Here is a 247246-nt window from a genome sequence, read left to right as displayed (position 1 = left end):
ATCACAATCAGTCGTTTCAGGCTATCGTGCGCGTGGCAATATAGTATAAAGAATAATATAATATAAAGAAACCCCCATTAAACTCAACACTTACCTAACTAAAACCAAACTAAATTGACTCTTGACCGTACTTACCCTTTGAATTTTTATGATGTGCTGACCACTTTAATATTTTATGTATTTGAAAACACTTTTTTTGTTCATCCACAGTAAAAAAAAAACATCAAAGTGTTCTGATGCGGTGTCGCTAACCACAATTCACATAAGGTGTATTTTTTATTAGTTTGTAATGCAGATGTGCATAAAATCAGTGTACTGCGAGGTGATAAAAAATGAATGGTAGAATCTGAATCTCATTGAGGTTTTGTCCTATAGTTAATGATGGTTAGACCTTTTTTCAAGATGAAATATCTAAATTTGATAAATTGAGAAAACCTCAAAAAAATAGTCAAAAATATCATTTTGGCAATAGCCATAGTCTAAAATTAGTATAAAACACTTGAAAATGATCGTCAAGTCGGAGCTAGAAATATGCAATAGGTAGGCAAACAAATTTAACTGTTAGTGTGTATTATTAACGTTGAGTAACCGAATCCAATAACCAAATCAAGTGATGATTTCTTGTGAACTAATTACTCAATCCAGTTTTTGGATTCGATCACCCATCACTGAAAGTTAGTGGTGCAAGTTGGGAACGTTTTGTTTTCTAGCTAAATTTTCAATATGACATCACGATACTCGGTGAATCTGCGCAAGACTCGACCATCTATATTTTACCCGTGTGCACATCATCTGTATTCAACATTCTCACACCGCTATACATAATCGTATAAACTAACTATTACCTAATCGTATTATAAAATTACCTTTTTATATTGTATTTGAATTTCGGGATGATAATTTAAATGTTATATTCAACAAACTTTTTTGCTATTTGTTTGTAATACCGATTAAAACGCAATAAAATGTACCGGAACGGTTTGCTCAGGTCGCGCTAGAAAAAGTCATATTACCGGTATAATAATTGGAATAAAAGCACTAAAGACTTTAGTGTAAATTTTACCGTAATAACAATCTTTACCAATCTAAAAACCCTTCATTTCAATCCATTCTGACGTAACAATCAAGATATTTATAAAAATATATATATACTTATATATATATATTTTGACTACCTTAAAACATGTCCTCAGGGAGGTCGTACAACTTAGACAAACTAATACGAGTAGGATTATGCAACTTCGAGTACTCTAGCCATTTCTGGTACTCTAATTTTCCTGTCTTATATTATTATATTGCCTTCCTTTCCCATATAGCTGTAATACCTTTGTATAATCCCAATAGAGGTAACACCGCATAAATTCCATGCAGTGCTCTTTACACCATTTGTGTGGGGAAGAGAGATTTACAGAAATATGTATAAAGTTTGTACGACATACCTACCCATATGCCTAGTATTTTATTTTTATCTTCGTATTATTCATCCTAGACCGCTGCATAAAATCAATTATAGGTGACAATTTGGGTTTTCATGGATTGAAACTTCTTTATTTGCCTGTAGCTTTCATTCATGGAAATGACGTTTATATTATTAATAATTATTGGAATATTGTTCCTAGTATATTGGAGTGATGAGGAATTGACCTAGAAATCAATGACGACTCGTTTTATAAAATGGCCGCGCCTGCCTCGTGGCCGTATTTGTATGGACCGTTACTAAGAAATTGATTAATATAAACTTGTATAAGTAATATCGAAGAACCGTCGACCATCAAAGTAACTTATAATAACTAGTGATATATCTCACTAAAGCCGGTTAAAAGATTAGTGAACATTTTCATTAATCGTTACATAAAATTATTTATATGATTGAAAACATGACTTTTCAATCCGGCAACGTTGTCCGTTTAAATATCGTTAGTTGGCAACGTTGCGTTGTGTATGTCGTAGACTTGGCAACGCGCGATTTGTACATAATTTGTATTTCTGATTGTTTCCAGAAAACAATACAATATCGCATCTGGATTCTATGATGTATAGAATGTATTATTTATCAATTATATTTATTCATATTGAATGAATGTCATAATTATTTTGGGTTTTAAAATCCGTTATTTAGATTCCACTATCGACTTGTGTCTGGCAACGAAATCTACTTCCATTCTTCCATAGGATGTCTTTATTCTGAAGAAAACAATATGGTACAATCTACGTTGAAGATTTACAATCGATTGAATAGTAAAGTAATTGAATAAATAATCATGGCATTCCACATTGCGTTTTATAATAATTTATACATAAAAAATATTACTCTTTTTATTTTTTAAATTACTAACGACATCTATCGGATTTCATTTAAATGCATTTCCATTCGATATTTTTTTGCTTTAGTGATAATCAGTAACATTTTGATTAGATTTTATTTATAATGCTTGAATTTATTTATAAAATAAACAAAATGAGTCATCGGCTATGCGTACTTACACAGTAAAAATATGATACAAGTGGTATAAAGCAAATTATAACCATTTTGAAATTACAAAAACAATGAAAACAGTAAAAAAATTGAGGAAATAAAATTAAACAATAACAGTACGAAATTAAAATCAATGTTGAGTTTAAGATAACTTTTTTATTTCCATTGCGAGCCACCTTAAATATTTACATAAGATAACAATAAAATTTTGTTTGTTTTTCTAGTAAAATGTGGCTGCGTAGTAGCATTTAGCAACCATACTATCGTTATTATAATTTCAAACGTATTTCACAATAAAAATATACATAAAAAAAACACTTGAATTCTGTTGAAAAAAAAAAAAAAAGAGAAATAATTGACTCAAATAATTGAGAAGACTTGTGTCCGTCATCATGATGTATAGGATCGAATAGAGTGGACACCGTTGCCACAAAAAACGCGCTTAGAGTGTCAGAAATGAAGACTCTAAGAAGCATATCAGGCTGTCTTCGAGATAAAATAAGAAACGCCAGGATCAGGGAAATATGCGAGATCAAAGATGTCGTTAGGTGGGGAAGGCAATGAAGGAGACAATGGTATGCGCATGGCTACAATAGTTTAGAGACTAGAAGGAATGTGTATTTGATTACGCATTTTTATCGATTGTTGCGCTGTATGATCGATAATCCTGAAATTATCCGGAACATTGGTCTGTATGTTCCCGATAGTTACCTAAGACAGCGTCGACATAGATTGTTTCACATTCCTGTACACAGGACCAACCTGCCGATGGTTATGCCTGTAGGAAGAGCTACCGCTATGTTGAACAATATCACATTGGATATTGATCTGTTCCATGTGTCCGAAGGAGTTTTCCGAAGCGGGATTCTTCTACACCTTTAAGTCTTCTTGCTTACTTTTAATATATACGCCTTGAATATTGTTTGTTATATAAATACTAATTTTTTGTTGTTGAATAAATTGAATTGAATTGAATGTGAGGAGAATGTAACCATCCAGACTCCCCCACATCGCACTGTACGGCCAACCCCATGGTAGACGACTCCTGGGCAGACAACCAAAGAGATGGGTCGATAGCTGGGAATCGACATCGCAGGAGGCTAATCCCTCTTAAAAACAGGCAGCAAGGCCTACAATAAGAAGAAGAAGAAGAAATAATAATTGTGTTTTTTTTATTTACACAAATATTTAAATTTCATACTATTTCTGTGAGAGCCTAAGCGGCTCATTATTAGAAATGGGTATCAAATTGTGGTAGAGTGGGTTCGTAGAGTCCGCGACACTAACCACACGACAAAAACCCGACACTAATTAGCATGTCTAAAAGCTAGTTCCATGCAAATTAAAAAAGATGTTAAATAATTTTACGAAATTTTCCATATTATGTACATATACTATTGTATTTTGTGGTCACGTAAAATTTTACTGTGTACTCTAAGTTAACTACTATAACCCGAAAAACGTCATAACATCAGAATTTTTCATTGACCCTCAAAGAAGATGTTCTTCTCCATCTTATTCCTCATTACTGAGGGTTGTGTCCCTTGTGGAAGCAATGACTATTTTCCAGTTATCCCTTGACTGCGCTGCACGTAGCGCTCCAACCACCGAGGTGCCTGCTGCTGCCTTAACTTGATCGGTCCATCGTGTGGGATCTTCCTCCCTCTCTCTCTATACCCCTCCAGGCTACCGATCACAACCAGTCGTTCCAGGCTATCCTCATTGCTACGCGCAACGTGTCCAAAGAACTGGAGAATCCGTCGTGTACAGACGTTGGCCAGAGTCAAGCCATCCAAGTGTAGTTCCTGGCGAATGGACTCGTTGGTGCGTCTACCTAATGAAAACATTAAAAAAGATGTTAAATAATTTTACGAAATTTTCCATATTATGTACATATACTATTGTATTTTGTGGTTATGTAAAATTTTACTGTATACTCTAACCCTTATCCACACCCAATGGAGCGTAAGGTACTACATCATATTGACTCTGTGTTATCTTGATTGTTACTTACATGAAGGCAAGGTTATCACTCCTGCGCTTCAAGGACCAGTCCTGGATAATATTAAATAAACATAACAGGGTAAAATCACAAATATTTCTTTTCACCCCCCTTGGAAATCGAACCCGGGACCTCCAGTACGGTAGCCGAGCGTATGACCATTACACTATGGAGGCGGACAAAATATATAGATATACTCTACCTTTATTTTATTATTTCTGTAACTTAGTATCGGTAATCCAATTGATATTTAATTTATTGTTTTGGCATTCACGTTGTGGTAAGACATGATATTGTAAAAGAAAAACACTTGTTTTTTACAACAAACAAGTGTTTTTCTTTTACAATCCCATTGATGTTTTATTTTAATTATACAATGGTCCAAAAAAATAGTAAACTTTATATTCACAGCTTATATAAAACAATGAATTGTGTCGCCTACTTTCAAAATCCGCCAGATCCAATTTTATGAGATTTTAAAATAAATACTCTATCGGAATGCCAAATGTGGGTTTTATTGATTAAAATATTTATATTCTTTTAAAAACTCTGCTAAAAATACTTAAAAACAGCGTTGTATTTCAGCGTTGTTGTTCTACATGTCCAAACCATCTCAACACACCTTTCTTAATTTTATCGATAAAGCTGAGATAAGCATTATCGATAAAATTACGAAAGGTGTGTTGATATGGTTTGGACATGTAGAACGAATGAGTGAGGAAAGAACGGTAAAACAAATTTATGAGACGAATGTAAGTGGCAAAAGGAGCAGAGGAAGACTGAGAAAAACATGGCACGATCAGGTATGCCAAATACTTGAAAGTGGTCAGGTTAGGAGTCGTAACAATCGGTGGGTATGTATGAGGAGATGCATGAACGTAGAAGAGGCGAAGAATGTTTGCAAAGACAGAGTGGTGTGGCGTTCTATTCTCTCAGCCTACCCCTGGGCGGAAGCGGCGTGATGGTTAGTTAGTTAGTTAGTTAGTATTTCAATTTCGCTATATTCATGGAACTAGCCTTCTGACCCATATCGGCCAATCAGAGATCGGGGATAGGATCGGTTTGTGTCTCTTTAAATACCGAAAAAAATAAAATAAAAATTGTTAAAATTCTCTATTTCATAATATTTCATCTAAAGATAGACAAATCTTATAAACATAAATGTTACCCGGAGAATATTGCAATTTTTGGAAAATCTATTTACATGGATCTGGCGGATTTTGAAAGTAGGCGACACAATTGATTTATATAAAAAAGCAAAATACTTTATTCCCAATCTTAATAAATGAGTCACTATGTTATTTCAGCTGTCGTAATCAAGTCTTAAAAAAGAGATATCAGAAAGAGTTATTTTTGTTGCATTTGTTCATTGCATTTGTTCACATTGAATTTGACAACTGGAGGTATTATATAAAGATAATTTAGATGTTTCAACAGAGATGTAGCAACTTTTCATTTGTATGAACTTAGCTGGGACTTCACATTGACTGGCTTATGTGATCACTTTATGCAATGTATAACGTTCACCATACTGCCTATTATTGAACATCAATATCGCATTAATCCTAGTATGTATGTGTTGTATGTATATGGAGTATGTATATTAACACATTTCGGACAAGTGTTTTTTATGCCTGCAGACCATTAGTGACGGGATTTGATAATTGTCTACATACCGTCTGTAAATCGGCCGTCGCTAAATCATCCGTCGCTAAATGACGACGATTAATCGACCGTCGCTAAATCGACCGTCCCTAAATCGACCGTCGCTAAAATATGACCGTCGCTATACCGAACTTCGCTAAAACAACCGTCGCTTAATCAACCGTCTGTAAATCGACCGTCGCTAAATCGTTTGTCGCATAATCAACCTTCGCAAAATCGACTGTCGCTAAAATGATCGTCGCTAAATCGGCAGTAGTAAAATCGACAGTAGTAAAATCGACCGTCGTAAAATCGACCTCGCAAAATCGACCGTCGCAAAATCGACCGTTTCTAAATCGACCGTCGCTAAAATATGACCGTCGCTAAATCGACCGTCGCTAAATCAACCGTCCCTAAATCGACCGTCGCTAAAATATGACCGTCGCTATATCGAACTTCGCTAAAACAACCGTCGCTAAATCAACCGTCTGTAAATCGACCGTCGCTAAATCGTTTGTCGCATAATCAACCTTCGCAAAATCGACCGTCGCTAAAATGACCGTCGCTAAATCGACAGTAGTTAAATCGACCGTCGCAAAATCGACCGTCGCTAAACCGACCGTCGCTAAATCGACCGTCGCTAAATCGACTGTCGTTAAATCGACCGTCGCTAAATCGACCGTTGCTAAATCGACCGTCCCTAAATCGACCGTCGCTAAAATAAGACCGTCGCTATATCGAACTTCGCTAAATCAACCGTCGCTAAATTAACCGTCTGTAAATCGACCGTCGCTAAATCGTTTGTCGCATTATCAACCTTCGCAAAATCGACCGTCGCTAAAATGACCGTCGCTAAATCGACAGTAGTAAAATCGGCCGTCGCAAAATCGACCGTCGCTAAATCGACCGTCGCTAAATCGACCGTCGATAAATGAACCGTCTGTAAATCGACCGTCGCTAAATCGTTTGTCGATAAATCGACCGTCGCAAAATCGACCGTCGCTAAATCGTCTGTCGCAAAATCGACCGTCGCAAAATCGACCGTCGCATAATCGACCGTCGCAAAATCACCGTCGCTAAAATGACGGTCGCTAAATCGACAGTAGTAAAATCGACCGTCGCAAAATCGACTGTCGCAAAATCGACCGTCGCAAAATCGACCGTCGCAAAATCGACCGTCGCAAAATCGACCGTCGCAAAATCGACCGTCGCTAAAACGACCGTCGCTAAATCGACCGTCGCTAAATCGACCGTCGCTAAAATATGACCGTCGCTATATCGAACTTCGCTAAATCAACCGTCGCTTAATTAACCGTCTGTTAATCGACCGTCGCTAAATCGACTGTCGCTAAATCGACCGTCGCTAAATCGACCGTCGCTAAATCGACCGTCCCTAAATCGACCGTCACTAAAATATGACCGTAGCTATATCGAACTTCGCTAAAACAACCGTCGATAAATCAACCGTCTGTAAATCGACCGTCGCTTAATCGACCGTCGCTAAACCGACCGTCGCTTAATCGACAGTTGTTTGTAAATCGACAGTCACTAAATCGACAGTAGTAAAATCGGCTGTCGCAAAATCGACCGTCGCTAAATCGACCGTCGCTAAACCGACCGTCGCTTAATCGACCGTCGCTAAATCGATTGTCTTTAAATCGACCGTCGCTAAATCGACAATCGCTAAATCGACCGTCGCTAAATCGACCGTCCCTAAATCGACCGTCACTAAAATATGACCGTAGCTATATCGAACTTCGCTAAAACAACCGTCGATAAATCAACCGTCGCATAATCGACCGTCGCAAAATCACCGTCGCTAAAATGACGGTCGCTAAATCGACAGTAGTAAAATCGACCGTCGCAAAATCGACTGTCGCAAAATCAACCGTCGCAAAATCGACCGTGGAAAAATCGACCGTGGCAAATTCGACCGTCCCAAAATCGACCGTCGCTAAAACGACCGTCGCTAAATCGACCGTCGCTAAAACGATCGTCGCTTAATCAACCTTTGCGAAATCGACCGTCGCTAAATCGACCGTCGCTAAACCGACCGTCGCTTAATCGTCCGTCGCTAAATCGACAACGCTAAATCGACCGTCGCAAAATCGATCGTCTGTAAATCGACCGACGTTAAAATGACCGTCGCTATATCGAACGTCGCTAAAATGACAGTCGCTAAATCAGCCGTCGCTAAATCGACCGTATGTAAATCGACCCTCACTAATTGACCGTCGCAAAATCGACCGTCGCAAAATCGACCGTCGCTAAATCGACCGTCGCAAAATCGACCGTCGCTAAATCGACCGTCGCTAAAATATGACCGTCGCTATATCGAACTTCGCTAAATCAACCGTCGCTTAATTAACCGTCTGTTAATCGACCGTCGCTAAATCGACTGTCGCTAAATCGACCGTCGCTAAATCGACCGTCGCTAAATCGACCGTCCCTAAATCGACCGTCACTAAAATATGACCGTAGCTATATCGAACTTCGCTAAAACAACCGTCGATAAATCAACCGTCTGTAAATCGACCGTCGCTTAATCGACCGTCGCTAAACCGACCGTCGCTTAATCGACCGTCGCTAAATCGATTGTCTTTAAATCGACCTTCGCTAAATCTACCGTCGCTAAATCGACCGTCGCTAAATCGACCGTCCCTAAATCGACCGTCACTAAAATATGACCGTAGCTATATCGAACTTCGCTAAAACAACCGTCGATAAATCAACCGTCTGTAAATCGACCGTCGCTAAATCGACCGTCGCTAAATCGACCGTCGCTAAATCGAACGTCGCTAAATCGACCGTCATTAAATCGACCGTCGTTAAATCGACCGTCGCTAAATCGACCGTCGCTAAATCGACCGTCCCGAAATCAACCGTCTGTAAATCGACCGTCGCTAAATCGTTTGTCGCAAAATCGACCGTCGCATAATCGACCGTCGCTAAAATGATCGTCGCTAAATCGACAGTAGTAAAATCGACCGTCGTAAAATCGACCGTCGCAAAATCGACCGTCGCAAAATCGACCGTTTCTAAATCGACCGTCGCTAAAATATGACCGTCGCTAAATCGACCGTCGCTAAAATATGACCGTCGCTATATCGAACTTCGCTAAAACAACCGTCGCTAAATCAACCGTCTGTAAATCGACCGTCGCTAAATCGTTTGTCGCATAATCAACCTTCGCAAAATCGACCGTCGCTAAAATGACCGTCGCTAAATCGACAGTAGTTAAATCGACCGTCGCAAAATCGACCGTCGCTAAACCGACCGTCGCTAAATCGACCGTCGCTAAATCGACTGTCGTTAAATCGACCGTCGCTAAATCGACCGTTGCTAAATCGACCGTCCCTAAATCGACCGTCGCTAAAATAAGACCGTCGCTATATCGAACTTCGCTAAATCAACCGTCGCTAAATTAACCGTCTGTAAATCGACCGTCGCTAAATCGTTTGTCGCATTATCAACCTTCGCAAAATCGACCGTCGCTAAAATGACCGTCGCTAAATCGACAGTAGTAAAATCGGCCGTCGCAAAATCGACCGTCGCTAAATCGACCGTCGCTAAATCGACCGTCGATAAATGAACCGTCTGTAAATCAACCGTCGCTAAATCGTTTGTCGATAAATCGACCGTCGCAAAATCGACCGTCGCTAAATCGTCTGTCGCAAAATCGACCGTCGCAAAATCGACCGTCGCATAATCGACCGTCGCAAAATCACCGTCGCTAAAATGACGGTCGCTAAATCGACAGTAGTAAAATCGACCGTCGCAAAATCGACTGTCGCAAAATCGACCGTCGCAAAATCGACCGTCGCAAAATCGACCGTCGCAAAATCGACCGTCGCAAAATCGACCGTCGCTAAAACGACCGTCGCTAAATCGACCGTCGCTAAAACGATCGTCGCTTAATCAACCGTCGCTAAAGTGACCGTCGCAAAATCACCTTTTGCTAAATCGACCATCGCTAAATCGACAGTCAATAATCGACCGTCGCTATATCAAAGACGATAAATAGACCGTCGCTTAAATGACTATTCTCTCTGCGGAGAAGCGGCATGATGATTAGTTAGTTGTTTTAAAAAAAATAATTGAACAATACCTTTTCTTCAAAATGAAAAAACAACACTTACTGCCCTGTAGCGGGTAAATATCAAGTTTAAAATATGCCCCTTTTGCTGGGATATAGTATATTTTCTGGGCATTCCGAAAACATGCTCAACTGAAAATTGACAATTTTTTTATATAAGCCGTTGAAAGGAGTGAGCTATATGTATTACTTTGTTACCCCATGCTACGAGGAAGTATCCATTGCATGTTCCTATTCCCATTTTCGAAATAGGGCTCAAACCTGTATCAATGTAGGGGCAAAGACAGGTCATATGCATTGTTTAATGCCTTGACTTTCATGATTTTTCATAAAAAAAGTTGTTGCATGTGATAAGTTTTATAAGTTATTTTTTTTAAATGTTTTTCTTCAAAATCTTGATCATATTTCACGGGACTTTGGATTTCCGGGGTTCTGCTGTGTGTAACTTATATCTAAGTTTAATCGGGATGATCGTATTACTACGCACGTTACACACACATAATTTGTTCCACTCGTCAATTATTTTTTTAAATGCCTTCTCAGTGATGGTCATTGCCTCGATTGTGTTAAGTAAAACTCATATGAAAACAATCAAGAGAATATTTGTAAAAATTGATTTAGTTCTGATTATCAATTATAATTTTGTTAATCCTTAGTGCCCCCTAGAACCCATCTAGACCTCAGAGTGGGAGGGAATCAATTTCAAAACCCTCATCCACACCTGATGGGCACTGATCCAAACTTGCATAGGGCACTGCATCATATAAACACAGTGTTTTCTTGATCATTAACACATGAAAGAAAGGTGACCAACTCCTCCGCTTCAGGTACTACTCCAGGGTAATATTAAATAAATATTAAAGTGAAAAAATGACTTATATTTATTTGACCTCCCCCTGGGAATCGAAGCCAGGACCTTCAGTATGGTAGCCATTACACTACGGAGGCGGACTAAAGAAATCAACCACTTAAAAAGAATAATAATAATAATAATAAAACCCTTATCCGCACCCAATGGTGCATAGGGCACTGTGTCATATAAACGCAGTGTTATCTTGATCGTTTTTACACATGAAGGAAAGGTGATCAGCCCTCCGCTTCAGGTACCAGTCCATGGTAATATTGAATAAATATTACAGTGAAAAAATCACTTATATTTATTTTACCCCCCTTGGGAATCGAACCCGGGACCTCCAGAACGGTAGCCGAGCGTGCTGACCATTACACTACGGAGGCGGACAAAATAATAATAAATAATTAAAATCAATGGGAAAGGTTGAAAAAAAGACAAATTCATAAGCAAATGGTTTATTTTTTAAATATCGTATCAATGAATTTGCAAGTGTTGCGATAGTTATAATTAAATAGAAAAGAAATATGAAATAGTATTATTTAAATTACAGTAGTAACATATTTTGCTAGGGCTGAGAATTCAATTATTGAAATTGAGTAAAATTTTAAGTATCAACAAAAAAAAGTTCAATATTTTCAATTTCACAAGAATTAAATAGCTGTTCCAAGTATGTAGCTCATTTCACTTGTCGCTCACTCCTTTCAAGAACGTCATAAATCAAAAAACTTGGTTTTTCAGGAGAACGTTTTTAAAGTTTAAAAATATAATATAATGTATTAAAAATAAATATCAAGCCACTTATTGAACTTTTTACTGTGCAATAAATCTTTTTAGGTAAAACCTGAAGATTTTTTCTCCATTTGAAAAATATTAAGTAAATTCAAAAAAATAATTAAACAATACCTTTTCTTCAAAATGCAAAAACAACACTTTCTGCCCTACAGGGCAGAAAGTGTTGTTAAACTTAATATTTACCCGCTACAGCGGGTAAATATTAAGTTTAAAATATGCGTCTTTTGCTGGGATATAGTACATTTTTTGGACATTCTAAAAACATGCACAACTGAATATTGACGATTTTTGATTTATGACGTTCTTGAAAGGAGTGCGCGATGTGTATGCTTTCATTAGTTAAATTAAGACTCAGCCAGTAAGGAAAAGAAACAAATAATCATATGTGATAAATTATAATCAAGTTCAATTAGTTTTCACAAAAAGGGGATTTACATAGAGTGGGAAGTTTTAAAAATATGTAAAATAAAGTGTAATATCATTTTCACATGTGAACTGTAAGGCTACCAATGCGGCAAGCTTAATAAATATCATCGTATTTAAATATATCATCCAGAATATGGTCTGGATTAAGAAAGAGTAAAGAATAAGATGAAAAACTAAGTAAACGTCTTTAAAGTCACTTCTATTGAAGAGATTTGTGAAGTTGGTAACTTTACAAGAAAATATTGACAAAATAAAAACAGTATCTTAAAAATAATAATAATTAATCCCTTACCGCACCCCAATGGTGCATAGGGCACTGCTTCATATAAACGCAGTGTTATCTCGATCGATTACACATGAAGGAAAGGTGATCAGCCCTCCACTTCAGGTACCAGTCCAGTGTAATATTGAATAAATATTAGAGTGAAAAAATCACTTATATTTAGTAAACCCCCCTGGGAATCGAACCCGGGACCTCCAGAACAGTAGGCGGGCATGCTGACCATTCACTACGGAGGCGGACAGAAATAAAATAAATCTTTAAAATACTTTAAATAATTTAAGTATTCGTACTAATGATGAAATTTATGTATAAAATCACTTATGCTCAAGTGCCAGGAATATAACATGAAACCTGACGCGTGGTAGTCAAACGTACTAGCCACTAGACCAAAAAATCAGGGTTGTCTAGAATTTTACTTAACTTTTATGTGGTTGAATTCTTAAAACACGTTAAACAATTAATTTTTTTCATAGTGGAAGTATTTCAAACGTATCATCGCTATATCATTTGAAAGTGAGCTTGTACTAGCTGTGAGTTGTCATTTTTTAAGGCTGGTATCAATCTTGATTTATTCACAGAATATTTTGTGATTTTTATATAGAATATAAGTCAAGAATTGAAAAAATATAAGTAATAAATAAATTCTCATATGTTTGTAAAAACAATAATAGTTGAAAGATATTTTGTTTTACAATATAGTGCGCCCTAATCTTCCATTTCGACAGACAACATGAAGATTAATAAAAGAAAGAATTAGTCATTTGTCATGGCTGAATCAACCATTAACCGGATCCACGCGGCTCGCATAACCGTATGTGTTTTAACAAAACATGCCCCATATGCGGCTGACATAAGCGTTTGTGTTTTTACATTGCTCCAAGTTTCAAACCTCAGTTTAACTTGGAGGGATTTTTTCATGGTGTGGAACTTTGGATAAAATAATACGTCAATCCTTGGCCTTATGACATCTGTTGAAATATCTGACTAATAATTTGTAACATCACAAGGATAAATAAAAGAACAGATCCCTGATTTTTCTTGCGGTCGGTAATTAGTCCGCGCCATAATCATGCCCTATATCTGTCTCACTCTCGACGCTACGCATCGCCAGTGGGTAAGAGTGACACACGATGCGTGCTTTGATTTATTTATGTTACGATCTTATTTGTTTATATTACGATATATTTCAAGAATAATGTGACACAAGTGTATTATAGAGTACCAAAAAGGCACAATGAACGTTTTTGTTTAGGAAAATAAATCAAAATACCGCCGCGCACGGGCGTCTCTTAGGAACAAGGTTAACGTGATTAAAACTTTAAAAATGTAGGTAAATTTGAGACAGTTTATGGAAAATTGCAGAGGTATGTACGGACATAAATCAGATACAATTAGGAATATTATATTATCATAGGAAATATTGTTTAATATTCATTATCTATCGTTACATTCCACCACTAAATGGCAAATGATAGACGATAAATATATATGGACATATTTTTAGTCATACGCATTGTGTGAATCAAAAAACATTGTGAGAATAATAAAATGTATTTTTAAAATACTGCTTTGTATTGTTGAAAATATTTTAATATTACGTTTCAAAAACATAGATTAATAAATAAAAGATGGAAGGATAAAACATTGGTTCAAGACATTTTTATATATAATTCACACTGAATAAGCAATCTTAGCGGAAAGGCGTTATTACGTTACCACTCCGACTAAATGTAACTAATAACCTACAACTAATATAAATACCTAGTAAAATATATTAAATTTTCTCAAGCATCCACGGCGGAAATATATCTGATTTGAATCTCTTTGTAAGACACGCAACGTGTCTGCTGAAAGGATAAGACTAATATGACATTTGGTTGACAAAAATTATACAATAATAAAACATTTTAAGGCCCAGCATTCGTTAAGTCGCAATCATTCCACACCGGAAAGGTCACATGTCTGCTCACATTAGATTTTTTTAAAGAAAGTATATATTATATTGGAATTTTTTTTATTTTTTAGAATATATACATATAATAAATCTTTTTAAAAAAAATTTTTAACTCCTTACCATTCAATTAATCTTTTCTTTTCAAAACTACATAATTATTTCGAAGAAAAACATATTTTTTCAATGCAAAAACAATGTTTTAAGAAAAAAAAATAATTACATTAAATATTTCTCAGATTTAGAGAAAATTAAGTTGCAACTTAATAAATACTGGGCTTTAATTTTCTACTGCAAAGATTATAAAATCAGAGATATTTCGGCATATCTATATGCTTATTTTAATAGTGAATATATATATGTATATATATATATATATATATATATATATATATATATATATATATATATATATATATATATATATACATATATATATTTTTATATATATATATATATATATATATATATATATATATATATATATATATATATATATATAATATATTTTATAAAGCTTATTTCACTGAAGCTTTATATTGTGGTTCTTGCACTGCCACATTTTATATCCCAAATATGCTTAATTTTTATGCTTACATCAATATTACACCAAAATATCTATTCTTTAAAAGACTAGGCAAAGCAAAATATTAGAATACCAATTTAAATCTACTCTCCCCATAGGCTAGTCGCTAGGCAATTTTAAATTGCACCATTAAATACAGCTGATTTTCTTTTGTAATCGAGAATTTAAATCCTGATTTCGGGACTCCAATATCCTTGCATTTACCGCCATCTTGATGCATGTATAAATTCAGAACTTTAGACTGAAAATGGGTTTAAAAACATGTGTAGGAAATTATATTTTACCCCTTTTTTTCAGTTCAAAGTAGAAAAATATTAATTTGCAGAAATAATTCAGAATTACATTTCCAACAAATTTTGTCATTTATATTTTCAGTAAAAAGTTCAAAATAGATATATTTAAAGATGGTTGCTAACATGGCAAGTTGGATTCCTATAATCAAAATTTAAAAAAAACAGGCATATTTAAATGATGTAATTTAAAGGATTTTATTTTTATTTTTATAGCGACGGGCTTATACAATATAATTTAACACAAAATACCAAATATAAAGCACTCTTAATTTTTAATAGAACCTAAAACAAGAGCATTATCATTGAGTGAATGAAAAATGTAATTAAAAGAATTTAAAAGATCATTATAACTAATAAAAATAATGCACCTTTATAATGTGAATTAATTATGATACATCGCTCACTCCTTTCAAGAACGTCATAAATCAAAAAACTTCATTTTTCAGGAGAACGTTTTTAAAGATTAAGAATATAATAACAATGTATTAAAAATAAATATCAAGCCACTTATTGAACTTTTTACTGTGCAACAGATATTTTTAGGTAAAACCTGAGGTTTTTTCTCCATTTGAAAAATAATTAGTATATTTAAAAAAATAATTAAACTGCACATTTTCTTCAAAATACAAAAACATCACTTTCTGCCCTGTAGCAGGTAAATTTTATGTTAAAAATATGCCTCCTTTGCTGGGATACACGCGGGTACGTTTTCTGGGCATTCCGAAAGCATGCACAACTGAAAATTGACGATTTTTGATTTATGACGTTCTTGAAAGGAGTGAGCGACATTAAAAATATCATAATATGGATTTTACAATAAATTCAAGATTATGTACACATCCTAGACATTTTGTTAAAATTGAAAGAAGGGTAATATAAAATAAGAAGAGTCAAAATAATAAAAAGGTGTGCTCATTGCCACAAATATAATACTGAAAAAAAAAAGTATCTGGGTGAATCAAATATGACCTGGATTATTAATTAATTTTTATTGAAATAAGATACAAAAAAATTCAATAATGAATTAGCATATGATAATCTCAGAATAAATCTAGACAAATAAGTTTATAATTAGCTAAATAAGTTTATATTATGCCTGCTTTTTATTATAGCGTCTATAAAAAAAAAACAGTCAGAAATCAAAAAAATTATAGAAAAATGACATGTACAGATATTTACTTTATCTTAATTCGATTTTTTTAAATGAATAATTTCAGGTTGTATTTGTTTCACCCTAGTGTATTTTCGACGGTCAAACAAAATGGTTTAATTATCAAAATGTTATATTTAATTATTTAAAATCATGGACAGCACTTTATATAATGGGTGAATCATATGAAAATTCAGATTAAAAAAAGATGATAATAATTGAAAATTGATTGAATAGAAAAGTTCAATTGAATTGGAATCAAACACAAATATATAATTGTAACTTATAAAAATTACACCGTGTTAAATAGTCACAATTTAAAATAAAGAGTAATTTTTCTTGTTATAATGAGGGAAAATCACAAGAACAAGAATAAAAAAAGGAAATTGCAACACCGAATGCTTTATTAAAGCGATATAATAATCTATTATGCCCGGTTTTTGCACCAAATTACATTGAAACATTCAAGGACCCTCGTTAGGCACGATCATTACTTAGAAATAAATACAATGAATTACAATTCTTTTAAAGTATCTATCCACATATAGCAAAAGTATACAGGCATCCTTAAAATAAGCCTTTATATGCAAAAATATTTTAAAAGCAATTTGCTTTATATACAAAGCTAGTATATGCCGAATTGCATGCAAGTATTTTTCTCTATGTAATCCTATCCTCAAATAATTTTTGTAAAACACCCCATACTAATATCAATAATTCTCACGCTCATACGAGTCGTCACTACGAGTCGTTGAGAATTATCATAGTTTGCAAATAGTAGACATTTCATGTTTATAAGAGTAGGGTACTATATAATTGGCTGAGTGTACAAAGGGGAATTAATATTACGTACATTATTTTACTCCTAGAATTTTAAGATAAGACTTGGCAGTTTTTTTTTTACGGGATACTAGAATATTTGATATTATTTTGAAATCTAGTGAACATATTTGGGTGATTTGCGATATTGAATCATAGAACACTATCGCTTAATTGAAACACCCAATGGGTGAATTTATAGAGACTTTTCACACACTAAAATTAGTCACCAAGGCTAGCTTTTATTGAACATAAATGAGGGTTGCAAATCAAACATTAGATGTTACAAATACATACATATATGTTTTCCAAGTCATGCAGACTTCAATAACTTCGATACAATAATACTTTAACACGTTAATATGCAAAACTTGTTAGATTATGCATGAAAGTACATAGCAATACTGCCATCTATGGGAAAGTAGAAATATTACAAACTGTCAACTGATGTAGCTATTTTTAAATACTTTTATTTCGACAGTGTAATTTTTTATGCTTAGTTTTATTTACACTTAAGATTGATATAAGTGTATAGTTAAAAATTTTATGTCCGCCTCCGTAGTGTAACGGTCAACACGCTCGGCTACCGTTCTGGAGGTCCCGGGTTCGATTCCCAAGGGGGGTAAAATAAATATAAGTGATTTTTTCACTGTAATATTTATTCAATATTACCATGGACTGGTACCTGAAGCGGAGGGCTGATCACCTTTCCTTCATGTGTAAAACGATCAAGATAACACTGCGTTTATATGACACAGTGCCCTATGCACCATTGGGGTGCGGGTTTTAAAAAGGTTTTAAAGGTTATAAGGGTTTTAGAAAAAAAACATTTTATATTAAATTTCAACCTTCACTACTTTTCATATACCAAGGATTTGTTATTCTATTCAAAGATGGAGGAGATGAATAGTATTTTTTTCTATACATAGATGTCACCCCAAAGCATCTTCATATTTGTATCTCGTGGTTTTGCAAAGTTTCACGCGTGAACACATTAAAGTACTTATTTTAGCGCCACATTCGAGTGATTTTAATATTTCTATGACTTTTTGTGTGTGAAAAGTTTAATGAACACAATCGCTCTTATCAAAAAACTTAGAGTATCTACTCTATTTGGACAGCCGATCTCGGCTGTCCAAATTTAAAACACAGTAAGGGACATTTTTTTGTAGAACATTTTTTTTTTTTTTGGACTAAGTAGAGTCTACTTAGTCCATAAATGCAAAAAAAACGTACTACAAAAAAAAATGTCCCTTACTGTGTTTTAAATTTGGGCAGCCGAGATGGTTTTCTAGTTTATTGGAATAACAGTAATTTACTATGGTCGTTTATGATGGATTTGTGACATCTGTGACAACATAAAACTGTATGAAAGGTATTATTATGCATAACGCCACCAAACAATAGCCCCTAAATGAAAAATAACAGAAAATAAAACACATATTGTTAACGATAACGTAAATAAACGGAAAAAATTGTGACAAGACAAATTCACAAATACGCAGTACAGACGTAATAATTGAAGTACGGAAAATTAAATCAATATTCAATAACAAATAAATAAAATAACACAATTAAACTTATGTCCTTAGCCTTACTTACTAAGGAAATAGTTGAATATTTAATAAAAGCAATAATTAAAATCACAAAAAAATTTAAATGAATTTTTTTACATAGCAATATGTATTCAAAAAAATAAAAATAATGAAGAACTGTTTCATTAAGAAATTTCTCTTCATAAAAATTATAAATTAAAAAGACCCATCTAATTTAAACTTGCAAAATACCTAGACTAAATGTGGTCCATAGGTGTTTCAGTGTTTTTCAAGTATTTTCACTTCTCTAAGCAAGTAATGGATAGTCGTATAGTCAATCAATAAAAATTAAAAAGAAATCCAAAAATATATGGATTATTAATATTTTTTTTAGTTTGCTTAATATAATTTTAAAATAATTAAAAATTAAAAAAGAAACTACTTAAGCTTAAATTAACGTTACAAATTTAAACATAAAATGAATAAACAATATATTATTAAAAGTTTATCTTTTGCTTAAGAATATTTTTGGGTATGTACGTTTAGTTTATAGTTGTTGCGGTTTGTGAATGGTGCGGTTTAGAACAGGTAGGCGCGCCGCTTGATCTCATTGCGCCTCCACTGCGGAAGGCGGTAGAACTCCACGCGCCCGCACTGGAGGATGGACTCGAATTCTACATCCGAGAGATGGCGCTGTGGAAAGAAACCAAGTTTTAAAACATTATAACCTTTAAATAATTTTGATTGAAATCTCTGACTTATTTATAATGCTGACAAAACTAAAATACTTAATTATTTATTTTATTATTTTAGTATTGTTTGTTTTAATCATTGTCACCGTGATCCGAGACGTTCTTCCCGAATCATTTTCAATATATTCTAAACTCTCAATGCTGAAAGACGATAAATCGGGATGGTGCTAGGAAGAAGAGAAGAAATCAATTTGATATCAACAAACAAATTTGACATTCAACACATAAATGCGACACTCAACAGATAAACATGACACTAGGACGATGCGAGCTGACCATAACAGTCTACAAAGACCATAAGTCGGGCTAGAACCAGGAAGAAGAGAAGAAATACATTAGACATACAACAAATAAATTTGACATTGTGAGAGATAACGTGATTCGAAGACATGGCCTAGGTGACGTTGTATATGATAGAAGGACCTACAGCCTGAGGACGATGAGAGCTGACCCCAGCAGTCTACAAAGACGATAAGTTGGGATATAGCCAGGAGGAAGAGAATAAATGAATTTGACATTCTACAAATAGACATTCAACACAAACTTGACATTCAACACGTTAGTATTTCGGCTCAACACAGGCTAATGGCTAAAGAGCCGTAATACATATAGTAAATGTATCTATGAAACAAATATGTATCTATGAATGTATCTATGTATCTATGAAATAAATAAATAAAAATGTGACATTCAACAGATAAACTTGACATTAGCTGACCACAACAGTCTACAAAGACGATGTAGGCGTCTAGCTACATCTAGTGGCAGCGCCGACAAACACGAATCAAGACGGAGATTTCCAAGCGGAATCAACGGTCGCGGCGAGCCGAGGACAAAAGGACGAGTATCGCTTACACCGTTGTCCACAGTTGACGTTTTTATCTAGATTCACATTTTTGCTTCTTTAATTCATAAATTTATAATATTAAGTATTTTTAGTAATTATCATAACTTTAGTGTACGCGCTTATAGAAAATAAACAACAACCGGTGAGTAAAAACAACATTCTTTAAATTATCCTGGCTTACCCTCTTAATACCAAAAACGTGATCCTTTCACGTGATCACAAAACACGCCAACATGGCCCCAAAACTCAAACAATAGCAACACGCTATAAATAGCGACCCCAACGTAGCGAACCACTACACATAAGGTGGCTATAACGATAAGTTGGGATATAGCCAGAAGGAAGAGAATAAATGAATCAGACTGACCTCTAGGTTCAACCTGTCGACGTCGTGCGGCAGGCGGTAGTTGGAGATGAGCAGCAGGTGGTGCGGGTAGATCTTGGCGGGCTCGTGCAGCAGGTGCGAGTGCGCCATGTTGGGCAGCGAGCGCCGCACGCCCGTCTGCACGCCGCTGCGGTGGGCCGCCAGCGGGGGGCCCGCGCGCAGGATGCCCACGAACGTGGACGACACGGGGATGTCAGCCGCGGTCTGCGCAACATTACACACTGTCTGGTTACATCGCATACACTAGTGTGTGTGTGTGTGTGCATTACGCACTAAACCGGTTAATAGTGAGACAAGTGGAGTCTGAGCCATAGGAAAGTCATTTACTGTGTAAAAACTATATTAGGTTTAAGTTTTGTACTATAGAACGGGGCTACTTGAACTTTGATGTGTTACTTGAGCCCAGTACAAAAAAAATCTGTGGTCTACAATAACGAACGTATGGACATGATTCATTGTTTCCCTGACAGGTGACACTTATTGTCACGATACTTCGATCGATACCACGATCTAAATATTTTAAACAAGTAACACATCAAAATTCAAGTAGCCACGTTCTACGGTACTAATATTTCTTGGTGGAACTGCATTTTATATAAATTTACTAGAATAAAATAACAACTACGTAGTTTTTTCCACATGAATTTTATTTGACCGGCAACCGGATTTTGTCGTAACCGACATCATCAGACTGGTCCAGGCCAGGTGGTTGACTAGTCTGATGATGTCGGTTACGACGAAACCCGTCTGCTAGTCGAATAAAATTTATATGGAAAAAATTATATAGTTGTTATTTTATTCAATAAAAACTATAGTAAAATAGACGTACCTTGAGATTACAATAAAACAGTAAAGCTGCAGTTAAAGCTGTCGATTTCACTAATAAGGGGATAGAATATGAAATTTTCCATGGATTTTCAAAAGAAAATCACTTGAAATTGACATTTTTATGTTAAATATCATCTTTGTACATATTAACACATTTTAGCCCGGGAATTATTGCGAAATATGACATGCGTCACAGCCGAAGTAGAGAAAATTAAATTATATTAAGATTTAAATTTTTTTATTACATATTTTTTTCAAAAGAGAAATATTTGTGTTTTTATTATTTACACAAATATTTCAATTTCACACTATTTCTGTGAGCCTTCGCGGCTCATTATTTGAAATAGGTATCAAATTTTGGTAGAGTGGGTTCGAACCGAGATACTCTGACTTAAGAGTCCGCGACACTAACCACGGGACCACAATCCGACACTGCTGTTTTGTTAACTCCTTGAAAACCCATCTGATGATTTTGATAAAAAGTAAAATATACTTCAACATTAAAAAAAAAAATACAGAACAGAAGAACATATTTCAAACAATAATATAGTGTTTTAGACAAAGGTTGGCAATCTGAATGCATTAAAATTCAAAACGTCGAAACTAGACATTTATTAAATGTACAAAGATGATGTTAATCATAAAAATCCCTGATCCGTTTTGACTGTGACTGCCAATCAACACAAAAAAATAAAGCCACTTGAGATCTATCCAAGCTCCTTTGCCTAACCGTCAAAATATTTGATTATTTTTATATGATAGTGTTTTAGTATTATTCAGTGTTGATGAAGAAGCCGTTAGCTTCGAAACCGGTAGACATTATAATTAACACGTTGTCGGCGGGACACGGCGTTTGCCGTTTTTCGCGGACTGTAGATCAACTGCGGGACACGGCAAATGCTGTTTTTTGTCGACTGTCGGTTATCGGCGGGAAACGGCAATATACAGGTTTGTTATCAGCGTGAAATAAAATGCGTTGAAGGGTAATCTGCTACCTGGGTGCTCTAGGCGACAGTCTGTTGACGTTATTTGAAATGCCTTGTCCGGATTGGCTAGTGTGTCGCTTGTAAAGGCATCGCCAGAAATCTAGAGTTTTTATGCGATCTCAATCTCCAGTTTAGTTTGAGTCATTTCACGTATTGGACTATTTTTCATACTGCTCGCACTGTTTTGTTTACTGTTTGGTATTTTATTTTTGAATATATTAGCATTGTATAGGGAATGATACCTCAGAGGGGAAGAATATTTTTTAGAGTTTACAATGCTTCTAAAATTGTGAAATACGGAATACTTAATTAAAAATTATGATTATAATTTATTTTTGACGATCAAATGTCATATATGATTTCTTTGAAAATTTCAATCGAAAATATTATTTGGTTTAGAAATTGTGTCAATTTTAAGAAAGCGATATATTTTTGCGCTAATCGCGAAAAACGTCTGCTATAGGCTACAGTTTTTTGTTCGAAGTGCCCGACTACAATGTGTTAAGTTATGATAAAATATTTATAGTGATTTTAAAACAAAGTTACATTTTAATTATGAAAATGTCTATTTGAACTAATTTTCATTGGAAAATTCCTAGAAAACGTCATGTTATATTCCCATACCAGTGCAATTGGCAGCTTTGATTGTAGCTTTACTACTTTATTGTAATCTCAAAAGGTTGATTTTACTGTTGTTTAAATACTGTAAATGACTTTCCTTATAAACAATTTTAATACACATAATAACCTTGTATATACATTTAAATAATTTTGTGAATATAGACACAAATTAACATCCATACATACATAGCATGCTATGCAGTGATTTTTTTCTTCTATTTACATCTGCAAGCTTTTACGTGACGATATATACATCAAGCACTTAGACATACATACATATACAGTCGAACTACACATTTTCTCAAAAGACGATTCACTACAAATTGTTTTGGCTATTTTAAGATTCAAAATTTTCAATTCATCCTTAAAAAAAGCGATATATAGCTGTGTCACCTAATTCTAAGTCAATATCGAAAGCAAAAGTGCAGAAAGGTTTTTTTTATTTAAAATTTCCTGTACTTATAATACCAACACGTTGAACAGACATACTACAATGTAATGCATATTATAGTCTTATGTTATTATTTTATATGATTTTTATGGTGATGGCCTAGCGCTATGTGAACTATTAACATATAAAGGTGTTTCTTATTGCTCCCGCAATAAATAAATGGTGCCTGCTGTGTGGCATGTTGCGCCATCTTGTTGAAACTACAGCTCTGTACATCAATGCCATTCAACTGAGGTACGAAGAAGTCAGTAATCATGGTTCTGTAGCGCTCTCCATTGACCGTAACATTCTGGCCGGCATCGTCTTGTAAAAAATATGTACCAATGATTCCACCTGCCCATAAAGCCCACCAAACAGTGACTTTTAATGGATGTAAGGGCGTCTCGACATAGGCTTCTGGGTTTTCTCCACTCCAAATTCAACAATTCTGCTTATTGACATAGCCATTACACCAAAATTGTGTACAAAATTTTGAATAAAAAAAGAGGATCAAGCTGAATATTGTTTTCGGCCCATTCACCGAATCTACGACGCGCATAATGAGCAGTCAGCCTATTCATGGTGAAATGGAAAATGTACCGACTAAAAATCATCTGTCAACTGTCAAATTGACAGTCTATAGAAATACAGTTGATTTGATTTGATTTGACAGAAATACACAAATGTGACAGTTGAGACTTGATTTGTAGTCAGTATGTTTTGCCAATGGAGAGCATTACAGATCCATGATTTCATCCCCGAAAAAAAACTGTCGACACATATATATGAGCTACCCATAAGACAAATTATTTTTCTTGCAAATGCGCGTAAATTTGAATATTATATATGAGGATGATTGAGGGCGGGAAAAATAGCTCAGTGGGCCGATGGTTGCCAATATATAGGCTTGCCAGACGTCTGTCCTCCCGGTTTTTTAAGACAAAATCCCGGTGTCCCTGTTGGTTTACTTCACGTCCCGGTAAAAATTAAATTTGATTATACATATATGACAAAAAAAAAGTCTGAAAATAATCAACAACCCTACCTTCGGGTTATTATCCAAAAAGTAGGTGAAAAATCCTCGGTTTTTTTTCTTCATAATATTTCTCAATAACAATACTTATGTTACGGCGCAATAATTCTAGCAACATGAACTATGACCCTGTGCGCCCGCTAGGGGCAGGGCGGGGTGTACGCGGGGAATGTTTACGTTATCCCTTATGAGATTGAGGCAGGGAAGACTGCACACACTTGTCATTGTACTGTCATGGCGACCTGTTGAATAAACCGATTGCATCCTAATTACGAGTTATTATTCCCTATACCCGAGCCCCTTAATACTTATTTATTTACAATGTACCAGACAATTTTTTTATTCATATTTTATTCAACAATATACCTATTCATGGCCCTTTGCAAGTCAGAGGTTCTCAGCATAAGATGTAGCCGGATTTTTCTGTTGTTGACATTTTATTGAATATTTTTACAAATATATTTTGTATTGAATGTAATATATCGATCAACATAATCTCGACATATTCTGCACTGCAAAAATAGGTAGCCAGTGATATTAACCTCGAAATGCTAAACGTGCTGTATGATGTATTCATATGCGTAGAGCGAGTAGGAACAATTTGACGTATCACAAACGTTTCTGCGGTTGCGGGTAAACTTTTTAGTACCTGAACGTATGGGATATGGCTTGTTGGACGTATTACATACGTTCGTATGGGTAGGGCAGTTAACTGTGAAGGATTATTTAGGATAATTACTTCCGTCATTTATTTCACTGTACGGTACGCTTGGGGCATTTCCAGTGTCCCGTTTGGACATCTGGCAAGCCTGCTCATATCGCTCACTCCTTTCAAGAACGTCATAAATCAAACAACTTGATTTTTCAGGAGAACATTTTTTAAGTTTAAAAATATAAAACAATGTATTAAAAATAAATATAAAGCCACTCATTGAACTTTTTACTGTGCAACAGATCTTTTTAAGTAAAACCTGAAGGTTTTTACTCCATTTGCAAAATATTAAGTATATATAAAAATATAATTAAACAATACCTTTTCTTAAAAATGCAAAAACAACACTTTCTGCCCTGTAGCGGGTAAATATTAAGTTAAAAATATGCCTTTTTGCTGGGATATAGTACATTTTCTGGGCATTCCAAAAAAACACGCACAACTGAAAATTGACGATTTTTTATTTATGACGTTCTTGAAAGGAGTGAGCGATATCAGAAATCTGGCAAGCCTGCTCATATATGGTCTAAAATAATTGTTGCCACATCTCCCCAACATGTGTAATTCACAAACAATAACGTCTTCGGTTAGCACACAAAACGTGGTACCTAATCTACTGACTACGGAGATTAGTTAATGGTAGTGTTAGTGGAGTAGTGGTCATGCAACCGTAGTGACTATCTATTTACACACAAAGAATGAAGAGTCATATCTTACCATTGCGCTTCTGTCCACATCCGTGATGGATCCTCCAGATACTGCGGCCGCATTAAGGAAAGCAAAGCAAGTTTATAAATAAATATATTTATGTACACAAGTGATACAATATAATAATTAAAATCAACCAAAATAGATGTCACATTCACTAGTAAAAAAAAAAAAACAGTTTCACTCGATAAATCCCACTGTGGAACCCTGGATATCCGAACTAATTGGAACTGCTTTAAATTTGAGGCATTGTCTTGTCCTGTCTGTTTTATTTTTCAAACCCTTGTCCGCGCCCGATGGTGCATAGGGCACTGCATCATATATATAAACGCGGTGTTATCGTAATCACTAACACATGAAGGAAAGGTGATCAGCCCTCCGCTTCATGTACCAGTCCAGGGTAATATTAAATAAATTTTAAAGTGTAAAAATCACTTATATTTATTTGACCTCCCCCTGAGAATCAAAACCAGGACCTTCAGTATGGTAGCCATTACACTACGGAGGCGGATAATAATAATAAAACCCTTATCCGCACCCAAATGGTGCATAGGGCACTGTGTCATATAAACGCAATGTTATCTTGATATTGGGTAATATTGAATAAATATAAGAGTGAAAAAATCACGTATATTTATTTGACCCCCCCTGGGAATCAAACCCGGGACCTCAAGAACGGTAGCCGAGCGAGCTGACTATCATACTACGGAGGCAGACAAATGTTGAAAAATGTCACATTCACTAGTTAAAAAAATCAGTTTCACTCGGTAAATACTCTGTACAGTGGAACCCTAAAAATTCGAAATACTTGGAACTGCTTTTAGTTTGAGGAATTGTCTATTTTATTATCTAGAACTAGAATTAATTTTTTGGTAATGTATCCAAAATAAAACATAATTATTGGATCGAATTCCACTTTTGTTTTACTATATACAATGATATATCGCGGGTGTACTGGCAAAAATCGTTAACTCGAAAATATACAATTTTGACTTAAAGATGTATATTATAAAATGCAACATTCTATAAACTGGCTTAATAAATTAGATAGTTTGAAATGTCATATTAATGTGATTTTAAAAGTAAATTCAAATTTTAGTTAAATAGCGGGTATTTTTTTCAGGCTAAAAGCTTTATATAACAGGGATTATTCATTAATTGATTCGGCAGTCACTTTGTGGTAAAATCTATCCATTTTTAATTAATGTTTTACTTAGTAAATACCACTATTTCTTAAAATCTACTGTGACACGTGATTCGACGCATTCCGCATCATTTTCAAACACCGTATACGGTATTTACTAAGTAAAAGATTAATTAAAAAAGGGATTATTCAAACAGGGATTTTAGAGTAAATATTTTTTGCCAGTATCCCGACGATATAATATGATGCGTTTCGTCTTATCAAGACATTATCAATTGAATATCGAAACGCATCACATTATATTTGTGTCGCTTACTTTAAAAATCCGCCAAATCCAATTTTATAAGATTTAAAAATATATACTCTATCGGAATGCCAATTATGGGTTTTTATTGTTTAAAGTATTTATAAAAGTATTTATAGAAGACCGAGAAAAACATGGCACGATCAGGTATGCCAAATACTTGAAAGTGGTCAGGTTAGGAGTCGTAACAATCGGCGGGTATGTATGAGGAGATGCATGAACGTGGAAGAGGCGAAGAATGTTTGCAAGGACAGAGTGGTGTGGCGCTCTATTCTCTCTGCCTACCCCTGCGGGGAAGCGGCGTGATGGTTAGTTAGTTAGTTAGTTAAGTATTTATATACTTGAAAACCCTGCCAAAAATAGTTTAAAACAGCGTTGTATTTCAAATTTCGCTATATTCATGGAACTGTCGGCCCATATCGGCCAATCAGAGAGCGGGGATAAGTAAAAAATTAAGATGACGTCATTATCGGTTTGTGTATCGTGTTTTTTTTAAATACTGAAAAAAATTATAAAAAAACGGAAAATTCTCTATTTCATAATATTTTATCTGAAGATCTTTGAAACATACATGTTACCCGGAGAATTTTTAGTAAAATCGACTTACATGGATCTGGCGGATTTCGAAAGTAGGCGACACATATCGCTCACTCCTTTCAAGAACGTCATAAATCAAAAATCGTCAATTTTCAGATGTGCGTGTTTTCGGAATGCCCAGGAAATGTACTATATCCCAGCGAAAACGGCATATTTTAAACTTATTATTTACCCGCTACAGGGCAAAAAGTGTTGTTTTTGCATTTTGAAAGAAAAGGTACAGTTTAATTATTTTTTTTTCAATACTTAATATTTTTCAAATGGAGAAAAAACCTTCAGGTTTTACCTAAAAAGATCTGTTACACAGTAAAAAGTTCAATAAGTGGCTTGATATTTATTTTTAATACATTGTGTTATATTTTTAAACTTTAAAAACGTTCTTCTGAAAAATCAAGTTTTTTGATTTATGACGTTCTTGAAAGGAGTGAGCGATATCATTGTACAAGTAAATATTTAAACAAAAGTGGAATTCGATAATTCAATAATTTTGTTTCAGTTTGGATACATTATCAAAATATTTAAAATGGAATTCTTCAAACTAACTGCGTTTACATTAAATAAACGAGAATTAGATTTAAATTCTCTGTACAGTGCCCTAATAGTACATTTACAGTTATGGCTGTTACAGCAGTCAAATTCGTACGTCTTATTTGAGTAAAGATAGCTTCAGCCGTCAGCCAAACAACACTTTTATTTGATTAAAAACTTAAGCTATTGCGTGATGTGATAAAATATTGTATCTAGGTGTAAAATATCCTAGTATGTGATGTTTAAATGATAAATAAAAAATATATTCTAACCCCTTATCCGCACCCCAATGGTGCATAGGGCACTGCATCATATAGAAGCAGTGTTATCTTGATTGTTAAATACACGAAGGAAAGGTGATCAGCCTTCCGCTTCAGGTACCAGTCCAGGGTCATATTAAATAAATATTAGACTGAAAAATCACTAATATTTATTTTGACCCTCTTGGGAATCGAACCCGGGACCTCCAGCATGGTAGCCTAGCGCGCTAACCACTACACTATGGAGGCGGACAAACCAAAAAATATATACAAAACCAAAAAATATATAAAAAATATATATAAAACCAAAAAATATATGTCCGCCTCCAAAAAATATATACATTAAAAATATCATAATGTGCCCATGCATGACACTCATTAACGTGTCTTTAGGTGTATGAAAATATTTTAAACAATATATTTTAATGTAACAGGGTTTTAAATATCATATTGAAAAATATTATTTCATTATTTTATTATTATTTAATATTGATCTGATTAGGAATTGAACCCATTCACATTTAATATCATCTAATCACTGCTACAAAAAAAAGGATTATTTTTAAATTAAGTTTCACTTGTTAAATACCACAATCTCTTAAAATCTATTCGGCTGTACAAACTAAAAACACAGTAAGGGACTTTTTTTTTGTAGTACTTTTTTTCTTCATTTTTGGACTAAGTAGAATCTACTTAGTCCAAAAATGCAAAAAAAAACCTACTACAAAAAAACGTCCCTTACTGTGTTTTGAGTTTGGACAGCCGTATTGCGATACGTGTTTTAATGCATTCCGCATCATTTTCAAACACCGTCTGATGTTGCGGAATGCATCGAAACACGTGTCATAATAGATTTAAAGAAATAGTGGTATTTACCAAGTAAATAATAAAATGATAACACCCTTATCCGCACCCCAATGGTGCATAGGGCACTGCGTCATATAAACGCAGTGTTATCTTGATCGTTTACACATGAAGGAAAGGTGATCAGCCCTCCGCTTCAGGTACCAGTCCAGGGTAATAATATTAAATAAATATTACAGTAAAAAATCACTTATACATTATTCTACCCCCCTTGGGAATCGTACCCGGCACATCCAGAACGGTAGCCGAGCGTGCTGACCATTACACTACGGAGGCGGACACTCAAGTAAAACTTAACAAAGTAAAACTCAAATTAAAAAATGGATAGTTATTATAAAAAAAGTGACTGACGAATCAATTAATGTAACAAAGTATAAATTGACAAATAGTGACAATTTTTAAATAAATACATTTTTGAAAGGAAAAGGTAAAACCACATACAATATCTAAGCATAAGTTACAGAAAAAACTGAAATAAATAAGGCAATTTCTTTTAAATATTAAGAGTAACAAATATTATTTACAATTATTTAAATTCTTATAATAAGGTGCTATGAATAATCCAATAAATTAATTATTAATTGTGCGGAGAGAGATATCATAAATATAAATATATTATAATAGAAAAATTGTGTAAGTAAGCACAGCAAAAATATATAAAAATATATGTACAAATCTAAAAACTTATACTCCCTGTATTTCAAAAATAAACTTGCACCCTAAAAATGTTTTAACTTGCAATAATTATTATCATAAAACCCTTATCGGTACTTGAATAATAATCGCAAAGCAGCAATTGAAGATACATATTTAAAAAATAGATATATATGTGTTTTTATTATTTACAAAATTACTTCAATTTCATACTATTTCTGTGAGCCTAAGCGGCTCATTATCAGAAATATGTATCAAATTGTGGTAGAGTGGGTTCAAACCCTGAAACTCTGACTCAAGAGTCCGCGACACTAACCACGGGACCACAACCCGAAACGTGGATAAAAAAGAATATGGCAGTCTGGATAGGCTGATTTAAGTGGTTATTTTTAACATTAACCAATCTACCCATGATTGACAACCACACAACTCAAATTTTTAGTCAGAACTCATATATCGCTCACTCCTTTTAAGGACGTCATAAATAAAAAATCGCCAATTTTCAGTTGTGCATGTTTTCGGAATGCCCAGAAAATGTACTATATCCCATCAAAAGAGGCATATTTTTATCTTAATATTTACCCGCTACAGGGCAGAAAGTGTTGTTTTTGCATTATGAAGAAAAGGTATTGTTTAATTATTTTTTTAAATATACTAAATATTTTTCAAATGGAGCAAAAACCTTCAGGTTTTACCTTAAAAGATCTGTTGCACAGTAAAAAGTTCAGTAAGTAGCTTGATATTAATTTTTAATACATTGTATTATATTTTTAAACTTTAAAAACGTTCTCCTGAAAAATCAAGTTTTTTGATTTATGACGTTCTTGAAAGGAGTGATCGATATATGTGATATAATTCATAAGTTGTTTCATATGCGAAATAAGTTTAAAATCAATTAAAAAAATTATAACTGTGGTTTATATGAGAGTGACATCTATCAATGGAATACTTTTTGTTTAATACTTAAAAAAATAGTCGTCCGAAGCACTTTTTAAAATACATAAAAATTCTAGTTTAGTTCTAAAGTTGTTCAACGGAATACTTGTTAGAGCTAGTTATATTATGTTTAGTCATTAATTTATACGGGCTTCATGCCTTCAAATAATAATGAAAACTTGTTAATGTGAAAGTAACAGACGCAATGTATTATTTTTATTATTGGGATAGGGTTACGGAAGTAGTGAGAGAGGATGGAACGGATTGGTAAACTCACTATCGGACTTCCCGCTGCTGAACTCGGTGCTGTGAGTCTTGTCGCCAAGGCCGCTAAACGAGAAATCTCCCTGGAATTATATAAATTTAAAAAATTAAAATTTTCAATAGCTGACAAGTAAATATATTCTAGAAGAACATTGAAAATTCCCGATGAATCGAAGTGTTTTATAACTGCCAAGAATTATGTTTCGTAGGCGTAATTTTGATACTGAAAATTTTACCGGAAAAAAAGGTATTGCTTGCGCCTTAGGATAGAGACTGACCGGGGCATTTTGTCGTAACATAACATCGTAACATCGCTCGCAGCGAGCATCACTGAGCAACCGAAACTATGGATGGAGCGCTCGGCTCGGTGCCCTGACTGCTTGAATGCTCGCATAGTAACGTGTTACGTTACGACGAAATGCTTTGGTCAGTCTCCACCTTTATGGTGCATAATTTGTGGATTTAAGGAGACACATAATTTGTTTTCTTACGATATATCCAAATAAATATCTTCTTACCCTTATCCGCACCCAACGGTGCATAGGGCACTGTATCCTATTGACGCAGTGTCATCTTGATCGTTACATAAATGAAGGCAAGGTTATCTTAATTGTTACTGCCGCGCTTCAGGGACCAGTCCAGGGCAATATAAAATAAATATTGGAGTATAAAATCACCAATATTTATTTTCTCTCTCCCCGGGGAATTAAACCTGGGACCTCCAGGATGGAAGCCAAATGTGCTAAACACTACACTGTGGAGGCGGACTTCGAGTTAAGCTTAGATTATGATGTTCTCTGCGTTAATCTAATATATAATTTAAAAAATATATATTTAATAAGTATAATAAAAATCAAAATAAATGTAATTTATTTTTTAAATCAACCTTTCTGGTAATAATTTTCAGTATCATAATTCACAGTTGACATGTTATAAAAACAGTTATTTCACAGATTGGAATAGCGATGGACAGTTTTTGATTCTTTAAATTTACAATTTTAAGTTATTTTTATAAATCAACATACTTGTGGTTCAAAATGTATTATAAAATATTAAGTATATTTACTTTCATCATTTCTTACAAAAAATATTCATCATTTTTAATGTGTAGGTATATATTTCTTTTTTAAAAATGAGAAAAATTAGTAAAACTCATGGACTTACCAACAGTAAATAATAAATTTGAAATATCATATTTACGCGTTTAAAAGAAAGTATGCAAAACTGTGATACTTAATGGGTGCACATATCGCTCACTCCTTTCAAGAACGTCATAAATCAAAAAACTTGATTTTTCAGGAGAACGTTTTTAAAGTTTAAAAATATAATACAATGTATTAAAAATAAATATCAAGCCACTTATTGAACTTTTTACTGTGCAACAGATCTTTTTAGGTAAAACCTGAATGCTTTTTCTCCATTTAAAAAATATTTAGTATATTTAAAAAAATAATTAAACAATACCTTTTCTTAAAAATGCAAAAACAACACTTTCTGCCCTGTAGCGGGTAAACATTAAGTTGAAAATATGCCGCTTTTGCTGGGATATAGTACATTTTATGGGCATTCCAAAAACATGCACAACTGAAAATTGGCAATTTTTGATTTATGACGTTCTTGAAAGGAGTGAGCGATATATCTTAAAATATGTAGGAAAAAAACTGTTCTTATAATACGGTAAGTAACAAAAACATTGGACCAAAATTTAAGACTAATACAGTAAAGCCTCGATATAACGGACTAATTGACCGGAGAGGGTGTCCGATAAAGCCAGAAGTCCGTTGATAATAGATTTAAAATAATTCAAAAACTTTTTTTTTAAAATATGTACACTGTATTCAGACGTAAATAAACAATAAAAAACACAAACGAAATTTGTTGAAAACACAAAAAAAGTGACGTTGCTGTTCGATATCGACGCGCTTGCTTTCGGTAATCCTGCTTTGGAAAAGGAATCAAGTTTTGTTTGACTTTTGGTGTTTTTAAATATAATTTGAGATTATCATGGCCGCTTAAAATTGTTTACATGCGGCGACACTTGAATTTACACATGTATAATATTAACCGGATCCACGCGGCTCGCATAACTATATGTGTTTTAACAAAACATGCCCCATACGCGGCTGACATAAGCGTTTGTGTTTTTACATTGCTCCAAGTTTCGAACCTCAGTTCAACTTAGAGGGATTTTTTCATGGTGCGGAACTTTGGATACAATAATACGTCAATCCTTGGCCTTATGACATCTGTTGAAATATCTGACTAATAATTTGTAACATCACAAGGATAAATAAAAGAACAGATCCCTGATTTTTCTTGCGGTCGCCATAATCATGCCCTATATCTGTCTCACTCTCGACGCTACGCATCGCCAGTGGGTAAGAGTGACACACGATGTGTGCTTTGATTTATTTATGTTACGATCTAATTTGAATATATTTCAAGAATAATGTGACACACGTGTATTATAGAGTACCAAAAAGCACAATGAATTCTATTGAACGTTTTTGTTTAGGAAAATAAATCGTTTCTTAACTAAATACATGATAAAAGTAATCATTTAAAAAACGGCGGTATCGCCGCGCACCAGCGTCTCTTAGGAACAAAGTTAACGCGGTTAAAAGGTTAACAGGACGTTTAATTTTTTTTCCATTTCACCGGATTTTTGGTCCGTTATATCCGAAGTTCGTTAAATAGAAGTCCATTATATCGAGGCTTTACTGTATACATATATATTTATATAAAAAAAACAACTAAAAGCTGCAGTTTTCATTTTTCCTCTTATTATTAGAAATTGTTAAATTATAAATAATTAATTGACCAGTTCTTCTTCTTCTTCGCTTTATCGACATTTAATGGTGCATAAGGTATCTGGATAGTCATTGCATCACTGACATAAACACTATATCAAAACTGTTCTTTTAAATTTATTATTAAAAACCTAAATCATAATACACTTAGAAAAATAAATAGCAGTATTTACAGTGCAAAAAGTATAAAAATAATTTCATAATATATGATAATTTTTTAATTATAATTTCAATGTCGGGTTACATGCATTCCATGACTGGGGTCAAAATTATAATTATCTATTCAGTTAGTGCAAATATACAGTAAATTTTCAAAAACATAATGTCCCATTTAAAAAAAAAACTAAGGTCATTTAAAAAATAAATTATTCAATTGTGCATTGTTCATGTGCAAAATTTACGACGCATCGTCAAAAACAATGTCATCAAAAATATAAATTAATTTATGAGAGAATATTTGAAAAATAATTTACGTATAACATTTGCGACTAGAATTTTTCAGCCATATTTTAATGTTTAAAAAAAAAAACATGTCTGTTACATCAACTAAATTTCAATAATTTTGCTGGCATCCTAAAACTTGGTAAAAGTTATAACGCAAGGTATCTTAGATATATTCACCTTTACCCGCACCCAATGGTGCATAGGGCACTGTATCATAGTGACGCAGTATCGTCTTGATCGTTTATTGCACAAAGGCAAAGCGATCAGCCCGGCGCTTCTTGTACCAGTCCAGGGTGATATTAAATAAATGAGAGCGAAAATAACCGGTATGTATTTTGACCCCCCGGGAATCGAACCCAGGACCTCTGGCAAGGCTGCCAAATGCACTAGCCACTGCACTATACAGGTAGACAACGAGATTACTTTTTCCCTAGTTAAATTAATTAATAAAAAATTATCCATAATTTTAAACTAATTACCAAAATGCATAAAAATCAACATGATTTTATTTATAATAATATTTATGTTAGTATCAAAATTATAGTGATATTGTTAAAAATATATTTCTGTAATATAAATCTTGAATTTTGTAAGACTACACATAAAAAAATGGTTAAAAATGCATGAAAAATGTCTTAAGTATTGTCATAATGAACACTTGTATTTCGTCTGTATTTTCATACAGCGCATTTATATTATATACACTAGAAACTAATTAGCTATGAAAACAAATTAAATTGGTTGAATGTCATATCGTTTAACTTACTGCAGTACTGGAGGAGAATGTATGGGATCGTCCTCCCAAACCATACCCAGGCTTGGGAACTTGCCTTAAAGATGAAACGACTGCGGAATATATCAAAAACACCAAAATTCCAGATATAGTTTCAGAGAATCAAAACATACAGTGCCAAAATCCGTCAAGAGGCAAAATTTTGAATTTTGACCTAACCTAGCCTAGACTGACGCTAAAAAGACCTAACCTCCTCGTTGCGTAATGTTACCTTGATCAGACCTGAGCGGTCCTTATTTCGACAGCTGTTCACCGCAGAATCTCACGACCTGTGAAAAAATGGCCTCATCCGAAAAAAATATTGTCTCAATTTCAAAAGATAAATAATTTTGAGTGATGACATATTTTCTTTTGATGGACGGTACAGTAAAAACAAAACAAACAAGTGATTGTGTTATATTTTTAAAAAGATACATAAAATCCCAGCCCATTATATGTGTAGTATTAAAGCGTGCACTTTGATTGAAAGAAAGCTTAACAATTCCAAAACATCATTTTAAAATATTTGATTCTGTCGCTGATTTTTGTGCAGTTACATAAGCAGAGGCTATTCTGTCAAATAAATGAGAAAAAAGCTTACGTATAGAAACATTGTAATCAAAATTGAGCTTCCACATCAAGTCATTTAACATCTTAATGAAAATATGTAAAGAATTTCAGTAATATTGGCGCAATATTTTCTTCAAAAATAAATACCGAACCGAAATTTTCGATTACAATTAGATTGTTCAAACAAAAATGTTCTATTTTAATATAAAATATATCATGTAATTTTAAGAAATATTTCAGTAATATTCCAAGATCGTAATAGATATCTTTTTCAATTGAAAACAAAGATTTCTACAAATAAAATAAAAATGTATCGGTGATACGACCGATCGTAAGGAGCAAAAGGGTTCCTTTTAGCAGCAAAAAGAGACACGTGGTTCTGAGTCATGTCGGGTTTTACACAATCTTAGCTCAGACGAAAACTATTATTGTATTGAACCATGTTGGGTTTTACACGATCTTAGCTCAGACCAAAACTATTATTTTGTCGAGTCATGTTGGGTTTTACACAATCTTAGCTCCGACCAAAACTATTACTTTGTCGAGTCATGTTGGGTTTTACACGATCTTAGCTCAGGAACATGACGTTTTGTGGCGAGTTTCAGAGGCAGACGTCCGGAATTGAGGGGCTTTCTTCCACCAAGGTCTCCGTCCCAAGCTCATGAAGTTACTCACATTGCATCCATTGGTCCGGATGGCAGCGGGGAGGGTGGAGGACTTGAGAGAGTATCCGGGGCGGGGGGCAGCGAGAACCACTAACCAACCACAACACACAAACGGTCAAAACAACAAACAAAACATAAAACCAAATCAAAATATATAAAACTAACAAAACCAAACGGCCTGACTATCAACAAGTGTTTACACGAAGCAAAATATCTACGCCGACAGCACTATTTCCAGGGTCATATAAAATAAATATCAGACTGAAAAATCACTAATATTTATTTTGACCCACTTTTTTCAGCGCTTTTGTCATTCTGTACGTCTTTTTCGACATGTGCCTTTATGAAGATGCTCTCTTGGGTAAAAAAGCACTTGGCCCATTTTTTTAAAATATATTTTTTAATAGCTATCAAGTGTGGATTGAGAAAATGTAGCAAGAAATCATAAAATATATAATCTCTTGAAAAGTTTCGGAGCTACGTATCTGAATTGATTTTATGTGTGTCCCAAAGGTGATAATTTTTGTTGTGAAACAGTTGATTGTCGAAAATAATCATAAATAAATAAAATGTATTTTAACGAAAATTACTATTTTAAGTGTGATGTGTGAATTTGAGAAGTTTAGCGTAAAAATAAAAGATAAAAAACAGAAAATATTCTAGGGATTTTTCAGTATGCATTTTGTACTACGGATTCACGGAACAAAAATTTAAACTATGATTATTTTAAATCTTATTAAAGTAAAATCTTGGCGATGGAAGAAACAGTTTTCGTTGTATTTCTTTTGTTTGTTTATGAATTTAATTTCAAAAGAATGTACTTTTTTTGGAATCTGAGCCCACCATCTACCCGCAGCAGTTATAGAGTCCTGAGGGACTCTCTGTCAGCTGCTCAAAAGAATGTACTATAATATATGCAGATAAGTGAGTCGAAAGCAGAGGGGCATTTCAAAAATGTAATAGGAGTGACATCTATACGGCATTATTGAAAGCTAAGTATTTTTTCCTCGTATAGAGTCCTGAGGGACTCTCTGTCAGCTGCTCAAAAGAATGTACTATAATATATGCAGATAAGTGAGTCGAAAGCAGAGGGGCATTTCAAAAATGTAATAGGAGTGACATCTATACGGCATTATTGAAAGCTAAGTATTTTTTCCTCGTAGTGGTATGAATTGCTATTGTCTTATTTTTAAAATATAAGGGCAAAATATTGGATACTTTAATTCACTGTAAATTTTATAACCGTCTTATTGAACATCTTTTTTAATTGCTGTAATTTTTCTATATATGTTTTTGTTTCTTAAATTTCTGATGATTTTTTTATAAAATGGTCCCTCTTATTTGGAATTTCATACAGGTACACAAAATCAACAATATTTTTGTGAAATATTTACCGATTTTAGTATTTTCTTCTGGTATTGGCGGAGAACATCTACCTCAAACTACCCGAATAAAACAGCATTTAGCAATAAACGATAAGTATAAGGTTTAACCGTTTTAATGCTACGATTTTTCTTATATTTTATGCTAAAATTGCTTAAGACTTTTTATGCTCCTTTTTATCAAGGGTGTACAAAATCAACAATATTTTTCTCAAATCTTGACCGATTTTAGTATTTCTATCTGGTATTGGTGGAGAACCTATCAAACTACTCGAATAAAACAGCATTTTGCAATAAAAATGCTTGCAATTATATTTAAAAATTAATGCAATTTGAGGAAAAAAAACATTGACAAGAATGTGTCAAGGTCGTGTGATATTGGCTCATCCTCTGAGTTTTCACTATGGATGTGCCGTCTTCTGATTGGAAAATATTCTAATTTCATCGTCATTATCTACATTTTGAGTATAACAAACATTTTCGTGCGATGTTTGACCATTGCTATCAACATCATTATTGGACGAATTCGACATTATACGGACAAAAAAACAGGTCCTTAAAAAAACCTATTTCTCTTTTACTAAAAATTACTTAAATTTGTAAATATTTTTGACGAATTAGAACTTTAGAAATGCACATGCTACGATACAACCTCCCAGCTCGACAATATACTGGCGTCATCGTCGATATATCGACAGGCCGCGCTTTTGGCAAAGTCAGTATATCAATACCAGAGTCGATATATCGATTCTCAGCACTCTAACGGTTAAAATTCTCTCTTTTAAATTATGTAGCTCATTTTGCTATTGTGGTATACGAAAAAAGAAACAATGTATTCTGTTAATTTTAATAAAAACTTTGATAAAAACGTTTCCTGTATTTTATTCAAACTGCTGTCCATACTAACAACAAGGAGATTTTGTGATAAAAATTTTAGAAAATACTATGAATAAAAAATGAGGAAAAAATACCAAATTTTTAAAATAGATGTCATTTCTACATTTTTTTTTAAAGAAACCTCTCCGTATTTGTATATACATAACATTATTATTATTATCCGAGAAAGCCAAAATTTATTCTACAAAACCAATCGGAAACTTGAGTTACGTTCACTACTTTAAAAATTAAAAATATATTATAACATTGTTATTTTTTATATACTTAGTATAAACATACATAACAGTATATTTAAATTGAAAATGTGGTACATGAAAACATATCGCTCACTCCTTTCAAGAACGTCATAAATCAAAAATCGACAATATTTAGTTGTGCATGTTTTCGGAATGCCCAGAAAATGTACTATATCCCAGCAAAAGAGGCATATTTTTAACTTAATATTTACCCGCTACAGGGAAGAAAGTGTTGTTTTTGCATTTTGAAGAAAATGTATAGTATAGTTATTTTTTTAAATGTACTAAATATTTTTCAAATGGAGAAAAAACCTTCAGGTTTTACCTAAAAAGATCTGTTGCACAGTAAAAAGTTTAATAAGTGGCTTGATATTTATTTTTAATACAATGTGTTATATTTTTAAACTTTAAAAACGTTCTCCTGAAAAATCAAGTTTTTTTATTTATGACGTTCTTGAAAGGAGTGAGCGATATGTTTTATGCATTTAATTTGATATAAGAAACAAAAATGGACAAATAATAAAAAATAAACATAAATAAACTAAAATATGAAATGAAAAAAGTAAAAAAATAAATAAAAATACAAATAGATTGGTAATGAATAAAGAAAGATAAGAGCAAATAAATACATAATTGTGATACAAATTAAATCTAGAGACACTACAGATGATCACAAAAAACAAAAGCGCAACACTAAAGAAGCTTTAAAATGTACATAATTATTTGAATGTAAAAAGGTTCAATAAAAGCAAGACAGTTCAAATCGATGTTTAAATACTAAAAATACACAAACATTGCAAGAAATAGTCTTTTAAATTGGATGTTTATTATGATTGTGGAACAATTTCTGTTTTAAATTGGACTTTCATGACGGTGTATCAACTTCTTGCTTTTAAATTTGATATTCATTCTGAATGTGTTTCAACTTTTTGCTTTTAAATTTGATATTCATTCTGAATGTGTTTCAACTTTTTGCTTTTAAATTTGATATTCATTCTGAATGTGTTTCATCTTTTTGCTTTTAAATTTGATATTCATTCTGAATGTGTCTTTTAAATTGAATATTCACAATTGTGCGTCAACTTCTTGCTTTATTTTTCATTTAAATTTCACTTTGTAAATACCACTTTTTCTTAAAATCCGTTGTGACACGTGTCTCAATGAATTCCGCATCATTTTCAAACACTGTATTAGAAAATGATGCAGAATACATGGAAACACATGTCACAATAGATTTTAAGAAATAGTGGTATTTACAAAGTGAAATTTAAATTATAAATATTAATACAAAGTGACCGCGGAGTCAATTAATGAAATTAATGCTTTTAAATTGGATATTCATGATTGTGTATCAACTTCTTGCTTTTAAGATGGATATTAATGATTGTGAATATATTTCTTGCTTTTAAATTGGATATTCATGATTGTGTATCAATTTCTTGCTTTTAAATTGGATATTCATGATTGTGTATCAAATTCTTCCTTACAAATTGAATATTCATTACGATCACGTATCAACTTCTTGCTTTTAATGTAAATAAAAATATAAACAGTTGAACTTCCATATAACCTCCTAACAATTAATATTTTCATAGAACTTATATAATATATTTTATGGATTTTCTCTTCTGTATAACAGACACTAATTTCTCCTATAATACCGATTAAAATTTTTTTTTTTTTTTTTTTTTTTTTTATTTATTTCTTAAGTTAGCTTATATTAAAACTAATATAAACTATTATATACATTTACATCATCTTTATATATTTACATTTCCTTACAGTAACTTAGACATTTATTTTTAAATTCTTTCAGACACTTTTCATTCTTCATACATTCAGGCATCTCATCATACATTTTTAAACCCTTATACATCAAGCAATTTTGCGACTCAGCTCTTTTCAATAATGGTAGTCTTATTTTATCCTTTTGTCTAGTAGCATATTCATATTAATTTAGCATATTAATTTGGCCTGACAATAAAATATTTAGTATTCAATATGACAGTACGGCTGTCCGAACTGAAAACACAGTAAAGGACATTTTTTTTGTAGCACATTTTTTTTGGATTTTTTGACTATGTAGATTCTACTAAGTCCAAAAATGCAAAAAAAAATCTACTACAAAAAAATGTCCCTTACTATGTTTTAAGTTTGGACAGCCGAGTAGTAGCTGATCAATTATTTTTACCTAATGATAACTATGATGACCTAGTGATCGCTCGGCTACCGTTCTGGAGGTCCCGGGTTCGATTCCCAGGGGGGGTCAAATAAATATAAGTGATTTTTCACTGTAATGTTTATTCAATATTACCCTGGACTGGTACCTGAAGCGGAGGGCTGATCACCTTTCGTTCGCGTGTAAACGATCAAGATAACACTGTGTTCATATGAAGCAGTGCCCTATGCACCATTGGGGTGCGGATGAGGGTTTTATTATCTTATTATTTTAGTGATAACTTTGTACCGGCAAACCGCTGTTGTGTGTCATTAATTAAGAACATTCTAGATTCCAGATGTGTAATAGTATAACACTACTAATGTTAATTGTCAGCGTTAAGTTTACTTCAATAATTGAAATCAATCAAATTGAAGAATTTTCACAAAAACCATAAAATAATTAAGTAAACAACGCGATAAATTATCTTATGAAAATGCTATTAATAGTTTAATAATAGGATGGGCAGAGCCGTGCTTTCTATATAGGCAGAAAAGCAGTTTGTACCCTGGATTACTCGCGTTCCATATATAAAAACACGACTAAAGCCTACTATAAATAAATGTAAATAAAACCCTTATCCGCACCCCAATGGTGCATAGGGCACTGCGACATATAACGCAGTGTTCTCTTGATCGTTTACACATGAAGGAAAGGTGATCAGCCCTCCGCTTCGGGAACCAGTTCAGGGTAATATTGAATAAATATTACAGTGAAAAATCACAAATATTTATTTGAACCCCCCTGGGAATCGAACCCGGGACCTCCAGAATGGTAGCCGAGCGTGCTGACCATTACACTACGGAGGCAGACGGAAAGCCTACTATACCTTATCCTTACCCAACCCTACTGCCTACCAGGATTAAAAACTGTGTGCACGCTACTGGAAATGTGAAGATACGAAATTGACTGTGTCATTCGGCCACTCATCCATTATTACATGATTCATGACACAGTTGTAACTGACAAATACTCACTTCTCATTGTAAAATGTGCCCTCAGCGCGGATAAACTCAGTAAAGACACATTTTTGTAAATCTAAAATTGCCACCATGTGTATGATGAAATAAATAAATAGTATTTTCCAAATGCACATTCTTCTTCTTCTAACCCTTGTCTGCTGCACCTAATGGTGCATAAGGCAAAGCATCGTATTAACAGTGTTATTTCGATCGTTGATAACGTGAAAGCAAGGTGATCAGTCAAGCGCCACAGATACCAGTCCAAGGTAATATGAAATATATACGGCTGAAAAATTACTTATATTTATTATGAACCACCTGGGATTGAATCCGGGATCTCCGGCACGGTAGCCAAGCGCGCTAACCAATACACTACACTACAGGAGGCAGACAAATATATTTGTGTAATTCCTATCGTATATATTCTATAAACAATACTCTGTCCGCCTCCGTGGTGTAATGGTTAGCGTGTTTAGCTACCATTCTGGAGGTCCCGGGTTCGATTCCCAGGGTGGTGATAATAAATATTAGTGATTTTACTTACTAATATTTATTAAATATTACCCTGGACTGGTGCCTGAAGCGCAGGAGTGATCAACTTGCCTTCATGTAAAAGTAATGATCAAGATAACACTGCGTCAACACGATGCAGTGCCCTATGCACCATTGGGTGCAGATAAGGGTTGGAAGAATATTCTATATTATAAATTTTCTCACGCTTTAATTTGCTGGCTTCGTAATATAAAAGTTCAACTGTTTATAAAAAAATTAAATTGTAATACAAAATCAGTTAAATGTCGAATTTTTGTTGAAATTTTGGTAGTTCGTAGGTATATCGATCATATTCCTGCGACCTACAAAATTCATGCAGTCTCTCACCTTAACACAACCTATATACTGACAATGAAATGCCTTCTGCGCTGTATAAATGACGGGAAATGTAAAATTTTGGAAATATGCATCTAAACTCAAGGAGGTTTTGGTCCTAAATCTAGCAGTCAATTAAACAAAAGTACGTCATATATAAGTAAACATGTAATTTTGTTGTGGGACATTCATTTTGAAGGGGCATCGCAACATAGTACATATCTTCATAGATCTTTTACCATAAACTTTTTACACCCATACCTCACTTTACGGCTTAGATACATTCCACGAAACTTGGCCGCAAAGCGAAAAGCCGTATAAGGAGTCAATTATTCTAAAACAAATTCATACAATTTCAATGGGATCGGTTCCAAATTGTTAAATATGTAACATGGTTTTTCATTCAAAATGCATTTTATCTTTTTATTTCATTAAAATAAAAAATACATAAAATAATAACAGACTCCAAAAACCAATAATAATCTACAAACAAAAATTAAACAACTACATGTCACATAAAATATGTGTATTTTTTTTAAATGGCTGTTAATTTGAAAATGTTATATATTCAATAGTAACAGGCTTATTCATGGATATCCCGTACATTTAAAAAAATCTATTTTATAAATAGATCTATGTTAAAAATACTATATTACGAAGCTCCTTAAAATATCGGAGAAATAGCGATAAGTTTGGGAAAATTTTTAACAGAGAGAAGGAACTGAAATTGTCCGTGTCTAGAAGTAATATTAAATGAAAAAATACTGTATCATATTTAGATAACCATGTATTTTAAAGTACTCATGGTACAATTACTAAGATTTTCAATGATTACGAAAAAATTTAGATCACTCAAGTGATCGATTTTCGTCATTGATGGAAAATAAAATTATTTCAGCTGGAAGACAATGTTTCATTATATTTTATCTGGTTTATTTCAGCCACCTTTTTTATACAAGATAATATTTTTTGTTTAATATTATTTCCAGAAAATGAATATGTTTACTATCATAGCCATATCGCTCACTCCTTTCAAGAATGTCATAAATCAAAAATTGACAATTTTCAGTTGTGCATGTTTTCGGAATGCCCAGAAAATGTACTATATCCCAGCAAAAGAGGCATATTTTTAACTTAATATTTACCCGCTACAGGGCAGAAATTGTTGTTTTTGCATTTTGAAGAAAATGTATTGTTTAATTATGTTTTACCATTGGGGTGCGGATAAGGGTTTTATATATATATATATAAAACCCTTATCCGCACCCCAATGGTGCATAGGGCACTGTGTCATATAAATGCAGTGTTATCTTGATCGTTTACACATGAAGGAAAGGTGATCAGCCCTCCGCTTCAGGTACCAGTCCATGGTAATATTGAATAAATATTACAGTGAAAAAATCACTTATATTTATTTTACCCCCCTTGGGAATCGAACCCGGGACCTCCAGAACGGTAGCCGAACGTGCTGACCATTACACTACGGAGGCGGACAAAGTTTTTAAATATACTAAATATTTCTCAAATGGAGAAAAAACTTTCAGGCTTTACCTAAAAAGATCTGTTGCACAGTAATAAGGCTTGATATTTTATATATTTTTATATATATTATATATTTTTTTTAATACATTGTATTATATTAATAAACTTTAAAAACGTTCTCCTGAAAAATCAAGTTTTTTTATTTATGACGTTCTTGAAAGGAGTGAGCGATATGTCAATTGTTAAAACCTTACATCATAAATATGCTATTCGAGATATTCTCCAAGATGATTTAATAATGAATTAAAATATTAAAGGGATATGGCACGTAAAATTACCTACATATTGTATCCATACACTATACTGTGTCTAGAATCAACTGCTGACTCGGATCATAAGTGTTACGTAGGAGTCTCACCCACACTCATGTATCCATCAATCAGGTAAAAATATTACCATAAGATGCATATGATGTACAAGCAAAACACACACGTCTCTATAAAATTATCCATAACCTGACCTAGCAGTTGACTTCGGCTGGAGTTTAGTAGCTTTTTAGCTTTTAACGGATGGACACAATATATTTTTTTAATTAAAATATTTGGCAACCCTGTTTTTAATTTTAACGGACATTTTGTCACATAATGAATATTAAAAATATTTTTTCTGGCAGGTTTCAGTATGTTTCATTCAAGTTTTACTTGGTAAATACCACTATTTCTTAAAATCTATTGTGACAAGTGATTCGATCCATTCTGCATTATTTTTAAACACTGTACGGTGTTTAAAATGATGCGGAATGCGTCAAAACACGTGTCGCATTGGATTTTAAGAAATAGTGGTATTTACCGAGTAAAACTCGAATTAAAAATGGATAGACTTTACCACAAAGTGACGGCTGGATCAATTAATGAAATTTATTTATTTGAATAGAGAAGAAACTTACTTTGTTTTCACAAACAATCCGTAATAATACAATTGCCAGGAATCGAACCTGCATCATCATCAGTTTCCCAGCCAAGCAAGTGAGAGGTGCCCTCATGTATAAGTGAGTTGGAATGTCAGGGTCTGACTGGGTGGATAAGTGTGTTGGAATGTCAGGGTCTGACTGGGTGGACAGGTGTGTTGGAATGTCAGGGTCTGACTCGGTAGATGGGCGGGTTGTCTCACCGTTGTAGCTGGGGATCTGGCCCACGGAGCGGCCGACGCTGCCCCGGTAGCTGCTGGAGCGGTCCATGGTGAGGGAGTAGTCCTCGTCCTCGAAGAGTCGCGGGTGGTCGAGGTTTCGGCTCGGAGAGGCGCCCACGGGCGATTCGTAGCGGAGGCCATACTTCGGCTCCTTGTTGGCAGACGGAGTTCTGGTGACAGACAATCATTCAATCAAAATACTACTAACCTAAGGTTGGCAGATGGAGTTCCGGTGACAGACAATCATTCAATCAAATAACTACTAACCTAAGGTTGGCAGATGGAGTTCCGGTGACAGACAATCATACAATCAAATAACTACTAACCTAAGGTTGGCAGACGGAGTTCTGGTGACATCATTCAATCTAATAACTTCAAACCTCAGAATTAAGGATTTTAACCTTCCCCTCCCGTTAATATGTATTTACTACAACTCGACTTTTAAAATGAGAATATCAATATAAAATATAAAATAGATACAGGCTGACAATTTTAGTATTCCTCTGTAATATAATTATGTAATACATGAAAGTATTATTAATATAAAGTAATTCATTTGCAGCGACGGAAATAAATAATATGTGAAAAAATCGAGGATAAAATCACCAATTCACAAATGTTTCTCATGTCATTATACGCGCATGTCGTAACGTGTTTACTACGCCAGTAGTGCGCAGATCGTCTTACGCGGCGGTTGTGTCGCTACGCTGCGATGTATTTTTTCCTCGTTTTCAGATACTTACCAGAGCTAAAATTACAAAATTGTTACATCTCAACTTCAACTACGGTCAATAAAAGCAACATTTGAGGAATATTCATATTTTTCCCGTTTTTCAACCACATTTTCATATGGTGTACAAAATACATATCACCGGTGCACGCTGAAGTCTTTAACACCGTAAGGGAACAGTTAAATATTGAAATAGTATGTCTGGTCTGTACTTCTGGCAGAGAATGTTGTAGTAGTATGTCTGGTCTGTACTATGGCTCGGAGACTCTGAAAGTTCACACTATAAACCGGTTGGAAGCATTCGAGATGTGCTTGTAGAGAAGAATGTTTCGCGTACCATGGACAGATCTAGTCAGCAACTCGGAGGTTTTGAGGAGAGCCAATTGCAGTAGACAACTGCTAAAGGACGATAAGATCAATCTCATATCTGGGACACATTCTGGGGAGAGAGAAGTACAGTTTACTTCAAACGATACTGATGGGAAAAATTTTGGGGCAGCGTAGCCCTGGTAGAAGGAAAACATCTTGGCTGCAAAACATAACACATTGGACCGGGATGAGACGTGTAGGGGAACTGTTCTGAATGCCTTATTATTTAAATATTTATAAAGTTATTAACCTTTCACGTACTGATCATCCAAAATTTACACGCGATCTGAAGCAGAGTACTAAAAACCCTAGTTTATATTTGTATGGAAGTTGTATTACGCAACTCGTAACTCAGAGCCACAGAGTCGCAGATCCCACGTCTTTTCCAGCGCGCAGCCGGGCATCGACTAAGCGAGAGGCCGGAAATCAGATCAAACAAAAGCGGAGTAATCTAATTGTCTCGCTCTATCCTTGTGGTAATGCCACATTTATTTAAGTGAAAGAAATAACATGTCGCTAGCAGACAAAATATTTAATGACTGATATAAGTAGATTTGGAAATAAAATAACTCAATATGTTGTCATATTACACCATTTCAACATTAAAAATGTTGCTTTAATGTTACAAGATTTTTTTGACCAACCTGCTGGCATTCCTGGGATCAAGGTTGGCTCTCTTCCACAGCTTGACTTTTTCGCGGTCCTTGACATTCTTCAGGAAGACCTTGGCGATTCCCGACTCTATCTTGGAAAGTTCCTGTTCTTCCTTCTTCAATTGAGGGTCAGTTACTTCTACAAAAAAATTTAAGGTGTGGTTCAGAAGGAGAAATCTATATGCTTACAAGGTTCTCAATAGATGGCAGTTCCAACTGAGATACAAAACTGTTGTTGGGCGGTTTTTCCATCAACCCCGACCCTAATTAGTACTAATTAGGGTCGTAATTAAGTCGTAATTAGTACTAATTAGGGTCGTATACTAATAACAAGTTACCGCAAACCCAATTTCAATGTGTACAATGTTTTTTGGCATCTCTCGCACCACCAAAAGTAAGCAAATAGATTGTCTATAAGCGTCTCCCGCTTTCTACCAACAGTATGTAAAAGACACTTTTAAGCATTTCCCGCAAAAAATGTGTTATTATAAACACAACTAGTTTAAAAAACTACGGATGTTCTCGTAGAGGGATGAAAATACTAAACAAAATAATTAAACTCTTTGTATTTTCATCTATTGCTAAGAACATAGGTAGTTTTCAAAATTCGAAGCGTTTACATTGTAAACTCAAAAGTGGTCTTATACAAGTGTTTTATTTTTATATTTGAGACATCACGTTATTCCACAAAGTTAATTTGTTGGGTAATATATCCAAAATTAAACAAGGTTATTTGGATTGAATTCTACATTTCGCTCACTCCTTTCAAGAACGTCATAAATCAAAAAACTTGATTTCTCAGGAGAACGTTTTTAAAGTTTAAAAATATAATACAATGTATTAAAAATGAATATCAAGACACTTATTGAACTTTTTACTATGTAACAGATCTTTTAAGGTGAAACCTGAAGGTTTTTTCTCCATTTGAAGAATATTTTGTATGTTTAAAAAATAATTAAACAACACCTTTTCTTCAAAATGCAAAAATAAACTTTCTTACCTATAGCGGGTAAATATTAAGTTAAAAAAATATGCCGCTTTTGCTGGGATAAAGTACATTTTCTGGGCATTCCGAAAACATGCACAACTGAAAATTGTTGATTTTTGATTTATGACGTTCTTGAAAGGAGTGAGCGATTTATTTACATACATATGATAATATGTGAAGCGTTTCATCTTATTACAATTAAGTGTTTTGATAATGTCTTAATAAGACGAAACACATCACATATTATCACATATATGTAAAAAAAATTAGAATTCAATCCAAAAACCTTGTTTCATTTTGTATATATTACCCAATAATTTAAAATTGAGTTCTACCAACTATCTGCAGTTACAATAAATACATAATTCTTCTCCGTCTTATTCCTCATTGCTGAGGGTTGTGACCCTTGAGAAGCAATGACTCTTCTCCGGTTATCTCTTGACTGCGCTGCACGTAGCGCTCCAACCACTGAGGTGCCTGCTGCTGCCTTAATTTGATCGTAGGTCCATCGTGTGGGGATCTTCCTCTCCTTCTCTTTCCCTTCAGGCTACCGATCACAACTAGTCGTTCCAGGCTATCCTCATTGCCACGCACAACGTGTCCAAAGAACTGGAGAATCCGTCGGGTACAGATATTGGCCAGAGTCAAGACATCCAAGCGTAGTTATACATAAATATAATAATATAATAATAATAAAACCCTTATCCGCACCCCAATGGTGCATAGGGCACTGCGTCATATAAACGCAGTGTTATCTTGATCGTTTACACATGAAGGAAAGGTGATCAGCCCTCCGCTTCAGGTACCAGTCCAGGGTAATATTGAATAAATATGACAGTGAAAAAATCACTTATATTTATTTGACCCCCCTTGGGAATCGAACCAGGGACCTCCAGAACGGTAGCCGAGCGTGCTGACCATTACACTACGGAGGCGGATACATAAATACATACAGTTAATGCAAAATCAATGAATATGTAATACAATAATGACCTGCTTTTCCGTTGACCTTTCCATCAACATCACAGTTTTCTTCATCAGAGATAGGAACTCCCTTGTAAGAATCTGACCAGCGTCGCCGACGTTCTACGAAGAAAAAAACAAGTATTTAATACAACCATGAAAAATAAGTGAAAGACACTTGCACGTTAGAAGCGAAAGATTTTAGGTTCTAGAAACAGTTGACTTTGTGCATTCCTCTCTTTGCATTTCGGCTTTCCAAACTTAAAACACAGTAAGGGACTTTTTTTTTAAGTACGTCTTTTTTGCATTTTTGGACTAAGTAGAATCTACTTAGTCCAAAAATGCAAAAAAACGTACTACAAAAAAAATGTCCCTTACTGTGTTTTGAGTTTATACAGCCGATTTGTTGATGTATTATTTCAGGATTAGAAAAGAGTAAGAAAATCTAAATTAATCAAATGAAAAATTTATTTTATTCATTAATTTCCATTAATTCAAACTGTAAGAATGAAATTAATGGTTTACGATAAAGCATGATGACGATGTATGTCCGCCTCCGCGGTATAAAGGTTAGCGTGTTTAGCTACTGTGCTGGAGGTCTCCGGGTTCGATTCTCACGGTGGGGTGTAAAATAACTAATATTTATTTTCACCCCCTCTATGGGTATCGAACCCTGGACCTCCAGCACGGTAGCTAAACACGCTAACCATTACACCACGGAGGTGGACTTAAGAGCAAATGCCGCAGTTTTAAATTCGCCTTTGTCAACATTTTTTTCATCTTTTCTGATTAACGGGGAAATCAATTAATTATATGGGATTTTTTGGACCATCCATTCCAAAAAATTTACTTCAATAATTATGCATGAATTTAGACTGGAAGACTGTGTTTGTTACCTGGATCAGTGTATGGGTAGGGTGGCGCCGGGAAATCATCCCTTTCTATCTTTGGCTTGTATCCCGGAGGGGGCTTGCTGGCCGCGGGGTAGTGGGCCAGCTCTATTGGCTCCTGAAACGTGACAACATAGTGAGAAACACTCTAGACTGCCGGCAAGATAAAACTAAATGAGTCTTTAAAAAAGGCCCCAAGAAACATGAGCAAAATAGTAAAAGTTGACGATGTTGTAATTATCTCTACTCTTACGGTGCTAAAAACTTCAGCGTGCACCGGTGATATGTATTTTGTACACCATGTGAAAATGTGGTTTAAAAACGGTAAAAATGTGAATATTTTTAAATGTTGTTTTTATTGACCATAGTTGAAGATGAAATGTAACAATTTTGTAATCCTAACATGCCAACTCTGGTATCTGAAAATGAGAAAAAAAATACATCGCAAGTAACCGCAATTTTTGTCTGCCTCCGTAGTGTAATGGTCAGTACGCTCGGCTACCGTTCTGGAGGTCCCGGGTTCGATTCCCAAGGGGGGTAAAATAAATACAAGTGATTTTTTTTCACTGTAATATTTATTCAATATTACCCTGGACTGGTACCTGAAGCGGAGGGCTGATCACCTTTCCTTCATGTGTAAACGATCAAGATAACACTGCGTTTATATGATGCAGTGCCCTATGCACCATTGGGTGCGGATAAGGGTTTTATTATATTATTAACCGCAATGGCTAGCGTAGCGACACGACTAATACGTATATGTACATAATTATATAAGTCCATATCTATTATATTTTATATTGATATTCTCATTTGAAAAGTTGAGTTGTAGTAAATATAATATATCACCGGGAGGGGAAGGTAATGCTGATGCTCATTTTATTGAATGCAACTCGAGCCGCTTCAGTTCTGCATTTCACTTCAGTATCTGGGTCGAGAGTCTGTGTCACCATGCTGCCAAGCAATGGCGTGCCTGGGGTTTAGCAGTAAGGCAAGCCCTTATTTTTCACTTTCGTGAATACATGACGAACCTATAATTTCTTCACTTCTTACCATTCCCAGTACAGTAAGCCCCCAAAAAAACATTACAAAGATAAACAATGTATTGTAATCTTAAAAGCTAGATGATTCCAGTACTACGAACAATAATTTAAACGATAATTTAAAAACAATCATGCACTAATTATGTATTTTAAATCATTTGATGCAGATTTGGTAATTTTGATTCGGAGTTGTTAGGCAAGCCAGGCTTATGGGCTTCTATGGAAGTACTGCCATTGCTGCCAAGGTATCTAAATTTGAATACCTTTTTAATGTTAGTGCCCTTTAACTGAAGGCATGATCCGGAGTTATCCAGCCGCCCAAATGTCATCCATTTAGTTTTGTTGGCAAAGATTATCGATAAATATGGATAACCCTATTTCGCAACATTTGCGACTGGACCGGTATAAGAAGAGTGGAAGAGTTGTTCCGGAAGCAGGACCAAGAAGCCTTTGCCAAAGTGATCGCCAATATTTGGGGACCAGACAAGATGCATGAAGAAGAAATGAATGAGTAGGAGTGCGGTGTTACCTCATTGTTCATGGCAGGAGACTTGGCTCGAGGAGTCTCGCTGCGGATGGAGTCCACCAGGACCCGCATTCCGGGGCGGTGCGAGCTCTTGGAGCTGCTCCGGGAGTACAGGGTGCCCCCGCGTGAAGAGTTGGAAGCTGAGGAGGCAAAAAAAATATCTTAGGTGGCAACCTATTGTTAATTGTGATGGCAAAGACTATTTGTTAGATGTTAATTACCTAAGTTTGTGTAGATTTAAAATTTTGCTTAGATTATTTATTGAAGGGACAGATTTAAGCTCTTTTTTGTTGTAGTACATGCTAGCTAACTTTTTACTTTTTCATCTTTTTTATGTTTTTAAGTTCTTAATTTTATTTTTTTTAAAATAATAAGAAATTTTGTTTTCTGATAGTCAAGTATTTTTTGTATTGTATATTAACACTTATTCTAGTTCTACTTATAATACCTATACCCTTATACCCTTTACTATGACTGGAAATTTACATCTCACCAATAGATGTCTCTAGTGAAGTTCTAGTGATTCAAGAACAAGGTCTCTAAATTGGTTCATATATATAGAACTTCCAAGAATTTGAGTAGTGTGGTTGTCAATAATGGGTAGAATTGGTGAATGTTACACGTGTGTAAAGTGATCACTTAAACCAGCCTATGACGGTCGTCAGCCCAGTAAATGCTTAGACTTCCATATTCTTCTGTATTATTGTTTTTGAAACCTCTACCTATGAACCGAAATATTGTCTTTGTAGACTGTTAAGGTTAGCTCTCCTCGTCTTCAAATTGTAGATTCATCAATCGAATACAACGTCACCTAGGTCATGCCTTCGAATCATGTTACCTTTCTGTAGCATACATGAATTCTTTGGTCTTCCTCTAGATGTCTTTTGAGGAAGATCCATGGCAATTGCCTGCTTCACACTCAGATTCTCTCCGTCCTATGTGTCCATACCATCTCAATCGCCTTTCCTATACCTTACTATTGATGCCTGTTACATGTAGGCTTCCACGAATGCGTGAACTATTGATTTTGTCTCTAAGGGACATTCCTGCTGACCACCTAAGCATTCACATTTCAGCAGTTTCTAGTTGCCTGGAGTAGGTGTTTTACATCGTCCAGCATTCAGGACCATAGAGGAAAGCGGGTCTGACAATTGTTTGGTAGACTAAGCTCGACTCAATCATACCATATTTTTCATTTTATTTGTTGTTTCGGCATTTACTTGACACGTGGTAAGACATGATTAAATTATAAATAAAGACACTTGTTTATTACCACTTGAGTATTATATTTATTTTCTATGGATCTATGAATATATATTTAAACCCTGAGATAGGTTTAAGTATATCGCTCACTCTTTTCAAGAACGTCATAAATCAAAAACCGTAAATTTTCAGTTATGCATGTTTTCGGAATGCCCAGAAAATTTACTATATCCCAGCAAAAAAGGCATATGTTTAACTTAATATTTACCCGCTACAGGGCAGAAAGTGTTGTTTTTGCATTTTGAAGAAAATGTAGTGTTTAATTATTTTTTTAAAAATACTAAATATTTTTCAAATGGAGAAAACACCTTCAGGTTTGCCTAAAAAGGTCGGTTGCACAGTAAGAAGTTCAAAAAGTGGCTTGATATTTATTTTTAAAACATTGTATTATATTTTTAAACTTTAAAAACGTTCTCCTGGAAAATCAAGTTTTTTGATTTATGACGTTCTCGAAAGGAGTGAGCGATATGGTAAACAAAACTTAAACCTTAGTTTATATCATACATGGAAGCATGTGTAGTTTCGTAGTCGTTAAAAGAATAAATATAATATAAGAGTTTCTGCTTAGTAAAAAGCTTCTTTACATCACCAATAGATGTCTCTAGTGAAATTCTAGTGATTCAAGAAAAAGGTTTCTAAATTGGTTCACATATATAGAACTTCCAAGAATTTGAGTAGTGTGGTTGTCAATAATGGGTAGAATTGGTGAATGTTACACGTGTGTAAAGTGATCATGACATCTTATCAAAGATGAAGAAGAAGAATATGGAAACAGGAGAAATATGGAAAGAAAAGTGTGTAAAGTGATCACTTAAATCAGCCTATGGCGGTCGTACCCCCGTCAATGCCCAGGCTTTCATATTCTTCTTCATCTTTGATGATGTCACAAAATAATTTCCGTATTATTCAAACATCTCAATATTGAACTGAAGAGATAGATTGATTGAATAGATAGAAAAATTGATATCTCACAGTGGGGTCGGTGGAAGTGCGGGCTCGTGGGCGGGCGGTCGTAGGGCTCGATGGGGCGCCGCAGGTAGCCCTGCGCGGGCTGCTCCGTCAGGTAGCTGTAGGTCAGGATGCGGTGCGGCGCTCCGTGCCCGTCCAGCGTGGAGGCCCCCCCGTGCTTGCCGGGCCCGCCGTACTCGCGCAGCACCAGCCCCGGGGAGCCCACGCGGCTCCAGTAGCTGCCGTAGTGCTGCGGGACGAATGGGACTTCAGTAACTTTCTACAATTTAACTCTTACCACTCTGTAGACCAGATATTCTGGCCCGTATGATTCTAGTAGGCAGGTCCGTGGGCCACAATGTCTGGCCCGGCGCAGGTATAACTTTAATCACTGATTTCTCTATCACCCAAGTATATTCTACCAAAAAATATTTCAGATAAATACAGTTAATCTTAATTAACATGGTCATACGAATTGCCAGACAGAGTGTCCCAAAATTAGGGAACAAAAATATTAATTTTAATGGTAGAAAAACGTCGCGAATTTTTGATTGATGAGAAAAAATTCATAAGCAGAAAGGGGGAATTTCTAATAATAAATTTAACTTTCTACACTTTAATAAGTAGAAAGGGGGAATTTTCAATGATAATTTCAACTTTCTTCACTTTAATATGCAGAAAGGGGGAATTTTTAATGATAATTTCTACTTTCTTCACTTTAATATGCAAAAAGGGGGAATTTTCAATGATAAATTCTACTTTTTAATAGATTTATATTATCCACTGACACTTCGTGATGGAATTCCATTTTTAATATATTATATGATTTGATATAATAATCTTAATAAAATTATATCAAATCATGGTTATCAACTCCTGCCTTGTTTTATATATAACATAACAATTTGTATAGCCTCCCACCAGTCTGATGATGTCGGTGACGACGAAACCCGGTCGCTGGTCAAATAAAAATAAAGTGGAAAAGCTAAAAATATTGATTTTTATCTAATAATATATTAAATTCTACTTTCTTGACTAATTTTGCAGCTATTTGGATAATGAATATCTCGGTGAAGGAAAGAGATAGAGAGAAATCTGTGATTGTATATGATAGAGGCCAGTTATAAGAACGCTTTGAGCCGTGTTAAGCCAAACAGCCGCAACTTGAGTTACGGCTAGTTGCCTTTACACATTAGAGATAAATTTGATAAAGAGAAATTGTCGAGTATTTTCAGTAAAGGGCATGTTAAGAAGGGCAAACCGTAACCTATTATTTTTTTCTGTTACAGAATTAACACACAAACAGGAAAATGCATTAAAAGTTAATCTTGCTCGAACACAATTCGCTCACTACTTTCAAGGACGTCATAAATCAAAAATCGTCAATTTTCAGTTGTGCATGTTTTCGGAATGCCCAGAAAATGTACTATATCCCAGCAAAAGCGGCATATTTTAAACTTAATATTTACCCGCTACAGGGCGGAAAGTGTTGTTTTTGCATTTTGAAGAAAAGGTATGTTTTAACTATTTTTATAAATATACTAAATATTTTTCAAATGGAGAAAAAACCTTCAGGTTTTACCTAAGAAGGTCTGTTGCACAGTTAAAAGTTCAATAAGTGGCTAGATATTTATTTTTAATACATTGTATTATATTTTTAAACTTTAAAAACGTCCTACTGAAAAATCAAGTTTTTTTATTTATGACGTTCCTGGAAGGAGTGTCCGCCTCCGTAGCGTAATGGTCAGCACGCTCGGCTACCGTACTGGAGGTCCCGGGTTCGATTCCCAGGGGGGGTCAAATAAATATAAGTGATTTTTTCACTCTTATATTTATTCAATATTACCTTGGACTGGTACCGGAAGCGGAGGGCTGATCACCTTTTCTTCAAGTGTTAACGATCGAGATAACACTGCGTTTATATGATGCAGTGCCCTATGCACCATTGGGGTGCGGATAAGGGTTTGAATGAATGAAATGAATGGAAGGAGTGAGCGAATTATACAATTCATACATTTGTTTAATCAGGCCACAAAAATCAGCAATCGATGGTAAAAATTGTCTACTTACAGTTAGCTCTGATCTTCATACATAACAGAGAATATCAAAGTAAGGGAACCTTTGTCGTTCCAGTATGTCTAATATTTTATCTTATTTCATTAATTGATTCGGCAGTCGTTTTGTGGTAAGAATTTATCCATTTTAAATTTAATTTTTACTTAGGAAATACCACTATTTATTCAAATCTATTGTGACACGTGTGTCGATATAAAATATTTTTTAATGATTTAATAATAATAATAATAAAACCCTTATCTGCACCCAAATGGTGCATAGGGCACTGTGTCATATAAACGCAGTGTTATTTTGATCGTTTACACATGAAGGAAAGGTGATCAGCCCTCCGCTTCAGGTACCAGTTCATGGTAATTTTGAATAAATATTACAGTGAAAAAATCACTAATGTTTATTTTATCCCCCTTGGTAATCGAACCCGGGACCTCCAGAACGGTAGCCGAGCGTGCTGACCATTACACTACGGAGGCGGACAAAATTTTCAATGATTTAGCAATCGTAATTTTATATTTTGAAGTTAGCATCAGTTTAATAAATTAAATGTCTTTCAATGCGTACATTTTAAAGATAATTGTATATAATACAAATAGAAATGTATGTTGAAATTATAAAGATGGATTTATTGCAAGAAATATCATAGAAGATACCTTTTTTGTACAAAATGTATTTAAAAATTGAATAGAGAGACTGGGGAATTGAAACAAGGCCCATTTTTCTTCATCTATGTTGAGATGTGAAAATGTAATAAATAAACTCATATATTTTGTATATTAAAAGCAATGTTAACATAGTGGTACGGTAATACACCTCCGCCTTGTCCGTCTCCGTAGTGTAATGGTCAGCACGCTCGGATACAGTACTGGAGGTCCCGAGTTCGATTCCCAGGGGGGGGAGATCAAATAAATATAAGTGATTTTTTCACTCTTATATTTATTGAATATTACCTTGGATTGATACCGGAAACGGAGGGCTGATCGCCATTCCTTCATGTGTTAATGATCAAGATAACACTGCATTTATATGATGCAGTGCCTTATGCACCATTGGGGTGCGGATAAGGGTTTTAATGAATGAATGAAACGGTAATACAACACTCTCTTTATCATTCATCGTTCGCTTTGTGTAATACCAAACCAGCAGTCAAAAAGTAGTGTTTTTCAAAGTGGTATTTATTACACAAAGTGAATGATGAATGACAAGTAGAGTGTTAAACTCTTATATCGTAGTCGTACAGGAGAAAGTGACCAACTAACAAAACGTAAAATGTTCAGGAGGGCCATTTAAGTCACTTTTGCTTGGCAAAAAAATAAACACCAATGCAGTTAGTCATTTTTAACCAGTCAATATATTATACTTCCTAGTTTAAAATCCTTTGGGATTTTTTCAGGGCAATATTAAGCTAGTAAGATATCAAATAGTCAATGATCACGTTTTTGTAAAAAATTCACTTGGTCACTTTCTCCTGTATGACTACGATATTTTGATGTCTCTGAAATGTACAAATAAAAAATAAATAAAAAAATCAAACCTTTCTATTCAAACTACTATAAGGGCTGTAGACGGAGCCATTTAGGCTTGGCGTGCGGGATCTCATCAAAAACTGAAAATGGTTACCAAAAATAAAAACAAAAAAACAAACAAGACAGCAAAAAAAAAACACAAATCAATTCAATTATTAACCTGTTAACCGGGCGTGACGCATAAATACGTCAAACGTAAACAATATCGAGTACGGGTGGGACATATGAATACGTCATGAAATATATCGCTCACTCCTTTCAAGAACGTCATAAATCAAAATACTTGATTTTTCAGGAGAATGTTTTTAAAGTTTAAAAATATAATACAATAATAATAATAAAACCCTTATCCGCACCTCAATGGTGCATAGGGCACTGCTTCATATTAACGCAGTGTTATCTTGATCGTTTTACACATGAAGGAAAGGTGATCAGCCCTCCGCTTCAGGTACCAGTCCAGGGTAGTATTGAATAAATATTACAGTGAAAAAATCACTTATATTTATTTGACCCCCCCTGGGAATCGAACCCGGGACATCCAGAACGGTAGTCGAGCGTGCTGACCATTACAATGTATTGAAAATAAATATCATGCCACTTATTGAACTTTTTACTGTGCAACAGATCTTTTGAGGTAAAACCTGAAGGTTTTTTCTCCATTTGAAAAATATTAAGTAAATTTAAAAAATATGTAATTAAACAATACATTTTCTTCAAAATGCAAAAACCAACACTTTCTGCCCTGTAGCGGGTAAATATTAAGTTAAAAATATGCCGCTTTTGCTGAGATATAGTGCATTTTCTGGGCATTCCGAAAACATGCACAACTGAAAATTGACGATTTTCGATTTATGACGTTCTTGAAAGGAGTGAGCGATATATTTATTATATTATATGTACGGACGTATATTTTTCGTATAACAAAGGCATTAGTCATCCATACATGTCTCGACATGAATTTAAGACACGGAGTGAATCAGTATTCGCGCCCGTTACAAGTTGCGTAATTGGACAGCGGACCGCCCGGTTAACAGGTTGACCAATGGTGCATGCTACAAAAACGACAAATAAAAATATAAAAAAAGTGCAAAAGGGAAAATATTAATTCAGAAAGTTGTTACGGAAAAACGAAAAATAATTACAGCTAGCTTAGAGAGAAATTAACATTGATAAAAAAAGCGAATTATGTAAACTGATATAAAAATGCACATTTGACTTTATTTAAATTTTATGTGAAAACCTCATTGTTATACATTCCTTTATCCTCCAACCTTTATTCGTACCCAACGGTGCATGGGGGACTGCGCCATATTGACAATTTTTTTTATATAGTTAATTACACAAAGGCAGGGTGATCAGTCCTTCTTCAGGTACCGGTATAAAGTGATATTAAATAAATATTAGAGTGAAAAATCACTGTTATATATTTATTTTGACCCCTGTAGGAATCGAACCCGGTACAGTAGCTAAATCACTACACTGCGGACATTTTTTACACAATTTTGTAAGGACAGAAGATGTTTAAAGATAATTCAATAAAAAATCTTCTTCTTCAAACCCTTATCCGCAACCGATGGTGCATAGGGCACTGAATCATATAACTGCAGTATTTATCTTGATCATTGGCATAAGAAGGAAAGGTAATCAGCCCTGCGCTTCAGGTACCAGTCCGGGGTAATATTAAAAAAATGTTAGAGTGAAACATCACTTATATTTATTTGACCCCCCCTCTCCCGGGAATCGAACCCCGGACCTCCAATACGGTAATGGTCAACACGCTCGACTGAGCGTGCTGACCATTACACTACCGAGGCAGACAAATGGGTAAGAAAATGAGGCAGCAAATGTGTAAAGAAAGGAATAATTTCTAATTATAGTATTTACATAGTTTGTATAACAGTAAATATTTCTTTATTTCCTTAGAAATAATTTGATTGATAAAATATAAGTGAAGGCAACTAGGAATTTTTGATATTGCACATATCGCTCACTCCTTTCAAGAACGTCATAAATCAAAAAAACTTGATTTTTCAGGAGAACGTTTTTAAAGTTTAAAAATATAATACAATGTGTTAAAAATAAATGTCAAGCAACTTCTTGAACTTTTTACTGTGCAACAGATCTTTTTAGGTAAACCCTGAAGGTTTTTTCCCCATTTGAAAAATATTTAGTTTATTTGAAAAAAAATTAAACGATACGTTTTCTTCAAAATACAAAAACAACATTTTCTGCCCTGTAGCGGGTAAATATTAAGTTAAAAATATGCCTCTTTTGCTAGGATATAGTACATTTTATGGGCATTCCAAAAACATGCATAGCTGAAAATTGACGATTTTTGATTTATGACGTTCTTGAAAGGAGTGAGCGATATGTTACGATATTTATGTCCGTCTCTCAATGGGTTTAAACATGAATTAAGTATTTGATATTAAAAAAAGTTCATTCACAAAAAATGTTTGCATTTTGATAGGAATTCACATAGAAAATAAAGCATTACCATTAACAGTTGAAAAATATTAGAAATTTAACAGAATGTAAGAAAAGATGAAAGAAATATTTGTATTTTAATTTGAAAAGGTTGAGATAGAGCAACGGATTCGATAATCAATCAGTCTTTAAAATATTGAATACATTCTAGAAAAACATTCTGTAATAATTTCAATGTGATATATTGTATAAGTAGGGAATACACAAAATGCTTTTAATCACCGTTTTTTCCTTCAATCTTGACTTAACTAACTAACTAACTAACCATCACGCTGCTTCACCGCAGGGGTAGGCAGAGAGAATCGAACGCCACACCACTCTGTCTTTGCAAACATTCTTTGCCTCTTCTACATTCATGCATCTCCTCATACATACCCGACGATTATTACGACTCCTGACCCGGCCGCTTTCAAGTATTTGACATACCTGATTGTGCCAAGTTTTCCCCGGTCGTCCTCTGCTTCTTTTTCCAACTACATTCGCCTCATAAATTTGTTTAACCGTTCTTTCTTCACTCCTACGCTCCACATGTCCAAACCATCTCAACACACCTTTCTTAATTTTATCGATAATGCTTATCTCAGCCTTACATTCTTTCCTTATTTCATCATTCGAACATCTATCAAACATCGTTTTGCCACACATTCGTCTGAGGGATCGCATTTCGACTGCGTTCAGTCTGCTTTCATCCTTCTTTTGCCAACTCCATGCTTCGCTTCCATACATAAGGGTTGGAACCAGAACTCCATTGTGTACTGCCAGTTTAGCTTCCGGTGATAGATTTTTATTTGCTAAAACTGATTTTAGTGCACCATTCACTCTGTTCCCAGCAGAATGCTCAATCTTGACTTACAAGTATAAAATAAAATAAAATCTTCAAGTGAATATATATAAACATTTCTATTTCAAATTAAACCAGTCAGGGATTGAACCCGTAACATTTGTATTGCTGTTTGGCATCTAATACTATAAATGAACGAAAAAACATACTATCTTCAAAGGAAATTTTCGCGTGCTACGAACTTTACAAAGTCTAAATTTAGAAGGGAAAGGAGGCAGTCCATTAATTTGAGAATTTAAAAAATGGCAAATATGTATGGCATTTTTCTTACTTTTTCATATACAATATTCATATACTTTTTCATATTGTAACATACTAACTTTTGTTCAGATTATAAATATTCAATACTTTAACTGACAACACTTTGAGTGTGTCCAAATACTTGATCAGAAATCTGGATTATCTTCAAGTAGGAGTTATTTTTTTATATTATTTTTTGACATTCCAACATAGATGAAGAAGAATATGGAAGTCTGGGTATTTACAGGGCTTACGACAGTCATAGGCTGGTTTAAATGACCACTTTACATACGTGTAACATTCACCAATTCTACCCATGATTGACAACCACACTACTCGAATTCGATATAAAAGATCCAAGAAATTGAGTAGTGTGGTTGTCAATCATGGGTAGAATTGGTGAATGTTACACGTGTGTAAAGTGATGACTTAAACCAGCCTGTGACGGTCGTAAGCTCCGTAAATGCCGAGACTTACATATTCTTTTTCATCTTTGTTCAGATGTCAAAAATGATACTTTAACTGACTTTTTAAAAGCCCCTATCATTCAGTTACAGCTTATACAACACAGTTTATCATGTTTCTTCTACCAAGTGTCTAAAACTCATGTTTCAGTGCCTATAACTACTACATATTGAATGGCAAAAAGGCAAAACGATTTTCATGCTGAACTACTGGAAAACTCTTCGTAAAAGGCGTGGCAAGTTCAGAAATCCGGTTACTACGGTTACCTGCATGTCGCTGTTGGCAACACTGGAGGCCCGGTCGGCCTCGGAGTCGGTGTGGTGGCCGTTAGTGGGCACGGTGCCCTCCAGGCCCGGCCCAGGGCCGCAGCGGGGATGCCAGATTGCTCCTCCTAGAAGAGTAAAGGAAACATCTCAACATAGATAAGAAGTATTTCCTGTAACGACAACCTCAATCTGAAACTTTGGCAAATAACGGTTAGGTGTTATGTTTATTCAGCACTTCTATTTTTATACGGAGTTGAATCGTGGAATCTTCAGCACTATGAACCTAGAGGCATTACAAATTTTTCAAATATTTTTATTTGGGAATTGCATTTATTATTTACCTTTCTTATTATATACAAGGTTTATAGATCAATTAGTGGATTTTTATTTCTTCTAACTAAATAAATATGTTTTTATTTGAATATGATTTGGGAACAGGAGGGATAATCTAGTGTGGGCCAATCAGGAAATTCTCAACATTTGCTCATTGCTGGGAGGAAACTACGTAGAACTCCTCAGGAGAAGACGGACTGTTGACTGTCATCAGCAGACCTTCCGTTCCACTTGAAGAGGGTTTGGCATTTTGTGTACTAGCTTGGTTTATGTTACCAATGTCACTATTATTATCATGTATGAGGCATTCCAAATGTGGCTACATCGTAGAATGCTACGCACTCCATGGACCGATATGGTCAGCAACGCAAATACGCTTCAAAGAGCAAGACCAGGGAGACAGTTGCTGACTGATATCAATGTCCGGAAGGCGTCCTATCTGGGGCATGTGCTGGGAGGAGACAAGTACGAGCTATTGCACCTTATAGAGGGTCCTCCTGGACCTCCTGGCTCCGGAATATACGAGTTTGGACAGGGATCAGGACCGTCGAGGCGCTGTTTAGAGCTGCCCAAGACAAGGACAATTACTCTCAAGTGATAGTCGACGTCAGGGGGATCTGACATGACACGCAGAGAAGAAGAAGACACCATTTGAACAAAGGCGAGATTCATTCTAATCTGAGGATAAATTATTAATTATTAAACCATATCCGCTCCCTAGGTGGAGCATGTGGAGTCCACAAATTGTCTCCGGGCTTTTCTGTCGGCTGCCAGCTCCCTTGCATCCTCCCAAGACAGATTCGCATCCCGAAGTTCTGACGAGAACTGCCGACGAATTGTCAGCAGTGGTCGTCCTGGGCGGCGCGAACCTGATGCCTTGTAAAAGAGGCAAGCGTGATGGCGGCTCTCGGGAGGCATGCGGAGTACATGGCCAAGCCAAGTTAATCGCCATTTCTTGACGAAAGTTGTGACCAAGATTTTCTGCGTCCTACGCCTTATCTCTTCATTCCTCAAAAAAGAGGATAAATAAGAATAAAAAATAGAATGATACCTTGAAGGAACATTTCCTCTCCATCGCCAAATGGGTCGCCGCACTTGGTGCAGCGAGCGCACGTCGGATGGAAGTGGTGATTATCACCCGCCTGAAATTGGAAACAAAATATGAAATGACATTAAATTACTATTCTTACTACTTTTGTTTTTATCCACATTTTGAGAGCGTCATATTTTCTCCATTCTGCTGTTTTATAACATTATTTCATAACATAAATCATAATAAAAATTCCGCATTTTAAACGTAAAAAAATCAAAGGAATCTGGTAGGTCACAATAGACCTAATATAGTCGCAGTGACGCAGAGATGCAAGATCCCTTGACCACATATTAAAAAAAAGGGGTTGGTCCTCACCTGGAGCACCTTCCCAGAGATGAATCTCTGGCAGTAGGCGCAGCGCACGCCGTAGAGGCGCTGGTAGTCCTTCTCGCAGTACGGCACGCCGTCGCGGCCCATGTACTCCCCGTGCAGCACGCACTTGCACGCCCGGCACGCAAAACACCACATGTGCCATTGTCTGCAATCGGGACACAATCATTCAAACATCAAAAGAGCGTATCAACAACAAAATAAAACTTTCCGGGAGATGGACGTAAATTAATGTCAGTGCGAATTTTTCTCAAAAGAGTATCGATGTTAATGAACGTAGAAGTCCATCTTTCGGTTGGTATTATGCAACTTGAATTTTGTATAATAATGACATCTGTGGATATTTGTATGTAATTTTGTCATAATTTGAAAATAAGATGTGTTTTACTTTTTTAATCTACTACTACTACTACTACCATCACACCGTTTCACCGCAGGGGTAGGCAGAGAGGATGGAACGCCACACTCTTCTGTCCTGACTTACACTCCTCGCTTCCTTCACATCCATACATCTAGTCATACATGCCCTCTGATTACGCAGACTTTTGACACCGCCAGAGTTAGGTTCTGATTGATCTGATCGTGATCTGAAGTCTTTTTCGGTCGTCCTCGTTCTGTTTTCCCTCTCACATTCGCCACATATTTTTTCTTAGTCATTCTCTCGTTATCCATTCGCTCCACATTTCCATACCACCGCAAAGAACTCTTCCTAATCTTTTCAATTATTCCTCGTTCAGCCTTACATTCCTTTCTTATATCTTCGTTTTTAATTCTGTCATACAATGATTTTCCACACATTCGTCTGAGGGAGCGCATTTCAAAAGCGTTCACTCTGCTTTCATCCTACCTTTGCCAGTTCCATGTTTCGCTTCCATACATTAGTGTCGGTACCAGCACACCGTTGTGAACCAAATCAAATGATACTTTTTTAATGATTTTTAAATAATTTCTATCTTCATAAAACATAGATTTAAAATCATGTAAAAAGAACTGACTCCCCAGTGAAAGTCGGACATTAATTATTGTACTCCCGGAAAGGTAAAATAACTAACTAACTAACCATCACGTTGCTTATCCGCAGGGGTATGCAGAGATAATAGAACGCCACACCAATCTGCCTTGCAAACAACATTCCATACTCATGCATCTCCTCATACATACCTGTCGACTATTCTGACTCCTGAACTGACCATTCTCCAGTATTCGGAATACTTGATTATGCCAAGTTTTCCTCGGTCTTCTTCAGCATTACCAATCATATTTGCTTCATAAGTTTGTTTGTCATTTGATTCACATGGCCAAACCATCTCAACACTCCTTTCTATCCTCTTGTACCTCTCCTTAATTAATGTAAACCGCAGAATAAATTGGTGTGCTTATACAAGGGTAATATTTACCTATCCAATGCAACCAGCGCTTGCCCTTCAGAAAGCTCCTGATTACACCCGGCACATTCTGAAATGGAATTTTTATATTCTGTTAATATTATCTGTTTAAAAGTGAAATTCATCATGCTCCACATATAATAAAATAATAAACCCCCTATCCGCACCCCAATGGTGCATAGGGCACTGTGTCGTATAAACGCAGTGTTATCTTGATCATTAACACATGAAGGAAAGGTGATCAGCCGTCCGCTTCAGGTACCAGTCCAGGGTAATATTGAATAAATATTACAGTGAAAAAATCACTTATATTTATCTGACCCCCCTGGGAATTGAACCCGGGACCTCCAGAACAGTAGCGGAGCGTGCTGACCATTACACTACGGAGGTGGACGTAATAATGTGATTTATATGAATAATATGATGACATTTATAATGTGATTTTGTTTATTGTTGCAGCATTCATTTTGTGGTAAGACATGATTCAATTGTGAATGAAAACACTCGTTTTTTCTTCTTCTTCTTTTTCCATGTTCGCTCCCTAGGTGGAGCATATGGCCAACACGAGACGTCTCCAAGTCACTCTGTCACGCGCCATCTCCTTGGCTTCCTCCCAGGTCAGTCCGGCGTCTCGAAGTTCCGCTGAGTATAGTAGTATAGTTTTTTACCACATGAGTATTATATTTATTTTTAACGACTAATTTCAGAAGCTACACGTGCTTCCATCTTGATTGAATATAAATAACAGCATTAATAAGGATAATAATAATAATAATAAAACCCTTATCCGCACCCCAATGGTGCATAGGGCACTGCGTCATATAAACGCAGTGTTATCTTGATCGTTTACACATGAAGGAAAGGTGATCAGCCCTCCGCTTCAGGTACCAGTCCAGGGTAATATTGAATAAATTTATCTGTAAAGTTTTTAATTTAATAAAAAAATTGTGTAACTATTTAACTAATTTATTGAAAAAGGTTATCGCTATTTTTCCGTCCCAAATTCTATGCTATCTATCTCGACTTCGAACCTCCGAAATGAAGACTCTCCGATCCGTAACCGGAAACACATTGCGAGACCGAGTAAGAAATACCGACATTCGAAGCATGTGTAAGACGGAGGATATCGTGAGGAGGGGACGACAACGAAGGCGATACTGGAGGGAACATATAAACAGAATGTCAGAAGACAGACCCACGTATCACCCTCCAAGGCATCCTTAAAGGACGCAGATCCTCAGGCAGACCTCCGAAAAGATGGAAAGACAGCTGGGAGTCGACATCCCAAGAGCGACATGCGGATGCACAAACAGATCCCTAGGATCTACATAAAGAAGAAGAAGAAGAAATTCTACGGCTCAAAGAGTTAGACATGGATTCAGATGAAAGTATTGCGAGAAGTTAAAATTTTACCATTGGGATTACTAGTGGTGGGGCTCGCGGCCTCGTTGCGGACAATCTCCTTGACGGGAACCATCACACACTTCTGGCAGAGCACCTCCTTCCCGGTGTACGTAACCTTCTCGCCAGATGGGAACGCTTGTCTGGAAGATAAATATGAAAAATTTAAAACGGCAACTCTAAGTATAGTAAGGCGTTTCAAGTAAGTAATTTAGCCTTTTGACTGATGACGTTTAACCTTTAGACGCTCATGTGCCGCGTGTAATAAGGGTAGAGCCCAGCACTAGCATTTTTGAAATACAGTGAAACTTCTATCTATCGTTCCTCGAATAATCGTTTTCCCGGATGTGTCGTTTATTTCTTCTACCCCGAATTTATTTCATACAAAAACAGATCGCATCGATCGTTTCTATCCACCATTTTACCGCATTCATCGTTTAAATTATGCCACATATTTTATATAATTTGTCTGTTTTTTTACTTTTTTTTTAATTTTCTCAATTTTGTTACATTCGACGACAATATTTCAACGTGTGGGATACGGACTATCGAAAGCTTGTGTGATGGATACAGCAGAAGAGGTCTGAAGATCTTTGGGTTCTGTTCAATTTTGTATTTTTTTTTTAATAAATACATTTATTAACATCTAAAACTTGTATTCTTGAAATTTCCACCTACTAATGGTTATGCAGATTGGGAGGATGGTATCTTTACTCGATCGTATCTCCTTGTGTATTGACTTCTTTATCCCGCATTCATTGTTTTCCCGCATTCATAGTTTATTTCAATAGGTCCCTTTAAAAACGATAGATAGAGGTTTTACTGTATTCGCACGACTTGCTACCCACGCGTAGCTGTTATAATAATAATTATATCTCTCTAAAATTAGTCGTCCTATTTAGCTAAAATAAAAAGCATTATCAAAATAAAAGATTGTTTATAATTTACCATATAAAGTAGTACCGTAACAAAGTAGGTTTGTTTTATTACGGTGCGGCTAAAACGCATCTCCCAAGAGCCAACCTTGTAATGCAGGTATAAACACTAATATTACGCATCCTTCAATCATATCAGCCCGTTGAGGTCCACTGCTGGACATAGGCCTCCCCCTTCCGCCTCCACTCCTCCCAATCCTGTGCCGTCCCCATCCACTGTCTTCCAGCAAACTTCCTGATGTCGTCCACCCATCTCATCGGTGGACGTCCTTGAGGCCTCTGGTTCCTCAGTCTCCACACCAGAACGCGTTTCCTCCATCTGTCATCGGTCATTCTGGCTATGTGACCGGCCCATTTCCACTTCACTCTACCACGTCACAGACCTGTGTCTGGCGTCAGATCCAATCCTTCCTTTTTCTGTCTCTTAATGTTATTCCAAGCATAATTCGCTCCATGCTCCTCTGTGCAACTTGCAACTTATGGGAGGATTGCTTGATCAGAGTCATTGTTTCTGCGCCATAGGTTAGGACGGGTAGAACGCATTGGTTAAACACTCGAGTCTTGAGTGAGTTGGGAATGGAGCTTCGGAATGTGGAATTAAGCTTTCCAAAAGCCACCCAAGAGAGATTTATTCTTCTATCCACCTCGCTGGTCTGGTTGTCTCTGCCGATGGTGATTTTGTGACCAAGATAGACATACCTTTCGACTTTTTCTATAGGTAGATTCCCATTGATGTTGACGTTTGTCATCATTTTAGTCTTTACTAAAATATTTATCCCAACCAAAAATAAAATGATTGAGCTAATATTCATATTTTGAATACTATTGTCATAAATCAGTGTAATCCGATAAAAGAAATGCACGAACAGATGAAGAATAAAAGAGTGTGATATTACCTGCATCTTGCACAAGTGAAACATTTCTGATGGTAGGTGTTCCCGAGAGCTGATACCACTTCGCCTTCTACGTACGTGTTGCAAGCCGCACAGCGAGTACCAAACATTTTTTGGTAGTCCTGAAAATAAAACATACATATATACTAAAGGATACACACAATCAAATGGAGCAATGATGTACCAATACGATAGGTTTGGAGATGATAAAAATATTGCAATACAATCCAAAGGAAAAATATTGTTATATATGTGGGCAGAGAAAATATAGTTATATATATATGGGCAGAGAAAATATAGTTATATATGTGGGCAGAAAAAATAGAATACCACACCAATCTGTCTTTGCAAACACTAAAAAAAGAGGCAAACCTCTTCGACATACCTTATTTTTTTATTTCTTTTTTTGACATCTCATCCGAGATGAAGAAGAATATAGAAGTCTGGGCATTTACGGGGCTGACGACCGTCATGGGCTGGTTTGAGTGATCACTTTACACACGTGTGACCTTCACCAATTCTACCCATTATTGACAACCACACTACTCAAATTCTTGGAAGTTCTATATATATGAACCAATTTTGAAACATTCTTGAATCACTAAAACTTCACTAGAGACATCTATTGGTATCTCACCAGTAGATGTCTCTATCTATTGGTGAGATGAAAAGAAGCTTTTTATTGAGCAGAAACTCTTTTATTAATATGTGAGGTCCAAATCCTGGATTATAATCACAAACAAGAGAAACGCCAGAAAATATCATTTGCATTTTTATTATTTAAGCTTATAATTTGACCAGATAATTTATTTACAACATTTTCATTGTTCTGATCATGCCGAGTCTTTTTCGGCCGTCCTCGTTCAGTTTTCCCGCTCACATTCGCCACATTATTTTTTTTAGTCATTCTCTCGTTATCCATTCGCTCCACATGTCCACACCACCTTAAAGAACTCTTCCTAATCTTTTCAATTATCCCTTGCTCAGCCTTACATTCCTTTTTTATATCGCAGTCATACAGGAGAAAGTGACCAAGTGCATTTTTACAAAAACGTGATTATTGACTGTTTTATATCTTACTAACATTATTTGCGCTGAAAAAAATCCCAAAGGATTTTAAACTTGTAAGTATAATATATTGACTTGTTAAAAATGACTAACTGCATTGATGTTTAATTTCTTGCCAAGCAAAAGTGACTTAAATGGCCCTCCTAAACATGAGAGAGTACGGCTATTATCCTTGGCTCTACCCGACCCAGTTTCTCCAGGGTATGCTTGGCTACAATAGTTTAGAGACTAGAAGGAACGTGTATTTGATTACGCATTTTTATCGATTGTTGCGCGGTATGATCGATAATCCTGAAATTATCCGGAGCATTGGTCTGTATGTTCCCGATAGTTACCTAAGACAGCGTCGGAATAGATTGTTTCACATTCCTATACACAGGACCAACCTGCCGATGGCTATGCCTGTAGGAAGAGCTACCGCTATGTTGAACAATATCACATTGGATATTGATCTGTTCCATGTGTCCGAAGGAGTTTTCCGAAGCGGGATTCTTCTTCACCTTTAAGTCTTCTTGCTTACTTTTACATTTAATATATACGCCTTGAATATTGTTTGTTATGTATATATTATTTTTTTATTGAATAAATTTAATTAAATTGAATTGAATTTTACGTTTTGTTTTTTTATTTTATTTTTTATTTGTATATATTTATTTAAATCACAATTTATACATATTTAGAACTTTCTTCTTTTTTTTTGCAGAGACCCACCAAGCCACCTTGTGTGTCTTGTCGGTGGAGTTCTTTTTTAATACGTTTTTATTGTTTTTAACAATTTTAACCTAATATACACACAAAAAAGAGAAAAAAATTAAGAATAAAAACATTTTACAATTTTCATAAAATTAACTCTTGATCATTTACCCATTCCTTTATTTTGCCTTTGTTCCATATTTTATTTTGACCTCTAACATCCGTCGGCAACAACTTTAAAATGTTCGGAACGATTTATTGCAGTGTTCGACTCCCATATTTAATGTTAGTTGGTCACTTTCTCCTGTACGACTAAGATATCTTCATTTTTAATTCTGTCATACAATGATTTTTCACACATTTTCCATGAAGCTTTGGTTTTTAAGAAGAAATTTTTCACCAACGTATTATTTGATTGAAAAATTAACCGCGTTTAGATAAATTCCAGGAAGAAGGATAACGGACAGATGGTAGTAAGCCCTTACCTGCGGACAGTAGTAGACTCCGTCCTTGCAGAAGAAGCCGCCGTGAGAGAGGGTGTGGCCGCATGTCCGGCACACGAAGCAGCTCATGTGGAAGTACTTGTCCGTGACCCGGAGCACCTCCCCGGAGCACTTCTTCCCGCATGCTTGGCAGAATGTCTTCCCTGAAACAAACATTAGACAATAATGAGACATGATAATCTTTATGATAAAAAACTAGCTAACTAACCATCACGCCGCTTCGCCGCAGGGGTAGGCAGAGAGAGTAGAATGGGGCTAATTGATTGTCCGAATGACATCCCATTCATATACACGTCAGTAATTGCCAATACCAATCAAATATTGGGCAATGATTTTGGTGCTATGGACACCGCGTCATATCGATGCAGTCTTATCTTGATATCGAGTCATATGATGACAAATAAACAGTCCTCGCTCCACATTCATTGATCTGGAAGTGGATGTATTTGAGAAGATGATTTGAAGAAGAAAGAATAGGTTAAGGAGCTCAAGGCGAAGGCATCACTGCTTTACGGTCTTCTTCGATCTTAGATCTCGCATATTTCTCTTATCCTAACTAACTAACTAACTAACCATCACGCCGCTTCTCCGCAGGGGTAGGCAGAGAGAATAGAACGCCACACCACTCTGCCTTTGCAAACATTCTTTGCCTCTTCCACGTTCATGCATCTCCTCATACATACCCGCCGATTGTTACGAATCCTAACCTGACCACTTTCAAGTATTTGGCATACCTGATCGTGCCATGTTTTTCTCGGTCTTCCTCTGCTCCTTTTTTCAATTACATGACAATTTCCAAAGACATTATCTTTATGATAAAAAAAAATAATAAAAATCTTTTTTTAACATAAAGATAATTACATTATCTTTAAGATAAAAAAAAGGAAAAATGAGATTTGAAAGCAGCTTTTTAAAAAACTATAAATAGGGTCTATTCAGTTTTTTTTTAATTCTTCATCTTCTTTTTGTAGATCCTAGGGATCTGTTAGTGCCTCCGCATGTCACTCTTGGGATGTTGACTCCCAGCTGTCTTTCCATCTTTTCGGAGGTCTGCCTGGGGGTCTGCGTCCTTCAGGGTTACCTTGAAGGGCGATACGTGGAAGTCTGTCTTCTGACATTCTGTTTATATGTTCCTTCCAGTATCGCCTTCGTTGTCGTCCCCACCTCACAATATCCTCCGTCTTACACATGCTCCGGATGTCGGTATTTCTTACTCGGTCTCGCAATGTGTTTCCAGTTATGAATCGGAGAGTCTTCATCTCGAAGGTTTGAAGTCGAGATTTTGTTAAAATTGTAAAAAAATAATAATAACTATATTTATAGATTTACCGTTTAATTTGTAGAACTTCATTAAGGTTTATATATTAAATTTTAAAGAATAAAATAACAACTATGTAGTTTCTTCCCCATGAATTTCATCTGACCAGTAACCGGGTTTCGTCGTAACCGACATCATCAGACTGATGCAAAATCTACATAGTTTTTTCTATAAAATGCAGTTCCACTAAGAAATATCAGTACAAAATTTAAAGCTACTAAAAAAATATTCAAATCAAACACTGATTTTTAGAGTCTACTAAATTGTATTTTATTATTTAAAACACATAAAAATTTAAATTGTGACAATTGTTTCGCCTTGTGGTGGCATTTTCAAACTATTGTAAAACATTTATCACAAACTGTATTTTTATGTGATTTTAATTATAAAATACAATTTAGTAGACCCTAAAGTGAGTGTTTGATTTTAATATATGAATTAACACAAAAAATGTCAAATTAACTTAAAATCGTTTGAAATTCCGATAAAATTTAATTTTATATCCAGAAAAAAATGATATTAATGATAAAATATAATTTAGTAGACTCTAAAAATTAGTCTAAAATATTTAGTATATAAATTAACGCAAAAATATTAAAATTCACTTAAAATAGTTTAAAATTCCGATAAAATTTTATTTTATATTAAAAAAAATATGATATCTTTAAAAGTATAATTAAGTATACTCTAAAAATCAGTGTTTAGTTTTAATATTGAATTTATAAATAAATACAACTTTTTTTCACTAAAAATCGTTTGAAATTCCGATAAAATTTAATTTTATATACAGAAAAATATGATATCTTTAATAAATAAAATATAATTTAGTAGACTCTAAAAATCAGTGTTTGATTTTAATATTTCATATATAAATTAGCACAACAATATTAAAATTCATTCAATATCGTTGAAATTCTGATAAAATATAAATTAATATACCTACAGAAAAAATGATATCTTTAATAATAAAATATAATTAAGTGGACTCTCATAACTAATTAATTTTTTAAATAAACTCTAAGACTAAATAATTTATATAATAATAAAAATAATAAAACCCTTATCCGCACCCCAATGGTGCATAGGGCACTGCGTCATATAAACGCAGTGTTATCTTGATCGTTTACACATGAAGGAAATGTGATCAGGCCTCCGCTTCAGGTACCAGTCCAGTGTATTGAATAAATATTTCAGTGAAAAAATCACTTATATTTATTTAACCCCCCTTGGGAATCGAACCCGGGACCTCCAGAACGGTAGCCGAGCGTGCTGACCATTACACTACGGAGGCGGACTAAATAATTTATATATGAAATATTTAAATCAGTGTTTGATTTTAATATTTCATTTATACATTAACTAACACAAAAATATCAAAATTCAATTAAATATTTTAAAATTATGATAAAATTTTATTTTTCGTACAGAAATACATGATATCATTTGACCTTCGGGTGACAATTCAATTTTGTGGTGAGAAGATAAAATATCCCAAAAAACAACGAACGCAAAAAATACAATTATACTTGCGATAAAAAAAGGTCTGTCGACATGGTAATGAGTGCTAGAATCATTTGTGTGACAAATTTAATTAAGTTCTGAGTGAGGAGAAAAGAATGTGCAGATGAGACGAGTCGTGGGAACGGGCATATTGTGAGTAAGAGACAACGTTTGCGTTAATGTGGAAGAGGCGAAGATTGATTGCAAAGATACATTTGTGTGGCGTTCTATTCACTCTGCCTACCCCTGCGGGGTAGCTACGTAATGGTAAGTAAGTTTACATATATATATATATATATATATATATATATATATATATATATATATTTATTTATTTATTTATAAATATATTTTATAAAGCTTATTTCATAGGCACGAGAAAACCCAGTAAGGCCACGTTATTGTAAATAAATATTTAACAAAAAAATAGGAAGGTCACTGGTAGTGAAAGTCCAGGTTTTGGGACCCCAACACTGTTCCGTTGGCCGCCATCTTGAATGATATATATTCCAACATTAGGCTTAAAATTCTACTAATCAAACTCGTAGAATTATAATCGTCTAAAACTTGAGTTATCGTATTTATTATATAATATTTCGTCATTTTTTGACTTGGGCAACAGTGAGATAAATTTAAATTTAAATTAAATTGTTTACTAATCTCGATATATTCGTTTACAAAACAACAAGAAAAGTTCTGTTATTGATTCGTGCAATTTCGAATTACCTAGCGACTGGCCTATATACCTACATAATATCTATCCGCACATCTTTTGATAGATAAATAGTTAAGAAACCAATTAAAAAACATAATGGATTGAGAAGGCCCCATAAACAGAATACTAGATCAACAATTTTACCATTATGCCTGAGAATAATGAAGAAAAAATAGTAAAGTAAGGTACAAATCGTCGGTGAAGTACAAAGTGCGTTCGATAAAACAATCTGCAATAAAACTAATTATTTTAATTAATGATTGTACGCGGAGAAAAATAATGTCTGTCGGCACATCTTTTAAGAGTAAACAGCTATTTTACGATCGCATACATGTTAAAACCCATCTAGAAATGGAACTTAATACTTCGCTAACTGGTTTTCTACAGTTTTCACTCGTGAATTACAAACATGAAATTTAAAATAAAATCAAATACAGCTTCTTTCACTTTTCTTTCAATCTTTCAAAAAGGATTTGTATTAATTTCAAAAGCAATTATTTTTCATTTCAAAAGCAACATTTTTCATTTCAAAGGCAACCTTCTTCATTTCAAAAGCAACCTTTTTTATTTCAAAAGCAACCTTTTTCATTTCAAAGGCAACCTTCTTCATTTCAAAAGCAACCTTTTTTATTTCAAAAGCAACCTTTTTTTATTACAAAAGCAACCTTTTTCATTTCAAAAGCAACCTTTTTCATTTCCAAAGCAGCCTTTTCGTTTCAAAAGCCACCTTCTTCATTTCGAAGGCAACTTTTTCCATTCCAAAAGCAACCTTTTTCATTTCAAAAGCAACCTTTTCCATTCCAAAAGCAACCTTTTTCATTTCAAAAGCAACTTTTTCCATTCCAAAAGCAACCTTTTTCATTTCAAAAGCAACCTTTTTCATTTCAAAAGCAGCCTTTTTCATTTAAAAATCAACCTTTTTCATTTCAAAAGCAGCCTTTTTCATTTAAAAATCAACCTTTTTCATTTCAAAAGCAACTTTTTCCATTCCAAAATCAACCCTTTTCATTTAAAATTCAACCTTTTTCATTTCAAAAGCAACCTTTTTTGTTTCAACATCAGTCTATAACGGGTCGTAAGCCCTGTAAATATCTAAACTTCTATCTTGTTTATACATGTTGGATGTCAAAAGGATTATTTTTATATTAAAACCTCTTCAAATGGTTTTACTAATCAAATTGGTCATCCAATAAAACTTATGCAATACCGCTTATTATGTATGACCCTACTCAGGTTTTCAACTTTTATACCCTATTTTTAATTAATGTATTACTTAGTAAATACCACTTTTTCATAAAATCTACTGTGACACGTGTTTCGATGCATTCCGCATCATTTTCAAACACCGTATGTGAAGCTAGTTCTAAATTTTAGAGTTGAAGGTTGAAGAGGGAGTAGTAGCTGTTTCTTTTTTTTTTTAATTATTTTTATTTCTTATCAGTGGGAACATAGACAATAGGGGTGATGAAAATTATACCCTATGCCTACTCGTGAGTGGATTTACTCTTTATGTTTGAAGTTACTATAATTTCATGTAATTCATGAGTGAAAATTCCAGGCAAAAACACTCGCTAAGACAGAAGTCGATAAACTGTGCTCTTGATGTGATGCGACGACTGAGTGGGAGAGCATAAAGACAGTTTCATGATAAAAAATGCACTAACTAACTAACCATCACGCCGCTTCCCCGCAGGGGTAGGCGGAGAGAATAAAGCGCCACACCACTCTGTCCTTGCAAACATTCTTCGCCTCTTCCACGTTCATGCATCTCCTCATATATACCCGCCGATTGTTACGACTCCTAGCCTGACCACTTTCAAGTATTTGGCATACCTGATCGTGCCATGTTTTTCTCGGTCTTCCTCTGCTTCTTTTCCCGCTAACATTCGCCTCATAAATTTGTTTTACCGTTCTTTCCTCACTCATTCGTTCTAACTAACTAACTAACTAACCATCACGCCGCTTCCCCGCAGGGGTAGGCAGAGAGAATAGAGCGCCACACCACTCTGTCCTTGCAAATATTCTTCGCCTCTTCCACGTTCATGCATCTCCTCATACATACCCGCCGATTGTTACGACTCCTAACCTGACCACTTTCGAGTATTTGGCATACCTGATCGTGCCATGTTTTTCTCGGTCTTCCTCTGCTTCTTTTCCCGCTAACATTCGCCTCATAAATTTGTTTTACCGTTCTTTCCTCACTCATTCGTTCTACATGTCCGAACCATCTCGACACACCTTTCTTAATTTTTATCGATAGTGCTTATCTCAGCTTTGCGTTCCTTCCTTATTTCACTATTCGCACATCTATCATACATCGTTTTGTTACACATTCTTCTGAGAGATCGCATTTCGACTGCATTCAGTCTACTTTCATCCTTCTTTTGCCAACTCCATGTTTCACTTCCATACATTAGAGTTGGAACCAGGACTCCGTTGTGCACTGCCAGTTTAGCTTCCGCTGATAGGTTTTTATTTGCTATAACTGATTTCAGTGCACCGTTCACTTTGTTCCCAGCATTCACTCTCCTTTCTATATCTTTATCAATCTTTCCATCCCTAGAAAACATACTACCCAAATACACGAAATCATCTACCTGTTCCAGAATCTCTCCGTTTACCAATATTTCACATTCAGATCTGCATTTTTCTCTTTCAAAAACCATAATCTTGGATTTGCTAACATTCATCAATAAGTCACTAAGTCATTCGTTCCACATGTCCAAACCATCTCGACACACCTTTCTTAATTTTATCGATAGTGCTTATCTCAGCTTTGCATTCCTTCCTTATTTCACTATTCGTACATCTATCATACATCGTTTTTTAGAAGTGCATTATTTATCATTCATCGTAAACGATGTAAACGATAAATAATGCACTTCTAAAAATAACATGCAAAGCAAATGCGTAAACATCAAATGCAGTCGTAAATTTAAGTGCATGCTGACGTACTTCGACGAGTACGGCAGTATATAAAATACATTTTTTATACTGCCGACATCAAGGAATTTCGTTATTTTTTTAAGATTTAAGAACCAATAGGCCGCAACATGATTTTCTTGTTTCGTGTTTAGCTACCGCGCTGAAGGTCCCGGGTTCGACTCCCAGGGAGGTGAAAGTAGTATTAGTGATTTTACACTCTAATATATGTCCGCCTCCGTAGTGTAATGGTCAGCACGCTCGGCTACCATTCTGGAGGTCCCGGGTTCAATTCCCAAGGAGGGTAAAAAAAATATAAGTGATTTTTTCACTGTCATATTTATTCAATATTACCCTGGACTGGTGCCTGAAGCGGAGGGCTGATCACCTTTCCTTCATGTGTAAACGATCAAGATAACACTGCGTTTATATGACGCAGTGCCCTATGCACCATTGGGGTGCGGATAAGGGTTTTATTTATTAATATTTGTTAAGTTTAATAATTTGTCACTGGTACCTGAAGCGCAGGAGTGATCACCTTGCCTTCATGTAAGTAACGATCAAGATAAAACTGCGTCAATACGATGCAGTGCCCTATGCACTATTGGGTCCGGATACTGGTTAGAGGAAGAAGAACATTGAACGTAATTGAATTTTTTGTGGAATGACATGTTGATTATTTTTTAAAAATTAAACACTTGTATACACCACTTGATGAGTTTTATTTATATATACAACTAGTTTCGAAAACTTGAAGGTGTTTTCATCTTCTGGTAAAGATTAAAACAAACATGATTAATTAGTTAGTCTTGATTTTTACCAGAAGATGAAAACATCTGCAAGTTTTCGAAACTAGTCGTATATATAAATAAAACTCATATTATTTTTTGACATCTCATCAAAGATGAAGAAGAAGAAGGAAGTCTGGGCATTTACGGGGCTGACGACCGTCATAGGCTGGTTTAAGTGATCACTTTACACATGTGTAACATTCACCAATTCTACCCATTATTGACAACCACACTACTCAAATTCTTGATTTACATCTCACCAATAGATGTCTCTAGTGAAGTTCTAGTGATTCAAGAACAAGGTTTCTAAATTGGTTCATATATACAGAACTTCCAAGAATTTAAGTAGTGTGGTTGTCAATAATGGGTAGAATTGGCGAATGTTACACGTGTGTAAAGTGATCACTTAAACCAGCCTATGACGGTCGTCAGCCCCGTAAATGCCCAGACTTCCATATTCTTCTTCATCTTTGATGAGATGTCAAAAAATAATATGAAAATAACTCCTGTAATTGGAGATAATCCAGATTTTGTGAACAAGTATTTGGACACACTCAAAATGTTTTATAATTTAAATGTATAATTTAAAAAAAAATACAAAAATTATAACGAAATAGTAACAAATCGATACCATATGTAACCGCACGTTTCTACAAACAGTGTGTAGGTACGAAAGAGCGCCTTCAATTAGCGCGCCTGCAATTAGCGACCGCGGCTGCGGTACTCGTAGTAGCGCTAACCATGCGGGCCATGCACTGCATGGAGTAAAGCAGTGTTCCGCAAACTGTGTGCCGCGGCACACTGGTGTGCCGAGGTGTGCCACGGAAAAAACGTCTAGTTTTGTGAAGATAACACCCCTAGAAATAGGTGAAAGCAAAGCGAGTGAGGCGCTTTAGGTAGCGCAAAGAGCGTGCGAATTGGGATTTTCGACTCTGAATACTATTAAATAATAAAAAAGAGACCGCCTGAGGACGATCAACGGTGAGAGCGAGCAGCCTTATCAACAATAGCTCCAAATTTTTATCGCCTGTGCTCAGTTCAGTAGGCTCACATTTCGCATCAAACATCATATGTTATGTACAACATTTTGAGTGTGTCCAAATACCTGTTCACAAAATCTGGATTATCTGCAATTACAGGAGTTATTTTCATATTATTTTTTGACATCTCATCAAAGATGATGAAGAATATGGAAGTCTGGGCATTTACAGCATTTATAATTATAAGCTTAAAATAATAAAATGAAAATGATATTTTCTGGCGTTTCTCATGTGTGTGATTATAATCCAGGATTCGGACCTCACATACTAATAAAGGAGTTTCTGCTTAATAAAAAGCTTCTTTTCATCTCACCAATAGACGTCTCTAGTGATTTAAGAATAATGTTTCAAAATTGGTTCATATATATATATAGCACTTCCAAAAATTTTAGTAGTGTGGTTGGGAATAATGGGTAGAATTGGTGAATGTTACACGTGTGTAAAGTGATGATCGTCAGCCCCGTAAATGCCCAGACTTCCATATTCTTCTACATCTTTGATGAGATATCAAAAAATTCTATTTTATGTATGTATTCGGATTATATTAACCTTAGTAATGAATCAACATTAAATAAACTGTTTTTTATTTTATTTGTTGCACCTCTATAAATTCTTGATTTGGCAGGTGTACCTTTAACAGAAAAAGTTTGCGGAACACTGGAGTAAAGGATGCGGAGCTGTCTATCGGCAGTTTGCAGTAACCGGGTAATTACGATCGCCGGTTCCGATTAATTTCGCCTCGTCTGCTATCAGTCGGCATGAGACGGTCCGGCGAGCGACGGCGAGAGGCACGTGCCGACGCGAGATCGAAGATTGCATAATGCGGATGTTCCAGTTACTTACACACATATGCTGGCATATGGTGAACATTCCGAGAAAAAAAAGATTAAGGGCGCTTGTGCACTACACGGAATTTTACCGTCCGGCACTTCAGTTAGCATATAAAACGGCACATAAACAGAACATTCACATAACGACTGAGAATGCTCCGATACATGATCTCAATGGGAATATTGTGCGACAACAAAGGGTTAAGGACCGGTTCGACGAACTCTAAAAAAACTGGGTTCGTGTTCGTAGAGCAGTGATGGGATTCAGCCGGTTCGCACCGGTTCGGCAGAACCGGTTGGATTCAGCCGGTTCGCTAGAACCGGCTGATTCCCATCACTCCTTTTTACCATTTTATTTTCGCAACGTACGATATTACAAAGCGCAGAAGGTCATGACCACGTGTAGCGTGCAGTGGTAGAGTTCCGTAAGCAGTACATATGTACCTAGATGTAATGCATCTCGGATGCGTGCGCAATCATGCAATTGGATGTGAATAATCATTGTGTTCTGGGAAGGTCGTAGGTCTAGGCTGCAATCATTGCGCAGGAAGAGGAATTATGCAGTCGCATACATCAAAGTCAAGAGTACGCAAGCAGGTAAGTAAATGTACTGCCGATAGTGAAATTCTAGGACATACCATGGGGATCAAGAGGAAGGCGTTTTAATTTGTCACCTTTTCCCCGCTCCAGACTCGACGGCCCGAGACCGATTGGCGACGTTTTAATCCATTTATTTTTTGTATATCATTATCATCATTATCCTATTATTATTATTATTATTATCCATGCCCTTTATGAGCGCCCTTGAGGTAGAATTTTACGAAAATGGCGCTATCCAAATTATATACAACTGCAGATGAGCATTATCGAGAAAATTTAGGCCTTACTCGCAATAAAATAATTCATTGAGCGTCCGGAAGAGCTGAGACCCGGACGTCAAGCACATTTTTTTAAAGAATATGTATTGGTCATATTAATTATTGACATCTCATGAAAGATGAAGAAGAATATGGAAGTCTAAGCATTTACGGGGCTGTCGACCGTCATATAACATAACGTTCACCAATTCTACCCATTATTGATAACCGCACTACTCAAATTCTTGGAAGTTCTATATATATTAACCAATTTTGAAACATTGTTCTTGAACCACTTAACTTCACTAGAGACATCTATTGGTGAGATGAAGAGAAGCTTTTATGTCAAAAAATATGTTTTTTTTTATGTAAGTATTTTTTTTTATATATTAAAAAAAAACAATACCTTTTCTTCAAAATGCAAAAACAACACTTTCTGCCCTGTAGCGGGTAAATATTAAGTTTAAAATATGCCGCTTTTGCTGGGATATAGTTCATTTTCTGGGCATTCAGAAAACATGCACAACTGAAAATTGACGATTTTTGATATTTTATGGCGTTCTTGAAAGGAGTGAGCGATATGGGATCGAATGCATCAATGGTCAACTATCTTTATCGTGATATGATACCACCTCTCGTGACAGTTCCTCACAAGTTGTGAATAGAGTGTCTCGCGAGCCGCGACCAGTGGTCTAGTGGTCCAGTGGTCCAGTGATTAGCGGCGCTAACATCCGCCAGCGCAAATGACAGGGCGGACTGGAGATGTGGTCCATAACCGGCAATTTGTGCAGCTGCCCGAGGCTATACGGATGGAGCCGCTCTCGGGGACTTGCTGCACACCACTGGAGATGATTGCGCGAAGGTGTTGCAACGCCCAGAAATCTAGATTTTTCTTAGTACAGTAACTGAGTTACTGTACTAAGAAAAAATCTAGATTTCTGGGCGTTGCAACACCTCTACATACGTGATTAATTCGTTCCAAAGGTTTTCGTGTCGAAAAAAAATCCAAAATATCGTAAAAAAATACTTTTGTTTTTTTTTTTGTATTTGGTATGTTATAATATGCGCTAATTTCAAATGATATAATACATATCGCTCACTCCTTTCAAGAACGTCAAAAATCAAAAATCGTCAATTTTCAGTTGTGCATGTTTTCGGAATGCCCAGAAAATGTACGATATCCCAGCAAAAGCGGCATATTTTTAACTTAACCCGCTACAGGGCAGAAAGTATTGTTTTTGCATTGTGAAGGAAAGGTATTATTAATTTTTTTTTATATACTAAATATTTTTCAAATGGAGAAAAAAACCTCCAGGTTTTACCTAAAAAGATCTGTTGCACAGTAAAAATTTCAATAAGTGGCTTGATATTTATTTTTAATATATTGTATTATATTTTTAAACTTTGAAAACGTTCTCCTGAAAATTCAAGTTTTTTGATTTATGACGTTCTTGAAAGGAGTGAGCGATATGTGAAAACAAAATAGATCTTTATGGATGTATTTAATAAAACATTTTTTTTTTAGATTTATTTATATATGTAAATACACAGTTACTAATTAATTATTTATATTCACTTCAATATATTTTTTAACAAAGATGTTAGTAATATCACTCTCCAAGATTTTTATGTCTACCGGTCTCGAGACGTACTCGTCTCTTCGTCAGGACAATCACTTTCACACAATTTATCTCTCTCTCTCTCTCTCTCTCTCTCTCTATATATATATATATATATATATATATATATATATATATATATATATATATATATATATATATATATATATATATATATATATATATATATATATATATATATATATATATATATATATATATATATATATATATATATATATATATATATATATATATATATATATATATATATATATATATATATATATATATATATAAGGTGGTAATATTTTTCTTTGTAAATTGGGTGTAAATAATATGTAAAGTGAGTGTATAAACAATGTGTTGCTTTGTAATTAAAGATTATAATTAAATTTATATAATTAAGTTTATTCTTAATTTATCTTTATAATATTTTTCTATCTATCTATCTGATTCTGACAGTTCACAATATTATATTTTTTCTATCTGGTGTCTTTTGTTTTATTCAGTGCGACGCATGCCACATCTGGTGGTAGAACTGTTTTATGTAGGTACTGTTTGTAAGTACTTAATAAAATGTATAGGTAGGTACCTAATAATATAATATGCGATTTTGTATTGGTGATTTTGTCGACACTAATCGCAAAATAATTACATGTTACACAGCTATAAATAGTTCTATCTACATTTTTTAAGTCTTGAAGCTATGCAGACGTCTGAGTATTCGCCTTAGAGGCTATTTACTGAGCTATTCCGCCGCACAAAAACTAGTCAGGCTGATCGCGCTGGCATAGCAACCCAGAAAAGGTACACTCGAGTGAGTATGCTCAAGTATAAAACCTTCCGTAAAATATCGATTTGATATATTTGCAATTTAAACGACTTTTAGTCGGTACCTAGCGACTGGGATTATGTTACATCATTTTGATGTAAGAACATTAATTTTAACCACTATGTATCATAGTCACGGGCCATGAATTTAGCTTGTCGTAACATGGCAAAAAAGGCACATTTTACTTTCTATTTTATCATCTAACAATAATATCCCGTCAGAACATGGTACCCAAAACCATAAACAATGTTTCGTAATAAAACTGATATTGAAATATAATTAAAATAACAGTTATATAGCTTATTTTTTTACATTTCACCAAAGATGAAGAAATGCAGATGAAGAAAGAAAGTCACCCCCGTAAATTCCCAGACTTCCATATTCTTTTTCATCTTTGATGAGATGTCAAAAAACAATATGAAATAGGTGATAATCCAGATTTCTGAACAAGCCTATTTTTGGGCCAGTACCAAGAACGGGCAAATCCGCAAAGGCCCATTTTTTGTGCTATTACCAAGTATGGGCAAATCCGCAAAGGCCCATTTTTTGTGCTATTACCAAGTATGGGCAAATCTGCAAAGGCCCATTTTTTGTGCTATTACCAAGTATGGGCGAATCCGCAAAGGCCCATTTTTTGTGCTATTACCAAGTATGGGCAAATCCGCAAAGGTCCTTTTTTGTGCCCTATGTGGTACGCTCAAATCTGGCAAAGGGTTAAATTAATTTATTAAATTATTCCAATGCGACAGTGAGGAGAATAGGGCCATCCAGACTTCCCAAATTGCACTGCACGGCCAAATCCAAGGTAGACAACTCCCAGGCAGACCGCCACAGAGATGGATCGACAGCTGGAAATCGACATCGCAGGAGGCTAATCCTCCTTAAAAGCAGGCCACAAGGTATTCACCAAGCAGAAGAAGAAGAAGAGTTATTATTTAAATTATTATCAAGACGGAATTGAATACATTCGTTGGACTGATTAACAGCCGCTGTCGCTTATCCATCTTCATTGTCTTAAGTTGGACGATGGAGCTGAATGGCTGATTCATCCAATTCACTGCGTGATGATCACTAATGGACCGAGCGGAACTCATCTAAAGTGAAGGGGTAGCGACTGCACTGTGTGTGTGTGCACTCTATCTTCTAACTCAGTGGTTCCCAATTAGTTTTATCTGCCTACCACTCCACTTCCACTTCAGCCTTCTTCTTGTGTCCAGTATTGAACCGGAGCCTTTCAGCCTTCTTCTTGTGTCCAGTATTGAATAGAGGCCTTCAGCCTTCTTATATCCAGTATTGAATAGAGCGCTTTAGCCTTCTTCTTGTGTCCAGTATTGAACAGAGGCCTTCAGCCTTCTTCTTGTGTCCAGTATTGAACAGAGGCCTTCAGCCTTCTTCTTGTGTCCAGTATTGAACAGAGGCCTTCAGCCTTCTTCTTGTGTCCAGTATTGAACAGAGGCCTTCAGCCTTCTTCTTGTGTCCAGTCTTTAACGGAGGCCTCCAGCCTTCTTCTTGTGTCCAGTAACTAAACAGAGGCCTTCAGCCTTCTTCTTGTATCCAGTATTGAACCTCTTTGAAGTCCTCCCTCTTGGACTTCCACAGTTGTCTGTTGGACGCGACTCTCTTCCAGTGCAGGCTCGCCACTTTCCTAATATCTCTAGTGAAATTCTAGTGATTCAAGCACTATGTTTCGAAATTGAACCATATATTTAGAAGTTCCAAGAATTTGAGTGTGGTAGTCAATTACCCTGGACTGGTACCTGAAGCGGAGGGCTGATCACCTTTCCTTCGTGTGTAAACGATCAAGATAACACTGTGTTCATATGAAGCAGTGCCCTATGCACCATTGGGGTGCGGATAAGGGTTTTATTATTATATAGATATAGTTTTAGGATGCCAGATACAGGAACCCCCCCCCCTGAGAATCGAACCCGGGACCTCTAGAACGGTAGCCGAGCGTGCTGACCATTACACTACGGAGTTTCAATTACGCAATCATTGACTGGTAGTTACATTACAGTACCTACCTGGAGTAAATTACCATATTTATCAGATAGAAACATAATTCATTGGTGTCACATTAGATCTAGGGCAGAACAAGCGAGTCATAGAAACTATGAATGAAATGATTGTACTGCAGTCAAGGGTTAATTCATTAATTGACATATTTATAGCCGGCTTAAATATGCTACTCGGTGCATTCAACGGCTAGAAAATGTAAATGTTTGTATATGTGCAAGCGTGCGTGTCTATTCTATGTATAGTAAAACCTCGATATAATGGACCTTCATTTAACAAACTTCGGATGTAACGGACAAAAATCTGGTCAAATGTAAAAAAAGTCATATTATTTTTTGACATCTCATCAAAGGTGAAGAAGAATATGGAAGTCTGGGCATTTACGGGGCTGACGACCGTCATAGGCTAGTTTAAGTGATCACTTTACACACGTGTAACATTCACCAATTCTACGCATTATTGACAACCACACTATTCAAATTCTTGGATGTTCTATATATATGAACCAATTTAGAAACATTGTTCTTGAATCACTAGAACTTCACTACAGACATCTATTGGTGAGATGTAAAGAAGCTTTTTATTAAAAAAAAAATATTGTCAATGCCCAGACATCCATATTCTTCTTCATCTTTGATGAGATGTCAAAAAAATCATACGAAAATAACTACTGTAATTGGAGATAATCCAGATTTTGTGAACAAGTATTTGGACACACTCAAAATGTTGTAAACAAAGTGTTGCGGCCATGTTTCTGTAGAAAAATATGACTTTTTATAGGATTGTGAAAACATTTTTTTTGCCATAATAGGTGTTTTTAGGACGGAACTGATGTACTTATTCGTTAGCGTGTTCCCTCTCTCTCTCTCTCGCATTAACTATTTTCGGCACAGAGTTAGCGCAATGGTGCGCAAAAAAGACGCGTACCACGTACGCTCGTATGTGTAGGGCGCTTAAACTCAAAGTTGAATTTACTTTTAAAACCACATGAATATGACATTTCAAACTACTTTGTCAGTTAAAACCACATGAATATGACATTTCAAACTACTTTGTCAGTTAAACCACATGAATATGACATTTCAAACTACTTTGTCAGTTAAAACCACATGAATATGACATTTCAAACTACTTTGTCAGTTAAAACCACATGAATATGACATTTCAAACTACTTTGTCAGTTAAAACCACATGAATATGACATTTCAAACTACGTTGTCAGTTAAAACCACATGAATATGAATATTTCAAACTATTTTGCCAGTTTAAAGAACGTTGAAAACTTTATAATACTGCATCATTAAGTCAAAATTGCATATTTTCGAGTTAACGTTTTTTGCCAGTACACCCACGATATTTATTGTATATATGTAATCAGTGGTGTGCAGAGTTTTTAATCAGAGTAGGCAGTACGGTTGGCTGAGGATAAGGCATAGTAGGCACTGGTCGTGTTTCAATATGGAACGCGAGTAATCCAGCGTAGGCACTGCTTTTCTGCTTATATAAAATGCACGCCTCTGTATATAACTATACCACAGGCATTTAAGTCATTTTAGAGAGTTGATTATAAAAAAAACAGCAAACTTCAAAAGTGCAAACCAAACGTAATTCATTTTTCATAGCAGGATTACTGAAAGCAAGCGCGTCGATACCAAACAGCAACGTCACTTCACGACGAGTGTCAGAAGACAATAATTGTAATTTTATTTGTGTTTTATTTAATTTGTTTATATCTAAATACAGTGTTCATATTTTCAAAAACAAGTTTATTTATTTATTGTAAATATGTTTCTATTTAGCGGACTTTCGGCTTTAACAGATACATCCTCCCCCCACTTAGGCCGTTATATCGAGGTTTGACTATACTACAAGTCGTGAATGGATACTCGGCCGAGTGAGAAAGGAATTTCAACAAAAAACGCTTCAAAGGAAATGCCGATATCAGCAGTTGGATATGATTTCTTCGAAGCCGTATAAAACAAATTACACAAAGGATGTTTAGAAAAAGATAAAATTAACGCAAAAATAATACATACTTGCACGGAAATCCGTATACATAAAATATATTTCGTAAATACATTTATTTTCAAAGTAAAGGGTCAAGGACTAGCAAAGCCTCTACTTTTAGAGGCTTGTCTGCAGGTAGGAAAGTAAGGATAGGGAAGGTAAATGTGAAGAGGACATACCAAACGCCAAGACCAATTGAAAATGAATCTTTGTTGAACTTATTTTGCAATTCGCGGGAATCGAACCCACGATACAACGATACCAAAGACACTGGCCAGAGTCAAGCCATCCAAGTGTAACTCCTGACGAATGGACTCGTTGGTGCGTCTAGCTGTCCATGGGATTCGGAGCATGCTTCTCCAACACCACATGTCTCTTGAAGATGCGCGGTATGATCGATAATGCTGAAATTATCCGGAGCATTGGTCTGTATGTTCCCGATAGTTACATAAGACAGCGTCGGCATAGATTGTTTCACATTCCTATACACAGGACCAACCTGCCGATGGTTATGCCTGTAGGAAGAGCTACCGCTATGTTGAACAATATCACATTGGATATTGATCTGTTCCATGTGTCCGAAGGAGTTTTCCGAAGCGGGATTCTTCTACACCTTTAAGTCTTCTTGCTTACTTTTAATATATACGCCTTGAATATTGTTTGTTATGTATATATTATTTTTTTGTTGAATAAATTGAAATTGAAATTGAAATTTCAAATGCGTCAATTTTTCTCCTTCCTGCTGCATTTATGGTCCATGTTTCAGCAACATAGAGAAAAACGGAATGGACCAAACTCCTAACAAGCTTTATCTTTGTGTTGTTAATCCCACCCGGTCTTTTCAGATTTTGTCTAGCTGAGACATGGCACTTTTGGCAAAGGCGATAAGACCTTAATGAACTATTGTTACGAAAAAGACAAACACATAATATTTTAACAAATATAGGAGCACCTGAAAATATTGTAGAAAGCTCGTTTCTTCCCGCACTACATTGGATTGGTGCAGTCGTCTCTTGAAGATGCTAAATCAATCTACATTTATGAATGGTTTGCCGGAAATTCTCTGTGATCCAATATCGCGAGTCTATGAATACCATCGTGCATAAGATAATCATCTGTTAACGAGAGTCCATGATATTACCGAGATGATAAATAATACATACATAATTGATTACTGTCACGTGGAATATGCATGAAAAGTCAGTGCTAATAATAATACTATTAAGTACGGTGATGCGAGCGAGTTAGCGAATATTTAACAATGATGTCACCTCGCTTATGGCGCAATAACAATACACATATGACCACAGTGTGTTGGTAAAACCAAACGAGGAACAAACAGGTTGGTTCCGAAGTACTCAATTCAAGAATACTAACATATCTGAATGTGCAAAAAGGTATAATATACCGGTAGATTTAGCAATCGCCGAATTCAGATGCGTTATTCTTCTATTTTTAAGAATCAGATTGGCTTTACTTCCCAAAGGGACAAACTGGAATCAAAAGATAATCAAAATCAGTAGAATGCTACGCATTCCATGGACCGATATGGTCAGCAACGCAAAATGTACTCCGAAGAGCAAGAGCAGAGAGACAGTTGCTGACTGATATCAAGGTCCGGAAGGTGTCCTATCTGGGGCATGTGCTGAGAGGAAAGAAGTACAAGCTATTGCACCTAATTATAAAAGGCCAAATTGAAGGTCGACGAAGTGTGGGCAGAAGACAGATCTCCTGGCTCCGGAATATACGAGATTGGACGGGGATCAGAACTGCTCTGTTTAGAGCTGCACAAGACAAGAACAATTACTCTCAAATGATAGTCGACGTTAGGGGGACCTGACATGACACGCATGGAAGAAATATGTATGTTTCGTAAAATGGCTTCATGCGTAAATAAATCAAAACAAGTTGCTCGAAGGAACCATGAACCATAAAGGATCCTGGCAGTCATGAAATCTAAATCCAAAAACAAAATCAGATTGAATCGACTGAACGTAGTTAAACCGAGCTAATGTGCACAATCACAAAGGTTGAATCATCCAGGCAATAAACATAAAAGGGGTAGGGCATAAAAGCTCTCTGGTCAATTCGTTCCTAAACACCGTGTAGATCGCACTCCGCAGACGTAGTCACCCGGCGAGGATGTGACCCACAAACCGACTGAACCAATCAACCCATAAATCCCACGGTAGCTGCAAATTGTGACGTAACGTGGAACCAACTCAATGCGATCCGTAGTGCGATAGTTCAAAATCGGGGGGATGATACGCGTATAACATTAACACAAAAAGGAGCACCAAGTAAATACATATTTTTAATGTAAATAATTTAGGAAAAATACTACAAGTTAAAAATACATATTTTTAATGTAAATAATTTAGGAAAAATACTACAAGTTCATTGATATAACCGCTAAACTTTTCTGAAGCATAAAGTAATTTACGGGTTATAATCTTACTTTAAGGGGGGGACATTTTGATAATCTCTAGAAATTTGTTTAATATGACTTATCTCTTACGAATTTGATAGGAAAATTCTTAAGAGAAAATTAACGATCGTTTGTCAAAGAAAAACGAAAAAATAACGAAAAGAGAAAAGAAAAACAATCGCCATGGATCTTCCTCGAAAGACATCTAGAGGAAGATCAAAAAATTCATGGATGCTACAGAAAGATAACGTGATTCGAAGGCATGACCTAGGTGACGTTGTATATTATAGAAGGACCTACGACTTGAGGGTGAGGAGAGCTGATCTCAACAGTCTACAAAGACGATGGTCTTTGTAGACGGTTGAGATGGAGCACGGAAGAAGAAGGTATAGTGTGTTTTGAACATTTGCAGTCGCCTCCAACCACTCCTGTCCTCAACAGTCGACTTCCAGCTTGCTACCTGGAGAAGCTGCGTTGCATCCTTTCTCACTTCATCCTCCCGTCTCAGTCTGAGACTTCCCATTACTCTCCAGTCATAGCTCTTTTAGGGACGCATGTTTTGTAAATGTCCAGCCCATCTCATCCCGAGGAATCTCATATGGACTGAGATGCTAGGGCCTTGATATATATCGTACAGATCATTGTTGCGCCTATGTTGTAGTTTGCCTGTACCAAATTCGCCACAGTCGAATGAAAAATGTTGGGGTGATAAGAGGCGCCTAAATTACGACTATCAGTATCAAATTTTCAGACGTTAGTATTTTATGTGTTGGCTCCGTGCCAGGATCTCAGAATAATATGAGGAATTTCTTCTACGCATTCAGCTAAGAGCAGTACATCCGGGTGAACAAATGCTTAACTATTCATCAAATGTACATCAAATCAAAGCAATTTATTCAATAATTAAGGCGTTTATATTAAAAACATAAATTACAAAGTAAGTAAAACAGACTCTTGCTAAAGTTGTAGAAGAATCCCGGTACGGAATACCCCCTCAGACACATGGAACAGATGAATATCCGGCGTGACATTGTTCAGCATAGCGGTAGCTCTTATACATGCATAACCATTGGCAGGTTGGTCCTGTATATAGGAATGGGAAACAATCAATGCCGACGCTGTCTTAGCTAACTATCGGGAAAAAACAGACCAATGCTCCGGATAATTTCAGGATTATCGATCGTACCGCGAAACAATCGATAAAAATGCCTAATAAAATACACTTTCATTCTAGTCTCTAAACTATTGTGGCCAAGCATACCCTGGAGAAACTCGGTCGGGTAGAGCCAAGGATGTAGAGATACTTCATGTAGAGATACATCAGAAACTTCTTTTGGACTTTCTCTACCACAAGAGAGTATTTCAGCTCATCTAACTCCTTCTAGTCTCTAAACTATTGTAGCAAAGCATACCCTGGTACATCCGCATGTTTACAAAACAGTTGGCCATTTGTTACAAGTCGGGGGCATTCCAAGCATCGAGGACCATCTGATTGGTCCGGACACCGAGCTCCCTGCGACATCGCGCAGGAAGGAAGCTGTAAATCATTGCCGATGCATCAGACATCCAGAGAGACCGTGCCTACAGCCAGAAACACGAAACGCTTCTCAGCTAGAACTCGGCAACCGTGAGAGACCTAACAGGAATGGAAGTCAAGGCCGAGATCTCGAGCGTTCAAATCGGAACGCAATTGGCCGCGTTCATTTTTTTTTTAAAGAATATATATTGGAATTTGACTATTTTTTAGAATATAAGTACTTATATTGAAAAAATATTTTGATATATTTTTTAACTCCTTATCTTTCAATAACTCGTTTCTTTTCAAAAACACATATATTGATTTGACTTAAAAAAAACTTATTTTTTCAGTACAAAAACGGTGTGTTGTGCAAAAAATTCAATTACGTCATAAGTTCAGTTTTAAAAAAATAAGTTGCGATTTATCGTATTTTGGACCTTAAGGCAGGATATTCGAAAGCCCGCAACTCAATTTTATTTAATTATTTCAATTACATTAAAACGTAATTGAAATAATCGGCGGGTATATGGATGAGGATGTGCATGAATGTGGAAGAGGTGAAGAATGTTTGCAAAGACAGAATGATATGGCGTTCTATTATCTCTGCCTACCCCTGCGGGGAAGCGGCGTGATGGTTACTTAGTTAGTTAGTTAAACATAAAACGTAAGACCACTCACAAGTAGGAATAATTGAAGCATATTTAAGTATTTAAGAAGAGAGAAGCGTTCATTTTCTTTCCCGTTATCGCGGTTTCTACTGTGTATTCCTGGGCCAGTGTCCTACTCTATGGTCGCTCTGCCCGTTTCCGCTGATTTGGTATCCGGTCATCCTTGGATTTTGGTTGTTCATAAAGCACATGATGCACCAGGTAGGTCTTACCTGGCCTTAATTGTCACAATATAATTTTTTATGTGTTTTTGTTAATGAAATACAATTTAGTAGACTCAAAAAATCTGTGTTTGGTTTAAAATTAATACATAAAGTATTTAAGTCCCTGATATGCAGTGCTGCAAAAGCCCTAATTCAAACAAATAAAAACAAAAAAATGCCGAGCCCATGCCGCCTAGATTTTTGAAGACCGTGCTGTGATTCGGCCGATGGGGAATTATCAGGAATCGTTCCGCTCGGGTCTCGCTGGAGGGTGTACGCTCGACCATGAATGCCCATCTAGCAGATAGTGATCAGTTGATAGACAATGCACGACTTTAGGTTGAAATCATTAGAGGAACAATATTTTCGGTCGGACCGTGCAATTATCGGGTAATTGGGCCGCCGAAGGGGTATTACAACGCCAAAAAACGCTAAAAAACATCAACACTATAAAAACAACCATTATATTATGATTCTGCGGTGAGGCCGAAAAGGGAACAAACGATCCTGTGACCAAGGAGGTACAAACGACAAAAATTTACAGAAGACATTGTGAAACATTAAAATCAGGGTTTTGTCCATATAGGAGTTATATTTTCAATTTATTGATATATCAACATATCGTTCACTCCTTTCAACAACGTCATTTATCAATATACTTGATTTTTCAGGAGATCGTTTTTAAAGTTTAAAAATATAGTGAAATGTATTAAAAATTATTGAACTTTTTACTGTGCAACAGATCTTATTAGGTGAAACCTGAATGTTTTTTCTCCATTTGAAAAATATATAGTTTATTAAAAAAAAATAAACAGTAGGGGAGAGTGCCCATGAGTGGGACAAAGGATGAATGGGACAATCGTCCTCCAGCCCAAACTATTGTTACAAAAAAAAATTAAAAATTACCCAAGATGAACGCTACGATATTAGACAGATTAATCCTCAAATTTCAGTTCTCGACTGACAATGAAGCGAGTAAGACGTGTTACATTTTTTTTGCGCCAAAAAGTAAATTATATACTGCAATTTGATTTTGTTTGTATATATAGGTTATGATAAATGCTGCAATTGATATATACAGTTATTTAAGTTGGTTCTCTCAGGATATTATAAAGTATGTTCCATCAAATTTACTTTAGTATAAATGTATCGATTTATCTATTTTTCTAAAAATCACGCATTTCCTTGAATGGGACGTGCGCAGTGATCATGAATGGGACGGTCCCACTCAAGGGAAAATTGTCCTATTCATGGCGAATACTTTTAATTTATATTAAAAATCGTTTGTACTCGTTTGTATTACACGCGTTATAAACATTATATTGTTTTTAGGTTATAATGCCAAAAACACGCCATCGTTCACCAACCATCAATCACCAACGTTCTAATTGAAGCTGCTGTGAAAGAGGTTTTAAATAAAAGCAAAATATTAGGTCGCTTGCAAAGACATATGCAATAGGAAAATCTTTTCTTTATAGACATGTCAAACAAGTAAAGGCTGATAGGAAATAAAAGAGCCTATCAGCGGAAGCTAAACTGGCAGTGCATAACGGAGTCCTGGTTCTAACTCTAATGTATGGAAGTGAAACATAGAGTTAGCAAAATAGGGATGAAAGTTGACTAAATGCAGTCGAAATACGATCTCTCAGAAGAATGTGCGACAAAACGATGTATGATAGATGTTCGAATAGTGAAATAAGGAAGGAATGCAAAGCTGAGATAAGCATAATCGATAAAATTAAGAAAAATGTGTTGAGATGGTTTGGACATGTAGAACGAATGAGTGAGGATAGAACGGTTAAACAAATTTACTAGGCGAATGTTATTGGAAAAAAGAGCACAGGAAGACCGAGAAAAACATGGCACGATCAGGTAAGCCAAATAGATGAAAGTGGTCAGGTTAGGAGTCGTAACAATCGGCGGGTATGTATGAGGAGATGCATGAACGTGGAAGAGGCGAAAATAATGTTTGCAAAGACAGAGTGGTGTGGCATTCTATTCTTTCTACCTATCAGTTTTTTTAGTTAGTTTAGTCTGAAGCGAGAAGAAATACTTTCCACGTATTTAAATTCAGCTGAAAAAATATGTTCTACAGTACAGAAATAAATCAGTAAGGGGAAATCAAGTATAATATCTGACACTTCAGAAAAGGACAAGTTTTTGAGAATACAATTATTGAAGAATGGAAAATAAAAACCTGTAGATAGACCATAAAATAAGCCTAACGCTAAAAGAGTTTTAAAAAAACTCAGTTTTCAACAAAATATTTCAATGAGTGATGACAGAGATCAGTTCAGATAAATCAGTTGAAATAGAAGGTGTATCACTGACAAAAACAAAAGGAAAGGAGGATAATAAGTGTCACATATGTGAAGGAGAAAATCAATATAGTTTTATGCAATGGCTTAAATGTAAATTTCGTGGCCCATGAAAATTGTGGGATATTAAGATATCTGAACTTTTTTTGCCAAAAATGTAGCAAAAATGTTTAATAAAATTTCTTTTACATGTGTCTACGTATTTTACGAAAGTGTCTACAGATGATTTTTGTTTTAAAATATAATTATTCCACCAATCGAGCATTTTAATTAATGTCCCATTCATAGTATACTGGTGTCCCTCTCATGGGAGGGTGTTTATGAATGGGACATTTTAGGACATTATTTGAAATCGATTTTTCAGGCAGTTAGGTTAATTTTTTTAGAAAACAAAGTATGGCATATTTGTAGCTAAAAGATTGAATAAAGAGAACCCACGTTTACTTTTTGTGATTTATTTTACAGAGAAGAACTAGAGAGGCAGAATCAAAAACGTCCCATCCATGGGCACTCTCCCCTACCTTTTCTTCAAAATGCAAAAACAACACATTCTGCCCTGTAGCGGGTAAATATTAAGTTAAAAATATGCCGCTTTTGCTGAGATATAGTATAATTTCTGGGCATTCCGAAATCATGCACGACTGAAAAATGACGATTTTTGATATATGACGTTGTTGAAAAGAGTGAGCGATATATGAAGAAAAATATGGAACTCAAATTTTGGACAGAGAACTATTTGCTGAGAACACGAATCTGAAAGAAGGTGTCAGTCAATTGTAGGATAAAAACTACTATTACTACTACCATCACACCGTTTCCTCGCAGGGGTAGGCAGAGAGAATGGAACGCAACACTTTTCTGTCCTGATATACACCTCCAGCTTCCTTCACATCCATTCATCTAGTCGTACATGCCCTCTGATTACGCACATTTTTGACACCATTAGATTTTAGGTTCTGATTCATCTGATCGTGCCAAGTCTTTTTCGGCCGTCCTTGTTCTCTTCTCCTGCTCGCATTCGCTAAATATACTTCCTTAGTCATTTTCTCGTTATCCATTCGCTCCACATGTCCATACCACCTTAAAAACTCTTATTAATCTTTTCAATTATCTAAATTTGAGCCTTACATTTATTTCTAACGATTTCGTAAAATCTACTGCGACGCGTGTTTCGATGTCTTCAACAATGTTGTTTTGTACATGGTTATAATTTGCTTAACCAATATGACTTTACTATCTTTGACGCAAATCTACCAGTGTATTTAATTCGTCACCAAAGTTGAAAACAACAGCGAATTTCGATGACCAAACAGACCTTTGAACGGCAGTGGGCGCATAACACATTGAAATGGTCAAAAGAGTCAAGTTATTTAAAGATCTGAACAAACAACAACAATCCGACAGAGAAATCAAAAGAAAAATCATAATAGAGCCATGAAAAAAGTCAATAAATCACGTTTGGCGACTCTCGATGACCAAACAGACTTTTGAACGTCAGTGGGTGCATAATAAATTGAAATGGTCTAAGGAGTTAAGTTTTTTTAGATTTGTGCAAACAACAAAAAACCAACAAAGAAATAGAAAGAACAATCATAATGGAGCTATTAAAAGAGTCATTAAATCACGTTTGGCGAATTTCGATGACCTAACAGACCTTTGAACGTCAGTGGGTGCATAATAAATTGAAATGGTCCAAGGAGTCAAGTTATTTATAGATTTCAACAAACAATAACAAGTCGACAGAGAAATCTAAAGAACAATCAGAATGGAGCCATGAAAAGACTCAATAAATCATGTTTGGCGAATTGAAAATCAGCTAGCAAGGGGTCGACAGTGAAAGTGCACAAATTTCAATGTTGGACGGAAGAAATTTATCGAAGGCTTTACGATACACACCCACGCAACATGCTCGACAATAGCTGCACACAACTCGCGATGAACGTTCCTTTGTTCCGGCGTTCATTAGCAATGATTTACGGCCGACCAGTAACGATTTGTTCTGCATGTCGTCATTCGTAATATGTTTGCTCGGAATTCGGACGAACACATGCGATGCAGTACTATGTGGTCCGTGGGAACTTATAACTTGGCTAAAGAAAAGCCAACCTATTTACAATACTGTAACAACTTTACCATTGTTGGACAGCAAAAATCGCAAATACTTAATTTAAAAAAAAAAAACAACAAAAAACCTCATTTTCATTCCATCAACATCTAGATTTAGGCCATAGTTCTCTGGCTGTGTGGCTCCGAAGCCGCATGCAGCACTTTGATCTTTTAAGTGCGGCTCCGACACAAATATCCGAGGAAAGCCTCTTGAACGATCTTTTTCAAGCATGGACCTTATTGAAAACAAACTGAGAAATTATCTTATTGATGAGAACCTGGAAACGTGTTAAAGATGGTGACATACAAGCCTGACTTGATCAAACATTCAAAGGAGATGCAAGGAACTTTATAAAATTAAACAACTTTGTTTTAACCACTTTTGGTAAAAAAAAGAGAAATGAATAAAATGTGCCACAAAGTATCTGCGAAAAACATTCAAGAAATGAGATGCAAGGACATTATTCACAACAAGTAGTGTTCTTATTTATATTATACCTTTCTTTCAAAAGATTTTTATCAATGAATAAAATCCTTATTATGTATGTGTGAAATCAAGTTTTATTGGGTGCACCCGTAGTTATAAAAGCTTAAAATAATAATAAAGGTGTACTAGAATTTCTTACAGATTTGGCTTTCAAGAAATTTTTAAATCATTGTAAGGTGCATATTTGGCTTTTTGGCTAATAAGTTTGCCGACCACTGATCTAGGTCATCATTTCTCCTCAGCATACAGAGAGAAAAAATCATTTATTCTGGGTTCTTTAAATTTTTTCCCTCTTTTTGTGGAAATCAATATAGAATTTGAAAAAATCGCTATCGGGATTGTATACAAATAGAGGAAACTTTTCAAATATTGAAACCAATCAAAAATAAACCACAAAAAAGGTTGTCTGAGGTTCGTATTACGTGGTCCTTTCCACGATAGTCCAGAAAAGGTTCGAGGATGGATTCCTTAGCAAACGTGACGGTATTTATTACTCGAGACATGATCTTGATAGAGAATACGTAGCCGGACAATGGGAGAAATGAATATCTGATCGAGACTCGGGGATCACGAGGTGGCTTGGAAGGTCACGACTCAAATCAGGGGAAACGTCTGGGGCTTCTTTGAATATCTTCACACAAAAAGTTATCGAACGGTCCACATCAGACAGATATAAGAAAACAAACAAAAAAAACAAAAGCATTTAAAAAAATTTTGACATCTCAACAAAGATAAGGAAGAATTCACCATTCTACCCATGATTGACAACAAGACTACTAAAAATTTTGGATCTCCAGATATATGATCAATCTCATGACACAGTACATATGAGTTCACAATAGGTTGTAATCCAGGAGTAGACAGTAATATATTGAAGTTTGATTAATTCAATTCATATTGTATTATACTTTATCATATTGTGAACCAGGCAATCGCCATGGCTCTTTCTAGAAAGCAATCCAGAGGAAGACCAAAGAATTCATGGATGCTGCAGAAAGAAAACATTACTCGACAACATGTCCTAGGTGAGTTGGCCATGATAGAAGGACCTACGACCTGAGGACGAGGAGAGCTGACCCCAATAGTCTACAAAGACGATAAGTTGGGATGGAGCCAGGAAGAAGAAGCAGATTTGTATAATAATTTATCTTTCGTAAAAAATGGCGAGAAAACAATACATAGAAAGCACGAAACACAGAATCCGAGAGTTTTCTGAATACAATCCCAGTATCAAGATAGCTTATCAGATCTAAGTAAATAAAGATTTGCAGAACAAAAAGATAAGAAACATTTAAATTGCTTTTCAGTCTATTTCAGCTTTGAGAGCTAATAAAATACTAAAGATGATTCGGGAAGAAGATCTCGCATTACGGTGACAGTAAGTAATTCGAAGAGAATGCAACTAAGAACGGAGGACGCACAAGACGAAACTCTGACCTATGGACAAGTCAAAGAAATTGCTGCCTGAAGAAGGCAAATGAATCTCTCTGTCCAAAAACACATACATATCTTCTTTTTCTTCTTCTCTAGCCTTTTGTTCTCCACTGCTGGATATAGGCCTCTTACGTATCCTTCCATTTCCTTCAGTCGGTTGCTGTCGCACCCAGTTTCTACCCCCCACAACGACTATTATGTCGTCGGACCATCTCTTTGGGGGTCTTCCAACGACTTTTTTACCCTCCCAAGGTCTATTATCTTTTAAGGTCCCGTCTTGCAATATGTCCCGCCCATTGCTACTTGAATCTTTTCACGCGATCCATGATATCACTTTTTTGGTTCTATTTCTGATTTCTTCATTTCTTACTTTATCCCTCAGACTTAAACCAAGCATGGATCTTTCCATGGATCGCTGTGTGCTTCTCTGCGTTTCACAAAAATATCCAAGATTTAAGTTAAAACTTAACTGCGTTTACATTTCGAAATACACATTGAGCAATGCACAGCTGTTCAAAAAATCATTAATCACTAGCGAGTATAATAAATAAAGAGGACTATGCAAAAGCCTAATCGTTAATGTAGAAAAAACTATTAAAGCCATTTGGAATAACGACGTCATTGAAAATGTATATATTATGTGAAATAAGTAAATGATTCTACAGTGTGAGCGTTGCGAAACAATAACGTCTTGCTTTGACGAGTAAAAAGCTTTGAAAAAGTTTGCGTAACTGTCTACAAATAATGGCAGGATTGAGTTACACTAATGGTTAGTTAAAACAAATCAATATATATTATAGATGCCTCGAATAAGACGAAGAATCTATAGTTTTTATACGAAAGAAGATGGAGGTCTGGGCATTCCAGGACTTACGAAATGGCATTTGGCTAGCTAAAGTGATTATATTATAAACTTTATAAAATAAAACAACTTTGTTTTAATAATTTTTTATTGGTACACTTTTTCCAAACCGGTTTTGACAAGAACCTTGTCATCCTCAGGGTTTATGTACGAATTCTAAAACATTGAAATACTCATAGTTAGGTTATAGTTAATTACCCTTCCCTTACGATACCAAAAACTTCCACGCACTCCGTACACCATATGAAAAAGTGATTTTAAAAAAACGGGAAAAAACTCCTAAATGTTGCTTTGCTTTTATTGAGCATTGCGCAGCGAATACGTCCACTCCGGACGACAACTTGTCGTCCGGAGTAACGTATTACATTCAAGAATAGTTCAAAAAGCAGGATATAATAAGATACATTCAAGATAGTTCAAAAAGCTGAAGTGATTAAAATTTTGGAACTTGTACTGTACATGTAAGTTCACTGGAGCCATCTATGCTTGGATAGGGAAAGCTTGTATTTAGCAGAGATCCTTTATTTTGATGTATCCAAGATCCTAACCGGGTTATTTAACTTTTTTTTGTTTTAAAAATAAAGATCTAATTAAAAATAAGTAATAATATACGATATTTTTGTTCATTTTGCTCAAAATATCATTTTGAAACATCTAAGAACTATTATCCTATCGTATTTGGTCGGATCACCAGGACAACTGACACCTTAGCGCTTCCCACGAGTAGAACAAACTCAAAACAAAATTCCTATATTTATCGTTCATCAAAATTGGTCAACGATGAATATGGGAATTTTTATGTTCTAATCGACATTGTCAGCACTGAGATCGCTTACAAAGTAAGTCGACATTCATATCGTGTTGTGTCCCTATTTTCATATTTGTCTTTGATTTGAGCTTTGATCTTTCCCTTTGCCCCTTTTCTATCTCCCGTCCCTCTTCCAGGTATTTTCACTAACTTTCAAATGTGAAGTTTTGTAACTGGAATGGTACAAATACCTGTTTTGTGATACTGGTTAATGTTAATGAATTTATGTAACTGTTCTGTTAAATTTCCAAATAAAATAAAATAAAATATTATAGCAAGGGGTTGGAGAGAGTTTTAATCTTGCTGTTAGTCGAAACCATACCCGTCGATCGATTACTGTTATGGCTATTTAAAACCCGTAGTTTTGCATTCATCGAATGGCATCCTCTTCATTTCGGATTCATAATCCGTATCGCGAGAGAAATGACCGGTGATTTATTTCCGGTATTGAGCGTGGGAGTATATCACGTACCTGTATGTAGTTACAAGGAGAAACGAAGTGCAATGTATCGATTATATCCGCTAAAGGAAGTTCAGCTAACGATGACGAAATTCATTCAGAGATATTATTGGCCATTGATAGAATGGAGAATAGTATCTCTGGATGAATGTCGCAACCCAAAGAGCAAGAGCAGGAAGAGCTATTTTTATGAATCAGATGGGCCTTACTTCCCAAAGGGACAAACTGGAATCAAAAGATAATCAAAATCAGTAGAATGCTACGCATTCCGTGGACCGATATGGTCAGCAACGCAAATGTGCTCCGAAGAGCAAGAGCAGGGAGACAGCTGCTGACTGATATCAAGGTCCGGAAGGTGTCCTATCTGGGACATGTGCTAAGGGAAGAAAAGTACGAGCTATTGCACCTAATATAGGGTCGACGAGGTGTGGGAAGAGGGCAGATCTCTTGGCTCCGGAATATACGACATTGGACGGGGATCAGGACCGTCGGGACGCTGTTTAGAGCTGTCCAAAACAAGGACAATTACTCTCATGTGAAAGTCCACGTCAGGGGGACCTGACATGACACGCACAGAAGAAGAATGACCCATCGATTATCCCGACTTCTGTATTTAATGCAATGAGTATTTATAATGCTTCACTAGGCCAAGTGTCTTTGGTCTTCCTCTTCATCTATTTCCAATTGCATTCGCTTCATATATTTGTTTTACCGTTCCTTCTTCACTCATTCGTTCCAAGTGTCTAAACCATCTCAACACATCTTTCTTAATTTTACTGATAATGCTTATCTCAGCCTTGCATTCATTCCTTATATCACCATTCGAACCTCTGCCATACATGATTTTGCCGCTAATACGTCTGGGAGATCGCATTTCGACTGCATTCAGTCTACTTTCATCCTTCCTTTGCAAACTCTATGCTTCACTTCCATACGCCAGGTACGATGCAGTGCCCTATGCACCATTAGGTGCGGATAAGGGTTAGATGAAGAAGAATTCTCCGTTTTCAGCTTTCACTCTCCTTTCCATATCTTTATCGACCTTTTACATTGTCTAAAAAACATAAACTAACTAACCATCACGCTTCGTTAACAATTTAAAATTATAATTTAAAATTATCAATGTAGTTTCCAACATCGACTAGTGGTGAAGTCATTATCAACGGGAAACTCTGAATCATGCAATGACTATCCGTTGTGTTGGCTAATAGCAGACACCGTAATAAATCGGCATTTTTGCATATATACATATATGCCTCTGTGTCTGCATGGTGAATGATCACGAACGGAAAACTAGATTTACGATTTAAAAAGAGTGAAAGTTTTGTAATACATAAATGCATGCGGTGACGCGATTCGGCCGTAACACGATATAAACACGATCTGCCCGATTTTAATGTTTCGAATTTTTTGTACGATTAATTTCACTTTCTAGCGTTATGCCGGTGGTTTTTGTGATGACCTTTTTGTTATATTTTGATATTTCAACATAGATAAAGAAGAATACGGGAAGAAGTCTGGGTATTTACAGAGCCTATGACCTCGGTAGTGTAATGGTCAGCTCGCTCGGCTACCGTATTGGAGGTCCCAAGTTCGATCCCTAGAGAAGGGGGGTCAAATAAATATAAATGATTTTTTCACTTGAATATTTATTCAATATTATCCTGGATCTGAAGCGGAGGGCTGATCCCCTTTCCTATTTGTGTTAACGATCGAGTTAATATGACGCAGTGCCCTATGCACCATCGGGTGTGGATGAGGGTGTAAATTAATGAAAAATGACCTGTCAGTAATGAAGAGTCTAAGGAGCATATCTGACAAGAGTTTATGAGATAGAATAACGAACACCAGGATAAGAGAAATATGTGAGATGGAAGTCGTTAGGTGGGGAAGGCAACGAAGAAGACAATGGTAATGCGCATGTGAGGAGAATGGAACCATCCAGACTCCTCCACATTGCACTGCACGACTAATTCCAAGGTAGACGGCTCCTTGGCAGACCACCAAAGAGTTGAATTGACAGCTGAGAATCGGCATCACAGGAGACTATTTAATTCCTCTTCAAAACAGGCCACAAGGCCAAAAATATTCAGTCGAACTAGTACATAAAAAACATGGCACGATCAGGTATGCCAAATACTTCAAAGTGGTCAGGAGTCGTAACAATCGGCGGGTATGTATGAGGAGATACATGAAGGTGGAAGAGGCGAAGAATGTTTGCAAAGACAGAGTGGTGTGGCGTTCTATTCTCTCTGCCTACCCCTGCGGAGAAGCGGCGTGATGGTTAGTTAGTTAGTTTTTTTAGTACATAAATTAGATAGAAAATGTAGTTTTTGAATATAGTTAGCATTTTCAACGAAAGGTAAGTGGATATAATTTACAACATTTTGAGTGTGTCCAAATACTTGTTCAAAAGAGTTATTTTTCAAATTATTTCGTAAATGCCCAGACTTCCATATTCTTCTTAATCCTTGATGAGATGTCAAAAAATATTGGATATAAAAATACGGACAATAATTGCCAAGTACATCAACAGCACTAAACGGATATCAAAAACACATGGCCATATTTACACACATATGACGCTTATCAGTCACGGTAATATATCAAATTTATGGTATGGTATGATAGTAATAATATCCGCAAAACGTAGTCCTTTGGCAGCGTGCTATGCGCATCATGAACACACTTGACAGAGCAATTCAATCAACCGGTAGATAAAGTCAGCTAACAATATTCATTGATGATAACCAAAGCTATAACGGAAGTTATAAAAATGGTGATCACATGTGAGAAAGTTTCCCTATTTTGGGCAGTCCGAAAGAGCTCCTCGAAGCTCTGTACTCCTGTCCACTCGCGTATATTATGGAGCCAGGAGATCCGTTTTCTTCCGACGTGTGACGCAAGGTTGACGGATACAGAAGAGGTCGATATTGATGAAAAGGGGCCGCTGCTAATACCTTCATTTTCAGAAGCATGCACACTCTTTGAAAGATTGATAACTTTCTGCTACGCACATTCAATAACTGATGTCGAAAAAAATACTATTTGCAAGGCAGAAAATATATTGTTGACTTGCAGAAAAAAAAAACAGTTAAAAAAAAAACAAATGTCCATCACAGATTATTCATAATGCAATAAACGTCCTTTTTTGGTTCTGTTCAGCTTTGAATTTGAAAAAAAAAACATTTATTTACATATCAAACTCGTATTTTTCTTAGAATTTTAACCTGCCAATGGTTATGCAGATTGGGAGGACGGTATCTTTACTCAATCGTATCTCCTTGTGAATTCTTTTCCAGCATTCATAGTTTATTTTAATAGGTCGCTTTAAAAGCGATAGATATAGGTTTCACTGTATTTCCTTTTTCCTTTGATCACATGTCCCAAATAGGACACATTCCAGGTTTTAATATATATATTATATTATTACATCTTATCATTATATATTATCTTCATCAATATTAAAAGCCTAACTGTCCATCAAACCTCATCCCTTAGCTTTTCCCTCTACCTCCTTCCCATAACTCTCTTTTTCCTTTGCCTTCCTTATGATCAAATTGCAATTTTCATAAATATTTAATAAAGTAGTTGCTTAATTAATACAGCAGAAAATTGTTATTTATGTTTTTTTAAATAATCAAATAAAAAGCTATACATGGTATCAAACGTTTTGTCCAATATCACTAGTCGGTTTTTGGTTGGTGGGGAGATATTCTTTTTTAGCAATAAGCCCGCCAATTCACTCATTTCTTTTATGTGCGTGAAATTTAAACAAATAAATAAATAAAATAAAAATATAAGTTCCCTATTCGAACAGGAAATCAAACATAAAAGAATTAGCAAAACATTGATTGATAAAAATAAAACTACGTCAAAAGTGACACTTCAATCAGTTTGCCATTTGCAAATGGTATCTAAAACATCAATCTTTGGATCTAAGTAGATTGGTTCAGCTAGCTTTGATCTATTAGGAGCAAATGTAATCGCTGACCATACAAAAACAACCACTTAATTGGCCTAAGAAGTCTAAGAAGGAAGTCCAGACAACCGCAGTTCAAGAATTAAACTAAATTACAGGGCTCGAATATGGTGTGTGTCTATAAAAACCTGTCTTCGGAATAATAAGACAGGCGTTGAATAGAGGTGCGTTGTAAATTGTCAATTGTTTTATTGCCCCTGGCGGAATTAATAGTGGCAAATTTAATGAAAATATCTATATTATTGCCAGGCAAAAAATTCAAGTCGTAAAACATACAAAAAAATAGTTAAAAATAGTTAAAAATAAACAAAGAAGCAGAGATGGAGGAAAAATACAAACTGATAGGCATCGTCGTGCTACCAAATAAACAATATTTTTTTAAAATTTATGTTTAACTTGGTAAATACCACTATTTCTTTTCAAACACCGTAAGGTGTTTGAAAAGGAATAAACGCTAAAGGAAGTTCAGCTAACGAAGCTGAAATTCATTCGAGATATTATTGGCCATTGATAGAATGGAGAATAGTATACCAAGATGAATATCGCAACGTGGATGTGCTCCAAAAAGCAAAGGCAGGAAGAGAGTTGCTGACTGATATCAAAGTCCGGAAGGTGTTCTATCTGGGGAATGTGCTAAGGCAAGAGAAGTACGAGCTATTGCACCTAATAGAGGGTCGACGAGGTGTGGGCAGAAGGCAGATCTCCTGGCTCCGGAATATACGAGATTGGACGGGGATCAGGACTGTTTAGAGCTGCCCAAGACAAGGACAATTACTCTCAAGTGATAGTCGACGTCAGGGTGAACCTGACATGGTACGCACAGGAGATAAATTAACATATTATTTTTTTCAGAGATCCACTAGGCCACCTTATGTGTCTTGTCGATGGAGTTCTTTTTACACACGTTTTATAATTAGAGTTATTCTAGAATAATACATTTCCCGACAGGTTTAGAGGTACTAGAAAAGCAGTCTTTATGTTTACAGTGGCATCTCTTCCGGTGGAAGTTGGTCCCGTTACTTAAACAGTGTTTCTTTGCAACGTTGTCCAATGACATGTTTTCAATTCAGAAACTAAACAATCCGATGGCATTCTTCACACGACCTCTTATACATGCAAGTGAGTTATTTTTACATTTAAATCTCAGAATAATATACGTAAAAAATACAAAAAATAAACCAGACCGTATTTTTTTTTTAATTACCTAACGTCCAAGTGACTCTGAAATCTAGCTACGGATTATGCAACACCGCTTATAATGACTCTACTCAGGCTTCAACTTTTTAAGTTTCATAGCCTATGCCTACTCGTGAGTGGATTTACTCTTTATGATTAAAGTTACATTAATTTCATGAAATTCATGAGTGAAATTCTTGGCAAAAACACTCGCTCGCCAGACCGTCATGATAATTTTACACCTTAAATAAGATTTGAAAGAGTTTGTATTTTCATCTGTTGATGAGAACATCTGCATTTCTCGAAACTAGTGGTGTTTACATTAATAAGCTCAAAAAGTGGTCTTATACAAGTATTTTATTTTATATTGAAATATCACAATAATACACAAAAAAATACTTAAAATGACACCACACTGTCATGATAATTTCACACCTTCAATTAGATCTAAGCCAGTTTGTATTTTCACATGTTGATGATCTGTAGTTCTAAAAACTAGTCATGCTTACATTAATAAGCTCGAAAATGGTTTTATACAAGTGTTCTATTTTTATATTTAAATCTCAGAATTATATAAATATATATAAAACCCTTATCCGCACCCAAATGGTGCATAGGGCACTGTGTCATATAAACGCAGTGTTATCTTGATAGTTTATACATGAAGGGAAGGTGATCAGCCCTCCGCTTCAGGTACCAGTCCATGGTAATTTTGAATAAATATTACAGTGAAAAAAACACTTATATTTATTTTACCCCCTTGGGAATCGAACCCGGGACCTCCAGAACGGTAGCCGAGCGTGCTGACCATTACACTACGGAGGCGGACAAATCTCAGAATTACACACAGAAAAATACTAAAAATGACTCTACACTTGTGATAATTTAACACCTAAACATGCATTTGCATTAAATAATACGTGACTTCTTGCAGCTCGTTAAAACGACATACACATTGACGCTTTGAAAAATAAACGAATAAAGCAAAAGTGACTCATGTAAAATAAGTACCTTCCTGTTATTTGCTTGTCGCATCATCAAGTCAGAGGTGTCGAGAGCAATGCAGAATCGAACAACCGTGACTTCGGCCCAACAATGACGAGACGCAAATAAATGCACGTCCATACGAAGCGAGAAACTAATTGGACCATGTTATGCAGATACCACACAACCCACAATCGGATTTAAATGTTTTCAGAATAAATAAAAAAACATAAAAGTGTTTCTTGGATGTTTTCCGCAGATACTTTGTGGCACATTTTACAAACTTAATAAAATTAAATAACTTTGTTATAACAGCTTTTTTATTAATACAATTTAATCTACCGGTTTCGACAAGAACCTTGTCATCATCAGGGTTTATTTTAATTCAAAAACATAAAAATCATTAAAATTCTCTCACCAAAAAACTTCCACACACTCAGTAAAAATCCTAAATGTTCAAATATTACATGTTACATTTAAGATTTTTCCGGAGTGTGTGAAAGTTTTTTGGTGAGAGTATTTTAATGTTTTTGAATTAAAATAAACCCTGATGATGACAAAGTTCTTGTCGAAACCGGCAGATTAAATTGTGTTAATAAAAAAGTGGTTAAAACAAAGTTTTTTTAATTTGATAAAGTTTGTAAAATGTGCCACAAAGTATCTGCGGAAAACATTAAAAAAACACTTTTATGTTTTTTTTATTTGTAGGTTAAAGCGTACTAATAATAAAAAAGTGGTTAAAACAAAGTTGTTTAATTTTATAAACGTTTTCCACACATTCGTCTGAAAGAGCGCATGTGCGTCATGTTACGCAGAAACACACACAAATTGCAAATTGTGGGTTGGATGGTTTCTGGATGCATAACATGGTCCAAATGTGAGAGAAAAACGAAAAGTTCACACGACGTGGTGGCTACTTCGGCTCGATGCATTCCTGTGCACCAAACGTGTCGAAACGTGAAACAAAAATAAGCAAAGGTATCCGACACAATCGCTCCACACTCTGGGAGCATGTTGCGCGCCGCTATCATGGGAACGGGGGTGAAAATAAACGGCACCGGCAGAGAGGAAGAAAATTTAGATGAAAGAATGCGATAAAACGAGAATAGAATGAAACTGTGAAGTGAAACCAACTCAATATGATCCGTAGTACTATATATAGTTCAAAATCGGGGAGATGATATCGCTCACTCCTTTCAACAACGTCATTTATAAAAAATCGTTAATTTTCAGCTGTGCATGTTTTCGGAATGCCCAGAAAATGTACTATGTCTCAGCAAAAGCGGCATATTTCAAACTTAATATTAACCCGCTACAGGGCAGAAAGTGTTGTTTTTACATTTTGAAGAAAAGGTATTGTTTAATTATTTTTTAAATACAATAAATATTTTTCAAATGGAGAAAAAACATTCAGGTTTTACCTAAAAAGATCTGTTGCACAGTAAAAAGTTCAATAAGTGGCTTGATATTTATTTTTAATACATTTTATTATATTTTCAAACTTTCAAAACGATCTCAGTGAGCGATATAACATTAAGAACTTATTCGCAATAATTGAATTCATTAAGCGTCCGGCAGTGCTGAGAGCCGGACGTCAGTTCAAACCCATTTTTTAAAAGAATTTATAATGGAAGTTTTTTAGAATATGTATGATAAAATATTTTTATAATTTTATGTAACTCCTTACGTCTTTTTTTTCAAAACCGTATATTTATTTCGAAGAAAAACGTATTTTTTCAATACTAAATCGGTGTTTTAAGTAAAAAAAATTATTACGTCAAATGGTTACCTGGGTTTAAAGAAAATGTGGTATTTATCAAGTAAAACTTTAATAAAAATTGAATAGATGTTACCACAAAGTGAATACCGAATCAATCAATAAAAACATCTTCCGAAATTTGAGATCTACATACTTCTTCTTGTATATGTTGAATATTTTTTCTCTTTATTAAATAAATAATAATATTAAAAAAAGACAAAAATGTCTTGATAAACTGGTTGAATTTAGCAATTGTTATGACTGACAGCAGAGTGAGGATAAGACCGGACAAAATTATTATACGAATTCGTAAGACATGCAACAGGTAGGCACAATGGCCACATAGAAGTCATTAAACTATGCCTGTATAATTTGGAAGAAAAATAAGACTTTGGGCTAATGTGTTTTTAAGTGATCATCACGAATGATGCAAAAAAGTCAAGCGACAACCGATTTGTGCTATTTAAATAAAAACGCTAAGTGGAATGGAATAAATTCGTATAGTCATTGCAATTATTAAATTAACAAAAGCAGTAACGTCTTGTCCTCGGGTTGTAGGCTCTTCTATCAAGGACAACGTCACCTAGGCTATGACATTGAATCATGTTATCTGTCTGTAACATGCGTGAATTTTTTGGTCTTCCTCTGGATCTTTCAAGGAAAATCTGCCTGGTTATCAATATGATCAGGTTCTCTACGTCCTTTGTGCCCATACCATCTCAATTGATTTTTCTCTACTTACCTGGGTGTAACAGTCTGATGCCTGATCAAACTTCAATATACATATCACTGTCTACTCCTGGATTACATCCGTTGTAAACTCATGTAGATACCGTGTCATGAGATAGATCATATGTATATCTAGGATATTCAAAAATTTGAGTAGTGCTGGTTTCTGGCTGATGCCTGTTACACACAGGCTCCCACGAATGCGTGAACTCTTTACTATATCTAATTATGAAGGACACTCCAGCTGACCACCTAAGCATTCGCATTTCGGCAGTTTCTAGTTGCCTGGAGTAGGTGTTGTACATCGAATTACATCGGCGAAGTACATCGGCATTCACAGCCAATTTATCTTCTTCTTCTTCTTTTTCTAGATCCTAAGGATCTGTTTGTGCCTCCGCTTGTAGCTCTTGGGATATTGACTCCCAGCTGTCTTTCCACCTTTTCGGAGGTCTGCCTGGGGGTCTGCGTCCTTCAGGGTTACCTTGAAGGGCAATACGTGGAAGTTGTAAACAAAATGTCAGATGACAGACTTCCACTTCCACGTAACCAATTTATTAGTGCGAGTAATTTATCGTTACCGCCAAGAAGGCTGCCGTAATAACAGTAATAATATTGAGCATATTAAACAATAGCTCATTCAATCGTGGTACTTGAATTGTCTTGCGCAACGTAACAATTTCACCGGTCCAAATCGAGACGATGTTACGAAGAGTGGTTTGCGAATTTCGCTAATTGGACATTTCCGCGAGAAAGGCATTCCTTCACGGATGGTTCAACGAGCGAGTTATACTTTTGGAAAAAGTGCATTGCGTTTGGAAACGATCTAAAAACATGTTCGTCAGATTTGTGAACAAGTATTTGGACACACTCAAAATGATATTAATAAAAAAAAAACTGGTCAAATTATGAGCTGCATAAAAAAAAAAATGCGTTTTTAGGCGTTTCCCGGCAAGTAAAAAATTATCCGGATCTTGCATACGTCCAAAATATGGTCTCTGCTAAATAAAAGCTTTCTCAATCTAACACAGATATCTGTTGTGAACTCGTATATACTGTGTCATGAGATTAATCACATATATAAGAGTTCCAAAAATTTGAGTAGTGTAGTGTGACAATCATGGGTAGAATGGTGAATGTTACAAGTGTATAACGTGATCACTTAACCGGCCTATTACAGGATATAAACCCTGTAAATACCCAGACTTCCATATTCCTCTTTTTCTTCGTTAAGATGTCGAAATGGACAAAATATAATTTGCATGCAAAAAGAACCTCACCGACATGACGCATAAAGTGCTTGGTGGGTCTCTGCAAAAAAAAATGTTTATGTATTCGTAAATGAATATATTATTTTGAGAATAAAAAGACTTTGTTTTTTTTATCCACTCACATTTTATTAACAACCAACTAGTTTCGGCAACAACCTGTTGCCCTCTTCAGGGTTTAATTCATGGAGTCATTAATTAAACCCTGAAGAGGGCAACAGGTTGTTGCCGAAACTAGTTGGTTGTTAATAAAAATATGAGTGGATCAAAAAACGAAGTCTTTTTATTTCTCAAAATAATATATCAATACGATCCAGAAAGTTAATGCTTTCAATATTCAAAACATTGTAAATAAATGTTTATTTGTATTTATATGCATAATTATATCTATTTAAGAAATAAATGAAAACAAAATGAAAACAAGAAAGCAATATCCGGAAACGTGACGTCTACTTCCGCGGTGAATGTCAAAACACACGCTTATCAATAGGTCGACGAAACAATTGAACATCAACTTGGCACATCTCGACAGTCCGTTCGCCGGTGGGCAGGACAAATGTCATCATCGCATCTCATTGTTTGCCGGCAGAGACACCCACCTACCAGGGAATCATGAGCGGAGAGGATATTGCATATTACGTTCCCGTACTGGCATCGGAGATGAAAAGCAAGGCGGCCGTGAACTATATGGTAATATATGCTCCGGTGAGGCTGACAGTCTGCCGACGGGTAAAGAAAGTGCGACACGAAGGTACATATCGCTCACTCCTTTCAACAACGTCATTTATCAAAAATCTTCAATTTTCGGCTGTGCATGTTTTCGGATTGCCCAGAAAATGTACTATATCCCAGCAAATGCGGCATATTTTTAACTAAACATTTACCCGCTACAGGGCAGAAAGTGTTGTTTTTGCATTTTGAAGAAAAGGTATTGCTTAATTATTTTTTTAAATATACTTTATTATTATATAGTCTAGATGCTTACTAAATAAAGTAAAAAAAACGAGGACGACCGAGGAAAACTTGGCACAATCAGGTATGTCAAATACTTGAAAGCGGCCGGGTCAGGAGTCGTAATAATCGTCGGGTATGTATGAGGAGATGCATGAATGTAGAAGAGGCAAAGAATGTTTGCAAAGACAGAGTGGTGTGGCGTTCGATTCTCTCTGCCTACCCCTGCGGGGAAGCGGCGTGATGGTTAGTTTTTTTTTTTTTTTTTTTTTTTTTAACAGCGAGCCAAATGGATAGGACATTATATAAGACACCCTATCTTATAGAGTCTGCCTCTTAAGATTGCATGGCAAGGGCGAAGGCATAAACTACACAGGACGATCCTGCTTAAACTATTGGTACATGGACCAAATTACCTCCGACATGCACCGTAGCGGTACGCTGAGTTGAAGAGATGAGCGGAAGATGATGAGTATATTGGAGACTGACCATGAAAGAAGCATCACACAGATTGTAACCCACGAAGATTATGTAGGAACAAGGTTTATAGGTCAATAAGTGGATTTTGTCTCTTCTGGCTAATATCAGGTTTTATTTTAATCTGTTTTGGGAACGGGAGGGATATTCTAGTATACGCCACTCAGGAACATCTCATCATTTGCTCATTGCTGGAAGGAAACCACGTAAAACTCCTTAGGAGAAGCCGGATTGTTGACTGTCGTCAACGCCTTCCGTTCCATTAGACGAGGGTTGAGCATTTTGTGTCCTAGCTTGGTTTATGGTACAAATGTCCTTCAATGGCCATGATGAAATAGAAAAATAACGAAAACACGCAACGCCATGACATATGACAGAGAATACTAATTTACGCTACATTGAGGTATGAATGACCCAAAATTAATGGACGGTTGACGAGAATAACTATGGACAATACCAAAAGACAGAAAAAATGGATCCTGCGCCGTTTGCATCCATGAAAACATTCTCCCGTCTACACGAGCAATTATAAATGGAGATTGAATCCACTGCAAGGCAAAACGAACTCTAAAAAATGCCAAATCAATCGCCTCATAGAATGCAGAAATAAAATATACCCAGTTCGCTACACCCGGTCATAATTTTAAATCCATTCTCTGCCTGTGATTGAAATACCTTCGTCGGGCTTGGTGGAGCGAATCTGAATGCTTTGTTGCCCTGCCAGTATCGATGTCTGGATTGTGCGGCCGAATAAAAACGATTAAAGTGACCCCACTTCAATGGGCTATCACGGATATTGATGGCGAACAGACGACAGCCACAATGCGACAGTAATCAAACGCTTTAAATAGAGTCCAGCGGACAATGGAATTTAGGATAATTGAACGAAATATTTAATATATTCAAAAGTTGCTTCAACGACCGTCGAAAGTAATATGACCAAAATTTTTAAGAGAAAATATTTATTTAAGGCACATCGTTGAACAACAAACTGGACAAAAATATCGAAATCTTCTAGTACACAATCGTGATAAACGATTTACCCACAACGAAGGTTTGATAGTTTTTGAATTACCTAACGTCCTAGTGACTCTAAAATCTAGCTACGGCTTATGCAACACCGCTTATCATGACCCTACTAGGGCTTAAACTTTTTAAGTTTCATAGCCTATGCCTACTCGTGAGTGGATTTACTCTTTATATTTAAAGTTACTATAATTTCATATAATTCATGAGTGAAAATTCTAGGCAAAACACTCGAAGGTTTGATAGTCCCAAGAATTAACAATAAATATGGGAGTCAAACACTGCAATATATCGTTCCGAACTTTTTTAATTTGTTACCGACAGAGGTTAGAGGTCAAAATAAAATATTGAACAAAGGCAAAATAAAGGAATGGGTAAATGATCAAGAGTTAATCTATATAATATGATAAGAGTTACCTTTTTTAATTTGAAAAAGCAACAGTGCTTGCTCTACAGCGTAGAAGATAACGATGATTGAATGAATCGTTTTGTAATATGGTGAGAGCGTTATTAATGAATACAAGCGCTAGCATTATTTTATTGAGATATAATTGGCTCAATGAAGGGTGGATTTAATTCTTAAATTGGCTAGAAAAATAAGACAATTGGAAACAAACAACGAACATATCGCTCACTCCTTTCAACAACGTCATTTTTCAGGAGATCGTTTTTAAAGTTAAAGAATATTTTGAAATGTATTAAAAATAAAATATCAAGACACTTTTTGACTTTTTACTGTGCAACAGATCTTTTTAGGTAATACTTGAAGGTTTTTTCTCCATTCAAAAATATTAAGTACTTATATTTAAAAAAAATAATTAAACAATACCTTTTCTTCAAAATGCAAAAACAACACTTTCTGCCCTGTAGCGGGTAAATATTAAGTTTAAAATGTGCCGCTTTTGCTGGGATATAGTACATTTTCTGGGCATTCCGAAAACATGCACAACTGAAAATTGACGATTTTTTATATATGACGTTGTTGAAAGGAGTGAGCAATATAATTTTATGACATCTCAACATAGACGAAGAATATGGAAGTCTGAGTTTTTACAGGGTTATGACCTATCATAGGCTGGTTAAATGATCACTTTACAACATTCACCGTTCTACTCATGATTGACAACCACACTACTTAAATTTTTGTAACTCTTAGATATATTAGTCTCACGACACTGTATATATTGACATCTCGACAAAGATGAAGAAGAATATGGAAGTCTGGGCATTTACAGGGCTTACCAAGCCTATGACCAATATTTTCGTCTGTTTTTTCATCTATGTTAAGATGACTCTTTTCTTATCAAAACCGCGTGTTTATTTCGAAGAAAAACTTATTTTTTAATTACAAAAACGGTGTTTTAAGTTTAAAACAAAATCAATTACGTCAAATGTTACCTGGGTTTAAAGAAAACTAAGCTGCGGACTATTGAATATCCCACCTTAAGGTCAATATACAATAAAACATAATTTTCTTTGAGCCCAGGTAACATGTGACGTAATTGTTTTTTCTTCTTTTTAAAACACCGTTTTTGTATTGATAAAATACAAAATACTTTTTCTACGAAATAAATACATGGTTTTGAAAAGAAAATAGTTACCGAAAGGAAAGGAGTTAAAAAAAATCAATATATGATCACAAAAAACAAACAAAAAAAAATATTTAAAAAAATCGGGCGTGAAGTGACGACCGGCTCTCAGCGCAGCCGGACGCTTAGTGAATTCTACTATTGCGAGTAAGGCCTTAACAAAATATTTAATTAATTCATTCGAACTCTTATCCGCACCCCAATGGTGCATAGGGCACTGCATCATATTAACGCAGCGTTATCTTGATCGTTAACACACGAAGGAAAGGTGATCAGCCCTCCGCTTCAGGTACCAGTCCAGGGTATAATATTGAATAGATACTAGAGTGAAAAAATCACTTAAATTTATTAGACCCCTCCCCTGGGAATCGAACCCGGGACCTCCAGAATGGTAGCCGAGCGCGCTGACCATTACACTACGGAGGCGGACAAAATATACTGGCAAAAAAAGCATTCGTAACGGGTAAGTTCATCGTCCATATCGTGAAAAGCAGTACCTTCTATCATACGTAAGGCATATGTCACTCACTCCTTTCAAGAACGTCATGAATCAAAATACTTGATTTTTCAGGAGAACGTTTTTAAAGTTAAAAAATATAAAACAATGTATTAAAAATAATTATCAAGCCACTTAGTGAACTTTTTACTGTGCAACAGAACTTTTTAGGTAAAACCTGAAGGTTTTTTCTCCATTTGAAAAATATTTGGTATATTTAAAAAAATTATTATACAATACCTTTTTTTCAAAATACAAAAACAACACTTTCTGCCCTGTAGCGGGTAAATATTAAGTTAAAAATATGCCGCTTTTGCTGGGATATAGTACATTTTCTGGGCATTCCGAAAACATGCACAACTGAAAATGGAAGATTTTTTATTTATGACGTTCTTGAAAGGAGTGAGCGATGTGTCTTATGAATAATGTATGCCCAGTCACAATAGATAACTGCTGTCCAAGATCACAAACCAGTAAACCAATTAATGGCGTCAACCTATCCCTGAGAAAAACTGTTACACATTGGTTAATACGACCATGTATGGTAAAAATATGCGATTAACAGTGCAACGAATGAAATTTCTAAACGGTTAAACTTTCATCATAGAGAATCTAGACAGTACAGGACTAAAAAGGCTACTGGACTCATAAAACAAAGAAAATATTATGGATGCTATCGACAATATGAAACTAGTTGGTCGGAACAGTGGCGTGCACAGAAAATAGGGTATTATCACTCGTGGGAATATCTAATTTAACATACCCAACCTATAAAGGATTGCATAAGGCTCGTTTTGTTTTTATAACAGCCAAAAGAAACAATATTTTCATTCATCATTTTTTTTGTTGTTGCAAAATTCGCTTTCGTAAAAACGTTGTTTTCGTAAGTTGGTAACGAATGATATCATAGAAATGAATTCACACTACTACTATTACAGCTCTATAAAGCAGATACATAAAGGGACACACCCGTAACACACACGATGACGTATAGCGGTGTCCGTTTTTCGTTTTCTTAAAATATCTTAAGTTTAAAACCTTCATATCTCCTTTACTTCTCTAAAGATATCAATAATAATGTTATCGATAGTCTTGTGATTTTTCATATTAATCTATTAGCCAATAATAACACATCATGAGAATGATTCATTAATTAGGGCAGGCAGTATAGGTAAGTAGTAAGGTAAGCTGGTACTACTTAGTAAGGTAGGGTAGGTACTGGTTGCGTTTTTATATGTCACGCGGGTAAGTTAGGATAGGCACTGCTTTTATGCCTATATGGAAGGCACGCCCCTAGGTTAAAATTAGATTATACTAGTAAAAATATAAAGATACAGGTTTTACACTTAAAACTGGACGTTATACAAATTAAATTAAATGCCATAAAAATGAAATTGGACATTTTACAAAACAAATTGGACGTTATATTGTATTTTATAAAAAAAATTAGAGTTTTCAAAAATATATGCAAAGCAGTAACTCAAAGAAGTATTGAAAATCTTGTCTGAAAACTTGAGTACACGTCGCGCGCACAGACTGTGACAGCGCGCCGCGCAGGCTTGCCAACTTGGCCAAGTGAACAGAGTCGATATATCGATTCTCACCACACTAACGGTCAATATAAAAAAAAATATACCTGATTTTTATTAATCCGAATTAAGAAATCCGACGTTAAAAAGAAGATTATTGACCCTTACCTGAAACAAACAAAAATAAAGAAATTAATATCAACATCACAACATTTTGAGTGTGTCCAAATACTTAAATTCTTGACATCTCAACAAAGATGAAGAAAAAAATGGAAATCTAGAATTTACAGGGCTTACGACCTGGCATAGGCCGGATATTTGATCACTTAACACACGTGTAACATTCACCATTCTACACATGATCAAACATGCATGACTTCCAAAATTTGAGTAGTGTGGTTGTCAATCATGAGTAGAATTGGTGAATGTTACACGCGTGTAAAGTGGTCACTTAAACAAGCCTATGACGGTCGTAAGCCCTGTAAATGCCCAGACTTTTATATTATTCCTCATCTAAGTAGATTATTTTTTTAATGAATAACTCATATAGTATAAACTTCTTTGTATTTTCTTTTCTGATAGATACAAACAAATATTTGTATTTAATATTAGCATTTTTAATCTATTTATATTTTTGATATCTTTCGTATTCTGCCAGTACCATTTATTAAAAATTTATAGTAAAATGTATACCCACACACAGGCCAGGCCATTATTTGTATCAAGATTTAAGATAATTTTTTTAAATTATAACACTTGTAATAAACCACTTAATGAGTTTATTTTTATACACGATTAGTTTCGAAAACTTACCGTGTATAAAAATAAACTCAAGTGTTTTCGTCGAAGTCGAAAATTAAAATTAAGTTTTGATTTTCATTATTATACAAAAAATCAGCGACCAAACGTATCGTTCACTACAATATTGAGGCGTACAAATCAATCCCTAAAATCTGGGTCATATTCTGGAGTATCAATTATCCCCGTTTTCTATCTTTTTGCTATACTAAAATGGTTTACTGTTACTGTTTACTGTGTCGGGTTGTGGTCCCGTGGTTAGTGTCGGGGACTCTTGACTTAGAGTTTCTCGGTTCGAACATACCAAAATTTGATACCTTTTTTCTAATTATGAGTATATTTGTAAATAATAAAAACGTAAATATTTCGCTTGACTCTGGCCAATATCTGTACCCGACGGATTCTCCAGTTCTTTGGTCACGTTGCGCGTGGCAACGAGGATGGCCTGGAACGACTAGTTGTGATGAGGAATAAGACGGAGAAGAAGAAGAAATATTTCTCTTCTTTTAATAGTATTTTTTAAAACTCTTTAAAAACAACACCCAATCAAAAATGATAACGTGTTTATAGCCTCGACGATTGAATAAATCACTCAGTTTCTTTTTGTTTCGGAATAAATTAGATTTTAATTTTGATCACGTAGCATTGAAGATCAGCGAACCGGAGTTGTGGAATAATTGGGTTAATAGTACACACATTGTACCACTCGAATTGTGAAATTGAAAGGTGGGTTGGTTGCCTCCCATATCCTCTGCGCGCGGCATGTGTGGGGTTATATATAGTCCTGGCGTATCCTTCCGCTGGCGAAGCTCGTCCTTGGAAGCAATTTGTCGCGAGGATCAGTATAAACATTCCTCTTTCGATGCAAGCTGCTTTCGACGAAGTTGATATAACGTATTATTTTTTGACATCTCATCAAATATGAAGATGAATATGGAAATATGGGCATTTACGGGGCTGACGACCGTCATAGGCTGGTTTAAATGATAACTTTACACACGTGTAACATTCACCAATTCTATCCATAATTGACAACCACACTACTCAATACACAACCACACTACTTCCATATATACATGTATATGAACCAATTTCGAAACGTTGTTCTTGAATCACTAGAACTTCACTAGAGACATCTATTGGTGACATGAAAAGAAGCTTTTTATTGAGCAGAAACTCTTTTATTAGTATGTGAGGTCAGAATCCTGGATTATAATCACATTCACGAGAAACGCCAGATAATATCCATTATTTATCATCAGAAAATAAAAATAAAAACAAAATGAAATCATTCAATCGCACCAAAACGTAACAATTTTACAAGCTAGAATTCCCGATTACTTAAAATCATTTATAAGAGAAATGTAACGTTTTGGTGACAGCGAAAATCTCTCTCGCTCGTCAACAAAAATGATGATATAGAAACAAGGCAGGAAGCACACCATCAGTCCTCCGTACGCTTTGGATAGCCCCTGGATAAATTTATAGACCGCAAAATATGGGGACCGCAAATGCGGTCACCATCAATTTCGAGAGACGGAGTCAAGTTCCATAACAGCCGATGCAATTACCGAATGGGATCCGCTGACAAGATCACCGGGAGAAAAACTGACCACAGACCGAGTTCCCGGTATTACGTTCAAATCAAAATGAAAGAAAAAACATATTGAATAAATGAAGAATTTCATTCGTTCATTCGAACCCTTATCCGCACCCCAATAGCGCATAGGACAATGCATCATATAAAGGCATTGTTATCTTGATCGTTAACACACGAAGGAAAGGCGATCAGCTGTCCGCTTCAGTATTATTGAATAAATATTAGAGTGAAAAAATCACTTATATTTATTTGATCCCCCCTGGGAATCGAACCCGGGACCTCCAGTACGGCGAATATGAAGAATATATATAGAATATCTCAGAATAGATAGAATATCGATATTTATAGATTTGGCGTTTAATTTGCAGAACTCCATTTTAATTTATGTATTAAATGTTGTTATATAGTTGTATTTTATTGTTAAAAAACACAAAAATCAATTTTGACAATTGTTTCGTCTAGTTATGGCATTTTCAAACGAATGTCTAATATAATATAGATGCCTGGGTTTATAAAATAAAAATTAAATACAGTAGTGGTTAGTGCCAATAAAAAATAGCAAAAAATCACACATAGTTAAAAAAAGCAATGGTCCATCATAAAAGGAAGTGCGTAGTAAATAAATACTATATCAAGTAGGTACTTGAGTAATCTTCAATGTTTATATTACAAATAGAGGGGGAAATGAATCAAAAACACGTGGATCCTATTTCAACACGTGTGATCCACGTTAAATATCACTTACGATAAACAAACAACCGCTTAACCCCACGGGTAACATGTTTAAGTGCTTTTAGTATGAAACTAAGTTAGAATGACGAAAATAGAAAGGTGTTATTGGGAGGGCGGTATTTTTAACCACAAAGCTTTTGACTGTAACGGACTGTATAGGGATCCATGTACGAAGAATGCCGCTTACGAGCTTCCTGGTATGTAGCCTCGATTATTTTCTTTGGATGTATCCATATGCAGTGAATTACGTCGTATAAACAGCGATTAATCTTCCTCCGTGTATTGTTCATTGGTGATCTTTGTGATGTCTGGGACTTGATGTACGATTCCCGCTAATACTATGTTGGTACAAGGGTTTCTGCTCTATAAAAAGCTTCTTTTCATCTCACCAATAGATGTCTCTAGCAAAATTTTAGTAATTCAATAACAATGTTTTTGAATTGGTTCATACATTTAGAACATCCGAGAATTTGAGTGGTGTAGTTGTCAATAATGGGTAGAATTGGTGAATGTTACACGTGTGTAAAGTGATCACTTAAACTCGCCTATGACGGTCGTCAGCCCCGTAAATGCCCAGACTTCGATGTTCTTCTTCATCTTTGATGATATATCAAAAAATAATAGAGAAATATTTGGTTATTTTTTATTACTTACAAAGAAAATTGTATTTCATACTATTTCTCTGAGCCTAAGCGGCTCATTATTAGAAATAGGTATCAAATTCTGGTAGAGTGGGTTCGAACCGAGAAACTCTGACTCAAGAGTACGCGACACTAACCACGGTACCACAACCCGACACTTGATAACCCAAACCGTCTCAACACACCTGTCTTATTTTTTTTTAATAATGCTTATCTCAGCCTTGCATTCTTTCCTTATATCACCATGCGTACATCTATCAAACGTCATATGCCGCACGAAGAGATCGCATTTAGTGTACTTTCCTGCTTCTTTTGTCAACTCCATGCTTCGCTTCCATACATTACTTTTGTTATTTTACGTAATTTGTAAATCTTCTTCAAAATCCGTTATCTGAACTTGTTCAATTTAAGAAACACAAATGGATACTAGTTTCAAGGTATATTAATGATATATATAGGCACAGTAAACCCCCCTATAACGTTGATACAAGTACCGCGATAGGGGGTTAATATTTTAAATTGTATTTTACATTTTAAAAAATTAACTCCCTTTAACGTTCCTCCGATAACGCGGTACTTATCTAACTGTATATAACATATCTCGATACATTAAAATGTGGCATTGACACAGTTTGCGGTTACCGCTACCAGCCGATAACGCAAGATTGCCGTCAAATTATGCAACCATTTATGCATATTATTATAAACGCCGATAATCTTCGGTGACCTATGGAAGAACGGCACCATTGAAACGGTTGCGATATCATACATTATATTGTACCGCTTGGATACAAAATGTTACTCGTGTCTCCTGTTCGGGTGTATTTTTGGACTAAGTAGATTCTACTTAGTCCAAAAATGCAAAAAAAACGTACTAAAAAAATGTCCCTTACTGTGTTTTAAGTTTGGACAGCCGTGTTGCTGTTCGTTAATTGAAAGAAACCACCAGACAGGAAACTAAAAAGTTACCAAAACAACCTTTCATTTCAGGAGACTGCAGAAACCTGGCTTTGAGCTTACCCAAATCCTTACGGATCACGGTGGGTTCATGAGCTACCTACATCGTTTCAAGCTGTCTGAGATCCACAGCTGTACGTGTGATAATGAGACACTTCAAGATATACCCCACCGGTTGATGCTTTGCCCCCATTTCAGCTTTTAAAGTCAACAGGTGCGTTGTAGGAGCCTGGGTGTGGACCTCGGATCCATATTAGTTCATCAAGAACTCTCACGAGAGGTGGTTATCATACATGATATAACTAGCGAAGGACATTGGGACCATAAACCAAGCTAGGACACAAAATTCCGAATCCTCTTCTAGTGGAACGGAAGGCCTGTTGACGACAGTCAACAGTCCAGCTTCTCCTGAGGAGTTTTGCGTGGTTTCCTTCCAGCAATGAGCCAATGCTGAGAAATTCCTGATTGGCTCACACTAGATTATCCCTCCTGTTCTCAATACGGATTAAAAGAAACACAATTTTTTAGCTAAAAGATACAAAAACCCACTAAATGATATATCATCCTCTTCTTATCATTCATCGTTCACTTTGTGTAAAACCACTTTTTTAAAAGTAGTATTACTCAAAGTGAACGATGAATGATAAGTAGAGTGTTATATTACCATACCACAATGTTAACAATGCTTTCAATATACAAAATATGTTATATAATCCTTATACCTAAGCAAGGTAAATAATAAATGCAATTTCCATCTTAAGAAAAAGCCTATTGCTGTTATATTCTCATGTTCGTTAGCTGTGGCGGGTCGGATTGATGACAGTGGTCATGTCGCCGGACGGATTGATGATACTGGCCATTAGCTGTAGCGGGCCGGATTGATGACAGTGGTCATGTCGCCGGACGGATTGATGATACTGGCCATTAGCTGTAGCGGGCCGGATTGATGACAGTGGTCATGTCGCGGGCTGGATTGATGACACTGGACATTAGCTGTCGCGGGCCGGATTGATGACATTCGTCCCGCGGGTCGCAGTTTGCAGACGCCCGCCCCCAAGGATGACGAAGAAAACGCACAAACATGAATGAAGCAACTTTGATATGTGGGATGACGTCAAAGAGAATCGGATCAATTTATTAATGGCAGAACGGCAGACGCAACATGTAGGCATCGCCGATATGTAATAACAGTTCACCGGAACGGCCGGCGCCCGTCGGCTCGCCATAGCGGACGTACGGAAATAGTTCCTGTTCCCGCTGAGGAGTTAGCAGTGAGTAGGACGAGGCGTGGTGTATTGGAAAATATTCTTTATTTATTTACACTTCATGTACGGAAAATAAATAAGTACATTAGCGGGTTCATTGCTAAAAAGCAATATCCTCCAACCAACCGAAAACAGACTAGTGATATTGGTCAAAACGTTTGATACCATATTTAATTGTATTTATTATTTTTAACCTTTATGCGGTATATATTTTCCAAGTTTGATGTCATCATCGTTGCTAAATTTTCCTGTTTTGATATAGTGTGGGCTGATATAAAATAACCAAAAAAAAATGGTTGTCTTTAAATAAGAATTTTTTCATGTTCGGTATACCTTTTTTAAAAAATAATACTATTTTGAACATGTAGTGTCGATGTACCGTCCAAAAATGATTGCGATTTTTTTTTAAGAGAAATATTTGTGTTTTTATTATTGACAAAAATATTTCAATTTCACACTATTTCTGTGAGCCTAAACGGCTTATAATTAGAAATAGGTATCAAATTGTGGCAGAGTGGGTTCGAACCGAGAAACTCTGACTCTGAGTCCGCGACACTAACCACGGGACCACAACGTGACACCGACATATATAGTTGTTAGCAATCAGAGGGTTTTTTTTTAAATGGGAATTGCATTTATTATTTATTTACCTTGTTTATTATGTACAAGGTTTATAGATCATTAAGTGGATTAATATGGTTCAAATTCAAAACAAAGTGCTTGAATCACAATAATTTCACTAGAGACATCTATTGGTGAGATGAAAGAAGCTTTTTATTGAGCAGAAACTCTTTCATTTGTATGTGAGGTCCGAATCCTGAATTATAATCCAGGATTCGGATCTCACATGTGTAAATGCCAAGACTTCCATGTTTTTCTTTATCCATGTTGAGATGTCAAAAATTAATATGAAAAATAACTTCTATAATTGGAGATAATCCAGATTTTTGAACGAGTATTTGGACACACTCAAAATGTTGTACATGTGTATCATATTGTAGATATCGTAGTCGTACAGGAGAAAGTGACCAACTACCAAAACGTAAAATGTTCAGGAGGACCAAAAATTAAAACATCAATGCAGTTGGTCATTTTTAACAAGTCAATATATTATACTTTCAAGTTTGAAATCCTTTGGGATTTTTCCAGGGCAATATTAAGCTAGTAAGATATCAAATAGTCAATGATCACGTTTTTGTAAAACAATGCACTTGGTCACTTTCTCCTGTATGACTACGATATGTGTATCGTTACCTAACGCCTGATGTATCCTGATAGAGCTACAAGTATTTCCGTACGCGCTGGAGAGCACATCTCGCATCGGAATCCTCCCATCTCAGGCGCAGACTCCGCGCGTTCTTGGGATGGCTTGCATCGTCAAGAATGCCTAGAGATTGGCCAGTTTTGACTTCGCCGAAATCTATTACCGTACAAACACGATACTCGCTAATGTGTTCCTTTCAACTGCGCTCACCGCTGTTTAGAGATACCTAGTCAATCTACTATCCAACACTCTCCTTTTTTGTTGTTGAACATCCTAACGTCTAAGTGACTCTGTAATCTAGCTACGGGTAATACAACACCGCTTATCATGACCCTACTCAGGCTTCAACTTTTTAAGTTTCATAGCCTATGCCTACTCGTGAGTGGATTTACTCTTTATGTTTAAAGTGACTATAATTTCATGTAATTCATGAGTGAAAATTCCAGACAAAAATCCCTCTCCTTATCATTCATCGTTCACTTTGTGTAATACCACTAAAAAACACTACTTTGTGCCTACCGATTTCGGAATAATCATTCCATCATCAGGTCAAATGTATTATTTTTAACATCCCATTCCAAGTCTGGGCATTTACGGGGCTAACGACCGCCATAAGCTGGTTTGAGTGATCACTTAACAAACGTGAATACTTCACCAATTTTACCCATGATTGACAACCGCACTACTCAAATTCTTGGAACTTCTATATATATTGTTCAAATTCAAAACATATAGCTTAGAATTGTCTAATTGCGGCAGTTCTCGTCAGAACTTCGGGACGCGGATCTGACTTGGGAGGATGCAAGGGAGCTGGCAGCCGACAGAAAAGCCTGGAGACAGTTTGTGGACTCCATATGCTCCACCTAGGGAGCGGATATGGTTATATTATCTTGAATTGACTAGAATTTCACTAGTCATCTATGGAGAGATGAATACAGAATTGGTAAAAATATATATATAAAATTACACAAAAATACATAATATAAAAAAAAAATACATAAAATAATATAAAAGATTACTCCTACTTAGAGATAACCTAGATTTGCGATCAAGTACTCGTATTTGGCAGACCCAAAATATTGAAAAAAATACATATTTTGTGAAATATTTACAAACTGTTATTCTACGGTAAATGTAACAATTTTAATACACTACTTCAAAACGAATGTACTGAGGTATGTAAGAAAAGTATAATAATATAATAATGATATTAAAAACAGGTTTTCCAGTTATATCAATAAAAATGAATAGATTAGCCGATAACACGGCTAGTGTACACGAATTCTTGGAAATAAATATAATAGCACGATAATGCGAGTGATAAACAAACGATTATATGAAATATCGCTCACTCCTTTCAACAATTTCATATATCAAAAAACGACTATTTTTAGTTGTGCATGTTTTCGGAATATACCTACATAAAATGTACCATATCCCAGCAAAAGTGACATATTTTAAACTTAATATTTACCCGCTACAGGGCAGAAAGTGTTGTTTTTGTATTTTGAAGAAAATGTATTGTTTTATTTTTTTTAAATGTACTAAATATTTTGAAATTATATTATATTTAAAAAAATATTATTATAATTGAGAAAAAACCTTCAGGTTTTACCTGAAAAGATTTGTTGCGCAGTAAATGGCTTGATATTTATTTTAAATACATTTTATTGTATATATATGAAGGCGAGATAATCAGATTTACGTTTCAGGACCCGGGATGAGTAATAAGAATATATATATATATATATATATATATATATTATATATATATATATATATATATATATATATATATATATATATATATATATATATATATATATATATATATATATATATATATATATATATATATATATATATATATATATATATATATATATATATATATATATATATATATATAACGTGGTAATATTTTCCTTTTGAAAATTAAGTGTAAATAATATGTAAAGTGGGTGTATAATAATAAAATAAACAATGTGTTGCTTTGTAATTAAAGTTTATTCTTAATTTATCTTTATAATAATTTTTATATCTATCTATCTATCTATCTATCTGATTCTGACAGTTAATAATATTATCGGAAGTCTTTTGTTTTATTCTGAGCGACGCATGCGGCATCTGGTGGTAGAACTGTTTTATGTAGGTACTTTTTGTAAGTACTTAATAAAATGTATAGGTAGGTACCTAGTTATTTTATTACATCTCCCCCCTTGGGGATGAAAATTCATAGTAAAATTTTCACTCGTCCTCCGGATCATCTTCTTGTAGTGAAGGGACTGGTATAAGTTTAGTGATATGATAAAGTTTTTTTTTTTTTTTTTTGTCTTTCTTTCTTTTTTTTCCTTCTTTTTTTTCTTTTTTTTTCTTTCTTGTTTTTTTTTTTTTCTTTCTTTTTTTTTTTTTTTTCCGTTCTTTTTTCTTTCTTTCTTTTTTTTGTATTTTTTTTTTCTTGACCCTTTTAAAGTAGACACAGTTTTTTTCAGTCCATTTGTTTTTTTCTTTTGAATTCCTTCATTTTTATTCAGATCTCTTAAAGAATCTTCTAATATAACCAAATGTACAACTTTTAATTGTTCATCTGCATTTTCATTCGATTCTAAAACTGGATTCCTGCTTAGACAATCTACTTCTAAATTCTTCTTTCCTGGAGTATATTTTGTTTTATATTTTGTAGTATTTTTTTCTACTTTATTTTTATTTTCATTCTTCAAGCACTGTTTCTGTGTTATTTGTATGTCTTCATTTTTATTCTGATCTTTTAAAATATCTTCTATTTTAACCAAATTTACAACTTTTAATTGTTCATTTGCATTTTCCTTCGATTTTAATACTGGATTCCTGCTCATACAATCTGCTTCGAAATTCTTCTTTTCTGGAGTATATTTTATTTTATATTTTGTAGAAATTTTTTTCATATTATTTTTATTTTCATTCTTCAAGCACTGTTTCTGTGTAATTTGTAAATCTTCATTTTTATTATTAATCTTATCATCCTCCTTTGTTTTAAACCAGCACGTTGCTTCAGGGTGATATCGAGTTCCCTTATTTAAATTTTCACAAATCTTACATGGACTTTTATCTTTAATTTTATCACTAGCTCTTAGATTTCTACGTCTTCTTTGTTTATCTTCTAATCGTTTTCTTTGATCATCTTCTAATTTTTCTCTCTCACTCCGAACATATTGTAGTAATTGTTTTAATACATCTAATGTTTCATAATCCATTTCCAATTAACAAAATTGTCGTTTTATAACGTGGTAATATTTTCCTTTTGAAAATTAAGTGTAAATAATATGTAAAGTGGGTGTATAATAATAAAATAAACAATGTGTTGCTTTGTAATTAAAGTTTATTCTTAATTTATCTTTATAATAATTTTTATATCTATCTATCTATCTATCTATCTGATTCTGACAGTTAATAATATTATCGGAAGTCTTTTGTTTTATTCTGAGCGACGCATGCGGCATCTGGTGGTAGAACTGTTTTGTGTAGGTACTTTTTGTAAGTACTTAATAAAATGTATAGGTAGGTACCTAGTTATTTTATTACATATATATATATATATATATATATATATATATATATATATATATATATATATATATATATTATATATATATATATATATATAATATATATATATATATATATATATATATATATATATATATATATATATATATATATATATATATATATATATATATATATATATATTTATAAATATATTTATATATATATATATATATATATATATATATATATATATATATATATATATATATATATATATATATATATATATATATATAAAGTCTTCAGAATTCTTCCAGGGAGATTCATCAACTCGAGGTGAGTTATTTCGGTGTTATGGGAGAGAAATAAAGTGTCGCTTTTAATGAAACGAGTAATTGAAAAAGAAAAAGAAATAAAAGAAAGAAAATATTGTAGAGTTGAGAGGCAGGAAGAACTTGTAAGAATGTCATCGAATGCACTCAGGCAGCTTAGAATTTAATGCAGCGGAGAAATATCTTATACGTGTGTAGAAATATCTTACATAGGTAATACGTACGTATGCGTACGAAAATATCCCAGACTCTCGGTATGCAGATAGATATTAAGACGGTGGAAATAATATCCGCCTCCGTAGTGAAATGGTCAGCACGCTCGGCTACCATACTGGAGGTCCCGGGTTCGATTCCCAGGGGGGGTCAAATAAATATTAGTGATTTTTTCACTGTAATATTTATTCAATATAACCCTGGACTGGTACCTGAAGCGGAGGGCTGATCACCTTTCTTTCATGTGTTAATGATCAAGATAACACTGCGTTTATATGATGCAGTGCCCTATGCACCATAGGGTGCGGATAAGGGTTTGAATGAATGGAAATAATATGACGTGTGCATATCATGTGTTAATGATCAAGATAACACTGCGTTTATATGATGCAGTGCCCTATGCACCATAGGGTGCGGATAAGGGTTTGAATGAATGGAAATAATATGACGTGTGCACATCACAGAGCAGGTTGCTACTGAGTTTAATAATGTCAACACGGCCGGTTTCGAGAACAACATGTCTTCATCAACGGGCGAAAATACAACAGTTTTATATTTTCACTTGTTGATGAATTCATCTGTAGTTCTCAAAACTAGTCGTATTTAAAATCAGTTAATAAAATCAAAAAATGGTCATACACAAGTGCTTTAGTTTTTATTTAATTAATTGTTTTTATTTATTTGCTTGCCAGTCACCCAGTGAGCTTATTTTTATTTACAAACTAATAAACTAATATTAAATTAATAATTATAATATTTAAACAAAAATCATAGTTTAAATGCGTTTAGCTTTACCATTTTACAAATTTGTCCGCCTCCGTAGTGTAATGGTCAGCACGCTCGGCTACCGTTCTGGAGGTCCTGGGTTCGATTCCCAAGGGGGGTGAAATAAATATTAGTGATTTTTTCACTGTAATATTTATTCAATATTACCATGGACTGGTACCTGAAGCGGAGGGCTGATCACCTTACCTTCATGTGTAAATGATCAAGATAACACTGCGTTAATATGACACAGTGCCCTATGCACCATTGGGGTGCGGATAAGGGCTTTATTATTTATTATTTTGGAAATTATGACACCTATTCTTGAATTAGGTTCAGAAAGAAGGGGGCATACTTACGGGTGGATAATTATGTATATCTTCTTAAAATCTATTGTGACACGTGTTTCGATACATTCCGCATAATTTTCTTATTATTTCATTTTACGGTGTTATGTTATGCATCGAAACACGTCGGCTGTCCAAACTCAAAACACAGTAAGGGACATTTTTTTAGTAGTTCGTTTTTTTTGCATTTTTGGACTAAGTAGAATCTACTTAGTCCAAAAATGCAATAAAAACGTACTACAAAAAATGTCCCTTACTGTGTTTTGAGTTTGGACAGCCGACGTGTCACAATAGAATTTAAGAAACGGTGGTATTAACATAGTAAAACTTTAATTAAAAGATATGTATTCGAAGATCAATCATTCCAGTGCGGGCGATACATCAAATAAAACACCGAAGCTTGCAAATAGGTTTTTTCCTCTTAATGATCGTGATGTGGCTGGCACACATACGGGTCAGAGCAATTAACTGGGACCCTTCTTGCACTTAGCTAATGAAAAAAAATTCCCGAAGGGCGATTACAAATACAGTGGTACCTCGACATACGAGTTTAATTCGTTCAGAAACCTTGCTCGTATCTTGAATTACTCATATCTCAAAGCAAATTTCCCCATACAAAACAATTGAACTACCATTAATCCGTTCCAACCTCCAAAATGTCACCCCCAGTTATTTTTGTTACGTGGTTTTGAATAGTAAAAACGTATTTATAAATATCAAATATTTATTGCACAAAAACAAAAGAGAATGTAAAGAAATAAATTAGATATCCTCACTGGTCTTTGCCTTTTTCGCTACATTTTTCTCGCTTTCACCTGTAGGCCGTTTAGAAAAAAACATGTCCAAGGAGGTTTGTTTCTTCCTCCCTCTCAGAATGTTCCGGAAATGAGTTAGGCAAGTGTCATTAAAAAGGTCAGATGCACGACCTGTTGCAACTTTTTACACAACTGATCACAGCGGAAGCACGCTGCTAACTGATCGTGATGGCGCGACTGCGTGTTACTACCAACTCGTATCTCGAATTTCGCTCGTAACTAAAAGCAAAAAATCACTTGCTCGTCGGCTCGTATCTCGAAAAACTCGTATGTTGGGGCACTCGTATGTCGAGGTACCACTGTAGTTCCAACTATAACCTTGATACACCATTAACAATTATTATTACATCGAAGCGACAATACAATACAAGACAGCGGTGTCTGGACACGTACAATGGTATAATAAAAGCCGCAAAACAGGAAAGGATAAATATCACGATGTGTGATTATTGGCTTATAAATTAATATGAAAAATCACAGGACTATCGGTAGCATTCTTATTGAAATCTGTAGGGAACTAAGGGAGATATCAAAGTTTAAACTTACTGAATAAAACGAAAAACGTGCGTTCGCATACGTCATCAATTTCCGTCATCGAACGTTTTATGACGTCATATGGTTTATTCTCTATGGTTTATACCATTTGTGTTAAACAAATATGAGGGGAGGGGGGAGTGGGAGGGTGGACCATAGACATCAACAAATAGAGCCGCCAATAATTTAGCAATGACACCAACATGAAAATAACTCCATCGTTTCTGTGACGTCATTCATTGCCAACATACGAAAATAACGTTTTTTCGGAGGCGAATTTTCCAAAAGTAAATGATGAATGAAAATATTAATTATATCGGCTGTTATAAACACAAAACGAGTGTAATACAATCCTTTATAGGTTGAGTATGTTAAATTAGATATTCCTCCCGTCTGACAAAGATCTATTATTGTCTCAAAAAGACAGTGCTAAAAGTGACAAATTATAATAATGTGTGCAACGCAAAAAAAAACTCAAGGTTGAATAAAAACCAATAACGATCGATCCTATTGCGTAATTATTTCCTATGGTCTGGTTTTATTCGATAGACGAAGAGCTCGAAACTAAACTTAAAGTCAAAGCCAAGTCTGCGTTTAACCCTTTGTACTCCGTTGTCGCCGACACGGCGACATAGAAAACGTCCTGGGAACTCCGATGGCGCCGCAACGGCGACATGAACCTATGTTTCGTCAAGAACATCGCTAAAATGGTGGCGCCAACTCTTTTTTTGGGGAGATGGAGATATGTTTTATCAACTCATACATTGTGTTTAAATCTATTAAAAATATATTTAAAAAAGAACGTTCATAAATCCTCGAAATAGTCCACCCACTTCCACTACATAAGGAATAAGGCTCATGGAAGCGCGTGATGGTAGGTTAGTTATTTAGTTAGTTTAGAATATGTAAAATTTGCTTATATTAACAATGTTTTATTTAAATAAATACGTATTTTTTTAACATATGTAACTACAACTGATATGTAATTATAAATAAAACATTTGTTTTTTTAACGAGTATTAGTTACAAAAAATGTGTTTTGTTTATAATATAATCATGTCTTACCACAAAATGAATCCCGAAGCAATAAATAACATCCAACTTTTTATTAAATACCTTTTTTGAACCATTTTTTTCACCTTAATTTTCTAAAAATAACGTTATTTCTTCCTCATATTTTTACATAACACCCAATGGAGTAGGTGGTATTCCGTGTAAAAAAAATAGAGTACAAAGGGTTAAAATGTAACCAAGCTATAAGAAATATATCATTAACAGTACGGAATCACCTTGAGCGAGCATTACGTTTATTGCTAAGATAATTAGGCAAAACATCAGCTAGGCAAGAGCAAGAGATATCACGTGTGTGTAATTTGAATAATGATAAAAAAAATATATATATCTCTAGTACGCTTGACTAGTATTCATATTCCTACTCATATGGGAGATTATTCATGTATTTTTTAAAAATCTAATTGCAAGTAGATGTTTACATGTCACTCACTCAACAACGTCATATATCAAAAATCGTCAATTTGCAGCTGTGCTTTCGGAATGCCCAGAAAATGTACTATATCCCAGCGAAAGCGGCATATTTTTAACTTAATATTTGCCCGCTACAGGGTAGAAAGTGTTGTATTTTCATTTTGAAGAAAAGGTATTGTTTAATTAATTTTTTTAATTCACTAAATATTTTTCAAATGGAGAAAAAACATTCAGGTTTTACCTAAAAAGATCTGTTGCACAGTAAAAAATTCAATAAGTGGCTAGATATTTATTTTTTAATACATTCTATTACATTTTTAAACTTTAAAAACGTTCTCATGATAAATCAAGTTTTTTCGATTTATGACGTTCTTGAAAGGAGTGAGCGATGTGTAAAAAAATGCCTCAAAGTGTAGGCTTTGTGGCATACGGTACCTCCTTTATTTTTATTCCTTCTGTATTACGTGTAAATCTGTAACGTAATAATTTCTTTAACTATCAAAATAGAAAGTATTGAAGTGTAGATAAGAAAGCACCAAAAGGTATCATGATGAAGAGCTTCTTTTCTATTTTTTAAATCGCTTTTTTAAATCAAATTTTCATATGTTGTACGGAGTGCGTGGAAGTTTTTGGCATCGTAAGTACAGGGTAATTAACTAATACCTAACTACGAGTATTTCAATGTTTTAGAATAAGTACATAAACCCTGAGGATGACAAGGTTCTTGTCGAAACCGGTTGGGAAAAAATGTACCAATAAAAAGCGGTTAAAACAAAGTTGTTTTATTTTAAAAAGTTAATGAAATGTGCCACAAAGTATCTGCGAAAAACATTCAAGAAATCTTTTCCATTTTTTTAGACTACGAGAAAAAATATGCAATGTCACAAATTCATGAAACTTAATAATAATCTTTATTAAAAAATTATATTAATTCATACTTAAAATCCTTACCATAACTTAAAATTAATTATTTTTACAATAAAATATTTGAATTAAATTAAATTTAAATACGTTTCGTCAATTTAAAAAAAAATCATGGTTTTCAACCCCTGCCTTGATGTGTTTATAATAAAGCATTTTAAACGTGTCTCAATTTGATATGAAGCGTGTATCATTTTTGTCTTTTTTTATGAAAGAAGATGTAAGTCTGAGCATCCCGGGGCGTACGGCTTGGCATTTTTAGCAGATACCTTTTTATTTGTACTCCTATGCAACATGCGAACCCCGAATTACTTTTATATACAGGAAAACATAAGTATTGTAACACACTCAGAATGTTGTGAACAAAATGAGACATATTATTTTTTGAAAACTCAACATAGATGAAGAAGAATATGGAAGACTGGGCAATTACGGGGTTACGACCGTCATAGGCTGGAATAAGTGATCACTTTACACACGTGTAACATTCACCAATTCTACCCATGATCGACAACCACACTACTCAAATTCTTGGAAGTTCTATATATGTGATCCAATTTCGAAGCATTGAACTTGAATCACTAGAATTTTTCATTATTGATTCGAAGTTTGTGGTAAAATCTATCCATTTTAAATTTATGTTTCACTTAGTAAATACCACTATTTCTTAAAATCTACTGTGACGCGTGTTTCGATGCATTCGTCACAGTAGATTTTAAGAAATAGTGGTATTTACTAAGTGAAACTTAAATTAAAAATCACTAGAATTTTCACTAGAGACATCTATTGGTCAGATGAAGAAACTTTTTTTATTGAGCTAAACTATTTTATTTGTATAAGAGGTCCGAATCCCGGATTATAACATGAGAAACGCCAGAAAATATCATTTTAATTTTATTATTAACCCTTTCCGGTACATAAAAAACAAATCCACCAGGTCCACAATAGATTTACAGCATTACAGGGTAAAACAATACATCCAAGTTTTTTAAAAAAATAAAACTACACTTGTGTTTTTTTTTTTAAATATTCTGAATGTATACAATCTTTCCTCTTATCATTACATTTAGACATCTAGAGATAAAAAAAATATGTTTGCTTGTATTTTAAGACTCAAATGATGAAGAAAAAAATGTCGAATGACATAGGACTCACCGGAATAAAGCCGATGTCGAATGACATTCGACATAGGACCGGAAAGGGTTAGTAATAAAATAAATCGAGACAGTCTATACCTTCTACCTTCTATGTTTAGTAGGACACACGGATTGCTTGCGGAAAGGGTTAATAATCAAATAAATTGAGATAGTCTATACCTTCTACCTTCTATGTTTATCTGAACACACGGATTGCTTGCTTCGCAACTGTGTGCACAAGACCTGAATATCTTCGTGGGGTCTCTGCGCCAGGTTAAATATAAACCGAGAAATTCCGGAGCGTATTCTCGGGATCCGTCTGATTAATGCCGTGGGTCAACTCTCAATGGCTGCGTTTGATTTAGGGTCAAGGGGGAAATCACGCAGCGTGATTAAAGGGTTGATAAAAAGCTAGAGGTGCGGCATATTCAGGCGGCGGTTGGAATCAAAGGGATGCAGGTATAGGCTCCCTTTGAACATTTTACGGTATCGCGCAGGTTTATAGAAGGTTAAACGAGATATCAAAAAGAAATTAATCAAATGACTGAGCAAGTAATGGAGTTTAAGTATCTAAGAGTGGTACACATTAGCAACGTCTATGATGAGACTCTAAGACAGATCAATAAAGCGGCTGTAATATCGCAGTGCACAACGGAGTCCCGGTTCCAACTCTAATACATGGAAGTGAAACACGGAGTTGGCAAAAGGATGAAAGTAGGCTGAATGCAGTCGAAATGCGATCTCTCAGAAGAATGTGCGACAAAACGGTTATCAGTATGGCTCCGAATTCTCGGAGTGTGTGGAAGTTTTTGGTGAGAATATTTTAATGTTTTTAATGTTTTTTAATTAAAATAAAACCTGATGGATGACAAGGTTCTTGTCGAAACTGGTAGGTTAAATTGTATTAATAAAAAAGTGGTTAAAACTAAGTTATTTAATTTTATAAAGTTCAAATTTTCAGTATTTAAAAATAAGAAAAATCTCAATGAAAACTCTTGTCTGGAGCATACTGTTGTATGGAAGCAACATCTTGGCCATGCTCCAACCCAAGAACACTGAAAAGGCGCAAAAATACGGCAGCTCCACTTTTCCCCTTTCAGACTCAGCCGATAGACTACGTTTTTCTTTAAAATATTTTTTATCATTTTCATTATCATAATCCGTATCTGTATAAGCGCCCTTGAGGTAGTATTTTACGAAAATGGCGCTATTTAAATCATCAAAAAAAATCGAAACATGGACTATTGGGCAGGCAGAACGGAATCAGCTGGTGGTGTTTGAGTTCCGGTGCTACAGACGCATGTTGGAGATTCATCAGTCGGAACATGTAGGGAACAACGAGGTATCAAGCAGGACTGGGGAGTCTAGATGCTTACTAAGTAAAGTGACACAAAAGCGAGCCAAATGGATAAGCCATAATATCAGACCCAGGACTGCTTCTTATTGAAGGCAGAAACTACAGAGGACGACCAGCTTCAACTATATGGACCAAATTATCTCCAAAAGCGCTGTAGCGGTTACGCCGAGTCGAAGAGACGGGCGGAGACTGACCATGAAAGAAGAAAACCAATCATCACAAAGAAGAATGAAACCGTATCAAAAATGTAACAGTACAAAAAAAAAACAACATTCAGCAGCGAGTCGAGTTAGAAGCGAGATCCAATTTTCACTGGGATTTGAACCGGAAACCTCTGCATGTACATAATTATACACTTTAGAATCTAAAGTCTTGATTTGTCTGAAGTTTATATCAAGATCAAGGTTAGACTGTTCTAGAAATTATTTATGGATAAATTATCCCCGTGCGAACAACGCAAAAGGTAATTTTCTCAGTCTTCAATTCCTAAATATAAGAAGGTTTTTAACTACACTTTTTGACTAGGGGTTTAGCGACAATTGGAGTGGTATTCGGTTGAAAAGTAGTGTCTGTTATAGTGGTTTTTGACCGGTGAATGATTTGTTTTGGTCACGGTGTGTTGGCACCATATTTTTGTTGGTAAAATGTCTGTGAAGGCAATAATCAACATTGTAAACAAGGGGATTTCACACGAAAAAAGAAGATGGACTTGATAATAAGAATTAATAATGGGAATGAATTAAAAAATGAAAAAAAAAACACTTGTATTAGGCCACTTGAGTTTATTCATGTAAACATGACTAGTTTTGAGAACTACAGATGTCTTCATCACCGGGTGAAAATACAAAACAGTTTTACAATTTCGCCTGTTGATGAGTACATTCGTAGTTCTCAAAACTTGTCGTGTTTACATTGATCAACAAACTTTAAAAAATTGGTGTTATACAAGTGTTTTATTATTATATTTAAATCATCATGTCGTTCCACCAAGTTATGTCGAATCAATAAATATTGATTTTGAAAAAAAAAACATTAAAAAATTATTAAGTCTTCGCCTCTTCCACATACATGCATCTTCTCATAAATACAAACATGGCGATTATTTTGACTTGTGATCTAACATTCAAGTAATTGAAATACTTTATCATGTCAAGTTTTCCTCGGCCTTCTTCTGCTTCTAGTACCAACTACATTCACCTCATAAATTTATTTTACTGTTCTGTATCCATTCAATCGATTCACATGTCCAAACCATCTCAACACACCTTTCTTAATTTTATCGATAATGCCCATCTCAGCCTTGCATTCTTTCCTTCTATCACTACCCGAATATCTATCATACATTGTTTTGCCGCACATTCGTCTAAGAGATCGCATTTCGAATGCATTAAATCTACTTTCATCCTTATTTTGCCAACTCCATGCTTTAATTCCGTACATTAAATAATATATTGTAGAAGAAATTTGGTTGAATTTCTCTCCTAAAAACTTTGTACTTTTGGAGATTTTGCTGAATTCATACACTCGTATAAGTATAAAAAAACGAGACGAATAATTAAAAGTAGTGATTGTCCTGACGAAGAGACGGGTACCTCTCGAAGCTGGTAGACGTAAAAATCTCGGTGGGTGGTTATTTACTAATATTATTAACATTTTTGTTTTAAAAAAAAGTTATTAAAATTCGTTTTTAATTTAATAAAAGCAAAACAAAGGAAAAAGAGGGATTTGCGTTACAAATAACTACTTCGAAACGCCTTCAAAAATAATTATATTCGATTACCTTTCTGAGAATTCCGTATACAAAGAGATTGTACGTACGACTTACCTGTAACAAAAAAAGAAAAATGTGATTAGCGAACGGGAAATAATATTTTACGTGACAAATTATTACAAAATTATTACATACGTAGAAGAGAGCTTATAAATCATATTTTGAAGAGGAAGGCCAAGCTAATAGGGCACTCAATTAGACATAGCACCTTTCTTAGCAACATCTTCGAAGGAAGAATCTTGGGAAAACGAACAAGAGGCCGCCCAAGAACTTCATACTTCCAGGATTTGAAGCGGCTCATGGACGTCTCCTCCTATTCGCAGCTCAAGAGGATGGCGACTGACAGAGACAAGTGACTGACACAACAAGGCGCTGCCTTTAGAAGATGATGATGATACATACATTATCACAAAATCAAAATGCATAACCTAAAATAATGTAATAGTAACAATTTATGTATATTAAAGATCAAAATCAAACACAGATTTTTACAGTGCTAAATTGTAATATATTGTAAAAACTAACTAACTAACTAACTAACCATCACGCCGCTTCCTCGCAGGGGTAGGCAGAGAGAATAGAGCGCCACACCACTCTGTCCTTGCAAACATTCTTCTCCTCTTCCACGTTCATGCATCTCCTCATACATACCCGCCGATTGTTACGACTCCTAACCTGACCACTTTCAAGTATTTGGCATACCTGATCGTGCCATGTTTTTCTCGGTCTTCCTCTGCTTCTTTTCCCACTAACATTCGCCTCATAAATTTATTTTACCGTTCTTTCGTCACTCATTCGTTCCACATGTCCAAACCATCTCAACACACCTTTCTTAATTTTATCGATAATGCTTATCTCAGCTTTGCATTCCTTCCTTATTTCACTATTCGCACATCTATCATACATCGTTTTGTCGCACATTCTTCTGAGAGATCGCATTTCGACTACATTCAGTCTACTTTCATCCTTCTTTTGCCAACTCCATGTTTCACTTCCATACATTAGAGTTGGAACCAGGACTCCGTTGTGCACTGCCAGTTTAGATTCCGCTGATAGGTTTTTATTTGCTATAACTGATTTCAGTGCACCGTTCACTTTGTTCCCAGCATTCACTCTCCTTTCTATATCTTTATCAATCTTTCCATCCCTAGAAAACATACCACCCAAATACACGAAATCATCTATTGTAAAAAACACATAAATAATATTTTTTGACATCTCATCAAAGATGAAGAGAAGAATATGGGAGTCAGGACATTTACGGGGCTGACGACCGTCATAGGCTGGTTTAAGTGATCACTTTTCTTTTTTATATTTATATACTTTTTTATATATATTTCTTTTATATATACTTCTCTTATGCATAGTTGTGAAAAACTATAATTAGAACTCATGATTTTATTTTTTGTATTTTAATTTATCATATATTTTAACTGTTGTTCTTCCTTCCAATAAAATAAAATAAAAAATAAAACTTTACACACGTGTAACATTCACCAATTCTACCCATTATTGACATCCACACTACTCAAATTCTTGGAAGTTCTATATATATGAACCAATTCAGAAACCTTGTTCTTGAATCAGATTTTATGAACAAGTATTTGGACACACTCAAAATTTTGTACATTAATATTAAATTTGAGACAATTGTTTCACCTTGTTATGCCATTTCTAAACTATGTTTATTAACCCTCCCTCCCCGGTTTTGTGTACCTAGTACACATTGCTTCTAATAACCATCAATATCTCTATAAATATAATAAAAACAAGGCCAAGATTTTAGGTATTCCTCCATAACATATTTACACATTCATTTAAAAAATAATATTGATAATAATCAGAATTTATCGGGTACATCGGAGGTATTTTGTGAATATCAGAAACAAATTCGCGTATAAACAGCGCGTGAAGAGTGTGCGGGAACCGCGACACTATTCGCATCTCACTCTTGCATACTTACACTGTGCAAGCATGAGGGACTCAAAGCTCAATGTTCTCTGGCTAGCTAGCGGGCTAGTGGCATGCCGCGGCAATAGCTTTTGAGCTTCCGACAAGAGTGGACCTATGCTTGTTTCGTGAGCGTTGTCAGATGGTTTTTTTAATTTCAGCAAATAAATCTAAATTATTATGATTATTGACTTCATTAATAATTCATTAAGGTATTAGATAGGAATGTCCGTATTTTTTCCGATTTAAAATCGGTAATTTTTTATTGTATAGTGACTACCCAACACCGGAACGCGCGTTTTATTTCAGCACCGGAAGGGAAAGGTTAACAACATTTTGAGTGTGTCCAAATACATGTTCACAAATCTGGAGATAATCCAGATTTGTGAACAAGTATTTGAACACACTCGAAATGTTGTAAATAAAATAACTGGTCAAATTATGAGCTAAAATAATAAAACGAAAATGATATTTTCTAGCGTTTCTCATATATGTGATTACAATCCAGGATTCGAACCTCACATACAAATAAAAGAGTTTCTGCTAAATAAAAAGCTGCTTTTATCGCACCAATAGATGTCTCTAGTGAAATTGTAGTGATTCAAGCGCATGGTTAGTTTTATAAATTATCTCTAGGAATTTATATAACGTTAATTAACCTAGAAATATCTGTAATCAATTAAAACATTAGCAGGAGAAAAAAGAGGCAGCAACCAGGTTACATACATGTCCATATTATTAGTACCACTTGCAAGAAATTACAAGGAATGTATCGCAAGTGCAACTTTCGAATGATAACAATTTCCAGAATTTTCGAAAGCTATAAAAGTGAAAATGCACAAGAAAACTAGTGTATTTTATTTATTGTTTCGGCATTAAGTTTGTGGTAAGACATGTTACAATGATTAAAGAAAACACTTGTTTTATACCACTTGAGTTTTATTAAATGATGCATTCTTGCACCGCTATTTGACATCATAATTTATAATATTTAATTCACTAGATTAAAGAAAATACTTGTTTTATACCACTTGAGTTTTATTAAAGTCTACATGTTTCAGAAGTTAAACTTCCATCATTCAGGTCTGTATAATAACTGAGTTATTTATAATATTTAATTCACTAGTTTTCTGATTAAAGAAAACACTTGTTTTATACCACTTGAGTTTTATTAAAGACTACATGTTTCGGAAGTTAAACTTCCAACATTCAGGTCTGTATAGTAACTGTATAATAGTTATTATACAGACCTGAATGATGGAAGTTTAACTTCTGAAACATGTAGTCTTTAATAAAACTCAAGTGGTATAAAACAAGTGTTTTCTTTAATCAGAAAACTAGTGAATTAAATATTATAAATTATGATGTCAAATAGCGGTGCAAGAATGCATCTGTTGCACTCACAGCAACGAAAAAAAGAGCATAGGAATATGAGTAACAATATGTTGAATTTTAAAGGTCACATTCCTATATAATTTTTGGCAAATGTCAATTTTGACACTTCGAAATGTTACAAACCTCAACTATATGGGCGTTTGTGCACTTCTTGGAATTTTACCGTCCAGCACTTCAGTTAGCATGATAAAACGGATTGGCTTGTGCTTTTGTCTTTCTTTCTTCATATCGGTGCGTGATCACGGTGCGCGTAAATTCGATCACGTCGTAGTCGCTTTTATTTAATAAAAAAACGGACAGCCCCACGGTAAAATTCCGTGTAGTGTACAAGCGCTCTACGACTGTTAAAAGAACGCAAAATATGACTGTCAAAAGTCAACATTTGAAGCAAAAAAAAAGTATATTCAAAACTACCTCTGAAATATTACAAACTAAAACTTTACGACTCTTAAAAAAGACATACGATTATCAAAAGTAAACATTTCAAGAAAAAAAATATACTCAATATTAGCTGAACCTGGGCACCTGTTGCTGTGGCTCAGTCTGGTTCAATTAAAAAAAAATTAATACAAAAAGCTCATATTTTTAAATTGCTTAACATAAAAATACTTGTGAAGCAATTTAATAAGAAGTAAGATACAACAATACAATCGAAAACATTGAAAATGTGTGACAGCAGCTGTCAAGGAGCACGCTGTCCCCATGAGCAATGTTTATAATTGCGTGAGTTGCTGTTACGTTCAACAGATGGCGCTGCCATAGCGAAAAACTTTTGTTTTTCAATAAACATGTTTATAACTGCCACAAGTAAAAACACCTGTCACAGGTGTCGCATTTTCAAAGCAACCGGTGAAAAACTTTTGAAAGGAGATTTAAGATTTTGAACAAACGTTAACTTTTTTATTAAATAAAATAATAACTATAGTTTTTATGAGTACAGTTTTTTCCACATAAATTTATTTAAATTTATGTGGAAAAAACTGTATAGTAACATACATTCAACCAAAAAATAACAGTACAAAACTGAAATATAATATTTTTTATTTATACAAGTATATAAAGATAAAAACGCGCGTATTAGAATGATAGAAAAATATTGAATTTTTTTTATTGGCGTTGTTATCCAAACGAATGAATCACAACATAAAATGATCGTATTCTGTTATAATATGCAACAATACCACGGTCCAAATGATTCAGTATTGTAAAATGTTTAGAGAGGCTATAGCCCTTGAGAGAAATGTAAACAGTGCATCAACATGGTACCACAAAACAGACGATTATGATATAATTACGGCATACAATCGGTTGTAGGAACGCCTTTGACTTTGAATTATGAGTCACCCATTCACTCTACTCACTGGTCCACTTGAACTCACCATGTGTGCCCATTGAATTAGAATCAATCCACATATTATTTCCAAAAAACATCTAAATAAACATCACCCATACGTCATAGGGAGAAAAGTATGATAGAAACGATCAATGGAAAATAATGAATGATGAAAAAGTAACAGTCCGAATGCATTGACTGACTGGTATGACAAAACATTACAAAGATTGTTTAGTAAACATTGATTCAGAATTAAAGTTAACAAATATTTGATTTTGGTAGCAATTGATTCAGACAACAATTGGTATGATTGGTTTCAAATATAATTTTGATCAAAATGATACACAAGTCATTCTGTTTTTAATTTTATAAAAAGATAAATCCATAATTTCTATTTATTTATTGATTTGGCGTTTAATTTGTAGAACTCCATTTTAATTTATGTATTAATTTTAAATCAAACACAGATTTTTGAGTCTACTAAGTTGTATTTTATTAACAAAAACACATAAAAAATTATACTTTGACAATTGTTTCGCCTTGTTAGGGCATTATCAAACGAATGTGAAGATCAAATGGACTACGGTCCTTATGTAGCTATGCGTGCAGCAATAATTTATGGGAGACAACAGTAGCTAATGGGGGACGTAGGTATGACTGTCACTGTCACTTAGAATTGTTAAAACTGTCACTTAGAATTGTATAGCTACATAAGGACCGTAGTCCATTTGATCTTCACATTCGTTTGATAATGCCCTAACAAGGCGAAACAATTGTCACAATATAATTTTTTATGTGTTTTTGTTAATAAAATACAACTTAGTAGACTCAAAAAATCTGTGTTTGATTTAAAATTAATACATAAACCATAATTTCTAAGTGAAATCTTGATGATAAAACAGATCCAGAATAATATGAAAAGGGAATTCATAAAATAAAACCAGAGCTTTGTATTTGACCACTTTTATTTTTGGTACTTTGCTCAAACCGATTTCGACAAGAACCTTGCAGAGAAAGACACGTACTAAATCTTTGCATGTCCATCCGTAAATTTATCTCAGAATTAATCTAAATTTAGTACATGTCTATTCCTGAAGATGACAAGGTTCTTGTCGAAACAGGCCGAAGAAAAGCACCAAAAATAAAAGTGGTAAAAAACAAAGTACTAGTTTTATTTTACAAAGTTTATAAAATATGCCACAAAGTATTTGCGAAAAATATTAAAGAAAAAATGTGTTAATGTTGAAAAGTTAATTTTAATATGAAATGAGAAGACGATGAAGTAAAGAGTAACAAAATGATGATCACATGATTAGATAGAAGTATATATGGTCAGATAATTTAGGAAGCCAGTGATCAACATATTCTTAGAAACAATAACTACTGAGAAACATATGTCTTTGTAGAAAGATCTTTGATTGATATTGATAGACTAGACCATAGAAAATCAAGAGCACAGAGGATAAAAACACATAGACCACTCTTAAAACAAGGGAAAATCGGTAGAAGAAGACAGGGAAAAGCTATTGAAAAAGTAAATTTTATAAGCAATGAACAAGGTTTATCTAGCCGATAACATTTTTAAAACAGTATTATTACTATTCGTAGATTTCAAAAATAGTTCAATTCAAGACGGGAATGGGGGTCGAACAGAGAGCCTCTATCTCAAAGTCCGTGACACTAACCACGGGATCACAACACGACATACGTATGATGCCATAGTCTACAACGAGAAGCTGAACTACAGTAAGAATAAAATAAAAACACTAATTACATTCATTTTCACGGGGCAAACATTTCGCAAATTATCCACAATATTTAAAGTATTAAAGAAGGAAATTTATCCAATATCATACTTGCGTAATTGGACACCCACGGAATCGAATTAAACGCACGTGTAGGTACTGTAAATAGCTTGCGAAATGCCGAATAAATCACGCGCACGACTGTTCCAAATTGGATGGCCACCCACTGCACCCGAGGAATTCACATACAGGGCGGTATGAAGAATGAAGAAGACCTCCTCTAAAACGATGGCGTGACAGCTAGGAGTTCACGTCACAAGAGACAGACAACGGGACAGACAGATCCGAGGATCTATCAGAAGGAGGAAGAAGAAAAAGACGATGATGCTGATGATGATGAATAAGACCTACACGATTTTGTAAGCGAGGAGAAAACGCAGGTAAAGAAAACGTAAATTGAGGGAATCAAGTTTATTTCTGCTCACAGCGACCCAATTCCGCGGAATGAATGTCCCAGCGTGAAGTATTAGTAAACTCGTTAAATTGTTTAAACACGACATACAAACATGAACGCACTAAGTACAATAGATCGTAAACAGAACTATAATTCGAAGAATAAAAATGTATAAATTTGTCAAGGAAATTGTGTATACGCCAATAAGTCGTGTAATAAACATCCAACTGTGATTCATATACAGGGTTAGGCGTCGTCCCAATACAACTAACGAATGTTACTCGTACGATCCACGAACCTACGTCTATTTGGGCAACACTGTCAAACTGGGAAGGGATAATATGGAAGCCGGACTGGAAAGGCGAAGAGCTTTAGGATGGACTGTATTTGGTGAAGATCACTACATCTTCATTTATTGATTTATTTCACCTTTATGTACGGACAGAAATAAATACATTGGCGGGCTTATTGCTAAAAGCGATATCTTTCAACCGAGCAAAAACAGACTAGTGATATTGGTCAAAACGTTTGATACAATATGTAGCTGGTTGCAATCAAAGTACATACTTAAATAAACATTATAAAAAAACATAAATTACAAATTGACGATAATAAGGAAGGCGAGGGAAAAAGGGACTTTAGGGAAAGAGAACACTAAGGGAGGAGGTTTGATGGACAGTTAAGATTCTTATCTATTGTATGTTGAGATGTAATTTTTTTTTAAATAGCTCCCAAGTGGAGATAATTCAGATCTGTGAACCAGTATTTGGACACACTTAAAAAAAGTTGTTAGTTAAATAAAATGTTAAATTTTTAATCATTCATTCAGTAACCAAACAAAAATGTAAAATAAAGAGCATTTTCGTTAATCGAAATTTTCTTTTTCTTCTTCTTATGTTTATCAAAACACTCGGTAATCCGAACGAATCCCTAATCCGAGCAAATCCCTAATACGAAAGAAACACTAATCCGAAAGAAACACTAATCCGAACGAATCCCTAATCCGAATGATAATCTAATACAAACGATCCTCTAATCCAAATAATTTTCTAATCCGAACTACTCCCATTCGGATAACCGAATGATCATCTAATCTAAACGATTCTGTAAACAGAATGATTTGCTAATTCGAACAACTCTCTAATCCGAACGATTCTTAATCCGAATGATTCCCTAATCCGAAAGATTCCCCAATACGAAAGATTCCCTCATCCGAACTGCACCCACTGCACGATTCACGTTCGGATTAGCGAGCTGTCACTGTATTTGTACACATACATAGTCTCGGATTGTTAAACACACGAGCGACTCATGACATCATTATCGCGAACATGAAAAATATTGCACGCAAGCTAACCAATCCCAAACACTGGAAGAGGGGCCAGAAAAAACTGGCAAAGTTCAAGGAGGTGTGGGCTTGTTTTCAAACACCATAACTCTCCAACGAGACAAGCGTTCGCATGATACAGGACTGTTATTTTCTATTTGCAATTTGGAAGTATGGGCGTTCTCCGTTAATATTCAAATGACTGCGATTTTAATAAAATTTAATTAATTGATTCGGCAGTCACTTTGCGGTAATATCTATCTATTTTTAACCCTTTCCACTCTGACCATTTTGTTCACGTAACTGATCAGCTACTCTGATCAAAAAAATGCGACGTTTTTCTACCATTAATATAAAAAAAATTGGTTCCCTAATTTCGGGACACTCTGTCTGGCAATTCGTATGACCATGTTAATTAAGATTAACTGTATTTTTCTGAAATATTTTTCGGTAGAATGTACTTGGGTGATAGAGAAATCAGTGATCAAAGTTATACCTGCGCCGGGCCAGACATTGTGGCCCACGGAGCTGCCTACTAGAATCATACGGGCCAGAATGTCTGGCCTACAGGGTGGTAAGAGTTAATCTAAGTTACTAACTAACTAACTAACCATCACGCTGCTCCTCCGCAGGAGTACACAGAGAGAAAAGAACGCCACACCGCTCTGCCTTTGCAAACATTCATGCATCTCCTCAAACATACACGCCGATTATATTGACTCCTGACCTATTTGACATACTGATCGTGCCAAGTTTTTCTCGATCTTCCTTTGCTCTTTTTTACAACTACATTCGCCTCACACCGGCTCCTACCCCCTCTTTAACCTTCAACGTCCCAAGGATACAACTCTAAAATTTAGAACTAGCCACGCATACGGTGTTTGTTAATGATGCGAAATTCATCGAAACCTGTCGCTCACTCCTTTTAACAACGTCAAATATAAAAAAATCGACATTTTTCAGTTGTGAATGTTTTCGGAATGCCCAGAAATTGTACTATATCCCAGCAAAAGCATTTTTTAAACTTAATATTTACCCGCTACAGGGCAGAAAGTGTTGTTTTTGCATTCTGAAGAAAATGTATTGTTTAATTATTTTTTTAAATGTACTAAATATTTTTCAAACGGAGAATAAACATTCAGTTTTTAACTAAAAAGATCTGTTGCACAGTAAAAAGTTCAATAAGTGGCAATTTTATTGTATTTTTAAACTTTAATACCGATCTCCTGAAAAATCATGTTTTTTTATATATGACGTTGTTGAAAGGAGTGAGCGATGTGTCAATGGATTTTAATAAATTGTGGTATTTTTTAAGTAAAACTTAAATTAAAAATAAAATATCAATATAACAAAAACAGTTTACTTAAATTATATGAAATAAAAGAGCAAAAATATGTAGAAAAGAAAATAGAACTATCTTTACTATAAATAGACGATACTCGCACATTATCGAGTTATTTCACGATATGAAATGAGAAATAATTCAAGAAAACACTCATTGACAAATATGAGTCACATTTAATAATGGCACAAACAAATGAAGTAATAAATGATAAAACATAAAACTGGCATACATACTGGGATACTTGGCTACATGAATCATGACAACAACACATCTAGTAGCATACGATTTTAGTTTAAATATCACTCACTCTTTTCAACAACGTCATATATCAAAAATCGTAAATTCAGAATGTTCAGAAAATGTACTATATCCCAGCAAAAAAGGCATATTTTTAACTTAATATTTACCCGCTACAGGGCAGAAAGTGTTGTTTTCGCATATTCAAGAAAAAGTATTGTTTAATTATTTTTTTAAATATCCTAAATATTTATCAAATGGAGAAAAAACCTTCAGGTTTTACCTAAAAAGATCTGTTGCACAGTAAAAAGTTCAATAAGTGGCTTGATATTTATTTTTAAAACATTGTATTATATTTTTAAACTTTAAAAACGTTCTACTGAAAAATCAAGTTTTTTGATTTATGACGTTCTTGAAAGGAGTGAGCGATATGTGAGTGGATCAAAACACAAAGTATTTTTATTTCTCGAAATAATATATCAATATGATCCACAAAGTTAATGCTTTCAATATTCAAAACAAATAAATATAATTTATTTTTTAATCTATATTATATCGTGGAGACGAAAAAAACATTGAGATCAAATGCTCAAAAAACGCGGAGCAAATAATTCTGTATGACGGATGTTTTTAAAGCATATTTTTCTGTATACTCATATATTCTTAAAAACAAAAATATATCCAATTTAATTTGGTGTGAACAGACATGTGACCTCTCTTGGTGGTCTCCGGTGGAATTGATTCTTTATTGGCGAAAATCCCCTTAAAAGAAACATGTTGAAAGCAAAAAGAGGAAAAAAAACCCACAGCCACCTAGAGATTACGTCACTTCATCTCTCCATCCACGACACTGAGTATCCGCGTACCATTCATAATGCGGCTATCGGCGAAGCCTTGAGACTATATCGAGAACTGCAGTATTGTTGGTTTGTGATCGTCTCGGATTTAATTATACAACTCAGTGCGTGTCCGAATGACGTCATATGGCAATTTTAGCACACAAATGAAAACTAACATCGAACCTGTTGTTGGGCTGATATAGATAAATGTTATCAAGAAAATCACGTCTGCCATACTTTCAAATGCACATAAAACGATGGATATTTCATCTCAAGTTAAAACATCTATATTATAAATTAAGTTATATTTTATAAAAGTTATAAAAGTATATCAGAAGATCCAGCAGATAGCTTTAAAGACATACTAAGACGATTTTTTAATGATTTATTAACTAAAATTTAGTCTTTGCGACTTGAAGTGATCCTTTTTCTGCCAGTTTTGGGCGGTTTTTATAAGCACCAGATTTAAAAAAATATTTTAACTGTTGTTTGGACCGCATTCCGGAAGCATTTAATGTTTTTAGCCTTTTTTACCTGGGTTTACTTTTCTGAATTAAAAAAAAATATTCGAGGCGGCTCAGTTTAACTAAAACCACGTTTTTTTGTCATTTTAATACAAAATAATGAAGGCTTAAATGAAAAGTATGGAAAAATGGCAGTAATTCACTGATTAAAATAACTGCAGAGCAATGTTTCACACATTAAACTGACCCTTGAAATTAGTTAATAGTGTTTTTAAATAAATCACGCCCCTAATTGACGGAGGTCGGGATAGCTGGTAATAAGTAGTAGGTGAAATCCATCCAAATACGATACAAGCCTAAAAAATTGCTAGAACTCCAAGCGTCGCAGTATTTAACGTAGTATAAACCTATTCTGTAGGGAGTGTTTAATACATATCGCTCACTCCTTTCAAGAACGTCATAAATCTAAAAACTTGATTTTTCAGGAGAACGTTTTTAAAGTTCAAACATAAAATACAATGTATTAAAAATAAATATCAAGCCTTTTTTTAACTATTTACTGTGCAACAGATCTTTTTAGGTAACAGCTGTATATTTTTTCCATTTGAAAAATATTAAGTTTATTTAAAAAAATAATTAAACAATACCTTTTCTTCAGAATGCAAAAATAACACTTTCTGCCCTGTAGCGGGTAAATATTAAGTTGAAAATATTCCTCTTTTGCTGGGATATAGTAAATTTTCTGGGCATTACGAAAACATGCACAACTCAGAATTGACGATTTTTGATTTATGACGTTCTTGAAAGGAGTATGGAAAGGATATGGCCAGGACTGTATATCAGGCAGCTGGTAAATTTAGGTATAGGCAATATATCGTAAGGACCTTACTCCAAACTGGTTGTGATTATCAGCTCCATGTTTATTTTATCATGTCCTCGTGTATTATAACATTAAAAATCGGTTTGATGTTGCTATATTCATCGCCAACTTGTTGTTTAAACCACATATACCTCGCGTGTTTGAGAAATGATGTAATTCCCTTCAAACTCGGCCTGAAAGATAACTGTCCCGATGAGTCGACGCGTGAGCGATACGCGCTGCGAATATATTACCATATCGCGACTCGATGCTAACACTTTTTATGCCAACACATTCACATCTGGTCGAGAGCCGATCCGGTGACATAATCACTAACTGTTAACGCGTAAACATACAAACTAGTTTTTAATTTATTTGGAGAAACCCCTTTATAGTGGATTGACTGTTGGTATCATACATGGTAAAAATGTGAAGGACATTGGTACCATAAACCAAGCTAGGGCACAAAATATCGAACCCTCTTCTAGTGGAACGGAAGGCCTGTTGACGACAGTCAATAGTCCGGCTTCTCCTGAGGAGTTCAACGTGGTTTCCTCCCAGCAATGAGCAAATGCTGACAAGTTCCTGATTGGTCCACACTAGATTATCCCTCCTGTTCCCGACAAAGATTAAAATAAAAACATATTTATTTAGTTAGAAGAAACAAAAATCCAAAGGTCTATAAACCTTGTACATTATAAGCAATTTCAATAATAAATGCAATTTCTAAAAAAAAGTGAACAAGGTGTAATCCATGCCAGCAGTAGCAATAACAGGATTAATTATCAATTTATTATTAGATTAAAACCAATATTTTTAGCTTTTCCACTTTTTTATTTGACCAGCGACCGGGTTTCGTCGTTACCGACATCATCAGACTGGAAACCCGGTCGCTGGTCAAATAAAAAAAGTGGAAAAGCTAAAAATATTGGTTTTAATCTAATAATAAATTAAAAATGCAATTCCATCACGAAGTGTCAGTGGATAATATAAATGGATTAATTATCTTATTTTCGCTACTAAGTAAGCCCATCTCTTCAGCGTTGGGATTCAATACGAAAGTTACCGCTTTAACTACGTAGTGTAAAGCTTACGCAGCAACGCGTAGCTGGGTACAGCCAGTTAGTAATAAAAATCTAGACGTATAATTACAGAAATCGATGGCGGGGTCGTTTTGAATGAAATCATACACGCGTTGCAATTTAAGTTACTTTAATAATGAATTTTAAAATACTTGTATATACATACTTATATGTTTTATAAAATTCACAAGTCTGTGTAAGTTCGCGGCAGTATTTATGGTTGATTTGAGTTAGCTTTTATGATTGCTTTTTGTTGATTGGTTTAATGGTTGGTTGAGAACCTCATTTTATTTTTTTGCATATTCGGCTTCATCTATGGTGAGATTCAAGATGTAATGAGGGGTAAAAAGGCGAGATTCAAGATGTAAAAAGGACTAAAAAGGTGAGATTCAAGATGTAAAAAGGAGTAAAAAGGCGAGATTCAAGATGTTAAAAGGAGTAAAAAGGCGAGATTCAAGATATAAAAAGAAGTAAATAGGTGAGATTCAAGATGTAAATGATCCACTCAGGAGGAACCCAGATTTGTGAACAATAATTTGGAAACACCCAAAAAATTGTAAACAAACTATATGTATATACAACGACTAAACAAATTAAAACTAAACGATTAAACAAAAACGAATACAAGAATAATTATTTAAGATTTGAGAGAAACTGATTTAAACCCCAATCACGATACTTTAATTTTAAATTCTATTTTATATTAATTAAAGTAAACGACACATTGATTTATGACGACATTTAGAGGCAATCACACAATTAGGTGAAAAAAAAACGGGTTTCGTAAAAACGTAAATACGAATAAATTCAAATGCATTTATACAAAACCGAAAAAAAATAAACGTAGATGGTTTCTACGTTTACGAAAAAATAAATTATCGCGATAAAACGTTCAGATTTGTATTTATCACAAAAGATAAGTGGCACGATATTTAAAATCAATTTCGATAAAAAAAATTACAGCCGGGGAATAAATTTCGCAATTTCAATGCCAATACTGTTGAATTGAATAAAAAAAAGGCCGTTATCTCGGCGTTTACAGCATTATCGCTAGCCAAAGGTTGGTTTGCAGTAGGATTGAGAGGCAGAGGCGATAAGAAAACGCCCGGTTGCCGTAATGATGTCATATTACAAGAATAAACGCGGATATTCGGCAATAAAGCTAAAAATATCAAAAATTATAAAATAAAACAACTTTGTTTTAACCGCTTTTATTGGTACACTTTATCCAACCGGTTTCGACAAGAACCTTGTCATCATCAGGGTTTGTGTACTAAATTCTAAAGCATTGAAATACTCATGGTTAATTACCCTTCCCTTACCAAAAACTTCCACGCACTCCGTACACCAAATGAAAATATGATTTTAAAAATACGATTTAAAAAATATGTATTATTTAGAGAAATAAAAACTAGTTGGTTAATAAAAATGTGAGTGGATCAGAACACAAAGTATTTTTATTTCTCGAAATAATATATCAATATGATCCACAAAGTTAATGCTTTCAATATTCAAAACATAAAAAATATGATTTAAAAAACTCGTAAATGTTGTTTTTATTGTGCATTGCGTAGCGAATACGTCAACTCCGAATAAAAACGACATTTAGGATTTTTTATATTATATTTTTTAAATCATGAATGACGAATATAGATTTTTTAAATATAGGGTCCTAAAAATATAGTTCAAATCATATTTAAGTAATTAAAACCAATCGAGATTCTGTAATTACATGAAATGCATATATTCTGGTGAAAAGAAACTCAAATCTCGCACCGAGTGGCCATTGATAAATTGGTTTTATATAAAATAAAATTGCTAAAATATTGTTTGATTAATATATCCTTATTAAAAATTAAGATTGTTAAAATTTATAAAAATGTTTATTACTATATAGATACATTTTTGTTGGTTCAATGCGTGTCTTCTTCTCACATCTGGCTGTATAAATGTTTTTTTTTTACAATTGCCCTGATTGTACTTTCTGATTACCTCTGTATTCACAACATTTTGAGTGTGTCCAAATACTTGTTCACAAAATCTGGATTATCTCCAATTACAGGAGTTATTTTCATATTATTTTTTGACATCTCATCAAAGATGAAGAAGAATATGGAAGTCTGGGCATTTACGGGGCTGACGACCGTCATAGGCTGGTTTAAGTGATCACTTTACACACGTGTAACATTCACCAATTCTACCCATTATTGACAACCACACTACTCAAAAAAAAAGCTTCTTTACATCTCACCAATAGATGTCTGTAGTGAAGTTCTAGTGATTCATGAACAAGGTTTCTAAATTGGTTCATATATATAGAACTTCCAAGAATTTGAGTTATGACGGTCTATGACGGTCGTAAGCCCCGTAAATACCCAGGCTTCCATATTCTTCTTCATCTTTGATGAGATGTCAAAAAATAATATGAAAATAACTCCTGTAATTGGAGATAATCCAGATTTTGCGAACAAGTATTTGCACACACTCAAAATGTTGTAAAAAAATTTATAAATTTATAGTATGTTTATTACTATATAGATACATTTTTTGTTGGTTCGATGCGTGTTTTCTTCTCACATCTGGCTGAATAAATGTTTTTTTTACAATTGCCCTGATTGTACTTTCTGATTACCTCTGCATTCAAATTATTTATAATACTTACAAAAAGTCGAAATTAATAAAAAAAAAATACTGTCTGTATGCGGCCCTTAGGAAAATTTTAGGCCATCGATGCGGCCCGGGGTGCTTGGTTGGTCAGGCCTGCTCTAAAGTGAAGTTCCTATAGCAATATTAGAAAATAGGTCAGAAGAAAAACTAAATTATAATTTCTTCCTCATGGCATGAAGAGCACCCACGCTTCCAAAGATCTACAAAGTAATGTCAGACAGGCAAAAATTTAATGCTGTATCTCTGAGAATGAAGAATTTGTTGATTTACTGTCAAGGTACAATATCTACCAAGTGATAGTTGAAATTCAACGTGCTACTTATGGCATGGTGATGTGACGTTCTGCGTTGAAGATAAGATAACCCATAGATTAGGAGTAATGTTAAAAGCATGTGGAACAGACATAAACGATGGCTTGAGGCAAGCAAATAACGTATAGATGGACGCGAACATCAAAATATTACTATTCTGAGACATTACTATTTATGAACTTTATAAAATTGAAAATTAGCCAAGCTAGCGGTTCACTACGGCGTGCTAGTACCGACACTAATGTATGGAAACGAAACATGGAACTGGCAAAGGAAGGATGAAAGCAGAGCGAACGCTGTTGAAATGCGCTCCCTCAGACGAATGTGTGGAAAAATCATTGTATGACAGGATTAAAAACGAAGATATAAGAAAGGAATGTAAGGCTGAACGAGGAATAATTGAAAAGATTAGGAAGAGTTCTTTGCGGTGGTATGGACATGTGGAGCGAATGGATAACGAGAGAATGACTAAGAAAATATATGTGGCGAATGTGAGAGGGAAAACAGAACGTGGACGACCGAAAAAGACTTGGCACGATCAGATCAATCAGAACCTAAAATCTGGCGGTGTCAAAAGTCTGCGTAATCGGAGGGCATGTATGACTAGATGTATGGATGTGAAGGAGGCGAGGAGTGTATGTCAGGACAGAAGAGTGTGGCGTTCCATCCTCTCTGCCTACCCCTGCGGGGAAACGGCGTGATGGTAGTAGTAGTAGTAGTAGTAGTGAAATTGAACAACTTCGTTTTAACCACTTTTTTTATTATTAGTACACTTTAACCTACCGGTTTCTACGCTAATTTTTGCTAGTTGCTACGCAATGCACAATAACGTTTAGGATTTAGTTTTTGGTAAGGGAATGTAAATTATAATGAGTATTTTAATTTAGAATTTAATAAACCAAGTGATCATTTAACCAGCCTGTAACAGGTCATAAACCTCATAAATACTCAGACTTCCACATTCTTCTTCATCTATGTTGAGTGAGATGTCAAAAAAATGGACAAGGAAAAAATGAAAAAGTATTTGGACACACTTAAAGTGTTGTGTAGGACAGGTTGTCTATTAAGCGTAGAATGGTGAACGTTGCTCGTGAGTAAAGTGATCACCAGCATATGATAGGTCGTAAGCCTTGTAAATACCCAGACATGTTGAGATGTCAAAAAAATGGAAAAGGAAAAAATGGAAAAAGGGTTTGGACATACTTAAAATGTTGTGTATGACACAGTTGTTTTAAAACAGGTTCAAAATGATAATGCCAATACCTTTTTTGACTTTCTTCTCTTGATCTTTTCTCTCCTTGTCGGCCCTTTCCTTTTCTTTCTTTTCCCTTTCGGCCCTCTCTCGCTCCTTCTTCTCCAGCTTCTCTCGTTCCGCCCGTTCCTTCTCCAGCCTCTTGGCCTCCTTTTTCATCTCCTTCTCGCTTCTCTTGGGGTTCTTGGTGTCGTCCACCTTCTCGGCAAGGATGAAGGTCTCCGTGTGGAGTTTCACCTCCACAGGCGACGTGTCTGGTTTGGGCTTCATTCTTCCTCTTTAGCACAAAACTAAAAGCGTCTCCAACGACGGATCCGAAGGATATTTATATATATACTCGAAGTAATCGGTATCACTAACTGATAAAACGTAATTCACACAAGTGACGCAAGAGCACTCGAATATTCTTAGCGTTGTTATAGATTTCACTTATTGTTCACAAATCAATTCCAACAGAACTACAACTATGGATTAAAAATTGATTAAGGACTTAAATGGACAAGTTATATGAATATTATTTATTATATCAGACACTGGATTATCTGGGTGTCTAAACTTGATATGAAACATTTATCTATTATTTCGAGAAATAAAAATACTTTATGTTCTGATCCACTCACATTTTTATTGACCAACTAGTTTCGGCAACAACCTGTTGCCCTCTTCAGGGTTTCATTTATTATTAGTAATAAACTAAACCCTGAAGAGGGTAACAGGTTGTTGCCGAATTTAGTTGATTAATAAAAATGTGAGTGGATCCGAAAACAAAGTATTTTTATTTCTCGAAATAATATATCAATATGATCCACAAAGTTAATGCTTTCAATATTCAAAACAAAATCATTTATCGTTATTCCCTTTTTAATGAAAGAAGATATTTGTCCAATAATGGGTAGAATGATGAACATCACACAAGTGTATAAAGTGATGGCTTAAGCCAGCCATAAGCCAGCCAAATGCCAGGTCGTAAGGTCTGGGGTGCTCAGATTTTTTTCATAAAAAACGTAAGGACGATACATGTTTAATATCAAGTTGAACAGAAGCTCATTAATCGTAATAAGTATAGTAAAGTTTTTTCAAAGGAACAAGTAAATATGTCAAGGATAATGTATAACTCCAGCAAAATTTACGAGAAACGTTTATGGACTAAAACATGAAGGCAAAAACTTTACCAATTTAGAAACTTTTTTGGTAACTAATCAAAAGTTTACCGACATCGACGCAGTTCAAAATTAATATCCCGATTATCATCTCATACATTTTGAATGCAAACCTAACCATTGCTTCGGGATATGAAAAATAGATCCAAGACCACAAAGTGCTCGGGAACGAACAAAAACTCGTGGGCTTTTGATTCGTATAATCAATCACGGCTCGCTGTCAAAAATAAAATATATACATAAAAAAGCGGGGCTTCGACCGTCACGCTTTTTAAACTTTTCAAGCATTTTTCTTGCTCATTTTGTGATCTTTTTGGTGGGAAGCAGACCCGGTGCAGAGGGCAGACGTAGTGTGGCGATGACTCACACAACAATCAACGCATAAAAGCATCAACAAAATCATCCGGCTGTTGCCAAAGCGACTTTCACCGGACGCCGGATTAGACCCACAATGGAAGCGGTGTATATTTATTATTATTATTATTACATCGTTATGCAATTTGAATGTGCAAAAAGTGGTATTTATGTAACGCCGGATTTAAGGAATGAACATTAATTAGCGAATAATGTAATAGCCGCGATTTCAATTAGAAACGCGATCGAAAGTGGAAAAATGAGAAAGTAATTGTGGACCTCCACACCAAAAAGTTACATTTCCAACAACTAACTAACTGACTAACCATCACGCCGCTTTCCCGCAGGGGTAGGCAGACAGAGTAGAACGCCACATTAATCTGTCTTTGCAAACATTCTTCGCCTCTTCTACATTCATGCATCTCCTCATACATACTCGACGATTATTACGACTCCTGACCCGGCCGCTTTCAAGTATTTGACATACCTGATTGTGCCAAGTTTTCCTCGGTCTTCCTCTGCTTCTTTTTCCAACTACATTCGCTTCATAAATTTGTTTAACCGTTTTTTCCTCACTCATACATTACGCAAAAAATCCTTTTAGTCCAAATCTGTTTTCTTTACTGTATTCTATCGAAATTTTAGTTAAAGTTGCGACAAAACGTGACCAATCCTGTGTTAAACAAATATGAAATCAAAACGTAAAAATTTTACAAGCTAGTATTGCTGATTACTTAAAATCATTTATAATGGGAATGTAACGTTTTGGTGAGGACCTCTAAATTAAATTGTCAAAGGTTTATCCGGGATAATCAAAACGATAAAATAAAAAACAAAACAGAAAGTCAAATGATTTTATTTCACCTTCAGATATCATGATTTTAAATTAGCTAAAGGCTAAAATAGACTTCTTAAAAGTATACACGAGTGATGCAGATGAGGAAGTAACGAATCAAAGAGGCGAGAAGATTGAGTATTATTTTTGACACAAAACATAAGTTCCAAGGAAAATAAAATATAAAACGAATTTTGAATCAGAGTCTATAACGAGAGTCGGCAATAGACAGTCTAATCTAGTCAGCACTCACAACAAAAAATGTCATCGACACAAACATAGGATATACAAAGATATGTAAAACGAATTTATAATCAGAATCTATAACGAGAGTCGGCAATAGACAAGTCGCTCACTCCTTTCAAGAACGACATAAATCAAAAATCGTAAATTTTCATGTTTTTGGAATGCCCAGAAAATGTACTATATCCCAGCAAAAGAGGCACATTTTTAACTTAACATTTACCCGCTACAGGGCAGAAAGTGTTGTTTTTGCATTTTGAAGAAAAGGTATTGCTTAATTATTTTTTTTAAATATACTAAATATATTTCCGATGGAGAAAAAACCTACAGGTTTTACCTAAAAAGATCTGTTGCACAGTAAAACGTTCAATTAGTGGCTGGATATTTATTTTTAATACACTGTATAATATTTTTAAACTTTAAAAACGTTCTCCTTAAAAATCAAGTTGTTTTATTTATGACGTTCTTGAAAGGAGTGAGCGAAGTGTCTTTAATACAAACTTAGGATATACAAAGATATATAAAATATAAAATGAATTTTGAATCAGAGTCTATAACGAGAGTCGGCAATAGACACATGAACACTTACAACGATGAAAATCAATTAAAAAATTGTATTCAACACAAACGTAGGATATACAAAGATATGTAAAACGAATTTTTAATCAGAATCTATAACGAGAGTCGGCAATAGACAAGCGTCTAGAACACGAACTTAGGATATACAAAGATGTATAAAATAAAAATGAATTTTGAATCAGAGTCTATAACGAGAGTCGGCAATAGACAAGTGTCTAGAACACGAACTTAGGATATACAAAGATGTATAAAATAAAAATGAATTTTGAATCAGAGTCTATAACGAGAGTCGGCAATAGACAAGTGTCTAGAACACGAACTTAGGATATACAAAGATGTATAAAATAAAAATGAATTTTGAATCAGAGTCTATAACGGGAGTCGCCAAAAGACAGATGAACACTTGCAACGATGAAAATTTATAAAAAAAGTGTTTTCAACACAAACATACGATATACAAAGATATGTAAAACTAATTTTGAAACAGAGTCTATAACGAGAGTCGGCAATAGACTGAATTTAGTGAGCACATTCGCAAAGATGAAAATTCTTTAAAAAGGTATCTTTAACACAAATTAAGGATATACAAAATATAAAACGAAATTTGAATCAGTCTATAACGAGAGTCGTCAATACACAATCTGAATCTAGTAAGGACTTACAACGATGAAAATTGATTTAAAAAAGTGTATTAAACGCACACTTAAGATATACAAAAATATGAAACGAATTTCGAATCAGAGTCTATAACGAGAATCGCCAATAGACAGATGAACACTTAAAATGAAAAAAAATCCATTAAAAAAGCTGAATTCAATCACAAACTTAGGATGTACCAATATCAGCAGAATCACACGCGGTTCGCGACGCAACTTTCAAATCACCAAAAATGGGGCAACGCGTTAAATTTTAACAAAAACACAAAAAAGAAAAGAAGAAGTTATCTTCACTGGGAGGGGTCGGCGAGGGATTAGTTGGTATCGGAGCGCGAGGCGCGAGGCGCGGGGCGGCTGTTGGTTCGCGAGCGGCGACTCGACTGAAGACGCCGATGGCGGAATGCCGTCAGAACCGAAATAACCTCGCGGACCCAAGATAAAAGTGACGCTACGCCGGGAAAACGCACTCGCGGCAGGCGAGCCGATTCCGGCACGTCGATATTTCCCGCAAACATTCGCGGACGGCCGACTTCCTGTGGAGAATGCCGGACTGACGGCTGGTCGGGTGTCAAAACAAATTATAATTACGCAAAAACGAAAATATTTATGCAGCAACACTTTCCGGCATAAGCCGCAATATGAATAAAAATAAATAAAAATAAATATTTTTTTTCTTCTTTATTTTAAATTCTTTTGCATTACATGACATAAATTCAAATACAAAAAAAATACGAATGAAATACAAATATAAATACAAAAAAAGATCCCACAAAGGCATGGCCTGTGTGTGGGTATACAATATAATTTAGGTCATAGTAAAGGGTATAAGGGTATAGGTATTATAAGTAGAACTAGAATAATAGTGTTAATATAAAATAATATAATATAACACACTTTGATTCATCATAACACACTTTAAGTTCAATATTTTCTCCAGAATTTCAAAATTTAGGTCGACTTCCTATCGCGAATGCTGGAATGACGATCCATTGCTGGTCGGATGTCAAAACAAATTATAATTACACAAAAACAATAATATTTATACAGTTACACTTTCAGGCATAAGGCGAAATATGTAATAAATATTAATTTGTTCTTAAACACACTTTGATTCACAGTAAGTTCAATATTTTCTCCAGAATTTCAAAGTTTCGGTCGACTTCCTATGGCGAATGCTGGACTGACAATCCATTGCTGGTCGGATGTCAAAACAAATTGTAATTACACAAAACCGATAACATTAATACATCAATACTTTCTGGAATAAGCCGCAGTATGTAATAAATGTTAATTTGTTCTATAACACACTTTGATTTACAGTAAGATCAATATTTTCTACAGAATTTCAAAGTTTAGGTTGACTTCCTATCGCGAATGCTGGACTGATAATTCATTGCTGGTCGGATGTCAAAACAAAGTTTTGCATTGAAATTAAAATGACAAAAACGATAATGTTTATAGTAAATAAACAGGAATACTAGTAATTCTAGCTCGAATTCTAGAACACGCATTGATTTACAGAATGTTCAATATTTTATAAAAAAGAGAAAACTCAAATATTGTTTTTCAATACTTATTTTTTGTTCTTTTCCCCATTTACGTCTCGTTTTGGTTGTACATATTATTACACTTACTGAGTAAAAAAAATAGATACTAAAAAATTACACATCAAACGAGTGAACGGATATTTTCTATTAAATGTTAGTATTTATTTTTAATTTATTGAATTTTTTTGCATTTCACAATATAATATAATAACAAGTACAAAAATATTCTCTTATATTAATACCAAAAAGATCCCACAAAGGCATGGCATGTGTGTCGGGGTATACAGTTTTATTTTAGGTATTAATAATAATTAAATAGGGGGTACTGGAAATAGTATAGATATAAAAAAAATACATTAAAAGTGCTAATATAAACAAATATTTGATTTGAACAGAAAATATAAAATCAAAAAATGAAAATGAAAACTGCTATTAATACGTCTTGTAAATTTTGTATTGACATTTCTTGGTGTAACTACATTTTATATAATAAACCGATAACTTTATAGTTTTTTAGGACTTTATAAATTCAAATCTCTCAGTTCATAAATGGTTGGCAACTAACTACCTTTGGAAATGTAGCAAGAAAATGATTATTACAGTCGAAAAATTCTATGCAATCACGCCGATCCATATAAAATTTTGACATCCTCGATAAATCAGATACGATAGGAATCTTTATTCAGTTTTTATAGACAATATCATCAACAGAAACACCAACGTTTTATTGAACAATACGTCGTGTCGTTTTGTTTGTATTGTAGTCAATTTATGTGTGTATGTTTAGAAAATTGCTTAAAACATGAACTATATAGAACAATATTCTCAATTCATATTATTTTTTGACATCTCATCAAACATGAAGAAGAATTTGGAAATCTGGGCCAGACCATCATAGGCTGGTTTAAGTGATCACTTTACACACGTGTAACATTCACCAATTCTACCCTTTATTGACAACCACACTGCTCAAATTCTTGGAAGTTCTATATTTATATATGAACCAATTTTGAAACATTATTCTTGGATCACTAGAACTTCACTGGAGACATCTATTGGTGAGATGAAGAGAAGCTTTTTATTGAGCAGAAACTCTTTTATTAGTATGTGAGGTCCGGGTCCTGGATTATAATCACACACACGAGAAACGCAAATGCACAGACTTCCATATTCTTCTTCATCTTTGATGAGATGTCAAAAAATAATACGAAAATAACTCCTGTAATTGGAGATAATCCAGATTTTGTGTACAAGTATTTGGATACACTCAAAATGTTTTACATCGTTATATTGTTAATTATAGGTTTATTATTGTTTGTATTTTTATGACTTTTCGCATGAACTATTTTTAGGATTTCTGCGATATTGTTGTGAAATTTAATACTAGCTCATAACCGAATAATACGTGTGACTGAAGTGTACAGGACACGTATGCTAGTGCAATAAAACTAAGAAGTTGGCTAAAGATAAGATAGCAGAACGGAGCTGGCGTGGCCGATACAGATTGTCATGAAATTTATATCCGCTCGCCATGAAAGTGTGAAACGTTCCGAGTTGCTGGAGATTTTCACGTAGCAATTTGATACAACGAAACGCTGGTCAATCTTTGGATTCAATGGTGAAAGTAAAAATGCACTAAAAAGGAAATGAAGATAGAATTTCAATTGAAAACAAGACGAACGAAAGTACGGTTCCGAGAATTTAAATGAAAGGGTTTCGCAACATTGAGAAATTTCTATTGCCGATAGGAAATTTGCAAGAACCGTGTGAAGTACCGACACTTAATAATTGCATTTTTGACATAACAATGTGTATGAAGAAGAATATGGAAGTTTGGGCATTTGCGGGGCTGGCAACCGTCATAGGCTGCTTTAAGTGATCACTTTACACACGTGTCCATTGTGTAATGGTCAGCACGCTTGGCTACCGTTCTGGGGGTCCCGGGTTCGATTCCCAAGGGGGGTAAAATAAATATAAGTGATTTTTTCCCTGTAATATTTATTCCATTTCACCATGGACTGGTACCTGAAGCGGAGGGCTGATCACCTTTCCTTCATGTGTAAACGATTGAGATAACACTGCGTTAATATGACACAGTGCCCTATGCACCATTGGGGTGCGGGTAAGGGTTTTATTATTATTATTATTATTATTACACACGTGTAACATTCACCAATTCTACCCATTATTGACAACCACACTACTCAAATTCTTGGAAGTTCTATATATATATATATGATCCAATTTAGAAACATTGTTCTTGAATCACTACAACTTCACTAGAGACATCTATTGGTGAGATGAAAACGTGTGTGAATCCAGGATTCGGACCTCACATACATAAAAGAGTTTCTGCTCAATAAAAACGTTATTTTTTATTATTGTTTTATACATTTCATGTTTTGAGCAATTTTCTAAACATACACACATGGCTATCTCAGAGGCGTGCGTTCTATATAGGCAGAAAAGCAATGCCTAGCCTGGATTACTCGCGTATCATATAGAAACACGACCAGTGCCTACTATGCCTTATCCTCCTTACCCAACCCTACCTACCTTGATTAAAAACTCTGTGCACTCCACTGCCTATGTAATACCTAAAACCCTATCACCAAGTGCCGAACTGGCAGTACACAATAGAGTCCTAGTTCATGTTTTAATGCATGGATGTAAAGCATGGAGTTGACAGCAGAAGGATCAAAGTAGACTAAATGCAGTCGGAATGCGATCTCTCAGTGCGGCAAAACGTTGTATGATAGATGCTCAAATGGCGTAAGGAAAGAATGCAAGGCTGAGATAAGCATTATCAATGAAATTAAAAAAGGTGTGTTGAGGTGGTTTTAAGCCCGAAGAAAATTTGGCATGGTCAAGTATTTCAAATATTTGAAAGTGGTCAGGTCAGGAGTCGGAATTATTGGCGTGTATATATAATATACATGAGGAGATGCATGCATGCGGAAGGGGCGAAGAGTGTTTGGAAAGCAGTTTGCTGTGGCGTTCTATTCTCTCTACCTACCCCTGTGGGACGCGGAGTGATGGTTAGTTTTAGAGAGGGTCAAAAAAATAGAAGCTGTGGTTATTCTTTTGATCAGACAATGCCTAAAAACACGTTTTTAAACTGACAAAAAAATTAAAAACCAAGAAAATGAAATATTTGAATACGTAGGAAGAACTCTACAATATTATATGAGAACATCTTCCCGTCCAAAACTAAATATGGAAATTGGTAAAATACACATCTGTCTGGTGTTGCGCCAACAGACTTCCTACTGATGATTATTTTATACAGTTAAAAGCCAATAATTGCGCTTTAATTCCACACAACCAAACAAACAGCACAATTCTGTTCAAGGGCACGATCAACACACAAATACCCACACGTGTAAAAAACCTGAAGTACATCGTCCGACACACACAGAAGCGCTGGAACACTGACACACTGACGGCGTTTCCAATGCATGACGTAAGCCACTAGAAAAGCCCACATATGAACGGCGATTGCTATATCAAATCGTCGGTGGCGCTAATTTTATACCGGTTAGTGGATAATACAGCCATTGTTTACAATTTGATCCGAGTCTGTGTATTGTTCAAGCAGGAAAACAATGCGCTAGAAGCAATTAAATAAATAAAATAAAAAGACATACGAAACAATGAGGTATCATCCTACGCTACTTTCTAATCAAAGCCGTTATTTGCTTTCCGTTATATAGTCGTACATCTAGTTTAATCAAACATAATAAAACAACAAAAAAAGCATTGTAATTAAAACAGTCTGAATACAGATACTGGATACGTCTGTTACAAGTATAATGAATGGTTAGAAATTTAAAATGAATATTTCTTGGATGTTTTTCGCAGATACTTTGTGGCACATTTTATAAACTTTATAAAATTAAACAACTTTGTTTTAACCACTTTTTTTTATTATTAGTACACTTTAACCTACCGGTTTCGATAAGAACCTTGTCATCATCAGGGTTATTAAATTCTAAAACATTAAAATACTCATAATTAATTACATTCCCTTAACAAAAACTAAATCCTAAATGTTATTTTATTTATTGTTTCGGCATTAACTTTGTGGTAAGACATATTACAATGATTAAAGAAAACACTTCGTTTTTTACCACTTGAGTTTTATTATAGACTACATGTTTCAGAAGTTAAACTTCCATCATTCAGGTCTGTATAATAACTAAAATATAAAATATAAAATTGTTCTAAAAATAAGGAGAGGGGAAAGTAAGGGGAAGGGGTTAGTCAAGGAACGGAGTTTGAAAACAAAGGAAAAATGGAAAGCAATGGCGAAGAATTTTGAAACAATATATTGTTTCAAAATTCTTCGCCATTGCTTTCCATTTTTCCTTTGTTTTCAAACTCCGTTCCTTGACTAACCCCTTCCCCTTACTTTCCCCTCTCCTTATTTTTAGAACAATTTTATATTTTATATTTTAGTTATTATACAGACCTGAATGATGGAAGTTTAACTTCTGAAACATGTAGTCTATAATAAAACTCAAGTGGTAAAAAACGAAGTGTTTTCTTTAATCATTGAAATCCTAAATGTTTTTGTGCTTTGCGTAGCATCTCAAATAACAACTAATGGAATCACCCAAAAAACGGTATGAAGCCGCGCACGCATACGTAAGGTTTATAAAATGTGCCACAAAGTATCTGCGAAAAACATTCAAGAACTAATTGGATTCATTACTGCAATAGATAACACTATGAGTTAAATGAAGAATACAAATTAAACGACCAGAGTCTTTATCACAATCGGCGATTTATGAAAATCAAAATCATGACGTATGGAATCGAAAGTAGAGCGGACACCGTGGGTACAAAAAACGTGCTTAGAGTGTCAGAAATGAAGACTCTAAGAAGCATATCGGGCAAGAGTCTACGAGACAGAATAAGGAATGCCAGGATAAGGGAAATATGCGAGATCAAAGATGTTGTTAGGTGGGGAAGACAACGAAGGAGACAATGGTATGCGCATGTGAGGAGAATGAAACCATCCAGACTCCCCCCATTGCACTGTACGGCCAATCCTAAGGTAGATCACCAAAAAGATGGATCGACATCGCAGGAGGCTAATCCCTCTTAAAAACAGGCCACAAGGCTTACAAAAAGCAGATGAAGAAGAAGAAAATCATGAACAAAAGTGATACGAGAGAACCGAGACGTTATAAGCAATATCGCTCACTCCTTTCAACAACGTCATATATCGAAAAACTTGATTTTTCAGGATATCGTTTTTAATGTTTAAAAATATAATAAAATGTTTTAAAAATAAATATCAAGCCACTTATTGAAAGGATTTTTCTCCATTTGAAAAATATTTAATACATTAAAAAAAAAATTGAAGAATACCTTTTCTTTTAAATGCAAAAACAACACTTTCTGCCCTGTAGCCGGTAAATATTAAGTTAAAAATATGCTACTTTTGCTGGGATATAGTACATTTTCAGGGCATTCCGAAAACATGCACAACTCAAAATTGACTTTTTTTTATATATGACGTTGTTGAAAGGAGTGAGCGATATGTCCAAGAGAAATGGTTCGCTTATGAGAGCTATTTTGATTGGGTATGAAAAGCAGAAGTGCTTAATGGATCCCAGTAAGCGGCGTTTAGGAATCAAGTATGGTCTTTTATGGAACTTATTAGCATCGAATCGCAGCCATATATACCTTTGTCCAACTCTCTTTTTGCCGCGATCAGGTTTGTGCGGCGATGTTAGCGGACCGTGAAAATCATAAAGGTATCGAAGCGGCTGGCAATAAGACGGAGAGGTATATAATACTCGTAAAAGCGAACGGCGGAAGATTTTTTTCGCAAAATTGCGCAATAAACGCTCGATTTTATCTCGCAAAGCGAGGAAAGGTGTACTGTAGACGTAATGGTATCAAACCGCACTCGGGCGATAAGACACAAGGCCAGACAACGAACGCGGGACATGGCTATAGGGCTTGTAAAATATAAAGATCATGAAGAAAAAAGCAAAATAAAGAGGATTAGAAATATTTAAATCGCAACTAAAACCAAAACATCAGACTCAATATGGTTTTGTCTGACTCCGTACAGTGATGAATATGCATATTATATAAATTCAGGCGTACGTACTTCGCTTGTACTATCCTGTATCCTGTCAGATATGAAGACTCTAAGAAGCATCAGGCAAGATAGCCTTCGAGATAGAATACGAAACGCCAGGATCAGGGAAATATGCGAGATCGAAGATGTCGTTAGGTGGGGAAGGCAACCCTATGGTAGACGACTCCCGGGCAGACCACCAAAGAGATGGATCGATAGCTGGGAATCGACATCGCAGGAGGCTAATCCCTTTTAAAAACAGGCCACAAGGCCTACACCAAGAAGGAGAAGAAAAAGACTATCCTGTACTCGTTAAAAAACAGTTAGTTTCAAAGCAAAAAATCCGTTAAAACCACCTTGAGTAGTTTAAAAGGGATGAATGCAATACAAGCAACGATTCAAGAAATGTTAGCCGGAAGAGGTACCACAATTGTCTCTTCTCTGTCTTATCTCTCATTACTGAGGGTTGTGACCCTTGTGGAAGCAATGACTCTTGCCCAGTTATCCCTTGTCTGCGCTGCACGTAGCACTCCAACCACCGAGGTGCCATTGCGTGGGGATCTTCCTCTCCCTCTCTTCCCCTCCAGGCTACCGATCACAACCAGTCGTACAGAAGAGTAATTGCCTGTAAATGTACGCTTACTCAAAGTGTTACGATTAATTACACGTACCGATCTAAGCTCGTTGCAAAAATTAACATATTTATAGTAAATCAAACCACGCCCGGCGGTTACGCGTTGTTGAAGAGAACGAGATAATAACATGGTAGGAAGTAATTGATTGAGTACCATATGTTGAGAACACATGCGAAACAAGTGTAGATTCATCTAAGTTACGTATACACGATAATATTTTTTTACAAAAATGTTAATAATATTAGTACATAACCACTCACCGAGATTTCTATGTCTACCGGTTTCGAGACGTACCCGTCTCTTCGTCAGGACAATCGCTACCACAGCATGCAAACAATACCACCCTTCACCACCATAGCACCATTTACACACTTAAAACTACACAAAATGTTTAACACGTGCGATTTTTGGTCGACCCGAAGACCAACATGCACTAAAGGTTTCAGAACCAACATGCGTTACTAGCCGAGGTTAAACATGCACTAGTGCATGTTTAACGGGTACGTTTCGAAACCGGAAGACATAAAAATCTCGGTGAGTGGTTATATACTAATATTATTAACATTTTTGTAAAATAGAGTAAGTAAAAAACCACAAAGTAAATGCTTTAAATATTAATAATATTGAGAATAATGCGATAATATGATCACAGCGACCAACGGAATCGAAAAAGTGCAGTTTTATTTATCATGACGTATTCGCTGCAACATTTTGAGTGTGTCTAAATACTTGTTCACATATCTGGATTATCTCCAATTATACGAGTTATTTTTAATATTATTTTTTGACATCTCAAAAATATGAAAAATAACTCCTACAATTGGAGATAATCCGGATTTGTGAAGTATTTGGACACACGAAAAATGTTGTAAATAAATTAACTGGTCAAATTATAAGCCAAAATAATGAAAATAAAAATGATATTTTCTGGCGTTTCTCATGTATGTGATTGTAATCCAGGATTCAGACCTTCACAAGATGAAGATTTTCTTAATGATTATCGATTAAAGATTTTTTTAATGATTATCGATTTTCTTTATTCTTCGTGAGCTTTAAAAATTGCATGGCGTTTGACAATTCGCGACACTTCGTTTCACACGAGTTTTTTGCTTCCTCTAAATATCCACGATTCTCGGCCATTTTTCTCTTCACTACCTCTCTTCAGGACGTGATTTCTTTTCCTATTATTATTATCATCTTTTATTTCCGCTGACGAGTTGCCGAGCGAACTTGTTGACACGTTTCATTGGTGATTTGAAACAAGTCATTGTCGCATTGTCCATTTTCCGTTTTCTACACTCATTAAATTAATTTGATGTAAGCATCGTCGATTTCTAGGGATGGAAAGATTGATACAGATGAAAGAAAAGTGAATGCTGTGAACAGTGAATGGAAAACTGATATCACGTCATAAATCAAAAAACTAGATTTTTCAGGAGAACGTTTTCAAAGTTTAAAAATATAATACAATGTATTAAAAATAAATATCAAGCCACTTATTGAACTTTTAACTGTGCAAGAGATCTTTTTAGGTAAAACCTGAAGGTTTTTTCTCCATTTGAAAAATATTTAGTATATTTAAAAAATAATTAAACAATACCTTTTCTTCAAAATCCAAAAACAACACTTTCTACCCTGGTAAACATTAAGTTAAAAATATGCCGCTTTTGCTGGGATATAGTACATTTTCTGGGCATTTCGAAATAAATGCATAACTGAAAATTTACGATTTTTTTTATGACGTTCTTGAAAGGAGAGAGCGATATCAGCAAATTTTTTTTAGTTTGAAGTGAATTAACTTCTAATTGGAGATAATCACAAGTGTGTAAAGTGATCACTTATAACAGCCTATGACGGTCGTCAGCACCGTAAATGCCCAGACTTCCATATTCTTCATCATCTTTGATGAGATGTCAAAAAATAATATGAAAAATAGTTCTATACATACAGGAACCAATTTCGAAATAGTGTTCTTGAATCACTAGAGACTTCTATTGGTGAGATGAAAAGTTCTTTCAAGGTTACTATAACAAATTCAAAACTAATTTCAGGATATTATGAGACAAATAAACCTTACAAAAACCAAAATGAAAACATTCTAAACTTTCGGCAAAAAATTGCGGCCGCTTACAGCTTGGCAGGCGTAGCATACAATAATAAAATAGTTTAAACTAGCGATCGGACGGACAATAGCGGTTAATCTATATTTTTACGTTATAATTTATATTGGCACTATAATAAACGGCCAATGGAGCATAACCGCAATCGTAATTGGCATTTAAAAAATCATGGCATTATAATGGACATTCTGCGAAGCGTTTAAAGCGATCACCAATCCGCACACCAAAAGTACATCAATAAAAGTTAACCTAGAGGCGTATACCCAATGGCGTGCACAGATAATTAACCCTTTCCACTCTGACCATTTTTTCTCATAAGTGATCAGCTACTCTGATCAAAAAAATGCGACGTTTTTCTACCATTAAAATAAATATTTTGGTTCCCTAATTTTGAAACACTCTATCTGGCCATTCGTATGACCATGTTAATTAAGATTAACTGTATTTATCTGACATATTTTTTGGTAGAATATACTTGGGTGATAGAGAAATCAGTGATTGAAGTTATACCTGCGCCGGGCCAGACATTGTGGCCCACGGAGCTGCCTACTAGAATCATACGGGCCAGAATGTCTGGCCTACAGAGTGGTAAGAGTTAATTAGGTTAGGCAGTAGAGGTAGGAAGCAAGGTAAGCTAGGTACTACTTACTAGGGTAGATAGTAGAGGTAGGTAGTAAGGTAAACAAGGTACTACTTAGTAAGGTAGGGTAGGTACTGGTTGCGTATTTATATGTCACGCGGGTAAGTTATGATAGGCACTGTTTTTCTGCCTATATGGAATGCACGGCCCTGCACGTAGCTATGATTTTGCAAACCCTAGGATTTTCTGCATAGCCCTTGGGGTACGCGCACCACACTTTGGCGACCACTGGTCAAAAACACAGATTCTTAATCTTTTTTGGCCTAGCGCCACCTGTCAAAATTACCAGAATGTTTTCTCGTAGATGAGAGGAAGAAATAAATATACACTGTCTCCTAGGGCCTGTAATACCCCCTAGAACTCCAATACCACTCCAGCAACTACTTCGCATCGGATTTGGCCACTTTTTTATCAACTCAGTAATGTTTTAGACATCGGTATATATTTCAGGTTCCTTTTACTTTATACAAAAAAGGAATTTCTTTACTGTTTTCCGTTTGCTCTAAATCAAACCCAACATGAGACGATGCAATGGATTTCTAATTCATTAAGGTGTTTTGAGAGGAAATTTTATTTTTAAATGAAAAAATCCAGATGGAAAACAAAGTTTAGTATCAAACAACATCAAAGCTGATGAAACATCAACGCTTACGACACCGCTCTAGACCAACCTACTCACCCGATCTCGCTCTTTCTGACTTCTTCTAGTTCACCAGACTCAAAAGATCTTTGATAGGAAGAAGATTTGAGACGATTCCCGAGATTAAGGCAAATGCGACGAAAGAGCTGAGGGACATCACAAAAGAAGCGTCCCAGGACTTTTTCCAAAAGAGGAAACACAATTAATATAAGTCTGTGCATCGGGGAGGTCATCCCTTCGAAGGGGACCCAGACATGTTATTTCTAAATACAGTAAATTTTGTTTTATAAAGTCAGTCTACCTATTAAATGAACAGGCGCAGTATTAATAGACTTCTCTATTAGCATCTCCGCATTATGGATGGGCAATACCGTCCTATATTATAATAAAGAAGATTTTTTATATTGATAAGCACTCTGAAGTATTAAGTAATGATTGAATCAAAACAGCTTGACATTCGACCCGACCTCAGCGCTGATAGGACAATGAGGCTAATTGATTGTACGAGTGACATCCCATTCATATACACGTCAGTAATTTCCAATACCAATCAAATATTGGGCAATGAATTTGGTGCTATGGACACTGCGTCAGATCGATGCAGTCTTATCTTGATATCGAATCATATGATGACAAAATAAACAAATAGTCCTTGCTCCACATTCATTGATCTAGAAGTGGATGTATTTGAGATAAGGAATAGGTTAAGGAGCTCAAGGCGGAGGGCATCACTGTTTTACGGTCTTCTTCGATCTTCGATCTCGCATATTTCTCTTATCCTGGTGTTCCTTATTCTGTCTCGTAGACTCTTGCCAGATATGCTTCTTAGAGTCTTCATTTCTGACACTCTTAGCGCGTTTTTGTGACTGCGGTGTCCGCTCTGCATTCGATCCCATAACGCTCACTCCTTTCAATAACGTCATATATCAAAATACTTGATTTTTCAGGAGACCGTTCTTTAAGTTTAAAAATATAATAAAATGTATTAAAAATAAACATCAAGCCACTTTTTACTGTGCAACAGATCTTTTTAGGTAAAACCTAAACGTTTTTCCTCCATTTGAAAAATATTTAGTATGCATAATTAAACAATACCTTTTCTTCAAAATGGAAAAACAACACTTTCTGCCCTGTAGCGAGTAAATATAAAGTTGAAAACATGCCGCTTTTGCTGGGATATAGTACACTTTCTGGGCATTCCGAAAACATGCGCAACTGAAAATTGAAGATTTTTGATATTTGACGTTGTTGAAAGGAGTGAGCGATTTGTCACAAGTTGTATATATTTTAATTATTTCATAAATAAATTTACATAGTAATTGGCTTTGCTGTCATGTACATGTTAATATAAATAAATAAATAGTATGATTTATGTCATTATCAGACGTGAGACAATTATACGAAAAATACCTATAGTAATAGTACAGTGAGCATTCAATTTGTGACACGTATTACGCAGGAACAATGGTGTCACGCCATGTGACCCTGTGACCTTTTTCCAACGTATTGGAATGTCAAATTTCAGACCAGACCACTTACTGACCAAAACAATATGTACCAAATCGTACACCGAATGAAAAATAAGGAGAATCTCAAACTAATATTTACAATCACCTGATAAATAAAAATAACAAAATTTTTTGATAATTTATACTTCGCCATTTTCGTAAAATACTAATAGATGTCTCTAGTGAAGTTCTAGTGATTCAAGAATAAGGTTTCTAAATTGGTTTATATATACAGAACTTCCAAGAATTTGAGTAGTGCGCTTTAATGTAATTCTTCCTATTACTTGCTTCATCCCAACTTTTCGTCTTTGTAGACTGTAAGGTCATGCCTTTGTATCATAATATATTTTTGTAACAACCATTATTTTTTTGGTCTCCCTCTAGTTATCTTTCGAGGAAGATTCATGGCGATCGCCTGGTTTACAATACGTTCACGTTCTCTACGTCCTATGTGCCCATACCATCTCAATTGCCTTTCATTAACCTTACTATTAATTAATACCAGTTACACTCAGGATTTCACAAATTCGTGAACTCTTTATTTTATCTCTAAGGGACACTCCAGTGTAATTTAATTGGGGAAAATTGTTTTGATTTTAAACAATTTTCGTAAACTGGTCTGCATTTCATGCTACATTTTCTGATAGCTGCTATCAGACATACTTCAATTTCAATCAATTAAGAACTGCCATCTTCGTTGGTATAAAAACGATAGATTTTGATCTCAAGTTTAGACACCTATTTTATTTATTGTTTCGGCATTAACTTTGTGGTAAGACTTGTTACAATGATTAAAGAAAACACTTGTTTTTTACCACTTGAGTTTTATTATAGACTACATGTTTCAGAAGTTAAACTTCCATCATTCAGGTCTGTATAGTAACTAAAATATAAAATATAAAATTGTTCTATAAATAAGGAGAGGGGAAAGTAAGGGGAAGGGGTTAGTCAAGGGGCGGTGTTTGAAAACAAAGGAAAAATGGAAAGCAATGGTGAAGAATTTTGAAACAATATATTATTTAATAAATTATTATTAGAATTTAGGTTTTTTTGGATTTCTGAATTTTCAAGATGATTCATAATTTGGCCTTTATATGGAACAAGGTGTAATAATTTTAATTTATGAGAGTGAAATGAGAATATTAAAGAACAATTTTAACTATATGAACAAGGTTGATCCCTAAAAACAATACAATATAAACAATGGATTCAACATCTAATATCAATCAAGATTTGCCACATAGTTCATTTAATTGTCTTTTTCGCCTTGTCACATTTTCTAAATAAGACACCATTAAATCTGATGCCCTATAACCTCATAAATTTTTGTCAACTACATACCTTTTTTCGCGCATTCGGTGTCCATTTTTAAAAAAAAAATTTAATATCTCAACACCAAATGAGGGACATATTGTGATGACGTCTCATCACATTCAGAAAAAGAGTTTTGTCCAATTAAAAAATGTTAAAACGTTTGGCTAAAAAGCGATGATTTATAAAAAAAATATAATACCTTAATGTACTCATTATTATTCTGAACACCCGTAGGTAAAGTACATAAGAAGAAAATATAAAAGAAACTGAATAAAAACCAACCAAGAAAATATAAAAGAAACTTTGAATAAAAAACGACCATTTAATAAATACTAGTCGAGGATTTGCATCAAACAAATGTACAGTTGGACTTTGTATGTACATATATTATATGCAAGAATTATTTATGTATTCAACGGTGAGCTAAGCATTTTGTGAACTGTGAATCACCATACACGGCAGAAATACGAAATATCTACATATCGCTCACTCCTTTCAAGAACGTCATAAATCAAAAAAATTGATTTTTCAATAAAACGTTTTTAAAGTTTAAAAATATAATACAATGTATTATAAATAAATATCAAGCCACTTATTGAACTTTTTACTGTGCAACAGATCTTTTTAGGGAAAACCTGAAGGTTATTTTATGTATTAATTTTAAATCAAACACAGATTTTTGAGACTACTAAGTTGTATTTTATTAACAAAAACACATAAAAAATTATATTGTGACAATTGTTTCGCCTTGTTAGGGCATTATCAAACGAATGTTATTTCTCCATTTGTAAGGTTATTTCTCCATTCGAAAAATATTTAGTATATTTAAAAAAAAAATCAAACAATACCTTTTCTCCAAAATGCAAAAACAACACTTTCATCCCTGTGGCGGGTAAATATTAAGTTAAAAATATGCCGCTTTTGCTGGGGTATAGTACATTTTATGGGCATTCCGAAAACATGCACAACTGAAAATTGAAGATTTTTGATTTATGACGTTCTTGAAAGGAGTAAGCGATATGTATATGTGACAAAGTAAAAACAACACCAAACGTATTGGCAAACGTTCAAAAAGCTGGATACCCGAGTGCGCTTCAAGTTCGGGTAAATATTTACATCTACACGCGTCTATTCGAAGAACAACGACCTTTTGACCCCGTCGACCCATATAATAACATAATAAAGACCAGGGAAAATGGTTTTCATTCGACAGAAGCGCCGTATCGTCAGTCAATGTATGTAAATACATATTAGGTAATTCCAATGTGTGGTTACGGGCAGGTTGAACTACAAAATAGGTAAAATTTGCGGTCGGGAAAGGTAGTCTGTAATTTAAATATACTTAACCTTTCCCTCCCGGTGATTATTGTGATGTATTTATTTTAATTCTTATTTATTTCAATTTTTTTATTGCAGCTAATAACTTTTTTACAACATTTTGAGTGTGTCCAAATACTTGTCCACAAATCTGGATTATCGCCAATTATAGGAGTTATTTTTCATATTATTTTTTGACATCTAAGATGAAGAAGAATACGGTAGTCAGGGCATTTACGGGGCTGACGACCGTCATAGGCTGGTTTAAGTGTTCACTTTACACATCTGTAACATTCACCAATTCTACCCATTAGTGACAACCACACTACTCAAATTCTTGGAAGTTCTATATGTATGAACAAATTTCGAAACTTTGTTCTTGAATCACTAGAACTTCACAAGAGACATCTATTGGTGAGATGAAAAGAAACTTTTTATTATGCAGAAACTTTTTCATAACTCCTATAATTGGAGATAATCCAGATTTGTGAACAAGTATTTGGACACACTCAAATTATTTTTTTACCGATTGTGCATAAACTTTGTGGAATAACAAGATAATGTCATTATGAAAGTAAAATAGGGTTTTTTTTTAGAGGTTTGGTTTTTAATCTGGCAACATCCTTTCTACAGACTGTCATTTTGATAGTTGACAGTTGATTCGTAGTCAGTACGTTTTGCCATTTCACAATGGATAGACTGAATGACTACTCTGCGCGTCGTTGGTTCGGTGAATGGGCCGAAAACAATATTCAGCTCGATCCTCTTTTTCAACGAAAAATTTTGTTCACCGATGAGGTACTTTTCTGGTTAAATGGCTATGTCAATAAGCAGAATTGCCAAAATCCGGAAGCCTTTTTTGGGACGCCCTTACATTCATTAAAAGCCACTGTTTGGTGTGCTTTATGGGCAGGTGGAATCATTGGCCCATATTTTTTTAAGACGATGCCGGCCAGAATGTTACGGTCAATGGAGAGCGCTAAAGAACCGTAATTACTGACTTCATCGTATCTCAGTTGAATGGCATTGATGTGACAGAGCTGTGGTGTCAACAAGATGGCGCAACATGCCACACGGCGGGTGCCACCATCAATTTATTGCGGGAAATTTGAATTTGTATACCTCTAAAAAATACCTATATACTTACATATCGAAGTCGTACAGGAGAAAGTGACCAACTAACAAATCGTAAAATGTTCAGGAGGGCCATTTAAGTCACTTTTGCTTGTCAAGAAAATAAACATCAATGCAGTTAGTCATTTTTAACAAGTCAATATATTATACTTCCAAGTTTAAAATTCTTTGGGATTTTTTTAGGGCAATATTAAGCTAGTGAGATATCAAATAGTCAACGATCACGTTTTTGTAAAAAATGCACTTGGTCATTTTCTCCTGTATAACTACGATATAATGCAAGAAAATTAAAACATACACTACATACTTCTGCGGATACTGCTAAGCATATGTATATGTATATGCATATGTAAAAGAAGTGAAGGGTAGGACTGCATGTCGTGGAAAACGCATAGGGCACTTAATATTTACCTGTTGTTTTTTACGACGATATCTAAGTATTGAAGATAAAAAGATGAAATTGATGCATACCTGAAACAAAAGAAAAATAAATTATTAAATTATGTTCAAATAATATCAATCGAAAAATGCAATCCAGACTACCCCACATTGCACTGTACGGCCAATCCCAAGGTAGAAGACGCCCAGGCAGACCACCAAACAGATGGATCGACAGCTGGAAATCGACATCGCAGGAGGCTAATCCCTCTTAAAAACACGTACACCAAGAAGAAGAAGAAGAAGAAGAAGATAAGAAGAAAAATGCAATACGATGATAATCTTTTTCAGAATTAAAACACATTTTGACGCATTGAATTGAACATATTAATTTAATTTATATAAAAAAAACATGTTATCAATATATGCTACCAGAAACGTGATAAGACATTATATCTTATCATATTCATATTGATATCTCAAGATAGATGAAGAACAACATGGAAGACTGAGTATTTACAGGGATAACGACCTGCCATCTACAGGTTTAAGTGATCACCTTATACACTTTTAACATAACATTTTTAGCTCTATTTTTGTATTGAACATCTTTCATTGCAGTGGTATCTGTAGCATCGGATAAAGAAGACAATGTTTTCTCTAGCTTTAATTATTTTCATATTATTTTTTGACATCTCATCAAAGATGAAGAAGAATATGGAAGTCTGGGCATTTACGGGGCTGACGACCGTCATAGGCTAGTTTAAGTGATCACTTTACACACGTGTAAAATTCACCAATTCTACCCATTATTGACAACCACACTACTCAAATTCTTGGAAGTTCTGTATATATGAACCAATTTAGAAACCTTGTTCTTGAATCACTAGAACTTCACTAGAGACATCTATTGGTGAGATGTAAAGAAGCTTTTTCTTAAGCAGAAACTCATATATAAGTAGGTATGTGAGGTCCAAATCCTGGATTATAATCACACACATGAGAAACGCCAGAAAATACCATTTTCATTTTTATTATTTAAGCTTATATTTTGACCAGACAATTTATTTACAACATTTTGAGTGTGTCCAAATACTTGTTCACAAAATCTGGATTATCTCCTATTACAGGAGTTATTTTAATTATTTTGTATAAATTTAGAAATCGAATCACTAATCAAATTTTTGATATCTCATGAATATGAAAATTTAGGTATTTACAGGGCAAACCATGTGTCATAGGATGGTTAACTGATCACTTGACTTGAAGGAATACGACCGCAAGACGATGGGGCTAGGTAGGAAAGTTGTAGTAAAACCATGGAATAACTTCACGATCGATCCGAGATTGGATGCCCAGTCTACAAAATAGTCATAATTGGACCCTGTGGTAATCCGAGGGGATAATTTTATTTATGATTGAAATAAAAATGCGTCTTCATCTATGTTGAGATGTCGAAAAAAAGTAAAAATATAAGTAATAACCGGAGAAAACTCGATTTTGTAAACAGGTATTTCGAACAAAAATAACTGTTATTTTTCCACATCTCATCAAAGATGAAGAAGAATATGGAAGTCTGGGCATTTACGGGGCTGACGACCGTCATAGGCTGGTTTAAGTGATCACTTTACCCATTGGGTGGAATTGGTGAATGTTACACGTGTGTAAAGTGATCACCTAAACCAGCCTATGACGGTCGTCAGCCCCGTAAATGTCCAGACTTCCATATCCTTCTTCATCTTTGATGAGATGTCAAAAAATAATTGGAGATAATCCAGATTATGTGAATAAGCATTTCGCTACACTCAAAATATTATGAAGAAAAATAACTAGTCAAATTATAAGCTGCAATAAAAAAATATATAAGGTTTTCAGGCATCACCCCAGTATGTAAAATAATACGGGTTCGGATCATACGTACAAATAAAATAGTAAATAAAAGCTTTCTTAATCCAATCATAGATGGCTGTAGTGAACTCAATCACGGAACGTCATGATGGATCACATACATATCTATGACTTCCAAAATTTGAGTGGTGTGATTGTCAATCATGCGTAGAATGGTGAATGTTACACGTGTGTAAAGTGATCACTTAACCGGCCTAAGATACAACGCTTGCAGAGCGAAAATAAATATTGTTATATTGATAAATTTCGCATAAATGAAAACTTTTGAATGTCAAATTGTGTCGGGTTGTGGTCCCGTAGTTAGTGTCGCGGACTCTTAGGTCAGAGTTTCTCGGTTCACCTATTTCTAATAACGAGCCGCTTAGGCTCACAGAAAAAGTAAAAAAAAAAAACTAACCATCACGCCGCTTCCCCGCAGGGGTAGGCAGAGAGAATAGAGCGCCACACCACTCTGTCTTTGCAAACATTCTTTGCCTCTTCCACGTTCATGCATCTCCTCATACATACCCGCCGATTGTTACGACTTCTAACCTGACCACTTTCAAGTATTTGGCATACCTGATCGTGCCATGTTTTTCTCGGTCTTCCTCTGCTTCTTTTCCCGGTAACATTCGCCTCATAAATTTGTTTTACCGTTCTTTCCTCACTCATTCGTTCTACATGTCCAAACCATCTCAACACACCTTTCTTAATTTTATCGATAATGCTTATCTCAGCTTTGCATTCCTTCCTTATTTCACTATTCGCACATCTATCATACATCGTTTTGTCGCACATTCTTCTGAGAGATCGCATTTCGACTGCATTCAGTCTACTTTCATCCTTCTTTTGCCAACTCCACGTTTCACTTCCATACATTAGAGTTGGAACCATGACTCCGTTGTGCACTGCCAGTTTAGCTTCCGCTGATAGGTTTTTATTTGCTACAACTAAAAAAACTAACTATAACTAGAAAAAGTATGAAATTTTAATATACTTATGTGCGAATAATAATAATGTTTCTCTTCATAAAAAAATTGAGGAAAAATATTGGACGCGCAAGCGACAAAGAAAATTAAATATTTCATTCGTTAATGACTTTATAATCTTTGCATATAATATTATCATCTAAAGATAAACTAACTTATCTGCGTTTCCTTATCATTATCAATTATGTGGAATTAAATTTATAATTAAAAAAACCGTACTAATTACAGAACAAAATTAAGAAATTACTTTTTTTATTATTTCGGCATTAACTTTGTGGTAAGACATGTTACAATGATTAATGTTATTATACAGACCTGAATGATGGAAGTTTAACTTCTGAAACATGTAGTCTATAATAAAACTCAAGTGGTAAAAAACAAGTGTTTGCTTTAATCATTGTAAGAAATTACTTAATCTTTATTGAAAGGCAAAAAATAAATCGGCGGGAATGTACGAGGAGATGCATGAACGTGAAAAAGGCGAAGTATGTTTGCAAGGACAGAGTGGTGTGGCGTTCTTTTATCTTTGCCCACCCCTGCGGAAAGCGGCGAGACGGTTACTTAGTTTTTTTATAGTTTTTGTTTAGTATTTTGTATTTAAAAACTTACAAAATAAAAAAGATGAAAAAGTTAGCAAGCATTTACTACATGAAAGATACGTCTACAAAATTTAAATCACATTTTCACATGGTGTACAAAATACATATCGCTCACTCCTTTCAAGAGCGTCATAAATCAAAATTCGTCAATTTTCAGTTGTGCGTGTTTGCCCAGAAAATGCACTATATCTCAGCAAAAGAGGCATATTTTTAAGTTAATATTTACCCGCTACAGGGCAGAAAATGTTGTTTTTGCATTTTGAAGAAAAGGTATTGTTTTATTATTTTTTTAAATAAACTAAATATTTTTAAATATAATAAAAGCATCACAAGATCTGTGGCATAGTAAAAAGTTCAATAAGTGGCTTGATATTTATTTTTAATACATAGTATTATATTTTTAAACTTTAAAAACGTTCTCCTGAAAAATCAAGTTTTTAGATTTATGACGTTCTTGAAAGGAGTGAGCAATATCACCGGTGCACGCGGGAGTTTTTAGCACCGTAAGCGAAGAGAACGACAAAAATCGAAGGAAAACAAAAATAATTAGCAATACACCATTTGTCATCAGAATAAAAATGCCCCAAACTAATCGGCACCGTAATAAAAACGGACGGAAATACTCGTTCATACTCTGAAACGTATAAAAATGCGATGAGCGTGTCGAAAGGAACTCGGAGTGTTGGTAGGGTGACCTCACTTCAGGAGTTCACTGTACGGTAACTCAAAACAATAATAAATTAATATTTATAAATACTGGAGTGGTGATTCAGCGACACACGAGTCTCGATGGACTAAAGAAACGGCTATAAACAAATGCGGACAATGCTGAGCGTGTTTTTGCCTAGAATTTTCACTCACGAATTACATGAAATTATGTTAAACATAAAGAGTACAGCATTTTAAGTGTGTCCAAATACTTGTTCAAAAATCTGGATTATCTTCAATTTATAGAAGTTATTTTTCATGTCACCAATAGATGTCTCTAGTGAAGTTCTAGTGAATCAAGAACAATGTTTCAAAATTGGTCACATATATATAGAACTTTACTAGAGACATCTATTGGTGAGATGAAAAGAAGCTTTTTATCGAGGAGAATTTCTTATATTAGTATGTGAGGTCCGAATCCTGGATAAAAATCACATAAGTATATGAGAAACGTCAGAAAATATCATTTTCATTTTTATTATTTTAGCTTATAATTTGACCAGTTAATTTATTTACAACATTTTGAGTGTGTCCAAATACATGTTCACAAATCTAGATTATCTCCAATTATAGGAGTTATTTTTCATATAAATAATATGGTAATAACTCCGATAATTGGAGACAATCCAGATTTGTGAACAAGTATTTGGACTCACTCAAAATGTTGTATATTATACTTATTTCTCATATAAGTTTTCTTTAGTAAATACCACTGTAACCGGCGTGGGTTACGTGCGATGACTCTCAAAAATGTACACGCCTGGCCTTCTTCGGAATCTCCCAACTATGCCACCGTTGTAAGGGGTGACGTTCCAGACGGCCCCGCCGTACCGAGTTACCGAGTAAGCTGGATACGGACGGAGGTGAATGGATGTATGAGCCGGGAAGAGCGGGCACTGAACCGACAAGTCAACCTCAATAGCCCTGATAAGGGCTTTCCGAAACTGGTCCGTGAATCGGTATAATGAGGCGAAGCGGTCCAGGCTGGCGGCGCGGCGAGTAGTCCAAGGAGCGGGAGCGGAGAAATGAAACACAGGTTTCAACAGTCACACCAGAACTGGTTTATTACCAAAAAATGCGCCCTCTATATACCCGGCCGTGATCGCGTACCGCCCGACAGTGGGAAAGTACAGCCAATCAGCGGCCGGGGGAGAGAGACAGCCATATCTCTGTCTCTCTCTAATGGGCACCGGACGGGCTACACTTTCATACCGTACCGGTGCCGTTCCAACAGTTCGTTATTACATTACAATTTACAAGTTTATTTTATCAGTAATCTATTTATACAACTTAACATCTAGGCGCATTTAATATTAACATTGTCTTATTCTTTCTTACATCTAATACATTCTGTAAATACATGAGAAATCGGTAGAATCCATAGAGGCCCTTCTTCGGGTCGCATTCCGACGGGCGACCGTTTCGCTCGCCGCCAGGCGCCTGGAATTCTTTTTCAGGGCCGCCGTACGGGGTGTGCGATCCGTCCGTAACACTCCCCCCGTGCAGCTAGTCTGCACCTGAATTCTCGGGGACGGGTCGCGCGCCTTCTCTTCTTATTACCGCGATCTTTGCGGCCGGCCTGGTGTAGACCCCCCTAGGGGTCTTTACCTCCACGACTCGTACTTGGCCGTCTGCTGCTTGGTCGGCTCGGGTCACTATTCCCCGCGGCCAACAGTTCCTCGGCAGGTTCGGGTCGACAATTACGACCATGTCGTCCTTCTGGATCGGAGGCGCGGGATCGCGCCATTTCTTCCGTTGGGCCAACGTTGGGAGATATTCCCGCAGCCAGCGCCGCCAGAACATATCCGCGGATCTCTGGGCGATCCGCCACTGTTTGCGAAGGCAGGCTCCTTCGTCGTCTTCGTCGTAATGCGCCAGCGTGGGGTGCGCATTAGCGGTTCCGATGAGCAGGTGGTTCGGGGTGAGGGGTATAGCTTCCTCGGGCTGCAGAGTCACCTGTGTAAGTGGACGGTTGTTAACTGAATACTCTGCCTCGGCCAGTATCGTTTTCAGGGTCTCCTCCTTCGGAGCCTGTTCGTTTAAAGTCGCCTTGAGAGCTCGTTTTACCGACCTAACGAGCCTCTCCCATGCCCCACCCATGTGTGGGGAAGATGGCGGTATGTATTCCCATCTTATGTTCCGAATTGTCAGCTCCGCCAACAATTTTCCATCCTTCCGTAGTTCCGTCACGGCGTCGCGCATCTCTTTGTCGGCGCCGTGGAAATTAGTCCCGTTGTCGGAGTACAGGGCGATGGGGCACCCTCTCCGGGAAATCATCCGCCTCACTGCCATTATCGTGGAGTCCGCTTGCAGTGAGGACGCGAGTTCTAGGTGGATGGCGCGTGTAACCATACACGTAAAAAGAACGCCATAACGTTTTTCCCGTCTTCGGCCGACAGTCACGGCTATCGGCCCGAAGAAATCTACTCCGCAGTGCGCAAAGGGCGGTGCGCCGTACGCAAGCCGGGATGCGGGCAACTGTCCCATCAGTGGGATCCTTGGTCTGCTCCGAGCTGTCTCACATGTCTGACATTCCCGTGATATTTTCTTAGCGGCGTCCCTCAGCCGCAGGATATGATACTTCGTTCGTAGGTCTGCTACAGTTCTTTCTGTTCCTGGATGTCCACCTTTCTTGTGGACATGTTCAATCAATAGCCGCACATATCGGCATGCTCCGTCGAGGACGGGTGGGGCAGTGAGGCCTGCCGCGAATTCGGACGCGGCCTTAAGGCGTGTACCCATTCGTATTATTCCATTGCTGTCCAAGTACGGCGTCGCGGCGTACAGACGGCTTCCGGGCGGGCTTCCCTTTCCCTCCCGCAGCATTTGCAGCTCGTCTTGAAATGAGCTTTCTTGTGACTTCCTAATCCACATGTTTTCAGCGTCCTGCATCTCCGCGGCGCGCAACTCAAACCCCCCTCCGGGTTGTCCTGTGACCGAGTGCCGCCGGCATCTGGAGATGAATCGTAGTACCCAGGCGGTCGTGCGCACCAGCCGGGTCCAGGAGGAGAACCGCTCCACCTGCGGGAGGGCCTCCTCGTTCCTTGTGTGTCCGACAAACTGTCGAACCGGTTTTTCTTCGAGCGCTTCTGCGCTTGGTCTCGTTCGCCCAACTTTCTCTGTGGGCCATTCTGTCTCTTCCTCCCTCAAGAAACGCGGGCCCCCAAACCACAGTCCGTCTCTTGAGAGGTCAGGGGTCCCCTTGTCGCGGGTTCCAATGTCCGCCGGGTTTTCCTTTGTGGGGACCCATTTCCATTCTTCACGCGTGGTCAACTCATCGATCTCTCCCAATCGATTGGCCACGAACGTTGCATATTTCAAAGGATCATTGCGTATCCAACACAGCACCGTGCTGGAGTCCGTCCAGTAGATCGTTCTTACTATCCTCGCCTGACTCTCCCTTTTGATGGTGGCAGCCATCCGTGCCGCCATCAGTGCCGCCTGTAGCTCTAGGCGCGGTATGGAGAGCGGCTTCAGGGGGGCCACTTTCGATTTGGCCATCACGAACGCCGCGTCGCCGGCGTTCACATACTTATACCTTATTTAACTAGTGACTTGATTTTTTCGTTACCAATATCATCAAACTGATATCAAATTAGTCTGATGATGTCAGTAACGATGAAAACCGACCACTGGTCAAATAAAATATATGGGGAAAAAATATATAAGTAGTTACTATTTTATTATACTTACATTTACTTTGTCGACCCTGAAAATCGAACTTTGGACCTTCAGCGCAGTAGCCAAGTGTAGTGACTACTACTCTACTGAGGTGAATTATACGGATTAGGTAGAATTTAAGTGGTAAAATTGATTTTTCAGTACGTCAAATACTAAATATACCATTAAAATAAAATAGTAGGCTATCGCACAACAAGCCTGTTCAGATGCGTCGCAGAAGATGTGCAGCGTCACGAGTCGCCCTTTAGACTGTAGCACACATCTTGGTATTCTGCATTCGTTGTTCTCCATCAGCCGGCGCCACTCTGACCATCTCTCAGAGTGCTCCGGCAACAGCGTCTCATCCCAGCCCGTCTTTGATCGCCAGACGGCCTGTAGGATAATTTTTGACCGCACGGTGAGGCACGTAATAAAGCCGACCGGGTCAAAAATACTCATCGTCGCGCTCAGCATTTGGCGCTTGGTGGGGTTCTCGGGGATCGAGGCCATCTCGGTCCCATATTCGAAGAGAAACGTGTCGCTCCTGGGGTTCCACATTAAACCCAGGACTCTTTCCGTTGTATTTGCTTCTCCTATTCTGATGGCATTTTCCGCCTTTTCCTTTTCCGCAATGCCTTTCAGGACTCCTGGCTTATTAGACGCCCACCTCGTGAGCTCAAAGCCTCCCCTTAGGAGCACCTGCCTCAGGCCATGTATGAGGGATGCGGCCGCTTCTTCGCTGTCGGTCGCATCCAAATAGTCATCCATATACATTCGTCCTTGTATGGCCGCCGCGGCGGCCGGAAATTCGTGTGCGTACGTTTGGGCGACCTTGTCGCGGACAAACTGGGCACTACTGGGCGAGCATTTCGCGCCGAACATCATCGATGTCAACATGTACGTTTCGGGTTCATCCCGGCTATTCGTTTGCCACAGGAACCTTTGCGATGGCTGGTCAGCTTCATTGATCCTAATTCGCAGAAACATCTCCTTGATGTCTGCGGCTACCGCCACGGCCCCTTCCCTGAATCGAAGGAGGTTCCCCAACAGCGAGGACAGGAGGTCTGGTCCTGTCAGTAAGTGGTCATTCAATGACGTCCCCCGGTGCTGGGCGGCAGCGTCAAATACCACTCTTATCTTACCCGGCTTGTTCGGGTTACTCACAGCGAAGTGAGGTAAATACCACTCCCTCGGGTGGTGCACATTCTCTTCTGCGGGGTCGAGCTTCACAGCATATCCTTTTCCAATATATTCACTTATCTTGGCCTTGTAAGCCGCTGCCAATGCCGCGTCACGTCCTAGCTTCCTTTCTAGAGAGTGAAGCCTGTTCAAGGCTGCCTGGCGATTGCACGGCAGTACGTCTCCGTCCCGAGCCCATAATAGCCCGGTCTCCCATTGGCCTGACGGGAGCTGTCTTGTAGTATTCTTCAAGAGTTCCAATGCGCGCTTATCGGTTGCGCGATTCCTTTCGGCGGTGGAGACGCCCAATGACTCCACGGCGAAGTTTCTCTTCAATAGCTCGTCCAACCCTTGCTCGACCCGGTTGTTTGGCAGATTGAAGTTGGGGTGTACGGTACCCCCGTACGTTACTGGCCCCAGTGTGGTCACTATGGTCAGCTGACCATCCTCCCGAAGCACTGGAGTGTCGATCGGGAACATGAGAGACGCGTTATCGAGGCCGATCAGCATCTGCGGTCTGATGACGCGAGCTCCAGTCCGCGCGGGCGCGCCACTTTTGTGTACAAGGTCCAAGTCCTTGATGGTCCTCGCCCCGATCTCGAATTCCCCGTTGTGATCACTTATCAAGGTCACCGTTACACGCTGCGACCTGTGTGTGTTGCTTTGTCCAGTCGCACCTTTTATCGTCAGATTCCTTGCTATCCCCGTAGCACCTATCGCGCGGGCGACACCCTCCTCGAGGAGGGTCACAGACGCAGCCTCGTCCAACAAGGCGAACACTTTTGCGGTCCCCCGCGGTCCCTTCAAAGTAACCGGCAGCACTTTGAATGTGACCGGGACCTCACAGTCATTTGTCCACAGCACCTGCGCATTGTCCACAACTTCCTCACTTTTCACGGCTTCCGCGGCACCATCCGTGCGGTAGTGCAGGATTCTATTGTGGTGTCTCCGGCAGATTTCACACTTTCTTGCTTCACACTCGGGCACCCTGTGCCCTGATTCCAAACACTGGAAACACAGTTTGGACAGCCGCACAAATTCCCAGCGGTCGTCCACGGTCTTCTTCTCGAACCGTTTGCATCGGCGTAAGTTATGCCCGCTGGCCTTACAAAATACGCATTCCTTGTCACTCGTCGTGTCGCGCGTCGCAAACACGTGACTCCTTGGCTCGACGCGTCGAGCGTTCTCGCGGCGGGCGGGCTCGGCGCACTTGTCGCGCTGACCCGCGCGCTCCTTGTCTCTGTTCCTCGCCACCATTCTGAACAGACCTCCGTGGCGCGTGATGCCGGCGGTGATCTCGTCAAGCCAAGCGGCGAGATCGTAGATACTGCTCCTCGTCTCGCGGCGGCGATCGCGGAACCAATCCCACCGGAGTTGCGTCGGCATCTTGGCAACCATCTCCGCTAGCAGCTGCGGGTTGTCGAGATAGCAAGCGTCCATCCCGTCCACGGTGGTGATGACGTTGCGTATCGAAACCGCAAAATCCACGACTGCTTCATCCGCGGGGTGGTCGGCGAGACTCGGCATCCTCCGGGCGTCTTCCAGTATCTGCGCGATGATGAGTGTCGGGCTGCCGAAGGCGTCCTCCAGCGTCCGCAATATTTCCGACACGTTGCGCGGATACAGTAGCAGGCCTGCTACCATGTGACGCGCACGCCCTTCCAGTGCGCGCGCCAATCTTCCGATGTTGTCAGCGTCCCCTATCCCCCATCTCTCAGTAGATTGGAGATATGCCGCGTTGAAGCGGCGCCATTCCCTCGGGTCTCCGCTGAACTTGGGCAACTCCGGCGGCTGCCCCGACCATCGAAAGTAGTCCCCGCCTCGGGGTGAGGGCTCCGCGTAGATTGCTCTTCCGTCATCTCTGCGGTGCCGTTCGTCCGGTCGAGCTCCGTCGACCCATTCGCGTACCGGGTAGCGATCGCGTTCGTCCGGTGCGCGCCAACGCAAGCCAGAGGTTTCCATACGCCTCGGCTCCGCGTTGCCAGTAGGCGCCGGGCCATGTCCCCCGGGCGCTTCTCCTCTGTGGCCGGTCAGTTCGTCCCGCGATTCCCCAGCGAATCGCGTAGGTTCCGGATCCAACACCGGAACCGGTAGAGCTGCGGCCGATGTCCTGAATCCCGTTCTGGGCTGATTGGCGGCGTCGTCCTGCCGCGTTCGTAGGTGGGTGGATTGTTCGACACCCGCGATAACCTCCCCCCCTGGGGAGCTTACGTTAGCTGCTGTGCACTTCGACAACAGCTCACGGAGTTGCTGGAACTGCCTCTCGTTGCTGGCGGCTAGCTCCGCCATCTGGCGGCGCAAGTCGCTACTCGTATCAGTCCGGACTGAACTGACAGAGTCCCGATCCTCCTCACGGCGCTGCTCTTCGGGCTCCATGGCGACGTTGCGTCCCGACCTCAGGGATGCAGGCATCGTAGCTGGAGACTGCGTTGAAGGATCCGGCTCGAAGGACCAAAATGTAACCGGCGTGGGTTACGTGCGATGACTCTCAAAAATGTACACGCCTGGCCTTCTTCGGAATCTCCCAACTATGCCACCGTTGTAAGGGGTGACGTTCCAGACGGCCCCGCCGTACCGAGTTACCGAGTAAGCTGGATACGGACGGAGGTGAATGGATGTATGAGCCGGGAAGAGCGGGCACTGAACCGACAAGTCAACCTCAATAGCCCTGATAAGGGCTTTCCGAAACTGGTCCGTGAATCGGTATAATGAGGCGAAGCGGTCCAGGCTGGCGGCGCGGCGAGTAGTCCAAGGAGCGGGAGCGGAGAAATGAAACACAGGTTTCAACAGTCACACCAGAACTGGTTTATTACCAAAAAATGCGCCCTCTATATACCCGGCCGTGATCGCGTACCGCCCGACAGTGGGAAAGTACAGCCAATCAGCGGCCGGGGGAGAGAGACAGCCATATCTCTGTCTCTCTCTAATGGGCACCGGACGGGCTACACTTTCATACCGTACCGGTGCCGTTCCAACAGTTCGTTATTACATTACAATTTACAAGTTTATTTTATCAGTAATCTATTTATACAACTTAACATCTAGGCGCATTTAATATTAACATTGTCTTATTCTTTCTTACATCTAATACATTCTGTAAATACATGAGAAATCGGTAGAATCCATAGAGGCCCTTCTTCGGGTCGCATTCCGACGGGCGACCGTTTCGCTCGCCGCCAGGCGCCTGGAATTCTTTTTCAGGGCCGCCGTACGGGGTGTGCGATCCGTCCGTAACAACCACCATAAATAGTGGTATTTACCGAGTAAAACTCAATTAAAAATGGATAGATATTACGACAAAGTGACTGCCGAATCAATGAATGAAATCAATTATACTTATTTCGACCAATTTTGACTCACAATATTTCGAGTGTGTCCAAATTGAAAAGTTTCAAAGATGTTAACACGATCCCCCAAGTGAATAATACTTCAGAAGCCCTTATTATTTGGAGTAAAAGCGTATATCGGCCATCCTGTAACATTGATGTAATGCAATGACCCGAACGGAATGCTAAACGGCCGGTAATTACGTAATATTGAGTATATTGAAACCCTACAAAGTTCCAAGACGCTAGCGGGAAGGTATAGGGTTAGACTTGCTGGGTAATTCAACCAGAAAATATGAATCATCCAATTTGTCGGTGGCATCAAATGGTCATATTATAGGTTCAATATTCACAGTATATAATATTCAGAAGTTTTTTGAAATTTACAATTTACAACATTAAAAATAATATGAAAATAACTCCTGTAATTGGAGATAATCCAGATTTTGTGAACAAGTATTTGAACACACTCAAAATGTTGTAAATAAATTATCTGGTCAAATTATAAGCTTAATAATAAAAATGAAAATGGTATTTTCTGGCGTTTCTGATGTGTCTGATTATAATCCAGGATTCGGATCTCACATACTAATATAAGAGTTTCTGCTTAATAAAAAGCTTCTTTACATCTCACCAATAGATGTCTCTAGTGAAGTTCTAGTGATTCATGAACAAGGTTTCTAAATTGGTTCATATATATTGAACTTCCAAGAATTTGAGTAGTGTGGTTGTCAATAATGGGTAGAATTGGTGAATGTTACACGTGTGTAAAGTGATCACTTAAACCAGCCTATGACGGTTGTAAGCCCCGTAAATGCCCAGACTTTTATATTCTTCTTCATCTTTGATGAGATGTCAAAAAATAATATGAAAATAACTCCTGTAATTGGAGATAATCCAGATTTTGTGAACAAGTATTTGGACACACTCAAAATGTTGTAAATATTCAGTAGTGTTCATGTTGCGAGACAAGGAAGGGACAGTTGGGCATTCACAGTTCTGCAGTGGAGATTATGGGACATGAAGAAGAAAATAGGCCAGTACCAAAAAAGATAGGCCGATGACATTGTCCCCATTGCGGGTAGAGAAAGCCCAAACTCGAGATGTTTGGAAGTTTGACATTAGTTTGAAAATGCCATAACAAGGAGAAACAATTGTCACTATTTTTTTTGTAATAATGATCAAAGAAAACACTTGTTTTTTACCACTAGAGTTTTATTATTGACTACATGTTTCAGAAGTTAAACTTCCATCATTCATGTTATTATACAGACCTGAATGATGGAAGTTTAACTTCTGAAACATGTAGTCAATAATAAAACTCAGGTGGTAAAAAACAAGTGTTTTCTTTAATCATTGTTACATGTCTTACCACAAAGTTAATGCCGAAACAATATTTTTTTTTGTGTTTTAAAGAATAAAATATAATTTAGCAGACTAAAAATCAGTGTTTGATTTTAACATTTAATATATAAGTTTGAAGGTCATTAGAAGAGGTCTACATACAGCAATGGAGAGACAGCTGATAAAGAAGGAGATATTCAGAGGAAATATTCAACATATTATAACTAATGACAGTCAAACAACCATATGCTAAAACTATCTTTTCATATGCATTTTTCGTATTTTATTCTAGACATGTTTGTATTTTTTTTAATAGCTTCAGCTGTAAATAAAACAATACAAGTTGTTCGAAGCAACCATGATCCTCGGATCCATGATCTTAGGAGTTGAATCTTGGACCCACAAGGTCAGCACTATGAACCGATAGAGGTATTCGAAATATTACTACATCGTAGAATGCTACGCATTCCATGGACCGATATGGTCAGCAACGAAAATGTGCTCCAAAGATCATTGGCAGGGAGACAGTTGCTGGCTGATAAAAAAGGTCCGGAAGGTGTCCTATCTGAGGCATGCGCTGAGAGGAGACAAGTACGAGCTATTGCATCTAATCATCAAAGGCAAAATACAGGGTCGACAAGGTGTGGGCAGAAGGCAGATCTCCTGGCTCCGGAATATAAGAGATTGGGCGGGGATCAAGACCGCCGAGGCGCTGTTTAGAGCTTTCCCAGACAAGGACAATACTCTCAAGTGATAGTCGATGTCAGGGGGACCTGACATGACACGCACAGAAGAAAAACACAAGAAAAAACCTCCCAGCAAAGCACACAAATCCATAAATACAATTAACATACTTCATGGTAACGTACATAGTGCTTCAAAATCCAAAACACAGAAATACATTAATCAAAATCTAACACATACCTCTTTTGGTGAAAAGAATTTCGATTTTGCAATAAAGTTGTACCACCTTCTATTACCCATTAAAAATATATATATATATATAAATATAAAAGGGCTATTCATAAATGGATAATGGAAGTGGACAGATCTAAAAAAGATGGCATCGATGCCGTATTTGATTGCATAAAAAATTTTCTTTCATTATAATTGTATAAATAAATTTTGTAAAATGTGCCCTCGGCACGGGAAAAAGTGAGAGTACGTTATTGTAATTTGTAATCATAAATGATGAAATCTTTCCATGGCACCTTACGAGGGCCCAGAGCAGTCATGTTCCTAGCTTTGAGAATAGGTGTCTGCAAAGAATTTTAGGCGTGCGGTGGTTTGACTTTCTGAGGAAAGAAGAGATAAGGCGTAGGACGCAGCAAATCTTGGTCACAACTGTCGTCAAGAAAAGGCGATTCGGTTGGCTTGGCCATGTACTCCGCATGCCTCCCGAGAGCCTTAATCAAGCTTGCCTCTTTTACAATGCATCAGGTTCGTGCCGCCCAGGACGACCACTGCTGACGATTCGTCGGCAGCTCTCGTCTGAGATTCGGAGGACGCAAGGAGTTGGCTGCCGACAGAAGAGCCTAGAGAGAGTTTGTGGACTTCATATGATCCACATAGGGAGCGGATATCGCTCACTCCTTTCAAGAACGTCATAAATAAAAAATCGACAATTTTCCGTTGTGCACGTTTTCGAATTGGCCAGAAAATGTACTATATCCCAGCAAAAGTGGCATATTTTTAACTTAATATTTACCCGCTACAGGGCAGAAAATGTAGTTTTTGCATTTTGAAGAAAAGGTATTGTTTAAATATTTCTTTAAATAAACTAAATATTTTACAAATGGAGAAAAAACGTCCAGGTTTTACCTAAAAAGATCTGTTGCACAGTCAAAAGTTCAATAAGTGGCTTGATATTTATTTTTAATGCATTGTGTTATATTTTTAAACTTAAAATACGTTCTTCTGAAAATTCAAGTTTTTTGATTTATGACGTTCTTGAAAGGAGTGAGCGATATGGTTTAAAAAAGTAAGTATATTGTGAAATAAATAAATACATATTCCTCGAATGTGATTATGTCTTCTGCGCTAAATATCCACGAATCAGTGCCATAGTAATTACTAAAACCTCGTTAGACAACAAATGCGAAATTCCTAGACATCTTTCATAAACAAATTGGAAAGTTAGCAGACATTCTTTAAATGTGAATTCAACAAAAACCGTGTTCATTTAGGTTAACAAGGTATTCAGTAGCTGTTGGCTGTTGACCGAAAGTATTACTCACAGCCACTTAACGTTAATTTCACCAATTAACACCCAACGTTAACTGGTATTTTAAAAAAGAGCGTATTTTACTCGAGCGTACAAAACTATAATTTCCTAACGAATTTGATTTCATTTTTAATTTAATTTTTACTTATTATTTTTTGACATCTCAACATACATAAAGAAGAATATGGAAGTCTAGGCATAATGCCTAATCACTATGCCTAGAAGTCTAGGCATAGTCCCCGCAAATGCGGGGCTTACGACCGTCATGAGAATACCGTCGTAAATGAGAAAAACGTAAAGAACCCTCGAGACGATTCTTCGTAAAAATGGAGCCGTATTAATTATTCAAATATTTTCGAAATGCATCGAAACACGTGTGACAATAGATTTTGAGAAATAGTGGTATTTACCAATTAAGACTTGAATTGAACGTAGATTTTTCCACAATTTTATACGTATTTCTAATAATGAGCCGCTTAGGCTAACAGAGATAGTATGAAATTGAAATATTTGTGTAAATAATAAAAACACAAATATTTCTCTTTTTAAAAAAAAAATCGCAATCATTTTTGGACGGTACATCGACACTATATGTTCAAAATAGTATTATTTTTGAAAGAAGGTTTACCAAACATGAAAAAACTCTTATTTGAAAACAACCAATTTTTTTGGTTATTTTACATCAGCCCACACTACATCAAAACAGGAAAATTTAGCTAACGATGACGACATCAAACTTGGAAAATAAATACCGTATAAAGGTTAAGCGATATCGGAAATTTGAAGGAAAAACTGGTTATTAGGTATTCATCTACTACAAATCCGAAGCCATTACATTTCATGACATTTGCATACTATTCCTTTTTGTGTCAAAATGGCCGATCGTCAAAATATGGCATATCGCTCACTCCTTTCAACAACGTCATATATCAAAAGTTTAAACATATAATAAAATTTATTAAAAATAAATATCATGCCACTTATTGAACTTTTAACTGTGCAACAGATCTTTTTAGGTGAAACCTGAATGTTTTTTCTGCTTTTAAAAAATATTGAGTATATTTAAAAAAAAATAATGAAACAATACATTTTCTTCAAAATGCAAAAACAACACTTTCTGCCCTGTAGCGTGTAAATATGAATAAAAAAATTGCCGCTTTTGCTGGGATATAGTACATTTTCTGGTCATTCCGAAAACATGGACAGCTGAAAATTTACGATTTTTGATATATGACGTTGTTGCAATCATGTATCAAAATCATAAACCATTAAATAGAACCTATGGTACAACATTTTTAAGTGTGTCGAAATACATCAAAAATCAAGATTACTGCAATAATAGGAATTATTTTTCACATTATTTTTTGACATCTCAACATAGATGAAGAAGAGTATGGAAGTCTGGGCATTCACGGGGCTTACGACTGTCATAGGCTGGTTGAAGTGATCACTTTACACACGCATAACATTCACCAATTCCACTCATAATTGACAACCACAAAGTCCTAATAATGGATAAATATCACGATGTTGTGATTATTGGCTAATAAATTAATATGAAAAATTACAAGACTATCGGTAGCACTCTTATTGAAATCTGTAGATAACTGACGGAGATATAAAGGTTTAAACTTAAGATATTTTAATAAAACGAAAAACGTGCGTTCGCATACGTCATCAAATTTCCGCCATCGAACGTTTTATGACGTCATATGGTTAATTGTCTATAGTTTATAGGGCTGTAATAGTAGTAGTGTGGATTGTTTGTTTACCACTTCACTACCATTTGTGTTACACACATATGAGGTGAGGGGCGAGTGGGAGGGTGGACCATAGACATCAACAAATACCCCGCCAATAATTTAGCAATGACACCAACATTAAAATAATTCCATCGTTTCTGTGACGCCATTCATTGCCAACTTAGAAAATAACGTTTTTCGAAAGCGAATTTTCCAAAATAAAATGATGAATGAAAATATTAATTATATCGGCTGTTATGAACACAAAACGAGTCTAATACAATCCTTTATAGGTTGAGTATGTTAAATTAGATATTCCTCCCGTCTGACAAAGATCCATTATCTTCCATTTTGTGTCACTTGGACTAGATATATAATGGCGTTGGACTTTTAAATTTAAACTGTTCTTAATTACTCCCAAAGCCTCGGTAGCTGCTTCAATAGGCTGTAAAAAATCACATACACACAACACATCTAGCAGACGCTAAGGCCTAGTTTGAAAGTATACCGAATGATGAGTCATGCGTCGAGGAATCCAGTTCAAAAGAACGGATTTTTTGTTAACGAGTCATGAGTCATTTGTAAAGAAACATACCTTTAAAAGCTGACCAATCCCTACAAGATGGACTTTGAAATCAGCTCACAAAAGAAGTCATAGTAGATGGAGAGAATAGAACGCCACACCAATCTGTCTTTACAAAACTATTTTCGCCTGTTCCACATTCATGCATCTCTTCACACATCTTCTTCACTTTCATACCCTTACCCGCACCCGATGGTGCATAGGGCACTGCATCATGTTAACGCAGTGTTATCTTGATCGTTAACACATGAAAGAAAGGTGATCACTCCTGCGCTTCAGGTACCAGTCCAGAGTAATATTGAATAAATATTAGAGTAAAAAATCACTGTTATTTATTTTACCCCCCTGGGAATCGAACCCGGGACCTCCAGTACAGTACCCGAGCGTGCTGATCATGTAACAACGGAGGCGGACCCTTTTTCTAATTCCTGAAATAGATTGACGATTAGTTGGTTGGTTAACCTTTTCCTCACGGTGCTAAAAACTTCCGTGTGCACCGGTTATATGTATTTTGTACACCATATGAAAATGTACATAGTTTAAAAACGAGAAAAATGTGAATATTTCTAAATGTTGCTTTTATTGACGGTAGTTAAAGTTAAATTGTAACAATTTTGTAATTTTAGCTCTGGTGAGAATCTGAATACGAGAAAAAAATATATATCGCACGTAGCCGCAGTAGTTAGCGTAGCGACACGACCGCCATGTAAGACGATCTGCGCACTACTGACCCAGTAAACTCGCTACGACATGCTACGCGCACGCAAAGCACGTCCACGCACGCACATATTGAAAAACGATTGCGTATTGCTGATATTATCGACGATTTTTTTACAAATTATTTATTTCCGTCGCTGCAAATAAATAACTTTATATTTTAATAATTTTATGTGATACATAATAATATTACGGAGGAATAAAAATTCTTAGACCGATATTATATTTTATATTGATATTCTCATTTTAGAAGTCGAGTTATAGTAAATACATACCACCGGGAGTAGGGCAATTCAAAGACATCAAAGAAACATCGGACACGTTTTAAATTGAGTCTCGCGGGATTTGGACTTGCTAATGAACAGCTTTATTTGTATAACGTATCTAGGCATCGTGTCACCATCTCGAGGAAATTATGACACGGAAACATAACGATATGGGGTACGGTCGCCGCTTCAAATGGCTAACAAGACCAGCGTTGCCAGGGCCAATTTTCAGAATCCCCAAAAAAATCTAGATCAATATCCCCAAATCGGGGAAAAATACTGTCCCAATTCCCCACATAATTATCCCATGGAAAAAAAAACAAGTTTTCATAAAAAATCGACTACTTGTTTTATTTTCAATTTGAAATATTAACGCCGTAATTGGGCTTTAACATCAAATACATTGTAATTGAAAATACATTTGACACGTGATAAAATATATAAGAATGTACAGCCTAAAAAAACAGCTTATATATAATTGTGTATATATATATATATATATATATATATATATATATATATATATATATATATATATATATATATATATATATATATATATATATATATATATATATATATATATATATATATATATATATATATATATATATATATATATTATTTTTTGATATCTCATCAAAGATGAAGAAGAATATGGAAGTCTGGGCATTTACGGGGCTTACGACCAGAATCCAGATTTTGTGAACAAGTATTTGGACACACTCAAAATGTTGTATATGTATATATATATATATATATATATATATATATATATATATATATATATATATTGTTATTAAACACAAAAAGGATAATTCACACACCTTACTTATTATTTTGCACATGTTTTATTATAAAAATTATGTAGATTACATAAAAAATAACATTAAAAGGAGAATTTTATTTATTGTTTCGGCATTAACTTTGTGGTAAGACATGTTACAATGATTATACAGTTATTATACAGACCTGAATGATGGAAGTTTAACTTCTGAAACATGTAGTCTTTAATAAAACTCAAGTGGTATAAAGCAAGTGTTTTCATTAATCATTGTTAAAAGGAGAACACACAAAAAATATACTTTGAAAACATTATCGTATTAAAAAATGGTAAAATGTTGATGATTTCGTGTATTTGGGTAGTATGTTTTCTAGGGGTGGAAAGATTGATAAAGACATAGAAAGGAGAGTGAATGCTGGAAACAAAGTGAATGGTGCACTGAAATCAGTTATAGCAAATAAAAACCTATCAGCGGAAGCTAAACTGGCAGTGCACAACGGAGTCCAAGTTTGGCAAAAGAAGGATGAAAGTAGACTGAATGCAGTCGAAATGCGATCTCTCAGAAGAATGTGTAACAAAACGATGTATGATAGATGTGCGAATAGTGAAATAAGGAAGGAATGCAAAGCTGAGATAAGCATTATCGATAAAATTAAGAAAGGTGTGTTGAGATGGTTTGGACATGTAGAACGAATGAGTGAGGAAAGAACGGTAAAACAAATTTATGAGGCGAATGTTAGCGGGAAAAGAAGCAGAGGAAGACCGAGAAAAACATGGCACGATCAGGTATGCCAAATACTTGAAAGTGGTCAGGTTAGGAGTCGTAACAATCGGCGGGTATGTATGAGGAGATGCATGAACGTGGAAGAGGCGAAAAATGTTTGCAAGGACAGAGTGGTGTGGCGCTCTATTCTCTCTGCCTACCCCTGCGGGGAAGCGGCGTGATGGTTAGTTAGTTAGTTAGTTAGTTTTAAAATGTTGAAATCCCCGTATTTTCCCCACATAGTGCTAATCCCCACAAATTCCCCTATCAAGTTCAGATTCCCCGCAGATTGGGGAATTTTCCACGGATTGGCAACCCTTAACAAGACGCTCCGTGTCAAAGGGTTTTTTCTCTCTAAAGAATTATGATTTAGAAAGGCGAGGAATTGACGAGAAGGGAAACACTTCCGACGAGGAAATAACTGGAGCAAGAAAATTGGGCGGTACGACAAAAGAGCGTAAATCGAGTGAAGGAATTTACGACATAATGAACCTGAGAAACGTCCGTTGGACAATGGCGGCTTGTGTTTATATGGATAAATAATGAAAATTGAAATGAATCAAAGCGGCAGTCTACAACATATCATTCTCATGGTATGTTATTATTGGCTAATAAAATAATTTGAAAAATCAAAAGACTATCGGTAACATTCTTATTGAAATCTGTAGGGAACTAATGGAGATACGAAGATTTATATTTTAGATATTTTAATTAAACGAAAAACGGACACCGCTATACGTCATCAAATTTAACGTCATCGGGTGTGTTATGGGGCGTATCCCTTTGTGTATCGGCTTTATAGAGCTGTAATAGTAGTAGTGTGGATTCGTTTATGTGACATCATTCGTTACCAACTTACGAAAAAACCCTTTTTCAAAGGCGAATTTTGCGAATGAATATATTGATCATATCGGCTGTTTTAAACACGAACGAGTCTTACGCTATCCGTTATAGGTTTGGCACAAGGTGGCTTGGAGAGTCTCTGCAATTTATTAATATTCTTTTTAAAATATTTTTAAAATTGTGAAATAAATGTTTACAATTTATGTTTGTAAAATAAAACAAGAATTAAATTAAATTAAATAAAAAAAAGGTTGTGTATATTAAATAAGATATTCCTTCCGAGTGATAATACCCTATTCCTTGCAATTTATTCTACTTGCAATATAATATTAATTTTTTCATATTATTTTTTTACATCTCAGCCTACCTACATCTCAATTCTACCCATGATTGACAACCACACTACTCAAATTCTTGGAAGTTCTTTATATATGAACCAATTTAGAAACCTTGTTATTGAATCAATAGAACTTCACTAGAGACATTTATTGTTGAGATGAAGAAGCTTTTTTTTATTGAACAGAAACTCTTATATTTGTATGCGAGGTACGAATCCTGGATTATGATCACATACATGAGAAACGCCAGAAAATATCGTTTTCATTTTATTATTTTAGCTTATAATTTGACCAGGTAGAGAGATATAATTAGTTACTTTTTGCACCTCACAAATTAATTAATCGCAAAGTGTTATTAATTACCGATATTAATTATCCAGACGTGGAACACAGCTGACGGGCGAAAGTTTGTGTAAACGTCACTTTGACAGATGGAGGCTGCAAGCGTGTCGGCCGCGATCCCCGGAGAGCAGCAGAAACGAAGAGATTGCAGACTACAGCGCATAGGCAACGGGAGAAGTCAACCTTGTCGGAGCGGGTGACGTTTCTCCAATACGATATTGTAAATGTGCTTTGTAGCACGAACGGGCGAGGCCTTCAGAAAGGATAAATATCACATATCGCTCACTCCTTTCAACAACGTGATGTATAAAAAAACTTGATTTTTCAAGAGATCGTTTTTAAAGTTAAAAAATAGAATGAAATGCATTATAAATAAATATCAAGCCACTTATTGAACTTTTTAGTGTGCAACATCTTTTCAGATCTTTTTAGGTAAAACCTGAATGTTTGTGGTAAGTTTTCATAATATCCTTTATATCTGTATACAAAAATATTATTATTAAATATTATTACCCCGCATTAAAAGGGTCAAGGGTAAAATTTATCATGCGTTACATATATCGCTCACTTCTTTCAAAAACGTCATAAATCAAAAAACTTGATTTTTCTTGATTTTTCATTTTAAAGTTAAAAAATATAATACAATGTATTAAAAATAAATATCAAGCCACTTATTGAACTTTTTACTGTGCAACAGATCTTTTCAGGTAAAACCTGAATGTTTTTTCTCCATTTGTAAAATATTTAGTATATTTAAAGAAATAATCAAACAATACCTTTTCTTCAAAATGCAAAAACAACATTTTCTGCCCTGTAGCGGGTAAATATTAAGTTAAAAATATACCGCTTTCGCTGGGATATAGTACATTTTCTGGGCATTTCGAAAACATACACAACTGAAAATTGACGATTTTTGAAATATGACGTAGTTGAAAGGAGTGAGCAATATCGAGTTTCAAAAAATTATAAATAATAGTATATTGTTTCATCAATTGATTCGGAAGTCACTTTATGTGTAAAAACATATAGCAAAGGTAGGAAATTACATAGATTAGAAATCCTCGAAAAAAATTGGTTAAAAAATTGCCCTAATAAATAAATATGAAATGACCAAGTCACACGCATCCCATCACCTTTACTATACCCATTAAGCATAGACAATAGGTACTTAAATGTCATGCATTGTAACAGGTGTCACATGATATTTTTTAATGGCAATTGACAAAGTTGGGTTTAACACGTTAAACGCCATGGGGGGCACCAGTGAACTCAATCAAGAGCTATTTTCATAATGCTTAAACTATGGAGCCCATTGCCCAAAAAAATTGAATCAACTAAATACATTAAACGTCAAAATAAATATTAGTGATTTTTCAGTCTAATATTTATTTAATATGACCCTGAACTAGTACCTGAAGCGGAAGGCTGATCACCTTTCCTTCGAGTATTTAATGATCCAGATAACACTGCTTCTATTTGATGCAGTGCCTTATGCACCATTGGGTGCGGATAAGGGTTAGAAGAAGAAGAAGAAATACATTATATTATTAAAATATGTAAATTACCAAAAAGTTTTTTTTTTGTGAATTACAATATTGACCTATTTTAGTATTGGCGTTTAACGTGTTAACATCTCCGAATCCATGTAAGGAGAAAATGAGTGATGAATTAATGACGACCAAAAGACCGTTCGTTCATATTTATTTTACCTTTGATTTATTTAATTTTATTTTATTTATGTTCATATTTATTTTAATTTATACATATTTATTTTATTTATGTTCATATTTATTGTACCTCTGATTTATATTTAGTTAGCCAAAATAAAAACTATAGGTAAAATAACTGTCAATTCACTGTACCTTACAAAGTGGCAAGCACTCAAGAGGTTAACATCTGAACATCTCACTGTACACAAGACGTGTGTGTAGTGGTACTCCTCTCTCCTGTGTCTTCCTGGTTGGTAAGACCATAATTAGAGCGAGTGAGATAGAACCTTTTTGTATGTTCGTCTTTTGTAGATACCGTTGTGAAGTGAGAATACACGTCTTTTTTCTCACGTGGATTCCGGCAGTGAGTCATACTTTTCAGTCAAGAAAATGAATTGAATTTAATGACAGTGTTTTCATTGAATATTACTATTAATTTAAAGCGGTAAAATACAAGTATTTTTATTTACAATTTAATAAAACACGTCTGTTTCCATTAATAAACTCAAAAGTGGTCAACTCAAAACTTAACCAGCTAAATTAATTGATTCCATTTGTAGCTCACAAGTTGTCGTCCGGAGTGAACGTATTCGCTGTGCAAAGCTCAATAAAAGCAACATTTAGGAGTTTTTTCCCGTTTTTTAAATCACATTTTCATATGGTGTACGGAGTGCGTGGAAGTTTTTGACATCGTAAGGGAAGGGTAATTAACTATACCCTAACTATGAGTATTTCAATGTTTTAGAATTAGTACATAAACCCTGATGATGACAAGGTTCTTGTCGAAACCGGTTGGAAAAAGTTTACCAATAAAAAGTGGTTAAAACAAAGTTGTTTATGTTATAAAGTTTACAAAATGTGCCACACAGTATCTGCGAAAAACATTCAAGAAGCTAAATTTAACTTCGAGTCCACTTTTGAAAATATTCCCATTGTGATTCATTTGTCGTCTTTATCTCTTTCAAAAATTTTATTTTTATACAAATGTAAAATCGTAAAAAAATATTTTAATGACCTGACGGTGGAAAAAATTTCCGTGATTTAAAAAATGAGATTTAAAAAAAACGAGAAAAAATTCCCAAATGTTACTTTTATTGAGCATTGCGCAGCGAATACGACGGTAAATATTTTGTTGATACTTAAATAGTTTTAAAAATCTATTACTTAAAATGTTACCTGGATTAAGAGAACATTAAGTTACGACTTAACGAATGTTGAGCCTTAAGCAGAATTAACATTACCATACAGACAAGTGGTTTCTTCGACGAGAAAAAAGTTTTGATTATGACTGAAATTGTACCCTAATGAGTCTGTCTTCAACATCTGACAGCTGGCTCGAGAATTCTGAGTATGCACTCGTACGTTACATACACTACGCACCTTTCCAAAACTTGATGATCATTATGTGTTCACGATCGCGAACATGTCGCTCACTCCTTTCAAGAACGTCATGAATCAAAAAACTTGATTTTTAAAGAGAACGTTTTTAAAGTTTAAAAATATAACACAATTTATGAAAAATAAATATCAAGCCACTTATTGAACTTTTTACTGTGCAACAGATCTTTTTAGGTAAAACCTGAAGATTTTTTCTCCATTTGAAAAATATTTGGTTTATTTAAAAAAATAATTAAACAATACATTTTCTTCAAAATGCAAAAACAACATTTTCTGCCCTGTAGCGGGTAAATATTAAGTTAAAAATATGCCTCTTTTGCTGGGATATAGTACATTTTTTGGGTATTCCGAAAACGTGCACAACTCAAAATTGACGATTTTTGATTTATGACGTTCTTGAAAGGAGTGAGCGATGTAACAGAAATACTTCGACATGGTTTTATCACTTCTGTGAGGTCTATTCCGTTATTAACACAAAATAAAAAATAGCCTTTTTTTAACGCATAAAGAAATAATAATTTAAAAAAAAATTAACCACAACAGTCAAAAGTAAGACAAGACGTGTAGTATATCATGTTTTTATTATTATGTATTTCATCACACTATTTTTGGAACTCCTACATACATTATTTTTTGAAATCACATAAAGATGAAAAAAAAAATGTCTGGAAGTGAAACATGGAGTTGGCAAAAGAAGGATAAAAGTAAACTGAATGCAGTCGAAATGCGATCTCTCAGAAGAATGTGCGACAAAACAATGTATGATAGAGATGTTTAAATAGTGAAATAAGGAAGGAATGCAACGCTGAGATAAGCATTACCGATAAAATTAAGAAAGGTGTGTCGAGATGGTTTGGACATGTAGAACGAATGAGTGAAGAAAGAACGGTAAAACAAATTTATAAGGCGAATGTAATTGGGAAAAGGAGCAGAGGAAGACCGAGAAAAATATGGCACTATCAAGTATGCCAAATACTTGAAAGTGGTCAGGTTAAGAGTCGTAACAATCGACGGGCATGTACGAGGAGATGCATGAACGTGGAAGAGCGAAGAATGTTTGCAAAGACAGAGTGGTGTGGCGTTCTATTCCCTCTGCCTACCCCTGCGGGGAAGCGGAGTGATGGTTAGTTAGTCTCTTTCTCTTTGTTTTATTTTATAAATACTAATAATGTTCTTCTTCCCCGTCTTAATCCTCATTGCTGAGGGTTGTGACCCTTGCAGAAGCAATGACTCTTCTCCAGTTATCCCTTGACTGCGCTGCACGTAGCGCTCCAACCACTGAGGTGCCTACTGCTGCCTTAATTTGATCGGTCCATCGTGTGGGGATCTTCCTCTCCCTCTCTTTCCTTCCAGGCTACCGGTCACAACTAGTCGTTCCTGGCTATCCTCGTTGCCACGCGAAACGTGTTAATGCTAATAATGTTAATATTGTAATAATATTAACATTTCCGCAGGGTCAATAAACCAGTGCCGGATAATAATAAATTCTTAATAATTTGCCTGCCTTTTTGTGGTAGATGCTGTTTGAGGTACGTAGTGGAATAGCCCTCGCGTCTCGTAGACAAGCCATATTGATGACTCACGAAGCAAGGTGGAAAGATTAAAACCACTTTCAAATGGCAGACGCCATACCGACTCGCATCACACGAGATGCCAATATGAACTTCCGGGTTTAGGTTCATTTCGTGCCGAGACATTTCATATCATTTTTTGACATCTCATCAAAGATGAAGATGAATATGGAAGTCTGGGCATTTACGGGGCTGACGACCGTAATCGGCTGGTTTAAGTGATCACTTTACACACGTGTAACATTCACCAATTCTACCCATTATTGACAACCACACTACTCAAATTCTTGGAAGTTCTATATATATGAACCAATTTAGAAACCTTGTTCTTGAATCACTAGAACTTCACTAGAGACATCTATTGGTGAGATGTAAAGAAGCTTTTTACTAAGCAGAAACTCTTTTATTAGTATGTGAGGTCCGAATCCTGGATTATAATCACACACATGAGAAAAGCCAGAAAATACCATTTTCATTTTTATTATTTAAGCTTATAATTTGACCAGATAATTTATTTACAACATTTTGAGTGTGTCCAAATACTTGTTCACAAAACCTGGATTATCTCCAATTACAGGAGTTATTTAGACGAAAATAGGCACTGAAAGCTCTTCCGATCGCATTCCCGGATATGATGGACAAGCATCTAGGCTTCCTGACAGGTCTCTTCTCCTTCTTGCTCCATCCCAAGTTATCGACTTTGAAGACTGTTAAGATCAGCTCTCCTCGTTCTCAGGTCATCGGTCCTTCTATCATACACAACGTCACCTAGGTCATGCCTTCGAATCATGTTATCTATTTGTTTGATCCATAAATTTTCTGGTCTTCCTCTAAATGTCTTTCGAGGAAGATCCACGGCGATCGCCTGGTTTACAATATGTTCAGGTTCTCTACGTTCAAGTGATCACTTTACTTTACGCACCTGTAACATTCACCAATTCTACCCATGATTCACAACCGCACTACTCAAATTCTTGGAACTTCTACATATATATATATATATATATATATATATATATATATATATATATATATATATATATATATATATATATATATATATATATATATATATATATATATATATATATATATATATATATATATATATATATATATATATATATATATATATATATATATATATATATATATATATATATATATATATATATATATATATATATATATATATATATATATATATATATATATATATATATATATATATATATATATATATATATTATATATATATATATATATAATATATATATATATATATATATATATATATATATATATATATATATATATATATATATATATATATATATATATATATATATATGTCTCTTCCTTTATATAGACCTCTCTTATGTATAGTTGTGAAGAACTATAATTGGTACTCTCTTCCTTTATATAGACCTCTCTTATGTATAGTTGTGAAGAACTATAATTGGTACTCATGATTTTATTTTTTGTATTCTGTATGTATCATATATTGTAACTGTTGTTCTTCCTTCCAATAAAATAAAATAAAATAAAATAAAATAAAATATACTCTTCAAATTTGAAACATAGTGCTTGAATTCACTAGAGACATCTATGATGAGATAAAAGAAGCTTTCAATTAGTTCAGTTAGTCAGGTAGATCCGATTCCAACCCATCGTTCGGTTCAGTGTATATATCTATCTATTTAATTGATTCGGCAGTCACTTTGTGGTAAAATCTATCTATTTTTAATTAATGTTTTACTTAGAAAACACCACTATTTCTTAAAATCTACTGTGACACGTATTTCGATGCATTCCGCATCATTTTCCGCATAAGGTGTTTGAAAATTATGAGGAATGCATCGAAACACGTGTCACAGTAGATTTTAAGAAATATTGCAATTTACCAAGTAAAAGATGAATTAAAAATAAATATTTTTTGTTGCAAGGTCAAATTTTAAAGGCATTTGTAAATACGCGCATTTATTTCTATTTTAATGTAAGCTTCAACCAATCGTATCGTGCAATAGTCGGTAATAAAATGAAAGGCGACTTTTAAAGTGTGTCAAATAGTATTACAAAACAATTTGAGTTGTGTGAAACCCGGTTTATTTATTGTTTTATTACCCAGACGCCCTATGTGCAGTGTTTATCTTACTATTTTACAACTCGTATCAACAAAATCGATTGAAAAACTAACAAACAGTTCATCGTAAACAAGTATGTATTACAACATTTTGAGTGCGTCCAAATACTTGTTCACAAAATCTGGATTATCTCCAATTACAGATTTCAACTCAGATTTTGTGAACAAGTATTTGGACACACTCAAAATGTTAAAAATAAATTATCTGGTCAAATTATAAGCTTAAATAATAAAAATTAAAATGATATTTTCTGGCGTTTCTCATGTGTGTGATTATAATCCAGGATTCGGACCTCACATACTAATATAAGAGTTTCTGCTCAATAAAAAAAACTACTTTTCACCTCACCAATAGATGCCTCTAGTGAAGTTCTAGTGATTCAAGAATAATGTTTCAAAATTGGTTCATTTATATATTTAGAATTTCCAATAATTTGAGTAGTGTGGTTGTCAATAATGAGTAGAATTGGTGAATGTTACACGTGTGTAAAGTGATCACATAAACCAGCCTATGACGGTCGTCAGCCCCGTAAATGCCCAGACTTCCATATCCTTCATCATCTTTGATAAGATGTAAAAAATTAAAAGTTATTTTTGTTCGAAATACCTGTTTACAAATCTGAGTTTTCTTTAGTTTTCATTTATTGATATTTTCCTTTTTTCGACATCTAAACATAGATGAAGACGCAGTTTTATTTCAATCATAAATAAAATTATCCCCTCGGATTACCACAGGGTCCAATCATGACTATTTTGTAGACTGGGCATCCAACCTCGGAGTTATTCCACGGTTTTACTACACCTTTCCTTACACAGGTCTTGCGGTCATATTTCTTCCACGTCTCTTAGTGCATGTTGGTCTTCGTGTCGACCAAAAATCGCATGTGTTAAACATTTTATTTATTGTTTCGGCATTAACTTTGTGGTAAGACATGTTACAATTATTAAAGAAAACACTTCGTTTTTTACCACTTGAGTTTTATTATAGACTACATGTTTCAGAAGTTAAACTTCCATCATTCAGGTCTGTATAGTAACTAAAATATAAAATATAAAATTGTTTTCTATAAATAAGGAGAGGGGAAAGTAAGGGGAAGGGGTTAGTCAAGGGACGGAGTTTAAAAACAAAGGAAAAATGGAAAAAAAAGGAAAAATGGAAAGCAATTTATATTTTATATAAATTGCTAAGCAGAACAATTTTATATTTTATATTTTAGTTACTATACAGACCTGAATGATGGAAGTTTAACTTCTGAAACATGTAGTCTATAATAAAACTCAAGTGGTAAAAAACGAAGTGTTTTCTTTAATAATTGTTAAACATTTTGTGTAGTTTTAAGTGTGTAAATGGTGCTATGGTGGTGAAGGGTGGTATTGTTTGCATGCTGTAGTAGTGATTGTCCTGACGAAGAGACGGGTAAGTCTCGAAACCGGTAGACATAAAAATCTCGGTGAGTGGTTATTTACTAATATTAATAACATTTTTGTAAAAAAATAAATAAATATATTTGTGAATCATAAGTAGAATGATGAATGTTACAGTATTAATGGCAGGTTGTATGCCCTGCAAATGCTCGGACTTCCATATTCCCCCTCAATAGACTTCATGATCAATGTTGAGATATGAATAAAAATCTTGGCAACATTGTTATTATATATCGCTCACTCCTTTCAAGAACGTCATAAATCAAAAAACTTGATTTTTCAGGAGAACGTTTTTAAAGTTAAAAAATATAATACAATGGATTAAAAATAAATATCAAGTCACTTATTGATCTTTTTACTGTGCAACAGACATTTTTAGGTAAAACCTGAAGGTTTTTTCTCCATTTGAAAAATATTAAGTTTATTTAAAAAAATTATTAAACAATACCTTTTCTTAAAAATGCAAAAACAACACTTTCTGCCCTGTAGCGGGTAAATATTCAGTTAAAAATATGCCGCTTTTGCTGGGATATAGTACATTTTTTGGGCATTCCGAAAACATGCACAACTCAAAATTAACGATTTTTGATATATGACGTTCTTGAAAGGAGTGAGCGATATCTGACCAACGTCACATACTAGTAATTAATGTGTTGTGATATTCAAGTATCTGTTCCTAACACATTATTCATAACGGTAGTTAGCATCTTCATTATAATGAGACTAATTACCTGCGCTATTGTCAATACAATCTATCATATACCGACTTCTGTGTGCGAGTGTGTTTGTGTGCGTATGTGTGTGTCTGGAATGACATTGGGCGAACACACACTACCATGAGAACCGACACCTTTACACGGTCATTGCGAACATCTGTAAAGATATCGATAAGTCTGACGTCATGTCAGCTGGCCCTTCGAAGGTTGAACGTGTTGCTAGATCGTCATTCTAGGTGACATTTATGTGTGTGTTTGGATAGCCAGATTGCTACACGCGTGTCCAGAAATCTAGCAATAAAATATGCGTGGGGTGGCGGTGTCTAAACGTCAAGACCAGTGATTCCCAAAGTGGTCTATATCGACCCCCAGGGGTCTATGAAAACTTGCAAGGGGTCTATGTTTTAATTTGAATTTAAAATATAAATGTATAAAACCTAACATGTGTGGTTCAAAGTGAGTAACACTACATATACCGGCTGTCAAAAATACATTTGAAGTTAATGAATTTGATAAAAATCAATATCAGGTAAGGCAAGGGGTCTACGAGATAAAAGAGTTTGGGAACCTCTGGTCAAGACTAAATATCAGATGCGAACTCGAAACTTAACATATTCAAAAAGTTTTCGTGGTGATTTGGTTATCCTGTGTCAAAAAAATACCCCAGGAAAACGCAGACAGTCGATGCCCACGTTTCTTTTTAGATCAGTGTTTCTCAACCTTTTTTGGCTAGAGTACCACTTGGTAGTACATCACGCTTAATGATCAATTTCATGATGCGTTATTATTGGCTAATGAATTAATATGAAAAATCACAAGACTATCGGTATCTATATATCTAAGCTTTAATTCTCTGTGCACGCCACTGGTTCTCAGAGGTCAGGAATGTTCTCGTTCTTGTCAAATAGATCATTCTCGTGATGTGTTATTATTGGCTAATAAATTTATATCACAAGACTATCGGTAACATTCTTATTGAAATCTGTAGAGAAGAAAGGGAGATATGAAGGTTTAAACTTTAGATATTTTAATAAAACGAAAAACGGGCACCGCTTTACGTCATCAAATTTTACGTCATCGGGTGTGTTATGGGGCGTATCCCTTTATTTATCTGATTAAAAGAGCTGTAATAGTAGTAGTGTGGATTCGTTTCTATGACGTCATTCGTTACCAACTTACGAAAACAGCGTTTTTACGAAGGCGAATTTTGCAAAAGAAAACTTTTCTGTGCACGAATTTTAAATAATAAAAAAATAAAATAAGTTGTGGTGGCCGGTATGCCGATGGGTTAAGATTCGCAAAGAAGCGGACAGACGGGCGACATCTCTACGAATAATATCCGTGTCTAATTCATAGCGTGCGTGAGAAGAAATTCTATATCACTCATACTCACACACGTCAGGCGTCCTGCAAATTTTGTATGGGAATTAGCATTGAAAAATGAATTTGCGAATATCATTATAATGTAATTTGCATACGTACATCACGATAATACGTGAACTTAGCGATACATCTGATACGAGAGTCAAGTTCGCACGACTTCTCGGTTACATAATACATAAATGCGGAAGAGGTAATATAACATACGGAGGTATAACAATCTCACAGACCCATAATCTGATTCACATCTGAATGGGAATGGAGATATTAAACCTAGATAACTAAACATTCGTCCACGCGACGACGCCCTTCTCCGAATAAGTCAAGTGCACTTACTTCCCTGCACCCCGCACCCGCCAGGCTTTGTTTACGGAATAGTGATTTATTATTAAATGTCTCTTACATTCATTCCTAATAAACCAAACTTAAGTGTCATGTAACCAGTTACTATTTTTAATAAATACTTTTGATAATTTTCACGTTTTAAATTGCGTAGTCCGCCTGGCGAATGTTTAGTTACCACGTATCTACAAATATAGTTTAGTTATCTAAGGTTAAAGTAAAAAAATATCAGGAAGGATAGACCATAAAAAAACTCGAATAAAAAACCGAGTAATTTAGTAAAAAATTCATCAATATTGAACGATGAGAAATGCGAGAACTAGAATAAAATAACAACAACGCACTAAATTTGGCGAGCGTGCCTTTGCTGTTGCAGGACCAACGGCTTGGAATGCTCTTCCACCAATGGTTAGAAATAGTGAGAGTGAGATGATCTTTAGAAAAATACTAAAAACACATTTGTTTGCTAAATCATTTCCACCATAATATTTACCCCAATTCATTCACAGTGAAGCGCCCTTAAGGTATTATTTTACGAAAATGGCGCTTTATAAGTTTTCCAAATTTATAATAATTATTATAATGTTATTTTTTCCACATGAATTTTATTTGACCAGCAACCGGGTTCCGTCGTAACCGACGTCATCAGTATTGCTAAATATTAATATTTTCCAACCAACCAAAAACAGACTAGTGATATTGATCAAAACGTTTGATACCATATATAGCTGTTTGCAATCAGAGGGTAGATAGTGCTTGAACATTAAAAAAAACATAAATTACAAATTAAAAACATAAATTACAAAATATGATAATAAGGAGGGCAAAGGAAAAAGGGAGTTTAGGGAAGCAGGTAGAGGAAAAACTAAGGGAGGAGGTTTGATGGACAGTTAAGATTCTAATCATAAATAGTAATGTCTAAGACGTTTCTTAAAAGTTATTAGAGAATTGCATTTTTTACAAGGAGAGGTAATTCATTCCATAGTGCGGCCGCTTGGACAGAGAAGGAATTACTGAAGAATGATGTGTTGTGGCGAGGAATGGAAAGTGTCCTTTCGCCAATGCGAACGCGTCTACACAATCGCGCCCCTGGACGTATGTTAAGTCGTACATGTATTCTCGACAGCAAAAAACACGGGTGTCATATTACATTGCCAATTTCACACTGCCGGTATTATTCCTACGACCAAGGCTGCTTATAACTATAAAACAGGAACAATTCGGCAGCAAAGAGCGCAAAGGAGTCGCAGTCATAAATCTGTTACGGCTTCCCTGTCAAAATTCAAAGCGAGAAAGAATAATTGGCCGAGGCAAGCGCTTCAAATGAAAAGAAGATTTTCAAGTGAAATGGACCAGGTCTTGATATACGACGACCGGTTGTTAGTTATAATTGAACCGTCATGAGGTGGTGCCGCTATTAAAAATGCTCCGTAAGTGTGCGTTATTTATTGCTAAATGGTTTTATATAATATGAAAAGGGCGAACCAATGGATTGGTTGGACATAAGTATATCAATTTATGAAACCCGAGTTATAAAGAAAGTGTGCAGGATTCATAAACTTTTTTTTCATGGGAGTTGCATTTATTACTGCCCAACATCTTGGCCATAATAAATGCAGCTGCAGCACAAGAAGACTGAGAAGACCGAGAAGAAGGCGCAATAATACAGCGGCTCCACTTTTTTCCCTTCAGACTCAGCCGATTAACGACGTTTTTCTTTAAAAAAAATTGTTGATCTATCATTATAATTTCCATAATACAATCCATATCTGTATAAGCGCTCTTGAGGTAGTATTTTACGAAAATGGCGCTATATGAATCATCTAATATTATTATTTTCATTATTATTAGATTGCATATGTACAAGGCTTAGAGATCAAATTATGTAGTGGATTTTTGTTTCTTCTAGCTTAAAACATGCTTTATTTTAATCTGTGTTGGGAACAGGAAGGAAAAACTGGTGTGGGCCTATCAGGAACTTCTCAGCATTTGCTCATTGCTGGGAGAAAACCAAGTAAAACTCCTCAGGAGAAGCCGGACTGTTGACTGTCGTCAGCAGACCTTCCGTTCCAGTAGAACAGGGTTCGGCATTTTGTGTCCTAGCTTGGTTTATGGTACCAATGCTGTCCACTAGTTTTATCATGTATGATACCACCTCTCGCGAGAGCTCTTTATGAACTAACAGGGATCCGATGTCGGATAGGTCCTCACAAAGGTTCCTGCAACGCGCCTCCAGTTATCTTTAAAAGGATTATCTTTCAAATCCTGTTATCTTTAAAAGGATTTATAAATAAAAATTAAAATAAATAAACGAGGAGATGCATGAATCTGGAAGAGACGAAGATTTTGTACAAATACAGATTGGTGTGGCGTTCTATTCTCTTGCCTACCCTTTCAGTAAAGCGGCGTGATGGTCAGTTAGATTAAAGGTGCGCAAAAGGGACATTTTCCAAATCAAAGAAATAAATATTTATTTTGTGATGGACGTAATGAAAACATTAAAATTAACAATACAACATTTTGAGTGTGTCCAAACACTTGTTCACAAAATCTGGATTATCTCCAATTACAGGAGATAATATAATATTTTAATATTTTAATAATAATAATATATTTAATGATAATATTTTTTTATATAAAAAATAAATAAATAATAATATGAAAATTAACAATGAAATAAACAGTAACTTTTGTCTGTGGCAAGAAATATATCGATGCATATTGATTTGACAATAAGTACACCTGTCAACATTTAGTTTCACCCCTCGAATACTTTTAATAGTTGGGGTAACCTCGAATGGAGGAGAGAATCACACAACAATGCTAGAAAATATTTAATAATGAAGGCCTAATATACGATAAATTGGAACTGATTTTTTTTAAAACCCTTAAATACCGATTTTGTATTGAAAAAATAAGTTTTTCTTCGAAAAAAATATATGGTTTTGAAAAGAAAAAAGGTTAAGAGGTAAGGAGTTCATTAAAAAAAAATAAACATCACTTATTTTTGAGAAAAATCACATATCGCCCACTCCTTTCAACAACGTCATAAATCTGTAACTTGATTTTTCAGGAGATCGTTTTTAAAGTTTGAAAATATAATAAAATGTACTAAAAATAAATATCAAGCCACTTATTGAATTTTTACTATGTAACAGATCTTTTTACGTAAAATCTAAATGTTTTTTCTCCATTTGAAAAATATTTAGTATATTTAAAAAAAATAATAAAACAATACCTTTTCTGCAAAATGCATAAACAACACTTTTTGCCCTGTAGCGGGTAAATATTAAGTTAAAAATGTGCCACTTTTGCTGGGATATAGTACATTTTCTGGGCATTCCGAAAACACGCACAACTGAAAATTTACGATTTTTAATTTATGACGTTGATGAAAGAAGTGAGCGATATATAATATTCCCGATGAGTAATTTCCATTACTTATTTTGGGACATGGGATTAAGGTAAACAAGACCGAGCCACAAATAAGAGAGTAATAAATTACAAAAAAAGCACAAGGTAAAATGTAAAATATAAATATAGAACATCATAGCGGTCTTGTTAGTAATTATTTTTCGGAATTTGCAAATCACATAATAGATACTAATCACTCATTTCACTCTCATAAATTAAATTTATTATTACACCTTGTTCCATATAAAGAACAAATTATGAATTATCTCGAAAATTTAGAAATCCAAAAAAACCTAAATTCTAATAATAATTTATTAAATAATATATTGTTTCAAAATTCTTCACCTTTGCTTTCCATTTTTCTTTTGTTTTCAAACTCCGCCCCTTGACTAACCCTTTCCCTTCACTTTCCCCTCTCCTTATTTATAGAACAATTTTATATTTTATATTTTAAACATTTATATTAATTTTTATATTCTGAAACATGTAGTCTATAATAAAACTCAAGTGGTAAAAAACAAGTGTTTTCTTTAATCATTGTAAAATATAAAGGTACAGTAAATAAGCACATAAAGAAATAAGGTAAGAAGCATGTTTAAAGGAAACAACTGAGAAAATCACTAACACAAATATCTTTCTATAAAGTATTTTTTCAGTTCATTCATTTTGGCTCCCTGACTGGATACTTCAAAAATACTTCACAAATTTCTCAACTGATGATGACAGAGCGGTGTGGCGTTCAATTCTCTCTGCGCACCCCAGCGGGGAAGTGGCGTGATGGTATTTTTTAAAGTTTAATGCATTTGCACGTTTTTTAAAGTTAAAACTTTAATTCTTTGTGCACGCCACTGATTATCAGAGGTCAGAAATGTTCTAGCTCTAGTCAAATGGATCATTCTCATTATGTGTTACTTTTGGCTAATAAGTCCGCCTCCGTAGTGTAATGGTCAGCACGCTCGGCTACCGTTCTGGAGGTCCCGGGTTCGATTCCCAAGGGGGGTAAAATAAATATAAGTGATTTTTTCACTGTAATATTTATTCAATATTACCATGGACAGGTACCTGAAGCGGAGGGCTGATCACCCTTCCTTCATGTGTAAACGATCAAGATAACACTGCGTTTATATGACACAGTGCCCTATGCACCATTGGGGTGCGGATAAGGGATTTATTATTATTATATTATTTGGCTAATAAATTAAAATGAATAACAATACTATCGGTAACATTCTTCTTGAAAAGAGAAGGAAGGGAGATATGAAGGTATATTTTAATAAAACGAAAAACAGGCACCGCTATACGTCATCAAATTTCACGTCATCGGGTGTGTTATGGGGCGTATCTCTTTATGTATCTGCTTTATAAAGCTGTAATTGTAGCAGTGTGGATTCGTTTCTGTGACGTCATTCGTTACCAACTTACGAAAACAACGTTTTTACGAAGGCGAATTTTGCAAAATAAAGTGATGAATAAAAATATTGATTAAGTATATCGGCTGTAATAAACACAAAACGAGTCTTACACAATCCTTTATGGGTTGAATATGTTAAATTAGATGTTCCTCCCGAGTGATAATACCCTATTGTCGCAGAGCGTGGATTTAAGGAGCGGGGAGGGTCACCAAGTTTCGCCCTTGCACTTGATGGTACGCAGTTTGGCATTGTGCTAGTTAGGTCGGGGAAGTTGAACGATCGATTCGCGATTGTTCGATGGCGTGTCACGAGCGCCGGTCGACCAGACTGTGCAGAAATAGGGACACGAATGCAGAAATGAAAATCTTCCCCACGCTATACCACCATTAGATGAGACATTGGAGAATTTTTAAGTACCTTGACTGTAGATTTTTTTAAACCACACTTAGACTCATTTTGAAGTCGAATGTGTCTTTTGGCGTCTGCCATTCGTTCACAGCGAGGAATTGGAGAGATCGTGAGGGCTTATGTGAAATCAATACAAGGGAGACTGTTTCATTAATTATCGGGCTAGTGCGTGTCTAGAATATAATTTCGAAGCTACAATGTGATAGTATGGTTGAACATTCTTTCGTAACATAAACAATAAATATTTAAAAAAAATCATATTGAGTATTTAAATTTTTCATTTTTATTACAATTACGATTCGGTACATTCAATTGATTTTTCGATTGATTTGATTGATCGCCGACATGCGCCTGTAGCACAACATATTAAACGCCTCCAGCCGCAAATAAAACTACATATCATAGTATGAAATTGTTCACAGAAATAGTATGAAATTGGAATATTTGTGTAAATAATAAAAGCACAAATATTATTCTTTTTTTTTAAAAAAGGGAATTTTTACGTCCGAATGATATTCAATCACCCGTTATTTTGTGTATTCAATATAAAAATTACCCATTATTTTGTGTATTCGATACAAAAATAACCTGTGTTACAAAATAACCGTTATTTTGTGTATGTATTTGATATATAAATTACCCGTTATTTTGTGAATTCGATGTTAAAATTACCAGTTATTTTGTGTATTCGATATAAAAATAACCCGTTATTTTGTGTATTTGATATAAAAATTACCCGTTATTGTGTGAATTCGATATTAAAATAACCCGTTAATTTGTGTATTTGATATTAAAATTACCTGTTATTTTGTATTTCGGTAAAAAATAACCTGTTATTTTGTGTATTGGATATAAAAATAGCCCGTTATTTTGTGTATTCAATATGAAAATTGTGTATTGTGTGTTTGATATCAGTAAAATTCATTATTTCGTGTATTGTGAATCTAAATTTAGCATTGGCCCCGGGGAAATTAAACTTCTGGAAAAAATATACTGCTATCGCAAAACAAATAAACATTACCATATATAACAACGCCAGACGGAACAACCGCGTACACACATGATGTTATCTGTGCGGTTGAACCTTGACCTTTCATTTTTAGGCTACAAGTTATAATATTCAACGAAATGGGACGAACACAGTAAACTTAGCACTGTATGTGAATACATTGAAAGCTCTTCTAATCGCATTCCCGGATCCGATACAGAAGCATCTAGACCTTCTGACAGACCTCTCTTGCAGAGTAAATTTATTTTATTACTAAAATTGTCAAAAAATAATGTAAAATAAATAACTCCTAATTGGATATAATCCAGATTTGTGAACAAGTGTTTGGTCACACCCAAAACTTTGTAAAACACCCCTAACTGGCACCTAGCACAAGGTCCTAACCTAACCTGGACTATATTCGCATACTCTCATCACGCTTAAAAACATGATTTCAATTTATTTTGGCTTATAATTAACTAACTAACTAACTAACTAACTAACCATCACGCCGCTTCCCCGCAGGGGTAGGCAGAGAGAATCGAACGCCACACCACTCTGTCTTTGCAAACATTCTTTGCCTCTTCTACATTCATGCATCTCCTCATACATACCCGACGATTATTACGACTCCTGACCCGGCCGCTTTCAAGTATTGAAAAAATCACTTTTATTTATTTTATCCCCCTTGGGGGGTAAAATAAATAAAAGTGATTTTTTGACTGGACTGGTACCTGAAGCGGAGGGCTGATCACATTTCCTTCATGTGTAAACGATCAAGATAACACTGCGTTTATATGACGCAGTGCCCTATGCACCATTGGGGTGCGGATAAGGGTTTTATTTTATTATTATTAAGCTAGTAAAATATCGAATAGTCAATGATCACGTTATGTAAACAAAAACACTTGGTCACTTTCTCCTGTACGACTACGATATGTGAGTACAGCAATAAAGGTATTTTTACATCCCTTCGACCACACCCTCCGACAAGTTAGGGTAGGTAAAGTAAGCCAGTGGTGGGGGAGGGCCGGGGGCGGCGGACACAGTGGCGCCCTCGCGAGTACCAACTCACCCGATCCTCCCCTATTGTACTAGCACGCTACACACAAATATAGCGAGGTTAAAACTATTTTTAAAAATACAGTAGAAGTCAGTTATAACGTGAATTCGAATACATCGAATTCGGTCGTTTTTGCAATTATTCCTCTCCTTTCCTTCTCCTTCCTGCTAAATCTATTATTTTATATTATACCTTTTTTTTAAAAATCTCTATGTTTTTTTTAATAGTTTTATAACATAAATGTGGAATTGTTTTTTTTAACGTAACTATTTTTGTTAATGTAATGTAATGTCAGCACGCTCGGCTACTGTTCTGGAGGTCCCGGGTTCGATTCCCAAGGGGAGTAAAATAAATACAAGTGATTTTTTCACTGTAAAATTTATTTAATATTACCCTGGGCTGGTACCTGAAGCGGAGGGCTGATCACCTTTCCTTCATGCGTAAAAGATCAAGATAACACTGCGTTTATATATGATGCAGTGCCCTATGCACCATTGGGTGCGGATAAGGGTTTTTATTAATGTAATGTCTATCATTGTTAATGTAACTATTGTTTATTATATAATTTTTTTTATATGTAAGCTGTACAATTCCCGAAAAATAAAATAAAAATAAATAAAGTATTGTTTAAAAAACATATACAAGCACTGCAAGGTAAATTAAAATAGAACTTAACTAATTAACCATCACGCCGCTTCTCCGCAGGGGTAGGCAGAGAGAATCGAACGCCACACCACTCTCTTTTTGCAAACATTCTTCGCCTCTTCTACATTCATGCATCTCCTCATACATACCCGACGATTATTACGACTCCTGACCCGGCCGCTTTCAAGTATTTGACATACCTGATTGTGTCAAGCTTCTTTTTCCAACTACATTCGCCTCATAAATTTGTTTAACCGTTCTTTCTTCACTCGTACGTTCCACATGTCCAAACCATCTCAACACAACTTTCTCAATTAAATCGATAATGCTTATCTCAGCCTCACATTCTTTCCTTATTTCATCATTCGAACGTCTATCAAACATCGTTTTGCCACACATTCGTCTGAGGGATCGCATTTCGACCTTAAAAGGAAAATGCGATCTTGTCAAGTGATATTTTGGTCGACACCCAATTGAAATCTTCCTGGATCCATCCTAACTTATCGTCTTTGTAGACAGTTAGGGTCAGCTCTCTTCTTCCTCGGGTTGTAGGTCCTTCTATCATATACAACGTGACCTAGGTCATGCCTTGGAATTGTGTTATCTTTCTATAGCATCCATGATTATATAGTCTTCCACTAGATGTTTTTCGAGGAAGACCCATGGCGATCGCCTGGTTTACAATATGTACATACGTTATGAACATATTGTATGCGTTATGATAACTGAATTATCCAAAATTGAATTATTTTTCTTTTTCTTCTTCTTAAGTTTTACTCCTCCGTAGTGTCCTTGTCCGCCTCCGTAGTGTAATGGTCAGCACGCTTGGCTACCGTTCTGGAGGTCCCGGGTTCGATTCCCAGGGGGGGTCAAATAAATATGAGTGATTTTTTCACATTAATATTTATTCAATATTACCCTGGACTGGTACCTGAAGCGGAGGGCTGATCACCTTTCCATCATGTGTAAAACGATCAAGATAACTCTGCGTTTATATGACGCAGTGCCCTATGCACCATTGGGGTGCGGATAAGGGTTTTATTATAAGTTTTACTTGGTAAATACCCCTAATTATTAAAATCTATTGTGACACGTGTTTCGATGCGTTCCGCATCATTTTCAAACACCGTACCAAGTAAAACTTCAATTAAAAATTGATAGATATTACCACAAAGCGACTGCCGGACCAATTAATGAAAAAATGCATGAATTTTTTGGGTCAAAAGATTGTGAAGCCTTTAGCCATGGAATGGTAGTCACTGCTTCTTGATATGTTGGAATATCAACTGACTCCTCATATTGCTTTCAATTTGTCCACTCATTCCTTTCAGAGCGTTCAGAGGGATTGTCTGCTCTATTTGTAAAATCGTATTGGTAAAGCGTGGAATACCCAAAGCACAGAGGGTGAATAATCATCCCTTACACCCCTATCTAACTATCGCACCCCCCATACTAAGGGTAGAATATTCACCGTCTAAACGTAACATGAATTAAGAAATAATACTGAAATGCGTGCGACTGGTAACAAGAATCGATAATTAATAGGTAATAATTCGAAACAGCTAAGACAAACCATAAGGGGAGCATTCACTTTTTATTTATATAGTGTATCAGGTTGTGGTCCCGTGGTTAGTGTCGCGGACTCTTAAGTCAGAGTTTCTCGGTTCGAACCCACTTTACCACAATTTGATACCTGTTTCTAATAATGAGCCGCTTAGGCTCACAGAAATAGTATGAAATTGAAATATTTGTGTAAATAATAAAAACACAAATGTTTCTCTTTTCTTTTTTAATAAAAATTAATCATATTTTGCTTCAAGGTTAACTTGCAAAATCTAGCGCTAAGGACCTTTGTGTTGACACAGTCGGGAAAGAAGGGCAAATAAAGCAATGGATGGAAGAAAAGGGTTGATGGAAGAAAAGGGTTGATGAAATAGGAGAGTATCCTCTTTGGAGTATTCTTAAATATAAATAAATCAGCAAAAACCAGCATTAAAGACCAAGGCACTATTGGAAAACGAAGAAAGCCAAAATAAGCACTAGATAGAATAAATACAGTGAAGGGTTCATTGACCACTGTGCAGTATCCAAAAATATCATAAAATCAGAGAGAACTAGCAAAATATAGCATTAATGACTTTTGGCACTGTCCAGAAACCAAGAAGGCCAAAATCAGCAATAGGTAGACTAAAAACAGTGAAGAATTCATTGGCCACTGTGCAGTATCCAAAAATATCATAAAATTAGAGCGAACTAGCAAAATATAGCATTAATTACTTTTGGCACCGTCCAGAAACCAAGGAGGCCAAAATCAGCAATAGATAGACTACAAACAGTGTAGAGCTCATTGACCACTGAGCAGTATCCAAAAATATCATAAAATCAGAGCAAACTAGCAAAATAATAGCATTAATGACTTTTAGCAATGTTGAGAAAGGAAGAAAGACTAAATCAGCAATGGACAGAATAAAGACAGTGAAGGGTTTAGAGACCATTGAAGAGTATCCTAGAATATCAGGAAATCAGAGCGAACTAGCAAAATCTTGCATTAATGACTTTTAGCACTGTTGAGAAAGGAAGAAAGCCAAATCAACAGCACACAGAATAAGGACAGTGAATGGTTCAGAGACTATTGAAGAGTATTCAAGAATATCAGGAAACCAGATCAAAGTTGCAAAAATAATCATTAAAGTACCTTTGGCACCGATGAGAAAGGGAAAGAGCCAAATCAGACAAAATACAGCGAAGGGATTTCAGAAAATCAAAGCCAACTTGCAAAATCCGTCATGCGACACCTGTGAAAAGTGGCCAACCTTAGCCGGAATCCGATCCGCGTCCGACAGGTTGCAGTAAATCGATCTGCCGGCGGTAACACGACACCCAACATGAAATACGGTAATGGTCATCGCCGATTATCTCACCGTACTGACTGCCGGCGCTGGGAATGTCGCGTGGTCGCTGGAGCATACTCGGAAATAAGGTCGTAGTGGGAGCGGCGCTTTAAAAAATTACGCATGCGAGAAATTTGTACCTACAAATTTTAAATCTTTATTCACAGCGTTTTGGGTGAGTCAAAATAATTATTTTTTAACATCTCATCAAAGATGAAGAAGAATATGGAAGTCTGGGCATTTACGGGGCTGACGACCGTCATAGGCTGGTTTAAGTGATTACTTTACACACGTGTAACATTCACCAATTCTACCCATTATTGACAACCACACTACTCAAATTCTTGGAAGTTCTATATATATGAACCAATTTAGAAACCTTGTTCTTGAATCACTAGAACTTCACTAGAGACATCTATTGGTGAGATGTAAAGAAGCTTTTTATTAAGCAGAAACTCTTATATTAGTATGTGAGGTCCGAATCCTGGATTATAATCACACATGAGAAACGCCAGAAAATACCATTTTCATTTTTATTATTTAAGCTTATAATTGTTAAATAATTGTTTTAAAAAATCTGGGTTTCTCCACTTTTTTGACATCTTGTCATAAATGAAGAACAATACGGAAGTCTGGGTATTTACAAGGCTTAAGACCTATCCAAGGCTGGTTAAGTGATCACTTCACACACGTGTAACATTCACTATTATCTACCAGTAAAAATAAAGAAATTAGTACAAATTTATATCCTGTCCAAATACCTGGCAGTTATTTTACATTCTATTGACATCTCAACAAAGATGAAGAAGAATATGGAAGTCCGGATATTTACATGGTAAATACCCATAATAAAAATCTATGAAATAACAATCCAATTGAAATCGTTAAATGAGAGCAGCTATCAAGAACGACGCTGCCCGCCATGAGCACTGTTTACACTCCTGATACTCGCAGTTCCATAGATTTTTAAAAGCATGTTCATTGCTTCACAAGTATCGCGAAATAAAACGTCATGGCGGACAGCATGCTTCTTGACACTGCTGGGACCTGCTCGGCGGTCCAAACTCAAAACGCAGTAAGGGACATTTTTTTGTAGTACGTTTTTTTGCATTTTGAAAATGCAAAAAAAACGTACTACAAAAAAAATGTCTCTTACTGTGTTTTATGTTTGGGCAGCCGTGCTGTCCCATAAATTAAAAATATATTTTTATTGCTTCACAAAAAATGAATTGTGTATTGTGAAATGAAACATATTAGAAATTGCTTTCTTTTCCATTAAATCAGACTAAGTATGAATGAGTCGGGCATAAGGACAAATGCCAAAGTTGACACGATTGCAAAAAAAATATAGCCAATTACTTTTTAAAAATACAGAAGTAATATTACTTTATTTTGTCCCCATTAACACCTAAAGCCCGATGCCCTCAAACAAAACGCGCCCAGCGGTGGTGGGTCTGATCGGACCCAGTACAGAAATCGCCTTTTAGGCGTTTTTTGTCGGGTTTTTATATTTTATATATTAATCAAAATAGGCTACATAGCAATAGGATAATGTGTCATAAGTTTTGTATGAGAATTTTCAAGTTTTTGATAGTTTTGAATTTAAATTATCCAAGCGCTTCATTTTACATGCGAACTCGACCGAGCGCAGCTGCTAACTACCACCGCGTAGCATGTCGCATCCGCGTGAGGCATGATCGGCATGAAGCAGTGCTTGTAAACATATTTATTTTTACTGAATTCAAATAATTTGTGTTTTTAATTTTTTAACTATATTTTAAGTCAACATCATAAAAGATAGAATTTTTAACTTTTATTTGTTATCTTCAAATATAAAACGTGGCGGTTAGCTCCAAAAACCACAAAATGATTCTGGGATTTTGACTTGAGTTCATAATTCAAGATAAATTTTTGTCCATAATGCAATTAAAATTTATTTTAAATACAGTGAAAATGGTAAATTTTTCATTGAAAAATATAAACAGAATTGCCCAAAATGGTGTAAATATTCATTTAATGTTCGCCATTTCTTACGTAGATTTGCGGGTCTTAGAAATTATGAATATAATTTTGTACGGTACTAAATAAAACTAATTTTTGGGTATAAATTATTTTTATATAAGAGTTCGTTAGACATAATAGGTAACAAATTTAATTTTAATATTGACAAGTAAATTATTATCAAAAAATCAGAAGACAATCGCTACTTTTCTTGTTAAAATCGATGTCTTCATCACTGACATTTCTTACAAAACCAAGTTTTCTGTTTCACTTTCAAATTCTGTATCTAAGGTTTTTGAATTCTAAATCACTGTCATCTACACTACTTTCTCACTTTTCTTTCAATTTTAGAACTGTCCAAAAGTCGTCCAATCTCGTTATGAGATATTTATTTTTTTCCTGCCATTCATTGTGGTAACGTGTCCAAAAGATTTTTTTTTAAAAACTAGAAATTGTTCAAACATAAAACAGTTTATTGTGAAGTTTTGAAGTTAGTAACTTTGTGTATGTCGGTGTTGTATATATACATAAATCTATTATATACTATATATTACCACTATTTGTGGTATTTTCTAAGTAAAACTTAAATTAAAAATGGTTAGATTTTACCAAAAAGTAACTGCCGAATCAATTTATGAAAATATTAACAACTTATGTAATAATTACACTTTTTTTAAACGTGATCCTTAGTATTTTTCATACAAGTAAACAAATAAATCAGTTTAAAACGAATGTAAAAAAAACAATATACAGAATCAATCGCCAAAGATTGACAATGTTTGCTTTTGTTTTGGGGAGTTCCAGGGCACGGCAGACGGCACACTAACACATTGATAGCGAACAACTGACCTTACTCAATATGATTTTTGATCTTTTATTTGTTCTTTTTTTAAAATAACTCATTTGAATCTGGTCCGATAATTTTCGTTTATATCTCAATTTGTAGGTAATTGTTTGAAGAACGATTACACTGAAGGAAAACGACGTAAAAAAATTACCTATTAAGTAATTAATAATTTTCCGCGATGGTGGGTCTGATCAGACCCACCATCGCAGAGGAGGTGTTAATTTCAATTATGAGAACTGGGTTAGCGGACGAGTCGATCGTTTTATTTTTCGTTTGGAATTTCAATAAAAATAAACTGGCATTTCAATTCTCACGTATGAAGAATATTTTAAAAACTAACTAACCATCACGCCGCTTCCCCCGTAAGGGTAGGCAGAGAGAATAGAATGCCGCACTAATCTGTATTTGCAAAAAAAAAAAAACGCCTCTTCCACATTCATGCATCTCCTCGTACATACCCGCCGATAATTCCGACTCCTGACCTGACCACGCCCAAGTATTTGAAATACATGATCATGCCAAGTTTTCCTCGGTTTTTCTCTGCTTCTATTACTAACTACATCCGCATCATTAATTTTTTTTCTCTTATTTCTTCATTCATTCGATTCACATGTCCAAACCATCTCAACACACCTCGTTAATGTTATCGATAATGCTTAACTCAGCCTTGCATTCTTTCCTTATATGTATCACCCTCCTAACATCTATCATACGTCGTTTTGCCGCACATTCGTCTGAGAGATCAAATTTAATTCAGTCTACTTTTATATAACTCCATGCTTCCTTCCATACATTAGGTTTGGTACCCGGTAGCAATCTAGTAGCTTTAATTTAATTATTACTAACCAACCATCACGCCGCTTCCCCGCAGGGGTAGGCAGAGATAATCGAACGCCACACCACTCTGTCTTTGCAAACATTCTTCGCCTCTTCTACATTAATGCATCTCCTCATACATACTCGACGATTATAACGACTCCTGACCCGGTCGCTTTTAAGTATTTCACATACCTGATTGTGCCAAGTTTTCCTCAGTCTTCCTCTGCTTCTTTTTCCAACTACATTCGCCTCATAAATCCGTTTTACCGTTCTTTCCTCACTCATTCGTTTCACATGTCCAAACCATCTCAACACACCTTTCTTAATTTTATCGATAATGCTTATCTCAGCTTTGCATTCCTTCCTTATTTCACTATTCGCACATCTATCATACATCGTTTTGTCGCATTCTTCTGAGAGATCGCATTTCGACTGCATTCAGTCTACTTTCATCCTTCTTTTGCCAACTCCGTGTTTCACTTCCATACATTAGAGTTGGAACCAGGACTCCGTTGTGCACGCTTGCCTTCATCATATAAATTGATATCAAAACATCAACTGAATTCATAATATTTTTTTAAAATTAAACGTTAAAGTATATGAAACTTGGAAATGAAGTTTAAAAAATACATTTTAAAGTATTTTTAAAACGTTCTAAAGATAAACTGGTCGGACCCTTTAAAATAAAACTCTTTATTTTCACACAATAAACTTTAAAAAGCATCAGATCTCTTAAGCAGCTATTTTAGAACATAATTTAAAGCACAAAAATAAATTCGTGTACTTTTTTAACAAAAACTGGTCCCAAAATACCTTTCTAAATTAAATTTTGTTTTTATTTTAAATTTGTTACACAAAAAAATTCACTCACCAAATAAAAGAAATATCATTCTAAATTCAAATTTGAAAGGCACCAGCTCTTTTGTTTTTAGTTCTTAATTTAAATTTCAAACACCAAAATAAAATCAGTCATACTCACTCACCAAATAAAATAAATATCATTCTAAATTTAAATTTAGAACTATCAACTCAAATAAAAATAAAAAAAAAACTAACTAAACACCACGCCGTTTTTCCGCAGGGGTAGCAGAGAGAATAGAACGCCACACTAATCTGTCATTTTCGCACAATCTAAGCCTCTTCCACATTCGTGCATCTTCTCTTGCATACACGCCGATTATTTCGTCTCCTGACCTGACCACTTTAATAATAATAATAATAAATAAAACCCTTATCCGCACCCCAATGGTGCATAGGGCACTGCGTCATATAAACGCAGTGTTATCTTGATCGTTTACACATGAAGGAAAGGTGATCAGCCCTCCGCTTCAGGTACCAGTCCAGGGTAATATTGAATAAACAAGAATAACTTTAAGTATTTGAAATACTTGATCATGCCAAGTTTTCTTCGGTCTTTCTCTGCTTCTATTACCAACCACATGAGCCTCATATATTTGTTAAAAAGAAGTGAACGTACATTTTTTTGCGATATACTATATATGTACTCAAATATTAAAAGTGGTTTTTGTCTTGAATTTTTACTCGTGAATTTAATGAAATAGAAAATTAAAAGTAAAACCATTCAGAATTAGGAATAGGCTTTAAAAGTTGTAAAGTCGGAGCCTTATTTGGGACACGACAAGCGGTGTTGCATAAGCAGTGATAAGCTTAAATATTCCTACAATTATGTTATATGTTTTTGCCTACAATTTGCACTCGTAAAGAGAAAACCTACTCACAAGTAAGAATAGGCTTTAAAACTTATAAACTTGAAGCATAAACAAAGTCGTGATAATCAGTGTTGCATAAGCCGTAGCCATTTCAGAGTCACTCGGACGTTAGGTAATTTAAAAAAATCAAAGCCTTACAAAGGCTGGGAAATACATCATGACGACGCAACAATTGGTGCCAAAAATGTACGGAAAAAAGAAAACTTCAAGGGCTTCGTGTTTTTCTACTTTAAACTATGAACTTTCGGAAATCCAACAGTGTGGTATTCTGTATCACATGACATATCGCTAACTCCTTTCAAGAACGTCATAAATAAATAAAAAACTTGATCTTTTAGGAGAACGTTTTTAATGTATAAAAATATAATACAATTTATTAAAAATAAATATCAAGCCACTTATTGAACTGTTTACTGTGCAACAGATCTTTTTGGGTTAAACCTGAAGGTTTTTTCTCTATTTGAAAAATAACTAGTTTATTTCAAAAAATAATTAAACAATACCTTTTGTTCAAAATGCAAAAACAACACTTTCTGCCCTGTATCGGGTACATATTAATTTTAAAATATGCCTCTTTTGCTAGGATATGGTACATTTTCTGGGCATTCCGAAAACATGCACAACTGAAAATTGACGATTTTTGATTTACGACGTTCTTGAAAGGAGTGAGCGATATGACACTCATACTTTGAAAAATAAGACAAACGTTTTTTTAAGAAAATATTATATTTAAAGCTTTTTAGCAATGAGCTATCAACCACTAGTCAAAAAAAAATCTTTTCCTCCGTTGAACCAATTTGAAATTCGCAGTTAGATGAGTGCGCGTAGAAAAGGATTGATACCTTAATGATTTTTTTTTATTATAACCCTTATCCGCACCTAATGGTGCATAGGGCACTGCATCAAACTGACGCAGTGTTATCTTGATCATTACTTACATGAAGGCAAGGTGATCACTCTTGCGCTTCAGCAACCAGTCCAGGGTAATATTAAATAAATATTACAGTGTTAAATCACTAATATTTCTTTTCACCCCCCCCTGGGAATCGAACCCGGGACCTCCAGCACGGTAGCTAAACAGCGTGTTTAGCTACTTAATGATACAAGGTTAAAATTGATATGAATTTTATATTAATATGATATCATACTCCGCGGTTGCGGTAACTTTTGTTTTCTACTAGTTTTAGATATTAATTTCATTAATTTATTTGGCAGTCACCTTGTGGTAATATATAACCTTTGTTAAGGCCCAGCATTCGTTCAGTCGCAACTTAATTTTCTCTAAATCCAGGTAACATTATACGTAATTGATTTTTTCTTAAAAAAATACTTTCGCATTGAAAAAAAAAATTTTCTTCGAAATAATCATAAAAAACTAACCATAAATAACCATCACGCCGCTTTCCCGCAGGGGTAGGCAGAGAGAATAGAGCGCCACACCACTCTGTCCTTGCAAACATTCTTCGCCTCTTCCACGTTCATGCATCTCCTCATACATACCCGCCGATTGTTACGACTCCTAACCTGACCACTTTCAAGTATTTGGCATACCTGATCGTGCCATGTTTTTCTCGGTCTTCCTCTGCTTCTTTTCCCACTAACATTCGCCTCATAAATCCGTTTTGAAATGAAAAGAGTTATTGAAAGGTAAGGGGTTAATAAAAAAATATACAATTTATTTTTCTAATAATAATAATAATAATAAAACCCTTATCCGCACCCCAATGGTGCATAGGGCACTGCGTCATATAAACGCATTGTTATCTTGATCGTTTACACATGAAGGAAAGGTGATCAGCCCTGCGCTTCAGGTACCAGCCCAGGGTAATATTGAATAAATATGACAGTGAAAAAATCACTTATGTTTATTTTACCCCCCTCGGGAATCGAACCCGGGACCTCCAGAACGGTAGCCGAGCGCGCTGACCATTACACTACGGAGGCGGACAAACACACACTGTTGAATAGTTAATAATATTTTTCTAAACACATTTATATTCTAAAAAAATATCCAATACACATTCTTTAAAGAAATCGGGCATGACCTCTCCGGAGGTCGCCCGGCGAATGGATTCTGTGTTTGGGAATATCCACTAAAGTTTTACTTGGTAAATACCACTATTTATTAAAATCTACTGTGACACGTGTTTCGATGCATTCCACATCATTTTCAAACGCGGTATTACGGTGTTTGAAAATGATGCGTAATGCACCGAATCACGTGTAACAATAGATTTTAAGAATTAGTGGTATTTACCAAGTAAACCATAAATTAAAATTTTAGATGTCACTAAATACTGAGAAAAAAAAATGTGATAAAAAGGTGGGAAAAGGGTATTTTTTTTAAATTGAAATATTTGTGTTATTATTTACAAGATAACTTCAATTTCATACTATTTCTGTGAGCCTAAGCGGCTCATTATTAGAAATAGGTATCAAATTGTGGTGAAGCGCGTTCGAACCGAGAACTCTGACTCAAAAGTCCGCGACACTAACCACGGGACCACAACCCGACACAGTGCAGTGCTCTACGCACCACCATAAATATAGAAATATAATGCTTATTAAATTTATATTGCAATTTAAAACAATGACTGTGTAAGAAATTGACCGACGTATATTGTTATGTACTTGGTCATTATTGTAAGCTTTTTCCTCCCGATTTTAGCCTTGAATACATTGTAACGTAATATCTTGAACGTGCTCATAAAATACCACGATCAAAACAGCGATATATATATATATATATATATATATATATATATATATATATATATATATATATATATATATATATACATATATATATATATATATATATATATATATATATATATATATATATATATATATACATATATATATATACATATATATATATACATATTTATATATACATATATATATATATATATATATATATATATATATATATACATATATATATATATATATATATATATATATATATATATATATATATATATATATATATATATATATATATATATATATATATATATATATATATAAAACAAAATAACTAATACGTAGTTTTTTACACAGATATTTTATTCGACTAGTCACCGGGTATCGTCGTTACCGACATCATCAGACTGGTGGGAGGATAAAGAAAATTTTATGTTATATACACAATAAGGCACGGGTTGAAGACCATGATTTTTTTCTGTCAAAATGAATTAAAATTGAACGAATTTAAGTAGTTAATTAAAATAACAATTACATACAAGCTATGGTAAAGGTTTTAAGTGTGACTTTATATGATTTTATTTTAGAAATGCATTTTTATATATAAAAAAAAAAAAAAAACAACAATGCAATCGAAAACAGTCAAATGCTGTTGTCAAGTACATAATGTCTGTAAAGTAAGCAGGAAAAGTCGGGAAGCAAGGTGTCACGAGCAAGTTTTAGTGTTGTGTGTATGTGCTGTTACGTAACAGATGGCGCTGCCATTGAAAAATGTTTTTCAAACAACAACAAAAACGTATTTTTTAAAACGAGCATAATCGAATGCAATTTCAAAGCGATCGTAGAATTACGTACTGATTTGAGATGTAGGCAAATAAACAAAAACAATTTTATTTATGTAAGGTACCATAATCTAATATATATCGCTCACTCCTTTCAACAACGTCATATATCAAAAACCGAAAATTTTCAGTTGTGCATTTTCGTTATGCCCAGAAAATGTATTATATCCCAGCAAAAGCGGCATATTTTTAACTTAATATTTACCCGCTACAGGGCAGAAAGTGTTGTTTTTGCATTTTGAAGAAAAGGTATTGTTTAATTATTTTTTAAAATATATTAAATATTTTTCAAATGGAAAAAAACCTTCAGGTGTTACCTAAAAAGATGTGTTGCACAGTAAAAAGTTCAATAAGTGGCTTGATATTTATTTTTTATACATTCATTATATTCTTAAACTTTGAAAAATCAAGTTTTTTGATATATGACGTTGTTGTTGAAAGGAGTGAGCGATATTATTACTACAATCTAACGTTAATATTTTTTTATTATATTTTCATGCCACAATAATAATAACTCTATTACAGTAATTAAAAATTCATTAATTTCAATTTATACTTCGTATTTTCTAGCATCTTTTACATTTATAACCCTCAAATATAAAAATTAAACAATATTGTGAAATAATTTTTTCAATGTTGAAAAACCATGACCATGTTCAATTAATGTTAAATTCACCCTTTACTTCATTTTCTTTAATTTTATAAAGTATAAGGACCATTATTTTATTTATTATTTCGGCATTCACTTTGTGGCAAGACATGATGAAATTTTAAAAGAAAAACACTTGTTTTTTACCGCTTGAGTTATATTTATTTTATTATAACGACTAGTTTCGGAAGCTATGCTTCCATCCAAGTTTTTATTTAGAACGGAAGATGGAAGCAAAGCTTCAGAAACTAGTCGTTATAATATAATAAACTCAAGTGATAAAAAAACAAGCGATTTTCGTTTATAATAAGGACCATTAGTTAATTGCTGATTAAATTAGTAGATTTTAGAGGTTTATGGTTGACAAAAAAAACATTTTTTGAAAGATTGATGTTGGGTATAACGTAAATCACGTCATACGTGAGGTAATAATACAAAACTTTGTTATTTTTCCGTACCCTACATAGTAAATAATTGATAGGAATTTTAACAAATATATAATTAGAATGTTTCGTTTTAAAATAGACCGAGATAAGTCCCAGTGAATTGTACTGATGATCGCTTATCTTAGTCGACGAAAATTTAAGTCAAATACTTAAAGTAATATATAAGCAAATATATTCAGGTGTTTTAAAGGTCCCCCAGCCATTAGGCAAACAATAATCTGTAATTTCATACATTACCTAAGCATTTTCAATTTTAAAGCACCTGCGTGTAAAGGCCAAAGTATTTGCCACGCAAATAAAAATTAGCAACCGCGAATAACGTCTTCGGACCGCCGATATTGCGGAAAAGTATTATGATAATGTTAATAAGATATTAGGAATGAAATTGACGATTTTATTAAATTTCGGATCACGTACGGGGAACTTGTGACTCACGCTGCGAGCAGCGCGTTTTATTATACTGAAAAAATCAATAATTATGACATAAATTAGACGGAAAATCGTAACAAGCTCACGCACACTATAGTAAATGATGTTAAAATACTATATTTATAAGAAAACTGAAGGAAATGTATCGAATTCACTAGGAAAACAGCGACGCCGGTAAAAACACTTACCCATATTTCCTAATGGTTTCAAGCGGTGCTGTAATCAGGAACGCGAAGACTCGAAGCACATCACCTTCTCACCATATTATATTATTTGTTTGATAGCACAATTAGTACACCTTATCACGAGAACACGCGACGGTTGTCACCTAACAGCTAGCGAACGATCTGTCTTGATAAATAGAAAAAATATATGGGCTCGCCCATACTTGTTTGCACAAATCATCAATAGATGCTGCGGCCAAACGTCAGTGTCGGCGGTTGACAGAAAACAATAACGGAGGACGCAGGGCGACATCTTTGGGGTGTAATTTGTAACAAAACTTTTCCAGGAATGCCAATAGAGAGATATTTCATTGTAAAGAGGTGCTTACACAGAAGTAAAACAATACAACCCCGGTTTTCTAACATAAACAAATTCTTCTTTTTGTAACCTTCATTTGTACCCAATGGTGCATAGGGCACTGAAATCTTGATTATGAATTAAATTAACGTGTATAATTAAAAATCGCAAGGTGCCAAGGTTTAAAAAAAATTAAATTGCACAAAAACAATGTATATGTAACCTTGCATCTTTTGTAAATCGAACCCGGAACTCCAGCTAGTTAGTGCAATTACCACTACACTAAGAAGGCGGACGTACATATTAGCAAAGTGTAACTCACACCATCTAGCACGAGTGTGCAACTCCGAGTACCTCATCGATTACTACTGCTCTCCTTTTTGGTATATAAAATAACTGGTCAAATTATGAGTTTAATAAACAAACAAAAAACGTTTTCAGGCATCTCCCAGTATGTAAAATAATTCGTCAAGAATCTTACAAATATTTCATGAAGGTCCCTGGTAATTAAAAAAAAAATACTAACTCAAATCAACTATAGATGGTGCCGAGAACTTGCATGTGTCAATTGAGGGATAAACAAAACATGTAAAATTTGAGAATGGTAAATGTTACATGTGTATAAAGTGATCATTTAAGCCAGCCTATGAAAGGTTGTTTTCTTTTTCTTCTTGGTGTAGGTCTTGTGGCTTGTTTTTAAGAGGGATTAGTCTCCTGCAATGTCGATTCCCAGCTGTCAATCCATCTCTTTGGTGGTCTGCCCGGGAGTCGTTTACCTTAGGGTTAACCATGCAATGCAATGTGGGGGAGTCTGGATGGTTCCATTCTCCTCACATGAGTGCACACCATTGTTTTCTTCGTTGCCTTCCCCACCTATCAACATCTTCCATCTAGCAAAATTCTCTTATCCTAGTGTTCCTTATTCTATCTCGTAGACTCTTGCTAGATATGCTCCTTAGAGTCATTTCTGACACTCTAAGTGCGTTTTTTTTACTGCGGTGTCCGCTCTGCATTCGATCCCATATGTCATGGAGTAGTAGATATTTTCATTAAATGATTCGGCTGTGATGTAAAATCTATCTATTTATAGTTTAAGCTTCACTCGGTAAATAGTACACCTTATCCAACCGGTTTCGACAAGAACCTTGTCATCGTCAGGGTTTATGTACTACATTGTAAAACATTGAAATACTTATAATAAATTACCCTTCCAAAAACTTCCATATTTTTTTAATCATATTTTCATATGGTGTATGGAGTGCGTGAAAGTTTTTGTAATTAATTATGAGCATTTAAATGTTTTAAAATTTATTACATAAACCCTGATGATGACGAGGTTCTTATCGAAACCGGTTGGATAAAGTGTACCAATAAAAAAGTGGTTAAAACAAAGTTGTTTAATTTTATTAAGTTTATAAAACATGCCACAAAGTATCTGCGAAAATTTAAGAAATGAAAATTCCACATTCTTCTTCAGCTTTTATAGTTGTCGGTAGGAAAAGGGATGAAATAAATAGACACGATTGATAACATTGTTTTATTAAGTAGCATGAAGATGTCATTGCAATACTTGCATCTATAATAAAGCTGCCTCAGTGTGAAAGAAGACAGCCAAGAATAATATAAATTAAACAATCTCGTGAAACATTACAAAAATATTTTGAAACTTCCTACGGTAATATGTTTTAATAGTTCTCATATACTTATCGAAAACTAGCTATCGATTCCAAATATCGTAATAAAGTGAACGTCAAAAAAGAGATTTAAAAATATGTGTCTTTTAATATTCGAAGCGCTAGCAATATTTTTAAGTCTAAAAGCTTATCACAAAGACCTCCGGGGAGTATGTGGTTAGATTCAATACTTTTCATATAACATAGTCAAATTGCTCTTAATTTTGATTGACAATTGTGGAGTATAATTAAAATTATTGCATCAAATTGTGAGTCGATTCTATATACGCAAGACATGTCTCATATTTGTCACACTGAAATGCTTAACCCATCGCAACACAAAACCGGGGAATATCCGGCCAAGGTCGATTTGTCACTGACTCACAAAGTCGGCAATTTCCCGGTTTGTCTTCGAAGTGATTGTTTTTACAATCACTTCGAAGAATAATCACTTCAGAATGACAATAACTTTATTCATAAAAGTGACATAAATAAGTGAATTTCGGTTACTGATTTCGTAATTAAATGTAATAGTTACAAATTATTTCACATTATTCATTACAATATATATATATATATATATATATATATATATATATATATATATATATATATATATATATATATATATATATATATATATATATATATATATATATATATATATATATATATATATATATATATATATATATATATATATATATATATATATATATATATATATATATATATATATATATATATATATTTTAAAAAATTTAAAAAAATTGTGTTTTTATTATTGACACAAATATTTTAATTTTATACTATTTCTGTGAGCCTAAGCGACTCATTATGAGAAATAGGTATCAAATTGTGGTAGAGTGGGTTCGAACCGAGAAACTCTGATTTAAGAGTCCGCGACACTAACCACGCGACCACAACCTGACACAATTATATTTTAACATCTGTCAATACCTCCAAAATGGCTGTAAACAAACTGGTTGCGCTTGTAATATTTCAACAAAATATTATGTACTAAATTTGTAATATTTCACCAAATCCAGTCAAACAAAACCCATCAAGATTATGCAAAACGTGTTTCTTGAAGAAAAAAAAGAGCAAATCTCAATGGAAATGTGAAAATATTTGGTGGCTATCCGCATAACAGAATGCTTTAAAGCCACACTCTTCCAAAACTACCTGGGGATGAGCCATAATGATCTAGCATACCAACAAATAAAAAATATGGTTTTACATTTTACCATATTTATTTTTTGTGTGACTTAGTCTCCATGTTATTGTAATAAAAAAAATGTGTCAAAATAAAATTGTATGAAAAAATTATGTCATCTTTATTAGTGGTGCAATGGGTTAAAAAAAAAGTAATTGCTAGAGACGTTGTTAAACACTCCCGAAGCTAAAAGCTGACGAGCCTTTCTTTGACATTTTTAATCATTTCAAATTAAAACACCGATATATTCAGCGAAGGTTAATAAAAATAATTTTATTAATTATTGTGCACTTTGAATTTTTCTTGCAGGTAGATTCATTCAGATAACAAAATATTACTCTATATATATATATATAAATATCATCCTATTACAGGTTAAAATCGACGCGACCAAGCTGTCACGTTTTGTCCATACTCAAATTTCTAGATTAAATTAATTACTTTCACCCATAATAGGAAGATATTAAGGCGGATTTACATTGGGTCAGTTGCTGACTCCAGTATTGGCGCAGAGAACTGTCGTTACATTTCACATAGTCATCAGTCGAGGTTTCCACCTTTTTTTACGGTGCCCACACGCTATTAACCTTTCCCGGAGTATGGACGTAAAATAAACGTCGGTGCGAACTTTCCTCAAAGGAGTATCGACGTTAACCCTTCCTTTACGGTGCTAAAAACTTCCGCGTGCACCGGTAATATGTATCATGTACACCATATGAAAATGTGATAGAAAAACGGGAAAAACGTGAATATTCCTAAATGTTGCTTTTATTATGTTTTCAATAAAGAAAGCATTAACTTTGTGGATCATATTGATATATAAAATAAATAAAAATACTTTGTTTTTTGATCCACTCACATTTTTATTAACAACCAACTAGTTTCGGCAACAACTTGTTGCCCTCTTCAGGGTTTGATTTATGACTTCAGGATTAAATTTATGATTAAGAGTCATAAATTAAACCCTGAAGAGGGCAACAGGTTGTTGCCGAAACTAGTTGGTTGTTAATAAAAATGTGAGTGGATCAAAAAACAAAGTATTTCTCACAATAATGTTGCTTTTATTGACCATAGTTGAAGTAAATATAACAATATTGTGTTGTTAGCTCTGGCAAGTATCTGAAAACAAGAAAAAAAATACATCGTAAGTAGCCGCAATAGCTGGCATAGCGACACGACCGCCGCTAAGACAATCTGCGCACTACTAGCGCAGTAAACACGTTACGACATGCGCGTATACAGAAAGCACGGCACACGCACACACACTGAGAAATATTTGTGTATTGGTGATTTTATCCCCGATTATTTTATAATTTTTTATTTCCTTCGCTGCAAATGAATAACTTTATATTACAATACTTAATATAATAATGAAAACCCTTATCTGCGCCCCAATGGTGCATAGGGCACTGCGTAATACAAACGCAGTGTAATCTTGATCGTTACACATGAAGGTAAGGTGATCAGCCCTCCGCTTCAGGTACCAGTCCAGGGTAATATTGAATAAATAGTACAGTGAAAAAATCACTAATATTTATTTTACCCCCCCCTGGGAATCGAACCCGGGACCTCCAGAACGGTAGCCGAGCGTGCTGACCATTACACTACGGAGATGGACAACTACAATACTTATGTAATTTATAATTATATTACGGAAATACAAAAATTCTGAGCCCGTATCTATTATATTTTGTATTGACATTCTCATTTTAAAAGTCGAGATATAGAAAATACGCCAGCTATGGTGACTACTTGCGATTTATTTATATGGTCAATAAAAGCAAAAATATTCACATTTTTCCCAATTTTAAATCACATTTTCATATGGTGTATAAAATACACATCACAGTTGCATATGGAAGTTTTTAGCAACGTAAGGTTAAGGTTAATGACTGACTTTAAACAATGAACTCCGGGAATATTGAAGTCAGTACCGACGTGAAATCAATTTATACGATAGCAGTACCGAGTTAGAGACTCGCGTTGCGTTTGAAGCCAGTTACTAACTTAATGTAAATCCTGCCTCACACATTAGGTTATTTAAAAACATATATGCACCAAAAAACAAATATTACTTTAAGAATGGTTGACTAGCCAATGGTACATAACGTTTTAAGTCAAATATATTAATATTATGCTATCTTCAGGCGTGTTACACACACTAACCGAGATTCATTCACATACTCGTAAAATGTAGCTTCAAATGGTGATGAAATGAGTACAAACAAATACTTAGTATTAAAAAAAAAAGTAATTTTATATTTACATATGAACGAAAACGTAAAATATATATTTATTTTAAGTGCGCAGTTTATCTTTACCCATACCCACTGTGAAATAAAAAAGCAAAATTAATAGTTAACAATTAAAAAATTAACTATACGCATAAAACGACAATAAAATGATTCTAAGAAAAATAAAAAAAAATCACCAAGAATGGTTTACTATGTACATACTTAATTTAAACAAAACGTTTAATATAAGCAAAGAAAAAATATTGCAGACAAGTTGTAAACCAGCGTGCCTTCTATATAATAAATAGAATGTCGTAGTGTGGGGTGGTGACTGACCGAAGTATTTCGTCGTAGCGTAACATCGTAACATCCCTCACGGCTAGCGCTCCGACTTTAGATGAAGCCCTCGGCTCCCTGTGCTGACTATACGAATGCTCGCATTGTAACGTGTTACGTTACGACGAAATGGCATCGGTCAGTCACCACCCTTAGGTTGACTTAGCAACACTATGTAAACCATCGCTTCGCATAAAACTGCATCTTAATTTTTCACATAAAATTACTTCTATATCAATATTCACAAATAATAACTTGCAGTGAAATATTTAACATATCGCTCACGCCTTTCAAGAACGTCATATATCAAAAATCGTTAATTTTCAGCTGTGCATGTTTTCGGAATGCCCAGGAAATGTACTATATCCCAGCAAAAGCGGCATATTTTTGTCTTACTATTTACCCGCTACAGGGCAGAATGTGTTGTTTTTGCATTTTGAAGAATAGGTATTGTTTAAGTATTTTTTTAAATATCCCTAATATTTTTCAAATGGAGAAAAAACATTCATGTTTTACCTAAAAAGATCTGTTGCCCAGTAAAAAGTTAAATAAGTGGCTTGATATTTATTTTTAATACATTGTATTTTATTGTTAAACTTTAAAAACGTTCTGCTGAAAAATCAAGTTTTTTGATTTATGACGTTCTTGAAAGGAGTGAGCGATATGCTTTACAGATAATTTGACAGTGTTGCTAAACTTACGCCACGGCATGCATTGATTCAGTAGGCAGTAGATAAAACAAAATAAAATATAAATAATATATGAAAATATTTCTCTAGATAACATGTTCAATTGAACAAACATATATATACATACATATTAAGAGGGTAAATAATATAAATAAACAAACGATTGCAAATGACATGAACTTGCTACGGGTATACCCAAATTTTAGTAAGCTTTCCACCATACGCATCATCTATCACATTAAATTTTTCTAACACATTCAATATCCAACACGGCTTCACATTAGTTTCAAAGTCAACATCCAATCAATTTTAAAATAATTAGCTACGTTTCAAATAGCTGCTCAATTGGGTGTGTTATGTCAAAAAATAAAATAAATACTTTTTTCACATTCCTTCTTTTTGAAGATTGGTGTTATAATCTTACATTAAGATTCCTATCAACCCAGTATGTATATATTTCATAACATATACAGTGAAACCTCTATCTATCGTTTTTAAAGGGACCTTTTGAAATAAACTATGAATGCAGGATTAAGAAGTCAATACACAAGGAGATACGATCGAGTAAAGATTCATCTCAATTTGCACAACCATTTAGATGCAAATACATGTATTATTTTTTAATACAAAGCTGAATAGAATCAATTTAAAAAAAGTTTATTGCATTGTAATTAATCTGTTATTGACATTTATTTTTTTACTATTTTATTTCCGTAAGTCAACAGTTTATTTAAGGCTTTGCAAATCATATTTTTTCGGCATTAGTTATTGAATATGGACCGTGGAGAACATTAAAACGACTTATCAACCCGCTTGATGCTGCAAACGCAGCGCGTAATTCGAACGCTGAATGCGGTAAAATGGTGGATAAAATCGATTGATGCACCTATTTTTCTATGAAATAAATTTGGGGTAGAAGAAATAAACGACACATCCTGGAAAATGATTATTCGAGGAACAATAGATGGAGGTTTCACTGTATAATACTGACTTTCCATTAATTCATTTAAAGTCATTTTGCAACTCATTGTCCCTGTATTTGAGAAATGAGATAATTTTTTAAAGCTAAGATTTAATAAAGAAAAAAACAACTATTATAAACTGGATATTTTTAGAGTAAATTGTTGGAGAAATCTGGAACCTCTATGTTAGTCACATTTCACAATAGGCACATTTTATCCTCAAAAAAAAATTCCATAATTTGTCGGAATTTTTAAACTTTTGCGGAAATTACAAATAAAGAGGTTTCACAGTATTTAAATTGATGCACGGCAAATTGATGGAAAAATCTGGAACCTCTATATTAGTCAGATTGAAAAAAAGGCACATTTTGTTGTCAAAAAAATGTTCCATAATTTGTCGGAATTTTTAAGCGTTTGGGAAATTACCGATATAGAGGTTTCACAGCATTTAAATTGATGTACGGCAAATTGATGGAAAAATCTGGAACCTCTATATTAGTTGGATTGGAAAAAAGGCACATTTTGTTGTCAAAAAAATGTTAACATGAAACTTTTGGGAAATTACGAATATAGAGGTTTCACAGTATGTATTACAGAAGATTTTTTTCGCTCAGTTTAATAAAAAGTGACAAATCAAAATACATTTTACAAAAGAGCATTGTTTAATTTACTAAGACTTTTTTCACAACATAAAATTTTCAATATTTTGAGTGTGTATTAATTTTCGTCCACATATTTTTGATTTGCCCCATTTCAGAGTTATATATGTTCTTCTAACCCTTATCCGCACCACAATGGTGCATAGGGCACTGCATCGTATAGAAGAAGTGTTATCTTGATCGTTAAATACACGAAGGAAAGGTGATCAGCCTTCCGCTTCAGGTACCCAGTCCAGGGTTATATTAAATAAATATTAGACTGAAAAATCACTAATATTTCTTTTGACCCTCTTGGGAATCGAACCCAGGACCTCCAGCATGGTAGCCTAGCGCGCTAACCTTTACACTATGGAGGCGGACAAATATATATGTTAAGATATCAATAATATAATATTCATGAAATTATGTGAAAAATCACCACCACCACTGACCTTTATCTGTATCCAATGGTGCATAGGGCACTACATCGAATTGATGCAATTTCAAGTTCATCGTTGATTTATGAAGGCAATGTGATCAGATTCTGAAGATAAGGCGTGGTATTAAATAGAGTGAAAAAAGCCTTTATTTTTTTATCCCGTTGGGAATTGAATCCGGGACCTCCAACTAGGTAGCCAAACGCGGAAACCATTACACTACGGAGGCGAAATTAAATAAATTAAAGTAAAATTTAATCGATTAAGAACAAAATGTAATGATTACATGTACAGAGATATTAAAAATCTAAATTAAACAAATCCCTCTTGTAAAAATTGTATGTTTTTGAATTGTGTCACATCCCAATTTTAATGGTATCTTTAAAAATATTGTGATTTTTCGAGTTGATTTTTGTTGTTGTATGAAATAGGTATACTGGAATCTTAATTTATTTTACAACATTTTGAGTGTGTCCAAATACTTGTTCACAAAATCTGGATTATCTCCAATTACAGGAGTTATTTTCATATTATTTTTTGACATCTCATCAAAGATGAAGAAGAATATGGAAGTCTGGGCATTTACGGGGCATTTGAATTAAAGTAAGAATTTGAGTAGTGTGGTTGTCAATAATGGGTAGAATTTGTGAATGTTACACGTGTGTAAAGTGATCACTTAAACCAGCCTATGACGGTCGTAAGCCCCGTAAATGCCCAGACTTCCATATTCTTCTTCATCTTTGATGAGATGTCAAAAAATAATATTAATTTATTTTAATGAAAAAAAAAGTATGACGCATTTTGCATATTAATTTATAACTAGTGTAGCCTTGATTTTTCAGTTTAACGTCTACATTCCTATATTGAATGTGTCATTATGTAACTAACAGCAAACCTAGCATTAGAGAACTAATAACTATCTTTAATCTCACTACAATATATATAATCAAACTAACGAAACAAACCAGAACTTAATGCGTTATAATATATAAACAAAAGCGTTTGTGTCAACACATAAAAAAAAATTAACACCTGGAGAGATCATTTCTGTAATGAATATTTAAAATTGTATGCACTTCAATGATTCAGTTTATAACTATAAAAATAAATTTGTCACAAAATTACTACAGGTTTTTCACATCAAATCGGAAGTTTTACAAAACAAGTTGTATTGTATTTTATAAAAAAAATCATATTTTATAAAAGCATCAGAAGGGAGAAAAATTTATGCTTTCGAAATGTGGTGTTGGAGGCGCACGCTCCGAATTCCATGGACAGCTAGACGCACCAACGAGTCAATTCGCCAGGAACTACACTCGGATGGCTTGACGCTGGCCAATGTCTGTACACGACGGATTCTCCAGTTCTTTGGACATGTTGCGCGTGGCAATGAAGGTAGCCTGGAACGACTGGTAGTGATCGGTAGCCTGAGGGAAAGAGAGGGAGAGAAAGATCCCCCACACGATAATCGATCAATCAAGTTAAGGCAGCAGCAGGCGCCTCGGTGGTTGGAGCGTTATGTGTAGCGCAATCAAGGGATAACTGGAGGAGAGTCATTGCTTCCACAAGGGTCACAATCCTCAGTAATGAGGAGTAAGACGGAGAAGAAGAAGAATAACAAAGATATTTTTAAGTTATAAAATGAAAAATCGCAAAGTTAGTGCTCCAAATATTAATCATGATTCATTTTCACAAATTTTTATGGAAGTTTTTTTTTCATAAAGAGGGTATACAAAAATAAACACACTTTTATAGAAAAAACAAAGGGAAAAGAAAATCTATGTAAATAATGCTTCCTTTCATATAAATCAGAGATAAAAAAATAATTTTATTAATGTAAGGTGAATGGTGCAGTTATTGGTCGACGTTAGTTAATGGACATGTGAAAAAATGAAATTGTATCAGTGTACATTAAATTTACGTAAACAGCGATGAAAAGGTTAATATCGCTTTATTTTTTTGTAAAATAAGTGAGAGTGAAAATGGATTAGAAAACTAAAAATTTTTTAAGATAAAATAAATTACAAAGATTGATATTTTTTCTCATTTCGGACACTGGATTATTCACCCCATGGATGAGATGTCAATTTAAAGGTGTCTCGTCTTGATATGAAAAAATTAATGCAAAATGTATGTTCAATAATGGGCCAGAATGGTAAACGTTACACAAGTCGCTCACTCCTTTCAACAACGTCATATATCAAAAATCGTCGAAGAACCATACATGTTTCATATCAAGTTAAGACACCTTTAAAATAAATTACGTTGAATTAATAGAAGCGCAAATTATTCATCACTGCGTTACTTAGTTGGTTACTTAGTTGGTTATTGGTAAAATCTTCAATGTCAAGTAATCTGATGGGTCTGATAAGTGTGCCGCCTTGTAGAAATAATTTATTCTTTTCTAAAATAAAACATAAAATTTTCATTATATATCCATGTCCGATTTCATCTTTGATTTTTTTTTTTTCGTGAATGTTACGTTAAAAACGAGGCTTGGTTACATCTAAAATGAATATCTCATATCAACTACGTCAACTAGAATTAACATGATCTATAGGAGGAAAAAGTGAATCACTTTTTGAAAAGTTTTCCATAGATAAATCTCAGCGAATATTCATGTTGCTCTTTGAGAATTTTCCATAGATAAATCTCAGCGAATCTTCATGTCGCTCTTTGAGAATTTTCCATAGATAAATCTCAGCGAATATTCATGTCGCTCTTTGAGAATTTTCCATAGATAAATCTTGGCAAATCTTCATGTCGCTCTTTCAGAATTTTCCATAGATAAATCTAGGCGAATCTTCATGTCGCTCTTTGAGAATTTTCCATAGATAAATCTCAGCAAATCTTCATGTCGCTCTTTGAGAATTTTCCATAGATAAATCTAAGCAAATCTTCATGTCGCCCTTTGAGAATTTTCCATAGATAAATCTCGGTGACTCTTCATGTCACTCTTTGAAACATTTCCTTAGATAAATCTCAGCAAATCTTCATCACTCTTTGAAAATTTTCCATAGATAAACCTGGAGATATCTAAGTAAACAGCGAGAGAAACTGGCTGATTTTATTAATTACATATATTAATTTTTAGTATAAGGCTCAGATGTAAGGATGATCTAGCCAGCTATGAAATCTGGCGATTTTAAATACATTACGAATAATCAAGCTATAATGAATCACATCATTTAATATGACTACGGAAGAGAAAAAAGTACAGTGGCAACTCGATAATCCGAATGTAAATCTTGCAGTGCGTAGTTCGGATTAGGGATTCCTTCAGATAACCGAGTGTTTTGAGAAAAATGAGAGAGAAAAAGAAAATTATGGTACGACAATGCAAATTTTACATTTGTATCGGGTTGTGGTCCCGTGATTAGTGTCGCGGACTCTTAAGTCAGAGTTTCTCGGTTCGAACCCACTCTACCACAACTTGATACCTATTTCTAATAATGAGCCGCTTAAGCTCACAGAAATAGTATAAAAAAGAAATATTTATGTAAATAATAAAAACACAAATATTTATTTTTAAAAAAAAAATCATTTAGGTACTGAATGAATTTGTCCGCCTCCGTAGTGTACTGGTTAGCACTCGGCTACTGTACTGAAGGTCCCGGGTTCGATTCCCAGGGGGGGGGTCAAATACATACAAGCGATTTTTTCACTCTAATATTTATTCAATGTCACCCTGGACTGGTACCTGAAGCGGACGGCTGATAATCCTTCCTTCATGTGTTAACAATCAAGATAACACAGTGTTTATACGATGCAGTACCCTATGCACCATCGGGGGCGGATGAGGGTTTGAAGAAGACTGAATGAATAATTGAAAAAATTAACATTTTTATTTTGGCTTGTAAAAATTGGATATTTTCTTTTGAACCAATGAACCTAACTGTTGTTCAAGCATTTGTCTCAAAAGCATCAATTCCTCAGTGTTCTGGAAGACTTCTTCAGCCCAGTTGATAGCTATGTTGAAGGCTTTCACGGCTTCAGAAGGTGGAACATAGCTGTGAAATTGTTCGGATTACAGCGCATTTCGGATTATCGATCATTCGAATTACGGAGCTGCCACTGTACATTTTAAAAGACTAATCCAAATATAAAATATACTCTCTTTAAAATCACATCAACTGTATGAAGTAACGCTAAATAAAATTGATTGCATCTTATTCATATAAATTTCTAAAATCTTTTCTTTCATTTGGTGTTATATAATTAAAAACATCTTCAGGTACTCTGAATTGATGATGCTTTGAGTCATCATTATGTCGAGATTATAATTTGATAATCAACAAAACGGTGCGGGGGTTAAGTTAGTATCTATTTATTTAACCCTACATCACGGGACTTGTTTCAATGCACCTTAAAAGCGGGAAACGCTTAAAAGTATCTTGAACAAACTGTTGGTAGAGAGCGGGAGACGCTTATAAGCGCTCTATTTGCTTACTTTTGGTACAGCACAAGTCGCCAAAAGATACAGATCGGAGTTGAGTTTGCGGTTACTTGTGATAAGTATACGACCCTAATGAGTTTACTAATTAGGGGCGGGGTTGATGAAAAAACCACCCGACGACAATGTGTTAATACAGGACTATCGTAAAATGACTGACAGTAAAAAAAAACTCACATTTTACCAAAAAAGATTAGTGAAAACATTTAAAAATAAGTACAAAATGTTTTTTAAAAAACATTATATAAAACACCGACATAAAATATCGTGAAAAATTACGATACACGCTAGTTGTCACTACATTCTTTACATGTGATGCCTCGGTGCTCCCCACAGATTGGATGTCTGTCGTAAATTTAACAAAAGTCCCGTAATCTAGGGTCAAATTAAACTTTAGAACTACGCTATTTTAAGCTACGATAATATTAAAAGAGAATCATTGCGGTCCTATTTTGACAACATGTATTGCTAGAGGACACATATCCGTGACAAGTTTGTAGCCAATTTTTAATGTCTTTTGCCAATTTATCTAAAACTAAATCAATTTTTTAATAAAGAATTGAAAATCTTAAGAGGTTGCATGTATGCAGGTTAAGGCAGATAATATTCAAGAATATATTATACTTAGCCCGTTTTGTAATCATTTCACATAACGTAGAACGAGGCTACTTGAACTTTGATGTGTTACTTGAGCCCAGTACAAAAAAAATTAAATCTGTATTTGGTCTACAATAATGAACGTATCGTGACAATAAGTGTCACCTGTCAGGGAAACAACGAATCATGTCGATATGTTCATTATTGTAGACCAAATACAGATTTAATATTTTTTTTTTGTACTGGGCTCAAGTAACACATCAAAGCTCAAGTAGCCCCGTTCTACGGTACACATTGAGATACTGACCTAATCTGAAATTTACAAAAATCAAGTTACAAAAAGGCAACATTTTTTTATGTATGATAAAAACAATACAGTGAAACCTCTCAAAAGGAGCATGTCTCATAACAAGCAAAAAATGTGAAAATGTTACTCCCTTAATGAACGACATTTCACATAATGAGTTACAGAGAAGTCCCCTATTCACGACACTCACTTGTGAGCCGGGACTTCCGCGCCAGTAAAAACAAAAAATGTTCGCTAAACAAGTGTTTCGCTTAATGAGTAAGATTCTGAACGAATCATCGTTATGAGAGGTTCCACTGTATTGTCAAATCGCCCACTCCTTTCAAGAACGTCATAAATAAAAAAATTGACAATATTCAATTGTGCATGTTTTCGGAATGTCCAGAAAATGTACTTTATCCCAGCAAAAGAAGCATATTTTTAATTTAATATTTACCCGCTACAGGGCAGAAAGTGTTGTTTTTGCATTTTGAAGAAAAGGTATTGTTTAAGTATTTTTTTAAATATACTAAATATTTTTCAAATAGAGAAAAAACATTCAGGTTTTGCCTAAAAAGATCTGTTGCACAGTAAAAAGTTCAACAAGTGGCTTGATATTTATTTTTAATACATTGTATTATATTTTTAAACTTTAAAAACATTCCCCTGAAAACTCAAGTTTTTTGATTTATGACGTTCTTGAAAGGAGTGAGCGAAATAGTATACATATAAGGCAGTTTTTTTCATTATTGACTTGGCATTAACCTTTTCTAGTAATTAGGGACAAAGAAGAAGACGATATTACAAGTTGACAGATGTGAGAAGTACGGTTCAAAGAGTCTTAAAAAATGTGAATCCAGTAAAAGCTTGAAATTTCGAATGATAATTAGTATTTTACCATAATTTCAAAATATTACAAAACCGCACATATTCTCAAATGAAACTTAAAAAAAAAGGTTTCAGTGATTTTAAATTAGAAAAAATACATCACCTCAAATTTGAATTTTTAATAAAATAAGATCTTTTTTAATGCAATACAATTTTTTTTTATTTAATTGTTTTTTCTTTTCATCAAAATATCAAATCTGCTCCAAGTTATTCGCTGATTGCTTTGAAATTTTGACACAACGCTGTATTGAAATACGCGCATTTTTATAAATTATATTTATAAATTTATAAATTTGCGACAGGTGTTTTTACCTGGGACAGATAAAACATAGGTTTTTAAACAGCAATGGCAGCACCATCTGTTAAACGTAACAAAAATACACGCAATACTACACATTGCTCATAGCGGACAGGATGCTTTTTGTCAGTTTCTGACATTCAGTATTTTCAATGTTTTAAATTCCATTCACTGTGAGGCCGCAAGCATTGTGAAAATATACATATTAGAAATGTGTGCTTAATATTTTTTCATTTCCATTTAATCATACTGAGCCACAGCAACGCGTAGCCTGGTAGAGCTAGTTTATAATAAAATAAAAATTATCAATTTCATTTACTTCTTTTGTTAGATTGTCAACAAAAAAAAGTCCAAATTACTTTTGAAACTTCGCCGCACATCAGTTTACAAATTGAAACATGTTTTTAAAAATTTTGGTCACCTCATTTTCGAATTTACGGCTTTTACTGAATAAATCCTTTGTTTGAAAAAAATTACCATACTTCATGTATGGATGGCCTCAAAATAAAGCAGAATTGTATATAAGGGCCATTTTCTTCTTCATTATCTTGTTGTAGGCCTTGTGGCCTGCTTTTAAGGACCACCAGTCCATTTAAACTTCACATTAGTATGAAAATGCCAAAACTAGGCGAAACAACTGTCACAATATTAATTTTTATGCGTTTTTTAACAATAAAATACAACTTAGTAGACTCATAAAATCTGTGTTTGATTTAAAAATTAATACATAATTCAAAATAAAGCCCTCCCACTTGTCACACATTTGTCTGTCGGCGCCGCAATTTCCAGCGTTCATATGTTGAAAAAGGTCCACGTAAAACATTAAAATGAAATCGGAACGAGACTATGAATAAATCATTGCAGGGACTAAATAAAAAAATAAATATATAACAAAACTAATAAATATTCTACTCTAATCGATGATTCATTTCAATTTTAAGTAAATCATTTGATTGAATTCGATAATTCAGCACCATTAAAAAAATATATAATAAAAAAGAAATACGTTTAGAGTAAGATAAATAAAATAAAAACTTGAATATTATTTGAAAATAAGGTATGCGTTAAATATTAACCGAGTATGGTTATTTCTATTAATAATATAATAACTCTTTTTATATCTTTGTACAATAAACATCACCGTTATATTACTCTTTGAGGAAAATATTCTGATTAGGGATTCGTAAAGTGTTATTTCTGATAAAGCTTGCATCATTCCTCGTCCGTTTCCCCGTCGCTGGAGAACTCGTGCACTTGGGTGGACAATCTCGGAGGGAAGGGACCGGCCGTCTGTTGCCTGCGGAAGAGCAAATACAAAATTATACTAACAATCAACAGTTGCCATGATATTAATAATTAACCGGTTAACTGCCAAAAGCGTCTTAAGACGCATAATTTTCTGTGAACGGAGCGCCGCTAATACAGACGTTTTAAATGGGCTTTTACTAAAGGAAATCAATTATTTATAATACCGCCATACATGTACCTACCGGCAGTTAAAAGGTTAAAAGGCGTTTTTTTTTAAACTCAGTACCTACTTAGAATCAAACATATTTAGACAGCAATTTCGTTTTTCATTTTTATTTCAAATCAGTACTTATAGGCGGTACATGATTGAATTATCAGGCAGTCATAAAATACTCAGTACCTACTTAGAATCATACATATATTTAGAGAGTGATTTAAGTTTTACATCATTTTGAGTGTGTCCAAATACTTGTTTCCAAATTTTGGATTATCTCCAATTACAAGTGCCCAGACTTCCATATTCTTCTTCATCTTTGATGAGATGTCAAAAAAAAAAAAAAAAGTTTTACATGTTATTTATCAGTACTCTGTGGTAGTTCGAAAACCAGGATTTTCAAAACTGTTTTTGGCAATTTTTGGCAGACTGAGTATAGTTGGGGTCGGGGTTGATGAACAAAACCGCCTGACAACAATGTGAAAAGCAGGGTCTTTATGCTAACTAAATATAGTAACACAACAACAAGTCAAATGGATAGGCCAT

The 247246-nt window shown here is 35.1% G+C and overlaps 2 protein-coding genes across 15 annotated transcripts in view; both read right to left on the bottom strand.

Moving 5' to 3' along the window:
• Nucleotides 1-19431: 19431 nt before the first annotated feature.
• On the bottom strand, nucleotides 19432-230464 carry Unc-115a (actin binding LIM protein Uncoordinated 115a). Of its 14 annotated transcripts, none has more exons than XM_088272501.1 (21): nucleotides 158578-158816; nucleotides 154593-155045; nucleotides 71137-71297; nucleotides 68894-69012; nucleotides 67075-67205; nucleotides 65674-65731; nucleotides 64262-64424; nucleotides 63905-63995; nucleotides 62521-62645; nucleotides 58230-58301; nucleotides 54650-54875; nucleotides 52418-52554; nucleotides 50852-50963; nucleotides 49986-50078; nucleotides 47996-48143; nucleotides 46235-46422; nucleotides 37031-37110; nucleotides 31773-31842; nucleotides 26218-26258; nucleotides 20873-21094; nucleotides 19432-19599 (listed from the first exon to the last, which is right to left on the bottom strand). In XM_088272501.1, the coding sequence occupies exons 2-21, from the start codon at nucleotides 154849-154851 to the stop codon at nucleotides 19486-19488; spliced, it is 2610 nt and encodes an 869-aa protein (XP_088128627.1). In that variant the 5' UTR covers nucleotides 154852-155045; nucleotides 158578-158816; the 3' UTR covers nucleotides 19432-19485. The 14 variants fall into 14 exon arrangements, 12 of the variants coding, with proteins under 12 accessions (XP_088128627.1, XP_088128628.1, XP_088128630.1 ...); XM_088272502.1 differs by having other exon boundaries at nucleotides 158589-158816; XM_088272504.1 differs by lacking the exon at nucleotides 37031-37110 and adding an exon at nucleotides 35780-35859 and having other exon boundaries at nucleotides 158589-158790.
• Nucleotides 230465-246283: 15819 nt separating this feature from the next.
• LOC148301914 (ubiquitin thioesterase trabid-like) overlaps nucleotides 246284-247246 on the bottom strand; it is a 33282-nt gene continuing 32319 nt past the window's right edge. The window contains exon 16 of the mRNA XM_088272514.1: nucleotides 246284-246535. Within this exon, the coding sequence (XP_088128640.1) occupies nucleotides 246451-246535 (85 nt within the window). The 3' untranslated portion in view covers nucleotides 246284-246450. The remainder of the gene's footprint in view (nucleotides 246536-247246) is intronic.

This window comes from Brachycentrus maculatus, unplaced genomic scaffold (genome assembly GCF_059751285.1).
Source record: "Brachycentrus maculatus isolate JH-2025_06_01 unplaced genomic scaffold, ASM5975128v1 h1tg000503l, whole genome shotgun sequence".
Taxonomy (NCBI): domain Eukaryota; kingdom Metazoa; phylum Arthropoda; class Insecta; order Trichoptera; family Brachycentridae; genus Brachycentrus; species Brachycentrus maculatus.
Note: the sequence above shows the minus strand (reverse complement) of the source record. Positions and strands in the feature narration are given on the sequence as shown.

Excerpts from the sequence above, each read along its gene's own strand:
- Unc-115a (XM_088272501.1), bottom strand. The coding sequence starts at position 154,851 with ATGAAGCCCAAACCAGACACGTCGCCTGTGGAGGTGAAACTCCACACG. Across the intron at positions 69,013-71,136 it reads GAGTCTACTACTGTCCGCAG|GACTACCAAAAAATGTTTGG; the intron begins GTAAGGGCTTAC and ends TTTTATTTTCAG. Across the intron at positions 46,423-47,995 it reads GATCCCAGGAATGCCAGCAG|AACTCCGTCTGCCAACAAGG; the intron begins GTTGGTCAAAAA and ends GTCTGTCACCAG.